We start from the raw sequence: 288358 nt of genomic DNA, 5'->3' as shown, positions 1-288358 counted from the left end.
TATACTTTTTTATGATTTTTAATGCATTCTAACGCTTGTTTGAAACGTTTTTTCAAATATTATCGATTCAAATATTATGGATTTAGCATTTTTGTGGCAAAATTTGAATAATTTGTACCATTTTATTTATTCTTACTCTTTTTTTAAACTATTTGAAAAAAAAATTACGCATTAAAATATAAAAAAAATTAAGTAAAAAAACTTCCTGTGTAGTTAAAATAGTTAACTTCTTTGTGAGGACATTTTTGGAAGTGCTTTTAAAGTTGTGCCTTTAGAACAAATCACAATTTTTTGCTGGGAAAAGTGTGGAACTACCCTACGGGAAATGGATCAACCACAGAACTGGTACAGGACTAGTCCCAGGTGTGTATGGATCAGTCCCAGTTCTGATCAAAACGTATGGAAGGGACCGTCCACTTTAACATGGGTTTGTCATTGACGGAGTAAATTTACATTTTAGGACGCGACTTGGACTCATCCCAAAGGACACGTCCTGGGACAATTTAGCAGGAGCAACCCATAAACAGGTCCTCAGGAACCAGTCTCGGACAAACTCTTAGAAATCTCTTTCAATTTGGGCTCCTAATCGAACCCGAAATGAAAAAAAAACTTTTGAAATATGTCGAACAAAAGGTTATTCTGATAATCTTATTTCACTAAATGTGAAAATTGCAACTAACTGGAGCACAGGTACCAGTTCTGTGATAGGTCCGTCAGTGGCAATTTGCACCAATTTCCCGTAGGGTACTTTTAGTTGCTTTATTATAAATTGATTGTCGAGTTATTTTGATGTCTATTTTTTTATTCAATTTTATGAAATAAAACATTAGTTGAACCTATAATTTCAGTCTATAAAGTTTTAGCTAGGGGGGCTATAGCCCCCCCTAGGAAAATTGTCTAGCTACGCTAATGCTCATATACGCTCCGCAAGCCAAATCTGGGGGTCCGTTTATATGGGGGCTATACGTAAAAGTGGGCCGATATGGCCCATTTGCAATACCATCCGACCTACATCAATAACAACTACTTGTGCCAAGTTTGAAGTCGATAGCTTGTTTCGTTCGGAAGTTAGCGTGATTTCAACAGACGGACGGACGGACATTCTTAGATCGACTCAGAATTTCACCACGACCCACAATATATATACCTTATGGGGTCTTAGAGCAATATTTCGATGTGTTACAAACGGAATGACAAAGTTAATAAACCCCCCTCATCATATGGTGGAGGGTATAAATATCACCAATTTAAAATCTGAATTAGATTTGAAATAATATTCATTAAATTTTTAATAAAAATAGAAATCAACAAGTAAGAAAAGTCGGGCGGTGCCGACTATATTATACCCTGCACCACTTTGTAGAGCCACATTTTCGCCATATCTAATCCGTCAAATGTATTGGGTGCTATATATAAAGATTTCTGTTCCCCTATACATGCATTTAAATCTGACTCGACCTGGACAAAATTTGTTAGCTTCCAAAAAACTGTAGACTTAAAACTTCAGTCTAATCCCTTGGGGTGGAACACAATGTTAGTAAAAACCAAGTAAGGAAAGTTTAAAGTCGGGCGGGGCCGACTATATTATACCCATACCACATCCGTCAAATGTGTTGGGTGCTATATATAAAGGTTTGTCCCAAATACATACATTTAAATATCACTCGATTTGGACAGAATTTGATAGACTTTTACAAAATCTATAGACTCAAAATTTAAGTTGGCTAATGCACTAGGGTGGAACACAATTTTAGTAACAAACAAGTAAGGAAAGTCTAAAGTCGGGCGGGGCCGACTATATTATACCCTGCACCACTTTGTAGATCTAAATTTTCGATACCATATCACATCCGTCAAATGTGTTTGGGGGCTATATATGAAGGTTTGTCCCAAATACATACATTTAAATATCACTCGATTTGGACAGAATTTGATAGACTTCTACAAAATCTATAGACTCAAAATGTAAGTTGGCTAATGCACTAGGGTGGAACACAATTTTAGTAAAAAAATATGGGAAACATTTAAATCTGAAGCAATTTTAAGGAAACTTCGCAAAAGTTTATTTATGATTTATCGGTCGATATATATGTATTACAAGTTTAGGAAAATTAGAGTCATTTTGACAACTTTTCGACTAAGCAGTGGCTATTTTACAAGAAAAATGTTGATATTTTTATCATTTTTGACGAAATCAGATAAACATATATATGGGAGCTATATCTAAATCTGAACCGATTTCAACCTAATTTGGCACGCATAGCTACAATGCTAATTCTACTCCCTGTGCAAAATTTCAACTAAATCGGAGCAAAAAATTGGCCTCTGTGGTCATATGAGTGTAAATCGGGCGAAAACTATATATGGGAGCTATATCTAAATCTGAACCGATTTCAACCAAATTTGGCACGCATAGCCACAATACTAATTCTACTCCCTGTGCAAAATTTAAATTAAATCGGAGTAAAAGATTGGCCACTGTGGTCATATGTGTGAAAATCGGGCGAACGATATATATGGGAGCTATATCTAAATCTGAACCGATTTCAATAAAATTTGGCACACTTGACTATACTACTAATTGTACTCCTAGTGCAAAATTTCAAGCAAATTGGGGTAAAACTCTGGCTTCTGGGACCGTATTACTCCATATCGGGCGAAAGATATATATGGGAGCTATATCTAAATCTGAACCGATTTCTTCCAAAATCAATAGGGTTCTATTCTGAACCAAAACACATGTGTTCACGGACAGACGGACATGGCTATATCGTCTCAGGAGCCCACCCTGAGCATTTTTGCCAAAGACACCATGTGTCTATCTCGTCTCCTTCTGGGTGTTGCAAACATATGCACTAAGTTATAATACCCTGTTCCACAGTGTGGCGCAGGGTATAATCACAAAAACTGTTCGAATCAATTACATTTTTTATAAGATTAATTAATTTTTTAATTAGTGCAGTTGATTGATATTATCATTTCCGTGATTGAAGAAAATTCAGTTAATATCGTGATTGAAAACCAAAACAAAATATATGTATTTTTTTGTGTAATGGGGAAGTGTTGCCCAGCTTAATTAAATTTCGAAGAATTGTTTTTATATCCACCACCAAGAATGGTGACGGGGGTATAATAAGTTTGTCATTCCGTTTGTAACACATCGAAATATCGATTTCCGACTATATAAAGTATATATATTCTTGATCAGGGAGAAAATCTAAGACGATATAACGATGTACGTCTGTCCGTCTGTCTGTCTGTCTGTCTGTTGTAATCACGCTACAGTCTTCAATAATGAAGCAATCGTGTTGAAATTTTGCACAAACTCGTCTTTTGTCTGCAGGCAGGTCAAGTTCGAAGATGGGCTATATCGGTCCAGGTTTTGATATAGTCCCCATATAAACCGACCTCCCGATTTGGGGTCTTGGGCTTATAGAAATCGTAGTTTTTATCCAATTTGCCTGAAATTTGAAATCTAGAGGTATTTTATGACCATAAAGAGGTGTGCCAAGAATGGTGAGTATCGGTCCATGTTTTGGCATAGCCCCCATATAGACCAATCTTCCGCTTTTACTTCTTGGGCTTATAGAAACCGCAGTTTTTATTCAATTTACCTGAAATTGGAAATCTAGAGGTATTGTAGGACCACAAATACGTGTGCCAAAAATTTTGAGTATAGGTCCATATTTTGGTATAGCCCCCATATAGACCGATCTCCCGATTTTACTTCTTGGGCTTATAGAAACCGCAGTTTTTATTCAATTTACCTGAAATTGGAAATCTTGAGGTATTGTAGGACCACAAATACGTGTGCCAAAAATTGTGAGTATCGGTCCATGTTTTGGTATGGTCCCCATATAAAACGACCTCCCGATTTGGGGTCTTGGGCTTATAGAAATCGTAGTTTTTATCCAATTTGTCTGAAATTGAAAATCTAGAGGTATTTTAGGACCATAAAGAGGTGTGCGAAAATGGTGAGTATCGGTCCATATTTTGGTATAGCCCCCATATAGACCGATTTCCCGATTTTACTTCTTGGGCTTCTAGAATCCGAAGTTTTTATCCTATTTGCCTGAAATTGGAAATCTAGAGGTATTTTCGGGCCATAAAGAGGTGTGCCGAAAACGGTGAGTATCGGTCCATATTTTAGTATAGCCCCCATAAGAACGATCTCCCGATTTAACTCTTTGGGTTTCTAGAAACCGTAGTTTTTATCTGATGTCCCTGAAATTGTAAATATTCTGGTATTTTAGGCTCACAAAAACGTGTATCGGATTAAGTTTTTATCGGTCCATTTGGTAATGCCTCCATATAGACCGACTTCACTTCTTGAGGGTGTAGAAGGCGCACTGATCATGAAAATTTCTTGAAACTCAATGTAAAATTTCTAGATTTTACTTCTACAGATTTAAGATTCCAAATCAAAACGTTATTTTATAATTTTCTTGCACACTTACAAGAGATGTTAATGATTCCTCTAAAACTCAAACAAAAATGGTTCTTGTAAATCCAGAATCTGATATAGTCCTCATAGGTGAAATCTTTAAATTTATCTTCGGGAAGTGTCCTCAAGTCCTCTAGCCCTCCTGAAATTTCAAAGGAAACCCTAATATTTGGTTCATGGTGGTGGGTATTTAAAATTCGGCCCGGCCGAACTATATACTTGTTTTTTTTAATAACGTTTGATTTTAAATTTATATTAATAAAATATTTCTTAATATTAGTAATAAGTATTTTGACAAAGAGCACGGTTATTTTCGTTGTTTGAAATAAAATCTTTGCCGACGTATCTAAATTTCTTTAACATGTTTAGACCTTTCGATTCACATATTTATTCATATTTCAAAAATTATAAAAACAAATTGTCGAATTCATTTTACAGATATTCTAGACGACAAGAAAAAAAATCTCAAGATTGTTTTTCTCAACCTTCAGTTTCTTATCCTTCCTGCAATATAAGATTGAAACTAATAAGTTTTCCAAGATTATTGTGATAAATGAGAAGAAACTGTTGGGTGGCATAAAACGATTTGTTTATTCAACCATAAATCAAGACAATGTTCCTTGTGTATAAGACCAGTCTCAATGGATATCCACCCATAGTTACGTGAACGTAAGTCATCCCGGATTTTGGGATGCAAATTGAAACTCTAACAATACACAAACTTATCTCTCTTGAAATCCTATAGAGTTGATGCTAAACATTGCCACTGTCACAAGGATATCTCTTCTCTATTGGGTACGCCTCTCTGTAAGGTGGATAAACATAGTCCTAACATATCGAGTGCGGTAGGTACGGTTTATTCTTACATTCACCCACTCATGAGTAGATTTGGAAATGTCATTTTTGGCATTTTCAATCTAAACAAAGGAACACCGAAAAGTATCACATTTCATGGCACATCATCCACACTCTAGTCGAAGCGACACAACTTGAACTCGTTCCATTCGAAATATACATTGAGGCTGAATGTTTAGTTTCCATTCATATATTGATCTTGCATTGGCGTTTAGATAACACATCCACTTGAGAATTGTTATGGCTATACGTTGTATATGAGGATGCGTCGCAATATCTTGGATGGTTAATTCATTACTACACCATCTACCCATGGAGTCTATGTGTTTTCGGGTGTGTGAAAGTGTAATCACTTTCACCATGTTTTCCATGGTGAGAGAGCGGGGGTTGGAGGGAATATGTATGTAACTGATCTATCCGTTTGTATTTACAATTAGCTACAACATTGTAGCAATATCTCATGGCAATCAGTGTTAAAGACATTTAACATAATATTCAGAGAAGAGGGTTCAAGAAAATCCTGTGGTTACGTTGAGTTTTAGGGAAGCATCCATGGCAAAAGGGCTATAAGAAATTTAATGTTGTCGTATTTCACTTAAATCTTTTGAATATAATGAAGTTCTAAGCATAAGTTTATAATTGCATTTTAGACAAAATGTTATCATTGGTCTGCACCTTTGCTTTAGATGTTCTTCCAAAGCCATGAATGTTGGCTTTCATACATTCAAAAAGAAGTTTACTTGGATTAAAAGTTTTTGACCTTTCCTTATGGATTGTGGTATTGATAACAAGTCATCGTTAAGCTTCATTTGTGTTTAAATTTTTTATCAATACACAAAAAAAAAAAAAAATATTAACAAGTATATATGCAGTAGCAAGTTCGGCCGGGCCGAATCTTAAATACCCACCACCATGAATCAAATATAATAGTTTCCTTTGAAAATTTCAGGGGGGTTTGATAACAGATATTTTCCCAAGCAGATCAGTTCAACCAGGATCAGATTCTGAATTTATAAGAACCATTTTTTGTTTGAGTTTTAGAGGAATCATAAACATCGCTTGTAAGTGTGCAAGAAAATTATGAAATAACGCCTTGTGGATTTTCATCCTAATTATTTAAATGACTACGAGGAGTAATCTCTGGAAATTTTGCATTCAGTTTCAAGCAATTTTCATGATCAGTGCGCCTTCGATACCCTCAATAAGTGAAATCGGTCTATATCGATGCTTTACATAATCGACCGATAAAACTAAATCATATACACTTTGTTATGGGTCTAAAATGCCAGTATATTTTCAATTTGTAGCAAATCGGATAAAAATTACAATTTCTAGAAACCCTAGAAGTTAAATCTGGAGTTCGGTGTAATGGGAGCTATACCAAAACATGGAAATATACACACAGTATTCAGCACATTTAATTGTAGTTCTAGAATCTAGACCCTATATATCAAAAACTGTACCTATACTCAATATATTGGGTACACCCCTTTATGGTCCTAGAATATCTCTAGATTTCCTATTTCAGGCAAATTGGATAAAAACTACGGATTCTAGAAGCCCAAGAAGTAAATCTGGAGATAGGTCTATATTGGGGGCTATATCGAAACATGGTCCGATAATCACCATTTTCGGCAAATCTCTTTATTTTCCTAGAATACCTCTAGATTTCCAATTTCAGGCAAATTGGGTAAAAATTACGGATTCTAGAAGCCAAAGAAGTAAAATCGTGAGATCGGTCTATATGGGGGCTATATCAAAACATGGACCGATAATCAATATTTTCTCTTTATTTTCCTATAATACCTCCACATTTCCAATTTCAGGTAAATTTGATAAAAACTATGAAGTAAAATCGGGAGATCGGTTTATATGGGGGCTATATCAAAACATGGACCGGTACTCACCATTTTCGACACACGTCTTTATGGTCCTAGAATACCTCTAGATTTAAAGTTTCAGCAAATTGGATAAAAACTACGATTTCTAGAAGCCCAAGAAGTAAAATCGGGAGATCGGTCTATATGGGGGCTATATCAAAGCATGAACCGATACTCACCATTTTCGCCACACTTCCTTAAGGTCCTAGAATACCTCTAGATTTCCAATTTCAGGCAAATTAGGTAAAAACTACGGATTCTAGAAGCCCAAGAAGTAAAATCGGGAGATCGGTCTATATGGGGGCTATATCAAAACATGGACCGATAATCAATATTTTCTCTTTATTTTCCTATAATACCTCCACATTTCCAATTTCAGGTAAATTTGATAAAAACTACGGTTTACAGAAACCCATGATGTAAAATCGGGAGATCGGTTTATATGGGGGCTATATCAAAACATGGTCCGACAATCACCATTTTCGGCACGTCTCTTTATTTTTCTAGAATACCTCTAGATTTCCAATTTCAGGCAAATTGGGTAAAAATTACGGATTCTAGAAGCCAAAGAAGTAAAATCGGGAGATCGGTCTATATGGGGGCTATATAAAAATTACGGATTCTAGAAGCCAAAGAAGTAAAATCGGGAGATCGGTCTATATGGGGGCTATATAAAAATTACGGATTCTAGAAGCCAAAGAAGTAAAATCGGGAGATCGGTCTATATGGGGGCTATATCAAACCATGGACCGGTACTCACCATTTTCGACACACGTCTTTATGGTCCTAGAATACCTCTAGATTTAAAATTTCAGGCAAATTGGATAAAAACTACGGTTTCTAGAAGCCCAAGAAGTAAAATCGGGAGATAGGTCTATATGGGGCCTATATGAAAACATGGACCGATACTCACCGTTTTCAGCTCACGTCTTTAGGGTTCTAAGTACCTCTAGATTTCAAATTTCAGGTCAATTGGATTAAAACTACGGATTCTAGAAGCCCAAGAAGTAAAATCGGGAGATCGGTCTATATGGGACCTATATCAAAACATGGACCGGTACTCACCATTTTCGACACACGTCTTTATGGTCCTAGAATACCTCTAGATTTAAAGTTTCAGCAAATTGGATAAAAACTACGATTTCTAGAAGCCCAAGAAGTAAAATCGGGAGATCGGTCTATATGGGGGCTATATCAAAGCATGAACCGATACTCACCATTTTCGCCACACTTCCTTAAGGTCCTAGAATACCTCTAGATTTCCAATTTCAGGCAAATTAGGTAAAAACTACGGATTCTAGAAGCCCAAGAAGTAAAATCGGGAGATCGGTCTATATGGGGGCTATATCAAAACATGGACCGATAATCAATATTTTCTCTTTATTTTCCTATAATATGGGGGCTATATCAAAACATGGTCCGACAATCACCATTTTCGGCACGTCTCTTTATTTTTCTAGAATACCTCTAGATTTCCAATTTCAGGCAAATTGGGTAAAAATTACGGATTCTAGAAGCCAAAGAAGTAAAATCGGGAGATCGGTCTATATGGGGGCTATATCAAACCATGGACCGGTACTCACCATTTTCGACACACGTCTTTATGGTCCTAGAATACCTCTAGATTTAAAATTTCAGGCAAATTGGATAAAAATTACGGATTCTAGAAGCCCAAGAAGTAAAATCGGGAGATAGGTCTATATGGGGCCTATATGAAAACATGGACCGATACTCACCATTTCGCCACACTTCCTTAAGGTCCTAGAATACCTCTAGATTTCCAATTTCAGGCAAATTAGGTAAAAACTACGGAGTCTAGAAGCCCAAGAAGTAAAATCGGGAGATCGGTCTATATGGGGGCTATATCAAACCATGGACCGGTACTCACCATTTTCGACACACGTCTTTATGGTCCTAGAATACCTCTAGATTTAAAATTTCAGGCAAATTGGATAAAAACTACGGTTTCTAGAAGCCCAAGAAGTAAAATCGGGAGATATGTCTATATGGGGGCTATATCAAAGCATGAACCGATACTCACCATTTTCGCCACACCTCCTTAAGGTCCTAGAATACCTCTAGATTTCCGATTTGAGGCAAATTGGGTAAAAACTACGGATTCTAGAAGCCCAAGAAGTAAAATCGGGAGATAGGTCTATATGGGGCATATATGAAAACATGGACCGATACTCACCGTTTTCAGCACACGTCTTTAGGGTTCTAAGTACCTCTAGATTTCAAATTTCAGGTCAATTGGATTAAAACTACGGATTCTAGAAGCCCAAGAAGTATTTAAAATCGGGAGATCGGTCTATATGGGGCCTATATCAAAACATTTACCGATACACCCCAATTTCGGCACACCTCTTTATAGTCCTGTAATACCTCTAGATTTCCAATTTCAGGCAAATCGGATAGAAAAAACGGTTTCTAGAAGCCCAAGACCCAAATTCGGTTTATATGGGGGCTATACCAAAACATGGACCGATTTATTCAATTTTCGGCACACCCATTTGTGGTCTTAAAATACCTCTAAATTTCCAATTTTAGGCAAATCGAATAAAAACTACGGTTTCTAGAAGCCAAAGACCCCAAATCGAGAAATCGGTTTATATGGGAGCTATATCAAAACCAGGACCGATATAGCCCATCTTCGAACTTGACCTGCGTGCAAAAGACGATTCTGTGCCAAATTTCAGGACGAAAGCTCCATTATTGAAGACTGTAGCGTGATTACAACAGACAGACGGACTTATATCGTCTTAGAATTTCTTCCTGATCAAGAATATATACTTTATATAGTCGGAAATCGATATTTCGACGTGTTACGGAATGACAAACTTATTATACCTCCGTCACCATTCTATGTTAAATTGACTTTGGTGCCCTGGGGTGCCACCGTTGTGCAATGGGTAGCATGCCCGCCTTGCATAAACAAAGTCGTGGGTACGATTCCTGCTTCGACCGAACACCAAAAATTTTTCGGCGGCGGTCTTAAGGCCAAATAAATTTATTAACAAGTATATACAGCAGTAAGTTCGGCCGGGCCGAATCTTAAATACCCACCACCATGAACCAAATATTAGGGTTTCCTTTGAAATTTCAGGAGGGCTTGAGGATTTGAGGACACTTCCCGAAGATAAATTTAAAGATTTCACCTATGAGGATTATATCAGATTCTGGATTTACAAGAACCCTTTTTGTTTGAGTTTTAGAGGAATCATTAACATCTCTTGTAAGTGTGCAAGAAAATTATAAAATAACGTCTTGATTTGAAATCTTAAATCTGTAGATTTTCACCCGAGAAGTAAAATCTGGAAATTTTACATTAAGTTTCAAGCAATTTTCATGATCAGTGCGCCTTCTATACACTCAAGAAGTGAAGTCGGTCTATATGGAGGCATTATCAAATGGACCGATAAAAACTTAATCCGATACACGTTTTTGTGAGCCTAAAATACCACAATATTTACAATTTCAGATAAAAACAGCGGTTTCTAGAAACCCAAGGAGTTAAATCGGGAGATCGTTCTTATGGGGTCTATACTAATATATGGACCGATACTCGCCGTTTTCGGCACACCTCTTTATGACCCGAAAATACCTCTAGATTTCCAATTTCAGGCAAATAGGATAAAAACTTCGGATTCTAGAAGCCCAAGAAGTAAAATCGGGAAATCGGTCTATATGGGGGCTACACCAAAATATGGACCGATACTCACCATTTTCGGCACACCTCTTTATGGTCCTAAATTACTTCTAGATTTCCAATTTCAGACAAATTGGATAAAAACTACGGTTTCTATAATCCCAAGACCCCAAATCGGGAGGTCGTTTTATATGGGGACCATACCAAAACATGGACCGATACTCACCATTTTCGGTACGCCTATTTATAGTCCTAAAATACCTCTAGATTTCCCAAGAAGTAAAATCGAGAGATCGGTCTATATGGGGGCTATACCAAAATATGGACCGATACTCACAATTTTTGACACACGTATTTGTGGTCCTACAATACCTCTAGATTTCCAATTTCAGGTAAATTGAATAAAAACTGCGGTTTCTATAAGCCCAAGAAGTAAAATCGGGAGATCGATCTATATGGGGGCTATAGCAAAACATGGACCGATACTCACCATTTTTGGCACACCTCTTTTTGGTCATAAAATACCTCTAGATTTCAAATTTCAGGCAAATTGGATAAAAACTACGATTTCTATAAGCCCAAGACCAAAAATCGGGAGGTCGGTTTATATGGGGACTATATCAAAACCTGGACCGATATAGCCCATCTTCGAACTTGACCTGCCTGCAGACAAAAGACGAGTTTGTGCAAAATGTCAGCACGATTGCTTCATTATTGAAGACTGTAGCGTGATTACAACAGACAGACAGACAGACAGACAGACAGACGGACATCGTTATATCGTCTTAGAATTTCTCCCTGATCAAGAATATATATATAGTTGGAAATCGATATTTCGATGTGTTACAAATGGAATGACAAACTTATTATACCCCCGTCACCATTCTATGGTGGTGGGTATAAAAATAATAACTTTTTTCTGCTTTTTAAGTAGTTTTCATATTTTGAAGGAAAAAAGTGTAAATAAAAATTGTTAAAATGTCGTTTGCGCTATACGAAGTTGGATGTATACGAAGTAAAATTTACTCATTTTCGAAAAATATGCTAGTTCTAATTTCGAATTAGCTACACAGAATTTTGTTTTCTGATTCAATCATGATCTTATACCTTTTCCGATTATTATTATAGTTTAATTTTTTTGGTGGTTTGAATCAATATTTAATGAATGAATATTATGTGTATAGAAAATAATTATTCCCCAACAAATTCGTTTAAATTCAAATTAAATTTTGATAACTGGAGATTTTATTTTATTTAATTAAAATATTAATTTTGTATCATTCAGTTTAATGTGATTAAAAATAAAATTTTGTCAATCATTTTTTAAATGATTTCTTTTTCAACTTCAATTAAATTGTAAATTAGAAATATTTTGGCAATATTTTTTTCAACTAATTTTCATGAAAATCAACTAATTTTCTTGAACAAAAATAAAGTTAAATGTACTATGGAAATTCTCGTTAACTACGAACTACGATCCCATTCATCGTATTTTCTCCTTTTCCAAACCAAAAATATCAGTCGACGAACATTGCCAAAAAGTTAGTTATTTTCTTCTAGACCTGTACCTTGTACATGGGAGATATTTATTACTAATAAAGGGTGATTCTTTTGAGGTTAGGATTTTCATGCATTAGTATTTGACAGATCACGTGGGATTTCAGACATGGTGTCAAAGAGAAAGATGCTCAGTATGCTTTGACATTTCATCATGAATAGACTTATTAACGAGCCACAACGTCGAATTTTCAGTGAATGGGCCCTAGAAAAGTTGGCAGAAAATCCGCTTTTTTATCGACAAATTTTGTTCAGCGATGAGGCTCATTTCTGGTTGAATGGCTACGTAAATAAGCAAAATTGCCGCATTTGGAGTGAAGAGCAACCAGAAGCCGTTCAAGAACTGCCCATGCATCCCGAAAAATGCACTGTTTGGTGTGGTTTGTACGCTGGTGGAATCATTGGACCGTATTTTTTCAAAGATGCTGTTGGACGCAACGTTACGGTGAATGGCGATCGCTATCGTTCGATGCTAACAAACTTTTTGTTGCCAAAAATGGAAGAACTGAACTTGGTTGACATGTGGTTTCAACAAGATGGCGCTACATGCCACACAGCTCGCGATTCTATGGCCATTTTGAGGGAAAACTTCGGAGAACAATTCATCTCAAGAAATGGACCGGTAAGTTGGCCACCAAGATCATGCGATTTGACGACTTTAGACTATTTTTTGTGGGGCTACGTCAAGTCTAAAGTCTACAGAAATAAGCCAGCAACTATTCCAGCTTTGGAAGACAACATTTCCGAAGAAATTCGGGCTATTCCGGCCGAAATGCTCGAAAAAGTTGCCCAAAATTGGACTTTCCGAATGGACCACCTAAGACGCAGCCGCGGTCAACATTTAAATGAAATTATCTTCAAGAAGTAAATGTCATGGACCAATCTAACGTTTCAAATAAAGAACCGATGAGATTTTGCAAATTTTATGCGTTTTTTTTTTAAAAAAAGTTATCAAGCTCTTAACAAATCACCCTTTATTACATAAATTTTGTGTTTTAAAATTTAGGTTCTATTTTTACAATGCATTGATCCAATAGTAAATTTATCGGATTTACGGTTTCGGTTTTTCCATCTCGATCATTACCGATTGCATTGCATGTGTCTGCTTTGTCTTTAGAAGATACATTTTTAACACCCTCACTTAATATGTTGCAACAGATTCCGGTGTCTGTAGTGGGAATAAGAGATTGTATCGTTCCACATGTGATGGAGTTTTTTTTTTTCAAGTGGTTGAGCGATCTTTGATGTTGGCAAGTGAAGCATACACCCCCTTTTTGTGGTGGGCTATTCGAGGGTATTTTATGTTTCTAGTGTGGTTTCCAATAAATTCCAAAAACGCTTAAGTACATTACCGTAACCCATTCCAGGTTTATCAATAGGGAGGTGTGTTTACTTACAAAGTAAAAGAAAAAACCAAGTGATTTGTAATTTTTTTTATAGATTTTTTACTCGTTCTTATGGTTACGGCATTGAAAAAGTACTTGAATTTTCAATGCTCCGCCCCTAGTGTGAAATGTTTTATGCTCTAGTGCTGGTGGGGTTTTGTCGAATGTGGCACGTGATGATATGAATAAAATATTGTACTTCTGCTCCACATCTGTCATTGCTGTCTTTATAGTTTAGTTTGGAGTTATTGGTATTCGAAGGAATTCAAAAAAGGATAGAGTATTAGTTTTAGAGAAGAGTATATAAAATATGTATCCAAAAAAAATCTAGAAATATTTTTTCAGGTAATGGTCTGAGTCAAGCAGATTTGTCATGACCCCTTCGTGCATTCCAACACTAAAAAAAAAGTTTACTTGGATCCAAAGATTTTGACCTTCCCTTAAGGATTTTGGTATTGATTCCGAGCCAAAGATGCGGCTTCTTTAAAATAACGAAATTTTTAGCGACCTATCTGGCTTTAAATCTAGGGCCAATAAAATTAAAATTAGGATACAGATCTCATTTTCAATCTCTTTTCGCGGTTTATTAATAAAGGTACTCACGTACAAACAAATGCCAGTTTAAAAGCCAAATTATAACGGATACTTCAAAGTTAAAAAATGTTTTCTTAATTCCAAAAAAACTTTGAACCAAAGACGCTAAATCCTCAAAATAAGTCTTAGCCTATATTTGAAGCGTTTTTATCGTAAATCTAAAGTTACAATATTTCTGTTAATTTAAAGACAATTCCTTTAAATCAAAAATGTATTTCTCTACTTTAAGGAACATTATTTTAAAGAAATTTGTCCTTAATATTTTGTAAATTTCGCATCCTAAAATTTAGGCTGCGTTATCTTTAATATCACGTAAATGTTTTTTCAGTGTGTTTGCGTTATTACTTCAATATTCATAATATACTATCAACTCTTATTCCAAACTTCCTTAATTGTAATTAAAAATACTTGGCTATGGTTTTCTTTTATTTTATTATTGTATATATCCATGCTTCATAAGCACTAATTAGTTGCCAAAACAAAATAAAAATCACATGTGTCTCTTAGTTGTGGTTCATGTAATTTTGATTTGACTTGGAATGCAATAGCTAATGATGATTTCACATTGCCCATCTGTAGCTAATGATGTTCTGCATTGATTTGCTTTTTTGACATTTTGTTACGTTTTCTGAGATTTGTGGCTGTCAGAAAACTGTCACATGAAGAAGAGCATCACTTGATCTGTGATTTGACAGCAAAATGACAAAGGAACTCAAACACCCACCCACATCATTTTTGTGTTTTTTCATGGAAATTTTCAAAAATGACACCACGAATCGATTAATGTAACCAAGGTCAAGGGTTAGTGTGTAATTCCCTTAATTATATTCGTTTTTGTTTTGTTTCAAATCGACCATATGCTTGGTATAACCCAGCAAAAAAAGAATTGGAAGTTGTTCCACATATATTTCTTTTTAAGAGCATCCCGAGATTTCCCATCAATTTTTTCCAGTTCCGATGTTCTTTTGGACAAGTTGTAGAAATTACGCTATTTGGCAGTTTAAAGTCAAGATTTAAAATTTGGACAATATAATATCGCAAAAAAAGAAAGGAAATTCAAAAAAGGAGTTAAAAAGCCATACAAATAAAATTTAAAATTTCACCCCCGTTGGGATTTGAACTTGTGCATGTTGACTTTTTGAGAAGCTTTTTCAAATTACGAGAGTAATATACGAGGAATAAAACAAAATAGAAGTGATGTACAACATGAAAAACAATACTTTTGAAAAATATATTTGATAAAAAAAGACGGTTGGCGAGATTTGAACCTGCACACAAAAAAATATCAAACAATTTTTTTCAATTAAAATTTTTTTTCAATTAAAAAATTAAGTGGTTAGTATGCCACTAATATTGAGTTCATTATTAAAAAAGAGGAAATCGGTCAATTAGTTGTGGGTAATAAATCCAAATTTCTGCAAATAGGGTAATAGATTTATGAAAGAGCTACATGTAAATCTAAATACGATCAGATAGTACATCAAAATTTGAAATTTGAATAACATAGGTTAATAAATAAGAGTATTATGGTCAAATATGACAAAATCGAGCAATGCATATATATGGGACCTATATCTAAATCTGAACCAATTTGCATAATATTTTGCAGGTATGATTGATACCACGATTGATATGATTGATACCACAGAAGTTCACTTTGTGTAAAATTTGAGTACGATCAGTTAATAAATGAGGGCCCTATGGTCAAAAATAAGGTTATTAGGGGCAAATTTCTTAAAATCGGGAGATATATATATATGGGAGCTATATCTAAATTTGAACCGAAATTTTGCACATACCGTTAGTGCTACAGAAGATTACATGTAGCCAAACTTGGTTACGATGGGTTGATAAATAAGGGTTTTACGGTCAAATTTGGCAAAATCGATACATATATATGGGAGCTATATCTAAATCTGAACCGATTTCGATGAAATTTCGCATATACAGTTAGAGCTATAGAAGATTACATTTAGCCAACTTTGAGTACGATCGGTTGATAACTAAGGGTTTTACGGCCTAATTTGACCAAATCGGGCGATACATATATATGGGAGCTATATCTAAATATGAACCGATTTCGATGAAATTGCGCACATACAGTTAGAGGTATAGAAGATTATATTTAGCCAACTTTGAGTACTATCGGCTGATAAATAAGGGTTTTACGGCCAAATTTGGCAAAATCGGGCGATACATATATATGGGAGCTATATCTAAATCTGAACCGATTTCGATTATTTTTGGCACATATTGTCAGTACCATAAAAGATTAGAGTAAGCCAAGTTTGAGCAAGATCGCTTAATAAATAAGGTTTTTATGGCCAAATTTGGGAAAATCAGGCGATACATATATATGGGAGCTATATATAAATCTGAACCGATTTCGATGAAATTTTGCTGACTTAAAGGGTGATGAAAAAGTTTACTATGTGCAAAATTTGATGACGATCGGGTTGTAAAAAGGCGCAACGTGACTCCATTTGTCGAAATCGGGCGATACATATATATGGGAGCTATATCTAAATTTGATCCGATCTCTTCCAAATTCAATAGCGTTCGTCCTTGTGCCCAAAAAACACCCTGTACCAAATTTCATCCAAATCGGTTAATAATTGCGACCGGAATCCTGTGAACAACAAATACATGGACAGACGGACGGATACCAAGCGCTAGATCGACTCAGGAGGTGATTCTGAGTCGATCGGTATATATTTTATGGGGTCTAAAATCAATATTTCTAGTAGGCACATTTTTTTGACGATCAAACTTATTATACCCTGACCACTATGTGGTTTAGGGTATAAAAAATTTAATAAAACATATTGAAATAAAAAGTGAAATTTGTGAAAAAATTCTTTTTAGTTTTTTTCTTTTTTAATTTCTTCATTCAAATGAATTTCCAAGGCACAACTTCTAAAGCAATGAAAAGAATCCGAAAACGAAGTACTTCCGTCCTATGACAAGCCCATGTAAAATTCATTGGAGATGATCCAAGTTTGCCCTACTTCCGGATTACAACCCAGCAAAAAAGGCGTCGCCAAAGAAGTAGTGAAAGTGTTTCTTTGGATCCGGAAGTGGTGCTAAATTGGTGCAGAAATGATGAATTTAACATGGGCTTGTCATAGGATGTCCATCATTTCAACAGGTGTTGCAGTGAATTTGCATCACTTCTGAAAATTCAGTGTTTTGGATGTGAATTAAAGAATTGTGTTATTTTGCCAAATAAATAATTAAATTTTTTTATGATTGTTAATGTATCCTAATGCTAGTCTGAAACGTTTGATCTCAAACATTTTCAAAAATTCTCAATTTTTCTAGAATGAATTTAGCATTTTTTCGACAAATTTTGAATAATTTTTACCATTTTATTAATTCTTACTCCGTTTTTATCCTATTTGAAAAAAAAGAGTCAAAATTAAACATTAATGCCCATATTCTTAATAATTTACTGGCAGTTTATCGAATGAATTTGTGTGGTAAAAGTAGGTTTAAAGATTACATTAACTATTATGAATATGGGAGTAAAAATATGAAAAAATCGAGTTATAAAAAATTTTATTAAAGGAACTTCCTAAGTAAATAGTTGAAATGACGAACATCTTTGGGAGGACATTTTTTGGAAGTGCTTTTAATGTCGTGCTTTAGAAGAACTTCCATTTTTTTTGCTGGGAAATTAAGAATCCGAACTACTTTTTTAGCAGCTTTTTTTTGCTGGGTTATCACAGAGGATTAATATGAACCAAATTGGATGAAAAATCAAAAAATAATTTTTTTGCCACAATAATTTGTATTATTGTTACACCCTTCACCACTGCTGTGGTACAGGGTATAATAAGTTTGTGCATTTGTATGTAACGCCAAGAAATATTGGTCATAGACCTATCTTTTAGTATACCTATCGGCTTAGAATTAAATTCTGAGTCGATTTAGCGATGTCCGTCTGTCTGTCTGTCCGTCCGTCTGTCTGTATATGTAATTTTGTGCACAAAGTACAGCTCGCAATTTTAGTCCGATCGTCCTCAAATTTGTCATAGGGCCGTTTCTTGGGATAGAGACAATCGCTATTGGTTTTGGAAAAAATCGGTTCAGATTTAGACATAGCTGCCATATATATTTATCCCCGATTTGGTCATAGTTAGCGTGTTTATCAACCGATTTTCTTGAAATACCGAACATCCAAATATTTTATGAGTCTCGAAAATCTTGCAAAATATCAGCCATATCGGTTCAGATTTAGATATAGCTCCCATATATATCTTTCGTCCGATTTAGACTCATATGACCACAGAGGCCAAAGTTTACTACCGATCTTCGTGAAATTTTGCACAGAGGGTAGAATTGACATTCTACCAATGCTTGGTAAATTTGATTGAAATCGGTTCAAATTTAGATATAGCTCCCATATATATCTTTCGTCCGATTTGAACTTATATGGCCACAAAAGCCAGAGTTTTGCCGTGATTTGCTTCAAATTTTGAACAAGGGGTACGTTTTCGTATCGTTAAGTGTGTCAAATTTTGTTAAAATCGGTTCAGATTTAGATATAGCTCACATATATATCTTTCGCCCGATTTGGAACAGAACAATATATTTTTTGTCTTCAATCACGAAATTAATTGATCCAATTAATTTTTAATGAAAATGTCTTCAATCACAGAAATGATAGTATTAATCACCAAAGTCATTTAAAACATTAACCCTCTAATGCCCCAATTTTTTTGCCAGCTGATTAAATTTTCAATGTTAACGACACAAAATCAAGAGAACTAAGCAAGAAAAATGTATACGGTAAAATTCTGCATATGCTGCAATGCCTCTTGAATAGTTTCAAATAAGTTTTCTTTTTATATTGCCCATTTTTGTTGTCTTAAGGTGTGTTTTACTAAAAGCTTCCTTATTAAGTGAAGCCCGCCTAAAGGCGGGCTTGGGCATTAGAGGTTTAATTGTTCCAATTAATTTTTGTGATTGATTTTTTTTCAATTAAAAATTTTGTAATCAATCAAATTAATTTTGTAATTGAAATGTATTTAATAACAGAAATGATAGTATCAATCACAAAAGTTATTTTAAAAAATGGTAGTTAGATGGGTCAAATTTCAACTGGGTCCCCATTAAGGCTTAGGAAGTCGAATCTTAGTAGGTCGGCTTAAATGGAGCCTATGTTGGTATTTTGACCATTTTTGTCGAAATCAGAAAAACATATATATGGAAGCTATATCTAAATCTGAACCGATGTCAACCAAATTTGGCACGCATAGCTACAATGCTAATTCTACTCCCTGTGCAAAATTTCAACTAAATCGGAGTTCAAAATTGGCCTCTGTGGTCATATGAGAGTAAATCGGGCGAAAGATATATATGGGAGATATATCCACATCTGAACCGATTTCAACCAAATTTGGCACGCATAGTTACAATGCTAATTCTACCCCCAATGCAAAATTTCAACTAAATCGGATCAAAAAATTGGCCTCTGTGGGAAAATGGGTGTAAATCGGGCGAAAGATATATCTAAATCTGAACCGATTACAACCAAATTTGGCACGCATAGCTATAATGCTAATTCTACTCCCTGTGCAAAATTTCAATTAAATCGGAGTAAAAGATTGGCCACTGTGGTCATATGAGTGTAAATCGGGCGAACGATATATATTGGAGCTATATCTAAATCTGAACCGATTTCAATAAAATTTGGCACACTTGGCTACACTACTAATTGTACTCCTAGTGCAAAATTTCAACCAAATTGGGGAAAAACTCTGGCTTCTGGGGCCATATAAGTCCATATCGGGCGAAATATATATATGGGAGCTATATCTAAATCTGAACCGATTTCTTCCAAAATCAATAGGGTTCTATTCTGAGCCAAAACACATACTTGTGCCAAATTTGAAGTCGATTGGACTAAAGCTGCGACCTAGACTTTGATAACAAAAATGTGTTTACGGATAGACGGACATGGCTATATCGACTCAGGAGCCCTCCCTGAGCATTTTTGCCAAAGACACCCTGTGTCTATCTCGTCTCCTTCTGGGTGTTGCAAACATATGCACTAATACCCTGTTCCACAGTGTGGCGCAGGATACAAAAAAAAAAATATATCCCAAACATAATATGTTCTAACATATTAACATATATGTCGCAAACATGTTGTGCTAGTTTATAACCATTGTATGCTTCCACTTAAAAATAATGTGCTAAAAATTTGTGTTCCAAATATATAATTTTTACACGTCCGTGTACTTACTAAAAAATTTCTAAATATATTCCAAAAAAATAAAAGCAACATTTTAATTATATTTAAGAAAATATTTACAATTTATTTATTAATACGATATATTATTACAATTGACTAAATTGACGGACAGAGGACAGGAGAGCAAAAGAGAAAGATTAAGGAAAAGTACATATAGGCATAGATTACAAATATTTTCTTTGGCATTTTATTTTTGGTATGAGTAAAAAGTTACTTTTTTATTTAAAGTAAAACTAATAAATTTTTAATACTTTTTTCTTAAACTAATAAACTAACTATAACTATAAAGGTGAAATAATAGTGCACACACACACATATGTACGTATATCCAATACTATTAAAATTATTATCATTGTAATACTATAACATTATTCTTTGGCAATTAGGGTAATGGGTGTTGATGTTCCGCACACTTATCTGGGGACTAGATCAATATATCCTCCAGGTCGCATCATCTGATGAGCCGCTGATCCATAGAATGTCTGATAACTACTCATGCCATAGGAATTTGCGGAAGCTGAAACACTGCTGCCACCACCTAAACCACTGCCATTATTGGGATTTCCTATTCCATGTCCATGGGCCTGACGCATATGGCCAGTAACTTTAATTTTCTCATAGGGGCTGCCATAACTGTGACCATGATAATGGGGATTGTGATATATGGGGCCATAATTGGAATTATCCGCTGCGTAAGCTTGACCCAGAGTTGAATAGAGATTGGCCGAACTCATTACCTGGCTGGTGGCAGAGTGATTGTGAAGATGATGCTGTTGGGGTGAAGTTTGTGATACAACCTGGGAATTGAGATTCAAATTGAGATGACCATGATGATGATGATGGGCAGTAGGGGACATAATGCCTGGTCCCGAACCAGAGAGTGTCGACGTTGCACCATTGCCCACTGTTACAACAGCAGCAGTGGTTGTAGCCGTGATATTATTCTGGCTATGACCATAGGGAGAACCGCCACTGTGATGTGAATGATCTGTTTTGGGAGAAATGCAATTGGAATTTAGCAAACCATTGTGGCCATTTGTGCCACTTAATGGTGTTTGGTAGTTTATGAGATCAGGTGAAGTTCCAGTGGTTGAGGGAGTCGATGGGGCATTGCTCATCGTGTGGTGAGAAGGTGATGTGATCATGGCATTATGATTGTTGCTATCAATATCCGTAGTAGAGACATCTTTGGAGTGACCATTTTTGAGTGGGTGTGATTGTTGCTGTGGATGATGATGGTTGTGATGATGTGGTTGCTGATGTTGGTGATGATGCTGCTGCTGTTGTTGTTGGTGTTGCTTCATTCTTGCATGACTCTCATGACTCATTTGATTCATTGCCATGCTGCTGCTGTTTGGTGGTCTGTAAAAAAAAAAATTGGGGGGAAAAAACAAACCAAAATTAATATTGAAATTTTTATTTCTTTTGCATATTGATTTTTGTTCTTTTTTTTTTTTTGGTATAACAAATAAAAAAATCTTATAAACAATTTCATTTCATTTATTCAAAACTTGGTCCTCTTTTCGACACACGTTTAGGAAATCCTCTTGCATAAATGTGTGAAAATATTGTGGGGCCTCTTTTTTGTTGTTGTTCTTATGTTTTTTTATTATGCCGAAAAAACAAATCTCTAAAAAATATTATATTTGTAAAGTGTGTTTGTTATTTTTGGCTTCCCCAGAAAATGCCCTTTTTATTTTAATCGTAAATTGTTTATAAAATGGCCCATTTAATATTATATGAAATACGCAGTAGACTCTATGGCCTTTGGTACACTAAGGCCTTGCCTAACGGATTTGCTTAAGTGACCATGTTATTACACGCAAAGAAAACCAAGGTTTCGAAAGCGGATATCTATGTATACGATTGTTCTTTCTTTTATTAAAGTATTTATTGTTTAATTTCTTCGAAAAACGTTAAAACGTTTATTTTAAAACTGCACGGTTGAAAAAGACTGTTTTTCATATGTTTGGCTATAAACATTATATGTTTGGAACACAAATTTTTAAACACAATATTTTTGAGTACAAGCATATAATGTTCATAAACTAGCATAACATGTTTGGGACATATGTGTTAATATGTTAGAACATATTATGTTTGGGACATAAAATGTTTGTAAATATAATATGCTTGAATGCAAACATATATTAATTTAGAAATAGCCTATAAACATATATGTGTTTAGTAGCTTGGAGCGCTACTTAGCAGGGAGCGATATTGAATTAAGTTGGTGGTTGTTGCTTGTTATTACAAAATTAACATTTTATTTTTCCTTGGGCAATTGATCAGCTACTTCTTTGATCCTTACAAACTGTGTGGTCCGCTGTTCGAATCCCCGTCCGGCAAAAGGTAAAATTAAAATAAAAAAATCGTAAAATTGAATAATTTCTTCTACAATGTTTGTACTCCAGAAAAAGGTGCTAAGAACTAAAAACTCTCGTGGAGGTGAGAAAGATGTGAGTGAATATACAATTAGGCAGAAACAAAATTTTGAGCATTCAGGTCGAAAACCTATGTTGTTAGCACCTACATTACCTGTTTATTTTCATAATTCATTATGATTGTAAATATATAAATAAATAAATAAAATTTTGAGCACAATATTGTTTGGGAGAATTTTTTTAAGCATATAATATTTTTGGGTGCAAAATGCTTCCAAACATATTATATGTTCACATAATAACATATTGTTTTTTGGAAGACAACATTATTGAATTTGGATGCAAAAATACAAAATGTTTGGAACTTAGACTACCCAAACATATATTGTTTAGACCAATATGCTTTCAAACATATTATATATTGGAAGAGATCAAACATATAAATGTTTGGGCAATACCCAAAAATATATATGCTTGAAGCAAAATATGTTTGGGAGTATATGTTACAGAAGCGATTTTTTTCAACGCACGGATTGACGCATGGTGTGTAATTCAACCTTTAGTATTTTGCCTTGCCAATGACTGGTACAAACTTGCATCCTGGTTAAGTACACTTGAAGCTCGGTGTAACGAATATACCATTTAGCGAAAATCGTTAATCCAAATTCTTAACATTGAGTACGAGTATTCTAAACAACGAACGGTTGAACAAAATTTACGTTCGATTAAACGAAAACGCTTTTAATTTTAACAAAATAAACAACAAAAAAACAGCAATATTTGACGATTGTGAGAAAGACTTAATTCCTTCGGAAATGTCCACAAAGTATGGCATTTCCAAGATGTTTAGATTCTATCGAATGTTTGGAAACACATATTCAATGGTCGGGTAACTAGGTAAAGTTGGGTTAGATAGAATGGCAGCTCCGCTACGGGAAATGGATCTACCCCACAACCGGTACATGAATACTCCCTGGTGTGAATGAACCAATCCCAATTCTGGTCGAAATTCTGGCCGGTCACTTTAATACACTGCAGAACACGGTTTGGACTCATTCTAAAGGACTTGACCTGGGAGAACTTAGAAGGACTAGACAGGTCCTAGTGACCCAGTCTGGAACAAACCCCTTATAGACCGGTATTATTTTGAGAATCCCAATTTGATCAGAAAAGAAAAACTTTTGGAATATGTTGATCTACAGTGAGCGTCATAATAAACTGTACATATGCATTTGTATTAAACTACCTTTTATTTTAGCATTTTTATTTACGATTGTTAAAAATATTTTTTGTTATTCTAAAATAGGATTTAAATCTTGACTTAAAACTATTAATAAGAAAATGAATAACTTAATACAAACAAGTATATACGGCCGTAAGTTCGGCCAGGCCGAATCTTATGTACCCTCCACCATGGATTGCGTAGAAACTTCTACGAAAGACTGTCATCCTCAATCGAATTAATTGGGTTGTGGTATCTTAGAACTTCTTAACATCGTTTTCTAAATTGTGAGTTAGTCCATATGTGGTATATATTAGACAAAAGAGGTATGTATAGGTAGGTCTACAAATAATTACGAATCGATATGGACTTTTGCACGGTACGTAGAGAGCCAGAATTGAAATATGGGGGTTGCTTATATGTGGGCTATATACAATTATGAACTTGATATGGACCAATTTTTGTGTGATTGGGGATCTATTTATCTGAAGGCTATATATAACTATAGACCGATATGGTCCTAGTTAGACATGGTTGTTAACGGCCATATACAGCACAATGTAACAAATTTCAACTGACTCGAATGAAATTTGTTCCTCCAAGTGACTCCAAAACCAAATCTCGAGATCGGTTTATATGGGGGCTATATATGATTATGGACTGATACGGATCACTTTTGGCATGGTTGTTAAATATCATATACTAACATCACGTACCAAATTTCAACCAAATCGGATGAATTTTGCTCTTCCAAGGGGCTCCGGAGGTAAAATCTGGGGACCGGTTTAAATGGGGGCTACATATATAATTATGGACCGATTTCGACCAATTTTTGCATGGGTTTTTGAGGCCATATATTAACACCACGTGCCAAATTTCAACCGAATCGGTTGAATTTTGCTCTCCCACGAGGTTCCGGAGGTCAAATCTGGGGATCGGTTTACATGGGGGCTATATATAATTATGGACCGATTTCAACCAATTTTTGCATGGGTGTTTGAGGCCATATATTAACACCACGTACCAAATTTCAACCGAATCGGTTGAATTTTGCTCTCCCACGAGGCTCCGGAGGTCAAATCTGGGGATCGGTTTATATGGGGGCTATATATAATTATGGACCGATGTGGACCAATTTTTGCATGGTTGTTAGATACCATATACTAACACCATGTACCAAATTTCAGCCGGATCGGATGAAATTTGCTGCTCTTAGAGGTTCGGCAAGCCAAATTTGGGGGTCCTTTATAAGGGGGCTATACGTAAAAGTGGACCGATATGGCCCGTTTGCAATACCATCCGACCTACATCAATAACAACTACTTGTGCCAAGTTTCAAGTCGATAGCTTGTTTCGTTCGGAAGTTTGCGTGATTTCAACAGACGGACGGACGAACATGCTCAGATCGACTCAGAATTTCACCACGACCCAAAATATATATACTTTATGGGGTCTTAGAGCAATATTTCGATGTGTTACAAACGGAATGACAAAGTTAATATAACCCCATTCTATGGTGGAGGGTATAAAAAGGGTACAGAACAAAATTAAGATATATTCCATTTTTTACGCGTCACCGTGGAGCAATGGTTAGCATGCCCGCTGCTTTGACCGAACACCAAAAAGTTTTTCAGCGGTGGATTATCCCACCTCAGTAATGCTGGTGACATTTATGAGGGTTTCAAAGCTTCTCTAAGTGGTTTAACTGCAATGTGGGACGCCGTTCGGACTCGGCTATAAAAAGGAGGTCCCTTGTCATTGAGCTTAACATGGAATCGGGCAGCAATCAGTGATAAGAGAGAAGTTCACAAATGTTGTACCACAATGGACTGAATAGTCTATGTGGGCCTAATACATCGGGCTGCCACCTAACCTACCTACGCGTCACAATAAAGTGTACATTTTACATTAACTACAAAATTTTGAATTGTTTAGTATTTGGTTGCTTTTCCTTTTGCTTTCATAAGTCTTCAGGGCATCGATTCAACCAAATTTTTGGTTACGTCTGGCGGAATTTTCTGCCACTCCTTCTTTAAAACAGATTTTAGCATATCCTTGTTTGTTATTATTCTTTTTCTTATTTGACAATCGAGGTGCTCCCATAAATGCTCTACTGGGTTTAGGTCTGGTGATTGGGGAGGATGATCTAATATGTTGGGAGTGTGATGGCGAAGCCATTCCTTAACTATCTGTGCAGTGTACTTGGGATCATTATCTTGTTGGAAGATCCATGATCCATGATGACAAATTATTTTTCAAAATATTAATATAGTCCGTTTTATTCATGGTATTTTCAATAAAAACCAACTTCCCAACTCCACTAGCTGCCATACACCCCCACATGAAATTTGGCAGGATAGGAACCCCGTCCATGCTTAACTGTAGGTATTAAATGTTGTTCCGCATACTCCCTACTCGTTGTTCTCAATACTTTCACAACTTTTTTCTTTCCAAAAACCTCAAATTTGCTTTCGTCCCTAAACAATGTTGTTCCAGAAAGAAACTTCTTTATTTTCGTATTTTTTGAGACCATATGCATGAAGTGCTCGTCTTACTGTGCTAGCACTTAGTTTTGTATTTTCCCTAGAAGAGACTTCTTCCGATATTCTTACTGCACTTTTAAATGGATTCTCCTTTACATCACGAACTATGGATCGTATTTCGACCTCATTTAAAACTCTTGGTCTGCCTGCACCGGGACGATTTTTCACTGTACCAAATTTTTCATGCTTATCAATTATATTCTTAACTGTATTATGACTTCTTTTTATAATAGACCCGATTTTACGAAGAGTCTTGCCTTCTCTCCGAAGATTTATAACTAGTTTTCTGACTTCTGTGGACGTTTGTCTGCCCATGTTTGGGAAAATAATAATTTACTATCGACAAAAGGTTATACTTGAACAATGGCGTCAAACTACTATAAACATCAATAGCGAGTTGAAATAATGTACTAATATAAACAACCAATGGAATATAACGGCATATTTGGAAGTCCAAAGCCGCTCAATACACTTATTTGTGGCGCGTAAAATATGTCATATATTTTGTTTTTGTTTTAAAACTCCTGTTGTTCTAATGTTTTGTTGTGTTTTGTTTTAGTGTTAAGTTAAATTCTGAATATACTTTAAAAAAAACATAAAGTTTGAAATAAAATAAAAAATTTAAAGGGTGAAACAAAAACATTTTTTCCAAAATAATTTTGTACAGTTTATTTTCTCGCCCACTGTATAGATACATGTCTAGATCCAATAAGATTTTAAAATCAAGAGAATAAAGAAATGAATATATTATATGAAAATGTAAAAACTGCGGCAAACTGGAGCACTGGTACTAGTCCTGTGATAGGTCCGTTAGTGGCACCAAATTTTCGTAGGATCGCCTATGGAAAGGTGGTGAATTTTTATGTTATTAATGAGTGCTACCCGATTCTATATTTAGCTCAATGACAAGCAAACTCCTTCTTCTAGCTGAAGAGAAACTATGAAATACACAGAAATGTCAGCATAATTACTAAGAGGGATAAACTACCGCTGAAAAACTTTTTTGGTGCTCGGTCGAAACGGTAATATAGCGTTGAAAGTACACTGAAAGAAGAGTTTTCTTTTGTGAGGAACGAAATTTCAGACAGGCGAAGTTTTCATTTGACGAAAACAAAAATTCTTTAAAAGCAAATTAAAAAGAAGAAATTAACTTACAAGAAAGGTGAATTTCGTTTGTCTAAAATTTCGTTCCGGAGGTGTTCATCTATGCCGACAAGTGCAGCAGCGTAATGGTGTATGTAACATAGGACGTTTTAGGATGATGTTACTACGAACACTACCTAGCCTGGGCTATCTTGAAACCGGGGACTGGAAATAAATTAGGGAATTCGTCTAAGAACTTAGAGCACACATCAAGGCGGATATTGACATGGGACAGCAAATCTTGGATGCTCTTTTCAATCTAACCTAATCTAGATATATCAAGTTTATCAGTTTTTAAGGATTATTTAAAGTAGTATAAGTGCCTCTGTAGTTTAATTTTGCCAAATGCTTATGAATTGGTACTCATCTGGTAAAAAACTACGATAAAAAAATAATAATAATATTCCCGGAGCCACCGTGGTGCAATGGTTAGCATGCCCGCCTTGCATACACAAGATTCCTGCTTCGACCGAACACCAAAAAATTTTTCAGCGGTGGATTATCTCACCCCAGTAATACTGCTGACATTTCTGAGGGTTTCAAAGCTTCTCTAAGTGGTTTCACTGTAATGTGCAACGCCTTTCGGACTCGGCTATAAAAAGGAGGTCCCTTGTCATTGAGCTTAACATAGAATCGGGCAGCACTCAGTGATAAGAGAGAAGTTCACCAATGTGGTAACATATCACAATGGACTGAATAATCTAAGTGAGCCTGATACATGGGACTGCCACCTAACCTAACCTAATATTCCCGTTTGATTTAAGGAATTTTTCTAAATAACGAAAGGGTCTGAATATATATCGTTCGTTAAACCGAGCTTCGACTGTATATTGAATAATAATGTTCGTCTTCCCAGTCATATGCACATCTAAGACTCGCCCTGCTTTTCTATAAACCACTCCTTTTAGAAGTATCAGATGGGATCAAACATCACTTCAGCAGGTGTCCTTAACACTCACGATATAGGGAGCACTATGTCTCCCAACATCTCTCTTATCAATTAGTGCAGCCCGATTCTATGTTTGGCTCAATGTCAAGGGAACTAAGGAGATAATCCGCCAATGAAAAATTTGTTGGTATTTGGCTGAAGATGACGCTTGGCTTGGAAACCTATGTACCACAGCGCTCCCACATTCCTCAGTGATGTATTAACCAATTTTAATTAACATTTTCTGAGATTACATACACACTTTCTATAAGTTCGGCATAAAGAAACTGATATGCATATAACTACACTGCGTTAACGGAGGCCTCAGTGTGTTTCAATAAATTTGAATTATGGCTTCGTCAAAGAGCAAAAGTGGGCGCATATCGTTAACACTTGGCCATAATTCACAAGAATTCCTTTATTCTTTGGCGTTTTGTATGATGCTAGCTAGGCTCTTTTGGGCACATCTAATGGAATTTGTTTAGTTAATGAATTGTTTTGTTTGGTTTGGTTTCATTTCATTCCAGCCACCGCACTCATCACACTTTGCTTTGTTTTTTGTAATAAACGATGATACTTTAGAAAACAAAAAATTAGAGGGAATTCGGGAATTCCTTCGAATATAGTCAAAATATAAAAATCAGATGTGCTTAGACGATACATATTCACCCATCTGCTAATAAGCAGATGTTCGTACGTATGCACAATTGCTGTTTAATGGATAAATCAAAATGGAATTGCTTCGAGATTTCAGTTGTAGACATTATAAATTCATCGAAATTCATATGAATGTGGTTTTGAAATTTAATAAAATATAAATTAATTACGAATATAATACTTACGCATCACTTGTTCCATCATCTCTGAAACCCTTGGCGAATGGATTACTGACGATTTTCAATTGGGTAACCTGAAATTGGGATTGCGAAATTGAAATAAGTGACTTGTAAATGAATGGATGACCTTAACGCTATAGTTGGAATGAGCACTTTCTAAACCTAGTCTCATGCCCACAAAGCAAAAATACTTTGCTGCGAAACTAACTTTTAGACAAACGAATTTCCTCCTTATTACAAAGTATTTTCTTCAGGAGCAAACAAACTCAAATTTATGACAAGCCATGCACAATGACTGTGCTCAATTTGTTTTATTTGCTTTTAAGGAAAACTTTTAAGCGTTAAGAGAAAACTTCGTTTGTGTTTAAATTTCGTTCCTCAGAAAAGAAAACTCTCAGTGTGGGTTCCCTCATAATTGTGTTATTTTAAACCCCTAAATAGATATGTTCACTATGATATGCAAAATCTGTTTCCGTGAGGTTTTCAAAACATGCCTTTTTTGGCGGTATTGGGCAACCCCAGTGCTGCAATCTACCAACTGAAAGCTCTATCGTAAAGCTTAACATTTTTGAGGTTATACGTACTCCGAAAGTTTTTATATAAGAGCGCAAAAAATTCATCTCGTGCAAAAAATGAAATTAAATCGTGAACATTTCCGGGCAATTTCTTACAACTTGGATTAACTCAATAGTACATCGATGAGTAAAATTGAGTGATTGTAAATTGTGCATCATGAGTTTGCATGAGTGAAATTCCACTCGCAACTCTACTCTGAAATGGTATAACTCATGCGTTTTAGTATTTTCCTGGCTCTTATCCCCAAATAAAGTTGCTTTCATTCCCAAAAAATCACAAATACGTTTTTAACTTCTTTCATAAAAAATTACATTATTTCAGTTTACAAAAGTTATATTTTGTTCAAGGTTTGTAAAAAATGGACCGATTAAAGGGTATGTTTCTTTGAAATAAAGTTTCTTTACATCGGCTTGTGAGCGTCTGCATGCGTTGCTTGTGCATTGATGGCTATAGCTATAATTGTCTGTTAATGACAATTACATTTACGTAAAGGTAAAAGGTAAAAGGTGAAATTGAAAAATTTTTTTAATCAAATAATTTCGTCTACATTGTTAAGAACTAAGTAAACCTCGTAGAATTAAGCAGTGTTTCCAGTATTTTTCTGACTTTTGCCCCAAAAATCTCTAATTAAAACTAAAATTCCTTACAAAGTTGTTTAAAAAATATGTAGAAATGTGCTCGCGCTGTAGCAAATAAGTGCTTCTGTTCTATACTTCTTTTTTAGTAAGGTAGAAGTAAAAATAATTTTGTATAAACCATTTTTGTAAACCTGATTTATTATACTGAAACGATTTCGAACAAATCTTCACAAAAATCTCTACCTAACCCAACTCCCCAACCCAAAATTGTCATCCCCATACACGACAAAATATCCCCAATACTGGCAACACTGGAAGTGAGGAAGATATGAGGGAAGATGCAATTAACCAGAAAATAAAAAATGAGTTAGTCTTTATGAAGGGAGCCACAGGGTCGTGAGTTCAAACCCAAAAGTTTTTCAGCGGTGGATTATCCCACCTCAGTAATGCTGGTGACATTTATGAGTGTTTCAAATCTTCTCTAATTGGTTTCACTGCAATGTGGAACGCCGTTCGGACTCGTCTATTAAAAGAAGGTCAATTGTTATTGAGCTTAACATGGAATCGGGCCGCACTCAGTGATAAGAGAGATGTTCACCAATGTGGTATCACAATGAACTGAATAGTCTAAGTGAGCCTGATACATCGGGCTGACACCTAACCTAACCTAGCACATTGCACCACAGAGTTCCCATAAGAACATCTAACGAATAATTTTTTAGGACTTTTCAAGGTCAATGAAAAACGAAAGCCGTTCATGAAATCATGAACTCCCGTGGACGAAATCGTGAACATTCCCTTTTGATTTTTCGTGAAGGTTTCCGATTCATTTTGTTACCATTCGTTCATGATTTTGGAAAGTCATCTTTTTATTAGTAGATTTCCATTGTACCACGGTGGTTCCCTATTTTAGTCTATATGCAATGTGGAACGCCGTTCGGACTCGGCTATAAAAAGGAGGTCCCTTGTCATTGAGCCTAACATGGAATCGGGCAGCACTCAGTGATAAGATAGAAGTTCACCACTGTGGTATCACAATGGACTGAATAGTCTAAGTGAGCCTGAAATGGCGGGCTGCCACAATACCTAACCTAACCTAGTCTTTATGAAATTTTTTTCACATCATGTAAAAGAAAGTAAAAGTATATTCTTTTCTTCTAAAAAAATTTACTTACAGCGAAAAAAAAAGTGCAAACCATGGTTGTTTGGAGGGAACAATTTTTTGCATGTGACTTATTTTGAAATATTTGAACATTCCCCATCAATTTCCCGATCTCACATCCAAAAAATTCCATACCCATTCCGGGAGAAAAAATCCCCAATTTTTTGTGTATGGGTGGGCAAATTTGTATTTTTTTTTTTTTTTGATCATTTCAGACACTTGGAGCGAGAAACAGCGATTGGCAGTTTTCTCTCGGCAAAAACTTTCTGTAGAATGTAGGTATACCAACACGCGATGTAGATTTTTGCCGCGAAAACCGAACACAATACCGTCCTTTATTTTCTCAGTGCACTAATGTCACTCCCATACAGTATTGCCAGTATTGGGGACGTTTTTCGCCAAATTGGGGACTTTCTCCCCAAATTGGGGATATTTTTTCGTGAATGGGGACGAAATTTCTGAGTTGGGGATTTGGGGGTTTAGTGGAGAATTTCCATGAATTTGGGAATTGTTGTGGGTTTTTTTTTTCGAGAAATCGGTTGAATCTTTTTATTTCTATAGAAAATTTTGTCAAAATTTTATTTCTATAGAAAATTTAGCTAACAATTTATTTCTACAGAAAATTTTGTCTATAGAAAATTTTGTCAACATTTTATTTCTATAGAAAATGTTGTCAACATTTTATTTCTATAGAAAATGTTGTCAAAATTTTATTTCTATAGAAAGTTTTGTCAAAATTTTATTTCTATAGAAAATTTTGTCAACATTTTATTTCTATAAAAAATTTTGTCAACATTTTATTTCTATAGAAAATTTTGTCAAAATTTTATTTCTATAGAAAATTTTGTCAAAATTTTATTTCTATAAAAAATTTTGTCAAAATTTTATTTCTATAGAAAATTTTGTCAAAATTTTATTTCTATAGAAAATTTTGTCAAAATTTTATTTCTATAGAAATTTTTGTCAAAATTTTATTGCTATAGAAAATTTTTTCAAAATTTTATTTGTGTAGAAAATTTTGTCAAAATTTTATTTCTATAGAAAATTTTGTCAAAATGTTATTTCTATAGAAAATTTTGTCAAAATTTTATTTCTATAGAAAATTTTGTCAAAATTTTATTTCTATAGAAAATTTTGTCAAAATATTATTTCTATAGAAAATTTTGTCAAAATTTCATCAAAATTTTATATTCGGTAGAAAAAATGTTATATCTATAGAAAATTTTGTCAAAATTTTATTTCTATAGAAAATTTTGTCAAAATTTTATTTCTATAGAAAATTTTGCCAAATTTTATTTCTATAGAAAATTTTGTCAAAATTTTATTTCTATAGAAAATTTTGTCAAAATTTTTATTTCTTTAGAAAATTTTGTCAGCATTTTATTTCTACAGAAAATTTTGTCAAAATTTTATATTCGTGTCTACCTCTCAATTTTACTACTTCTAATATTTATAAGTAAATGTTCGTTCATAAATACAAGGTGATCGAAGTCCCATTTTCATATCTCCAGCATTTGCAAGACGATCACCTGTTGTAGTTCGAAATCTTGATCTTATTCCAGCTTGCTGGATTTGACAAAATTTAAATTTTTAAATCAATACTGATTTTCTACAGCAGAGTCGTTTGTTTTATTAAAAAACAAGTATATACGGCCGTAAGTTCGGCCAGGCCGAATCTTATGTACTCTCCATGGATTGCGTAGAAACTTCTACTGAAGACTGTCATCCACATTTGAATTACTTACGTTGCGGTAACACTTGCCGATGGCAAGGTATCTTAAAACTTCCTAACACCGTCTTCTAAATTACAAGGTAGTCCATTGGTAGTATATTGTTACGTTTTTATATTTAGGCGTTTTTAATTACCCGACAATTAAAACACAGTTCTTTTAAATAACGACAATCTACAATTTATTTACTATGACTTCACACTTTACAATTCGTTCACACTGAAGTTATTCGTTTGACGCTTTAATTAAGACTGACTCGTTAGCAGCATGCGAGCGCTTTTATATATGACGGTGTGGCAATACGAGAACATTCTGGTAGCACTACAATATTCTGGCAACGCCAGAACATTCTTAGACAATGCTAGAGGGATCTACGACCATTAAGTTATTCGTCTGGTGGCTGCCAAACACATACACACTCACATAGATATATGCTCGCATTACTACAACAACAATGACAATAGACAATGAGATAAAATGAGAATGCAGAATAACAAAGCAAAGGGGTTGCTATTCTATGAGAGAGTAAGAACTAACATTTCGGTAAGCAAACAAAAGAACATAAAAGAAATTCAGGAAAATACTAGAAAATGAATAGATGATTCCAACAAGTGATAGCAAAATTTTATCGTTACAATTTGAAATTTTAAATTAACGGAAACTAATTTAAATAAACTTATATCTATAATTATCAAATTCGTAACACTGCCTCCCGCTTAAGCCTGTTCGTCCCGAACAGGCACAGAACCTGTTCCGTAAGGAGCCAATCGTTCCAGATGTACAACTTTCATCTTTGATCTAGGGCTGTCGTCCTTCTGAATCCGGTATACAACATCATTGATCTTCTTGATGACTTTGTATGGGCCTTCCCACTGTGTTTGCAGTTTAGGACACAATCCTTTCTTTCGTTGCGGGTTAAACAGCAGAACCAATTCTTCTTCTTGGAAGCCCTCAGTATTTACAGCACGATCGTATCTCGCCTTCATTCTGTTGCTGACCATTTTTATTTTGTTGCGCACTGATTCGTGAACTTCACCGAAAGTGTTCGGGATGTCGTTTCTGTTTTTTTCCATGGCGAGCTCATTAGGTTTAGCGCCGAATATCAGATCTCCAGGCAACTTCAACTCAGTTCCGAATAGAACATTGGCCGGTGTTCGAGAGGTGGAATCATGAATGGCAGATCTATACGACAGCAAAAACTTTGGTATATGCTCGTCCCAGTCCCTCTGGCCGTTGTCCACTACTTTTCGAAGATGTTCCTCCAGAGTGCGATTAAACCTTTCTACCATGCCATCGGATTGTGGATGTAATGGTGTAGTCCTCGTTTTCTTGATACCAAGGGATTCACACATCTCTTTGAATATGGCCGATTCAAAATTTCTTCCCTGGTCTGAGTGAATCTCGGACGGCACACCGTAGCGACATATCCAGTTTTTGTTGACAACATCCACAATCGTTTTTGCCTCTTGGTTTGGAATTGCATACACCTCCGGCCATTTGCTGAAGTAATCCATGACCACAAGGACATAACGGTTTCCAGAATCACTTACTGGGAAAGGGCCTGCCACGTCCATTGCTATTCTTTCAAACGGGGCTCCTGGTCTATATTCTTGCATAGGACCTCGACTTTTCCTTGTTGGACCTTTCGCCTTCATGCACTTCTCGCAATTGGCTACCCATTCAGCAATTGATTTCTGGCATCCAACCCAGTAGAATCGTTGCTTCACTTTCTCGGCTGTTTTGGTTATTCCCAGATGACCTCCACTGGGACCATTATGGAACTCCGCCAAAACTTCTCTTATTTTGGAATCCGGCACGATGATCAAATTTCGGCTGCTCTTGCCATCTTCGCTTTCCCATTTACGTTGCAGGGATCCATTGACTAGAACTAAACTATCCCATTGAGCCCAGTATGCTTTCATAAGTGGACTTTCGGCTGCGATGTCTTTCTTGCTGGGTTTCTTGTGCTCTTCCTTTGCCGAAATAATTTTGTTCAAAATGGGATCTTTACGCTGTTCTGTTGGCCAGTCCACCCCAGATTCGATGTGTAACAGCCGAATATCAACAATCTCCTCCTTATGTTCAGCTTTCGAGCAGTGCTTGCATTCTATACTGCAAGGTCGACGTGACAAAGCATCAGCGTTACCGTGTTTTCCACCTTTTCTATGCTCGATACTGAAATCATAGCTTTGGAGCCTCTCGATCCAACGTGCCAGTTGAGCTTCCGGATTCTTGAATTGGAGCAACCATCGTAGAGCTGAGTGATCAGTCCTGAGCAAGAAGTGTTGTCCATACAAATATTTATGATAATGTTTTACACCCTCTATGACGGCTAGCAGCTCTCGTCGCGTTACACAGTAGTTCTTTTCGGGCTTGGACAACGTTCGGCTGAAATATCCGATGACCTTCTCCTTGCCGTCTATCTGTTGGGATAGCACACCTCCAATACCATGCGCGCTAGCATCTGTATCCAAAACAAATTTTTCGCCCGGAATAGGATACGCTAGAACAGGAGCTGAACATAAAAGTTCTTTTAAATGTTGGAATGAATCCTCCTGTTCGTCGCTCCACTGGAACTTCTGACCTTTTTGCGTCAATTTATGGAGACTAGCGGCGATGCTGGCGAAGTTTGGGACGAATCGTCGGTAATATGTACATAACCCAAGGAAACTTCTTAATTCGTGGAGATTTCGGGGTCGTGGCCAATCTCTGACAGCTTGGATTTTGTCTTCATCGGTGGATATGCCCTCTGCAGTCACATGATGACCCAGGTATTTCACTTCCCGCTGGAAAAGGGAGCATTTCTTTGCGTTAAGGCGTAGACCAGCGGCTGACAATTGCTGGATAACGTCTTTCAAGTTCTTAAGGTGCTCGTCAAATGTTTTGCCCATCACTATGATGTCGTCCAAGTATATCAAGCACGACTTCCAGTGCAACCCCTTTAGTACCCGCTCCATCAATCTTTCGAAGGTAGCCGGAGCGTTGCAGAGCCCGAACGGCATTACATTGAATTGCCAGAGACCGCCATTAACGCCAAAAGCCGTCTTTTCCTTGTCTTTCTCGGCGATCTCTACTTGCCAATATCCACTCTGCAAATCAAGCGTAGAAAACCATGTTGTTCCGGCTAGTGTGTCCAACGTGTCATCAATGCGTGGAAGCGGATAACTGTCCTTTTTGGTGACATCATTCAGTTTTCTGTAGTCCACGCAGAATCGGGTACTTCCATCTTTCTTTTTGACCAGCACAACTGGGGAACACCAAGGACTTGATGATGGCTCGATCACTCCACTCTCCGCCATTTCCTTTATGAGCTTTTGAACTTCGTCTCTTTTTGCCAGGGGAACACTTCGTGGTGCCTGTTTTATGGGCCTTTCTTCTGCGGTTTTAATTTCATGTTTCACTACAGATGTTCTTCCTTGATTTCCCTTTTCAGAAGCAAAAGCAGAGGCGTTTTTCCGCAACAATTGCTTGGCTTTATTTCTCTCTGACGGCGATAGATGACGTGTCCAAGCCTCAAAATACCCTTCTAGATGTTTTCTCACTGCTCCATGTGTCTTTGATGAGTTGCCTTCCAAATTGACTATTGCCTCGGCTGGTGTACATTTTCCAATATCAGAAAATTTTGCAATTTGCTCATGATTGTCAGACATGTTCAAGACACGAACTGGTATTAGTCTCTCTTCGTTCGTTGTTACCAGGGCATTTGCTATCAAGATGTTGTTGCTTTTGTTTTCTGCTGGTTCAACAACCCACAATTGGCCGACTTCACAATCTCCATTCATAGAAACCCATATAATTGCTTCGGCATTCGGTGGTATAGACTCTGACTGGCTCGTTGTCAAACGTCTGACAGGTGTATTCTCGTCGTATCCCACGTTTACCGTTATTTCGGCATCGCACCATGTCATTACACGACGCTTCATATCCAGATTGAGGCCAAAAGCAATCATGAAATCCGCTCCAATTATAACTTCGTCTACTATATCGGCCACAATGAAATCATAAGTAACGGATTTGTTAGCAATAGTTTATTTTACGGTGACCTTTCCATATACGGTTGCGGGTTCCCCTGTAGCCGTGCGTAGCTTGACTCCAATCAGTGGTGTAACTTTTCCTTTTACTAAATCAGATCTAATGATAGACTTTGATGCACCAGTATCCAACGTCAAAGTACGCTTGTCGCCATTAATAACACCCGCAATAGTTAAATTGTTATTTTTCTGTTGAACTATTGCTATGGAGATGGTGGGGCCATCGTCTGTGGGAGCCAGCTCTTGCCCCGCTGAACTAGCTCGATTTAGTTTAAAGGTGACTCACTTGACTGTGGGGTCACCTTCTTATGGCTATTGTTAAATGGAGATGGTGATGTGGACCTTGACCGTTTGCGTCGTGCTTTGCATTCTCGAGCTAGATGTCCCGGCTTATCACAGTTATAGCATTTGATCCGGGATTTATTTGCCTCTTGCTTCATTTCTTGCATTGCCTGCTTCATGGCCTCTTTCATCGACTCAATAACGGACTTTGATTCATCACACTCTGTCTCTACTTTACGTACCTTGTGAATTTGAGGCCGCGCTAGTAATCTCGCAGTCTCCTGTGCAAGTGCGAATGTTACTGTTTCAGCGAATGTAGCCTTTTGTGACGCATATGTTGCACATTTTATATCTGGGTCTCGAATTCCATTGACGAAGGTTTCAATCTTGATGCGGTCCACAAGAGGATGACTCTCACCTGGGTATGTCAAAAGCACTAGCCGCTCAACTTCTGTTGCGAAATCTTGTAGGGTTTCATTCGATTTCTGGATTCTTCCTCTCAATTCCATTCTGAAGATGTCCTGCTTGTGCTCTCCACCATACTTGCGTTGAAGTGCCGCTATTACTTCATTATAGTTATTTCTAGAAGCAGCGGGAATGCTTTGTATCACATCAGCAGCATTGCCCTTTAATGCCAATAGAAGTTCAATTGCTTTATCATCGTCATTCCACAAATTTCTACAAGCAACCATTTCGAATTGGAATTTGAAGACATCAAATGACGTTGAGGCATCGAAAACAGGAGTTTTGATTTTTGAGCCCTCGATGACGCGCACTGGACCACCTTTAATTTCCAGCTCTGACATTTTTTTCTCGATGTGCAGAAACTTCTCATCATGAACCATAATTTTCTCATCCACGGAAAGAACTTTCTTATCCAATTCCACAATTTGATTTTCTATATGGTCCACACGTTTCTCCATGCCTTCAGAAATTTGTTGTAATTTTTCGTTGAGAATTCTAGAATTTTCGTCGAATTTTTCTTCCAATTTTCTAGAACTTGCTTCCATTTTTCTAGAATTTTCTTCCATTTTTCTAGAATTCTCATCCATGATTTTTCTAGAGTTTTCTTCCATCATTTTGCTCAAAACATTGAGCATTGATGTGTAATCCACAACACTCGAAGCCACAGATGGAGTTTCTACACTGCTTGTATTGACGAGTATTGATTCATCAATGTCTTCCTTATAATCAAACTCATGCGTCGCAATGTCCATATTACGCCGTTCAAACTCTTCCAGTAGACGCTTTTGAAGCTGGGCCTTATTGCCTGTTGTCGGCAGCTCCAGTTTGCTCAATTCCTTTTTTAAGTCTTCCACACGAAGCTCATTAAACTTCATTGTAGATTTTTTTTCGTTATTTCACTTCCGACACCAATTGTTACGTTTTTATATTTAGGCGTTTTTAATTACCCGACAATTAAAACACAGTTCTTTTAAATAACGACAATCTACAATTTATTTACTATGACTTCACACTTTACAATTCGTTCACACTGAAGTTATTCGTTTGACGCTTTAATTAAGACTGACTCGTTAGCAGCATGCGAGCGCTTTTATATATGACGGTGTGGCAATACGAGAACATTCTGGTAGCACTACAATATTCTGGCAACGCCAGAACATTCTTAGACAATGCTAGAGGGATCTACGACCATTAAGTTATTCGTCTGGTGGCTGCCAAACACATACACACTCACATAGATATATGCTCGCATTACTACAACAACAATGACAATAGACAATGAGATAAAATGAGAATGCAGAATAACAAAGCAAAGGGGTTGCTATTCTATGAGAGAGTAAGAACTAACATTTCGGTAAGCAAACAAAAGAACATAAAAGAAATTCAGGAAAATACTAGAAAATGAATAGATGATTCCAACAAGTGATAGCAAAATTTTATCGTTACAATTTGAAATTTTAAATTAACGGAAACTAATTTAAATAAACTTATATCTATAATTATCAAATTCGTAACAATATATTAAACTAAGAAAGGCCGATTAAATATACGCAAAAAATAATTCTTTCCTCCCAAACGAAATTTTAGACAAACAAAGTTCGTTTCTCATTTGCTTTTCGTTGAAAGGAAGTGTATTTGGAAGAAAAGTATATACTTTTTGTGATAAACGTTTATTCTTTTCCAGGATGTAAAAACAATTTCATAAAGACTAACTAAAAAAAAAAAAAAAATTCTGGCTAATTGCATTTTCCCTCACATATTTCTCCATTCCACGAAGTTTTTTAGTTCTTAGCACCTTTTTCTGTAATACAAACAATGTAGAAGAAATTATACGATTTTATAAATTTTAAATTTTTTTTACCTTTCGCCTGGATGGAGAATCGAACCGCGGACCATGAAATTTGTAAGCCAACACACTATCCACTGAGCTATGTAGCCGTTATTGACATCAATAGACAATTACCCATATAAGTTGTATTTATATAGCATAGCTTGCGGCGCCCACGAGCCGATTAAACAAAGTTTATTTAACAGAAAAATACATTTAGTTGGACACCGTGGAGCAGTGGTTGCTACGTCCGACTTGTATGCCAAGGGTCGTGGGTTCGATCCCTGCTAAGACCAACATTTTTTTTGTTTTTACATATATTCCAGATATGGTCGGAAGATTCCGAAAAAATGTTCAACATTACATTCTACTATATTAAATTTTTACTATGAACTGTAAAATGTGTCTTATTAAAGACCTAAAATCAGAAAAGAACAGTGTTTGATATAAACGAAATGGACTGTGTTGGTGGTTCAAAAATACCTTTTTTATTGAAAAAATAAAACTTTTGTACGAAACAAATTTTTTTGGTGAAAAAAGTGTATACTTTTCGAAGTAATTCAAAAAACTCTAACAAAAGAAAAACGTTTTCGGTACACGTTTTCCAAACGTTTTTTTTTCTTTGTGTGTACGTATATAATTAAGTTTAAAGTTTCTATAGAAATAAAATTTTGACAAAATAAAATTTTGACAACATTTTCTATAGAAGTAAAATTTGAAAAAAATTTTCTATAGAAATAAAATTTGGAAAAATTTTCTATAGAAATAAAATTTTGAAAAAATTTTCTATAGAAATAAAATTTTGACAAAATTTTCTATAGAAATAAAATTTTGACAAAATTTTCAATAGAAATAAAATTTTTACAAAATTGTCTATAGAAATGAAATTTTGACAATTTTCTATAGAAATACAATTTTGACAAAATTTTCTATAGAAATAACATTTTGACAATGTTTTCCATAAAAATAAAATTTTGGTAGATTATTTTTGGCTCAAGTGGCAACCATGAATATGAACCGATATGGGCCAATTTTTGTGTGAATGGGGATCGGCTATATATAACTATAGACCGATATTAGCGGCCTTATACTAACACCACGTTGCAAATTTCAACCGGATCGGATGAATTTTTCTCCTCCAAGAGGCTCCGGAGATCAAATCTGGGGAACGGTTTATATGGGGGCTATATATAATTATGGACCAATATGGACCAATTCTTGCGTGTTTGTTAGAGACCACATTCTAACACCATGTTCCAAATTTCAACCGGATCTGATGAAATTTGCTCCTCCAAGAGGCTCCGGAGAACAAATCTGGGAATCGATTTATATGGGGGCTATATATAATTATGGACCGATATGGACCAATTTTCGCATGGTCGTTAGAGAACATATACCAACACCATGTACCAAATTTCAGCCGGATCGGATGAAATTTTCGTTTCTTCGAGGCTCCGTAAGCCAAATCGGGGGATCGGTTTATATGGGGGCTATATATAATTATGGACCGATGTGGACCAATTTTTGCATGGTTGTTAGAGACCATATACTAACACCATGTACCAAATTTCAGCCGGATCGGATGAAATTTGCTTCTCTTAGAGGCTCCGCAAGCCAAATCGAGGGATCGGTTTATATGGGGGCTATATGTAATTATGGACCGATATGGACCAATTTTTGCATCGTTGTTAGAGACCATATAGTAACACCATGTACCACGAATATATATACTTTATGGGGTCTTAGAACAAAATTTCGATGTGTTACAAACGGAATGACAAAGTTAATATACCCCCATCCTATGGTGGAGGGTATAAAGAGACTTTTCAAAAATGTATTGGGGATTTTTGTGAGGTTTTTTTAGTTTAAATTGGGGATTTTTGGGGACTAAAACATCATAATTTGGGGACAAGAGCAAGAAAAATACAGATTTTTGTATACTTACACGTTGATTTTGATAAGCAGTAACCGCGGTAAACGATGTCTCCGTAAATACAAACGTTCGGTAATGGCTGGAGTGTTCACTTTCATCCATGGAAGCGTTTTTGGGTGGCAGATATACAATATGGAAACGAGGCTGGTAGCGATGCATGGAGTTCAAAATTATCTAATGGAATAAAGGAAAGATCAGATAAAATTAAATATAGTCGTTGTGAAATTTTACTAGAATATATACAAAATTTTAATTAATTGTAATTAAATAACGAAATTATTACCTATCGCACTAAACAAGATCATTTGTTTATTACTCTCAACTTTTGTTGGAATTAGTTGACAAAAAAAGATTAATAAAAAATTTCAAAACAATAAATATGATAATTTAATAGCTTCCCAAAAGATATTTACATAATATTGGACATCAAATATTTCACAAATGCTACCCGAAATATTCCCCTTTAAAATATGGCTTTTCATACTCACATGACCATTTTCATCCAATTGATTGTTGGTCAATTTCAATTTGTCAAATGATATGATTTGTTTCATCCAGTTTGCCCCCGGAGCTGGGGAGTCAGGGTGTACATGAATACGTGGCGGTGAGATGGGATCTGCTTTACCGGCCACTACCCAACTGGAACTGTTAGAGAGAAAACAAAAACAAAATAATCCACATTAAATTTAGCATGATGCAAATGTACCATTCTAAATTTTCTTAACACTCACTTATGAAAGGCATAACGATAACGCTTGTCATCTACTGGTACAAAATCCATCATCATTATATAGGTTGCCTGGGGATCTAGTCCTCCAATGCGAACTTGAAATGTGGGAAACATACGACGACCTGATTTGGTTACAATCATCTCAGTGCCCTGTTCGTGGAATTTATCCCAAAGTGTTTTCGTTTCCAATACCACAACCGCTTGGGCCAATGATGGATGTAGAGTTTCTTCATCTTTGCTTCCGTTACCGTTGGTTGTTGCATCTTTTTTGTTTTTATTTGATTTTTTATTGTTGTGGTTGTTGTTGGCATTATTATTATTATTATTGTTGTTGTTGTTATTATTATTATTGTTGTTGTTATTGGTGTCATTGAAATTGGTGTTTGTGTTGACAGATTCATCTTTTCCGCTGCTACACGAACTGTTTGTCTCGATGTCAGAAATTTTCGATTCGACACTCTCGAGTGGTTTATATGTTGTGCGATCTCTTCCAGCAGTTTGTATACAGGCTGAAAACAAATTAAAGATTTTTTATATATAGATTGGTAAGAAAATCTATGTTTAATTTGTCACGTGTTAAGGCTTCCCGAAATACACGTGCCATAGTTCATTGAAGGGACACGGACGAAAAAGACTGTTTTAGGTGTAAAAATTATTTGTTTGGAATTCAAATTTTTTTAACACAATATTTTTAAGTGCAAGCATATAATGTTCATAAACTAGTATAACATGTCTGAGACATATATGTTACTAACATATTAACATATATGTCTCAGTTTATGTTTGGGACATAACATTTTTGTAAATATAATATGCTTGAATGCAAACATATATTAATTTAGTAATAGCCTATAAACATGTATGTGTTTAGAAAGAGAGACCTATAGAGTACGCTGCAAGTAAAAGAATGCAAGTAACTAATTGGCGCCTTAAAAATATATATACACAAAGAAAACTTCATTAATTGTTTTTTTTTCTTTACCAGTGTATGCCTAAGTTGAAGGTTAGGTTAGGTTAGATGTCAGCCCGATGTATCAGGCTCACTTAGACTATTCAGTCCGTTGTGATACCACAGTGTTGAACTTCTCTCTTATCACTGCACCCTCAAAAAAAAAATCGCCTCTCTAACATATGTTCCAATCATATTTTGCAGGAAGCACATATATTATTGGATACTGCCGAAACATTAATATGTTTGTTTTTTGTGAACATATTCTATTTTTGGAAGCATTTTGAGCCAAAAATATTATATGCTTGGAAGAATTTTCCACAAAGAAGATTGTGCTCATTCCCTAACATAATTTTCACTTCCACGAAATTTTTTAGTTCTTGGCACCTTTTTCTGTAATACAAATAATGTTGAAGAAATTATTCAATTTTATAATTTTTTTTAAATTTTACCTTTCGCCTGGACGGAGAATCGAACCGAGGACCATACAGTTTGTAAGCCAACACACTACCACTGAGCTACGTAGCTGTTATAGTCACCAGAAGACAATTATCGTTATAAGTTACATTTATATAGCATAGTTTGCAGCGCCCACGAGCCCATGCAAACATAACATTATTTAACAGAAACATACATGTGTTGGCAACGTGGAGCAGTGGTTAGCATGTCTGCCGTACATGCAAAGGGTCGTGGGTTCAATCCCTGCTCCGACCAAACACCAATTGTTTTTTTTTTTTTAATTTACGCATTTATATTTATACTATATTAAATTTTTATAATGGAACTTCGAAATGTGGGTTATTAAAGATTTACAGTCAGAAACAGTGCTTGATATAAACGAAATGGACTGAGCTTTTGGATAAAATATTATTTTTTTATTGCAAAAATAACAATTTTGTAATAAAAAACTGGTTTTGGTATAAAAGTTTGATATTTTGGAAGGAATTCAAAAACTCTAACAAAGGAAGAACGTGGGGTCGAGTATAAACATACATAAATAATTTTATAATATACACAAATTAAATAATATTTAGACTTAAATTAAATAATATTTAGACTTAAGCGTATAAAATTTTTGGCCTTATCATAAAGCAGTTTCCGAAACAACATATAAGCGGTTTCACAGAAATTGCTCTCTTTCGATTCTCTCGCTGTGTTAATTTGATATCTTTCGTCAACCCTCCCGGTTTTTATCTCTATTTCTTTCTCTATACTCTCTCTCTCTCTTTCGCTCTCTGAATAAAATATCACAACATATATATGTTTAATCGAAATTTGTAAATTTATATATGTTTACATTCACACATATAATTTTTATGAAACATGCATGCCCCAAACATAATATATTCTAACATATTAACATATGTGTTCCAAACATTTAGTGTTAGTTTGAGAACATTACATGTTTGCACTTAAATATATTGTGTTTAAAAATTGTGCCCGAAACACATTTTGTTTATATCGAAACATATGAAAAACATATTTTTCTAACAGTGTGAGTGCTATCCGATTCCATGTTAAGCTCAATGACAAGGGACCTCCTTTTTATAGCCGAGTCCGAAAGGCGTTCCACATTGCAGTGAAACCACTTATAGAAGCTTTGAAAAACTCAGAAATGTCACCACCATTACTGAGGTGGGATAATCCACCGTTGAAAAACCCAGCCGATTCATGCTTCGACCGGGCATGCTAACATAACCATTGTTTGAACAATACAAACAATATTTTGTTTGGATCAATCCTGAAAATATATATGCTTGAAGCAGTGTTTGGGGTATATGTTACAGAAGATAAAAAGAGCTTCAAATAGAGACTAAGACTTATATTAAGGATTTTGAAGTTTTGGTTTAAAGTTTTTGAAATTAAGAAAGCATTTTTTACTTTGCAGTATTTGTTATAGTTTTCATTTTTGTTATAGTTTTTGTTATAGTTTTTTGTTATAGTTTTTGTTATAGTTATAGTATTTGTTATAGTATTTGTTATAGTTTTCATTTTTAAACTCTCAAACTTGGACACTGTGAAAACCGGGCACCTCCCGAATGTGAACTGTTGTCTGGGGACGTTTGCTATATTAACACTTTAAAATTAACCTCTCAAAATTTAGGCGACCGTAGGTGTCCACCTTGCAGAGGTTTCACTGCATTGAATTCTAGTATTTAAACAATATACTCAAAAAAATATGAATATGTAATTTATCAGAAATTAAAATAATCAAAAAAGAAGTAAATAGTTTTCGATAAATTCAAGAACATTTTTTAGACATATTCAATAATTATTTAATTAATTTGTTTTTCACTTGTTGAGGACATTTTCATGGAAAAAGTTGGAGTCTAAAATTTCAAGAATGTCTTTATGAAGTTCAAGATGGGTGAATGTGTGGTAAAATTTATGAATTTTCAAAAAAATTAAATTTTTTTGTATTGTGGGAAATACGAATTTAGGAAATCTTTATACATCATTTGTATATAATTTCAAATTTATTAACTCTTTAAGTTCATTTAACTATCGTACATAAACAATTTACTTCAAGGAAACTTTCTCACATTGGAGGGTTCACTTTTTTTTTGAGTGTATTATGATATAAAAAATTATCTGATCCTAGCAATCTGACAAAACGCCGATTGATGTATAGTTTTAATTATTTACTTTTAACTACTCGTTACTTTAATAGTTTAAAAACAGATTAGAAAGCGTATTCCAACCAGAGAATGAAGCCGTCCCATTTTTGTCGGCGGCGGCTGACACTAAATTTTCGCCTCCGGCGTCGGCTTGACTGCTAAGCCGATATAAATTTGTCTATTCGGCGACGGCCAATTATTCATTATAAAATCACTTTGAAGCTGAGAATGAAGCCGATCCATTTTTGTCGGCGACGGCTGACACAAAATTTTTGCCTTCGGCGGCGGCGGCTTGACAGCTAAGCCGATATAAATTTGTGCCTTCGGCGGCGGACAATTATTCATTATAAAACCAATTGAAAGTTATTCGAATGGTAATGAGATTAGTTGTACAGCCAATCTTACAATTAAATTTACATTTCATTCAAATTTTCTGAGCTAAATTTTTCCAAAATTATTATTGCAGCTTAAAAATAATTGATTGTGGGTGGAAGGTTAAACATTTTGGAAAAATTCGACAATTATAAATACATTTTTCTGATCTAAATCGATATTTTTGATTACTTGGCGGCTAAATTTGAGTCGAGATGAGTCGACATATTCGGCGGCGGCGTTGACTGGAAAAAAATGGTCGGCGGCGACTGAAATCGGGGGCGCGACTCGGCGGCTTCATTTTCTGAATTGAAGTTATATGAATGGTAATGAGATTAGATGTACAACCAATCGTAAAATCAAATTTACATTTTATTCAAATTTTCTGAGTTATTTTTTTGCGAAAATTTTATATCAACGTGATACTGAATGATTGTTGGTGGAAAATTATAGCGAAAATACAACAATTATTAATTAATTTTTCCGGTATATTTATGAATAATATGCGGCTAATTTGAGTCGAGATGAATCGACATATTCGGCGACGACGTTTTCTAAAAAAAATTGTTTTCAATAATATCAACGACATTATTGTCCATACTAGTTTGGAGTTTGGTACCGTGTTGCCAGGGGTTGGTTTTCCCCTAAATGTAGGGGTTTTCATGCATAAGGGTATTTTTTGGGGTAACATTTATTGAGGGGGATTTTTAACAAAATTCGGAGCAATTCTGTCATGAATTTGAAAAAAATGATGTGGGAGGTCAGCCCAAGTACCTAAATATAAGCAAGTATGCATTAGCATTTCTTTCGCCACGATTATCAAATACTTCTGTTGGCAGGGCATTTTCAAAGTTCGACATAGTCAAAAACAAATTAAGAAATCGTATGTTAACTTCAACATCTGGAAGCATTTTAAGAGTTAAGTATTCCTTAAATTATGAATGTTATAAGTGAAACGATTGAACAACTTACTTCCAACAAATTGTAAACTACAACCGCAGAAGATTTAGAAATTTGGACTCTTTTGGTTAATAATAAATGAATTTTAATTTTTTTGTGTTTCCACTTTATAAACCGAGTTATTTTTTATTTAAACCTTTTATACATTGATTTATTTTGTATTACCAGTGAATATCGCTGAGATAACTTTTTAGTGGACTGTATTTATTAAATCCAGGTTATTGAACGCTTGCTACATTTCCTTGGTGCATCTCCATGGTACTAGAGGTTTACACCTTATTTATATAGAACACGTAAATTTCTTTGCGACAAATTGTATATACACTCATAGAAAAAAGTCTGCTAAAAACAGCAGTCGATGTCTGCTGTTATATTTTTGTACTTCAGGACCTAATGAACAACAAATTAGAAAATTTTTAGGTTATAAATTTTTCCTCAAAGCATATTTAAGAACCAAAAGTAGTTTTTGGTATATTTTTGCACTGTAATATACTTACAAGCTCCTAAATACGATCAGCAAACATTTTGTTTGCTGTTATGCCTCAATTCAATAAATATTCAGATATTTGGTCAAATACTATAGTATTGTTTTAATTATGTTAAAACAATATATGTCAGTTGACATTTTTATTTGTTTCAGACAAAATAAAACATGTTTTACTGTAATCGAGCTTAAAAAATAGCAGAAATGTTTGCTATTTCAGCAAACCGTGACTGCTGTCCCTTACTCAGCAGACTTTCTGCTGTTTTAGTAGACTTTTCTGCTGTCCCTACTAACAAATTTCTTTGGGTGTATTTGTTGGTGTTATGGTTGATTCTACTGACAACTAAGATTCTACTGACATGAAGTCACCTGTTTGTTTTTCATGCACAGTAATACATGTGGTTAGTTCGACCAACTTCGGTTTTATTTTAAGATTTGGGTGTAAGGTTCAAAAATAATCTGGCAATACTGGTTTGGTTTCCGTGTGATTCTTTATATTTGAAACGCTCCCACATACGAGGGCAGTTCGGAAACTTCTTAGCCTAGCACAAAAAGCGCGGTATAAACAGAAATAAGTTAAGTGTGTTGGAAACATCCATCTCTGTTATTAACACATGTACAATTTTGTTTCGATCTGGCAACTCCTTAATATAGAAACAGGTGTTCAAAAACGACGCATCCGCAATTTTTTTACAATGGAAAAATTAGAAATGCGTGCTGTCATTAAATATTTACATAAAAAAGGTTTATCATAATGATATGGTGAATGTGTTAGGTGAAAGTGATCCTTCATATGCAACAGTAAAAAATTGGGTTACCACGTAGTATACGTCCAAAAACAGCAACAACAACAGAAATTGTAGACAAAGTGCATGATATGGTATTAAATGATCGACGAATAAAAGTGCCGGAAATTGCTAATATCATGGGCATCTCAAATGATCGAGTCCATTTAATTTTGCATGAAGAACTACAGATGAAAAAGCCTTCTGCAAGATGGGTGCCTCATTTGTTAACAATCGATCAAAAACGCATAAGAATGAACATTTCTCAAGCTTGTTTGGATCGTTTTAAACGAAATAAAATGGATTTTAAGCATCGTTTCATAACTGTTGATGAGACATGGATCCACCACTATACTCCAGAGACAAAAGAACAATCCAAACAATGGACTGAAGCTGGATGAAGTGCCCCAAAGAAGGCAAAAACAATTCAATCGGTGGTAAGGTTATGACAACGGTTTTTTGGTACTTCAAATGTATTTTATTGATTGAAAAAGGGTAAAACAATAAATTCAGAGTACTATTGCAACCTTTTGGATCAATTAAATGTACAAATTCGAGAAAAACGTCCTGGCTTACAAAACAAAAAAATAATTTTTCATCAAGACAACGCACCAGCGCACAAGAATGTTTGAACAATGGCTAAAATCAACGAATTAAAGTACGTGTTGCTTGACCATCCACCTTATTCTCCTGATTTAGCTCCCAGTGACTTTTACTTGTTCCCAAATCTAAAAAAAATCCTTGCTGGCAAGCGTTTTACCTCAAATGAAGATGCAATTACAGTTGTAAACCACTATTTTGAAGACCTTGAGGAAAACTATTTTAATCAAGGGATAGAATTGCTAGAAAAGCATTGGACTAAGTGTATTGAAGTTGCAGGAGAATGTATTGAAAAATAAAAATATTTTTGAAAAACTAAATATTCTCTTTCATTGATAGGCTAAGAAGTTTCCGAACCGCTCTTGTACACCAATGTAAATTTTTGCGCTGTTCCAATCGCTCTTATATGCAAATGCAATACGTAATAAGTTAAATTTTTCACATTCTGTAATACTTTCGTTGAGGTGAAGCTTATTTTCGTCATTTTAACCAATTTTTCAAAACAATAATTACTTTCCCAACACTACTGCTGTCTCTCAGTATTCATTTTCAGTAAACAACAATTGTTTTGGAGCGATACTGATATAATAAAATTGAAGATGTGTTGCTGTGATGGCAAAAAAAAACTTTTTAAATTTGCTGAAAACTGAATTTTTTTGGTATGAGAATAGGTTTGTTGACGACTATGTGGCCTTCAATTTTCATTATAATAGTAAATATTTTGAAAAGTGATAGAAATGTAATCCATGGACGCACTAGGATCACTAGAAATATTAAGATATCTTTATATATTCAAAAATTAGAGAATTATTTCCAAAAACAGAATTTATTTGCAACCACTGCGGATTGTTTAAAATAATTATATAAGTCAAATATATCATTGCAAATCCCAAATCCTTAGAAAATTCAAACAAATAAGAAAATCTTGTACGAATTCATTATGTTCCTCGGATGATTTCAAAGTCATTAATGTATATGACCCATAACCCTTTGATTGCAGTACCACCATAATCAAACCAATTTGTTGGCAACAATTGGCAATTGGGAATTTTATGACATAAATACTAACATGCTATTGTCTGCCTTGAGTAAAGTGATCTCATAAGAATTTCTAAGACATTCTTTCTGGCTTGCATGGACTATTTACTTTGGGTTCTGGGGGAATCCAAGAAAATGTTTTTGTTGGAAAAAAATCAAACTAAATGAGACAGTGAGATTTACAGCCAGACAGAAAAGGCGGACAAAGATATTCCAATAGCTGCCATTGTGGCTACCCTGGTGTTTGTTCCTCGACAAATATTTAATGAATTCGAAAATCAATTAGTATTTGGCACAAATAATTGTTTTCCTGTCAAGCTTGACGCTATTCCTCCCAAAGCAACAAGAAAAATTTTCTTATTTTCTTTGTGTGACTATTTTAAATAGTACAGAGAATTTTAATTTTGGGACATTGTACTCAAAATGCGAGCATTTATGGGATTATAATAGATAAGTGGTGGATTCAAGCGAGGTCCTGAAACCATCGATGTGATCCCAGAAACCATCGATGTTGTGCGCCAGCTGATATTGTAAGATCGTCATGTCACGTCAAAAAATTCACGAAAATTTTTCCAATTAAAATTTTTATTGAGTTTTAAAAAATATTCAATTAAAAATTTGATTCAACATTGTTTTTAATTGAAACAAAAATTAATAGTATCAATTAATATTTTAATTGATACTATCATTTCTGTGATTGAAGACATTTCAATTAAAAAATTAATTGGAGCAATTAATTTCGTGATTGAATCAGAAAACAATTTTTGTGTGTTAGGTTAGGTGGCAGCCCGATGTATCAGGCTCACTTAAACTATTCAGTCCATTGTGATACCACATTGGTGAACTTCTCTCTTATCACTGAGTGCTGCCCGATTCCATGTTAAGTTCAATGACAAGGGACCTCCTTTTTTTAGCTGAGTCCGAACGGCGTTCCACATTGCAGTGAAACCACTTAGAGAAGCTTTGAAACCCTCAGAAATGTCACCAGCATTACTGAAGTGGGATAATCCACCGCTGAAAAACTTTTTGGTGTTCGGTCGACGCAGGAATCGAACCCACGACCTTGTGTATGCAAGGCGGGCATGCTAATCAGGGTTGGCCTGTCACAAACTGTGACTTTTGCGACATACATTTGCGACGGTATAATACGTATGTCGCAAAAGTCGTAAACCTACTGTAGAAAACCTAATTTTGAATAGAAGAAATCCTGAACATTTTTTAATTTAGCTTAACAGCATTCGCTGTGAGTTTCTGCAGAAATTTGGGAAAGTTTTTCCACGGTCAAGCCTATTTTCTTAGGTGCTATCGAAATCCCGTTAGTGAGTGTGCAAAATACCTTTGGGTTATATTGGACAGGAGACTGAACGGTTACCCTGTACTCATGCAAAAGGCAATAGGGAAAATGTGGGGACTAAAACCTTCTCTTCGCACATACCATCGTCTTGGATATCATCGAATTTGCTGCCTAGCTGACGCGACTAAAGTATTTTGAGTTTGCGACTTTTGTTACTTTTTCTACATTTACGACACGTATGTGACGTTTACGACGTTTACAACTTTGCGACAGTCGCAATCCTAAAAAAGTTTGATACAGACCATCTCTGATGCTACTGACGGTTTGGATCCCAAAAAATTTTGTCAATCGCCCAATAAACCTCGTGTCGATTGGGCGAAAGAAATGTTCCAAAAATTCGATCGCAGAGCTTCAAAACCAGTCTGGAACGAGAAACGAAATTTTACGAATAACCCCTACGCCTTTATTCTCGCTGATGAACTTTTTTTTGCAACATTTCCAAATATAACTGACGATATTTTCCGTGAATCGTGTAAATTTTCGCAAGTCGTCAAAATCTTCGTGAGTCGCCACAATTCATTCGTATGTATTCAGGGCTAACTTCTTTTATTCTAGAGGGCGCGTGAGAAAAATTCTTTGAAATCAATTGGACTAGGAGCGTAAGAAACAATGTTATCAACTTTAAAATAACAGGTTGGCTGATAAGTCCCCGGTCTGACACATAGACACATTTTATATAGTACCAACCTTCAAATGATTCGTATCAAAATTTGACGTCTGTAAGTCAATTAGTTTGTGAGATAGAGCGTCTTTTTTGTTATTGTGAAAAAAAAATGGGAAAAAGAAATTTCGTGTTTTGATAAAATACTGTTTTCTAAAGGGGAAAAATACGGTGGAAGCAAAAACTTGGCTTGATAATGAGTTTCCGGACTCTGCCCCAGGGAAATCAACAATAATTGATTTGTATGCAAAATTCAAGCATGGTGAAATGAGCACGGAGAACGGTGAACGCAGTGGACGCCCGAAAGAGGTGGTTACCGACGAAATCATCAAAAAAATCCACAAAATGATTTTGTATGAGCGTAAAATGAAGTTGATCGATATAGCAGAGGTCTTAAAAATATCAAAGGAACGTGTTGATCATATCATTCATCAATATTTGGATATGCGGAAGCTCTGTGCAAAATGGGTGCCGCGCGAGCTCACATTTGACCAAAAACAACAACGTGTTCATGATTCTGAGCGGTTTTTGCAGCTGTCAACTCGTAATACACCCGAGTTTTTCCGTCGATATATGACAATGGATGAAACATGGCTCCATCACTACACTTCTGAGTCCAATCGACAGTCGGCTGAGTGGACAGCGACCGGTGAACCGTCTCCGAAGCGTGGAAAGACTCAAAAGTCCGCTGGCAAAGTAATGGCCTCTGTTTTTTGGGATGCGCATGGAATAATTTTTATCGATTATCTTGAGAAGGGAAAAACCATCAACAGTGACTATTATATGGCGTTATTGGAGCGTTTGAAGGTCAAAATCGCGGCAAAACGGCCCGATATGAAGAAGAAAAAAGTGTTGTTCCACCAAGACAACGCACCGTGCCACAAGTCATTGAGAACGATGGCAAAAATTCATGAATTGGGTTTCGAATTGCTTCCCCAACCACCGTATTCTCCAGATCTGGCCCCCAGCGACTTTTTCTTGTTCTCAGACCTCAAAAGGATGCTCGCAGGGAAAAAATTTGGCTGCAATGAAGAGGTGATCGCCGAAACTGATGCCTATTTTGAGGCAAAACCGAAGGAGTACTACCAAAATGGTATCAAAAAATTGGAAGGTCGTTATAATCGTTGTATCGCTCTTGAAGGGAACTATGTTGAATAATAAAAACGAATTTTGACAAAAAATGTGTTTTTCTTTGTTAGACCGGAGACTTATCAGCCAACCAAAAAACAAAACAAAAAACGCATACATAAAACCTACAATGTAATGCGATCAGTGAAAATGTCGAAAACATATCTCCGACATATTGCACATAAATATATCATATTCAAAAAAAGTCTGACATTCATATTTGAGTTCTTTCCTTTGTAAAGCTGATTAATTTGACTTTGTGTTCTGGTAAACACTGCCATCCTTTTTTATATATGGGGTGCATTATATTTGGTTGGTATATTGTTTCTTTCTTTTGTCTCTATGGATATCACAAATTGTAATTCGATGTCAAAGAGAAAAGAAGGGGAAATATTTTTATTGACCCCCTTTCACCGTCGACATAGCAGCATCCACCTCCATTGTCTTCAAAATGATCGAGGAAGATCATGTAAAAATGTCGACGCTCTATATTTAGATGAAATGCAACTTGTTACACGCGAGTAATATCAACCGAATGATCACTGATCATCCATCCCAATAATGAAATGCTTGCTTATGCAAATGCACAAGATGATAGTACTACGACGCATATTTATGAGGATCATCCATCCATCTATCCTTTCCTATGGTATTCGAATATGACGCGTGAACCTAAACATAGCAGACAAAACGTGTGGCGTCGTCGGTGAAACAGTGTCATTCAACACTTTCAGAATATGGCTATAAATTGCTAATTAAGTGCTTCAAAAATAAATTTCAATTATTTTTCTCGCTGAAACATTTATGTATGACGATTATTATAAAATCAAAAAAACCAGAAACTCCCAAACCAAAATCAAGGGCTTGGGTTAAATTGGAACATATATGTAAGGAAAAGATTTTACCATTTTGGAAAAATTTTAAGATCGAAATTGTAATCCTGCACAGAGATTATAGTCTCTGTATACAGATAAGTTGTGTCCAATGAATTTGTATCCAATATAAGCGGGGTTCCCAATAAGAGACGTTAGTTTGGTATTCAAACAAAATTGTCACTTTTTGTGATAAATGTTCGGACGAAAAAGAAGGTATGTCTTTGATAATGAAAAACAATTTTAGCCATATGACCAAGCTTAAAGGATTATAGACTTATCATGAAATTGTGCAAATCCTATCCGCAGGGTTACAGCTCGTATGTCCGATACGATAGCGACTCGATAGCCTCTCGAGTTATATTTTTGATGGAAATTATTCGAGATATATTCCAAGGATTATAAAATCACAACAGGCTATTTTAAGCTGATTTCATTCTGTCAGATGGCAATTCGTTTCTTAAGCAACACCGAACAATAGTAAAAACAGGTAATTTATTTCCAATATTTAAGGACAAATTTTAGTTCTATAGATTTTTATATCTTTGTATGTAACATCAAGAAAGACCAGTCTGAGACCCATCTTTTAGATGTATCCGTCCGTCTGTCTGTCTATTCATGTATCTTGGTGTTAAAAGTACAGCTCGCAGCTTAAGTGCAATCGTCCTCAAATTTGCCGTAAGGCCTTACTTTGGCTTAAAAATAATAACTATTGATTTTAGAAAAATCGATTCACATTTACGTATAGCTGCCATGTTGATGCCCTCGTTCCAGAGTAGGCTAAGTCCACTTAGCATGTTTTGACGGAATTCGTTGTTTTTTATTCGGATTGATGTGAATTACATCCTGTCAAAGGTAGTAATTTATTGGACACTTCTATCAAACGTTATGGTTAATATTGTACTTAGCCTGTGACTAAAGTTTTAAAAAATGTCCAATCCAAAAAGGGTAAAAAGCTTTGTTCGGTCTAAAGTGATCTAGTCATTTTTAGCCATGTTCTATTATCATTACTTTGAGTTTGTACATACTAAAACAATAAATATGATTTTAAGACCGAAAAAAGGGAATTCCTATTTTATATGGTTTTTGAGAAATTCAAAAAAAAAAACTTTGAACTTGTTTCCTGTAAAATTCACTTTTTAGGCTTAGCGTAGGGTACACACAAAAAAATAATTCTTTCCTCCCAAACGAAATTTTAGACAAACAAAGTTCGTTTCTCATTTGCTTTTCGCTGTAAGGAAGTGTATTTGGAAGAAAAGTATATACTTTTTGTGATAAACGTTTATTCTTTTCCAGGATGTAAAAACAATTTCATAAAGACTAACTCAAAAAAAAAATTTTTTCTGGCTAATTGCATTTTCCCTCACATCTTTCTCACTTCCACGAAGATTTTTAGTTCTTAGCACCTTTTTCTGTAATACAAACAATGTAGAAGAAATTATACGATTTTATAAATTTTTAAAATTTTTTTACCTTTCGCCTGGACGGAGAATCGAACCGCGGACCATGCACTTTGTAAGCCAACACACTAACCACTGAGCTATGTACCTGTTATGGTCATCAATAGATAAATATCCATATAAGTTATATTTATATAGCATAGCTTGCGGTGCCCACGAACCGAATAAACAAAGTTTATTTAACAGAAACAAACATTTAGTTTGGCACCGTGGAGCAGTGGTTGCTACGTCTGACTCTCATGCCAAGGGTCGTGGGTTCGATCCCTGCTTCGACCAAAGTTTTTGTTTTTTTTTTTTTACATACATTCAACATATGTTCGGAAGATTCCGAAAAAAATGTTCAACATTACATTGTACTATATTAAATTTTGAACTGTAAAATGTGTTTTATTAAAGACCAAAAGTCAGAAAAGAACAGTGTTTGATATAAACGAAATGGACTCTGTTGTTGTTTCAAAAATAACTTTTTTTATTGAAAAAATAAAAACTTTGTAACAAACGAATTTTTTTGGTGATAAAAGATTAAAATTTTCGAAGCAATTCAAAAAATTCTAACAAAAGAAAAACGTTTTCGGTACACGTTTTCCAAACGTTTTTTTTCTTTGCGTGTAAGTGCAGCAAATGTGGTATACCCATTATTTTTTCGAAAGCCAATTTTTTTGTTTTTCTTCGACAAGGCTGAGATTTTACCACATTCATTTTTCTAGTGTTAGCCATCGACGCAACTGTGAACGAAAAATAAGAAACCCATAATTTCGGATATATTTGCGAATTTATTAAAAAAACACATTAAGCACGAATTCATAAAATGTGCAGGTAATGTGGTACACCATAATGTAAATTTTTTTGTAAAAAAAATAAATGCAATATGTGTATCGCAATTGCATACATTTTATGCTTATTTAGTACTCGTCAGTTATTTACATCCGAAATTTAATAAATTTAAAATATATCTTCACAAAAACGGGTAAATGTGAATTCTTTCAACTGGCACAAAGAAAGAGTTGCAAAAATCAAATTGATCTTTGATTGTTTCATTTTCTGACAGCCACAATCTATTCAGCTTGGTTTAATTATTCGTATGTTGTTAGATAGAGAAAAAAGCTACTATACCACATTACCAGCCTATACCACATTTGCTGCACTTACCCTACTTTGGAATGGAAACATCGATATATACTTATCCCCGAAGTGGTTATAGTATCTATCAACCAATCTACTTCACATTTCGTACATATAAATATTTTATGAGTCTTGTAAAACTTGCAAAATATCAGCTAAATCGGTCCCAGAGCTTCATATTGATTTGCTTGAACAAGGACTACATTATACCCAAGGACTATATTATACCCTTCACCACTTTGTAGACCAAAATTTGTGTTACCATCTCAACTCCTTCATGAAGGTTTACATTCCCATATACAAATATTTATATCTTAACCGATTTGGAGACAATTTGTTGTACTTCTACAAAATCTCTAGAACTAAAATTTAAATCAGGACATCAGCCGGTTTAAATTTTAGTTCTAGAGAAGCACAATGTTACTAAAAAATATGGGAAACATTTAAATCTGAACCAATTTTGAGGCAACTTCGCAAAAGCGTATTTATGATTTGTCGGTCGATAGATGTGTATTAGAGTGATAGAAAAATTTGAGTCATTTTTACAAGTTTTCGACTTAGCAGTGGCGATTTCATAAGGAAAATGTGGGTATTTTGGCCATTTTTGCCTAAATCGGAAAAACATATATATCGAAATCTAAACCGATTTCAATCGCATGCATAGTTACTATGTTAATTCTACTCCCTGTGCAAAATTTCCTATGACGGAAAATTGGCGAAAAATATCTGTTGGTATATGAGTCTAAATCGGTCAAAAGATGTATTCGGGTGCTATATCTAAATCTGAACCGATTTAAACAAAATATAGCAAGCGTATGATTTGGCTGATATTTTGCACATTTTACGAGAACCGTAAACCATTTTGCTGTACGAATTTTTAAGAAAATACGTTGATAAATACGTCATTTATGATCAGATCGATGATAAATATCAATAGCGATTGTCTTTGAACCAAAGTAAAACTCTGTGGTGCCAAACTTGAGGATGATCGGACATAAACTGCGAGCTGTACTTTGCACACAAAATCGACACAAACTAAATCGACTCAGAATTTAATTCTAAGACGATCGGTATACTAAACGATGGGTCTGAGACTTTTCCTTCTTGGCGTTACATACAAATGCACAAACTTATTATACCCTGTACCACAGTAGTGGTGAAGGGTATAAATATAAGACATAATTATTTTGTTTTCACTTGTTCAAGAAATTTTCCTAGTTTGAAGAAAAAAGAAAATTCAAAATTGCAAAAATGTCTTTAGTACCATACGAAGTTCAAGATGGGCGCATTATTGGTAACATTTACAAATTTTAAGAAATTCTGAACTATTTAAATCTTTATGATTCATTTGTGCATAATATTCTTGCTTTTTTATACCCACCACCATAGAATGGTGACGGGGGTATAATAAGTTTGTCATTCCGTTTGTAACACATCGAAATATCGATTTCCGATTATATAAAGTATATATATTCTTGATCAGGGAGAAATTCTAAGACGATATAACGATGTCCGTCTGTCTGTCTGTTGTAATCACGCTACAGTCTTCAATAATGAAGCAATCGTGCTGAAATTTTGCACAAACTCGTCTTTTGTCTGCAGGCAGGTCAAGTTCGAAGATGGGCTATATCGGTCCAGGTTTTGATATAGTCCCCATATAAACCAACCTCCCGATTTGGGGTCTTGGGCTTATAGAAATCGAAGTTTTTATCCAATTTGTCTGAAATTGGAAATCTAGAGGTATTTTATGACCATAAAGAGGTGTGCCAAAAATGGTGAGTATCGGTCGATGTTTTGGTATAGCCCCCATAAAGACCGATCTCCCGATTTTACTTCATGGGCTTATAGAAACCGCAGTTTTTATTCAATTTTCCTGAAATTGGAAATCTAGAGGTATTGTAAGACCACAAATACGTGTGCCAAAAATTGTGAGTATCGGTCCATATTTTGGTATAGCCCCCATATAGACCGATCTCCCGATTTTACTTCTTGGACTTATAGAAACCGCAGTTTTTATTCAATTTACCTGAAATTGGAAATCTAGAGGTATTGTAGGACCACAAATACGTGTGCCAAAAATTGTGGGTATCGGTCAATGTTTTGGTATGGTCCCCATTTAAACGACCTCCCGATTTGGGGTCTTGGGCTTATAGAAACCGTAGTTTTTATCCAATTTGTCTGAAATTGGAAATCTAGAGGTATTTTAGGACCATAAAGAGGTGTGCCGAAAATGGTGAATATCGGTCCATATTTTGGTATAGCCCCCATAGAGACCGATTTCCCGATTTTACTTCTTGGGCTTCTAGAATCCGAAGTTTTTATCCTATTTGCCTGAAATTGGAAATCTAGAGGTATTTGCGGGTCATAAAGAGGTGTGGCGAAAACGGTGAGTATCGGTCCATATTTTAGTATACCCCCATAAGAACGATCTCCCGATTTAACTCCTTGGGTTTCTAGAAACCGTAGTTTTTATCTGAAATCTTTATGATTCATTTGTGCATAATATTCTTGCTTTTTTATACCCACCACCATAGAATGGTGACGGGGGTATAATAAGTTTGTCATTCCGTTTGTAACACATCGAAATATCGATTTCCGATTATATAAAGTATATATATTCTTGATCAGGGAGAAATTCTAAGACGATATAACGATGTCCGTCTGTCTGTCTGTTGTAATCACGCTACAGTCTTCAATAATGAAGCAATCGTGCTGAAATTTTGCACAAACTCGTCTTTTGTCTGCAGGCAGGTCAAGTTCGAAGATGGGCTATATCGGTCCAGGTTTTGATATAGTCCCCATATAAACCAACCTCCCGATTTGGGGTCTTGGGCTTATAGAAATCGAAGTTTTTATCCAATTTGTCTGAAATTGGAAATCTAGAGGTATTTTATGACCATAAAGAGGTGTGCCAAAAATGGTGAGTATCGGTCGATGTTTTGGTATAGCCCCCATATAGACCGATCTCCCGATTTTACTTCATGGGCTTATAGAAACCGCAGTTTTTATTCAATTTTACTGAAATTGGAAATCTAGAGGTATTGTAGGACCACAAATACGTGTGCCAAAAATTGTGAGTATCGGTCCATATTTTGGTATAGCCCCCATATAGACCGATCTCCCGATTTTACTTCTTGGACTTATAGACACCGCAGTTTTTATTCAATTTACCTGAAATTGGAAATCTAGAGGTATTGTAGGACCACAAATACGTGTGCCAAAAATTGTGGGTATCGGTCAATGTTTTGGTATGGTCCCCATTTAAACGACCTCCCGATTTTGGGTCTTGGGCTTATAGAAACCGTAGTTTTTATCCAATTTGTCTGAAATTGGAAATCTAGAGGTATTTTAGGACCATAAAGAGGTGTGCCGAAAATGGTGAATATCGGTCCATATTTTGGTATAGCCCCCATAGAGACCGATTTCCCGATTTTACTTCTTGGGCTTCTAGAATCCGAAGTTTTTATCCTATTTGCCTGAAATTGGAAATCTAGAGGTATTTTCGGGTCATAAAGAGGTGTGGCGAAAACGGTGAGTATCGGTCCATATTTTAGTATAGCCCCCATAAGAACGATCTCCCGATTTAATCCTTGGGTTTCTAGAAACCGTAGTTTTTATCTGAAATCTTTATGATTCATTTGTGCATAATATTCTTGCTTTTTTATACCCACCACCATAGAATGGTGACGGGGGTATAATAAGTTTGTCATTCCGTTTGTAACACATCGAAATATCGATTTCCGATTATATAAAGTATATATATTCTTGATCAGGGAGAAATTCTAAGACGATATAACGATGTCCGTCTGTCTGTCTGTTGTAATCACGCTACAGTCTTCAATAATGAAGCAATCGTGCTGAAATTTTGCACAAACTCGTCTTTTGTCTGCAGGCAGGTCAAGTTCGAAGATGGGCTATATCGGTCCAGGTTTTGATATAGTCCCCATATAAACCAACCTCCCGATTTGGGGTCTTGGGCTTATAGAAATCGAAGTTTTTATCCAATTTGTCTGAAATTGGAAATCTAGAGGTATTTTATGACCATAAAGAGGTGTGCCAAAAATGGTGAGTATCGGTCGATGTTTTGGTATAGCCCCCATAAAGACCGATCTCCCGATTTTACTTCATGGGCTTATAGAAACCGCAGTTTTTATTCAATTTTCCTGAAATTGGAAATCTAGAGGTATTGTAAGACCACAAATACGTGTGCCAAAAATTGTGAGTATCGGTCCATATTTTGGTATAGCCCCCATATAGACCGATCTCCCGATTTTACTTCTTGGACTTATAGAAACCGCAGTTTTTATTCAATTTACCTGAAATTGGAAATCTAGAGGTATTGTAGGACCACAAATACGTGTGCCAAAAATTGTGGGTATCGGTCAATGTTTTGGTATGGTCCCCATTTAAACGACCTCCCGATTTGGGGTCTTGGGCTTATAGAAACCGTAGTTTTTATCCAATTTGTCTGAAATTGGAAATCTAGAGGTATTTTAGGACCATAAAGAGGTGTGCCGAAAATGGTGAATATCGGTCCATATTTTGGTATAGCCCCCATAGAGACCGATTTCCCGATTTTACTTCTTGGGCTTCTAGAATCCGAAGTTTTTATCCTATTTGCCTGAAATTGGAAATCTAGAGGTATTTGCGGGTCATAAAGAGGTGTGGCGAAAACGGTGAGTATCGGTCCATATTTTAGTATACCCCCATAAGAACGATCTCCCGATTTAACTCCTTGGGTTTCTAGAAACCGTAGTTTTTATCTGAAATCTTTATGATTCATTTGTGCATAATATTCTTGCTTTTTTATACCCACCACCATAGAATGGTGACGGGGGTATAATAAGTTTGTCATTCCGTTTGTAACACATCGAAATATCGATTTCCGATTATATAAAGTATATATATTCTTGATCAGGGAGAAATTCTAAGACGATATAACGATGTCCGTCTGTCTGTCTGTTGTAATCACGCTACAGTCTTCAATAATGAAGCAATCGTGCTGAAATTTTGCACAAACTCGTCTTTTGTCTGCAGGCAGGTCAAGTTCGAAGATGGGCTATATCGGTCCAGGTTTTGATATAGTCCCCATATAAACCAACCTCCCGATTTGGGGTCTTGGGCTTATAGAAATCGAAGTTTTTATCCAATTTGTCTGAAATTGGAAATCTAGAGGTATTTTATGACCATAAAGAGGTGTGCCAAAAATGGTGAGTATCGGTCGATGTTTTGGTATAGCCCCCATATAGACCGATCTCCCGATTTTACTTCATGGGCTTATAGAAACCGCAGTTTTTATTCAATTTTACTGAAATTGGAAATCTAGAGGTATTGTAGGACCACAAATACGTGTGCCAAAAATTGTGAGTATCGGTCCATATTTTGGTATAGCCCCCATATAGACCGATCTCCCGATTTTACTTCTTGGACTTATAGAAACCGCAGTTTTTATTCAATTTACCTGAAATTGGAAATCTAGAGGTATTGTAGGACCACAAATACGTGTGCCTAAAATTGTGGGTATCGGTCAATGTTTTGGTATGGTCCCCATTTAAACGACCTCCCGATTTGGGGTCTTGGGCTTATAGAAACCGTAGTTTTTATCCAATTTGTCTGAAATTGGAAATCTAGAGGTATTTTAGGACCATAAAGAGGTGTGCCGAAAATGGTGAATATCGGTCCATATTTTGGTATAGCCCCCATAGAGACCGATTTCCCGATTTTACTTCTTGTGCTTCTAGAATCCGAAGTTTTTATCCTATTTGCCTGAAATTGGAAATCTAGAGGTATTTTCGGGTCATAAAGAGGTGTGGCGAAAACGGTGAGTATCGGTCCATATTTTAGTATAGCCCCCATAAGAACGATCTCCCGATTTAACTCCTTGGGTTTCTAGAAACCGTAGTTTTTATCTGATTTGCCTGAAATTGTAAATATTCTGGTATTTTAGGCTCACAAAAACGTGTATTGGATTAAGTTTTTATCGGTCCATTTGGTAATGCCTCCATATAGACCGACTTCACTTCTTGAGGGTGTAGAAAGCGCACTGATCATGAAAATTGCTTGAAACTCAATGTAAAATTTCCAGATTTTACTTCTACAGATTTAAGATTTCAAATCAAGACGTTATTTTATATTTTTCTTGCACATTTACAAGAGATGTTAATGATTTCTCTAAAACTCAAACAAAAATGGTTCTTATAAATCCAGAATCTGAGATAGTTCATGGTGATGGGTATTTAAGATTCGGCCCGGCCGAACTTAGTGCTGTATATACTTGTTATTTCATTTATCTAATGGCGTTTTCGAATCGCAAAAATATATTGCCTTGGTGTTACCCTACTTTTTTCCTTATTGCATTTTCTACCAAATGAAAGCGTCATTCCAAAGTTATTGTTAATTCCTCATATTGTGAGAGATACAGGATCCAAAATCTGTCACAGCGTCCTTCATATTTTGCTATCAATTTCGAGAATGTTGCACCTTTTTTCCGAATCGAAATCGCCATAACTTACACAAATTATCAATTCATATATACATACACAACAAAACAAATTAAAGAAAACTTTAAGCCTACTTTTGCCATATAAATTCATTTGATAAATTGTCAATAAATTGCTTTGCATAGAGGCATTAAGCTTTTATAGAAATTTTATATTCTTTGTTCCAAAAATATCGAAAAATAATTAAAATATAAAATCATACATTTGGACGTAAATCGTTTGTTACGATATCATACCAACATGCAAAGAAATTTGTTTGTTTTTTTTTTGGTTTTAAGAAATAAATTAAATGAGATTTAAAATTTTTGGTTTAAAGCAAACAAATTATTTTGTTGAGTGTATATGTATGACCACATAGAAGTGTTACCAGAAATACTGGTGGAAGTAATTGTCCAGTGATGGACAACTACTTCCATCGTGTTCCACCCCGAGTGTACTATATTTTTTTAATTAAGTATATTTTTCCAACAAATACAATCTCCCATAAACCTTAAAAATCACAAAAAAATACCTTCAATTTGTTTCATTGGACTCAGGGTGCTCATATAGGGCGATGACCAATGATCCGTTGTGGTGTAACCGTAATCCGTAATGTTAGCGGTAAGACCGCCATTATCCATAAATGGCATAGAAGACATAAGGGCACTGGAACATTCCGTGGAGCCCATGATATTTGAAGTAGGTGGCGGACGCATATAGACAGTTTGATGCATATCACTTTTATGAACTTTTGCAGAACTTTTTTACTAGGATAGTTTTTTTTACATATATTTTGTTTTCAATGTTTCACTTGATTGGAGATCACTTTTCTTTGTGTTTTATTTTACAATACCGTTAACAGATTTATAATCTTTTAATTTGTTTAAACATTTAAATGTGCCAATTGATTTGACAGCTAAACGCAAGTGTAAAATATTTGCACTCAGATGGAGATGGATGTGGTTCTTATTTGAACAATTTTAATTTGATTTATTCGCTAGGCCATCATCATCATCATCAGCAGCAGCAATATATCAATCACTTGAAAATTCACCAAGCCAACACCTGCCGTTGGTGAGGCTTTCTTGTTTCTATTGTGGAAGAATAAATATTTCGCACTGATGTTCACAAAATCATCACCGATGTTCGATTAGAGACAGAATTTGTTGAGGCCAATTTGTATATTTGTTTTTAATTGGTGTGGGCTTTGTTTGCTATTTTTTGACACTTTTCCTTTTATTTTGTGGTGGTGGGGTAGGGAAATCAGCGAATTAATTAAACTTTCAACAAGTCGTTGAGGATCAGTGATAGAAAGCGAAAGACTAGTTCACACGATTGTTATCATCAACACATCACTATTTGAATGCCGCACGAAATGACGTTTAACCAACGTTGTTGTTGCTGCTGTTGCTTGAATTGATCCGTTGTGAATTGACACTTCACTAAAATTTGCATTTTTTCATATCATTCAATTGGCGTTTGAGAGTTAAGTGCGAAGTGATCTATCCGAAAGCAAGCGTGGCACCAATCAACGAATATTATCTTTTTAATGACACCGAGTGTGAAGGTTCCATTCGTCTTTATACCACGGACGGACACACTGTATGAGTATAGTTGGTGTGAAATTTTTCTTCTTGTCTAAATCTTGTCTATGTCCCGGATGAAAGCGGAATGGTCTAAATTTGCTTGCTTGATTTGCTTGCTATCTTTGTAACGGGTTATACGAAAATAAACACAACGATTGTTGTTCCTTGAGATCAGATAGTCGCTGGCGTTCTTAGCACCATCATCGCCACCACCAGCCGCCCATCAGCGATAATACAATGAACATACACAACCGCACCATTAGTGCCAACGCAGCAGAGGAGACATGCTCAAAGTGATCTGTTTTTAGACCAATAGCACCTCACATACCACAGATGGCAACTGCCACCAGCATCATTAAAGATCATGAGTTGTTTTTTGTCTTCATGTAGAGATCACCAGAATTGGGTGTTGCTAGTGCCCTCGGGCAGACGGACACCAATCGCTTGGGTTGTTCCCACTCTCTTTCATCTGTAATATGTGTATTTGTGAGTAGCTATATTTGAAGATTTATTCTTGAGAACCATGCGTTGTCCACTCAATTCTATGACTCAGAATAGCATCAAAAGGCATGTGAAGATCTCTCACGCTTTACGATTGGCTACTGCTTGGCAACCAATAGCCAAAGCCATGCTCAGTTTTGAGTGATACCAGATTTAAGTTATACTGAGAATTAGGGATATTGTCATTGCGACGGCAAATAATTTCAATTATGGTATCTATAGACGACTTCTTGTAAACACATTAATATTACAATACAAGTAGTGGCCTATCGTGAACACTGACTTTCGACATTTTAAAATTCGATTTTATTCCCATCGCTAATAGAGAAAATTATCTTATCATCTTGTCTTGGCAATATAAAAATTATCTTATCATCTTGTCATAATTCGTCATATTTCAATGGCATCCAGCCTTTGATATTCTATATCCATCCATAGTTGACGTAGTCACAGTCTATGTTCCACTTCTTCTCTACCAGACTATCGACGCTTATGTCAATGTGGTTTTAATTCCGCTCCCGTTCACGGGCGAAAAAGACTGTTTTTCATATGTTTGTGTGTAAAAATTATATGTTTGGAACTCAAAAATTTTAACACAATATTTGTAAGTGCAAGCATATAATGTTCATAAACTAGCATAACAGGTTTGGAACATATATGTTAATATGTTAGAACATATTATTTTTGGGACATAAAATGTTTGTAAATATGACATGCTTAGATGCAAACATATATTTATTTGGAAATATGCTATAAACATATAAGTGTTTAGAAAGAGAGACCTAGAGAGAATGTTGCAAGTAAAATAATGGAAGTAACTAATTGGCGCCTTAAAAATACATCCACACAAAGAAAATTTCATTAAAATTTTTTACTTCCAGTGTATGCCCTAAGGGGAAACATAATATGTTTGAAGAATACAAACAATATTTTGTTTGGACCAATCCTGAAAATATATATGCTTGAAATAAAATATGTTTGAGGTATATGTTACAGAAGCGGTTTTGTTGAGGGTGTATATCACACGCCGAGAAGGAATATGATCACATTTTTGTCGCAAAAGTGTTCTTTTCTTGGCAAACATATACATGGTTACCGAAATCAGATACATAATTTTCGAGAAAATAACATGGTTGGAGGTTCACCGCCCAAAAATAACATTTTGCTCTTCAAACATGTTTGGGGTGATCATATTCCTTCTCTCGATGCAGATACATGTTTCCGACAAAATAACAAGATTAGGATAAACATGTTACCCGTGTTCCCCGTATAAAATAAGATTATGTTCTTGAAAAATGCTTGAGGTGATCATACTCCTGCTCTGGGGCATATAAGAAAGGTCAAAAGGAAGACAACTTTGTACACATTCTACTGCGTTGTGTTGTGTTTTTTAATCAGCCTCCTTTTGTATTAGTCCTAGAATAATCGATTAGGTACTGGCGACTGAAATAGTGAAAAGCATTATTTTCCGTTATTAAGACTCCGACTAGCCTTACTGCCTCAATCCAATTAGACAATTCAGTCCATTGTGAACCACAACTGATGAAGTTATCTCAGTAATGAGTGATGCCCGATTTTATTATAATCTCGCCGGTAAAATTATTATAAAAATCGTATGCATACCAAATGTTTTCTAATCCAGCTTTTGTCATAATACTTAGTATGACCTTGGATTTTCGTTACCCTACTCAGAATCGTCTCCAAAACATGCATTCTGAATGAATTAACCGCTTCTTCAAGTGTCGGTGCCAAATCAGGACTCATGTTTGAATGTTCAATAAGTAGATAAGGCCGTAAGTTCGGCCAGGACGAATCTTATGTACCCTTCACCATCGATTACGTAGAAAGTTCTACCAAGACGGCCATATATTGATATTACTTACCAAATTTCAACGGGATCGGATGATTTTTGAATTTCCAGCGAACTTCGGAAATCAAATCTGAGGCTCGGTTTATGGAGGTTGTATACATTTATGGACCAATTTGCATGGAATAACCTAGACTAACACAACGTACCAAATTTCAACTGTATCGAATTAAATTTGCACCTTCAAAAAGTTCCGGAATCTTGGGATCGGTTTATACGGGGCTTTATAATTATGGAGCGATATGAACCAATTTTTGATTGGTTCTTACAGGTCATATACTTCCACTACTTACAAAATATCATCCGCATCGGATTGAAATGTTATCCTGACCCCAAAGATTTCGTAACCTTAAAATACGAATGCGTTTTTATACCCTGCGCCACACTGTGAGTATTATAAGTTAGTGTATATGTATGCAACACCCAGAAGGAGATGAGATAGACATACTACGGTGTCTTTTGCAATATTGCTCAGTGCCGGCCCCTGAGTCGATCTAGCCATGTCCGTCTGTCTGTGAACACATTTTTGTAATCAAGGTCTAGGTCGCAATTGTAGTCCAATCGACTTCAAATTTGGCACAAGTATGTGCTTTGGGTCAGAATAGAACCCTATTGATTTTGGAAGAAATCGGTTTGGTTTTAGATATGACTCCTATATATATCTTTCGCCCGATATCTACTAATATGGCCGCAGAAGTCTGAGTTTTCCCTGATGTGTTCTAAATTTTGTACAAGGATTAGAATTAACGTTCTGGATATGCATGCAAATTTTGGTTGACATCGGTTCAGATTTAGGTCCCATATATATGTTTTTCTGATTTCGGCAAAAATGGCCAAAATACCAATATTTTTCTTATATTTAATATCGACACTGCTAAATCCAAAACTTGTAAAAATGACTTAAATTTTCCTATACTTCTAATAAATATCTATCGATCGATAAATCATAAATGCATTTTTGCGAAGTTGCCTAAAAATTGCTTCAGATTTAAATGTGCCCCATATTGTTTTACTAACATGGTGTTCCACCCCATAGCATTAGCTGACTTCAATTGTAAGTCTATAGAATTTGTAGAAGTCTAACAAATTTTGTCAAGATCGAGTCAGATTTAAAAGAAAAAAAACCAACAATTTAAATGTATATATAGCACCCAACACATTTGACGGAATTTATATGGTATCGGAAATGTGAATCTTCAAAGTGGTGCTGGGTATAATATAGTCGGCTTTCCTTTAGACCTTCCTTACTTTTTTAACTTAGAAGACGTTTGTTCCTTGTTCAAAAGTCATTAAAGTTTTAAATGAAGTAGTTTTGTCCTTATAATTAAGTATTTCGACTTAAAAATATATATCCTTACATGAAAGAAAATTTTGTTGGACTAACGTCAATTTGGCTTTAATAATTCTGAAAAAAACATTCTCAAAATTAATAAATTTGTTTTTCAAAGATAGGACATGTCTTTCAACACTTTAATTCAAAGACGATTTTTACTTGAAACATAGTCGAGTTTAAATTTGGAAATGTAAATTTTCGTTAATACGTTTTTAAAGGACTTTTATATCATATGAAGAAAAGAACATAAAAAACGAATAAATTCAAATTATTTTCCTAGTATCAAGGACGCGAAACTCAAATTTAAAAGGTAATTGTTTTTCAACCCTGGAAAGTCATCCCTAGTTTTTTTACATCCTTCGTCATTTAATCTACGTCCTATTTTAAGACGCTGTAATTTTCATCGTGAGCAAAAATGAGAACCAAAATTGAGTTTATTTTTCTTATTCAATTTGTTGTTAATTAGTATAGAAGAAATGCTTGAATTAGTATATTAGGAAAATGGTCGAATTAGTATAACTTAAATTTATTATTTCTCAATCGTCAAATACGCATTTTTGATCGAAAATGAAATTACGTGTCGTCATTTTGACGAAGGATGTCTGTCTAGGGGTAAATGTATCCTTACTTCAGTTCACCGCTTCTTTGGCTCGGAATCAATACAAAAATCATTAGAGTAAAAACAAAATCTTTACAACCGGGCAAGCTTTTTTCCATTGAATATTTATACAATACGAAAAATACTCAATTTGTATGTATAAACAAACAATTAAGAACGTTTGTTATCTTGTTAAATATCAAAAATGTCCAAATTTCATTATTCGTGTTTTAGCGACACAATGACTTCTGGTCACATAGTTTTTAAAAGAATTTTTTTTCCAATAACTCACATTTAAGTGATATTTTTTCCACACTAAATAAACTCAAATGAACACTCAAATATACAGAGCGTAATTTTTCACATGATGAGATCACAAACATATTTCACTCAATTGTGAAGAGAAAAGTCACGCCCACATGTTCACACATCTGTACACGTTTCAGACATTTTCTCAAATATTCCCATAAGACACATACACAGGGTCATTTGCACAAACGAATATACCGTAATTACTGCAATCACCAACAACAAAATGGTTATCGATTGTTTACAATAAAGACGATACCATTCATTCAATTGTTCGATAGTAATTACATTTTATGCCTTCTCTATTTCGTGTAGAGTGTAGGTGGGCATTTATGTGTGTGTATGAGTGTGTGTTGCGGATGGATGCCTTTGGATTTTGTTTATACCAATGCGCAATGTTGTGGCTTTGGGATAGAAACAAATGATCTTGTTCAAATATAAACAAAAAATAAAACCAATAGAATGGAATCATTTTAATTGCAGTATCTGGTTATTGATTGGTTTCTGGGCAGGTTTTCCAATCGTTAATATTAATGGGGCACAGTTATGATACCTGGGCAAAAGCTGAAAATATTATAGCCTCAACCATAGGGAGTATTGTATGTTAGTGTTTATCAAGTGAGTATGGAGGTGAGGTGGAAATATATCGATCGGTAAACAAAATGGAGTTTTGTTCTTTCATTTTCTAGTATTCATGAAATGTTTCCATTATTTGCGTGTTCTGATGCATTTTGTTTTTCTGCCCCAATAATGTTTTGAGGGCAATCGTTTGAGCGGCATAATGTCTGAATATTCTTCGTTAGCGGTAGGTCTGTTGTTCTGGTTTATTGATAATTTAAAGGCAATCGATTCTCATTTAGAATCGATTTGTTGTTTCTGTTTCATATCTTTGGCACTGTAATATTTATAATCACCTGGACCTGATCTACCCGTACTTGTTCATAAACTTACCTGTTGTTATTCTGTTTTTCTTTGTGTTGTTCAATTAATTTTGTTGTTCTAAAAAAAGTTCAATGTTTTTACGAGGGAAGTTGTAAGTAGGATTAATATATGTTCCTATATTTTAAACACATTAAAAATATATTAAGAAAAACGTATAAGCGATATAAAAACAAATATAAATCGACCTTTGTGTTAAATAGGCGAAATTGACATATTACACTAAAAAAAGTAAAGCCACTAGGAAGGAAAATTTTAGCAGTTTTGTAACAAACTGTATTACCATCAACGATATCATAAAAATAAGTAAATATTTTTTGACAAATTTTCATAGTTTAGTATTTGATAGTATAGTCAGGGCTGCTTAAAAATGATCTAACACGAAAATTAAAATTTTTAAAGTCGTTGACTTAATAGTTCGATAATTCACAAGCAAATTTCTCCTTCTGAACTTAGTTATTATTTCATATGCGTACTGCGAAAATAACAGAATAAATACAAATGAAATAGTATACTCTTGGTTGGAGATTGGAATGTTTTGTAAAATCTACCAAAACTCAAAGAATTCTACCAATCTACCAAAGAGTAAAAAATCTATTTTTTTTTTGTAGAATTCTAACAACTGTGGCAACCGTTACAATAAGAGAAAAAAATTATATTCCAAACTCGTGAACGGACGGACGAAATGTTCACGGTCTCGTTCACGATATTGAATAATAGCGCTAAGGCGACTGTACGGAGCAGATAACCCAGGTTTGAGTTGCGGTAGCGAAAATAACTTCAAAAAATAAAATATGAATTTGTACATAAATTTTTAAGAATCCATAATTTTTTAAAAATGTACATATTTATGTACAAAATGGATATGTACATTTAAAAAAAAAAATCATAATTAAACAATAAGTAGTTACGAAAAAATATATTACGTAAACGTACATCTATTCTATGTAAGAGTCCATAAATTTTAAAAATGCACAAATTTTTGTACAAATTCATAAAATTAATGAAACTTTACATAATATATTCAAAAATACTGGTTTTCTCTTAGCGTGAGAGAGCCACAACGCAGAGTTACTCTCATATGTATACAATACAAGCATATAAGACGAGACAGAAAAAAACATAACGTTTTTGAAGACAACACGCGTCTTTACTGTGTTTGGTTTTTTCTGGTTAATTTTGTTTGAATCAAACGACAATGGTCACGATGTAAAATGTTATGCTATTCGTCAAAAATGTTTTTCTTCCAGTTAAAAGAACATTGTCACAACCTAAAATATTTTGATCTTTATGAAAAAACTTTTTTCGTCGTCGAAAAAAGGACGCCACTTGAAAAAAGAAAAACAAAAATAACTTTATTTATTTGCTGTTATTTATTTATAAACTAATTCATCGTTTATTTGTATTTAGAAAGAATATGATGACCTCAAAAATGTTTCAAGAGTAAAATGTTATTTTTGAATGGTGACCATGTAATATGTTTGTCGTAAAAATATTGTTTTCCCAAAAAACAAAACATGCTTGCCGAAATCAGATTCATAATTTCCGAGAAAATAACATGGTTGCAACAAATATGATACATGGTCCCCATCCAAAAATAACATTTTGCTTTTGACACATGTTAGAGATCATCATATTCCTTCTCTGCGTGTAAATGATTCGGGTGGCTGGCAAATAATTATATCATTATATTTTTTATGTGTACATTAATTTTATATTTCTCAGATATTTTAAAATCATTTTTAATTTACCAACTCATCTTGCTGGATGAGTTGGAGACGCCAGATATCACTCCTGATATCTGCTATAACGGGTCGCTGCCTGATAGGCGATTTTGCAAAAACTATTGGTGCGAAGTATAATGACTATTGTATGAGTTGTCATGATGCGGACGAAAAGGAATCAATAAAACACCTCTTGTGTGAGTGTCCTGCATTTTGTGTAAGGCGTAAGCAAATTTTAGGGGCATATAGCTTCAGATTACTGGCGGACCTGGAAAACGCGTACTTAAGCAGTCTGCTAATGTTTTTGAAACAATCTGGTTGGTTCAACAGAAGAGAATAATCGAGAAGGTTCAACGTTAATGTGGTATCACAATGGACTGAATAGTCTAAGTCAGCCTGAATCTTAATCGGGCTGCCACTTTAACATAACATAACATCTTGCTGGAACTTTTGCATTGACCCATTATATTTGCATAGCTATTTCGGATAATATTATAATCATGTGTTTTTGTTTTTTGTTCAAAATCCCCACAAAGTAGAGATGTAATTAATGAAACAAATAATTAAAAATACATTTTTGTTTACTGTTTTTTTCTATTTTTTACCCCAAATACAGTACCGATAATAGCAATTCATTAGAATCGCAACATTTTGCTTCCTTTAAATAAATAGAATTATATTCATAATTCTATTTAAATTTTGGAGGTAATTATTATTTTTGAATGTTAATGAAAACCAAATACCATTCTTGCTATCTTAAAAGTTTATAATTTAGAATAATGTAGAGGCGTATGATTGCCACACATTCAGATGAAGAAATATGTATTTGGTTGCACTAATAAAAAATAGTGACCTAACATAAACGATTATGCAACCTAAATTTTAGGATATACACAGAAAAAAAATTCCGTAGTTAAACTAACACTAAATAAATAGCTAAATTTTATTATTTTTTTCGAAATTTTCCGCAGCATAATGAAATTTTACTTTTTTTTAAGCATGTCTCAAAAATTTTATGAACTAAACGTGGGTATAAAGTTCACATACATACGTGGGTATAAAGTTCCGTACACATAAGTTCAATATGAACTAAAGCAAAAGAAGATGCTCGTACGATTTTGCTCGACTCCGACTCCAGCATTTTTCAGCAGCTCGACTCCGGGTAATATAACTAAATCTCATTTTAATACCACCAATTTGTAGTTCTTTTGTGGGGGTACCGTAAGTGGATCGATATAAAGTATCCTATTTATTTATTTGTGAAAAAAAGGTCTTAATTTCACAATAGCTGCCAATTGAACTCCATCTTCCAAATTTACGGCAATGTTTAATAAATAAAATAATGATATAAATACCCATCATAATATGAGAAGATACCAACAGTATATGTATTTGTGGACCAAAATTATTGATACTAACGGGTGATACGGTCAAAATTTGGTCAAGGGAAAACGCGTGTAAATCGGTGAAATCGTTTATTTAAAAAATCAAATTAAATTTCTTTTTCAAGTTCAATTAGTATAAAATTCAGGAAAAATATTCAGTTAGGCTTTCGCTTTTCCAAATCCGAATTGCCGGGCCCCAGTTTGCCTTGAACTGCTACTCGTCCTTAGCAGTTTTTTGGTCTTCTTTAGGTTCCGCTTGACAATAGCCCAGTATTTCTCAATTGGGCGGAGCTCTGGCGTGTTGGGAGGGTTCTTGTCCTTGGGAACCACCTGCACGTTGTTGGCGGCGTACCACTCCATGGCCTTTTTACCGTAATGGCAAGATGCCAAATCCGGCCAAAACAGTACGGAACAACCGTGTTTCTTCAGGAAAGGCAGCAGACGTTTATTCAAACACTCTTTCACGTAAATTTCTTGGTTGACAGTCCCGGAAGCTATGAAAATGCTGCTTTCCAAGCCACAGGTACAGATGGCTTGCCAAACCAGGTATTTCTTTGCGAACTTTTACAGTTTTATGTGCTTGAAAATATCTGCTACCTTTCCCCTTCCTTTTGACGTATAAAACTCATGTCCCGGAAGCTGCTTGTAGTCGGCGCTTTGGCCCTCGTATTTTGTTTATCATCGCGATTTGGAGTCACTACCTTCTTGTAAGTCGATAGTCCGGCTCGTGTTTTGGCTCGATGCACGGTTGTTGACGATACATCCAGCTTATTTGCGGCATCTCGGAGAGAGAGGTTAGGGTTTCGCTTGAAACTACCGGCAACTCTCTTTGTTGTCTCAGCGGCTTCCGGTTTTCGATTTCCCCCGATCCAGTCTTCCTGGCTGTCGACAAACCTTCCCCAAACACTTTAATTACATTTGTAACGGTTGATTTGGCAACTTTTAGCGATTTTGCCAGCTTTGCGTGCGAGTAGCTCGGATTTTCGCGATGCGCGGTAAAAATTTTGATACGCTGCTCTTCTTGCTTGGACGGCATTTTAACAACTGAAGAGTGAATTCCAAAATCAAAATAGGAGCAACATTCTACACACACACACCTTCAAAATGAGGGGTGTTCAGGTTTTTTAAATGCAAAATTGAAAGAAATACGTCAAGTTTATATTGACCAAATTTTGACCGTATCACCCTTTATCTCAAATCCTTTAAATTTGTTGCGAGCTATATAAAGGTTTATATTTCCATATGCATGAATTTGAATCTGAATCGATTTAGACAAAATTGTATATACTTCTACGAAATCTATGTACTTAAAATTTAAATCTAACGTTATGGGACGTAACACAATTTTAACAAAAAATAAAAATGCAAGGAAAGTCTAAAGTCTGGCGGGCCGATTATAATATACAAAACTTTTTATAGAAATAAAATTTTGACAAAATTTTCTATAAAAAACAACTTTGAAAAAATTTTCTTTCAATATTTCACATATGTATATGGCCTTAAAATAAAATTAAAAAAAAAATAATTTCGATTGTTCGAAATATTTCAAATAAATTGATATGGGCATTAAAATGGATCGATCCAGCCCATCGGCTAGTCCAACATGCCACCGTGGTGCAATGGTTAGCATGCCCGCCTTGCATACACAAGGTCGTGGGTTCGATTCCTGCTACGACCGAACACCAAAAAGTTTTTCAGCGGTGGATTATCCCACCTCAGTAATGCAGGTGACATTTCTGAGGGTTTCAAAGCTTCTCTAAGTGGTTTCACTGGAATGTGGAACGCCGTTCGGACTCGGCTATAAAAAGGAGGTCCCTTGTCATTGAGCTTAACATGGAATCGGGCAGCACTCAGTGATAAGAGAGAAGTTCACCACTGTGGTATCACAATGGACTGAATAGTCTAAGTGAGCCTGATACATCGGGCTGCCACATAACCTAACCTAACCTAACCTAGTCCAACATTCTAGGAAACATAGAAAGATAGTCGTAATTGGAAGTTGATTTTAATTTACAATCATGCTGTACATTGATCGAATGAATAACGCAATGGAAACTAATTTGCGTAAAAACTTGCTTAGTTACAAAAATGTGAAGTGTTTTAAAAAATTTGGTTTAGCCGGAGTCGGAGTCGAGCAAAATTTTTACGACTCCGACCCCAGCAAAATCTTCAGACTCCGACTCCGGCTCCACAGCCCTGGTCTTAACAACGCTTTGTGGAAATCTCAAAATGTGGACTAAAATTTAGTTCATTTTTCGTGCGAGGTAGTTCATTCTTCCTATAAAACAGTTAACTTTTTTTCGGTGTACAATTTATAGAATGCTTAGTACACGCAATTTTTGTATTTGATGTTTTTTTTTTTGTTTTTGTGAAAAGAAAACAGTTTTGCACTTTAAAGTGTCTGTTATAATTTGGATTTTTAAACTGACATCGCAAAAGGATAATGGAAACTCATTTAATATAAGCACGGAATGTTAAATAGGACAGGTGAAATCGGTGCCAACATAGCTGTAAAAAGGTAAAACGATATTTTTTTCATAACCCTGATATGTGATTTATTCAGAACTAAATTGATCCAAAAATTATGAATCCAAAACCAACCAGTAAAAATTTTTTTCAAGAAAACAAAACTTCTTTTTTTTTAAATGAAACAAATATTTCTTCAACCAAGAAACGGCAAAGGGTAATAAAAAAAACAGAAAAAATATTTGTGCATCTCATTTGCCAGTTCATAGAAAATTCAGCAAAACCCTCCCTTAGCTGAAGGGCTATATGAGATCTAATGAAATGATATTCACAGGACATAGTAGTCTTCAGATGGATGCAATAAACATTTATTTTATTGTTACGACACATATAAACGGGTCTTTAGAAGAGGTGTTGACAAAATATACTACAACCAGCACCAGTAGCATCCTCTGTAGCACTCAGTATTTGGAATGGCATATGGTATGAAATATTAGGCCACATTTCCCTACTCCCACCAACACCCCTCCATTATGCTCTATTGTAGCGATCGATGGCTATTGGACTGGAAGATCATAGAGTTTTTGCTTTCCTCCTTAACTTCCAATAAGAATTCAATTAAAAACTCGGAAAAGTGTGGTGTTGAAACATTTACGCTTAACATTTGCTGCTCCAGAGCTCATTGCTTGTTTTGGCGTAGCATCATATTATTGGATATTGCAGCAAAACCATTGATGGTAAATTTATACAAATTTAGGATACACACACACTACCCACAGTAGTGATCAAATGAGACGTCACCTTGTAAAACAAAATAAGTATATATGGCTAGGCCGAAACCGATCGAAGAATCTCTGAAGACAATCGGTTCAAATATGGTTCGGTTTCCGAAATTAAATATGCAATTTATATCATACGATTTAAGATATGAAGGAACATTGTTTGTTTAATTTCTAGAGGGAGTCTTACATTTATGTCTAAGCGTTCAAGATGAAATATGAAAAAAATCACCTTTCTTATGATTTCCGATCTAAATTCTGTACATTTATGCAGTACATGGTTATTGATCGAAATATATAATTTTAATCAGTCCATATATTTAGTGTCCTATATGTGCCCAAAATTGGTCCAAGATGCAGAATTGGGAGATCAGTCTAAAAAGCAGTTATATGGAAATATTGGCCGATATATGCCATATTGGACATATCCCTTTTTGGATCTGAAATAAAGGGTGATACGGTCAAAATTTCGTCAATATAAACTTGAAGTATTTCTTTCAATTTTGCATTTAAAAAACCTGAACACCCCTCATTTTGAAGGTGTGTGTGTAGAATGTTGCTCCTATTTTGATTTTGGAATTCACTCTTCAGTTGTCAAAATGTCGCCCAAGCAAGAAGAGCAGCGTATCAAAATTTTGCTCGCGCATCGCGAAAATCCGAGCTACTCGCACACAAAGCTGGCAAAATCGCTAAAAGTTGCCAAATCAACCGTTACAAATGTAATTAAAGTGTTTGGGGAACGTTTGTCGACAGCCAGGAAGTCTGGATCGGGGGGAAATCGAAAACCGGAAGCCGCTGAGACGACAAAGAGAGTTGCCGGTAGTTTCAAGCGAAACCCTAACCTCTCTCTCCGAGATGCCGCAAATAAGCTGGGTGTATCGTCTACAACCGTGCATCGAGCCAAAAAACGAGCCGGACTATCGACTTACAAGAAGGTAGTGACTCCAAATCGCGATGATAAACAAAATACGACGGCCAAAGCGCGATCCCGGAAGCTGTACACGACGATGCTGACGAAGTTTGACTGCGCGGTAATGGACGACGAAACCTACGTCAAAGCCGACTACAAGCAGCTTCCGGGATAGGAGTTTTATACGGCAAAAGGAAGGGGAAAGGTAGCAGATATTTTCAAGCACATAAAACTTTCAAGCACATAAAGTCAAAGTTCGCAAAGAAATATCTGGTTTGGCAAGCCATCTGTACCTGTGACTTGAAAAGCAGCATTTTCATAGCTTCCGGGACTGTCAACCAAGAAATTTACGTGAAAGAAGACCAAAAAACTGCTAAGGACGAGCAGCAGTTCAAGGCAAACTGGCTTTCTGCGGCGAAGAAGGCGGACAAGGTGGCTGTACAAAATCTGATGGCAGGTGTCAAGCGTGAGGCCCGGCAATTCGGATTTGGAAAAGCGAAAGCCTAACTGAATACTTTCCCTGAATTTTGTACTAATTGAACATGAAAAAGAAATTTAATTTGATTTAAAAAAAAAAAACGATTTCACCGATATACACGCGTTTCCCCTTGACCAAATTTTGACCGTATCACCCTTTATATCCAGATATTGAAGTTTGAGGAAATCGAATAAAATCGAGGCTGTGCTCTCAAAGCTAGAGATAAACGAGGGGTGCCTTTTATATTTCGGGATTAGACAACAAAAGCAAATTTTATTAATCAAAAATAGCTATATTGTTTTTCAAAATATTCCCCCTTAAGATCAATACACTTTTACATGCGTTTGAACCAATTATCGAAGCAATTTTGGCACTCTAATCAACCGCTTCTTCAGGTGTCGAAAAACCTTGACCTACCATTTCATTTTTTACGTACGGGAATAAAAATAAGTTATTCGGTGCCATACGGTGGATGACCCATCAAATCGATGATTTGAGTGCTCAACAATGCAGTTGCTTAATCCGATGTGTGAGAACTCACATTCCCGTGGTGAAGTGTGATCCATCTTCGGCGGTTAGGTTAGTTATAGTGGCAGCCCGATATTTCAGGCTCACTTAGACTATTCAGTTCATTGTGATACCACGGTGGTGAACTTCTCTTTTATTACGCTCAATGACAAGAGACCTCCGGCGGTTGGTTTTTCCGATTTCTTGGAAGACAACTGCCAAACACATGGTTGCGTGCCACTCAGAACTGACTGTTCTGCGCTATTTTAGCGGTACGATTAACATAGGACCTGGTAGCGCTTCGTACGCGAGCAACTTCTGGAGCTTGTGTGCGTATACTCATCGCGAACCTAAAGTACCTCTAGAATCTCAGGAGGTACTTTAGGTTCCTCAAGAAGACAATCACATCGGGAGATCGGTCTATATGTGGGCTATATCAAACCTGAACAGATATATACCACATTTAGCTCAAGTTGTTACGAACTTGAAATATCTTTAGGTTTCAATTTTCAAGCAAATTAGATGAAAATTGATGAAAAATCAAATCGGGAAATAGGTTCCTATGGGGGCTATATCAAAACACAGCTCTTTACTATCCTAAAATATTCTTCATGAACCTAAAATATCTCTAGAATTACAATGTCCTCAAAAAATCAAATCGGGAAATCAGTCTATATGGAGGATGTATCAAATAATGGGCCGATATATACCAAATTTATCACAGCTATTTATGAACCAAAAATACTTCTAGATTTCCAATTCCAAAAAGAATTGGATCGGTCTATATTGAAGCTATATTAAACCATGGACCGATATATACCATACCTCATTTTTGAGGTTATACGTACTCAAAACGTTTTGATATACAAGCGCTATTGAATTCAACCGAGGTCGTAGTTCACACATTTCATGAAATTCGTCCAAAATCAGTTGTTGTTCCGGAACCCATTGATGGTGTGCCCCAATTGATATTGCATGTCACCTGTGGTGGAATTGAAGGGAGCCAACGTGGTGCAATAGTTAGCATGCCCGCCTTGCATACACAAGGTCGTGGGTTCGACTCCTGCTTCGACCGAACACCAAAAAGTTTTTCAGCGGTGGATTATCCCACCTCAGTAATGCTGGTGACATTTCTGAGGGTTTCAAAGCTTCTCTAAGTGCACGCTCACAAAAAATCGCTTCTGTAACATATACTCCCAAACATATTTTGCTTCAAGCATATACATTTTTGGGTATTGCCCAAACATTTATATGTTTGATCTCTTCCAATATATAATATGTTTGAAAGCATATTGGTCTAAACAATATATGTTTGGGTAGTCTAAGTTCCAAACATTTTGTATTTTTGCATCCAAATTCAATAATGTTGTCTTCCAAAAAACAATATGTTATTATGTGAACATATAATATGTTTGGAAGCATTTTGCACCCAAAAATATTATATGCTTAAAAAAAAATTCTCCCAAACAATATTGTGCTCAAAATTTTATTTATTTATTTATATATTTACAATCATAATGAATTATGAAAATGAACAGGTAATATAGGTGCGAACAACATAGGTTTTCGACCTGAATGCTCAAAATTTTGTTTCTGCCCAATTGTATATTCCCCCACATCTTTCTCACTTCCACGAGATTTTTTAGTTCTTAGCACCTTTTTCTGTAATACAAACATTGTAGAAGAAATTATTCAATTATATGATTTTTTTTTATTTTAATTTTACCTTTTGCCGGACGGGGATTCTAACAGCGGACCACACAGTTTGTAAGGATTAAAGAAGTAGCTGATCAATTGCCCAAGGAAAAATAAAATGTTAATTTTGTAATAACAAGCAACAACCACCAACTTAATTCAATATCGCTCCCTGTTAAATAGCGCTCCAAGCTACTAAACACATATATGTTTATAGGCTATTTCTAAATTAATATATGTTTGCATCCAAGCAAATTATATTTACAAACATTTTATGTCCCAAACATAATATGTTCTAACATATTAACATATATGTCCCAAACATGTTATGCTAGTTTATGAACATTATATGCTTGCACTCAAAAATATTGTGTTTAAAAATTTGTGTTCCAAACATATAATGTTTATAGCCAAACATATGAAAAACAGTCTTTTTCATCCGTGTGGTTTCAGTGCAATGCGGAACGCCGTTCGGACTCGGCTATAAAAAGGAGGTCCCTTGTCATTGAGCTTAATATGGAATCGGGCAGCACTCAGTGATAAGAGAGAAGTTCACCAATGTGGTATCACAATAGACTGAATAGTCTAAGTGAGCCTGATACATCGAGCTGCCACCTAAACCTAACCTAACCTAACATGGTGAAATTGAAACAACCTTAGACATTAGTGGGACCATAGGTTAGGTTAGGTATAGTGGCAGCCCTATATTTCATGCTCACTTAGATTATTTAGTCCATTGTGATACCGAAGTGGTAAACTTCTGTCTTATCACTGAGTGCTGCCCGATTCCATGTTTAGGTCAATGACCAGAGACCTAGACATGGAATAGGGCATTTATTACTGCATTAACACTTGACCAAATTTGTTTGCGATGGATCCCAAACAATTTGTGAATCGTTCAAAAAAGGATGGTGTCGATGGGGTGAAAAAAAATCTCCAAAAATATGCTCGCGATGCATAGAAACAAGTCGTGACAGGAGATGAATCGTGCGTTTACGCGTCGACACCAGTCGACTGTTCCACTCCTGAATGTTTTAGAGATACTTCAATCAGAGTGGAATCCGAAATCGATATTTCGGTTTGCTAAAAGCCGTCCAGACTATACGTTTATCTGGACGACAGTACTCGTGTCAAACGTATACCACTTATTAGACACACTACACACAAAAAAATAAAATATGAATTTGTACATAAATGTGTACATTTTTGACTCTCTCATGAAATAGATGTATTTTTTATATTCGTAAACACTTGTTATTAAATTAAGCAATTTTTAATAATGCGCATGGATTCTTCCATAAAATTAATGAAACTTTACATAATATATCCAGAAATACCGGTTTTCTCTTAGCATGAGAGAGCCACAACATAGAGTTACTCTCATATGTATACAATACAAGCATACAATACAAGACAAAAACCAAACATAACGCTTTTGAAGGCAACACGTGGCTTTGCTGTGTTTGATTTTTTTCAGTGCAGTTTGAGTCGCCGTCGCGATCCAAAGATTATTTATTGCTGAAAAAGGTTGACGAAATAAAACAACTTTATTAATTAACTGAAGCATTGGTGGTCATTTTTATAACTAATAAAAAATAGTATAAAATGTTTTTTACTCTCAGGACTTTAATGCGGTTTTTAATAAATGAGTTCATACATTTTGACCAATTAAGAATTAGGAGAAAATCGAAAAGAAAAGAAGAGATATATTTAATACATTAATATATATTATGTAAAAATACATATTTTCAATGTCGAAAATTATGTATACTTCATTTATAATATTACAAATTTCATTAATATTATGTATACATTCGTAGTCAATGAAAACCTGTATTTTTTAATTTATGAACTTTTTTCATACAATTTATGAATTCCGTGTTTGGAAAATTTTTGGGAACACTATTGATAAAATAAATGAATTATTTTTTTGTGTGTACAAGTTATATCCGAAGACATAATCGATACTGCTGCTTGTTAATGGGATGGCGACCGGACATATCCCCCAACGGACATTTCGCCCAAAATGATTTTTGGGCGTTATGACCTCCAATGGGGCGGTACATCGCCCAATTTTAGTTTGGGCTTTATGTCCTCCCTCTTCGCGGTCATAAGCCCCATAAAAAAATGTGGGTGTTATGACCGTTTGAATATAATTGAATATAAACAATAGTTTAAAATAAAAATAAAAAAATTTTAAATCATTCAAAAGCTATATATGATTACTTCATCTATCCATTAATTTTTTTTTTAAATATTTAATAGATAGATATGCCTCTTATTGACAAATATCGAATCCTGCTTTTATTGTATATGCTGGAAGAAGGTGTAAAACTAGCATATCTTGGCTTCACCGTTTGTTTTAATTGTTTTTGACTGGAACAGAATTTTTGACCATTTTTCTTCTCAGCGTACGATTGAAATGGAAAAGCGGCTAAAGTGGCACTACGAAGACCTCTTTCGCTCATGAAATAGGTCGGTTTAAGCTCCAAGACATTTGAATTTATATATTGAAACATGAAAATTCGGAAATTGATAATTTTTTTCTTTTGAACAAACCACACAAATGCTGAATTGAAAATTATGTATTTTAAACTGAAAATTGGAAAGAGATGAGATGATCGATGTGCTGCTGATGGGTACGTGAAAAAAATCGCGCGCGCGATTTATTTCAAGTACCCATCAGCAGCACATCGATCATCTCATGTCTTTCCAATTTTAATGTTTAGAACAAGATAATAAAACGAAAGTTGCAAGAATGTGAGGATGAACTGAATGTGGTGAATTTAAAAAAGGATTCGCGCGCGCGATTTGGAGGCAGATGAGATGATCGACGTGCTGCTGATGGGTACTTGAAATAAATCGCGCGCGCGATGTTTTTCAAGTACACGGATGAAAAAGACTGTTTTTCATATGTTTGGCTATAAACATTATATGTTTGGAAAACAAATTTTTAAACACAATATTTTTGAGTGCAAGCATATAATGTTCATAAACTAGCATAACATGTTTGGGACATATATGTTAATATGTTAGAACATATTATGTTTGGGACATAAAATGTTTTTAAATATAATATGCTTGGATGCAAACATATATTAATTTAGAAATAGCCTATAAACATATATGTGTTTAGTAGCTTGGAGCGCTATTTAACAGGGAGCGATATTGAATTAAGTTGGTGGTTGTTGCTTGTTATTACAAAATTAACATTTTATTTTTCCTTGGGCAATTGATCAGCTACTTCTTTGATCCTTACAAACTGTGTGGTCCGCTGTTCGAATCCCCGTCCGACAAAAGGTAAAATTAAAATAAAAAAATCATAAAATTGAATAATTTCTTCTACAATGTTTGTATTACAGAAAAAGGTTCTAAGAACTAAAAAATCTCGTGGAAGTGAGAAAGATGTGGGGGAATATACAATTGGGCAGAAACAAAATTTTGAGCATTCAGGTCGAAAACCTATGTTGTTAGCACCTATATTACCTGTTTATTTTCATAATTCATTATGATTGTAAATATATAAATAAATAAAATTTTGAGCACAATATTGTTTGGGAGAATTTTTTCAAGCATATAATATTTTTGGGTGCAAAATGCTTCCAAACATATTATATGTTCACATAATAACATATTGTTTTTTGGAAGACAACATTATTGAATTTGGATGCAAAAATACAAAATGTTTGGAAATTGACTACCCAAACATATATTGTTTAAACCAATATGCTTTCAAACATATTATATATTTGAAGAGATCAAACATATAAATGTTTGGGCAATAGCCAAAAATGTATATGCTTGAAGCAAAATATGTTTGGGAGTATATGTTACAGACGCGATTTTTTGTGAGCGTGTACCCATCAGCAGCACGTCGATCATCTCATCTCTTTCCAATTTTAATGTTTAGAAAAAGATAATAAACTGAAAGTCGCTAGGATTTGAGGACGAAGTGAATGTGATGAATTTAACAACGACCGAAAAAGGGACATCAATAAAACAATAGCATCTCCATCATCCATATTTCATTCATTCATTATTTCAGTTACTGGATTGGAACACAAAGAGACTGTATGCCAAATCGGCTTCCATAATAGTGGTTTGCTAAAATATCTTTTCCGGCACACTTTCGCACATTTAGTATTCACTCATATGTTCTGATTTGACAAGTTCTTGGGGACTTTGTGGAGCGTTTTGCACCATTTTCTCCTTAATTTTCTTATAGACCACGAGATCTGCACTGTCTTTCTAGTTACGGCATTTTGAATTAAATACCGTACGTATTTAGTTAACCAAAATTGGGGATCAAAACTACTTCATTTAGGACAGTTTTTGATTTGTATTCCGACATTATTTTCCCCATAAAATATTGGGCGTTTTGACCGCCTATTTTTTGGGACATATGACCGCGATGAGGGAGGACATAAAGCCCAAACTAAAATTGGGCGATGTGACCGCCCCATTGGAGGTCATAACGCCCAAAAATCATTTTGGGCGAAATGTCCGTTGGGCGATATGTCCGGTCGCCTAATGGGATCGATACCACATTTATCAATATTTTACTTACCTCCGACAATTCTTAGCGTTCCGCCACACTGTAAGATCCTTTACAAACACAGACATTCCGTCCGGATAAACTTATAGTGTGGACGGCGCATTACAAACGGAATGGCAAACTTATTATAATACCCCATCACCAAATATTTGAAAGTATGGTATTGTAAGTAAAATACCAATCTAATGCACACTTTTACTCCAAACTGTATGCAGATGAAGTATAGCACATTCACACACTTACATACACTGATACATGGCAGAGTAACCACATTTTAGTACACATAAATATAGTCGACAAATTTCTCTCATTGATGACTTATGAAAATATTTGTTTTTAAAGAAAATAAAGGGACTTCATAGATATAGACCGAGAATAAACGAACAGTGAACACAGCAAATAAAAAGAATCATTGATATTTTGGAGTCACCCCGAATGAAAGTAAAGAGGAACATCCATGTTCTTTGCACTTCATAAAATTTTATTATTGCTTTTAAAAAGACAGTCTGTAGAAAAAGAAAATATATAAAAACGATAAACATCGATCGAATTCACTTCCGGTGAACTTTTCTATATTCTGCAGGGAAACTTAGGAGTATCTTATTATTTTTTTTTTTTGCTTTGATCCATGCTAACTAGAAGTGCAATTTATAAAAATTTACAAAAAAAATAGAGAGTGCTAGCTTAAAATTCTTTTAAGATTGTCGTGTTAGAAGGAATGCCATCAATACTACAACCATAGATGAACCATAACCCAAAGCAGAATCACGGGCTACGGGAATGTAAGTGCTATTGGCCTCCAAGAAGTTGCAACCAGCTCCCTCACAAGTATAACAGTTCGATTCATCTTTGCAAATACCATTGCTACGGGCCGTTGAGAGACATCCACGTTGGAATGATGTAGTTGTGTTCTTCTCATCACGGCGTATATAACACTTGTCACCTAATTTATACGTGGGACAAACTACAGGTTTGGTTGTAATTACGGTGGCACAAGTACTGTTGTAATCTCCCGAACATTGAAGGCAACTAAGACGATGTTGAGGGAATACGGCACTATTACAGCCCTCCATGAAACCACAAATCAAACATTCCATATTGTTGTTACAATTGGTGGCAGTTGCATTATCCAAGTCACTGGCACATCCACGATAGGTGACACCATCTATGATTAAATGAAGGGAAAGTGAAATGGGTAACATGAAAAAAAAATCATTTAAGCACTTACCCAAAACACGAACGTAACATTGTGAAGTGGTATTAGCACACTGTTTGGAAAGGAATTGTTCGGGATTTGTTGCACATTTTGGATCGGAAGATGAGTTACATTGAACGCAGGAATCTGAAAAAAAAAAACAAAACATAAGTCAAAGGTTGTTATTTTAAAATTGCCGCTCGGACTCTATAAAAAGGATTTCCTTTGTCATTGGCCCCTACATATGGAATCGGGTACCACTCATTGATAAGAGAGAAGTTCACCACTTGTTGTATCGCAATAGACTAAATATTCTAAGTGAGTTTACTTGGAACCAAATATTTAAATCTCTCTTTAAGGACATTGGCTTTGATTCCGAGGCAAAGATGCTGCTTCTTAAAAATAAAGATTTTAGAATTTTTTTTATGGAACTATCTAGCTTCTAATCTAGGTTCTATAAAATTAAAATTAAATTTATCAAATTTGCATTATCTTTGCGATATATTCGCAAATTGTTTCACCACAAAAAATGTCAGTTTAACAATCCAAATTATAACAGACACATCAAAGCGAAAAATGCTCTCTTAATTTCGAAAAAGCTTTAAACCAAAGATTCGAAATCCTCAAAATAAATGTTAGCCTATATTTGAATCCTTTTTATCTTCAACCCACAAATTCAATAGCTCAGTTAATTTAAATATGATTCTTTTAAATTAAAAAATGTTTTTCTTTACTTTAAGAAAAAATTGCCTTACTTCAAGACGTACGTCTTTAACGAAAGGACCCAAATTTCAAAGATTCTTGACCTAATTTAAAGAAAATCATTTTAAGCAAATATTTATTTTAATTAACCTCTAAATGCACCCTGTATCTCTTAAGAGATACAGTCCTAAAATTTTTGACCAAATTCTATGAAATCACGTTTATTGCATGTAAAACATCTTAACGCTATTTTTTAAAATATGATTTTCCGGAAAATTTGTAGTACTTCTCAGTGATCTGCAGTCAAATTTGAAAATCAAATTTTGTCCAAAAATTAAAAAAATTACAATTTTAAAGTTAAATAATATTTACCAGATTTGAATGTAATGTTGGTAAAAACTGCGTAGTGTAAAAATATCTCTATCCTTCACTTAAATTAAATTGTTTATTTGTAAATAAAAACTTAATTTAATGCGCACTGTATTTTTTAAGATACAACCACTATTAAAAAAACACACATACAAGTTTTTTTTTTTTAATGTGGTATGCAGATGTTCTTTTTTACCATTTTCCATATTATATATTTTTTTCTTATTTTAAAGAAATTTGTCCATTTGCATAATATCCTTCACATAATTTTATTTCACCATTTGAATTCCCTCTGATGAAAATTATAATCAAAACGGTGCAAATGTGAAAATAAATTTTATGATTGCAAAGAATTCTTTTGATCATACGCACCGGTTATCTCCCGGATGTCTTAAACGATAAAAACAAAGTTCAGACATATGATTCAAGAAATTTAACTATGACTAACAACGATCCTTGTCTGCCATTATATAAACTACATAGAAATAAGGCCATAAAATAAAATAAATAGAATTCAAACCTCCCTATTCTAAAATTGCATAGATAAAATTGTGTACATATGAGTTTATATTGGACCCTCATGAATCCCCCAACTATGACAGGTAAACACAAAAATGAGTAAAATTGTTTACGTATTTATGTATGGAAGAACACAACTACAGATATCGAAAAGCAATGATGTCAACCCGTTAAAGAGTCTTATCAATATTTTCGATCAACTTCCATTTATGCCTGGGGCCCTGCTGATAAGATTAAATGCTAACCAAAAGACAGTTTAAATCGTCTATAAACGAAACTACATAAATTTTTTTTTGTATATGGATAGAGGAGAGGTATTGTCAGGTGTGTGTGTGTGTGTATGTGTGTATGTGTAGGAGTGAAGGAAATCGACTAAATGTGAATAGCCGTTGGTTTCCATCCAAGAGCTAGAAGCATGTATATACAATAATATTAAAGATTTATGAGTCATTTATCGCACTAGAATTTTCGATATACAATAACTAAGTACACTAGAAAAAATATATCCAACATCTATAGATTATTTATAGATGTTTGAGACAAAAATTCCCCTTTAAATCAATGGCTCAGGTAATGGGGCACAGGTGATCAGAGTTGTCAATTTGTCGTTTTTTTTTCGTTAGATCTGAATTGTTTAAATATGGATATTGTACAGAAAAAAATTTCAGGAAAATTTTTCCAATTAAAGTCTTAATTGAGTTTTAAAAAATATTCAATTAAAAATTTAATTGCTTCAACAATTTTTTAATTGAAACTAAAATCAATCATAAAAATTAATAGCATCAATTAACTGTTTTAATTTAACTTTTTAATTGATACTATAATTTCTATGATTGGAGGCATTTAAAAAAAAATGATTTCGTGATGGAATCAAAATTTTTTGGTGTGTGAAATATGGACAAAAAATCTTTTATCTAACCAGTTGTTATACCAAATATGTAGCCTTTTTTTAACTAATAGAGGTTCTTGGTGAAACAATTAATTTGCTTATGTCTAGTTACTCCTAACTTTGGCCTTCTAGAAGACATTCTCTGTAACATATAAAAGATCCGATACCCATTATACGTCCACTTCCAACAGAAGGGAACGCGGAATGTCCTCACGTGTAGCTTAAATTTACCTTTTGGCGCCCACATCACATAAATGTGTCGTAGGCCAGTGGATGAGTGTATGACTACCAATAACGAGGACCCCGGTTCAAATCCCGACGGAGCAGAAAAATAAAAATACACTTGAGGTACATATTAAAATAACAAAAATAATATAAAGTGTATAGGAAAAGTAAGTCAAATTAAATTCTAACGTAAAAGGTATGAGGGCAAATGTTCAGTTCATAGACAACCTTGCCTTCAAAATATTTATTTTTACACGCTTTCTTTTATGCCTTCCTGTCCAGGCCTTTTTGAGGGCCTTCTTTGAAAGGCATGATTTTTGTACTTAGTATGAAGACCTAATAACATGGCATCGACGACACCACCTCTAGAAGGCATAGAAGCGAGAGGCAAGGCCTTGGTCTCCAATCCAATCGAATGTTATTTTGAAATGATCACGTAATGCAGCGCCCAGGCCTTATAGTTATGTTACCCGGACAGCACTTCTATCATCGATTCCACGTCGCTTCCATTTCCCGCTGGGTAGGTTAACTTTTAACTGTACTATCACCGATATCATGTACTTTTAACTGTACTAACACCGATATCATCAAGACAAGTAAATATTTATCGACAAATTTATGTTAGACATAATTAATTTTTATACCCTTCACCATAGGATGGGGGTATATTAACTTTGTCATTCCGTTTGTAACACATCGAAATATTGATCTAAGACCCCATAAAGTATATATATTCTGGGTCGTGGAGAAATTCTGAGTCGATCTGAGCATGTCCGTCTGTTGAAATCACGCTAACTTCCGAACAAAACAAGCTATCGACTTGAAACTTGGCACAAGTAGTTGTTATTGATGTAGGTCGGATGTTATTACAAATGGGCCATATCGGTCCACTTTTACGTATAGCCTCCATATAAACGGACCCCCAAATTTGGCTTGCAGAGCCTCTAAGAGAAGCAAATTTCATCCGATCCGGCTGAAATTTGGTACATGGTGTTAGTATATGGTCTCTAACAACCATGCAAAAATTGGTCCTTATCGGTCCATAATTATATATAGCCCCCATATAAACCGATCACCAGATTTGACCTCCGTAGCCTCTCGGAAGACCAAAATTTATCTGATTCAGTTGAAATTTGGTACGTGATGTTAATATATGGGCTCAAACACCCATGCAAAAATTGGTCGATATCGGTCCATAATTATATATAGGTCCCATAAAACCCGCTCCCCAGATTTGACCTCCGGAGCACCATGGAAGAGCAAAATTCTTCCCATTCGGTTGAAATTTGGTACGTGATATTAGTATAGGGTATCCAACAACCATGCAGGAATTGGTTCCTATCAGTCCATAATAATATATAGCTCCCATATAAACCGATCCCCAGATTTGACCTCCGGTGCCTTTTGGAGAAGCAAAATTCGTCCGATCTGGTTGAAATTTGGTACGTGGTGGTAGTATATGATATTTAACAACCATGTGAGTTGAAATTTGTGGAACTCCCTGTTTAACTCTACGGGGTTTTGCCTTCTTGTCCCTGAATTCCACGTACAACTGGCGTCCACACATATAATTCAGAACCCAATGCTTCGTTCCTGCCGGTAGGGACGTATTCTCGATGTCCTCAAATAGTGTGGCATGGTTCACCGTATCGAGCGCCACGAGGATCGTCCGGCTTGTGCTGATTAAGTCCCCTATTGATGTGTGTCGAAATGGCATGTAAGGTTGTCGTCGTACTGTGTACCTTACGGAATCCATGTTGATCCTCCACAAGGGAGGAGTAGTGCCTCAAGTGTCTTGGCTACTGGCGAGAGAAGGGATATCGGTCTATACGATTCACTTTTATGAACAATTACTTTTATGAACAATTACCTTATAAAACCTAAGTTTATATTCTCTTAAAATATAAACTGTTTTATCAATCCCAATATTTTCTTTACTTAAATATGAATTGATATGTTATTTTGTTTTCTTTTAAGTTGTACAAGAAAAAGCTCCAACACATTTGTTTTTTTCAAACCCAAAAAGCCCTAAGTCATACAAATTAATTAAAAATGTAAATATTAAAAAAAATTATTATAATTTTGAATTTGTCTGATGTTAATAATAAAAACTGCATTTTAAATGTTTTTTGTATCTGGTGTGTTTCTTGTTTTATTAAGTTTTTTCCTTCGCCTGTAAACTTCGTTTTTCATGAGTTAGGGCCTTCCTATATTAAGGTAACGAATAGTTTTTCTGTGCAGGGTATTAAAGTCTCTTTAACTTTATTTGAGTTCATATAAATTATTATATTTTAGTTAAAATGTTACTTGTGTATTTCCCATGTTGAACTTCGTATTTGGTTAAAGACATTTTTGCAATTTCGAACTCCAATTTTTTTCACTCAAACTATAATCTAATACATTTTCTTCAATTTGTCGAAAAATATGACACAATTATCACTAGCACTTCAACTTCTTTAGTTCTATGGTGTACATCCAAGATGTCTACTACTAAATTGTAGATACTGTTCGTTATTCTATTAATTACTTTGACAGTCTTTCTGTTGTATCGGTAAAATTTTTGCTGTTATTTTTTTTAGCATATCTTTCAAACGTTTATAGTATATTTTATTGCTTCTATTGACTTATTAAAATATAAAATCTAACATTACGCCAACACTGCATATTTAAGTTAGTTATATAACACTTTGCTTTTATAATAATCCAAACAATTTGGAAACCCATTTATTTTTTCGTATATATATTTTATTTATATATTTTGCAAAATTATGTTTCAATATTTTTATTACCCGAATGCACATAGGCCAGGTACACGATAAACACCACACCAATAGAGAGTAAGAAACGCATTTTGAAGTTAGTTTTTTTTTCGGGATGCGTTGCGTTCTATAACTGAAACACTTCTGAACTCTAGAGAATTTCGAATGTTGACTATAGGCAAAGAAATAATAGTTGGACTCTTTCAAAAGACAATCGTTAAATACTATTTTACAAACATATTCGGTCGCCAGTTATAATTGTTAATCTTATCTTTGTTTAATAGCAAACAAGGTGTCGTATGCTGTTTTCCATTACTCGGTCAGTATAGAGAGCAACCAACTTGATAATAGATGTGTTTTCTTTCATGATGAATGGTCAGACTAAATAATAGCAGATTAAACCAATGCAAGTACAGTGTGTATATCTAACATAATCTATTCAAATTAAATCATAAATTTAAACAAATGAAATTTTCTATATTTAATTTATAAAATTCTTAAATTAAACAATACGCATTGTAAAATTTTCCTAAAAATATTTATCATATATTCATTGAAATTTTCAAAAAAGTTTTGCATTGATAGTTTGAATTTCTTTATGGATTTTGTATTTGATATTTTTATCGATATTTAACTTTCAAATCTACTAAGACATTATTGTTGAAAATTTGATTTCTTTATCGTTTTGATAAGTGGTAAAATGCCTACAACATTTTTGTTGAGTAGTGCATTTTTTTGTCAGTTAAATTTAGAAATATTTTTGATAAAAAAAAAAACATTTTTGTTGAGTAGTAAATTTTTTTGTCAGTTAAAATTAGAAATATTTTTGATAAAAATCTTTTAAAAAGTTTATAGCGGCAAAATTGATAAATATTTCATTTGGATCTTCGTAATTTCTTATGAAACATTTTTTCATTCTGTGTTTTTAAAATTTTATCAAAATTCAACCTGACAATATTGGTGTGATTTTCCTTGGTTTAATTCACCAACGTTCAATTGTTTTTAATATTCCGCATAAACTTTGTATCAGATACTAATAGAAAATTGGTCTATTGTATCGAGTACAGAAGAAAACACCACAAATGTAAAAATTAAAAACAAATGTTTATTATTACAAAATGTATATAGCAATAATAGAATTTATGAGCTCATGATTATCTAGTATTCACTGATATAACTGAATTCAAAATTCCTGTATTTAGAAACAAGCGTCATAATCGAAATTGAATGTGTAATTTATTCTTTGTAGAGTATGATAAAATTCCAAGGCAAATATTTTCACTACTTGGATTCAAGATCCTCAAGTGATTTGCCTTCGTTTTTGCAAAATTTAGGCGAACCGACAATTTTAACCCTCGGCTCATATAGACTAAAATAGGGAACCACCGTGGTACAATAGAAATCTACTACTAAAAAAATGACGTTCAAAAATGAATCGGAAACGTTCACGAAAAATCAAAAGGGAATGTTGACGATTTCGTCCACGGGAGTTCATGATTTCATTAACGGCTTTCGTTTTTCATTGACCTTGAAAAGTCCTAAAGAATTATTCGTTAGATTTTCTTATGGGAACTCTGTGGTGCAATGTGCTAGGTTAGGTTAGGTGGCAGCCCGATGTATCAGGCTCAATTAGACTATTCAGTCCATTGTGATACCACATTGGTGAACTTCTCTCTTATCACTGAATGCTGCCCGATTCCATGTTAAGCTCAATGACTCACTTAGACTATTCAGTCCATTGTGATACCACATTGGTGAACTTCTCTCTTATCACTGAGTGCTGCCCGATTCCATGTTAAGCTCAATGACAAGGGACCTCCTTTTTATAGCCGAGTCCGAACGGCGTTCCACATTGCATATAGACTAAAATAGAAAACCACCGTGGTACAATGGAAATCTACTAATAAAAAGATGACTTTCCAAAATCGTGAACGAATGGTAACAAAATGAATCGGAAACGTTCACGAAAAATCAAAAGGGAATGTTCACGATTTCGTCCACGGGAGTTCATGATTTCATGAACGGCATTCGTTTTTCATTGACCTTGAAATGTCCAAAAAAATTATTCGTTAGATGTTCTTATGGGAACTCTGTGGTGCAATGTGCTAGGTTAGGTTAGGTTAGGTGGCAGCCCGATGTATCAGGCTCACTTAGACTATTCAGTCCATTGTGATACCACATTGGTTAACTTCTCTCTTATCACCGTGTGCTGCCCGATTCCATGTTAAGCTCAATGACAAGGGACCTCCTTTTTATAGCCGAGTCCGAACGGCGTTCCACATAGCAGTGAAACCACTTAGAGAAGCTTTGAAACCCTCAGAAATGTCACCAGCATTACTGAGGTGGGATAATCCACCGCTGAAAAACTTTTTAGTGTTCGGTCGAAGCAGTAATCGAACCCACGACCTTGTGTATGCAAGGCGGGCATGCTAACCATTGCCCCACAGTGGCTCCCGTGCAATGTGTTAAGTCGATTGTTAACGCGTATGAAACAGACAATCCAGGTTCGAGTCACGGTAGCGGATTTTTTATACACCAAAAAAGTAAACTCTTTTATAGGAAGAATGAACTAACACGAGCGAAAATTGAAGTAGATTGGACTCCATATTTTGAGATTTCCACAAAGCGCTGTTAAAACCAGGAAACTTTAATATCCTGTTGTGCTTTTTAATTGCAGTTCACGAAATTGCACCCTCTCATAAAAGAAAAAATGAAATAAATTAAAGAAGAAAATCGTTGGCGCCACATCGTGACCATTTTAACCATACAATTTTTAGGAATCGTACGAAAATGTTCTTTTACTTTAGTTCATTTTGAATGTCAGAAACAGGGATGGAAAATGTAGTACTATAGTACTTTATTCAATACTTTTCCACATTGGTCAGTACAGTGGTACTCCCGCGAATGGTTTAGTACCTTTTGTGTATACAGTTTTGAGCCGATATCAGATTTATGGTACAATAGTTTTGACAAAATATTTTAATATTTTGAGAAGGTTAGGTATAGTGCCAGCCCCATATTTCAGGCTCACTTAGACTAATCAGTCCATTGTTATACCACAGCGGTGAACTTCTCTCTTATCTCTGAGTGCTGCCCGATTCTATGTTAAGCTCACTGATAAGTGACCTCCTTTTTATACCCTCCACCATAGGACTATTAACAATGTCATTCCGTTTGTAACACATCGAAATATTGTTCTAAGACCCCATAAAGTATATATATTCTGGGTTGTGGTGAAATTCTGAGTCGATCTAAGCATGTCCGACCGTCCGTCCGTCTGTTGAAATCACGCTAACTTCCGAACGAAAAAAGCTATCGACTTGAAACTTGGCACCAGGAGTTGTTATTGATGTAGGTCGGATGGTATTGCAAATGGGCCATATCGGTCCACTTGTACGTATAGCCCCCATATAAACCGACCCCCAGATTTGGCTTGCGGAGCATCTAAGAGAAGCAAATTTCATCCGATCCGGCTGAAATTCGGTACATGATGTAAGTATATGGTCTCTAACAACCATGCAGGAATTGGTCTATATCGGTCCATAATTATATATAGCCCTCATATAAACCGATCCCCAGATTTGACCTCCGGAGCCCCTTGGAAGAGCAAAATTCATCCGATTCGGTTGAAATTTGGTTAGTGATGTTAGTATATGGTCTCTAACAACCATGCAGGAATTGGTCCATATCGGTCCGATCCCCAGATTTGACCTCCGGTGCCTTTTGGAGAAGCAAAATTCATCCGATCTAATTTAAATGCAGTACGTGGTGTTAGTATATAGTCTCTAACAACCATGCAGGTTTTGGTCCATATCAGTCCATAATTATATATAGGCCCCATATAAACCGATCCCGAGATTTGGTTTTGGAGCCTCTTGGAGGAGCAAATTTCATCCGCGTCAGTTGAAATTTAGTACATTGTGCTAGTATATGACCATTAACAACCATGCCTAACTAGGTCCATATCGGTCTATAGTTATATATAGCCCTAAGATAAATCGATCCCCAATCACACAAAAATTGGTCCATATCAAGTTCATAATTGTATATAGCCCCCATATAAGCGACCCCCATATTTCAATTCTGGCTCTCTACGTACCGTGTAAAAGTCCATATCAATTCGTAATTATTTGTAGACCTACCTATACATACCATTTTTGTCTAATATATACCACGTATGGACTAACTTACAATTTAGAAGACGATGTTAAGAGGTTTTAAGATACCTTATCATCGGTAAGTATTACCACAACCCAAGTAATTCGATTGTGGTTGACAGTCTTTCGCAGAAGTTTCTACGCAATCTATGGTGGGGGGTACATAAGATTCGGCCTGGCCGAACTTACGGCCGTATATTCTTGTTATATTTTGGTAAAGTCTATACCAAACTTATTTACTAATGGTCTTTTACAAATTTGTCAAAATAGACAAGTTCATGCTGCAAGAAAATCTCGATTTTGTAAAAGCCAGAGTAAAAAAGAAACTATTTTCTAAAAAAAATTGTCAAAATTGTATTTTTATAGGGAATTTTGTCAAAATTTTATTTTTATAGAAAATTCTGTCAAATTTTATTTCTATAGGAAATGTTTGTCAAAATTTAATTTCTATAGAAATTTTTGTCAAAATTTTATTTCTATAGAAATTTTTGTCAAAATGTTATTTCTATAGAAATGTTTGCCAAAATTTTATTTCTATAGAAAATTCTGTCAAAATTTTATTTTTATAGAAAATGTTGTCAAAGTTTTGTTTCTATAGAAAATTGTGTCAACATTTTATTCTATAGAAAATTTTGTCAAAATTTTTCTTGACAATAATCTTCCAATTGAATTTTTGTTGTAATTCAGTGAAAAGTACTTTTTCGCTCAAAAAGATACCTTTTTTTATTTTCTTAAAAATTGTATTTTCCATCTGTGGTCAGTAATACTCGTGACATTTCTGAGAGTTGCAAAACTTCTCTATGTGATTTCACCATAATGTACGAGGGTTGCCTTTTATATTTCAAAATTGAAAAACTCTAGTGTTGCAATCTGTGAACTGACAGCTCCATCATAAAGGTGAGTACTATGTTCGGTTTTTTCACCAAAACACTAAATTAAAAGTACAAATATATTTATGAAGACGATTATATTTTGATCGAGTCTTGCCAAATAATGGATGGAAAAGATCTAAGGAATTGATTGAAAATAATTTTACATTTCTAAATTAATTAATTAAAAAAGTAACCGTGAAAACAAGCTAGTTTTCAGCTTGAAATCTGAACATAGTACTCAGCTTAAAGCTTGACATTTTTGAGGTTATACGCACTCAGAACTTTTTGATATAAGACCGCTATTTCCACCTTGATGGTGATGAACACATAAGAGTCTAAAAAACAAACATGTTTTGCATGAAAAAAAATGAATGAATGTAATGTAAAATTCTGCATGCTTTCAAATTTTTGTTTAATGACAATTTTCAGATATAATAATCATACTGTAATAAAATGTAATCATGCTATTATGCTTAAACTCCATCATAAATAAATGTTAAACTCATACGCAAATATTTGTAAACAAGATAATGAACTGACAATAAAATATTACAAATCACGTCACTGTCTTTCTGATTCAAGTTTGACAGATATACTTGTGTGATCTTGCTAACACTTCGTAACAACTAAATACTTTGTATACACCTATTTTATTTCATTAATGATTCTGTTTTTATTTCAGTGCCTGGGACGATATGTATTCCATTTTCAATAATAAAAAAAATCTTGTGGTAAGTACTAATATTACATATGAACTTTAGTTAACCTTCCTCACTCGGAATTGCAACATGAATTGGATGACAAATACTAAATGCTATTGTTTACCCACAAGTCTACAGGGTTGGTATTATTTGCAGATATCGTTATTTCTACACGGATGAAAAAGACTGTTTTTCATATGTTTGGCTTTAAACATTATATGTTTGGAACACAAATTTTTAAACACAATATTTTTGAGTGTAAGCATATAATGTTCATAAACTAGCATAACATGTTTGGGACATATATGTTAATATGTTAGAACATATTATGTTTGGGACATAAAATGTTTGTAAATATAATATGCTTGGATGCAAACATATATTAATTTAGAAATAGCCTATAAACATATATGTGTTTAGTAGCTTGGAGCGCTATTTAACAGGGAGCGATATTGAATTAAGTTGGTGGTTGTTGCTTGTTATTACAAAATTAACATTTTACTTTTCCTTGGGCAATTGATCAGCTACTTCTTTGATCCTTACAAACTGTGTGGTCCGCTGTTCGAATCCCCGTCCGGCAAAAGGTAAAATTAAAATAAAAAAAATCATACAATTGAATAATTTCTTCTACAATGTTTGTAATACAGAAAAAGGTGCTAAGAACTAAAAAATCTCGTGGAAGTGAGAAAGATGTGGGGGAATATACAATTGGGCAGAAACAAAATTTTGAGCATTCAGGTCGAAAACCTATGTTGTTAGCACCTATATTACCTGTTTATTTTCATAATTCATTATGATTGTAAATATATAAATAAATAAATAAAATTTTGAGATTTTTTTTAAGCATATAATAATTTTGGGTGCAAAATGCTTCCAAACATATTATATGTTCATATAATAACATATTGTTTTTTGGAAGACAACATTATTGAATTTGGATGCAAAAATACAAAATGTTTGGAACTTAGACTACCCAAACATATATCGTTTAGACCAATATGCTTTCAAGCATATTATATATTGGAAGAGATCAAACATATAAATGTTTGGGCAATACCCAAAAATGTATATGCTTGAAGCAAAATATGTTTGGGAGTATATGTTACAGAAGCGATTTTTTGTGAGCGTGTAGATATTATCAATGACTAAGTTTCATTCATTGAAAAGTTATTTTAGCGCAATGCAGAAATTATGAGTCATAACGGGAGTTTCATTATGATTATTCACTCAAAAAAATAAGTTTGAAAAAACAAACTGCAGACAAAAATGTTTAACTCTGCTTTCTCAATGTCATATTATTATTTATTGTGTTGGAATAATAGCTAATACAAAATGTTTACATACCAGTGATTTATCCTCCAATTAAGTACTAATCGGATCGGATGGGAGCCACCGTGGTGCAATGGTTAGCATGCCCGCCTTGTATACACAAGGTCGTAGGTTCGATTCCTGCTTCGACCGAACACCAAAAAGTTTTTCAGCGGTGGATTATCCCAACTCAGTAATGCTGGTGACATTTCTGAGGGTTTCAAAGCTTCTCTAAGTGGTTTCACTGCAATGTGGAACGCCGTTCGGACTCGGCTATAAAAAGGAGGTCCGTTGTCATTGAGCTTAACATGGAATTTGGCAGCACTCAGTGATAAGAGAGAAGTTCACCAATGATGTACACCCAAAGAAATTTGTTAGTAGTGACAGCAGAAAAGTCTGCTAAAACAGCAGAAAGTCTGCTGAAAAAGGGACAGCAGTCACTGTTTGCTGAAATAGCAAACATTTCCTGCTATTTTTGAAGCTCGATTACACTAAAACATGTTTTATTTTGACTAAAACAAATAAAAATGTCCTAACATAATTAACACAATATTTTATGAATATCTATAGCATTTGACCAAAAATCTGAATATTTATCGAACTGAGGCATAACAGCAAACAAAATGTTTGCTGATCGTATTTAGGAACTTGTAAGTATATAACAGTACAAAAATATACCAAAAACTACTTTTGGTTCTTAAATAGGCTTTGGGGAAAATTTTATAACCTAAAAATTTGATAAATTGTTGTTCATTAGGCCATAAGTACAAAAATATAACAGCAGGCATCGACTGCTGTTTTTAGCAGACTTTTTTCTATGAGTGTGCTATTTCAACAAACAGTGACTGCTGTTCTTTTAAAGCCTAATGACTAGTTTCTCATCATCCGATTAGTACTTAGGTTAGGTTAGGTGGCAGCCCGATGTATCAGGCTCACTTAGACTATTCAGTCCATTGTGATACACTCATAGAAAAAAGTCTGCTAAAAACAGCAGTCGATGTCTGCTGTAATGAACAACAATTTATCAAATTTTTAGGTTATAAAATTTTCCCCAAAGCATATTTAAGAACCAAAAGTAGTTTTTGGTTGTTGTTGTTGTTGTAACAGTTTAGTGTGATCTCATCCATTTCATGTTATACGCTTGGTACATCAGCTTGTTGGCAGATCAAGGAACTCTGCGACTAAGATGGGGTGTGTCCAGAGTGATCTGGTGGTAAGTCGGGTTGGTTTGGCTGGGCAAGAGAAAAGATGACGCGTGTCGTGTGGCCCTTGGTTGCAAATTGGACAAACGTCAGCTACGCTGCTATCAATCACCGATAAGTAGGAATTGAGGCGGCTGCACTTGCCTGATCTTAATTGGGCCAAAACTACCCTAGTCTGCCGTGGGAGGTCTCTTTCCTCCGGTGCTATGGGCGGTGGTCGGACTCCAAGAACAGGATTTTTGGTATATTTTTGTACTGTTATATACTTACAAGTTCCTAAATACGATCAGCAAACATTTTGTTTGCTGTTATGCCTCAATTCGATAAATATTCAGATTTTTGGTCAAATACTATAGATATTCATAAAAAAATTTGTTAATTATATTAGGATAGTTCCTAAGTTGACATTTTTATTTGTTTTAGCCAAAATAAAACATGTTTTAGTGTAATCGAGCTTAAAAAATAGCAGGAAATGTTTGCTATTTCAGCAAACAGTGACTGCTGTCCCTTTTTCAGCAGACTTTGTGCTGTTTTAGCTGACTTTTCTGCTGTCCCTACTAACAAATATCTTTGGGTGCAATGCCAATTAAAAATGTTTAAATTTATCTGATTATCACATTAAAATTGCTAAATAATAATTTCGTTTAATAAAGTATTCCCAGCCAGCATTTCAAAATTCGATTCTATCCCCATGGACTCTTAAGTGGCATAACAATCGCCAACTGTGATGGTGATATGCAGAGATGGTCCGAGTAGCATTTTTTTGAGTTTTCTACTGTCAAAAGGTTGTAGACGTCGTAAACCGTCATATACCTGTATAAAGGTGTGTACTATGTTCGTTTTTCGAGTTGAATCACTATATTTTCGGGTTAATTTTCCTGAAATAATCAAAATTATAAATGAAAACAAACATATTCCCGTAAAGTCATGCCGAAATCTATAGGAACAAGAAATTGCGCATCAATTGAGTAAATTTATCTGCTTTATATTGCATTGTTTTAGTAAAGTAACCGCGAAAATTTCAACTCGAAAAGCGAACATAGTACTTACCTTAAAACTTAAAAAAAACGTAGTAAATGTCAAAAACACCTTTAGGTGTTTCTAAAGCAAGTGTACAATATAAGTCGTAAATGTATGTTAAATACTACCTTACAGTTTACGACAGACCATCTCTGGTGATATGTACCAAATAAATTTTTATATATAAATTATTTTAATAAAACATAAAATCAGTGATGAAAACATTGTTATAGCGCTTTAAATTGTGAAAGATATATTGGCGAAAAAGAATTGCAACTTTTAACTAAACATCATTCCTTTTTAAATGTAAAACATCATGTTCAATATGATTTTATTCGTATAAACGTTATACAGGCAAGAATTTATATTCTCTTAAAATCGAACTTCCCTGCCAGCATTTCAAAGTTCCATTTCAACCTCATCGTTACCACAGACTCGTAAATGTCACTTCAACCATCATGAAAAGGTACATCAAAAAGTACATGCAAGTAATTTGCCATCCCTACTGTTAAAAAAGCCATTTTTTTTTGTGAAACGCCAAGCGCAACCAGCTTGTTATATTTTAATTAAATAAAAACGAAAATAAAGTTCTGGAAACATAGATTATACGCTTAAAATTGTGAAAGGTATATTGGTGAACAATTTGGTGATTTTCCAAATGGAATAAAGTGATTGTTTTTCAGATATTTTACAGACACGCTGCCTCCATGGAATAGAAACACTGGTTGATAGACGCAGCAACATGTAACTCTCTACTTGTAACTCAACATCATCATTAATGCCAAAAATTATGTTAAATGTAATGTGATAGTGGTATAAATGTTATATTTTTAAGAATTTGTAAATGTTTAATCAAATTAATAAATATCTAAACAAACGTGTTTTACTCGACCACAATGATTCTTTTACAACTATCTTAAAATGCACTTTTTCTGATTGTTTGGAGGGTCCCTTATTGGCGTCGTTCTAAATTGATCTATAAAGGCACCTAATAATTGCACTCATGCGAAACATTTTTGTAGTAATTTGGCGTGGTACAACTTCTCAATAGTGACGGCGCTTTTCCGACGAGTTTTTGATGTCGTATATGATTGTTTTCGACGTAGTGGGGATTCTCAAAAGAGTCCCCAAATTCAAAAAATGTTGGCAGGGTTAATACTAAGTATTAGAGAGAACAAAGTATAAATCTAAATCGGTATGCAACAAATTTGAACTTTAAAGTACTGCCAAGTTCACATTGGAAAACATCGTTTCGTTTCGATAACCGTTATCGAAACAAATATAGAAATATTGGCAACTCTATCCGCCGAACTGCCAAAATTTTGGCTCGTTTTCCATTGCCCTCATATTCATAATAAAACCTCTTACAAATCATGCAGAAGTACAAAGTTTGATCAATGTTTATTTAAAATCCATCAAACTAAAGTAGACGAAAGTCAATACCTCATCACAATGGAGTTACTCATTTGTATTAACAATTATTGGAATGAGAGGACGTACTATACTATCACCGTCTCGGAACAAGACCCATACCACAACAATTGCTCATTAGACATCATACCTAAATTTAAGTGTTCAACTATAGCCACTTGTAATCGTATATTGAAACGAAAACAGATATCCATAAATGGTATCCAATTCTTTTATTTGCTCAAAGAGTTATTACAGTTCAAGGAGTATAGACGTATTTTGTATACTCATTTAGTTTTGAATAAAATTCATTTGCTATGGCTCCAAATTGTTCCACCGAACAAGGATATTATTGACTGGAAGTGGTAAGTATTGGATAAACCGCTCTCCTTAATTACAAAAGAACTTCAGTGTGATTTGAACAACAGTTTTGTCTTTCGATCAGGAATCACATGTTAGCAAGGAAATTATGGGAAAAAATCGAAACAGATTACCTAATGTCCTGGCTATCGACTTTAGGAGGTGGTTACTCGGCTTTAGGTGAACAATTCTCAAAATGTGTAAGTGCTATATGTTGTTACATATAATAACTGCTTGAGTTAAATTTCGTATTTGTTTTAGGCTGAAGTTGCTGGAAAAATATCCAAGAAACAATTACTTATTGGAATTCAATTAGGAGATCCATTTCTACAATCACGTTGTTTACTTTATTATAGCATATCACTGATCCAGGTAGGACGATTAAGAACTGCCAAATATATAATACGTAAACAGTATGCATTTGCTCGTGCTAACGAGGAAGTGGACGGTCGTCTAGTAAAAATGTGTGAAGGCATTTGGATGAGACTGCAATACGAATATGGTCTCAGGCTTAAAAAGAAAAAACTAATTTAACAATTCATTGTCCAATAAATAAGACGATAAATTACAAAAAAAGTTTATCTATAAAGAATCATGGTCCTTTAAATTGGTTTTAAACTCAGGGCCTTAACATAAAATAGTTTGAGAAGTAATATTGTTATGTATACGCAAATTTCTTTAAATTATTTCATAAAATAAAAATGTAATATAAATGAGTCTATCCTAAGTGTATTGCATGGTGTGTTGTAGCATGTAGTATAGACATGGAGAAGAGCTCCAATGTGATCTATGCCACACAAAAGACGTCTTAAAAACGAAGAAATTTATTAGATAGAATAAAAAAAATACTGCAAAACAGGAAAGCAGTCACAGTTTGCTAAAATGGCAACAATTGACTGTCATTTTTTAATAACGATTACTTTAAAACAGGATTTAGTTTAGCTGAAACAACGAAAAAATGTGCTATTGTAACATAATTACATCAATACTTTGAGAATATGTTTTGTATTTGGTAAAGAATCTGAAGCTTTTCCAAATGCTGATGGCATTAAAAAAACTTTTAAGAATATTAATATTTAGGTTGTGATTAAGGTTGTGAACCTTACTTAGAATATACAATTTATTGTGGTAGCCCAGGTGGTGTACTTCTCCCTCATCAATGTGTGCTGTCCGATTTTATGTTTAGGGATCTCCTCTTTATAGCCATATCGGAAAGATGTTTCAGATGACGGCGAAACCACTTAGAAAAGCTTTAAAAAAACAGCAATGCCATCAGCATTACTGAGAGGGGGATAATCCACAGCTGAAAAACTATATGTTGCTCGGCCGAAATAACCATGAATCTTTGTGGGCAAGGCGGACATGGTAACCATTGCACAACAGAGGCTCGATCATGCCAACTTATATATCTTCTTAACAGAAAAGCATTGAAACATTCTGATATATCACCCTTACCATTGCACCTCATTGGCTTTCCTGATCTTAGTTAGGCCTGATTATTCTGGAAGATGGATGCTTATCCAACAAATTTGAATGGTGAAAAGGCTGTCAAATAATACCCATCCCAGCAAACACGGGTAAGTAAGTTGAGGTGAAAAATGCTAACCAAGAGCAATTGTACACCCTCAGCATGCTTGCGAATAATGACTTACCATCACCGGATAGTTTCTGTTACCATACCTCAATTTTCATGAGTACACTACCACCCAACCAAAAGATTTCGTATTTATTTCTCATACACTACATTTCTAGCTCATATTTCGTCCACGCTTGCAATTTATACTGAAGAGAAGTACTTTCTTTAGAGGACATGTTCTTGCGAAAGTAATGAAGGTTTCTGTTTATGGCTCTTTATCTCTAAGTTCTTCGAAAGACTGGGTCACTCAATGTTTCGTACACACCGTCAAGTTCCACGAAGACCATTTTTTTGAGGCGGCTTGGCCTGATTGTAACATCGGTTTATTTATGGTGCAATAGCCTGTAAATATGTTTTTCTTCCTAGACATCGGACTGGCTACGATAGCCGAATCGTAGTTCTCCACAAATCAACTACAGTGAATTCTCACAGAAGTGGTCGCCTAAATATTGGCCACATTTGGGAGATGTCCAGTTATGCGAGGTTGATTTTAATGGGCTAATATAGAAAGTGTTTCACTTGTTAGAGTGTCCCAGTTTGATAGGTTTCACTGTATATCTGTACCTACTTCGATAAAATATCACATTTTTTCAATTAAAATATTAATTGATTCAACTAATTTCTTAATGAAAAGAAAAATCAACTTCAAAAATTAATGTATCAATTAATTTCTTTAATTAGATTCATTAATTTTTTAATTGACGTTGGTGATTTAAATAAAACTTAATTGGCTCAATTAATTTCATGATTTCTGTACTAAACGCAGTTTTGTCGACTCTTTTCGATTCGAAACCTGTTTTGCAAAATTAAAAAAAAAAGCAATGGTGTCTTAAGTATTTTATTTATGTATTTATATAAAAATGTATGTATACGACGGTTAAATATATGTATCAAGATGTGTTGGTGTGCTGCATATACATAATATATTTCTTTCTTTTACAGTGATGTGTTTGATGATTGGCCAACGGGGAAAGGCCAACATGGGAGGAAAACCATTGTTAATAGAAAAGCATGATTATCTGATTTGGTTATTGAACTCTTCTTCTTCTTATCCTAAATATTTTCTTCATTTGATTTTTGTTTTAAATTGAAATATATGTATAAAAACGAATAGGCATCATTATCAAAATCTATTGGGCCAGTGTACCCATGGGATCCCAGGCGGGCAAAACTATGGGATCCTGATCGAATACATTTAGAATGGAGGCAGGTAAGAATTTCTTATCGACCACAACTTCGAAACCGAATTCCTTGAACCATTCAGCAGACATAACCAAATAGCCTTTTTCTCCTCGATCCTCGCCCCAAGAGTTCTCAACGCGTAACTTTTTGGCAACACCATTTTCCTAAAAGGGTAAAAAAAAATATTTTAATTTGAAAATTATTTGAAAATTCAAAGTAAAATGTTATGTAATTTTGAAATAAAAATAGGGTCCTTTTTTATTATTTCTAAAATTTCTAGGAATTCACGTTCAGGGTCATAGTAAACCCAGAATTCTATTTTATTTTGTGCAGCATTAGTATCGTATTGCTTTTATTGAGTTAGGGATACTTCCTACCCTCGGTTGCCACCCGATCCAAAAATAATTTACCAAATATTTGGAGACAATTTTAGCAAACAAACCTACCAAATAATAAATCTTATCATGCAAAATTTTATTTCTATTGAAAACGTAGTAAGAATTTTATTTCTATAGAAAATTTTGTCAAAATTTGATTTCTATAGAAAATATTGTCAAAATTTGATTTCTATAGAAAATTTTGTCAAAATTTGATTTCTATAGAAAATTTTGTCAAAATTTGATTTCTATAGAAAATTTTGTCAATATTTTATTTCTATAGAAAATTTTGTCAAAATTTGATTTCTATAGAAAATTTTGTCAAAATTTTATTTCTATAGAAAATTTTGTCAAAATTTTATTTCTACAGAATATTTGTTGGAGATGAATATTAAGCAAAATCTATCAAAACCTTAAAAATTCTAGCAATCTACAAAAACAGTAAAAAAAATCTATCATTTTTGGTAGATTATGTGGGTGCTCTTTACATTCGTCTTGTTTATTTATAGAATGGCCCGGCCATCACGGCCGGGAATCAAACTCGAAAACATTATCAGGCTCTCTACAACTTCTTCGCTTCATCAAATGAAGCCGAAGCCCTCCAGTCTCGCTCTTGTACTTTGAACTTATAAAACTCACAATTTGGTAAAATACGGCAATAAACCTCTGTTAAATGCCCTTTCAATCACTTAGTTTACTAAACAAAAAAGCGGACCTGCACATGGCCTGACATTGATACCCAAGGTGTCCATGCACCTTTATCTATCCTATCTTCAAAAATGTAGATTCCTAGTGGATTTTAGCCATTACTGCACAAAATGAGGATAAAACAAGTAAGCAATCACTTAGTTTACTAAACAAAAAAGCGGACCTGCACATGGCCTGACATTGATACCCAAGGTGTCCATGCACCTTTATCTATCCTATCTTCAAAAATGTAGATTCCTAGTGGATTTTAGCCATTACTGCACAAAATGAGGATAAAACAAGTAAGCAAAGTCTAAATCGGGCTGGGCCGACTACGGCATACCCTGCACCACTTTGTAGATCTAAATTTTCGATACCATATCACATCCGTCAAATGAGTTGGGTGCTATATTAAAGGTTTATCCCAAATACATACATTTAAATATCACTCGATCTGGACAGAATTTGATAGACTTCTACAAAATCTATAGACTCAAAATTTAAGTCGGCTAATGCACTAGGTTGGAACACAATGTTAGTAAAAAAAATATGGGAAACATTTAAATCTGAAGCAATTTTAAGGAAACTTCGCAAACGTTTATTTATGATTTATCGCTCGATATTTATGTATTAGTTTAGGGAAATTAGAGTCCATTTTACAACTTTTCGACTAAGCAGTGGCGATTTTACAAGAAAAATGTTGGTTATATCTAAATCTGAACCGATTTCAACCAAATTTGGCACGCATAGCTACAATGCAAATTCTACTCCTTGTGCTAAATTTCAATTAATCTGAGTACGAAATTGGGCCTCTGTTGTCATATGAGTGTAAATCTGGCGAAAGCTATATATGGGAGCTATATCTAAATATGAACCGATTTCAATAAAATTGGGCACACTTGACTACACTACTAATTGTACTCCTAGTGCAAAATTTCAACGAAATTGGTGTAAAACTCTGGCTTCTGGAACCATATTAGTCCATATCGGGAGAAAGATATATATGGGAGCTATATCTAAATGTGAACCAATTTCACTAAAATTTGGCACACTTGACTATAGTACTAATTGTTCTTCTTGTGCAAAACTTTAAGCAAATTAGGATAAAACTCTGGCTTCTGGGGCCATATTGGTCCATATCGCGCGAAAGATATATTCCAAAATCAATAGGGTTCTATTCTGAGCCAAAATACATACTTATGCCATATTTGAAGTCGATTGGACTAAAACTGCGACCTAGACTTTGATCACACAAATGTGTTCACAGACAGACGGGCAAGGCTATATCGACTCAGAAGCCCACCCTGAGCATTTTTGCCAGAGACACAACACCCAGAATGAGACGAGATAGACAGTCTCATTCTGGGTGTTGTAAACAGATGCACTAACTTATAGTACCCTGTTCCACAGTGTGGCGCAAGGTATAAAAATTAATGCAAATTATTTCAGATAGCAGGAAATCATACTTACATCCAAGGAAATGGCAGTGAAAACCATAGCATGAGTCATAGCCGACTCGCCATAAATAAGACGATCAGCTTTGGTCAGGGTATTCTGAATATCAACATCAAAAACTAATTTAAAGTCATGGCTGTAGAATTGAACAAAAATTAAAAAAAAATTGTTTCCGTTTAATCTTAAAGAAATCTTACATATTCAAGTCTTCAATGCCTTGTTTTCCAGCAAAGCGTTTGCTGACTTCACAACCAAACCAAACGGGTTCTCCTGCACTTAAACTGGCTGCCACCATTTCCAATAAGATTTCGACAGGCTGATTGTTATACAACACTGGTCGACCATCGACCACATTGCCCAAACAATCTACAGTGTATGCCTGATTGTATTTACTAGATGGACGAGGATCTGTAACTAAACACATCTGAAAACGAAACTGGGTATTGATTATTCTTCTTAATAGTATTTTTCAAAATATTTACCTTATCTTCCACATTGAATAGAGGTTTAACCTTTGTATTGTAAAATTCCAGTGGTGTAATAGGACCAACTGCATGATAATTTTTGGTTTTATCATAATACTCCCAGGTAAATTCTTTGGCTGGTATACCCAAACAAATGCCAACAACTTTATAGATTTCTCCCATCATTTCATCGATTTTTGCATTCACCTCTTCGTCGGATGGGTTTGTATCCATCAGGTCACGCAGCACTTTGGAATATTCGCGTAGCTATAAGGCGAAACACATAGAATTTTTTAAAGAAAAAGCTTATGAGTCCAATGGGGGGTGAAACTAACCTTGCTCTTTAAGACTGCATTCATGCGCATACTAGATTCACAACTGAAACTCTCAGGAAAACATTTCTTTGGCATGAGTCCATGTTTGGTAATCAAATTAACTAACATATCCCATTGACCTCCATCGGAAGTAGGGTCCTATTGGAATTAAACAAAGATCCTAATAAACTTTCCAAATTCCAGGCTTATTTCGTATGACTTACATTCAGTAAAAATGACACTAGACGACCATCGACCTTTTCGCCACGTTTTGAAGTTTTAACTATATTATTTAGAAAGTAATTGCAACGTTCAATCTTATCCCAATAGAATAAATAGGCTTGAGAGAATTCAAATTCATCTAAATTGTATTCTTTCATCAAAGGCAAACGTAAACAGTTGAGAGCAGCAAATAACCAGCATCTGCCGGAACTTCTTTGATTGGTCACAGGTTTACCTTCCATTTCCACCTTAAATTGAATCGAATTAGGGTTCTATAGCGAATAATTATCATTGGCATATACTTACTTTGTGGGTGAACACATGATTGGTGGTCTCCAAGCATTTGCGTGATAAACACACATCGAACGGATCAAAGCGTGAACAAACATTTTGGGCCAAAAGATTTTTGGGTTCGCTATAAAAATCCTGGCGCCATTTGTCCAATTTATCCTGTGTTATGGCCGAGGTAGAGGCTAAAAGAAAATTTGTTCCTTGCGGTGAGTGCATTGTCATTGTTGATGTAGGTGGTACCTTAACAAAAACATTTGTCAAAATACTACGGGTCATGAGCAGAGATCTTCTACAATTATTTGTCACTGAAAAATTTCATAGGGAGAAGATGTTGTGCTCATCGTTAATCCAATTGGTTCTTTTTTTTTGTAGAAAGCCAAATTAGTTAAAAATTTTGAAGTGGATGGAGCGAAAGTTTTTGATGATTTAATTGGAATGAATATTATAACCAATGGACACATAATGTTTTGACATACAATATATGGGCGATGAGTTTTATAGCAGTTACAGGGAAAAGAAAAAGTCTCCCACAGCCAAAACGATAAATTACACACATATCTTTGATTAACTTTATAGGAAAATAATTACACCATGTGGGCCAATTATTGGCGACATCTGGGATCGAATAAGATCGTAACAATTAATTCCCTTCAAGAAAGAGCTACCACCAAACTGCATCGGCAACTACAGAGATCGACCCTAACACCCATGGCACCATAATGGCGTTTTATGACGACATCCACTTGCAACGATTCGGAGGCATTGGTATGACAACAATTTAGAGAAACTTGAAAATTCTACTGCAACTCAGATCTTGTGTCTAGTATTTGTAGCCGTTCGAATTCGACTTGGTTAGGTTAGTCAGTCCTCCTTATAAATGAGTGCTGCTTTAGCCCAATTACGACGTCTTCACGCGATAAACCTCGTAGATAGACGAAAGACTAAGAAATGTCGTCAACATTAGGTAGAGGAGGTAAACCACACGAAACAAAATTTCAGTTTCCGGCCAAAGCCTTTTGTATGGAATTTGAACCACTATCACGCCTTGCATATAAAGAGTCATGGGATCAATCCCAGTTTCGACCAAATGCCAAAAAGTTTTTCAGCGGTGGATTTTCTCTCTAGGTAATGCTGATTACATTTCTTATTGTTTCAAAGCTTTTCTAAGTGATTTCAACGCAAAGTGAAACGCCGTTCGAAAGGAAGTCCCTTTTTGTTGAACTGAACATACAATAGGGCCACACTCATTGATAAGAGAGAAGTTTACAACTTGGCTAAGTCTAAGTGAGTTTACAATAACGGGCTGCCACTATACTTAGTATAAACTATCCGCATATAAATAGATTTCGAACCTTGAGAAACATTCCATTATTTTTTAAAAGACTGTTTAAATATTTCACAACTTAAAAATAAAACGAAAAAATGGAGACTATTTCAACCTTGTAAAATTTATTGTATAAATAGGACGTTGTTAGGAATCGACCATAAGTATTGTTAAAAAATCTGCATCGAAGTTTTCTATCGTCTCTGTTGACATGAGCAATATGCATTGTACGTTTGTTCCAATTTATCTATGATTTGGCAAACAACAACGCCTATTTCCATAAATAACACACAGAATTGTGTATATTGCCATAAATAATGGATAAAAGTGTATTTTGCAAATATCACCTAATTATTCATGAAAATGAACGATAGAAAAACATTAATATTGATGTTGTCGCCTCCCAATGCTAATTTGTTTTTCAGTTTTGCACACAAAGAATTGTAAAATGCATTTGATAAACAAACCACCAATCTCATACAGCAAAAAAAAAAAAAAAATACACTATAAACTATGATAACGTCGGCGACTGATAAGAATCCAATTAATTCAACAGCATACAAGACGAGATAAATAAGATAGGGCAATGGGCAATGCACTTTTTGTTTATTCGTGGTATTTTATTTGCAACGGGTCACATAATTCAGCCCTGAAAGTTAGTAACAAACTTAAATCTATTTCAATTTAAATATTTCAGAACAAAAAAATTAGAAGGGTTTTAGACGATGCAATAATTGCATGCAATAATTGCACGCAATTCTTGTTTGTAGGCAAACGGGGTAGAGAAGCAAAGGGGGTAGAAAAAATTTCATGTTTTCCGTTCCTCTTGCAATTTTTTGACATTTCTGAAACTTGAAATTTCAAGCGATTGCATGAAAAATTTCAACGTATAAATGCTGAAGTTTTTAAGAAGCAACTTTAAAAGAGAATACAAAAAATTGCACGCAATCAATTGCATCGTCTAAAACCCCTCTTAATTTCAATTCATTGTTATTCCCAATAAGGATCAAGAACTTTTGAATCATCATGAGGGGTGTTTTTTTTTTTTTTTTGAAATCCCAACTCATCAGCTTAATATGTATATTCCCATATTAGAGATCTGTTATGTAAATATATAGAAAACTAAAGCTCTACCAGATCTTCTGACCGATAATTAAAACAGAGTCTACCAGTCTCCCTTTGCGATAGTCATTTTCATGTTTGTGAATCTATGAATTAAGAGTAAATTTAGGTCATATTAATTGCGTATCCCATAAAGGAAAAAACAGAAACAAAAACTATTGGAAAGCATATCTTGTTCATTCAACCATTAATCTAGTTACTGTATTGGTCCAAGTTTCTCCAACAAACAAAGCAATGCCGAAAAGATGCCTTGAAATTCCCGATTCTTTTGTCTACAAGCAAATAGCCAGCCAAATATACTTTGGATAAATTTAAACAAAAGAGTTCATCCAAGATAGATACACATAGTGAATATGTACTGCAATATTTGCATAAGTATTTTGGACTATGGATGTATGGCAATAGATTCTTCAATGACGACATAGACTTGTTTTTGTTGCAAAACTTTTCTTCTGTTGTTTGCGAACAATGAGTGAGTTTGGGGGCTTCCAGCGTCGGCAGAACGAAGAACGGGGTAGAGTTGGTACATTTGTTGTTGTTGACACAATTGTGGGTAAGTGGTTAAAATAAAAAAAAAACACATCATAAACACCCTAGTCTCATTTATTATTGCAATGGAAATCGGTAATCTTTCATCGAATGATCAATGCAGGGTGCGGGGGGAATGTTACACAAACACAATAAAATCCAAATCAAATTGGATAAAAAAATCTTTGCTTTTGAAGAAATCGAATTTTACCTCAAGAAAACAACAACAATAGTAAATATGCAAAAAAAAAACTGCCAAATTTTTACCAAGAAAAGCTAAAAAGCTTTGCATTTCACTTTCATTTTTCCCTGATTGTTTTGCAAATACACGCACACACAGGCAAAAGGAAGTAAGAGACCATTTTGTGCTGGATGGAATTTCTTGATTCACAATAAAATATGAACCACAATTCCATCAAATAGACCAATTATTTTCTACTTACACATTTTATTTAAGATATTTGCGTAGAGTGGTATTTAAAATAATTTATTTTGTCTAAACAAAACGAATTCACGTATACTAAAACGATGTTGTTCCTGCGACGTTCTCGATATAACTAACTGTCATCAGTTCCGCACCAAGCACCTATCATTCATTACGATTCAGGTATATAGTTTGCAAAAACTATCAAAAAAAACTAATTGTATATATTCAAATTAATTAAATACTTTTGGGAGTACTATTTATAATTTACGATGAAAACACCAGAAATCTAGAAAATGATGATAGACCAATATTTTCCGGCATTAATTTTATTTTATTTAATGCACTTTATCGATATTTATCGAAATCTTTTTTACAACACTATCAATCGATTTTCTTTGTTTTAAGGGCACCTTATACGGTCTGATAAACCCTACGACACAACACGTTGCGGCGACAAATCCGCTAGTATAATGCCATGTTCGCGTGTTGCGGGGACGTGTTGGCATAAAATCAAAACAACTTTGATTTTTTCCGGTTGGGAGGCACAAATCATCACGTGTAAGGAGATGTTCGCCAAACATTAGCAAAAACAAATTTATTTTCATAATTAAAACTAGCATTTCTGCAATGAAATTAATGAGGGATCGCTAATTCAGCTAGGAATTTTTATTGTTTCTTCCATTTTTACTGAAAAAAATGGCTTTAAACATAACTTTTCGTCCATCTTCATTGTTTGTGTTTATGCTTCTTCTTATTTCTTCATGTTGTTATCATAATTGTTCGTGCAGTGTGAGGGTAAAGCTTGAACGAACACACAACAAATAGGCGAACCTCTGTTGTATTGTTTATCCGACCGTCTAAGGTCCGCTTTAGTCTAGTTCTCTGTTTTGCAACACTAAGATTGATTTTAACCGGATATCTTATTAATACCTGGTACGCTGCTTTTTTTTTGCATGCCAATAAAACAGTTTTGCCAATGCATTTCGTTTGGACAGAAATTTAAAATATTTCTTATTAATCAATGTCTTGGCTTTTTTCCATACATAATTTGAAAAGACTTGATACAAATATAATCGTCTTCATATATATTTTTGTATACGATTTTTCACGATTACTTTTCTTTAATAATTTATTTTAAGGAACTTGTGGAAATTTACTTAGGGCCATACCCCATCAAGTTATAATACATTTTGCAACAAAGATGTGTAATTTTATGCCTATTTTACTGATTTAGTTTTCATTTTAGCGAACTTAGTATTCTTTACTTTGTTAAAACAGTTTAATTTAAAGCAGATCATTTAATTCAATTCATGCGCACTTTCCTTTTCATGTAGATTCAAGATTTAAAGTAATCGCGAAAATAAAGTGATTTTCAACTCGAAACCCGAATATATACCGGCCTTAACATTGCATTTCTCATGGGAAACGGAAATTCCGGGTGGGGTCATATAATACTTGATTTTCTTATTAAAGTCGGTATGCATCCTAGCAGAAAATTTGTTTTTGATTGTAGAACACGCGACAATTGTTTTTTTTTTTAATAAACATAATTCTTGACTATGAATAGATATGGATTGGATCCACTCCTTTGCACAAACAAACTCAAGACTTGCTTTTTCGGGTCTACTTAATGAACTGAGTTGTTTTTGTTTTACAACAATGCCAACCAATTTTCTAAAGCCCGGTATGTTACTCTAACGAAATACAGATAATACAGTTTTGCAAGGGAGTTTATATTAAACAATCCATAACGCCTCACAACAACAAAATTTCCGTTACCCATATGAAACGCATTGCTATATTTTGTAACGAAAATTCGGAGGGGTTGTTTATCGATATCAAACGAAATTTGGTTTGCGTACCAATAACACAGTTTTCAACTCGAAGGAAATGGTTGACTAAGCTAACTCAAAATGTTCCTACAAATAGGCTTCGGAAAGCGCAACGAAGCAGGCCGGGTTATGCAAAATATAAGTAATCGTAAGCAAATATAACACACATTTCTAATGGGTAACAAAGATTTTTCGCCTTAAGTGCACAACCGGTATGTACCTCTAGCGGAAATTTCGTTTGACAGGTATTTCTTACGGGAATTTTCGTAATCAAATATAGAATATTTCTTATGGGTAACGGTAATTTTCGCATGAGGTGCATACCCGGCATTAAGGCCAGAATGAAGTTCGCAAGAAGCTATGTCATTCTTTTGGAACATTCGTATCGATCCATCCCCCTTAAAGGTGAGTATTAAGTTCGAGTTTAGCCGCTAAAATCGCTAAAGTGAAAACTAAATCAGTAAGAAAAATGCTTGAAATTATACATATTTGTTGCAAATTTCATTATAACTGGATGGGGAAAAGCCCAAAGCAAATTTTCACAAAGTTTGTATTCCTTAAAATGGATTATTAAAGAAAAGTAATCGTGAAAAAATGACGTTTTTAGCGGCTAAACTCGAACTTAATACCCACCTTAAAGGCCGGTATGCAACTGTAATGAAAATTCCTATTACGTGCCGATAACGCATTGGAGTAAAACGTAAGCCATCGATAACAACGTTTACGGAATTTTTGCTAGCAAATATAGCAATGCATTTCTTATGGTTAGCGAAAATTTCACTAGAGCTGCGTACCGAGCTTAAGTGCGGTATGCAGCTTTTGCGAAAATTCCTTTTGCGTACCGATCATGTATTTCTTATGGGAGTAAAATGTAAACCATCAATAATAACACTAACGCAATCTTCGTTACCAAATATAGCAATGCAATTGATGCGTTGATTTTATTACTATAAGATTAGCATGACAAATCTATATCATTTCCATTCGGGGTATAATTTTCCCTGAACCATATATTTTTACAGGTATATTTTTACCAATAACACAGTTTTCAACTCGAAGGAAATGGTTGACTAAGCTAACTCAAAATGTTCCTACAAATAGGCTTCGGAAAGCGCAACGAAGCAGGCCGGGTTATGCAAAATATAAGTAATCGTAAGCAAATATAACACACATTTCTAATGGGTAACAAAGATTTTTCGCCTTAAGTGCACAACCGGTATGTACCTCTAGCGGAAATTTCGTTTGACAGGTATTTCTTACGGGAATTTTCGTAATCAAATATAGAATATTTCTTATGGGTAACGGTAATTTTCGCATGAGGTGCATACCCGGCATTAAGGCCAGAATGAAGTTCGCAAGAAGCTATGTCATTCTTTTGGAACATTCGTATCGATCCATCCCCCTTAAAGGTGAGTATTAAGTTCGAGTTTAGCCGCTAAAATCGCTAAAGTGAAAACTAAATCAGTAAGAAAAATGCTTGAAATTATACATATTTGTTGCAAATTTCATTATAACTGGATGGGGAAAAGCCCAAAGCAAATTTTCACAAAGTTTGTATTCCTTAAAATGGATTATTAAAGAAAAGTAATCGTGAAAAAATGACGTTTTTAGCGGCTAAACTCGAACTTAATACCCACCTTAAAGGCCGGTATGCAACTGTAATGAAAATTCCTATTACGTGCCGATAACGCATTGGAGTAAAACGTAAGCCATCGATAACAACGTTTACGGAATTTTTGCTAGCAAATATAGCAATGCATTTCTTATGGTTAGCGAAAATTTCACTAGAGCTGCGTACCGAGCTTAAGTGCGGTATGCAGCTTTTGCGAAAATTCCTTTTGCGTACCGATCATGTATTTCTTATGGGAGTAAAATGTAAACCATCAATAATAACACTAACGCAATCTTCGTTACCAAATATAGCAATGCAATTGATGCGTTGATTTTATTACTATAAGATTAGCATGACAAATCTATATCATTTCCATTCGGGGTATAATTTTCCCTGAACCATATATTTTTACAGGTATATTTTTACACGTTTAGTTTAGAAGATGCAGTATGGCTGGCATATGGGTAGCCCGGTTGTAATTAATTTTACTGAACCTTAAGGTGGGTATTAAGTTCGAGTTTAGCCGCTAAAAACGTAATTTTTTCACGATTACTTTTCTTTAATAATCCATTTTAAGGAATATAAACTTTGTGAAAATTTGCTTTGGGATATTCCCCATCAAGTTATAATAAAATCTGCGACAAATATGTATAATTTTATGACGTTTTTTACTCATTTAGTTTTCACTTTAGTGAAAATTGGCGGCTAAACTCGAACCTTTACCAAAAAAATGGATAGACGATTTTGCGAAATTTTGATGTAAATCCTAAATTTTAATATAAATTACTTTTTCACCAATTAAATAGAAACGAGTTTGTAACTATTATAAGGCCTACTAGATCCCTAGTTTTAATGAACTAAACTTAATAAGAAAGTGAATCTTGATCAAAAGATTCTGATGCCACTTCGGAACTGAACCCGAGAACAAAGTTTCATTTCCCAAGACATTTTTTTTACTAAAAAACGGCAACTTATTGAAGTGGATACTTACCTAGTTGTTATAGATATTTTTATTCTTTTATGCTTTCAATTTTCACCGAAAGACTCAAATTTAGTACCGGATCTTGATTATAAATGAATAAATACCTATGAACAGATATCTAAACTTTTATACATTTATAATAATGGAAGTCGTACCTTTTTTTAATGGATCATAATGAGTTTTATTCGATTCGTTTATTATTGGTGGTGGTGGTGTTCTCTTTTTTTGGAACATTATAATTGATTAACCTACTAATATACATATGTATGTAGGAGTTGTCACAAGTGGTGGTGCTAGGTTCTTATCATTACAGGTCACATAAATACATGCAAAGGTAATCACAGTCTAAGGATAATTTTCTCAAACTTCAATTACCATACACGGATATAAAATTTTGTGTGTAATGTATCGACGAAATACATTACAACCGCAGTTTGAGAAAATGACCCTAGGTCTAGTTTTGGAGATATATCATATATTATTTAATTGAATCCGTTTACTCTTCATCATGGAACGTTGAAAACACCTCGAACAGCCAATCTCTAGTGGGCTTTGGTCGATGTTAGCGATGTTAGGAATGTTTTCATGAAAGCGTAACAGGAAAATGTTCTCGCCTATTTGCCTTTGAACTTGTAATCTAATGTCAAAGAAAATGGAAAGTGTGTGGTATTTTCTTTTACATTTATAAGCGTTGAATATGAAATTCAATTATAAATGGTGGTGGCAAAGGTGTGGTGCTGACGAAATTTACATTCATTAGGAAAGATAAAACTCAACATTCAATTCGTTGATGGCAGAATTTTGATTTTGTATGTCACATGATTTGATTTGCCTTTGACTTCATTCGCACGATATGTTTTATGATTTTTATTTGGCAAGGTGACGCATTTGTTTTGTTTGCTCGGCCATGGCGATTTCAGCTCTATCTGCTTTATTAATCATGTCATCCAATCTACTCAAATGGGAAGTCATTTTCTTGTTTATGTCCAATTTAGCTTGTTGAATTTTCTCCGTAGGTATTACGGGCTGACCTTCTTGATGCTTCATTTCGTCTAAAGCCTTAAGGGCATCATTGACATTCGAAGTATTTGCAGTGGTGTTTCGTCTGCTTGTACCTGCAGAAGAAACGTTTGATGATGAACCTGTGGTATCCTTAGCAATGTCAACAGAGCCTGAACGAGCAAATATATTTGAAAGGCTTCCAGCAGCACTCTGTTTGAAACGAAATATTTTCTGTTGTGTAGATGAGAGTATGGTACCCAACTCATCCAATTTGCTATTAACATTTTGCATGGTCTCATCCTGTTCCTCTAAGGCCTATAAACAGTGCAGAGTGTTTTGGTGTACTGAGGTTTGGAATTGTGGTAATCATTTAAATACCTGTGCTTCTGCAGCTAATTGTTCTTCTTGCTCCCTTAACAAACGCTCGGTTCTGGCCTTTTCAAATTCCTCTTGGTCAGGTTTTGCTATTCCCAAAAGTTCTGCTCTCATACATTCAAACTCATAAGTACCCTCAGCCATATTTCAAAGTAATTTGGGAATTTATTTTGGAAGATTTGGTGCGTATGGAATCGATAAACTCGAATTTGTAAATTAACTAGAGCAAATACCTTCGATATGGTTTTTAATATGTGATTGAAACTGGCGCATGCGCGGTGAAGGCCAACACCATTTCCAGTAAGAAAATTTTTAATATAAATATCTATGTGTGAGTATCCGAACCAGTAATGGCTCTACAACATCTACCTTTTTCTTATCAAAAATAATAACAATTTCTTAAAAACACCACAATTTTTATTACAAATATTTCAAAAGTATGGTGAAAATAATTTACAGGACAAAAATCGAAAGTAAGAATTTTCTCACTCGGCACTTCGTTCATAGATCTGTATATACGATTCCGTTAGCGTAATCATTTGGGGCAAAATTTCCGTAACATGTAAATCTTGCATTTCATACCATTGACCGTTAGCTTTATGTAGCATATGCACTCGATATGTTCCTTTATTGGGTTCGCCATCATGTACAATATTCGCTACTAGATTGTATTTGCAATTACCAAATTTTTCACGATGTTGTATCGATAGAATGTCACCAAAATCCACGTTTCTATTAAGGAAAGCAAATTATTAATATTAGGCGCAAATTTAAATGAATGTAAAGGTTTTGGAAAATATTTTTGATTTGCAAAAACTGATGATGTTTCAAGTTTAAGTAGTTGATCGTTATGTACATTGGCGACAATTTTGTGAGACGTTGTTATCGATCGTTTACATTTTATATACAAATGAAATGTTTGGCCTGAAAAAATACAATGGCTAGTGAAATTTTTGTAATCCGTAAGCAATATAATCCAAAGCTCGATATTACTTTTATATTTCCATAGTATAACTTATCTGTGATTATTAAGTTAGGCTGGTTTCTTGGATTTGCCAAAAGAAATGTTGTCTGTTAATTCAAACTATGATTATATCCTTGTTTTGAGTATTTTGGGGACCTCTCATCTACTCGAATATAGTTTTTTCTTTCTGAGTTTAGCAAACCCAAAATACCCCCTGATCTACGCAATGACATATATATTTGATGCACATAAGTATTGTGTAGAATTTTCTAGTAAAATGTTAGTCATCATGATGTTATCGACATTTCTATAAGGAAAAACTTTCTTGTTGGGCTCCATACTTGTCTTAATGCCCGATTTCAGTTACAATAATTTTTTGTCAGCCATAAGAGATGTATGGCTATTCTTCCGAAAGTAATTTATGCTAAAAGGATGTTATCGATTGTTTAATAATTTTCTCATAAGAAATTTTTAGCAACAGTTATATATGGGTCTTTTAAGGTCGATATGTAGCTTTCATGAAAATTCCGGTGAGTATGTGAGTATTGATTCACAGAAGTTTCGGTAGCAAAAATACCCAAGCATTTCATATATGGGTAGCGGAAATGCATAGACACCTTTGGTAGCAAAATTTTCGTTGACGATGTTATCGATTGTTTAATTTATTTATTCAACAACGTAATATAATTTTCTCCCATAAGAAACACAAGGCAGAATTGTCTTATTGACAAGCGACAGGATTTTTCGCAAGAGCGGCATATCTGGCTATAGCAAAAATTTTCTTACCCGATATACACCTCTAGCGACAATTTAATTAGCATGTCGGTAGCACAGTGTTTTATAAGTTTCTTAAGTAAGATATATACATAAGCGTAGTAAGGCCTCTGGGGGAGGGCTTAGCCCCCTCCAGAAAAAAATTAGCCCCCCTAGAATGTGAAAACCTATATAAGATTTTCCATTATATATTGTTACTGTAGTATAGATATGGGTGCATAGCCATCCTGGTTAAAAATGTCTAGATACGACAATGGATATATACCTCAAAGATCCTTCTAAAAAATTGCATACGTTGGTTAACACCACGCCTAAACTCGGTTCCGAAACAGAAAATTGGAAAATGCCGTTATATATGACATGCCGTTCGAAATCGGCTAGAAAAAGGAATATCCCTTTTGATTAGGGCAGAATACTGAATGAAAAGAGAGAAGTACATCACCTCTGGTACCACAATGGATTGAATTGTCTAAGGAAAACTACAATAATGCGCTTCTACTCTACCTAAGCTAAGATATTATCTTTTCGTTTGCGAATGAACAAAGTTCTTAAATTTATACTATAATTTATCTGGCAATGACGTCAATCAGAACCAGATACTTTTTTAAAGCGTAAAATCTGTACTTACTTGATGGGAAAATTTACAATTGTAGGATTCTTTTCAAGAAAGAATGTGTTCTTTGTAAAACGTTTTATATACAATATTATGAAATGCGGCAAACGGCTAACTTCGAAACGTTTGAGAAAATTATCCTTGTAGGTTTTATATTCCTTTTCTGTTTGTCCATTGAATTTTGCCAACAGTTGATAAAGATTCACCTGGGGTATGATGTTCTCTCGAAATTCATCAGTGAACAGAGGCGGTGGTGGTAAGTCACATGTTAAATATAGGAAATTTGTTGTTTCACATTTCTCTTGATATTCCTCTGTGGCCAATAATAGGGATTTTTGCGTATCATCCAAATCTACCGGTGGTATTTTTCTTGTAAAAATTTTCATTTCTCCCAGAAATGTTTTATATATCACTGATGAATCTGGTTTTTTGGTGCCTTTTAAAGCTCTGTGTAACGTATGAAGAAACCACGACAAAAAATCAATTGGGTCACCTTGTTCAGTTATTTGAAATCTTTTGTTTGACCATAATACAACAGCTTGTAACATTTCATGAGGTGAAACATGTGCTTTAAAATTACGTGGGTTCCATACTTTACGCATAAGTTCACCAAACCTTTGCACCAAATTAAATATTGAATCTCCCGGAGGCCTTTTAATCTTGGCATAATGTTGCTCCCGCAGAAAGTAATCTCTTAGTGGTCCCACATGCGAAAGAGCATGTAGAACCACATTACAGTAGTCGTTGGCTTTAATATTATTTAAACCAACCACTCCGGGAAGATATAAGGTACCGTCTACGGTACGTGAATATTTAGGATCTGTTTTATCTAAATTCTTTATATCCGTCTGGGAAAAAGTGGGATTCAATACAAATTTTATATCGTCCAACGAAGAGTCTATGATTTCATAATTATCTGGCAAACAATAGAAACGCAAAGTTTGTAAATTCAGGAAGACATGATGAGCCTCTGCAACGGAGTGTGTATATGCATGTGTGTTTGTACCCCTTCCCTGAAAATATTTTCCACACACTAAACAAGCGTAAACATTGATGCGTGTAAGTGATATAGAGCATAATTTCTCAAAATCGAAATCTAGCAGAGGGCGATTAATGGTATCCAGATAAGGACAAACTCGATATTTTGGATTGAATGCAGAAGGTGTGTCCAGCTCCTCTGTAAAGAGTTAGAAATTATTACATACTCTCGAAAGATGGAAGTGGTTACTAACCGTCATCATTATTTTGGGATTCGGAGGTTTCAACTTTTGCTTTTTTCTCAATGGGTTCGCCTGTTGAATATATTGAATATATGTGATGTTTTCCACTTCATAAATAATACTAAAACTTACCGTCGCCAGACATTATTTATAGTTAAACTAGGAAGAAGGAAATCTACAATTTTACCGGTCTACTTTTGTTTACAATGTGTTATTTCTTGACACAATGCTGCCACCCTTTTGTTTTATGTGATTTGACCAGATTCGAAAAAAACACGTCCACAAATTGCATGATACAATTAAGCACTACCCAATAAACACAGGATGAGCGTTTTTCAAATACGACACGTTTTCAGTTTGAGGGTAATGCGCTTTCCAGATTATCAGTTATTCCGCAGTGCTCGTGTCGAACATATTCCATATATTGTGCACGTTATAAGTAAAGTCCGAAGGCATAATCGATACTGCTGCATGTTTATTGGATCGATAACACATTTACCGATTATTTAGTCATCGCCGACAAGTCGCATCGATCCGACACACTGTAAGATTCCTTACAAACACCGACATTCCGTCCGGAATAACTGATAGTCTGTAAAGCGCATATCACATCACATTTAACATATTTTTATGCATTAATAAAAGATTGATGTTGAGTTACAAGTTGCCCTGCCAACATTTTTTGAATTTGGGGACTCTTTTGAGAATCCCCACTACGTCGAAAACAATCATATACGACATCAAAAACTCGTCGGAAAAGCGCCGTCACTATTGAGAAGTTGTACCACGCCAAGTTACTACAAAAATGTTTCGCATGAGTGCAATTATTAGGTGCCTTTATAGATCAATTTAGAACGACGCCAATAAGGGACCCTCCAAACAATCAGAAAAAGTGCATTTTAAGATAGTTGTAAAAGAATCATTGTGGTCGAGTAAAACACGTTTGTTTAGATATTTATTAATTTGATTAAACATTTACAAATTCTTAAAAATATAACATTTATACCACTATCACATTACATTTAACATAATTTTACATGTTGCTGCGTCTATCAACAAGTGTTTTTATTTCATGGAGGCAGCGTGTCTGTAAAATATCTGAAAAACAATCACTTTATTCCATTTGGAAAATCACCAAATTGTTCACCAATATACCTTTCACAATTTTAAGCGTATAATCTATGTTTTCAGAACTTTATTTTCGTTTTTATTTAATTAAAATATAACAAGCTGGTTGCGCTTGGCGTTTCACAAAAAAATGGCTTTTTTAACAGTAGGGATGGCAAATTACTTGCATGTACTTTTTGATGTACCTTTTCATGATGGTTGAAGTGACATTTACGAGTCTGTGGTAACGATGAGGTTGAAATGGAACTTTGAAATGCTGGCAGGGTGCAAGTTACATGTTGTATCGTCTATCAGCCAGTGCTTTTATTCCCAATGGAGGCAGCGTGTCTGGAAAAATATTTGAAAAACTATCACTTTATTCCATTTGGAAAGTCAAAAATTGTTCATCAATATACCTTTCACAATTTTAGTGTGTAAATATAACCATAGCGATAGGCGGTAGGCGAAACATTTTTGCCGCAACGGCAAATACAATAAGCTTGACGGCGAATAATTCCCTTTTTCACGTTTCCTAGCGTTTTTGTTGTCAATACAGCATGCTTTGACAATATTAAACAATGAAGTTGAATAAAAACATACAATGGCTTGTTATTTGTTGAGTTATTTCAAGAAAAAATAATCTACACGTGTCCAGGCAACAGCAATTCCTAGTGGTGAGTTAAAAAATTGATAAGCGATGGCAACACCATACCAGTTTTCGCCAAGGAGTTAGAATAAGTTTTAATTTAGCGACACGCCGCTAGCCGTCACGGTATTCCGTCGCGGATTTTGGGCTTCCCATAAGAAATACACGTAAATAAGTGTTCGCCTACCGCCTATCGCTATGGTTATATTTACACACTTAAGCGAAATAACTATGTTTGCAGCACTTCATTACCATTTTTATTTAAATAAATTATAAGAAGCTAGTTGTGCATGGTGTTTCACAAAATATAAAATGGCTTTTGTAACGATAGTGATGGCAAAATACTTTAATTTACATTTTGATACGCTTCCCCATTATAGTTGGCGATTGTTGTAGTGTCACTTCCGAGTCTGTGGTAGCGATGAGGATGAAATGGAACTTTGAAATGCTGGCAGGGACCTTTCACAATTTAAGCGTAATGCCTATGTTTTCAGCATTTCATTTTCGTTTTTACTTAAATAATCTATTGCACTTGGTGTTTCACAAAATATAAAATGGCTCTTGTGACAATATTAGGGCTGTTTTCTTTTAGCACTGGATACCCTAAGCCGTGAAGGACTAAAAGAAAACAGAGTACTCGTTTATCCAGGACATCTCAAAAAATATGCAACACTGTCATCAGCTGTTTAAAAACAATCACAGAAAAGAAGTGAAATCTTGCATTTTTAATGTATGAAATGCTCCAATTTGAATTTCATGTTTTTCGATAAATTAGTAACAATAAATTGCTATTGTGAATCGATGAAGCGTCACTTTACCAAAATACAATCTGGCAACATCGGCGCGACTTGCACTGATGAGATGTTCTGGATAGTGCAACGATGTTCTGGATAGCCCATACATGTTGCATCCAGTGCAAAAAGAAAACTGCCCTATTGATGCCAAAATAGTTCCATGTACATTTCGTACTTTTTGATACGTTTCCCCATAACAGTTGGCGATTGTTGTAGTGTCACTTACGAGTCTGTGGTAGCGATGAGGATGAAATGGAACTTTGAAATGCTGGCATGGTTGGTGAACAATTTTCAACTTTCCAAATAGAATAAAGTGATAGTTTACAGATATTTTTCCAGACACGCTGCGTCCATCAAGAATAAACAGAGATTGACGCTGGAGCATCAGCGAATATAGCAGAATTGCAGTTTATAAATCAACATAATTCCTTTGTTAAGACATTATCCATGCCAACATTTTTTTAATTTTGACGGCGCTTCTGAGAACCCCCACCACGTCGAAAACAGTCGTATACGATATCCAAAACTGGTCGGAAAAGAGCCGTCACTATTGAGAAGTTGTACCATGTCAAGTTACTACAAAAAAGTATCGCATGAGTGCAATTATTAGGTGCCTTTTTAAGCTGAGTACTATGTTCAGTTTTCAAGAACCTGAAAACCAGCTTATTTTCACGGTTACTTTTTTTAATCAATTACTTTCGAAATATTAAATGGTTCGCAATAAATACATTGGATCTTTTCAATCCATAATTTGAAGAGACTTGATAAAAATGTTATCGTCTTCATATATATTTTTGCACTTTTAATTTAGTGTTTTGATGAAAAACTCGAACATAGTACTCACCTTTAGATAAATTTAGAACGACGCCAATAAGAGCCCCTTCAAACTGTTGGATAAGGTGCATTTTAAGATAGTTCTAAAAGAATCATTGTGATCATGTATAAACTCGAACTTAATACCCACCTTTAGACGCTAAAATCAGTTTTTCACTATTACTTTTCTTTAAGAATCCATTCTAAGAATACAAACATTGTGAAAAGTTGCCATAACCTATTTCCCCATCAAGTTACAATCAAATTTGCAATAAGGTGGTATAATTTTATACCTTTTTTCTGATTTGTTTTTTCGATTATAGCGACTAAACTTGATCATTTTCAGATTGTAAACAAAAAACATCTGCTAAATTCGAAAATCAACGAAATCTCGATATTTTGCCAGTCTGAACACTGGAGGTTTGTAAAGAGATTTTTTCTAAATTAGAGGTGTGCGCGTTAGTGAAATTTCATTCACACTCACACACATTCACGAAGCAAACTGTTTATTCACGCACGAAACGTTTGGTAGCCACTCACATTGACGTTCGTTCACGAAATGAAAACCGGTACTCACGCACGAACTGCTTTTAAAGACTCACGCTCACGCACGATACACGACAATTAACGTGACTCACGACAAATTCACGAGACTCACGACATTTTCCAACCGGGAAAGAGGAAAGGTAACAAAATAAGGCTTTTTGTATTATATATGTTGGATAAATAAATAATAAGTAGATATAGTTCCACAGCTAAATAAAATTCAGTTATCATATCAATTTTTTTCGTGCGCGTGATTTTGCAGAAATTTTATTCACGCGCATTCACGAACCGATTTTATTCCTCACGCACGGCATAATATTTTTAGTCCCATTCACGCACATTCACGAAAGTTTATTCAGATTTTGTTCACGAGTCACGTGAGCGTGTCACGCGCACACCTCTATTATAAATATCGAGATTTTATGCCTAATGAGGCAATTTCAGCAAACAGTAACTGCTATTCAGCAGACATGTTACTGTTTTATCAGGCTTTTCTGTTGTGACTACTAACAAACTTCTTTGGGTGCAAGCAACATTTACTCATGTAGCATAAAATTCATAAGAATTTAAATTTGAAATCAATTGCTCTTCTTTAGTCATCAATTATTTTTTATTTTTGCATTGAAATCTTGTGGTATTTTGCTTCGTTTGCCCTACAGAAATCCGAAAACCACACTTTATACAACAGTATTCCGCCTGCAATCGATCGCAACGGGTAGAAACATTAACGCTGTACTCTTCAAGTGAAACTAAAAGAAAATTGTATAAATTTTGTTGTTGTTGAATATATGTATATATTTATTTGTTTATTTTGGGAAATAGAAATGTTTATTCTTAATACTACGATACGATAAGTACATATGAATACACTTGGAATCAATAACCAACCACAAAAAACAGAATGTGTTGAGAGAAAAAAATACATACATATATTTTTTACGATATAACTTTTTTACAATAAAAAAAACTGATACTATAAACGTCATCCAAAACAACGGAAGCGCCAATGCACTCATACAATGTGATGTTTTGTAAACTGTGCTAATTTCCCAAGTTAAACTTGTATGTCACATATTTCCGTTTCCGTTGCTGTAATGGATACGAACATGGTTGCCATATATTCGGGTGTAAGTCCGTCTGTCAGTGAGTTCATAGTTTTTGTGTAAAAATTAATAACGTGGTCACTATGTTGATTAGTGTTGAAGCATTCGATTAGAAGAACCATTTGAGTGGATGCTTTGAAATAACATCAGGCAGCTAAAAGAGACATATATAATAAAAAAAAATGCAAAAGAACAAGAAAAGTATATTAAAAAATAAAAACATTTACAACGCCTAAGTTTGTATATGTGCTCAATCAATAACTAAATGTGTGTTTCACACTCTTATTTCATTCGCAAATATATCCCTCTTAGTAGGGATTCACTGCTGCTAGGCCTACACGACCAGCTGATCGTGAAAATACGGGTTCAGCATAGCTATGACGATAACCCCCTTTGGACATATTCGACGGTATGCCTTTGCCATGTGATTGTGTTGGAGCCACACCGATGCCACTGCCCGGAGGTGATGCCTTTCCATTTGCAGGTGGATAATGTGGTTCCATTGAGCGTTCCGATCTGTGATGTGTTCGCTCTGGTGTATAATCACGCCGACTGTTATATTCACGGGAATGTTCATGTATACGCTCATCGGTCACGGAGCGATGGTGGTGTTCCTTTTCGCGATATCGTGGAGCTTGGTCTCTATACTCTCCACTATCCAAACGATTTCTGGAATCGGCACGTTTGCTTGATGGATCGCGTGGTCGAAAATCTCGACCATGTACATCAATGGGAAGCACCTGCGTTGGCCTACCATCTCCATGATTCACCCACTGCTCACGTGCTCTGGTACGTGAGCGGACTTCTGGTGGTGGGCTATCGTACAGATGTTCTTCATCACTCCAATCCTCATAGACTCGTGTAGTCTGTTCGGGAGTATGGGAAGGACCTCGCTGACGAGATTTGTATTCTTGGGGGTCTTTTTCATCACCCACATCGTAACGACTGCCTGAACGTTCCATTGAACGAAATTTGTCCTTAGTATCCTTGAAACGATCCTTAGTTGAAGAGCTCACATACTCTCCACGTCCGCCATGACTTGGATAATTATTGTAGTTATACTCATCGTCATCGTGATGTGAATGTGTCTTACTGCGTTGGCTTAGTTTATTCTGCAATGGTTCCTTAGATCTGGGAGAGCTTTGTTCGACACTATTGTCATAGGACTTGTAGCGCATGGCAGTAGACTTCATCATCTTCTCCATGCTTTCAATGTAGGGAATACTTTCAGGTTCACGGTAAGGATTACGTTCCTTGCTGTGTGACAAATGCTCTCGTTCCCGAGAATGATGGTCACGTTCTGGTTCCCGTTCGTGCGAACGGTGTCTTATTCTACCCCCATCTCTTACATCTCGGGATTTGGCACCTGGTCTTTCTGCAGTGCGGTGACTTAGCTCCGAACGATCGGGTGAATGTGAATCGCGATGATAACTGTCATATTTGCCAGAACTAGAATTTTGCTCAAATGGCAGATCTGCAGGGTCAACATAACGATGTTTGCCACCATATCTCTGGACCTCCTCGTGAGCATAACTCTTCGTTGGTATTGCTTTTGATTTGTTTGAGTATTCCATGTATTTCTGTTTGTCGGTTAGATTTTCTTTGCGGTGATAACTTTGATGGCCCACATTACTTGGGGGATTGGAGTTATCATCGTAATCATCTAAATGTTTTGTTGACTTGCTCTTGTATCGCTGCTCTGGTCCATCCACATGGTTTAAATATGCACCCTTACGTTCTTCATGAAGTTTGGAGCGTTCGCGTATGTTCTTTTCCTCCATGGCAAATTGTTGTTCGCTCTGCAAGACACGATTGATTTTCGAATCGTAGTTCGTGGGACGAACAATAATGGGTTTAATTTCATCCTCTCTGCACCATGAATTGGAAGCTGGAGTCTTTGCTCTTGTATCTCGTTCAATAATGGGAATCTTCTCGCTACTCTTTGCAGCAGTGGTGTTGCGTGGTGTGTATGGCTTAGCTGGAAGATCTCTCAAGTAACCATCGTCCCGGGGATGTACGGCATTTTTTCGTGACAGATTAACGTGATGTTGTGTGATTCCGGCCGTGGTACGTTCAACAGATATCTGTGAAGGCTTCAAAGCGATGACTGAGTTGTCTGCCTCATTACTCCAGTGTTCATCCTCTGCAAGTTTGACGGAAGCAGAATTAGAGATGGAAGTAGATATTAATGGGTACACAAGCTTACCGCTAGAACTGTTTAAATCCTGTCTCTCTGGGCTAGGAGCCAAATCGGAACCTATACCTGAAGAACCTCGAGACGATACTTGTTTTCCGCCTCCTGCACTTCCTGTTCCCCCAATTATATTGCTCGATGTATTTTGCATCCCATTCGGTGCTGGTCTATCACTGCCAACAATGAGTGAATTACGGCACCTACGTAACTCTATGGCTGCCAGATTTCCCTTAGACCTATGCACCGTATCGTAGTCTCTTGGTGGTAGCAGTAACGGGGGTCCATTACCATTGAGTTTGGCCCTTAACTCAGCAGCCAGCGAATCAAACAATTCATTATTCTGTTGTAGTGGCAAAGGTTTCAGGCCTGAAGGAGAACGCGACATGGGAGAATTGCCATTGATATCTTCACTGCCCTCTGATTCTCGAGTACTGTTTCCTGTGTCGCTTCCCATTGAAGATAGCATGCGTTTTGGAGGAGCATCATGTCGTGTTCTCGCATGTTGTGGTTGATGATGCACGTCTTTCTTGGGAATCATATCGTCGTGATTTGAACTTTTACTAGAAGGCATACCAGGTATGATACCCAATCTGCAATATACCCTCGATTAGATAATACTCGTATAAGAGAATGTTTGTGCTTACCTTGATTCTAACTCTTCGAAACGTTTCTGATTCTCGGGACGATTTATAAGTATTTGCAATTGTTGATTTAGAGCCTCAGCCGTAGTCTCAGAATCACATCGATAGGCATGAACGTGCAATGGACACTTAGTAATTGGATTATAAAGCAGCAGGACGCATGCGACTATGTCATCTGTTTGAACCGAACTGGTTATGGCACTATGTGGTATGAAATGTTTGGATGAGCCCTGAAACGATATGTGTTAGAAATGTGTATTCACAGTGTTGCGATGTCCAACAAACCTGTATAATTTTGATTCCTTTGTGTGAAACTTGTAGGGTCACTTTTATGGGTTCCTGTGATCGTGATCTATCAATCAGATACGGTAACACGGAATTTATGACTCGATTTCCACGTAAACCTTTAGCTTCTTCTGCTCCTAGAAACCATACATAATAGGAAGCCTTTTGAACATCACGACGCAATCGCAGCGCCATTTTCTTGAATTAATATTGCTGGCGATATAATGACGTCGTCGAAATGATGCTAGCCTGTAAAAGAAGATAATGAAATATTAGTAGAGCCGAAAAATTGATTTTTAGATATGGATTTATTGGTAATGAATATAAGTTATTGTTTTTATGAAAAATTCTATATAAATTGGGTCCACTCATAGAAGTCTATTAAAACTAGTTGATTTTTCTGATATGTCCGCTATTTTCTCTGGGACGATCTAGTCAACTGTTATATATATTTAAATCCCTGAACCAAGGAGTCTAAGATATTTGCAGGTTATTGTGAGTTAGAAGAGCTAATAGTGTCATCAACATAACTATTATGGGATTAGTTTTTAGTCCATAAATAGTCTATTAATTCAATCCGGGGACGTTCTATCAATTATGTAAAATAATATTTATCTTATTTAGGATTCTAACCGGAGAGTACCTTGAGCATGTATGATGTGACCTGAAAGATGGTCAACTATACTTAATCAGGTTGAAGTTTGGGAAACCCTGATGGAAAACCGAAACCGTTCTGACGTACAAATCGATTGTCAGAATTGAGTATATGGACGAAAGACCAATCGAACTACCATCTAGTAGCTGGTTCCCTCCGAAGTTTCCCTCAAGATATCTGATGCAAAATTATGTAAAATTAACTTATCTGGTAAAACGAATCATTATTGGCCCTAGGGTCGAGACGACCTCAACATATTTTCAAACTTTTAATGGGTAAGAACCTCGATTTTCTTTGTATGTGGACCACTTTTGGCAAGTGGTACTGTGGGATGAACCATACGTAGTGTAAAAAGTAAAAACTCATGCAAATACCATTAAAGGTGTTATCATTTTTCTATGGATTGTGGTATCATCCTCCATAACCTAACCTAACCATTAAAATTAAATTTATGTTTACAGGTTGGCAACGCAAAACAGGGATGGTTCTTATTTTGCTCAAAGTGCAGTATTCGGGGTTGCCAAACGTTTCATTATTTTCCTGGGCAGAATCAATCCTAATATCCAGAGTGTTTGCAAATTAATTGTGACAATTCGCAAAATTTTTGCGAATCCTTATACCAGAACAGACTTGTTACTTATAGGTACGAACCACCCTAATGTTTATATATCAAATGACTTTATTAATGCTAATCATGCTCGTATACAATGTAAGAATACTTATATCGCTAAGCGTGAACCAATTCTTGGATCTCCCATTAGTGTTGGCGTCTATAAAGGTGGTTCTGTTCAAGCTTCTTCTACTCGTCATCTTCTTTGGATTATTTTGTGGGTGATGACGATGGAGGTGGTGGTGGTTTTATTGTGTGTGTGGTGGTATTTCCACGACAACAGCGACTCTTGAAATCAATTTGGTTAAATCTTTGCGGTTAAATGTTTTTAGCCTCAATTACCATTTTACACTTGCGCACACTGACACAGTTTCAAATTTCAAATGCTATGCAACAAAATGTACGTGTCTACTTAAGCTTATGGTTAAACATATGCAAAAGTACATTGACACATGGTTTTTGTTTTTCAAAAAAAAAAAAAAAAAAAAACGTAGTTTGCTATTAAGAAACTCTTAGAGTTCATATCTTCACGAAATCTTTATGTGTAACCATTCACATGGATAGAAGTGACCCCACCGCCAACGCAATTACCATTTGGTAACTGTAATACCGAAATCTTAACATTTCGTTCATTCCACCAAAAGCTCTCCCCCATTTTTATGTAAAAAAAAAAACGGAATTAAAACATAAAACGTTTGCATTAATTGCCAGCCAGTACGAGTACATTAAAAAATTTTTAAATTGAATATAACGTTTTAGGTGGAAAAAAATTAAATGCGTGACTATGTTTCATGGGATTGATACTGAACGGTAAATGTCATATGTGTCAGATTTACCTCATTGAGGTAAGAGTTAACTGAATCGGCCTTAGTTTCTAATTCGTAGAAAGGTTAGCGGTATGTGAAAGACTTGCCTCTATGACGATCCCCCTATAAAAGTAGCAGTTTCATATTTTAATCAAGTTTCAGAAACTATTGCAAGAATAATTGCGATGAATATGTTAGAGTCATCAGCTGACCATAGTTGATTATTTAAAACACATATGATTGGCCAGATAGTATGTGCTGTTATACACCCAAACAAATTTGTTAGTATGCCCAACAGAAACATCTGATTAAAAAGCAAAAAGAGAGCTGAAAAGGAGTAACCAGCCACTGTTTGCTAAAATCACAAACTTTGTCTGATATTTTAAACTACACACATAGAAAAAATACTGCTGCTAATATCAAACACTGACTACTGTTTTTTAGCAGACAAACGTTCTATTTTAGCAGTTGTTTTTGCTAAAACAGCAAATAACAATCTGCTATATTGGAAAATCAGACATATTGCTAAAAAGTCAGTAGTTTGCTGAAATTTTATGCTGATTCGTAGTAATAAATTCTCTCCGGACTATCTGTACACAGTACACATTGGACCTTTAAAAAGCTCAAACATTAAAAAACAATTGATAGTTTTTGATAATGCAATAACAAGTAATCAAGTCGCCCATTTTAATATATGACCCAAACGTAGATAGTAATTTATATTTCTGTTAAAATATCGTTTTAAATGAGATTTTTATACACTAAATTTCTGTGAAAATGTTGCCAGCAGAAATATTTGCCTCGGACCGCAAAACCTCACGTGTGACAGTCTTCAGTAGTCTCACATATTGCTGGTCTACAAAAGCCTGATTTTATTTTATATAAAAATGTAATTGAAATTGTTACCAGGTCAAATAATGTTAGCTAATGCAGTGTGATATTTCAAAAGTTTTTTGCAAAAAGTTCAGCAGTATTTGCCTGCTATATCAGCAGAGAAAAATGTTTGATGTTTCAACTAACGGTTGTTTGTTAAAACATCTGCAGTGACTGCTTTCCCTTTTTCAGCTGTTTTATCAAAGATGTTTACTGCTATGAATTTTAATTATTTTTTGCCTACACTGAGAAACGTAAATCGTGATATTAAAGATTAAGCAACTTAAAATTTAGTATGCGCAATTTACAAAATATTTATTTATAAATTTTCATTAAAAAATAAATAATGAAACTAATGAAAATTTAATTAAAATGATCTTTGCTTCAAATATTTTTTTGTATTAAATTTAGGATACAGATTTCGGTAATTTGCGTCCCTTCGTTAATTACGCATGTCTTTGAACTTAGGCAAATTTTCCATAAAGTAAAGAAACACATTTTTAATTTAAGGAAATCGTCCTTAAAATAACTGAAATATTGAATCTTTAGATTTAAGATAAAAAACTCTTCAAATAAAGGCCAAGTCTTATTTTGAGGATTGGCATTTAAATTAAAAATTTAATTGATGTTGATTGCAAAACTCTATTAATTTTAATTCAAATAATTAAAAACGTAACTACACTGAAAAAAAGCATGCCGGTTCCAAAGATTGACCCCCATATACACAAAAGTTAACGTAAACTTTATACCTACAAATTCATTCGATAAACTGACAGTAAATTATTATGAATATGGGCATTTGTCTTTACTCTAATGATTTTGGTATTGATTCCGAGCCAATAAAGAAGAATTCAAGTAAGGATATTTTTAAGACACAATTATTTTTTAAAGTTTTTTTCTTCATATGCTATCAAAATCCCGTACAAACATTTTAGTGACAACATAATTTTTCAAAATCATACTCGACTTCTAAAAGAAAATATCCCATGTTTCAAGTAAAAAACGTCTTTAAAATAAATTGTTGAAAAACTTGTCCTATTTTCGACCACTTTTTTGCTTTGTAGTGAAGATGCAAAAGGACAACAAGTTTAAAGACAATTTCATTAATTTTAAAGATTTTTTCTGAATTATTGAAGTACAAAGTGACCTTAGTCAAACAATTTTTATACCCTGCGCCACACTGTTGAACAGGGTATTATAAGTTTGTGCATATGTTTGCAACACCCAGAAGGAGACCAGATAGACACATGGTGTCTTTGGCAAAAATGCTCAGGGTGGGCTCCTGAGTCGATATAGATATGTCCGTCTGTCCGTGAACACATTTTTGTAATCAAAGTCTAGGTCGCAGTTTTAGTCCAATCAACTTCAAATTTGGCACAAGTATGTGTTTTGCCTCAGAATAGAACCCTATTGATTTTGGAAGAAATCGGTTCAGATTTAGATATAGCTTCCATATATATATTTCGCCCGATATGGACTTATATGGCCCCAGAAGACTTCTACCCTAATTTACTTAAAATTTTGCACAAGTACTATAGTCAAGTGTGCCGAATTTTATTGAAATCGGTTCAGATTTAGATATAGCTCCCATATATAGCTTTCGCCCGGTTTACACTCATATGACCACAGAGGCCAATTTTTGTCTCCGATTTAATTGAAATTTTGCACAGGGAGTAGAATTAGCATTGTAGCTATGCGTGCTAAAATTGGTTGAAATCGGTTCAGATTTAGATATATCTCCCATATATAGCTTTCGCCCGATTTACACTCATATGACCACAGAGGCCAATTTTTAACTCCGATTTAGTTGAAATTTTGCACAGGGAGTTGAATTTGCATTGTAGCTATGCATGTCAAATTTGATTGTAATCGGTTCAGATTTAGATATAGCTCCCATATATATGTTTTTCTAATTTCGACAAAAATGGTCAAAATACCAACATTTTTCTTGTAAAATCGCCACTTCTTAGTCGAAAAGTTGTAAAAATGACTCTAATTTTCCTAAACTTCTAATACATATATATCGAGCGATAAATCATAAATAAACTTTTGCGAAGTTTCCTTAAAATTGCTTCAGATTTAAATGTTTCCCATATTTTTCTATTAACATTGTGTTCCACCCTAGTGCATTAGCCGACTTAAATTTTGAGTTTATAGATTTTGTAGAAGTCTATCAAATTCTGTCCAGATTGAGTGATATTTAAATGTATGTATGTGGGACAAACCTTTATATATAGCCCCCAACACGTTTAACGAATGTGATATGGTATCGAAAATTTAGATCTACTAAGTGGTGCAGGGTATAATATAGTCGGCCCGCCCGACTTTAGACTTTCCTTACTTGTTTTTCTATGTATACTTGGTGGTTGTATTTATTTGTAATTGTGTTAGCACCTTGACTAATTTTCTCATGGATTGTACAATTCCCCATTTAAATGATTACGTTTCGATTCCCCGTTGTCCACTGTGGAACTGATCATAAAATTATATTTGATTTTTCTTCAAACTCTTTACGATAAATTTTGCTCATAACAAAGATTTATATTCTTCGAAAGACCCTTGAAGGGGAATGGAGAATTTTCTACGAATTGTTTCTATTTTCAAACAGAGAAATGTTTTAGTATATCTGCAATTCTTTCAGTGTATTCATTTACATTCTTATCATTTCGGTTCTCTTGTTCTCTTTCAAAAAATTCATAGGAGAAAATCATAATACAAAATATTGTGATCAAATATTCATACAATTTTGAGTTTTACAAAAGAACGCTGAGATAAGATAACATTTTCAAGTATCGGTGGTTCATATCGAGAGCATTTTTTTCGACAAAGAAATTAGTACCTTTTCAATTCTCCAACGAAGAAGACGACGACGACGAAACGAAAACAATAGAATCAATGGATGAGTCAGATTTTTCGGTTTTTGGCAAAAAATCCAGCAAATCCAAACATGACAAAGCCGATGCTACCTGTACCACAGCTAATAGCCCATATGGAAATGAGTCCTTAAACGCGAATGTTAAAGAACCTATTAAAAAAGTTATAATATCTAGACCCACCGAAGATGATGAATACAATTGTGATAATCCTTATGCTGGTATTGCCCTGATATTCAATCACAAAGAAGTGAAAGGACAAAAACAAAGAGCTGGAACTGAAAAAGACAGAGATGCCATGGCAGCAACACTCCTCAAATATGGCTTTGATGTTCGAGTCTATGATGAGTTAACTTTTGCTGAGGTCAGCGAAAAATTAAAAGCAAGTAAGTTATAGTGATGATGATGATGATGATGATGGTGACTCCATCAAGAATTAAAATTTTGTTTTTTCTTCTTTTTTTATAATTTGTTGCATACCAATAGACCTTATACGTATGTATCGATATAGGTATCTTACTGGTTTCCATCCATATCAATTGATAGGAATCCCCCCTACTCTCCCCCCCATCACAACACCTGTAATTGTTGTTTGAAAACAAATCCCCCTCTTATCAAACTTGAATTCTTCTTGCACTACAACTCAAAGTGGTTGTCTCTCTCCCCTCGATATGGGTTGTGGTGGGGGCGAGAACCAGTTATCATTAAATATTCGCCGATAATTCAGCAGACAATGTTTGTCAGTTACTTACTATTCACTCACTGATTTGGGGGACTTGGCAATTTTGTGTTTGTTTGTTTTTCTCGAAAATTTCCCCTCAAATATTTCACAATTTCTAAAAATAGGTTGTCCAGGTTAAGGAAACCTGCCTTGAATGACTTCTTAACTGTTGGTGGTTGTAAAAGATTTTCTTTGTCAGAAAAATGTCCAATGTGAAAAAAATCATACGGAGTGTCAACAGGATGTTAAATACTTATAATAAAGACTTCAAAAACTGCAGAAATGGTTTCTGATCACTGTTGCCAAAGTTGGTAGAATTCTACCAAAACTGGTAGAATTGTTACTGTTTGGTACATTGGTAGAATTCATAATGTTTTGGTAAATTTTGCAAAACATTTCCTTCTAACTAAGTACCTTTCTATAGAAATAAAATGTTGGTAACATTTTTTTTATAAAATTAAAATTATATGAAAATTTTGTATAGAAATAAAGTTTTGACAAAAGTTTCTTTAAAAATAAAATGTTGACAACATTTTCTATAGAAATAAAATTTTGCCAAAATTTTCTATAGAAATAAAATTTTGACAAAATTGTCTATAGAAATAAAATTTTGACAAAATTTTCTATACAAATAAAATTTTGACAAAATTTTTTATAGAAATAAAATTTTGACAAAATTTTCTATAGAAATAAAACTTTGACAAAATTTTCTATAGAAATAAAATTTTGACAAAATTTTCTATAGAAATAAAATTTAAACAAAATTTCCTATACAAATACAATTTTGACAAAATTTTCTATACAAATAAAATTTTGACAAAATATTCTATACAAATAAAATTTTGACAAAATTTTCTATACAAATAAAATTTTGACAAAATTTTCTATACAAATAAAATGTTGACAAAATTTTCTATAGAAATACAATTTTGACAAAATTTTCTATACAAATAAAATTTTGACAAAATTTTCTATACAAATAAAATTTTGACAAAATTTTCTATGGAAATAAAATTTAAACAAAATTTTCTAAGAAATAAATTTTTGACAAATAAAATTTTTACAAAATTTTCCATTCAAATAAAATTTTGACAAAATTTTCTATGGAAATAAAATTTAAACAAAATTTTCTATAGACATAAATTTTTGAAAAATTTTGCTATAGAAATAAAATTTTGACAAAAATTTCTATAGAAATAAAATTTTGACAAAATTTCCTATTTTTGACAAAATTTTCTATACAAATAAAATTTTGACAACATTTTTATAGAAATTAAATTTTGACAAAATTTTCTATGGAAATAAAATTTAAACAAAATTTTCTATAGACATAAATTTTTGAAAAATTTTGCTATAGAAATAAAATTTTGACTAAAATTGCTATAGAAATAAAATTTTGACAAAATTTTCTGTAGGAATAAAATATTCACATAATTTTTTTTCATACTAACCACAAAAATTTTATCAAAAACATCGAAATAAGATTTTTTAAATTTGGTAGATATTTGTACCATTTTGTCTTCATATTTTGGTAGATTAGTTTTGGCACGCGTGGAAACCGTCTGATTGGACAAAAAAATATCGAATAAATGCAATAGACCCTAAATGCATGTATGTTTCATTACCCAACGCTTTTTGATATTTGATATTTGTACGCGAACTGACCTAATATCGCAAAACTTAGGTTAGGTCCACACGTGTTATAAGGTTAAGGTTAATATAACAAAAACAATTTCCTTTTGCCTGTGTGTGTGCTTGGCCGTCAAATTCGGTTCACCTTAGTGCTGTTGACAGGAAGACCTCTGTTACGAGTACAATAAAAAAAATTTAAATCAACTGGAGTTACGAGGATTGTCTTTTATATATCAAGATTAGAGAACAAAAACAAATATTAATCATTGAAAATCGCTTTATAGTTCCCCATTAAGATCTATACACGTTTGCATGCGTTTGAACCAATTTTCCAAGCACTTTTGCCACTCTGATTGTAGTATCTCCAAAACATGCATTCTGAACGCATCAACCGCTTCTTCAGGTTTCAAAAAAAGTTAACCTCTCATTTTATATTTTACGTTCGGTACTAAAAAGAAATCACTCGGTGCTAAGTAAGGAATATACGGCGGATGACCCATCCCAAATCAATGTTCAGAACTCGCAGTATCGTGAAGAAGAGTGATCCGTCTTCGGCGGTTGGTTTTCCTGATTTCTTGGAAGACAAGTGACAAACAAATGGTTGTGTATCACTCAGAATTGTATAATTGTGGTACGAGTTTGTCAGAAAAACAGGTGATAACTTGCTTTCCCGAAATTTGGCTAATCTTGAAACACACATACAGTCAACTGCTGTTTAATTTTGGGCTCATACGCGTAAATACACGATTAATCATCTGTACCTATGTCATTGTCGTGTTTCGAAGCACAGCGATCTATTTTTGGAGCATTGCTTGGGACCAATCGAAACGAACTTTTTTGACCGCTAAATGTTCATGAAATATTAAATGTATGTTGGTCCCACTAACGCCAAAGGTTGTCTCAATCTCAGGATATGTCACATGACAATGTTGCAGTATCAGTTGGCGCGTAGCATCAAAATTTTCCGGAAGAACAAGTGATTTTAGACGATTTTCACGAAATTCGTCTTGGAGTGAACTACGATCTCGGTTGAATTCACCATACCATTGATAAACACTAGTCCTTGACGGAGCTCTATAGTCAAAAATTGAAAGTTCATCGATGCACTGTTGTTGAATTAATCCATGTTGAAAGTTATAAAAATTAATCACACGAAATCACAATTTAATTCCATTTTGTGGGCTAAATGAGCTGATTTTTTTTATCGAAATAAATTCAATGGGCTGTTTTTTTTAACACTGGATGAATGTATGGATGTATGGGCTATCCAGAAAATCGTTGCACTGGTGTTCTATCCAGAACATCTCATGTAAGATTTCACTCTTTTTCTGTGATTTTTTTTTTAAACAGCTGATAACAGCGTTGAATTTTTTGGGGACGTCCTGGATAAACGAGTACGCTGTTTTCTTTTAGTCCGTGACTGCTTAGGGTATCCAGGGCTAAAAGAAAACAGCCCTTATATTACGTTTCTATTAGAATTCAACAAAAATCACAAACAGCAGAGATGAATAAAATTAAATTTTGATTACCAGAATGATTGTACAATTAATCTCAAAGAGTTTCGAACGGACCCAAATATACAAAATTGTGTCGGATCAACAATCAAGATGCTGCTGTCAGGAGCCGCCAACAAAAATGTATCGGTTTATAAGACCAACTTGGAAGTTCGTATTAATTGTACAACTAATCTTCAGACGTCAAGCGGCAACCTTTTTTTTGTTTTTTAATCTTTGTGAAGTGATGAATTTCTTTCTTATGAGTGCTGTCGGATTCTATTTTTAGCTCAATGACAAGCGATCCACCGCTGAAAAATTTTTGGTGTTTGATCTATCCATTTACCGTTTATTTAGAGCAAATTTAGATGCCTCCTTATACTACGTTCGCACTATACACGAAATCTCGCTATATAGAACCAAAATCTCTTTAGAAATCTCAAGTGTTCGGACTTGCAAAATAACGAGATTTCGTATATTCCAGGATTTAACAGCTGTTTGTTCACACACACACACACGCACACACACATTCATCTAAAAAAATTGGGGCAGGGTTGCAAAAAGTGAATTTTTAGTACTAAAACCACAGTTGTACAAGGCAGTATAGGGGATTTTGAATGTGATTTTGTTGAAATCCTGTACGAGCCAGCTGATATTTGCCTATTGCAAATCTACTGAGATCTAGGAGGATTTCGTTTCTAGTGCGAACGTAGTATTAGTGACGCGAAGTCTTATCATGGTTTATTATTTTATTAATTTATTTCTTAATTATTGTAACATTGTTTTATTTTAATATACCAAATATTTTCTCAATTGCATAGCTGCCCAAGAAGACCACAGCCAAAATGACTGTCTCGTAGTAGTTGTCATGTCACACGGTCTGGAAGGAAAAGTTTATGCCCGTGATATGTCATATCCTGTAGAACGTTTATGGAATCCCTTCCTGGGAGAGAACTGCAAAAGCCTCATTAATAAGCCTAAGTTATTTTTCATTCAAGTAAGTCTCACCAAATGACCAAGTCACTTAGCCGACACTCACTCACTTTCTATTTAATGCTAGGCTTGTCGTGGAGAAAATCTTGAAAAAGCTGTCACCTATACAGAGTTTGCTCCCATGTCCAGAGCATTAAATACAGAGGCTTTACCACCAAAGCCACCTACCATAACGTATGCGATACCCAACACTGCCGATATGCTAGTTATGTATTCCACATTTGAAAGTAAGTATGTAATCGCTATCACCGGGGTGAGAGTGGTTGGGATGGCTTATGGAACTAGTTCTTAGTTTTAATCATATATCCTTTTGTTTTTGGATTTGCAGAATACTATTCATTCCGTAATGTGGAAAATGGCTCTTGGTTTATTCAAAGCCTATGTGCAGTTTTCGAGGAGGCTGCTACCAAAGAAGCTCTCTACTCCCCCAAAGGAGCTGAATTTCTAAGACTTTTGACAGCTGTCAACCGTAAAGTAGCCTATGAGTATCAATCGAATGCCAAATACGAGGCTCTCAATCAAATGAAGGAAATGCCAAATTTCTTGTCGACCTTAACAAAAACTTTTTATTTACGAGTAAAACGCCCTAAGGATCAGGCGAATTAGTCATTTAGGCAAATAGGCGTTTCAAATTATGAATTATGAAGTCGAACAATGGGGATTATGGAAAAATGAACAAAAATATATATGCGATAATAAAAACAAATCGAAACATTAAGCTCAGATGATGTCAGTGTGGAATTTTTTTTTGAACGTGTTACAGTGAAACGAGTTCTGGGGTTTGTTTTAGTCCATCACGGCGCGGAAATAAAGTTAGAATATTTTAAACATTCGAGCGAATATTTTATAGGGAGAATAGCATTCGATAGTGTTGCCAATAGGGGTCACCCCTATGAAATTCCATATAAAATACATGTGCCGGCATCGGCTGACACTCAATTTTTGTCAGCGGCGAGTCGATGAAAATTAAATTTATATATTTTGAAAAAATGGAGGCTAAATTTTAGTATACATGAGACATCACCTATGGGACGCGACACAACAGAGGCTGACACAAAATTTTTGTCACCGGCCGCCTGACGGCTGAGTCGATAACATGGGGGCTAAATTTTTGTCGAGATGAGACGACATTATCGGCAGCGTGACTCGGTGGCTTCATTCTCACTTCCACTCTATAAATAAAACGTGACTAACGCTTTAGCAACAACTAATATGTAAATGTAACTAACCAGCAACGCCTCTAGTGGGGAATAGTGGCGAAACTCAACCAAAATCAATTTCTTTCATCAATTAGAAGACTTCAGTAATGGTTCTAACATTGGTTTTGTTTATAGCTTTCACACGGAAAGCCATCTTTGCCAAGGAGAAATAAAACAGGGGTAGCTCAAGACAGTAATCCAATATGGCCATCTGCTAAACTATGCGGTCGATTGTTCGATAGATACCTCAGCTAGAGAGGTCAAGGAACTTGAGGTGAAGATTATTGACATGTAGTTTGTGGTCTTTAAAATTTTAACCTGAAGGCATTGGCTGTTAACTCTATATAAAGAGAAAATTCAACAGTCTTACGAGTCGTTAGCATTTCCAATATAAGCGAGACTCAATGGAGGATCCTTCAGAAGGAGCAGAATACTGCGCTGCGGATTGTCACTGGATCCCACTCTAAGACAACGGAACAGCATTTCCAGCATGAATCTAAAATACTTTCGGATAGGCAACACCCGCATCATGCCACACCCAGGAAAGCAGTAGGGGGACAGACAAGGAGACGATTCAAAAATCTTAGGAGTCGTATAAGACAGATCCTATGGAAGAACTACCAGATGTCCAAAATGCTCTCTGTGAGACAACACTGAGATCGCAGATCACCCATTAGCAACTGATTAAGTAAATGAGGTACACCTCTCGAAACATGGCAACTGTAGGAGGGTAGTTGGAAAAGCCTGAAGTCATTGGCTGATAGAAGACAGATAAAAAGTCTTATGAATCATTTGCACTACCAGAGCAGAATACTGCGTTGCGGATTGCTACTGGATGTCACTCTAAGATACCGGAATAGCATTTTTATCATGAGTGCAAAATGCTCTCGGTGAGGTAAGACTGCCACTTTCTTATCCAACAGCAACTAATAAAATGAAGGAAGTAAACCACCCTGACCATGCAAGGAGATCAGTAGGAGTAGGAACCAGATCCTAAAGAAATTAGCTTATGGCAATTGGGGGAAAGACAAGGAAACGATTCAAAAGTCTTACAAGTCTTTTGCACTCCTAGTATAAGCAAGACCCAATGGAGGAACCTCTAGAGGGAACACAATACTGCGCTGCGGATTGCTTCTGGTTGCCACTCTATGACACCGAAATAGCATCATGAGCCCAAAATGCTCTTGGTGGGGCAACACTGCGACTTCCTCACACACTAGCAACTGATAAAGTACAGGAGGTAAACCACTCTGACCGCGCCACCTCTAGGTGGGCAGTTGGAGTAGAAACCAGATCCGGAAGGCATTGGCTTGTAGCACTTGGGAGAAAGGTAAGGAAACGATTCAAAAGTAGGGGCAGAATATTTCGGTTTGCCATTGGATGTTACTCTAAGGTACCGGAATAGCATTTTTATCATGAATCCATCCATCGCGAGGCAACACTGCGATCAATTGACTACCACCTTATGAAGCGGAAGGTAGTAGAAGTAGAAATCAGATTCTGAAAACATTGGCTTGCAGTACTTGTGGGAAGATATAGAAATGTTTCAAAACCTTTTGATGCATTTGTACTTCTAGTATAAGCAAGACCCAATGTAGAAACCTCCAGAGGGAACAGAATACTGCGGATTACCACTAGATGTCACTCTAAGACACCGAAATAGCATTTCGATCATAAGTCCAAACGGCTCTTGGTGAGGCAAGACTGCCACCTTCTCATCCACCACCAACAGATAAAGTGCGAGAAGTAAACCACCCGAACCATGCCATCATCCAGGAGGGCATCCTCTGAAAGAGCCAAGGCCATCGGTGAACCGTCTCCGAAGCGTGGAAAAACTCAAAAGTCCGCTGGCAAAGTAACGGCTTCTGTTTCTTGGGATGGGCATTGAATAATTTTTATCGATTATCTTGAGAAGGGAAAAACCATCAACAGTGACTATTATATGGCGTTATTGGAGCGTTTGAAGGTCGAAATCGCGGCAAAACGGCCCCATATGAACAAGAAACATGTGTTGTTCCACCAAGACAACGCACCGTGCCATAAGTCATTGGGAACGATGGCAAAAATTCATGAATTGGACTTCGAATTGCTTCCCCACCCACCGTATTCTCCAGATCTGGCCCCAGCGACTTTTTCTTGTTGTCAGAACTCAAAAGGATGCTCGCAGGGAAAGATTTGGCAGCAATGAAGAGGTGATCGCCGAAACTGATGCCTATTTTGAGGCAAAACCGAAGGAGTGCTACCAAAATGCTATCAAAAATTGGAAGGTCGTAATAATCGTTGTGTCGCTCTTGAAGGGAACTATGTTGAATAATAAAAACGAATTTTGACAAAAAATGTGTTTTTCTTTGTTAGACCGGGGACTTATCAGCCAACCTGTTATTAAAGCGACTTGAAGTGGTTTCACCGTAATATGAAACGCGGTCCGAACTCGGTTATAAAAGGACTTCCTTTATTATTGAGCTAAATGCGGAAACGGCAGCACTCCGTGAGTGGGGAGAAGTTCACCTCTGTGGTATTACAATGGACTGAATTGTCTAAGTGAGTCTGAAATATCGTGCGGTCACATATCATAAATGGACACCTCCCAAAAGTGACCAAAATTTATGAGACCGTAGGTGTCCACTTCCAAGAGGCTTCATTGTATATGGTTTGGTGCAATTGATAAATTAATTAGTCCAAGTTATTTGTTCTCTTTAAGACTTTGTATAATTGACATTCTAAATTCATGTGTGTTTTAATATAGATGTTGCTTATTTACCGCGATCATGGATACAATTTAACAACATTTAGTTTTATAGCTTTATGCTGCTTTTTATTATTATTCAAATGGGACAGGAGAAGTCATTCCTAGCACCTGTTGATCTAATGTTCTATGGTTATTTCCAAAAACCGATTCACATCAGCGATCCATAAAATCTGTTTGCCCTCCCATATGAAGCTAAATCAGCGAAATATATACTAGCTGTACACATTCGTTATGCATGAGAGGTTCTGTATTAGATTTCCATCATCCAGTTAGACTACACTGAACATCCATCTAAGCCAGTAACCAGTCATCTATCTAAGCATTCATTCATACATTTATTCACTGTCAGCAACAGATCATTATTAGCTGCTCTATGCTATATTATATTCGCTACTTGGAGTGAGTTTGGCTGGCTTAAGAATATGCTTGGAATCCATTAAAAGAAAAGGAAAAGAACTTTCACATTTGTTGCTCTTTAGTGGTCGAACATCATTCCATCACGAGAATGAGAAGACGTCTTAAAAATTATTTTGTGCAAAATTTATTTGAAATGTTTTAAAGTCTTGGGGGTTTTACTTATCAAAAAAAAAGAAGATTTGCTTTGGTTTTAACCATCACCATGTTTTGAGAAAAAAAAAACTATCTTCTAACTGCCAACATGTTTTCATTTTGCAGTATGGCTTATTAGAGATCAATTTATATGCTTTCCAAACTATTTTGCACACCTCTTAATGGTTCTCTATAAAGAGCAAGAGTTATGGTCTCCTAAATACATAAATAAATAGCAGATCGTTACCTTTTTGGATGGGTGCTTGTTTGTGCAGCAATTTTATAGTCATTTACAACATCATTTCAACTAAAAAACTATCGAGTTTAACATTTCCATCAATTTTGGAACGCACAAAACAAAAATCTAGAAAAGCTCATGCATACAAAAGAAGTACAACGATCTTTTGATGGTCTGCTGCTGCAGTGTCGATGAACGAAATTTCAATTAGCTGACGAGATTTCTGTTCAAAAATATTGAGTCTCAGAGTAATAACTTTGTTACCCCAGCTGTGGCGCAAAACATAATTGGCCGAAATCCATGGACTCATCAATATCAATCAGGTAATTTTTGTCATAGCTTAAGGCTCCGCCGTAATTATGGCTGAAGTTGAAAGCGAATAATTTTGAAATATTGTTTTGGAGCAAAGAAACAGGTGCGCGCAGATTTTTGGAATATATCAAATGGGGTGCAATGACTTTGCTTTGGAAATTAAATGATAAAATCGATTAGAGAGATATTTAGGAAAGTTTATGCGTTTGTGCTTTAATTCCATTGGAGTTGATAGATGTGAGAATATGATAGATGAAGAATTAAAGTAATACACCAAGTCGAAAATAGAGAAATTTGCTGAAGAAAACGAAAAAGTTAATTATTGGAGTTACTTTACAATACAATTGGTTTGGTAAATTGTATTTAGTCCCTTCGGATAATTGATGCAAATTGCCAGTTTATCACAATTTTTAAATTTCCATATAATTTATTAATTTTTATATGTTCTTTATATTAAAATCTTATTGTATGTACAGATTTACTAAAATACATTTATTGTTCAATATATTTTAAAGTGTTTGTGCGATTCGAATGCTCGAAAAGAGAGAGGTTCTTAAAAGGTTGCCCCTGACTTGGTTGGTCCTGATTTGGTTCTACACTCAAAGATATTGATGCGAAGCCAAATATTCGCTTCTTTATAATAAAGACATTTTTAGAGACCTTTAATCTAGGATTAAATTTTGATACAAATCTTAAATATTGAATGTTCATTGTATTTTTGTGGTATATTAATAAAGCTATTCATGTACAAACACATTCCAGTTTAAAAATCCACATTTACTCATAAAAATATTTTTTGTCTTCAATCGCGAAATTAATTGAGCCAATTAATTTTTAATTGAAATGTCTTCAATCACAGAAATGATAGCATCAATTTAAAAACATTAATTGAAAGTCAATTAAAAATTAATTGAAAGTCAATTAAAAAATTAATTGATACTATTATTTTTTGTGATAGATTTTTGATTCAATTAACAATTTTGTTGAATCATTTAATTGGTAAAATTTTAGTGAAAATTTTTTCCTGTATTATAACAGATACTTCAAAGTAAAAAGGGTTTTCTTCATTCTAAAACTTTAAACCATAGATACAAATCCTTAAAATAAGTCTTAGATTATATTTTCAGCTCATAAATACTAGGGACTAGCCCTAGAATTCTACTAAAAATGGTAGTTTTTTACAGTTTGGTAGATTGGTAGAAATTTTGATATATTGGTAAAGGGTGGTTAAATTGTAAGGGCCGATGTTGAATGTGAACCACACCTAAAGTCAATAAACAGAATTGCCGCATTTGGGCGAATGAGAATCCAAGAGTGATTGTCGAAAAACCAATGCACCCACAAAGAGTGACTGTTTGGTGCGGTTTATGGGCTGGCGGCATCATCGGGCCGTATTTTTCCAAAATGAGGCCGGTTAGGCAGTTACTGTGAATGGTGTTCACTATCGTGAGATGATAACGAACTTTTTATGGCCCGAATTGGAAGATATGGATGTGGACGATATGTGGTTTCAGCAGGACGGTGCCACTTGCCACACACCTAACGAAACAATGGCTCTTTTGCGCAAAAAATTCAATGGCGTGTTATCTCACGTTATGGCGATATCAAATGGCCGCCAAGATCATGTGATTTGACACCGTTGGACTTTTTTCTTTGGGGTTATTCGAAAGAAAAGGTGTACGTCGATAAGCCAGCAACAATTCAAGAGCTAAAGGATGAGATAATTCGGCACATTAACGGCATAGAACCTCCATTATGCCTCAGCGTCATCGAAAATTTGGACCATCGGATGGAGGTGTGCCACCGAGGTCGCGGCGCCCATTTGGCCGATATTTTGTTCCATACATAATTGAGTAATACCAATATATCGTAATAAAATACAATTGCAATAATTTCCTAACTAGTTTGTGTTTTATTCAAAATCAACATTGGCCCTTGAAATTTTAACCACCCTTTTGCAAAATATTCCTTTCCAACTACGATGTACTTCAATTTTTATAGAAAAACAATTTTGACAAAATAATTGTGAAAACATTTTCTAAAGAAATAAAATTTTGACAAATGTTTTTTTATGCAGATGGGGAATATGATTATCTCAAAAAGTCTTTAAAACTATCATATTACTTTTTCACATGTTACATGGAATATTTTGGTCGCAAAAATAGTTTTTTTTCTCGCAAACCGATACATACACAGATAACATGGTTGCGACAAACATTTTTGACAAAATTTTCTAAAGAAATAATTTTTTTCGATAGAAATAAGATTTTGGCAAACTTTTCTATACAAAAAACATTTTTTGACAAAATTTTCTAGAGTAATAAAATTTTGACAAAAATTTTCTAGAGTAATAAAATTTTGAAACCGATACATACACAGATAAGATGGTTGCGACAAACATTTTTGACAAAATTTTCTAAAGAAATAAATTTTTTCGATAGAAATAAGATTTTGGCAAACTTTTCTATACAAAAAACATTTTTTTGACGAAATTTTCTATACAAATAAAATTTTTACAAAAATTTTCTAAAGTAATAATTTTGAGAACATTTTCTAAAGAAATAAAATTTTAACAAATATTTTTTTTATGCAGATGGGGAATATGATTATGTCAAATATTTTTTAAAAGTATCATATTACTTTTTCACAGGTTACATGGAATATTTTGGTTGCAAAAATAGTTTTTTTCTGGCAAACCGATACACACACAGATAATATGGTTGCGACAAACATCTAACATGTTGCATGTGAAAAAGTATCATTGTGCTCTTGAAATATTTTTGATGTCATCATAACCCTTCTTCGTTTGAGGTAAGGACTAACAAGTATATACAGCACTAAGTTCGGCCGGGCCGAATCTTAAATACCCACCACCATGAACCAAATATTAGGGTTTCCTTTGAAATTTCAGGAGGGCTTGAGGACACTTCCCGAAGATAAATTTCAAGATTTCACATATGAGGACTATATAAGATTCTGGATTTATAAGAACCATTTTTGTTTGAGTTTTAGAGGAATCATTAACATCTCTTGTAAGTGTGCAAGAAAATTATAAAATAACGTCTTGATTTGAAATCTTAAATCTGTAGAAGTAAAATCTGGAAATTTTACATTGAGTTTCAATCAATTTTCATGATCAGTGCGCCTTCTACACCCTCAAGAAGTGAAGTCGGTCTATATGGAGGCATTACCAAATGGACCGATAAAAACTTAATCCTAAAATACCAGAATATTTACAATTTCAGGCAAATCAGATAAAAACTACGGTTTCTAGAAACCCAAGGAGTTAAATCGGGAGATCGTTCTTATGGGGGCTATACTAAAATATGGACCGATACTCACCGTTTTCGGCACACCTCTTTATGACCCGAAAATACCTTTAGATTGCAAATTTCAGGCAAATTGGATAAAAACTACGATTTCTATAAGCCCAAGACCCCAAATCGGGAGGTCGGTTTATATGGGGACTATATCAAAACCTGGACCGATATAGCCCATCTTCGAACTTGACCTGCCTGCAGACAAAAGACGAGTTTGTGAAAAACTTCAGCACGATTGCTTCATTATTGAAGACTGTAACGTGATTACAACAGACAGACAGACAGGCGGACATCATTATATCGTCTTAGAATTTCTCCCTGATCAAGAATATATATACTTTATATAGTCGGAAATCGATATTTCGATGTGTTACAAACGGAATGACAAACTTATTATACCCCCGTCACCATTCTATGGTGGTGGGTATAAAAATTGTACAGAATATTCTTTTGCAAAGAAATTAGAAATTTCCATAAATCTACCGATCTGATCCTAGATTTAAGTTTGCTTTGATCCTAGATTTCTGATAATTCAAAAATAAATTAGATAAATGAGAACTGTTTCCTAAATTTAATTACATATAAAGAAATATTTTTTGCCTTCAATCACGAAATTAATCGATCCAATTAATTTTTAATTGAAATGTCTTCAATCACAGACATGATAGCATCATTCACCAAAGTCAATTAATTTATACAATTGATTTTTGTTTCAGTTAAAAAAATTTTTGAACCAATTAAATTTTGAATGGAATGTCGTTTGAAATTCAATTAAATTTTTAATTGGAAAAATGTGGGTGATATTTTTTTCTGTGTAGAAGTTAGATTGTTTGCATACTGATAGTTCCAAATCAGTTCTGAAAACCTTAAATAAGGCAATAATTTGTGGATCCTAATCAACTTTCTCTGGAGTGCACTTTTGTTTGCATAATCGCTAATCGCTTTTATTTTTTTATTTCCCTTAAAAAGGGGGAAAAACTTTCTATCATAGGCATTACGAGTATGTCGGAGAAAAATTTACCTCAGATATTTTAAAATTTTTATTTTAATTATCTCATTATATTTTAATTTTAAATTTGTTTATTCGCTTATTTCCTATACATACTCTGGGTATGTGAATTGGCTATCTTCATAACATCACGGAAGTACGTACACATACATAATGAGCCTTTTTTTTAAGGCAGAAAAAGGAGAGTGATGAATTTGGTGATGTACCATCTAAGTTGCTTTGGTCATTTTGTTAAGAAAAGTGGTTATATTGCAGATTGACCAAAATAGAATTGTCGACAGTGTTGAGCTGTCTACCAATTTCCTTGACAATGTTGTCTATGCCATAGATGGTGCAAGTGCAGTCAAAGATTTTTTATCTATTCACCTTAGACGGAATGATGCGATATGGGTGCGCGAATGGATGGCATCATCACATTGGTAGACATTCTTTGATCATTATTAGATATTTGAAATGTATGTCCATAAATGATGGGGAAATATTTGTTGACTAATTGAATTGAACTAAATCGAAGGATGTATGAGTTAAGGGAGGAAGAAAGAGACAGTGAGAAGCACAATAATCTGAAAGAAAAATACCTAATATGAAGTATTGTTTCTTTCAGTGTAAAATCGAGGAACGTAGCTTGTGTTCCTTTATTACTATCATAATGCAAGAATGAGTATTTATGCAAAGTTTCAAGCCGATAGATATCCCATGATCGACTATGATATCACAGTATTACTCCCACCTTTTGATATAGTTCCCATATAGAGCGATCTACCGATTGTACATCTAGAGCATCTTCACTGATAAATATATTGACCTTATATGAAAGATTATGTAACCTAAATTTTAGGATACGTAATTTACTCAAAATTAAGAAAAACTTTTCCAAAATAAAGAAATTTTAATTAAAAAAAGTGCATAGTATTTCCGTTAAGAATTGTTTTCATTAAAATAGGGCTCGAACCTTTCAAATTTGCGTCCCTCCGTTAAGGTCGTATGTCTTTGAAGTAAGACAAATTTCTTCTAAAATAAAGAAAAACATTTTTGATCTAAAGAAAGTTAAAGTTTTTTTTTATATTAAGAAAAAATACTTTGAGGTGGCTGTTATAAGGGAAAGATCTTTTAATTTTTTGCGTGTAGAAGTTTAAATTGTAAACCAAATTGTCTGAAATTACTAGCTCAATGATGAGGGTCGAAACTGGGACTGAATGCAAGACTGTTATACTAACCATTGCACCATGGGGACTCCATACACTGAAAAAAATATTTACTTGATATTAAAGATTACGCAACCTACATTTTAGGAAGCGAAATTTACAAAATATTAAGGACAAATTCCTTTCAAATAATGAAATTTTAATTAAAATAAAGTTTATTATCTTTGCTTTAAAAATTTTTTTCACTAAATTTGGAACACAAATTTTATAAATTTGCGTCCCTTCGTTAAAGTCGCATGTCTTTTAACTAAGGCTAATTTTCCTTAAAGTAAAGAAACACATCGGATTAAACTAATCGGATTAAAAAACCATGCTTTCTCTGTCATCAAAAAGGTCTATATGGTCAAAAATCTATATAAACAAAATTCATAACTATGACTTTCAAACGAATTGATGTTAGAAAACGGTGCTCTCCTCTAATTTTGCCGTAGGGTTTCCATTTAGAAAATGTAAATTGTTATTTTGTGTGCGTCAATCTTAGGTTATTAGATTTATATTAATGCAAGACAGTTTAAAATGGTAACTTTAACCTAATTAAATAATAAAATCGTATATCAAGCCCGAGATCTACGATTGATAACACTAGTTTACAAAAAAATGTTTTTCATGTACACTTGATGGAAGGCAACTTTTCTTATGTATTTTGATCTGCTGAATTCCAAAAAAAAAATTAAAAATTTTTTATGGAACAGTTTTCTGGAGGAAAATGTACTTTGCAAATTTTTTTTTTGAAAATTTGGCTTTTTCGCTTCGATATTTTTTGAACCACTTAACTTATCACGGATACAATTATACACAATTATTTGTCATCTTAATACCTTTCATTTATATAATACATTTCATTTCTTACTGGAAATATAATTTGTTTATTGGAAAAAGAGCGAAAAACTAAAAATAACGGGATATCTCAAAAACTGTTCCATAAAAAATGTTTACACCTTTTTTTCGAATTCAGCAGATCTCATCAAGTATACATTTTCAGTGTAAACTAGTGTAATTGTTTATTTTTTTATTTATAGATATTTCGCCTTACTACGTAAGACTTTATTACATAGCATATACAATATTAGCAATACATTTAGGCATATTAGTGAGTTATTAAAATCAAGCGAATTGATATTATCAAATCATGCTCACTCCAGTTTATTCTAGAGCATTGGCATTTATGAATTGCAGTCTGTTGTCATGTGTGCTGTAATTTTCGGCTGTTAGCCTTATTTTTATACTTAATGTCGTGTTTTATTAAAATGTAAGCCTTAACCTATCTTTGAATGGAGATATTAATATCAAAAGAATTGATATTGCAAAACTTTGATCATCCAAAGATTTGTTGGAGTATTGCCATTTATAGAATGTGGCTTATTATTATGTGTGCAATTTAGGTTGGGAGATATATATATATATATATATATATATATATATATATATATATATATATATATATATATTTTTTTTATAATTTAGTAAACTCTAGGATAAATTGAAGTACATATTGTCATACGAAATGCATCACCTCTTTATCATACAGGTGATATGTTCTGTGCTAAATTTTTACACAATTATCATAGCAGCTTGACATTGATTGATTGTAAGTTGAAGGTTCAAAATGTTGGCAAAAATACAACAGATATTAGTGAATTTTTAAATCAATATTTTTGATTAATTGGCGGCTAAATTTGAATCGGGATGAGTTAATATATTCGGGGGGGCGGCGTCGACTGGAACAAAATAGTCAGCGGCGGCTAAAATTGGCGGCGCGACTCGTCGGCTTCATTCTCTGCATTGTGCTAAAGCATACAATCATTAATAAGAGAAGAGTTCATTCAATATGTGTGTTATCACAATGGTTTGAATAATTGAAATTTTCCTAAAATAACGAATATCCACCAATCTAACCTAAGCTAGCAAGATATCGAAATGTGTACAAATCGAGGTAAAAATATACCTTCTCTGCCAATAAGGTATGTTAAAATATTGAATTATGGCCATCAAAGTAAAATATAATCGAAGTAAAAATATGCCTTCTCTGACAAAAAAATTATTCAGCGTCTATGTTAAAATATTGAATTGAAATTGAAATTTTTATGGCAATCCAACGAATTGATGTTAAAAAATAGTGTACACTACTAATTTTTCTGCAGTCTTCGCATTTAGAAAATGTATCTTTGTACCATGTGTGCGTCAATATGAGGTTTAATGGCTAATACAGTGGGTTATTGTTAAAAAGCGAATTGATAATGCCAAACCATGCCCACTTAAATTCATTGTAGAGCATTTGCATTTAAGAATTGCCGTCTGTTATCATGTGTGCTGTAATATTCGCTTGTAAGACTTATTTTAATGCTTAAAGCCGTGTTTTATTCAAATGTAAATTTTAACCCATTTTTTAATGGGGATATTAAAATCAAAAGAATTGACATAGCAAAATAATAAGCATCCAACATTTAGAGGGAGTATTGACATTTATAAAATATAGCCAATAATGATGTGTGCATTAGCTTTAGGTTGGAAGATATGTTTTAATAGATCAGTAAACACTGTAGGAAAAATACATATTGTCACACGAAATGCATCACCTCTTTATCATACAAGTGATATGTTCTGTGCTAAATTTGTACACAATTATCATAGCAGCTTGACATTGATTGATTGTGGGTTGAAGGTTCAAAATTTTGGCAAAAATACAACAGATATTGGTGAATTTTTAAATCAATATTTTTGATTAATGGGCGGCTAAATTTGAATCGAGATGAGTCAATATATTCGGGGGGCGGCGTCGACTGGAAAAACATGGTCGGCGGCGCGACTCGTCGGCTTCATTCTCTGCATTGAGCTAAAGCATACAATCGTTAATAAGAGAAGAGTTCATTCAATACGTGTGTTATCACGATGGACTGAATAATTGATATTTGCCTAAGCTAGCCAGATATCGAAATTTGTACAAATCGAGGTAAAAATATGCCTTCTGTGTCAAAAGATCTATTCAGCGGCTATGTTAAAATATTGAATTATGACCAACAAACAAATTGATGTTACAAAATAGTGTACACCACTAATTTTGCTGCATTCTTTGCATTTAGAAAATTTATCTTTTTATTATGTGTGCATCAATAATACAGTGGGTTATTGTTAACAAGCGAATTGATAATGCCAAACCATGTCCACTTAAATTCATTGTAGAGCATTTGCATTTAAGAATTGCCGTCTGTTATCATGAGTGCTGTAATATTCGCTTGTAAGACTTATTTTAATGCTTAAAGCCGTGTTTTATTCAAATGTAAATTTTAACTTATCTTTTAATGGGGATATTAAAACCAAACGAATTGACATAGCAAAATAATAAGCATCCAACATTTAGAGGGAGTATTGAAATTTATAAAATATAGCTAATAATGATGTGTGCATTAGCTTTAGGTTGGATGATATGTTTTAATAGATCAGTAAACACTGTAGGAAAAATACATATTGTCACACGAAATGCATCACCTCTTTATCATACAAGTGATATGTTCTGTGCTAAATTTGTACACAATTATCATAGCAGCTTGACATTGATTGATTGTGTTCTGTGCTAAATTTGTACACAATTATCATAGCAGCTTGACATTGATTGATTGTGGGTTGAAGGTTCAAAATTTTGGCAAAAATACAACAGATATTAGTGAATTTTTAAATCAATATTTTTGATTAATTGGCGGCTAAATTTGAATCGAGATGAGTCAATATATTCGGGGGGCGGCGTCGACTGGAAACTCGTCGGCTTCATTCTCTGCATTGAGCTAAAGCATACAATCGTTAATAAGAGAAGAGTTCATTCAATACGTGTGTTATCACGATGGACTGAATAATTGATATTTGCCTAAGCTAGCCAGATATCGAAATTTGTACAAATCGAGGTAAAAATATGCCGTCTGTGTCAAAAGATCTATTCAGCGGCTATGTTAAAATATTGAATTATGGCAATCAAACGAATTGATGTTAAAAAATAGTGTACGCTACCAATTTTGCTGCAGACTTCGCATTTAGAAAATGTAACTTTTTATCATGTGTGCTTCAATAATGCAGTGGTTTATTGTTAACAAGCGAATTGATAATGGCAAACCATACCCACTTAAATTCATTGTAGAGCATTTGCATTTAAGAATTGCCGTCTGTTATCATGTGTGCTGTAATATTCGCTTGTACGACTTTTTTAATGCTTAAAGCCGTGTTTTATTAAAATGTAAATTTTAACCCATTTTTTAATGGGGATATTAAAATCAAAAGAATTGACATAACAAAATAATAAGTATCCAACATTTAGAGGGAGTATTGACATTTATAAAATATAGCTAATAATGATGTGTGCATTAGCTTTAGGTTGGAAGATATGTTTTAATAGATCAGTAAACACTGTAGGAAAAATACATATTGTCACACGAAATGCATCACCTCTTAATCATACAAGTGAAATCATCTCTTTTGTGACAGGCCCAGCCTATATATGAGCATACATTACCATAATTGTCGGAATAATTGTATACTCTAGCGGTAACATTTAGGAAGTATGTCACAAAAAACATCTCGAGAATTGTTTGTAATTATTTTTACAGTCTGATTATAAAAACAGTAAATTACAGTGCATCCGTGGGTGATTATATGATGGCAATAGTATTTTGAGTTTCGCACACTCATAACGGTGTGAAGGAATTTCAATTTCGATTTCTAAAAATGCGGTCGATTGTGATTAATGTAAGAAGCCAAGCCTACGCTCGATTCACCAAATAGAAATAAGAAACCAGAAACGTTTTTGCTTCTCATTCCATAACAGTTTGAAATCAATTTTCAACAAAAACAAAGAAAAAAATTATTTCTGCTGGATTATTGTTGACTTTTTGAGGCTTTTAGCCAAATATGTAAGAAAGAAATCATTAAGACCGTACACATACAGACGGACAGACGGATTTTTTTGTTTTTTTTTTTTTTAATTTGGTCCCATGCTGATGATCACCTATAACCAAGAAATAAATGTTTAAAAAATCAGGTAAAATTTAATTTCATTTCTATGTAGACACTTTTTTATTCGGTTATTTCTTTCTTTTTTTGTGTAAATTTAAGCCTTGCTGCCATATAGTCCAACATATATTCGACGATGATGATGATGACTTTCGCTAATTTCGCTATGAGCGTTAACACTAGCAATCACCAAAACATAGCCTCGCTGAGCTAGTCCCAGCACACCTGTAACAATGTTTTTTTTGTTTAATCTTTTTATTATTAAAAAACTTTTATGTTTTGTTGTAAATTGAACAACAAACCAATCAACTTGTTGTTGGTGTTTGTTTCTGTTGTGGACAGGTTGATCGGCTATTTGGTTGTTGGTCTGTAGTATGTGCAACGCCACCTTTTGCCTGGTTTTTGATTTAATAGCTTGTATGTAGCAACAAGTTGTTGTTGCTACTACCGATGCTTGAAATGTGTATTAAGATGGGTCGAGAATTTATGTTGTATGAAAATTTCAAGCAAATATGAATAAGCAAGAAAGGAGGGTAGTATGACTGTCAAGGGTGACTAAAGAGCAGGCTGGGACGGAATAATGTTTCTCAAGGATTTTATGAAGGATTGTTTAGCATAATATTATCGAGAAATATCATTTAAATATAATAATTCAAGGACCACACTCTTAATTTTTTGGGGGTTTTGAACCCATGACCTTTTGTATGGAATATATGCATTTAAAAAATACCAAAAACAAAGTCTTTCTTTGACAAAAAAAAAATAAATTCTGGTTATTTTTTGTCTTGGTTGGTTATCTGCCAGAAGGAAAAAAAGTGATTTTTTGTACACAAAAAAAATCTGTTTCAATCACGAAATTAATTGTTCCAATTAATTATACCCACCACCATAGAATGGTGACGGGGGTATAATAAGTTTGTCATTCCGTTTGTAACGCATCGAAATATCGATTTCCGACTATATAAAGTATATATATTCTTGATCAGGGAGAAATTCTAAGACGATATAACGATGTCCGTCTGTCCGTCTGTCTGTCTGTCTGTCTGTCTGTCTGTCTGTTGTAATCACGCTACAGACTTCAATAATGAAGCAATCGTGCTGAAATTTTGCACAAGCTCGTCTTTTGTCTGCAGGCAGGTCAAGTTCGAAGATGGGCTATATCGGTCCAGGTTTTGATATAGTCCCCATATAAACCGACCTCCCGATTTGGGGTCTTGGGCTTATAGAAATCGTAATTTTTATCCAATTTGCCTGAAATTTGAAATCTAGAGGTATTTTATGACCATAAAGAGATGTGCCAAAAATGGTGAGTATCGGTCCACGTTTTGGTATAGCCCCCATATAGACCGATCTCCCGATTTTACTTCTTGGGCTTATAGAAACCGCAGTTTTCATTCAATTTACCTGAAATTTGATATCTAGAGGTATTGTAGGACCACAAATACGTGTGCCAAAAATTGTGAGTATCGGTCCATATTTTGGTATAGCCTCCATATAGACCGATCTCCCGATTTTACTTCTTGGGCTTATAGAAAACGCAGTTTTTATTCAATTTACCTGAAATTGGAAATCTAGAGGTATTGTAGGACCACAAATACGTGTGCCAAAAATTGTGAGTATCGGTCCATATTTTGTTATAGCCCCCATATAGACCGATCTCCCGATTTTACTTCTTGGGCTTATAGAAACCGCAGTTTTTATTCAATTTATCTGAAATTGGAAATCTAGAGGTATTGTAGGACCACAAATATGTGTGCCAAAAATTGTGAGTATCGGTCCATATTTTGGTATAGCCCCCATATAGACCGATCTCCCGATTTTACTTCTTGGGCTTATAGAAACCGCAGTTTTTATTCAATTTACCTGAAATTGGAAATCTAGAGGTATTGTAGGACCACAAATACGTGTGCCAAAAATTGTGAGTATCGGTCCATATTTTGGGATAGCCCCCATATAGATCGATCTCCCGATTTGGGGTCTTGGGAAACCGTAGTTTTTATCCAATTTGTCTGAAATTGGAAATCTAGAGGTATTTTAGGACCATAAAGAGGTGTGCCGAAAATGGTGAGTATCGATCCATATTTTGGTATAGCCCCCATATAGACCGATTACCCAATTTTACTTCTTGGGCTTCTAGAATCCGAAGTTTTTATCCTATTTGCCTGAAATTGGAAATCTAGAGGTATTTTCGGGTCACAAAGAGGTGTGCCGAAAATGGTGCGTATCGGTCCATATTTTAGTATAGCCCCCATAAGAACGATCTCCCGATTTAACTCCTTGGGTTTCTAGAAACCGTAGTTTTTATCTGATATGCCTGAAATTGTAAATATTCTGGTATTTTAGGCTCACAAAAACGTGTATCGGATTAAGTTTTTATCGGTCCATTTGGTAATGCCTCCATATAGACCGACTTCACTTCTTGAGGGTGTAGAAGGCGCACTGATCATGAAAATTGTTTGAAACTCAATGTAAAATTTCCAGATTTTACTTCTACAGATTTAAGATTTCAAATCAAGACGTTATTTTATAATTTTCTTGCACACTTACAAGAGATGTTAATGATTCCTCTAAACCTCAAACAAAAATGGTTCTTATAAATCCAGAATCTGATATAGTCCTCATAGGTGAAATCTTTAAATTTATCTTCGGGTTGTGTCCTCAAGTCCTCAAGCCCTCCTGAAATTTCAAAGGAAACCCACAGTTTTAATTGGGCATAGAAGAAATTATTGATTAAAAAATTAATTGATTTCATTAGCAAATTTCAATTAATTTTTTAATTGATTCAATTAAACATTTAATTGATGTTGATTGCAAAACTCAACTATTTTCAATTACTTTCTGAATTGGCTTAGAGTTTTTAGTTTGATTAACAATTAATTGTTAGAAATAAATTTTTAATTAAAAATTTAAAAAAATGTTCATCACTTTTTATACCCTGCGCCACACTGTGGAACAGGGTATTATAAGTTAGTGCATACGTTTGTAACACATAGAAGGAGACGAGATAGACACATGGTGTCGTTGGCAATAATGCTCAGGTGGGTCCCTGAGTCGATATAACCATGTCCGTCTGTCCGTCCGTCCCTCTGTCTGTGAACACATTTTTGTGATCAAAGTCTAGGTCGCAATTTAAGTCCAATCGCCTTAAAATTTGGCACATGTTCCTAATTTGGGTCAGAATAGAACCCTATTGATTTTGGAAGAAATCGGTTCAGATTTAGATATAGATATAGATATAGATATATATATATTAAGTTCCTAACTGGCATATGGAATATGTAGACAAGATGACAGGCATGACCATAGTACGGTTTAAAAGTTCGTTAGCTAACGTAGCACTAACGGAGCTTCCTGAAAATGGGGGTTAATGTTGCTAGTTCGATTAAAGGTTATTAGTATCAATTAATTTTTTAAAAAGTTTTCAACTTCAATCAACTTTTTAAATTGGGAATATTTTGGTGATATTTTTTTCTGTGTAGAACAATTAAATGTAATTGCTAATTTGAGGGAGATTTTATTTAAATTCCTTTAATTTAATTCTATTTTGCTTTAATTTTTCGAACTATGTTAAATTGGAATACTTAATTATTTTAAAGGATTTGACTTCAGTGGCTGTGTTAGCGATATATTGAATTGCTCAGGAGACATTGCTCATGTTGTTCAGCCAATTTTCCACCACATTTCTACAACGATTAGATGTTAACTTTGTTCCCATGAGCCCGTATAACATACATCACGCTTTACTATTGGGAATAAATATTGTACAAATTTTGTCGATATGTGATGTTATCTTGCTGGCAAATCTAGCATGCCTAAATTGGACCTACGTAGCCTTTGGTTCACATTGGACCATAATTATATATAAGCCCCATATAAATCGATTGACTTTTGAAGCCTTAAATTTCGTCTGCTTCAGATGGAATTTGGTCCTCTAATTACCATGCGGAAATTGGTTCATATCGGTTGCTGAGTATCAGTTTCTTCGTCTTCAGTGATGATCGTTGTCATCACTGATTTCTTCATTGATGTCTATATGTGTTTCTGTTTCCGTTTCAGATATGTTTTCAAACAAAACAAGGGAAAAGATAGTGCATTTATAAACGATTTCTTGGAACTTCAGTACAAGGTCCCAGAGGACCTTTTCGCACGATCAGATCAATAGAACTAAGTATTTGGGTCGGGTATACTTCCCTTGGACTATCAAGGTGTAATTTTGGTTTGAGTTGATTTACCGAGGGGTGGTAATTCATCGCTGAAAAACTTTTTTGGTGTTTTTGGATGTAAATTAAAAAATTCTTTGAAATTTTGTCAAATAAATATTATTTATAATTTTTTTATAATTTTTAATGAATTCTAACGCTTGTCGGAAACGCTTGACCTCAAATATTTTCAAAAATTCACAATTTTTACAGATTGGATTTATCATTTTTGTCGACAAAATTTAAATGATTTGTACCATTTTATGAATTCTTACTCTGGTATTACCCTATTTGAAACAAAAAAAGTTAAAATTATCCATTTGCTAACGTTAGCTAACGAACTTTTCATCCGTACTACGGACATATCTGACATCTTGCTTATATATTCCATATGTCAGTTAGGATCTTAACTGCTGAAAAATTCTCAGTTAAAGTTAACCGGAGAGAAGATATTTCGAGTTTACTTTCTGTTAACTGGGAGTTAAAACCTAACAGAGCTACATGAAAATGGCCGTAAAAGTATGAAAAAACCAAGTTATAAAAAATTGAATTAAAAGAACTTCCTGGGTAGTTAAAATAAAGAACATCATTGGGAGTGCTTTTAAAGTTGTGCCTTTGGAAGAACCTAACCTAACCTATACAATGCTCATTTCGTTTCTAAAAAAAATTTAAATATAATAAATAAATAACCCCAATTTTCATGAAGCTCCGTTAGTGCTACGTTAGCTAACGAACTTTTAAAGCGCACTAGAGACATATCTGTTATCATGTCTATATATTCCATATACCAGTTAGGAGTTTAACTACTGGAAATTTTTCAGTTAAAGTTAGCTGAAGAGAAGATATTAAAGCCTAACGGAGCTACATGGAAATGGCAGTAAATGGAACAGATTGCCGACAAAAATATAAATTTTACTTTTTAAAATTTTTGAATTTTCTACTAAAAATAGTTTCGTTTGCTTATAATCGATAGTAATTTTTTTAAGACGTGTCCTTAACAACTTCAGAGACAGTAAAAAACTTGGAAAGAGCTTCTCTGGACGTACTAAAAATGGTAATGTTCGAAGTTATTCTCTGGAAAAACATAAATACTAATTTTCGGAAGTTCCAGAACTTTTTGTTTGGAAGAAAATTTTCAGTATTAACAAGGGAAGTAAAGGGCAACCGGTAATAGGAAAACCAAAAAACCAGACATACGGATGGACGGACATGCTCCATTCGACTCATGAAAAGAATTTCTTTTTTAATTTTTCTAGCTTTCTCCTTTGGAATGTTAGGTTAGGTTAGATGGCAGCCCGATGTATCAGGCTCACTTAGGCTATTCAGTCCATTGTGATACCACATTGGTGAACTTCTCTCTTAACTGAGTGCTGCCCGATTCCATGTTAAGCTCAATGACAAGGGACCTCCTTTTTATAGCCGAGTCTGAACGGCGTTCCACATTGCAGTGAAACCACTTAGAGAAGCTTTGAACCCCTCAGAAATGTCACCAGCATTACTAAGGTGGGATAATCCACCGCTGGTGTTTTGGTGTTCGGTCGAAGCAGGAATCGAACCCACTACCTTGGCGGGCATGCTAACCATTGCACCACGGTGGCTCCCTTTGGAATGTTACATCCTTCGCTTGAGTACTCCATACCTTTCATGAGAGTATAGCGAAAATTTCCTCTAATCTAGACGACCCACCGTAAGGTGCTTGCTCCCCTTATATACACGTTCAGTCAGGTTGTACTTGTTGGATGACTATTTTCGATGCTGGTGTGGACTTACCCATCCATCCACCAATCCATCCATGGAACAACCATCCATCTATAAGTAGAAAGTCCAAAGTATCCGACTTGTTGCAAAACAAACGTCCGTATAAGCATTCTCCTCTCGCTCTCTCTTCCTCTCGTCCATCCTATGGAAGCAAGGATTGGCGATGGTCGATTTGGATAAAATCTTGGGAACATCTAAGGCGGGTATTACCGCTCAAAGTAACCCATACATGTCTGCTACAACATTTCGATGCAAAAGTGCGCGCTTGGTTCAACATTATCAGCATCTTTGACTTCATTGTCTTTTTGCGCTGTTGCTGACTTTCTGGGCTTTTTTTTCTGGCTGTCTTTGTTGTAGTCATACTCATACTTTTTCGAATAGTGAAAGTTAAAGAAGAAGAAGAAGAAAATCATTCATTCACTCACTCACATATGAGCCTAGTCTGTCCACCAGCCAAGTGTGCAAGTGTAAGCTACTAAAAGGGGGTACCGCGAACAAAGACAATGTACAAAGGTCTATGGATGGGTATGAATGGGCAGGGTGGGGGACACCTCAAACTAAAGACCGCCAGAGACCTCAATGGCATTTCACACTTTTATCGAAGGCTGCACAAAAAAACACCCAAAATGCCAGGCCACAACAACAACTGCGAGACAATATCGTCAGCAGTACCATCATCATCATCAGGCTTGTCAAAATCAAATTAATTAACACCACTACCAAGCAAGTAACCAGACCCATAATAGGCCAAAATGCTAAGAAAGACAAGATGAGACCAATATCATCATAGTCACTATTGCCACGCCATTCATTTCAAGTCCACAATATTCAGCATCATGACTTTTTCCAATTGGCCTCAAACAACACCACTTCATCATTGGGAATCACCATCGACCTCAACATCCCAATCCGACAAAAAAAAAAACAAAAATGTTTTACAATTCCAACTAAATCCCAGTAAAGGTAAAGACTTTCCCGCTTGTTACATTCGATCATTGGATCCCAAGACATTGCTGGCTTATAGACGGGTCACTTTAAAAGGGGAGTACACACTTGGCAAGGAGGGGGGGGGGGGGGCATCACCTACTCCTCTATACCATCATTGTGCCACACAAATCTATTTTGTTTGGTTTTGTTCACCTTTCTATAGGCGCGCAATTTGTTACGAATATATGTCGATATTTATTAGCGCACCATGATATTTCTTCAATGGAGCTAAGCTAGTCTGGTCTGCGCAGTTTTAGCTGTCCGTGTTAAAAATGCTGTTGGCGTTATTACCATTCTACAATAACGAATGAATGGAGGTAACTCCACTCTTGTTTGGCTTTGTTCAATGGCTGAAGGGGTGTTGTAATGTCAAGAAAACCCATCAGTAGTTAGCTCGCTACCCAGCCTTTACCTTTTTCCCTTGAATTTCAAGAGTGACGCCGACGATGTTGATGATAATGGTGATGGTGATGAGACCAGACCGGGTGTCATGAGAGATGTGAAACAGAAGTTCACTTGAATACCCTTAAAAAAAAATGATTCCAGTTCAAGGAGAACGTGTTCGATTATTTTTTTGTTTGTTCGTTTTTTTTGTTGTCGAACATGGATGCATGCAAGGCAGACGGGCCAATATATGTACGCGATTAATTATTATATCATAAAGAGTAGCAAATAAATATAACTTGGTCTATAATTCCATAAGTAATGGAACAGTATTCTGCCGAAATATTAAATTCACTTACACTTGTGGTAATTTTCATGCAGCTTCGTAAGACTTTAACTGTCAGTTAACAAACCGTAGGCGGGTTAATTTTAATGGATCAATTTTTGCCAATTAAATTTCTAACTGGAGTTTGCGGATATAGGAAGGATTATTAAAAAAAAATCTACCAATTCAATCTAGATTTTAGGACATTAATTTACACCATATTAAGGAAAAAATTCTATAAAATAAAGAAATTTGGATTAAATCAAATTTCATTTGGTAGCAAATTCAATCTACACTGAAAAAAATATTGACCTAATATGGAAGATTATGCTACTAAAATTTTAGGACTCGAAATTTACGCAATGCTAAGTAAGGACAAAATTCTTTAAAATAATGACATTTTAATTAAAAGAAAGTTTATAATCCTTGCTTCAAAATTTTTTTTCATTAAATTTGGGACACAAATCTTGAAATTTTGCGTCCCTCTGTTGAAGTTGTAGATCTTTGAAGTAAGGCAAATGTTCTTTAAAATAAAGAAAAACATTTTTAATTTAAAGAAATCGTCTTTAACTCAACTGACATATTGAATTTTTAAATTTAAGATAAAAATGCTTCAAATATAGGCTAAGACGTATTTTAAGGATTTGCATCTTTGGTTTAAAGTTTTTTTAGCATTAAGAAAACAGTTTTTACTTTGAAGTACTTGGCATAATTTGGATTTTGAAACTGGAATTTGTTTGTACATGAATACCTTTAATATATCGCAAACAGAGAATAAAAATTCGATGAATGAGATCTGTATCCAATTTTAATTTTATCGATCATAGATTTAAAGCCAGGGAGGTCCCTAAAAATGTCTTTATTTTAAAGAAGCCGCATCTTTGCCTCGGAATCAATACCAAAATCCTTAAAGGAAGGTCAAAATCTTTGGATCCAAGTAAATTTTTTTTTGAGTGTAGATTTTAGAATATTAGTTTACACCATATTAAGGAAAAAATTCTATAAAATAAAGAAATTTGGATTAAATCAAATTTCATAATATTTGGTAGCAGATTAGAGCTCGACCGAAGCATCACGTACCAAATTTCAACTGGATCGGATGAAATTTGCTCCTCAAAGTCCATAATTATGGACCGATATAAAACAATTTGTGCATGGTTGTTAGAAACCATATACTAGCACACGTATCAAACTTCAACCGGATCGGATGAATTCTGGTCCTCCTAGACGATTCGAAAGCAAAATCTGGAGATCTGTTTATATAGGGGCTATATATAAATATGGATCGATAAGGACAAATTTTTGCATGGGTCTTAGAGTCCTTATATAAACACAACGTACCAAATTTCAACCGGATCAGATGAAATTTGCTTCTCTAAGAGGCTCTGCAAGCCAAGTCTGGTTGTCGGTTTATATGGGGGCTATACGTAAAAGTGGTCCGATATGGCCCATTTGCAATACCATCCGACCTACATCAATGCCAAGTTTCAAGTCGATATCGATTTTTGGCCGTATGCCGAAGTCGACTCTTCGCTCTGCTCTACAACAGATAGGTTAGGTTAGGTTATGTGGCAGCCCGATGTATCAAGCTCACTTAGACTATTCAGTCCATTGTGATACCACAGTGGTGAACTTCTCTCTTATCACTGAGTGCTGCCCGATTCTATGTTAAGCTCAATGACAAGGGACCTCCTTTTTATAGCCGAGTCCGAACGGCGTTCCACATTCCAGTGAAACCACTTTGAGAAGCTTTGAAACCCTCAGAAATGTCACCAGCATTACTGAGGTGGGATAATCCACCGCTGAAAAACTTTTTGGTGTTCGGTAGTAGCAGGAATCGAACCCACGACCTTGTGTATGCAAGGCGGGCATGCTAACCATTGCACCACGGTGGCTCCCCTCTACAACAGATACTCCGAAGTACACTGAAAAAAAGCATGCCCGGTTCCAAAGATTTTGTCGTTACTCTAAAAATTTTTGTATTGATTCCGAGCCAAAGAAGCGGAGAATACAAGTAATGACACTTTTAAGACACAATTATCTTTTAAATTTGGGTTTTGCGTACTTGCTTCTAGGAAGCAAATTTAAATTTTTCGTTTTTTCAGCTTTTTTTCTTCATGTGCTATCAAAGTTCTTTAAAACGAGTTAACGACGAAGTTTACCAATGTGGTATCACAATGGACTGAATAGTCTAAGTGAGCCTGATACATCGGGCTGCCACCTAACCTAACCTAACCTAACTTTATTTTTCAAATTCAGACTCGACTTTCAGTAGAAATTATGCTATGTTTCAAGTAAAAAACGTCTTTAAAATAAAGTGTTAGAAAACATGTCCTATTTTTGAATGATATTTTGCTTTGTAGTCAAGATGCAAAAAGACAATAAATTTAAAGACAATTTCATTAATTTTAAAGAATTTTTCTGAATTATTAAAGTCAAGTTAACCTTAGGCCAACATTTTTTTCTTTCATATTATGATACCCATTTTCAAGCCAAATCACTTATTTTAAGGACAATACGACTTCATTGAAACGTTTATCGACTTTTGGATAAGGAAAAAATCTTTATATTAGTGAAATGTGTCTTCTATGCTAAGCAAAATTTGCATTCGTATTTTCAAGACATGAAATCTTTGACCTCACGACAATATTTTTTTCAGTGTAAATATACCCATCACCAAGAATTAAATGTAATAGTTCCTTTGAAAACTCTTCGTCGTAGCGGCTTTTTTAAAATATGTAGAATTCTAGGTGGACTGGCTATACACGGCAGTGTTTATGGTGTTGTACACACAAAAAAAAATTTCTGATTCAATCACGAAATTAATTGATCCAATTAATTGATCCAATTGAAATGTCTTCAATCACAGAAATGATTGAATTAAAAAATTAATTGGAGGTCAATTAAAAAATTAGTTGATCCAATTAAAAAATTAATTGATACTATTAATTGTTGTGATTGATTTTTGTATTAATTAAAAAATTTGTTGAATCAATAAAATTTTTAATTGAATATTTTTTAAAACTCAATTAAAAATTTAATTGGAAAATTTTTGGTGAAATTTTTTTCTGTGTAGTCTGGTGGCCGGCACTTCAACAACCGACAGGTTTAGATAAATTTCAGCGTATGGCGTGCTTGTGTATCTCAGGCGGATTCAGTAAGACAGGAACGGATTCCCTTTATGTCATGCTGCATCTATTGCCTTTATGGTCGCAAAAAATGTACGGTCACAGTTCGGTCCTCAAAATAATGCCAGATGTGCCAAACGTAGTGGATTACACTCTGGCGAAATCACTTTTCGACAAAAAGTTTGAAACTCTAATTCCCAACAGTGAGGCGTGGTGTACACAGACCCCGGGAAATAAAAGATATATAGATTTCTACACTGATGGCTCCAAATTGGATGGACAAGTGGGTTTCGGAGTATATTCTAAAGATCTGGAACTTTGAATAGCGAAAAGATTATCTAATCACTGTAGTGTTTTTCAGGCTAAAATATTAGCAATAAGAGAGGCGGTGAATTGGCTGAGAAGTAATGTTCCAAAAAATGTTGGTATTAATATATATGTTACTCAGACAGTCAACCTGCAATACAATCCTTGGACTCTGTGTTCCTTAACTCGAAAACTGCCATCGACTGCCGCAAATCTCTCAACGAGATGGCTGAGCAGTACAATATTCACCTAATTTGGTTGCCTGGCCATAGGAGCATAGCGGGGAACTGCGAAGCCTCACGACAATAGTTTTTTTCAGTGTAGATATGGTTATATCGTATATAGTCTGAAGTTGGAACCCTTTCACATCACGATTCTATGGTGGTGGGTAAGAATATGAGCTTGGAACGAAGCCACTGAAGTTCCAAAATGGAGAAACGAACTTATAAACCAACAAGGTTTTGTTGCAAAAGTTGGTTCCTTCTGCCTAAAAAAAGTTCGTTGGTGACAAACGTGGCAATAAGAAAAAAACGATTTATTTGCCTTCAATAAGACAACTTTACCAATAAAAAAAATTCATTATGTTTCGGAATAATTAACAAATACAAAAATAATTTTTTGTGTAATTTTCTTTGCTATTGCTATTCTTTGCCCTAATATTTGATTTAAATGTGATGACTTACCCTATTTGTTAAGATGAAGTGTTAGAAATGTTCGTTGGATGTTGTTAATTTAGTTCATGGAAGGGTTTTTCGTATTGCGTTCATGTCTGCAGTTGGTTACTTACAATTCCAAGTAATCTGAAAATAAAAATAAAAAAAAAACAATGATTACATATTAATGATTAATGACGATAATAAAGAGTGTACACTAAAAGAAGGCTTTTGTCTATATACCATAGCAAATACTTCAAATTTCTTGGGTTCTATATATAAAGGTTTATATTCCCAAAATTTGTTAAACTTATACAAAATCTCCTAGCTTAAAATTTAAATCACCTAATGCCTTGGGGAGAAACACTATGTTATTAGAAAAAATATGGAAAATTTTAAATCTAAAGCCATTTTTATGCAACTTCGTAAAAGTACATTTATGATTTGTCGGTCAATAAATATGTATTAGAGGTATAGGAAAATTTGATTTTGATTCATTTCTATAAGTTTTCGAATTAGCAGTGGCGTTTTTACAAGACAAATTTGGGTATTTTGGACGTATTAACCCAATTCGGAAGAACATAAAAATAGGAGCTATACCTAAATAAGAACCGATTTCAAGCAAACTCAGCACACTTGAAGATGCTACTAATTGTACTGCTGGTACAACATTTAGAGCAAATAAGGCTAAAACTATGGCTTCTGGGGCCATATAAGTTCATATCGGGCGAAAGATATATATGGGAGCTATATCTACATCTGAGCTGATTTCTTCCAAAATCAATGGGGTTCTATTCTGACCCAAAAACAGAAATTTGTGCCAACTTTGAAGTCGATCGGACTAAAATTGCGGCCTGGACATTGATTACAAAAATTTGTTCACGTACAGACGGACCGATATGCCTATACCGATTCAGGAACACTGTTGTCACTAGGGCTAAAAATAATCTACCAAAAATTGTAGACAATTTTACCAAAAATCAACCAAATAAAAAAATCTTATTTTGCAAAATTTTATATCGATAGAAACTTTTGTCAACATTTTATTTCCATACCAAATTTTGTCAAAATTTTATTGATATAGCAAATATTGACAAAATTTTATTCCTATAGAAAATTTTGTCAAAATTTTGTTTCTATAGAAAATTTTTTGACAAAATTTTCTATAGAAATAAAATTTTGACAAAATTTTCTAAAGATATAAAATTTTGACAAAATTTTCTAAGGAAATAAAATTTTGAAAAAAAAGTTCTAAAGAAATAAAATTTTGAAAAAAAAATTTCTAAAGAAATAAAATTTTGAAAAAAAAAAATCTATAGAAACAAAATTTTGACAAAATTTTCTCTAAAACTAAAATTTTGACAAAATTTTTCAAATTTTTATTTCTTTAGAAAATTTTGTCAAAATTTTATATATACATATGTTAAATATGGGAGCTATACCTAAATAAGAACCGATTTCAAGCAAATTTAGCACACTTGAAGATGCTACTAGTTGTACTGCTGGTACAACATTTAGAGCAAATAAGGCTAAAAGTAAGGCTTCTGGGGCCATATAAGTTCATATCGGGCGAAATATATATATATATGTTATGGGAGCTATATCTACATCTGAGCTGATTTCTTCCAAAATCAATGGGGTTCTATTGTGACTCAAAACAGAAATTTGTGCCAACTTTGAAGTCGATCGGACTAAAATTGCGGCCTGGACTTTGATTACAAAAATTTGGTCATATACAGACGGACGGACATGGCTATATCGACTCAGGAACACTATTGTCACTAGGGCTAAAAATAATCTACCAAAATTTGGAGAAAATTTTACCAAAAAACAACCAAATAAAAAATCTTATTTTGCAAAATTTTATATCGATAGAAAATTTTATTAAAAATTTTATTTCTATAGAAAATTTTGTCAAAATTTTATTGTTATAGAAAATATTGTCAAAATTTTATTGTTATGGAAAATATTGTCAAAATTTTGTTTCGATAGAAAATTTTGTCAAAATTTTATTTCTATAGAAAATTTTGTTAAAAATTTATTTCTATAGAAAATTTTGTCATCATTTTATTTCTACAGAAAATTTTGTCAAAATTTTATTTCTACAGAAAATTTTGTCAAAATTTTATTTCTATAGAAAATTTTGTCATAATTTTATTTCTATAGAAAATTTTGTCAAAATGTTATTTCTATAGAAAATTTTGTCAAAATGTTATTTCTATAGAATATTTTGTCAAAATTTTACTTCTATAGAAAATTTTGTCAAAATTTTATTTTTATAGAAAATTTTGTCAAAATTTTATTTCTATAGAAATTTTTGTCAAAATTTTATTTCTGTAGAAATTTTTGTCAAAATTTTATTTCTATAGAAAATTTTGTAAATTTTTTGTTTCTATAGAAAATTTTGCCAAAATTTTATTGCTATAGAAAATTTTGTCAAAATTTTATTTCATTAGAAAATTATGTCAAAATTTTATTTCATTAGAAAATTATGTCAAAATTTTATTTCATTAGAAAATTATGTCAAAATTTTATTTCTTTAGAAAATTTTTTCAAAATGTTATGTCTTTAGAAAATTTTTTCAAAATTTTATTTCTTTGGAAAATTTTGTCAAAATTTTATTTCTGTATAAATGTTGTCAAAATGTTATTGCTATAGAAAATTTTCACAAAATTTCAATGCTTAGAAAATTTTGTCAACATTTTTTTCTATAGAAAATTTTGTCAAAATTGTATTTCTATAGAAAATTTTGTCAAAATTTTATTTTTATACGAAATTTTGTCAAAATTTTATTTCTACACAAGACTTTATTTCTATAGCAAATTTTGTCAAAATTTTATTTCTGTATAAATATTGTCAAATATTTATTGCTATAGAAAATTTTGACAAAATTTTATTTCTATAGAAAATTTTGTCAAAATTTTATTTCTATGGGAAATTTTATTTCTATACAAAATTTGGTCAAAATTTTTTATTTCTATAGAAATTTTTTTTTGTATTCAACCGGCGAACTGAACGGACGTGTTTTTTAATAGTGGATTTTTTCATTGTAATATGTACTTATTACGAATGGAATGGTGGAAAATGAAACCACCATGCAGCGAAATTCAAAGTCATCCACTGGTTTGCTAGGTTAGGTTAGGTTAGGTGGCAGCCCGATGTATCAGGCTCACGTAGACTATTCAGTCCATTGTAATACCACATTGGTGAACTTCTCTCTTATCACTGAGTGCTGCCCGATTCCATGTTAAGCTCAATGACAAGGGACCTCCTTTTTATAGCCGAGTCCGAACGGCGTTCCACATTGCAGTGGTTTGCTAACTTCAGGGCCTAGTGGACGGGTATCGACTGAAGTTATAAATTTGGGCAGTGACCAAGAGTCAGGCCCAATTAGTCGACCTGTAGACGGGTCGACAGGTGGCGACACTTTGGCAAGTTGAACCTTTTCTAAGGTAACGACATCAAAAGGAGGTAATCCTCATGAAAGAGATTCAAGGAACGCAGAAATGCTTTGTTTATCCTAAAGAAATTAGGATCTGTCGACCCAATCACGTTGTCGGCTAAGCAAATCGATTCCTTAAAATGGACTCAAGGAATTCTGGAAGCTGGAAAAAGGGAAGGATCACCGGATGAACTGCCATCATCCAAACGGGATCAAAGATCGTTTGCCTCAGTTGCAAAAGACAGCCTTATGATGGCTATCATTAATAAAGGAGTATTGGACGGGGGAAAAATGGGGGGAAATTGAGAACGAGATATCTGGTGTCTACTCAGAGGTGCGAAAAAAATTTTGACAAAATTTTATTTCTATAGCAAATTTCGTCAATATATTTTGTCAAAATTTCAATTCTACTTATGAATTGCAATATCTACCAAAGCATTAAAAATTCTACCAATCTACCAAGCAGTACCATTTTTGGTAGAATTCTACCAACTGTGGTAACCGTGCTTAGGAACCCGCCCTGAGCAATATTGCCAATGACACCATGTGTCTATCTCGTCTCTTTCTAGGTGTTGCAAACAAATGCACTTACTAATAATAATATGTTACCCTCTTCCACAGTGTGGCGCAGAGTATAAAAACTTTATACACAAAAAAAAAATATCACCAACATTTTCCCATTTAAAAATTTAATTGATTTTATTTTAAATATTCAATTAAACATTTAATTGGTCCAACAAAGTTTTTTATTGAAACAAAAATTAATTGTATTAATATTTTTTAATCGAAAGAATTAATTTTTTAATTGACTTTGGTAATTGATACTATCATTTCGATTAAAAATTGATTGGATCAATAAATTTCGTGATTGAATTCCAAATTGCAAACAACTGTAATAATTTTTGGCAAGTTACTGTATGTATTTATATAAAATTTATTATTAATGATATTGCGTTGTATGAATAGTCTTTTTTTTATTTGAGTTAATATATAGATGTGTATATGTTCAGTACTATTATTAAATATTTTCGCTTTTGTTAAGTTCGATCATACATTGCAGTAGACACGAAAATATTTTTAAATATTTATGGTAGAAATCATGTATGTATTTAATAATTATTATAAATATACAATTGGTCTATGTAAGTTTGTTTGTCTTATTATATTCAATATATTGTTATTATTTGTTTGTTTAAAAAATGACCCCCCCGCACTAAAACACCATAACAAATAATTAGCCAACAGTGTGTTAAACATTAATTGGTCATTAGGTGAGCGATTTCGATTTGAAATCATTTTGATTTTCTCAAAAAAAGAACAGGAAATGTTTTCATTTCAGTTTCTTTTTTTTTTTTTGGTGTTAAAATTAAGCAATGGGGGTGATTTCCAATAACAAGAATTGTATTGATCTACAAAATGACGTAGTATATGGTGGTACGAGTACATAATAAACAATTCCCCCAAAAAAAACGAAACTTTTTATTCAATTTTGTGAATGGGGAGGTGAATGGTCGATCAAATGGTTGTTAAGTCAAGTCTCGTAATAATGTGTCCAGCTTATATGACCAAATCAGTGAAACTTTCATAATTCAGGGCTATTGGGTTGATGGTGGTCATGTATTCATTCAATTATACTTTTTTTTTTTTAATAATATATTTTTTTTAGCAATAATAGTATTGTATTCAATTAGTCTATGGTATTTATTTTTTTTACCCAAAGGTTAATGACTATACTGACTGATATTTAAAAGTTTTGTGTTTCTTTTTTTATAAATTTCCTGATTCCTGTAAAGAAGTCAACGAATGTCAATTTTTTTACCAAATCACCTTAAATCGATTAAAGTGATAAAATCACAGTGACTCACTTTGTATGTGAGTTTCTGGGTAAGCAAGTCTATTCCAACTCGCCTTGATCACCAATGAAGACACTCCCATTCTTTGTTCACAATTCAAAATGTTTCTTTTATTGTTAATCCAGACAATTACTTTAGCAAATATGCATATTTCTTGAAAAAAGGTGGTTGTTGGGTGTTTTCTTTTAAACAAATTGAGTGACTTTTGTCATTAAAATGTTAAGATCAAATAATTCTAATGCAAATTGGTTTATCGATTAGCAAATGTTACATAATAATAATAAAATTGGGCCAAGTTAATGAAATTATGTTAGATAAAAAAATATTTTATACAATGAAAAATATCTTGGCTTGTTTTAAAAACGTTATTTTATTAATTTGTTTTTTTTTTTTTAATTTCTTCGAAAAGAAACCATAAAAGTTCGATATCACCAAAAAAAAAATTGTTACAAACATTTTCCAATAAGAAAATACTTTTTATACCAAAGAAGTATATACTGCCGTAAGTTCGGCCAGGCCGAATCTTATGTACCCTCCACCATGGATTGCGTAGAAACTTCTACTAAAGACGGTCAACCACAATTAAATTACTTGGGTTGCGGCCGATGACAAGGCATCTTAAAACTTCTTAACATCATCTTCTAAATTGTAAGTTAGTCCATGCGGTATATATAGTAGGCAAAAAAAGGTCGATTAAATACGTATATATTCAGTTCTTGACCGGTATATATAGGGAAGTATTAATTACGAACCGATACGAACTTTTGTGCGGTAATTATAGAGCCAGAATTGAAATATGGGAGTCGCTTTATATGGGGGCTATATACAATTATGAACACGAGTCTACCAAAAATGGCAGATTTTTTTACTGTTTGGTAGATTGATAGATTGATTCTTGAAATAAATTTTTCACAAAATTTTGTATAGAAATTATATTTTGACAAAATTTCCTAAAGACATAAAATGTTGACAAAATTTTCTATAGAAATAACATTTTGACAAAATTTTCTATAGATATATAAAATTTTGACAAAATTTTCTATGGCAATCAAATTTTGGTAGATTATTTTTGGCTCGAGTGACAATCGTGATTTTTATGTGATTGGGGATCGGTTTATTTGGGGGCTATATATAATATAGATCGATATGGACCAATTTAGGCATGGTTGTTACCGGCCATACACTAGCGAAATGTAGCAAATTTCAACCGCATCGGATGAATTTTTCTCCTTCAAGGGGCTCCGGAGGTCAAATCTGGGGAACGGTTTATATGGTGCCTATATATAATTATGGACCGATGTGGACCAATTTTTGCATGGTCATTAGAGACCATACACTGAAAAAACAGTGAACCCTTTTCCATTGCAAAATGAACTAAACTGTAGTAATATTGACCATGATTTAGCCCTTAAGATTTTTTTCAACTTGTCTAGTTTATAATTTTCTTAAACTTTAGTTCATCTATAACATTGTAGTTTAGTTCATTTTTACAACACCATAAGATATATATACCCCTACCAAGTTAAAAAGTCAGTTTTATTTTGGTTTACTTGCTTATTTTGTGGGAAACCCGATAATAAAAATTGGTTAACAGGCTCTTTAAAATGTCGATGACTAAACTATTTTTAAATCAATCATTCCACAGTACACAGAAATTAAATAATTAAAGGAACAACAAACCGTTTTACTATTATGAAAATTTTCATACATTAAAATTAAACTTTCTTTAAGCAAAAGTACTTTATTATAAAAACTTATGATGAAAGTTCTTAATACAAAGTTTTTTGTGAATAAAAATTATGACCACGTGGAACAGAGAGTAGTTCATTTGAACTCGCTGTTTGGACATTTTGACTTATCCTTTTTTTATTCATCGTAGGTAATTTTTTCACATATCTTGCTGAAAAAAATGGAAAAAATAATGAAAATTGTTAAAAATTAACACCATGTAATGAATAATTTTTAATTCTTCATTTTAGCTTGTAACTTACCATATTTGGGGCATTTTATCAAATGGTGTAAGGAATTCAACTTTTCTTAGGAAAACGTATTTCATAAAATTTGTACCTGAAACAATTAGAGAAATAATGAAGTATTCTAAATAAACTCATAAAACTGTGTTGTTATCGACGTGAAAGATATAATAAAATAAATATTCTAGTTGAAAGAAAGCCAAAGTTTTAATATAAAACTTACCAATTCTCTATTAAATTGTACGCTGAGGGGAAATATAAAAAGTTGTCCAAATTTATTTGGGTTACTCTGAAATTAAATATTTATTTTTTACATTAAATAAAATTATTAAATAGGTTTTCAAAAAATCTAATGAAAAAAATAATAATATGCATAAAAAACCAAATATTCTTGTTAAAAGAAAGTTAAAGAATCCTTACCAATTCACTATTAAATTACAGGCAAAGGAGTACTAAAAATTCGTCCAAATTTTTAAAGGGTTAATCTAAAATTAAATATTTGTTTCTACATTAAAAATATTACATTGGTTTCCAAAAAATTTGATTAAAGAAATACTAACATAAGGTATTAAAACCTGTAATTTTGATGATAAAAAGGTCATAAAAACATAAATATTCTAGTTGAAAGAAAGCCAATTTTTAAAAGAAAACTTACCAATTCTCTATTTTTTAAATTTGTTCGAATCCATCTGGAGTTGCTCTGAAATAAAATATTGTTTTTACAACAAAGAAAAACATTAAACTGGTTTCCAAAAAAATTAATAAACAAATTATAATATACATAAAAAATATTCTTTTTAAAAGAAAGTCATATAAAAAAAATACTTACCAATTTATGAATAAACTATACGCTGAGATATAACAAAAATTTTCCAAATTCATCTGGAATTGAATATTAATTTTTTACATAGAATAATAAAAATTTCAATACACTTTCAATTTCAACATATTTTCCTAAATATTCTTAATAACTTTTTTCTAAACTACCGATAAAATATTAATAACTTTCATTTAAAAGGTTTAATAAACAAACACCAATATATGTCTCAAAAATCCAATATATTCCATGTCTTTATATTCCCTTGTTGCATACCTACTTAAAAGATGCAACAGCCCACGCCAACGCCAACTATACAACTGAAGCATGCCAAACAAAACCAAGCAAAGCCAAAACATTCCTACAACAACAAAAACACATGTGCCTTTATTGAAAACAACACCTCATCCAGCCAAATAAACCATCCGCGAATAAGAAACACACACACACAAACCACTAAATGAACAAAAATAAAAACAACCCCACGCTCATGTATACACAACAAAACTCAAGTAACATCATCTTTACATTAATCACATTCCACTATGCCGATAAAGATCTCTGTATTATGCATTAGTTCATCGCATCTGCGGACAATTTACTCTAAGAATAATATTCGTAAAGGCACACCAGTTTATGAACGATGAAACGTTTAACTTAAAATTTGCAAAATTTTCAAGAAATGTTATCTACCATTTTTGACGAAAATGTCTATAAATTTAATTACATGTGAGCTAAAAATATTTCATTGGGTAATTTTTTACCAACAATTATTAACTATAAGAATTGTCAGTCTGAAATTGCTATCCACTTTCAAGTTCATTTTTCGTAAAAAAATATTTTCTCATATAAAAAAATCTTATAGTAAATTGCACTTATTATTTAGAAAGTACTTTACATTTCACAAGTAGTTTTATAGCATGACAAACGAATTTTTAACTACCAGTTAAGAAATTTTTTAAGGAAATTTCCATCGTATTTTGTAGGCCATGAACTAAACGATTGCTACTTAGAATTTGTAAAATTTCCTTCCGAGTAGTTGATTTTCGTTGAAGATACGAAAAATGAACTAAAATTCTGGAAAATTCTTGTAATAAATTATTGTAAAAATCTTCTTAAATTTACGAGACACTTTTTTTCTGTGTATAGTTTATTAAACCCCTGAACAAGTATCTATTGCCTTTTATAACTTTTTAACATTTATTTAGCTAAGCTTTTAATATTAGTTTCCATTTAAATTCCTTATTTTGTTTAAATTGTTTTTCTGCTCTTATTTTAAATTAGCTACCCCTCAAAAAAAAAAGAAACAGAAACTAAATCATAAAAAAATATTGAAAGGTCAGATTTAATGATATATAATTAAACAGTGGTAGTTGTTATCTCTAAGGCCAAATATCTTACTGAAAAACCAAATGGTGGATTATTATTTGGTGTTGAATCGATGATATTTCAGTCACTTGTACCGCCCACGAAGTTTGGTATTCAGCATCGAATTATTGGTGTGATTTCATAATTTAGGTTAATTTTATTCAAAATAATAACACTGAGGTTCGTCTTGGTTTCAAAGAATACAAACAAATTGTTAGAAATATATGGGAGTGGGTGGATAAATGTCGATTTGGAAAATTGGAATTCTAAATAAATATCTTACCGTATTAGAGCTCTGGGAAATAATTTAGTATTTGTAATGATATCAAACCTTTCTACCTTTAGGTATCGCTCTACATTTATTTAGTTTGCTTGATTGTAAATTCAGAAAGAATATTTTTGGACAAAGAAAAAAAAAAAACAACAATTAAAAAGTGGACCGTATTGAACATTTCTCAAAAGCATTAATTTAAGAAGAAGACGATTGTTTGTATTTACTTATATGTTTCTTTAGTATGGAAATATAGCAATGTGGAGGGGGAGGACACTGTCTTTGTTTTTTTGGGCTCAACTGGCAGAAGTGATGAATCTTATTTGTACAGAAAACAGTTGTATACGGCATTAAGTTCGGCCGGGCCGAATCTTAAATACCCAATCAAATGTAATAGTTTCCTTTGGTAGACAACTCTTCGGGCTACTTGAAAATATATAGAATTTCAGATCAAGCAAACGTATATACTAAAACATGGACCATATTGGGCACATCTATTTACGGACTTAAAATACCTCTAAATTTTGAATTTCAAGAAAATCGCGTAAAAATTGGAATGTGTCTACACTGAAAAAAATATTGTCGTGAGGTCAAAGATTTCATGTCTTTAAAATAGGAATGCAAATTTTGCTTTGCTTAGAAGACGCATTTCTCTAATATAAAAATTTTTTTCTTGTCCAAAAGTCGATAAACTTTTCAATGAAGTCGTATTGTCCTTATAATTAAGTGATTTGACTTAAAACTGCGTATCATAACATGAAAGAAAAAATGTTTGGGCTAAGGTCAACTTGACTTTAATAATTCAGAAAAATTCTTTAAATTAAATGAAATTGTCTTTAAATTTGTTGTCTTTTCGCATCTTGACTACAAAGCAAAAAACCATTCAAATATAGGACATGTTTTTCAACACTTTATATTAAAGACGTTTTTTACTTGAAACATGGCATAATTGCTACTGGAAGTCGAGTCTTAATTTGGAAAATAAGATGGTCGTTAACTCGTTTTTAAAGGACTTTGATAGCATATGAAGAAAAAAAGCTGAAATAGCGAAAAATTAAAATTTGCTTCCTAGAAGCAGGAACACAAAACCCAAATTCAAAAGAGAATTATGTCTTCAAAGTATCCCTACTTGTATTCTCCGCTTTTTTGACTCGGTATCAATACCAAAATTGTTAAAGTAAAGACAAAATCTTTGAAACCGGGCATGCTTGTTTTCAGTGTAGACAAAAGTCAAATAAGTGAAATCACAAAGGCAGATCAGTCAATATGGGGGCGATACCAAAACATGGACTAATGCATCTTCCATCTTCGCAATAAAAAAATTCTAAGAAATACAATTTTCACAAAATTTTTCATTTCCATAAAAAATTTTTTACAAAATTTTCTATAGAAATGAAGTTTTGACAAATTTTTGTGTAGAAAAAAATTTACAAACTAATCTATACAAATAAAATTTTGACAAGATGTTCAAAATTTTATTTCTTTAGAAAATAAAAATTTTCTAAAGAAATAAAATTTTGACAAATTTTTCTATAGAAATAAAATTTTCTATAAAAGTATAATTTTGACATTTTCTATAGAAATAAAATTTTGAAAAAATTGTCTATAGAAATAAAATTTTGAGAAAATTTTCTGTAGAAATAAAATTTTAAGAAAATTTTCTATAGAAATAAAATTTTGAGAAAAGTTTCTGTAGAAATAAAATTTTGAAAAAATTTTCTATAGAAATAAAATTTTTACAAAATTTTCTATAGAAATAAAATTTTTACAAAATTTTCTATAGAAATAAAATTTTGACAAAATTTTCTATAGACATAAAATTTTGATAAAATTTTCTAAAGAAATAAAATTTTGACAATTTTTTTTATAGATATAAAATTTTAACAATTTTTTCTATATAAAATTTTGATAAAATTTTGTAAAGAAATAAAATTTTGACAATTGTTTCTATAGAAATAATATTTTGGCAAAATTTTCCATGGAAATAAAATTTTGAGAAAATTTTTTATAGAAATAAAATTTGAGAGAATTTTCTCTAGAAATAAATGGCGTTTCTCATTATGGTAGAACCTTATTTTTCCTTATAACAAATCCCCTAAAAGGAAGCCGAATCGAGGACTTAAATTTGGAGATGAAACGATTGCGGTTGTTGATAGTGTCAAGTATCTGGGGGTAACGTTAGATAAAAAATTAACCTATGGGAAACACATTGAAGAGATAGGTAACAAATCGATAAAATCGCTAAGGACGTTGTGGCCGCTTTTGTGTAGAAAATCTCTTCTGAATCATAGAAACAAGAATCTTCTTTTCAAAGCTATCATAAGACCTATTTTAACATATGAATGTCCAGTTTGGTACAAAGCTGCAAAAACCCATTTGGAGAAGCTACTGATTGTACAAAATAAATGTTTAAAAATTATAAATTGAAAGAATTGGAGATACTCTACTTCATTACTACATAATGAAACTGGATACGAGAAAATTTGTGATTTCATCAAAAGACTTAATTTAAATTATTTTTCCAAATTGACACTTCTCCTTATTGTTTGATAAGGTCTTGTGTAGTGCAAGTATATTAAACATTTTTTCTATTAAATTATCAAATTGAAAATATATGTTTGTTTTATGTTATTGAATTAGATAATCTTCCGCATGCATGTTAATTTTCAACAATATTTGACTTTTGTTTAATTCATATAAAGGTCTTTAACCTGTTTTTGCCTTTAACAATATGTATCTTAAATGACTTAGCTTATATTGTCAATCAGAGTCTCATTTGTTGTAATATCTACTGTGATAAAATCTCATTAAATGAATTTTATTTAAAAATTAAACTAATAAAGAAGAATTTGAAAATGAAAATGAATGAATGAGAAAATTTTCTATAGAAATAAAATGTTGAGAAAATTTTCTATAGAAATAAAATTTTGAGAACATTTTCTATAGAATTAAAATTTTGACAAAATAGAAATAAAATATTGACAAACTTTTCTATAGAAATAAAATTTTGAGAAAATTTTCTATAGGATTAACATTTGGAGAAAATTTTCTATAGAAATAAAATTGTGAGAAAATTTTTGATAGAAACAAAATTTTGAGAACATTTTGACAAAATAGAAATAAAATATTGACAAACTTTTCTATAGATATAAAATTTTAACAATTTTTTCTATAGAAATAAAATTTTAACAATTTTTTCTATAGAAATAAAATTTTGACAAAATTTTCTATAGAAATACAATTTTGACAAAATTTTCTATAGAAACAAAATTTTGACAACATTTTCTATAGAAATAAAATTTTGATAAAATTTTCTATAGAAATAAAATTTTGACAAAATTTTCTATAGAAATACAATTTTGACAAAATTTTCTATAGAAATACAATTTTGACAAAATTTTCTATAGAAATAAAATTTTGACAAAATTTTCTATAGAAATAAAATTTTGACAAAATTTTCTATAGAAATAAAATTTTGACAAAATTTTCTATAGAAATAAAATTTTGACAAAATTTTCTATAGAAATAAAATGTTGACAAAATTTTCTATATAAATAAAATTTTGACAAAATTTTCTACACAAATAAAATTTTGACAAAATTTTCTATAGAAATAAAATGTTGACAAAATTTTCTATAGAAATAAAATGTTGACAAAATTTTCTATAGAAATAAAATGTTTGACAAAATTTTCTACAGAAATAAAATTTTGACAACTTTTTTTAAAAACTTTGACAAAATTTTCTATAGAAATAGAATTTTGAAAAAATGTTTCTATAGAAACAAAATTTTGACAACATTTTCTGTAGGAAAAAAATTACAAAATAATCTATAGAAATAAAATGTTGACAACATTTTTTATATAAATAAAATTTTGACAAAATTTTCTACATTAATAAAATTTTGACAAAATAAAAAATAAAATTTTGACAAAAAATTCTATATAGAAATAAAATTTTGATAAAAGTTTCTAAAGAAATAAAATTTTGAGAATTTTTTCTATAGAAATAAAATTTTGCCAAAATTTCCTATAGAAATAAACTTTTGATAAAATTTTCTATAGAAATAAAATGTTGCCAATTTTTTCTATAGAAATAAAATTTTGCCAAAATTTTCTATAGAAATAAAATTTTGATAAAATTTTTTAAAGAAATAACATTTTGACAATTTTTTCTATAGAAATAAAATTTTGGCAAAATTTTTGTATAGAAATAAAATTTTGAGAAAATTTTCTATAGAAATAAAATTTGAGAGAATTTTCTCTAGAAATAAATAGCGTTTCTCATTATGGTAGAACCATTATGGTAGAACCACTTGGGGAGATTTTGAAATTCTCAGAAATGTCACCAGCATCAGCCAGGGGTCACCGTTGAGAATTTCGTTTGTCATAAAAGTATTTGATATATCTCCTTACTTAAATCTAATTTGAGTTATGACTTTCATTCTCAGCTTTTTCACAGAAAATGCATACATAAAAATTGGGTTTCTTAAGTGTTTCTATAATCTCCATAACCAGAAATGTTTTAATAACATGAAATGATAGCTTTTTGAGAAAATGAAAGTGAACCACACGAATTTCCCACATTTCATCAATTTAACAATTCTGGATTTCATTTTGACAGAGCGCTAGAGAGATAGAGAAAAGCGTCCATTGATTACCCATATAATAGCCACTTAAATTTAGACCACATAATTTGCGGAAAAACAGTTGGTTTAATTTCGCCACACGCAGTCGGAAGAGTGGTTGGAGTGCAGTGGGTCTTACGATGATAGCTAATCAAGAGGGAGGGGCTATAAAATAGAAGCATTTTGCTATTTCCAACAAGTTTTTTTTTTGGTTTGGTTTGGCTTTTTATGCCAGCCGATCTCGATAGTAATTTTTGTGTTTGTTTGCTGTTTTCTCGTCGAAAAGTAGATCAGCATTTCTCCTTTCGCATCTAATAACTGATGGATGTAGTCAGCAGCACCCCACAGAAATCTCCACTCCACTGAACTCTCGGCTCAACTCAATTCGACTTGAAAGCAAAAAGAAATTCAATGCAAATTGAATAATTACGTGTGAAATTGTGCGGCAGTTGTCGTGTTCAGTTTTCTACAGGCATTGTCCGTCCGAACTCGCGGTATAGCACCCCACATGAAAGTAATCCACTTTTGTTAGAGACTGTCAAAATCAAAAAACAATCGCACGAAAACAAGTCACACTCAGAAGTAGGAGAAGAAAAAGTCACCCAGTCAACCAAACAGCTAGCACGCATGCGCATTAACAAATCCAGCAATTAAACACAAAAGTCAGCACTCTCTCACACATGCCAAAATAAATAAAGAAATAATTTTTTGTATTTATTTAGTTTTTTGTTGCGTTTTATGTTTGAACATCACCGTCACTTTCATTTGGCTTAATTCGCAAAACAAGTATTCTGACAATTTAAATAATTTTCATTTTACTATTTTCGCTTGTTGTTTGTGCGTTGAAATGTAAGCTTCTTTTGAAATTGCAAACAGTTTTAATGTTTTATACATTTTTATGTGGTCGTTAGTTGATATACTGGCAGTTGTAATTATTTTTAAAATATTTCTAGTTTGAAGAGTATGGATATGGAGAGCCTTGGGTTGCGCCGAAGACTTCGGCCCGAAACTTTTGTTCAATAATCCAATATCTCCAATGGATTTTTGTCACTTTATTCTCTTTGGTAGTCGTGTTCGAGCGTTACCATTTAGAATTTCTGAAAAGTGGCACAGAAAGTATTACTGGCAATAAAAACGATTGGCGTGCTAATTTTAAGAAAGGGGCACACTTTTTTGTAGCGAAAAAAAATTATGAAGTCCCGAATTATAAACCCATTAATCGAAAATCAATTCATGAAATTAACAATTCATGGGAGAACCCGGCAAAAAATTTTCTTTGCATAGTGAATTCTATACAAGCTGCTCAAAATTGTAGTAGCGGACTCTTTATTCGATTTTAATATTAAGATACCGATCAAAATTTTATTTTTAATGGGATCCGGAATTAAAATTTATGAAATTTCACTAAAAAAAGTGGCATAACATGGTAAATAGGTGGCATAAATATGTGCATAAACGCTGGAACTTACTCGAATTGAACTTAAACATTATCGAATACTGATCTGATTTCAAATCTCATGTTTGCGCTTGTTTTGAGTAAATCCTTGTGTGAGTAAATTTGACAACCATCGTGCAGACAGCTTTCTTATTTCCGAAAATTCTGAGTCGATCTAGCGATGTCCGTCCGTCTGTTGAAATCACGCTAACTTCCGAACCAAACAAGTTAAAGTAACATATCTTCCATCAACTCGAACTGTATCTTCCACAAATTTAAACACCTTTTTCTTAAAATTTTCATTAAAAAAAATGTTTGACAAATTCCAAATTATAATTAAAAGGAGGCGTTTTATTTGACCTCCACACAAAAAAGATCAAAAAAAAATTGTGTGACAAATAAAATTAGCTACTTGTTATAGCAATATTAACATAATTTCACAAACATGAGCTTAAAACAACATGAACAGACCACAAATTATATCATCTTGAGAGTGTTACGCAGTATAATAGCCTATTGAAATTTCTCATCCTCATCATTGTGAATGTCTTAAAAAAAAATTAATTATCTTTGCCTGGAATGGTATGACCAGTGTGGATGAACTCTGTAATTAGGCATATCGGAAAGTGCGTTTTCTTGTCATACAACTTTGCAACAAGTACTCTGTACGGTATACACCTGCCTAATGGGATGTAAATCTTAGGATCCATACTTGAAGTTGGAAGACCGAAAAGGTACGCGTCAATTTTGGCATGGTGAAGGTAATCCCCAGCTTGAAATGTCAGTATGTGAACCGAAATATTTTATTTTTAGAAATTGGATTGTTTACATGATCATGGCTTATTTGTGTGTGTTTGTTTTCTCCCCTCCATGGTATGTGGCATTTGCACATTTTTTTTTTGAAATTCATTAATTGCAAATTGAGTTCATTAGTAAATTGTTTTATGATTTTTTTTTGAATGATTCAAGTTTCATAGCTTGCCAAAATACAGGAGGTACTTCGTTACTAATTTACGAGCCCATGCCTTGTATTGTATTATGATCCATCATGGGATTTATTGCCAACAAGGAAGGTGTTTTTGTCTTTTCCTTGGAGAAAGAAATCATTTGTATGGCTGCCATCCCACGACGCAGCAAAGTAAACTGAACCTTGGAATTTTTAAGTAGCTCTTTTTTTCAAGGCATATACATATGAGACTTAAATACAAATGGGACTTTTGCAATGGTCTGCATTAAATATTCGAATATCATAGAAGAGATATTTGTCAATTGAATCAATGAATGGTCATACCTTGACATGATAATTGTTTTGGAATTGATTCAAATTGGAAGTAATTTCTTTGTGATCGATACACAAAGGGGAAATGGTGAAATTTAGAGAAATATTGAAAAAAATATTGGATGAATACTGAAGATAAAAGCAACTGCTAATAATCGGGTATTCATGTCCATAGAAAAGTAACAATAAAGCTTTTTAGGTATCATTCACATTTAAAACTACATTTGTTGACATTGGGCTCTGGCTTCCGCTGATTAAATACAATCACAGAAAACTACAGAAATCATATTTTTTTATTGCTATAGAAAATTTTGTCAAAATTTTATTTCCAAAGAAACTTTTGTCAAAATTTTATTTCTATAGAAAATTTTGTCAAAATTTTATTTCTATAGAAAATTTTGTCAAAATTTTATTTCTATAGAAAATTTTGTCAAAATTTTATTCTTAAGGAAAATTTTAGTTTTTAGAGAAAAGTTTTATTTCTATAGAAAATGTTGTTTATTTATTTATTTATTTATTCATTATTAAGTTACAATTGAAATTGATAACTTAGAAAATGTTAAAATTTTATTTCCAAAGAAAATTGTGTAAATAATTTATTTCTATAAAAAGATTTGTCAACATTTTATTTCTATAGAAGGTTAGGTTAGGTTAGGTTATATGGCAGCCCGATGTATCAGGCTCACTTAGACTATTCAGTCCATTGTGATACCACAGTGGTGAACTTCTCTCTTATCACTGAGTGCTGCCCGATTCCATGTTAAGCTCAATGACAAGGGACCTCCTTTTTATAGCCGAGTCCGAACGGCGTTCCACATTCCAGTGAAACCACTTAGAGAAGCTTTGAAACCCTCAGAAATGTCACCAGCATTACTGAGGTGGGATAATCCACCGCTGAAAAACTTTTTGGTGTTCGGTCGTAGCAGGAATCGAACCCACGACCTTGTGTATGCAAGGCGGGCATGCTAACCATTGCACCACGGTGGCTCCCATAGAAAATTTTGTAATAATTTTATATCTATAGAAAATTTGGTCATAATTTTATTCCTATAGAAAATTTTGTCAAAATTTTATTTCGCTAGAAAATTTTGTCAATATTTTATTTTTTATACAAAATTGTATTTTTTTGTCAAAGTTTTATTTTTACAGGAAAATTTTGTCAAAATTTTATTTGTATAGAAAATTTTGTCAAAACTTAATTTCTATAGGAAAATTTTGTAAAAATTCTATTTCTATAGGAAAATTTTGTCAAAATTTTATTTCTTAAGAAAAATTTTGTCAAAATTTTATTTCTATTGAAAATTTTGTCAAAATTTTACTTCTATAGGAAAATTTTGTCAGAGTTTTAGTTCTTTAAAGAAAAGTTTTATTTCTATTGAAAATGTTGTTAAAATTGTATTTCCTTAGAAAATGTTAAAATTTTATTTCCAAAGAAAATTTTGTAAATAATTTATTTCTATAAAAAATTTTGTCGAAATTTTATTTCTATAAAAATTGTAAACATTTTATTTCCAGAGAAAATTTTGTAAAAATTTTATTTCCAAAGAAAATTTGATTAAAACTTTATTTTTATAGAAAATTTTATTTCTATAAGAAAACTTTGTCAAAATTTTATTTCTATAGAAAATTTTGTCGAAATGTTATTTCTATAGAACATTTTGTCGAAATGTTATTTCTATAGAACATTTTGTCAAAATTTTATTTGTATAGAAAATTTTTTATTTTTATAGACAATTTTATTTCTATAAAAAAAATTGTAAAAATTTTATATATAGAAAATTTGGTCATAATTTTATTTCTATAGAAAATTTTGTCGAAATGTTATTTCTATAGAACATTTTGTCAAAATTTTATGTGTATAGAAAATTTTGTCAAAATTTAATTTCTATAGAAATTTTTGTCAAAATTTTACTGCTATAGGAAAATTTTGTCAGAGTTTTAGTTATTTTGAGAAAAGTTCTATTTCTATAGAAAATGCTGTTAAAATTTTATTTTCATAGAAAATGTTAAAGTTTTATTTCCAAAGAAAATTGTGTAAATAATTTATTTCTATAAAAAATTTTGTCAAAATTTTATTTCTATAAAAAAATTGTCAAAATTTTATTTCCAAAGAAAATTTTGTTAAACATTTATTTTTATAGAAAATTTTATTTCTATAAAAAAACTTTGTCAACATTTTATTTCTATAAAAACAACTTTGTCAAAATTTTATTTCTATAGAAAATTTGGTCAACATTTTATTTCTATAAAATTTTTGTCAAAATTCTATTTCTATAGAAAATTTTGTAAAAATTGTATATCTATGGATAATTTGGTCAAAATTTTATTTCTATAAAATTTTTGTCATAATTCTATTTCTATAGAAAATTTTGTCAACATTTTATTTCTATAGAAAATTTTGTGAACATTTTATTTCTATAAAAATTTTTGTCACAATTGTGTTTCTATAGAAAATTTTTTCAACATTTTATTTTTATAAAAAATTTTGTCAAAATTTTATTTCTATAGAAATTTTTGTCAAAATGTTATTTCTATAATAAATTTGTCAAAATGTTGTCAAAAGTTTATTTCTATAGAAAATGTTGTTGAAATTTTATTTCTATATAGAAATTTTTGTCAAAATTTTATTTCTATAGAATTTTTTTTTTCAACATTTTATCTTTATAAAAAATTTTATTATTTATATTTTTTTATTTCTATAGAAATTTTTGTCAAAATATTATTTCTATAAAAAAATTGTCAAAATTTTATTTCCAGAGAAAATTTTGTCAAAATATTATTTCCAAAGAAAATTTTGTTAAAAATTTATTTTTATAGAAAATTTTATTTCTATGAAAAAGCTTTGTCAACATTTTATTTCTATAAAAACAACTTTGTCAAAATTTTATTTCTATAGAAAATTTGGTCAAAATTTTATTTCTATAAAATTTTTGTCAAAATTCTATTTCTATAGAAAATTTTGTAAAAATTTTATATCTATGGAAACTTTGGTCAAAATTTTATTTCTACAAAATTTTTGTCAAAATTCTATTTCTATAGAAAATTTTGTCAAAATTTTATTTATGTAGAAAATTTTGTCAAAGTTTTATTTCTATAGAAAATTATGTCAAAATTTTATTTCTAGAGAAAATTTTGTCAACATTTTATTTCTGTAGAAAATTTTGTCAAAATTTTATTTCTATAGAAAATTTTGTCAATATTTTATTTCTATAGAATATTTTGTCAAAATTTTATTTCTATAGAAAATTTTGTCAAAATTTTATTTATATAGAAAATTTTGTCAAAATTTTATTTATGTAGAAAACTTTGTCACAATTTTATTTATATAGAAAATTTTGTCAAAATTTTATTTCTATAGAAAATTTTCTCAAAATTTTGTTTCTATAGAAAATTTTCTCAAAATTGTATTTCTATAGAAAATTTTCTCAAAATTGTATTTCTATAGAAAATTTTGTCGAAATGTTTATTTTTATAGAAATAAACTTTTGACAACATTTTATTTCTATAGAAAATTTTGTCAAAATTTTATTTCTATAGAAAATTTTGTCAAAACTTTATTTCTATGTAAAATTTTGTCAAAATTTTATTTCTATATAGAAATTTTTGTCAAAATTTTATTTCTATAGAAATTTTTTTCAACATTTTATTTTTATAAAAAATTTTGTCAAAATTTTATTTCTATAGAAATTTTTGTCAAAATTTTGTCAAAAGTTTATTTCTATAGACAATTTTGTCAAAATTTTATTTCTATAGAAAATTTTTTGAACATTTTATTTTTATAAAAAATTTTGTCAAAATTTTATTTCTATAGAAATTTTTGTCAAAATGTTATTTCTATAAAAAATTTTGTCATAATGTTGTCAAAATTTTATTTCTATAGAAAATTTTGTCAAAATTTAATTTGTATAGAAATTTTTTCAACATTTTATTTCTATAGAAAATTTTGTCAAAGCTTTATTTCTATAGAAAATTTTGTCAAAACTTTATTTATATAGAAAATTTTGTCAACATTTTATTTCTATAAAAAATATATATACATTTTATTTCTAAAGAAAATTTTCTGAAAATTTTATTTCTGTAGAATATTTCGTCAAAATTATATTTCTATAGAAAATTTGCGAAGTACCTCTTATCTGGAAAGGAATATTTTGCAAAATCTAGTTAGTTTTTAATCTCAAAATAAACAACATTTCTATGAGATTTTTCTTAAGCACTTTTATACTTGATCTTTGGTTGTTTTAATCAAGCAACGCTTTCAATTCCTATAAAATCCATTGCCTTATGTAATTCTCTCACGAATTCTTTATTCCTGTTTATGAAAGAATAAAAAAACAAAAATATTTTATTAAGAAAATAAATTCTTTAGCTTAAAACTCGTTCGACAAAATGTCTTTAGAATGCTCAAATGCTATGTAACGATTACGTGATGAACAGGTTGGTAAAATAAATTCTTGATTCAGGTCCCAACTAGAACCTTGTTATACCACAGGTAAAGTGTTAAACAACTCTTGGTGCAATTGGTTTTTCGTTATGATATAATTTCAAGTAATTCCACACAGAAATAAAAAAAAAACATAAGACAGGAGGTGGGCTTGATGCAGATCACAAAACACACTTGCCTTGATAAAAAAAAAAACTGCGAAAAGCCTCACTTAAATCTTCATTTTAATTTTTTTGTTAACAGCTTGTTTATTTTTTAGAGTTTGTGGGGGTTGCCACAACAACCAAATAATGAATGACCAGATGTTCGTCTGTTTGTTTTGAGTGAAGTTAGGTCAAACGGAACAATCGATTAGCAAAACGTACAAGTGACCGAGTGAAGCTAGACTTTTATGGTGCATTTTGTCCCTAATGTTGTGGGTTATGGTGATGACCCCATTTGTTTGACTTATCAGACTAACATTTTGCTTACCATAGCCGATGTTCTTTGGTTTCCGTTTCTACAAAAAAGGGAGGAGTAGAAGACAAAAAAAAGAACCACTGTGGCTCACACGAACAAATTGAGGAAGGCCCTATGGTTGAATTTCGTTGAACCCAGAGTAAGAGAGAGACAGGGGGAAAAGATGGGAGTGAATAGTATAGAATTCCTTTGTAGTTATTTTTCGGTTACAGTTAAAATCCATACAACGAAGCTTATAAGCAAGAAATGACATATTTTATTGTTAAAAGTTTTCAATTTTTCTTTAGCTTCTTGTGTTCAGGTGTATTGGTTATTGTTTCTAAAAGTTATGGCTGTTACGATGTCTGCCTATCTATCTGTCTGTCTGTCCGTTCATCCATTTGACTCTATGATTACATTTTGTGTCATTTTAAAGTTCATGGTATTTGCCGTTAACATTTAAACATAAAACGAAAGACTTAAGAAACGAACCTATTTTTTTAATCATCGATTTTTGATAGCTGTTGTTTGTTACTTCTCACCACGATTTTCTGGAGAAACAAAGTTTTGAAATTAATTTTATGGGTAGGGGGCGATGGAAAGGGGAAGCATGTATGTTTTATAACTAATGTTTGTAAATCTTAAATTTTTTATGTTTTTCGGATATCGTGAGATTGTCGCTTGGCACCACTAAATTTTGTTAAAGAAAAAAACAAAAAATTAAATATCAGCGTGCAGCAAAAAATATTTTTTTTTAAATATTTAGTTTAGTTATATTTTAGTTCAATTTCATGTAGTATTTCCCTATATAATAATTATGTGTAAATAATTGTAGTTTTGAAAATCAGGTTCTAAATATATGTATTTGTACTGAAATAACAAAAACAAGTAAGGAAAGCCTATGTCGGGCGGGGCCGATATTATACCCTTTACCACTTTGTAGATCTAAATTTTCGATACCAAATCACATCCGTCAGATGTGTTGGGTGCTACATATAAGAGTTTGCCCCAAATACATACATTTAAATATCACTCGATCTGGACAGAATTTGATAGGCTTCTACAAAATCTATACACTCAAACTTTAAGTCGGCTAATGCACTAGGGTGGAACACAGTGTTAGTAAAAAACAAGTAAGGAAAGTCTATAGTCGGGCAGGGCCGTCAAATGTGTTGGGTGCTATATATAAAGGTTTTTGACCCAAATACATACATTTAAATCTGACTCCATCTGAACAAAATTTATAATCTATAGACTTAAAATTTCAGTCGGCTAATGCCCTGGGGCGGTATGTTAGTAAAAAAATATGGAATCATTTTAATCTAAACCAATTTTGAGGTAACTTCGCAAAAGTGTATTTATGATTTATCGGTCGATAGATATGTATTACAAATAAAGGGAAATTTGATTCACTTTTACAAGTTTTCGACTTAGCAGTGGCGATTTTATAAGGAAAATGGGGGTATTTTGGCCATATTTGCCCAAATAGGAAAAACATATATATGGAAGCTATATAGAAATCTGAACCGATTTCAACCAAATTTGACACGCATACTTAGTATTTTAATTCTACTCCCTGTGCAAAATTTCACGTAAATCGGACTACAAATTTGACCTCTGTGGTCATATGGCGGAAAATCGGGCAAAAGATATATATATATATATGGGAGCTACATCTAAATCTGAACCGATTTCAATAAAATTTGGCACACTTGACTACACTACTAATTGTACTCCTGGTGCAAATTTCAACCAAATTGGGCTAAAACTCTGGCTTCTGGGGCCATATAAGTCTATATCGGGCGAAAAATATATATGAGAGCTATATCTCAATCTGAACTGATTCCAATCAAATTTGGCACACCTGACTATAGTACTTATTGTTCTCCTGGTGCAAAATTTCAAGCAAATTAGGGTAAAACTCTGGCATCTGGGGCTATATAAGTCCATATCGGTCGAAAGATATATATGGGAGCTATATCTAAATCTGAACCGATTTCTTCCAAAATCAATAGGGTTCTATTCTGAGCCAAAACACATACATGTACTAAATTTGAAGTTGATTGGACTAAAACTGCGACCTAAAGGGTGATACGGTCAAAATTTGGTCAAGGGAAAACGCGTGTAAATCGGTGAAATCGTTTATTTAAAAAATCAAATTAAATTTCTTTTTCAAGTTCAATTAGTATAAAATTCAGGAAAAATATTCAGTTAGGCTTTCGCTTTTCCAAATCCGAATTGCCGGGCCTCACGCTTGACACCTGCCATCAGATTTTGTACAGCCACCTTGTCCACCTTCTTCGCCGCAGAAAGCCAGTTTGCCTTGAACTGCTGCTCGTCCTTAGCAGTTTTTTTTTTTGGTTTAGGTTCCGCTTGACAATAGCCCAGTATTTCTCAATTGAGCGGAGCTCTGGCGTGTTGGGAGGGTTCTTGTCCTTGGGAATCACCTGCACGCTGTTGGCGGCGTATCACTCCATGACCTTTTTACCGTAATGGCAAGATGCCAAATCCGGCCAAAACAGTACGGAACAACCGTGTTTCTTCAGGAAAGGCAGCAGACGTTTATTCAAACACTCTTTCACGTAAATTTCTTGGTAGACAGTCCCGGAAGCTATGAAAATGCTGCTTTTCAAGCCACAGGTACAGATGGCTTGCCAAACCAGATATTTCTTTGCGAACTTTGACAGTTTTATGTGCTTGAAAATATCTGCTACCTTTCCCCTTCCTTTTGCCGTATAAAACTCCTGTCCCGGAAGCTGCATGTAGTCGGCTTTGACGTAGGTTTCGTCGTCCATTACCACGCAGTCAAACTTCGTCAGCATCGTCGTGTACAGCCTCCGGGATCGCGCTTTGGCCGTCGTATTTTGTTTATCATCGCGATTTGGAGTCACTACCTTCTTGTAAGTCGATAGTCCGGCTCGTTTTTTGGCTCGATGCACGGTTGCAGACGATACACCCAGCTTATTTGCGGCATCTCGGAGAGAGAGGTTAGGGTTTCGCTTGAAACTACCGGCAACTCTCTTTGTCGTCTCAGCGCTTCCGGTTTTCGATTTCCCCCCGATCCAGACTTCCTGGCTGTCGACAAACGTTCCCCAAACACTTTAATTACATTTGTAACGGTTGATTTGGCAACTTTTAGCGATTTTGCCAGCTTTGCGTGCGAGTAGCTCGGATTTTCGCGATGCGCGAGCAAAATTTTTATACGCTGCTCTTCTTGCTTGGACGGCATTTTGACAACTGAAGAGTCAATTCCAAAATCAAAATAGGAGCAACATTCTACCCACACACACACCTTCAAAATGAGGGGTGTTCAGGTTTTGTAAATACAAAATTGAAAGAAATAAGTAAAGTTTATATTGACCTTTAGACTTTGATCACAAAAATGTGTTCACAGACAGACGGACATGGCTATATCGACTCTGGAGCCCACCCTGAGCATTTTTGCTCAGGTGGGTTTTGCTAACATTCTGGGTGTTTCAAACATATGCACTAACTTATAATACCCTGTTCCACAGTGTGGCGCAGGGTATAATTAGGCCTAATAAGAAATATTAGCAAACTTAAATTTTATTAAATTATGTCAAAAATTTTTTTAGAATATATCGGAAAAATATTTACTTATTTTTGTGGTATCAGCGTGATGTCAGCGTTTGTAATACTAATTTGTTAAAAATTTCTAAAAGTAATCTTAATTTTCTAAAATTAACCAAACATTTTCTTATAATAATACCCTGTTCCACAGTGTGGCGCAGGGTATAATTAGGCCTAATAAGAAATATTAGCAAACTTAAATTTTATTAAAATTATGTCAAAAAATTTTTTTAGAATATATCGGAAAAATATTTACTTATTTTTGTGGTATCAGCGTGATGTCAGCGTTTGTAATACTAATTTGTTAAAAGTTTCTACAAGTAATCTTAATTTTCTAAAATTAACCAAAAATTTTCTTCCCGGTGGGTTAACTGTTTTTTGATGAATATTCTGCACAAGATATTTGTTTTTGCTGACTAGTGTTTCTCAATGAAGAAGAGTAATATCCATGAAACACGATATTCCATTCCAAAAGGGGGCTTGTTCTTTAGAGAAATGTCAATAATTGTTATTTTAAAACATTTAACAATTTGTTTCGTTGAGCTTTGAAGGTTTCGAAATATTGTAGATTTTTTTTGTTTGTTTTTGAGGTGTACCTCAACAACATTTAAACGTGTTTATCGCGTTTCAATCTAAAAGCGATCGCAATTTATGATGGAATGAACGACTCAAGAGTGCATTTTATAAGCATTAACTATGCGTTCAAACACTCATCCATTCATTCACAAGCCATTGGGTTTGTCACACTCTTTATACAAACATACATTGTCTTTCGTAATTAGTCTTTAAGCTAAAAACGAAAAAAAAATCTTAGGCCAATGAGTATCGTATATAGACGCCTCATGAGGCCTATTCGCTATATGTTTTTTTGGCGTCTTTGCTAGCATTTTTTTTGGTTGAAATTGTCTTTTTTTATTCATTCGACTTTTAGTACCGGCTCATATGAAACGCATGTATTTGCATATTAAAAAGGTGCTTCTCGTATCGGCTAAGCGATACAAGATTTCTCTTTAGGCTCAACCAAACCAGAAGCAGAAGTATACAACTCCGGTAAATAAATACCCGTTTGTTTTTGCCTAGCCAATGATCCATACTGGCACTGGCACATCTAGCCAGCTAGCTACCATGATGATTTACCACCATCTATCAGCAATGTGGCCATTGTTGTTAATATCGTTGCGCCGTTGTCACTTGCCGCCTGGAAAGCTCACAAGCAAACAAGCCTATCATACGCGAATATCTGTCAGCCTATCGTTTCAGTTAATTGACAAAAATCTCAAGAGTCTCCCGTTTGTGGACAATACCCTGCCAAGATGTGAAATTCCAATTAACTGTTCAATCGCAATTTGATGAGAGGGCTGTTAAACAGTTAAATTTGTTTGCTATGCATAAATTATGCATTACACTGAGAAATAAATATTAAGATATGGCAATCAACATAAATACAAGCACACAACGATACTTTTGTGAATATGCTGGCTAAGGTGTGGTTCGAGTGGTATGTTATGCACGGTTGCCACACTTGTTAGAATTCTACCAAAAATGGTAGATGGCTAAAAGGTACTTCACAGATTTTCTATTGAAATGAAATTTCGACAAAATTTTCTATAGAAAAAAAATTAAAAAAATTTTCTATAGAAATAAAATTATGACAATATTTTCGATAGAAATAAAATTTTGACAAAATTTCCTATAGAAATAAAATTTTGACAAAATTTTCTATAGAAATAAAATTTTGACAAAATTTTCTATAGAAATAAAATTTTGACAAAATTTTCTACAGAAATAAAATTTTAACAAAATTTTCTATAGAAAAAAAATTTTAACAAAATTTTCTATAAAAATAAAATTTTGTAAATTTTCTATAGAAATAAAATTTTGTTAATTTTTCCTTAGAAATAAAATTTTGACCAAATTTTCTATAAGAATAAAATTTTGCAAAAGTTGCTATAGAAATAAAATTTTGACAGAATTTTCTACAGAAATAAAATTTTGACAAAATTTTCTACAGAAATAAAATTTTAACAAAATTTTCTATAGAAATAAAATTTTGTAAATTTTTTGTAAAAATTTTAACAAAATTTTCTATAAAAATAAAATTTTGTAATTTTTTCCTTAGAAAATTTGACAAAATTTTCTATAGAAGTAAAATGTTGACAAAATTCTCTACAGAAATAAAATTTTTACAAAATTTCAATAGAAATAAAATTTTGACAAAATTTTCTATAGAAATAAAATTTTGACAAAATTTTCTACAGAAATAAAATTTAAAAAAAAAATTTCTATAGAAAAAAATTTTAACAAAATTTTCTATAAAAATAAAATTTTGTAAATTTTTCTATAAAAATAAAATTTTGTAAATTTTTCCTTAGAAATAAAATTTTGTTAAATTTTCTATAGAAATAAAATTTTGACAAAATTTTCTATAGAAATAAAATTTTGACAAATTTTTCTATAGAAATAAAATTTTGACAAAATTTTCTATAGAAATTAAATTTTGACAAAATTTTCTACAAAAAGAAAATTTTAACAAAATTTTTTATAGAAATAAAATTTTGTAAATTTTTCCTTAGAAATAAAATTTTGCAAAATTTTCGATAAAATACAATTTTGACAAAATCTTCTATAGAAATAAAATTTTGACAAAATTTTCCTTAGAAATAAAAATGTTACAAAATGTTTTATAGAAATAATATTTTGACCAAATTTTCTATAGAAATAAAATTTTGAACAAATTTTCTATAGAAATAAAAGTTTGAAAAAATTTTGTAAATTTGTCCTTAGAAAATTTGACAAAATTTTCTATAGAAATAAAATTTTGACAAAAGTTTCTATAGGAATAAAATTTTGACAAAATTTTCTACAGAAATAAAATTTTAACAAAATTTTCTATAGAAATACAATTTTGACAAGATTTTCGATAAAAATAAAATTTTGTAAAATTTTCCTTAGAAATAAAATTTTGCAAAATTTTCGATAGAATACAATTTTGATAAACTCTTCTATAGAAATACAATTTTGACAAAATTTTCCTTAGAAATAAAAATGTTACAAAATGTTTTATAGAAATAATATAGAAATAAAATTTTGACCAGATTTTCTATAGTAATAAAAGTTAGAAAAATTTTTTTTATTAAAATAAAATTTTGGTAGGTAGTTTTCGGTTGGTAGTATTTTGTAAAATTTTCTCCAAGTTTTGGTAGATAATTTTAGGCTCGAGTGGTAACCGTGGTGGTATGGCGCGGTAACGTGGACTAATTCAGCGAATTTCAGAACAAAACATAGCCATATTCGGGAGTTTTACACGTTCTAGCGTGTTAGTTTTTTATTTTTGTTATTATTATTATTAAAAACTTAATTTAATTTCATGAAAAAATAAAAAAAGATATGGGGAAAATATCAATGGGTATGGAATTATAAAAAATTTTAAATTAATAAATAAAATTTACAAAAATAGCCAAACTAAATGACTAAAAAATTCCGTAAGTGTATTTGGAATTGTATTTGGCATTGTGAATTTGCCTTTAACATCAAATTTCATGTTTTTAAGCGTTACAGAGTAGTTAGTGTAAGAAAAAGCGTGTTGACGTTATGAGGAGTTCACGTTAGGCAGTGTTCACGTTACCGCGAGTTTACTGTACTGTTTTTTAAATTTGTCTATCATTTTAATATGCACCGAAATATTAAATCCCACTATGTAGTAATTCTCCGCCGATCTAGTACTTGAAAATATACTAAATAATTTTGAAATATTTCTCAGAAAAAAAAATCATCAATATTTTTCGGATTAAAATTGTATTTGAATTTTAAAAAATATTCAATTAAAACATTAATTTAATAGAATTATTTATTTAAGTCAATGGAAACACAAAGTTCCAAAATTTCATTTCGTTCCGTATCTGAGTACGAGATTGTTCTGAAATACGAGCGCTAATTGTGTTGTGTTACAGAAACTTCAAAGATTCATCTCGTCCAAAAATGGAATTAAATCTTGAACATTTTCGTGCGGTTATGTATGTAACAACAGTGCATCGACGAACTTTATTCAATTTTTGGCGATGAAGTTCCGTCCAGGGTTTTTCGATGGTATGGTGAATTCAACTCAAGTCGTAGTTCACTCCAAGACGAATTTCGTTAAGGTCGTCCAACATCAGTTGTTCTTCCGGAAACCATTGATGCTGTACGCCAACTGATCAAGTGCAAGATCTTCATGTGACCTAACGTAAGATTGAGAAAATCTTAGGAAACCGTAAAAAATAAAATAAGAAATCAATGGTCTACGACACCTGAAGAAGCGGCGGATGCATTCGGAATGTGTATTTTGGAGATACCTCATTCAGAGTGGCAAAAGTGCTTCGACAGATCTTAATGCTAGTTTTTCTTCTCTAATCCCGAACCCAACCCAACCCAACATCCTAATAAGCACAAGCTCTGGAGAAATGCTTATATTCAACATGTTTTCAAACATTTTTAAAAAGTGTTAAGCTAAAATTCAACTTAAGAAATTTTTGTTTGTTCTACTTTTCGTCTATTGTAAAAGTCGATTTCTTTAAAGATTTGAAAAAGTCGACTTGAAAAAAAATTTTTGGCAAAAAGTTGAGAAGACGACTACACATATATAGGTCCAATGAGGAGGTCATAGTCTCCATGGCGACCTATTTTGTAAATAAAAAAATCCTCTTTTCAATAATCATTCTGTTCTTTTTTTAATGCACTCAAAAAAAAGTGAACCCTCTAGGGCACTGAAGCAGATTTAACTCTATTTTATCATAGTTAATTAAATTATTATGCTTTGATAAAGTTTCCTTGAATTTAAAATTTTTTTGGGTACTTCTTAAAATTTGTTAATTTTTTCACTAATGCGCCCATCCTGTACTTCGTATGGCATTAAAGAAGTTCTTGAAGTTCTTGAAGTTCTTTTAAAGAAGTTCTTTTTTTACAAAATGAAAAAAAATGTCTAATAGATTTTTCTTAAATTTGTCGCAAAATATTTACTTAGTTTTGTGATATCGAGGCGATATCTGCGTTTTAGTAAATATTTACTAAAATTAACCAATGTTTGTGGTGTGTTCACTGTTTTTTTTCTTTTAGTGCAGACTTAATACTTACCGAACCTTCGCATTATAAAATAATTAGCATCATGATGTCTGTCGTACACTTACTTATCTAATTCATTGCGGAGAATATAGTATGATAAACACTGAAAATTCATACAGTATCGTTTTTGTCAATTACTGATTAGTTTATAAGGGTTTCCTTACCTGAAAAAAAGAAATATATTTTATATGAATAAAATTTGTCATTAATTTTTATCAATTAGTATTAATCCTAAACGAAAAATTACTTTAATATCATAAAACCGTCAATGTAGACGGCTGAATGGTATATGGTTGAATATGTTCCATAAAAGTCGGTACTATGTTAGGGTTTCGCATTGAAATTTTTTAGGGATACTCCTATATATCCTGCCTTAATGGGTGGTTTTGAACTGCATTAGCAGCATTTTTTTAACCATCTGTATTTAAAAATTCGTTTGGGCAAAGCTCTCTCTGTAACAATAGGGTTTTTATTTATTTATTGGATGTTAATAAAAACTCAACTATTTATAAAGAAAAAGTTTGTGAACTTTCAACAATCCTGCGTAGAGATAGTTTGTCTTCGAAAATCTTTCTTCGAGAGTATTTTGTTTTTTCATCTCTTCCATCAAATAAAATGACAAACTAAGCGATTGTTATATTAGAGAGGTGAGAGACTATTGAATATCTCTTTCCAACAGGTAGCTAGGGTCATCTGCAAACACATACACATACAACATTTACATGGAAGGCTGACTATATAAATGAATGAAAGATTGTATCTCGATGACTCTCAAACATATATAAAAATATAAACAATTATATTCCCATGACACATGTCTATAACTTTGCCATGGATTAACACTTTCTCTCCAAATGACTTGTTGGGGATACCAATACCTGTGTCCAAATGGCTATTCTCTTTGTAGGTATTATGATGTATAGGTGTGATTGATAAATGTATTTATTTGGCTTTTTTATACCCTGCGCCACACTGTGGAACAGGGTATTATAAGTTAGTGCATATGTTTGCAACACCCACAAGGAGACGAGATAGACATATGGAGTCTTTGGCAATGTTGTTCAGTGTTGGCCCCTGAGTCGATCTAGCCATGTCCATCTGTCCGTCCATCCGTCTGACTGTGAACACATTTTTGTAATCAAAGTTTAGGTGGCAATTTAAGTCAAATCGACTTCAAATTTGGCATAAGTATGTGTTTTGAGTCAGAATAGAACTCTATTGATTGTGGAAGAAATCGGTTAAGTTCTAGATATAGCTCCCATATATATCTTTCGCCCGATATCTACTAATGGGGCCCCAGAAGCCAGAATTTCAGCCAAATTTACTTTAAATTTTGCACAAGAAGTGCAATTGATAGTGTCGTAAAGTGTGCCGAATTTGGTTGAAATCGGTTCAGATTTAGTTATAGCTCCCATATATATCTTTCGCCCGATATGCACTTATATGGCCCCCGAATCTAGAGTTTTGCCCTAATTTACTTAAAATTTTGCACAGGAAGTAGAATTAACATTGTAGCTTTGCACACCAAATTTGGTTGAAATCGGTTCAAATTTATATATAGCTCCCATATATATCTCTCCCCCGATTTTCACTCATATGACAACAGAGGTCAAAGTTATAAACCGATTTAGGTGAAATTGTGCACAGGGAGTATGTTAGAAATGACATTGTAACTATACATGCTAAATTTGGTTGAAATCGGTTCAGATTTAGATATAGCTTATTTCGGAGAAAATGTGTATCTAAAAAGTGATGCAGGGTATAATATAGTCGGCACCGCCCGACTTTAGACTTTCCTTACTTGTTTATTGTTAGTTTTTATGTTATTAGTATAACGTAGTTTTGTGTAGATATCTGATTTTTGTTTCGTGAAATTAAGTGTGAGAAATGTTTGACGATTGCTAAAGTAATGTAAAAAACATAAGTAAATTAAATAAACGATGCTTATATGAGATTGAGTATATTTGCAAATTGATTAACATCTATTGTGTAAATAGAAAACAAACGAAGTAGTTTGGCAAAAATTCAAATTTCATCAATTAACGCAATTCCAAAAATTTGCAACTACTATTTTTTAGTATTTTCCTAAAAAGCCTTGTGTCCAAACTACTGTTTACATTTCACCAAGATGAGTGTCGAACTTTTCCCCAGGAGCATTTTCGAAATATTTGGTTATAGTTTTTGCAAATAGTGATTTTATATAATTCAAGTAAGGTTACATTTAAGACATAATTCTGTTTTAACTTTGAGTTTCGCGCACTTAATACTAGAAAACAAATTTTAATTTATTCGTTTTTTCTTCTATTTTCTTCATGTCCTTTAAAATCATGTTAGCGAAAACTCAAATTCAGAAAGGGTTTTGGCAAAGAGGTTTCCCAGTATTCCATACCTATGCTAAAGGTTCAGTTTGAATTGTTTAAGCTTGACAAGGGTCTTAGCCTGAATGGCTCTTAACCTTTAGTTTGGATCCAATACCCAAAGCTTTATACGAGGATTGTCTTTCATATTTCGGGATTGGGCGACCCTAGTGTTGCAATTTGCCAACTGACAGCCCTATCGTAAAGCTTGATATTATTGAGGTTTTGTGTACTCAGAACGTTTGCCATACGAGCGTTATTTGTGTTGTTTACAGCAAAGATGCATTTCGCACAAAAAATGGACTTAAATTTTGAACATTTTCGTGCCATTATTTTTTACACCTTTCGACGTGGATTAACTCAAAAACATCAATGTACATCAATGAACTTAATGCAATTTTTGGCGATGAAGCTCCGCCAAGGAACAGTGTTCATCAATGGTATAGTGAATTCAAACGAGGTGATTTCTTAAATTAACAGGTTGGCTGATAAGTCCCCGGTCTGACACATAGATGGCGTCGCTAGTATTAAATGCATATTATTTTTACATAGTACCAACCTTCAAATGATTCGTGTCAAAAGTTGACGTCTGTAAGGCAATTAGTTTGTGAGATAGAGCGTCTTTTGTGAAGCAACTTTTGTTATTGTGAAAAAAATGGAAAAAAAGGAATTTCGTGTTTTGATAAAATACTGTTTTCTGAAGGGAAAAATTACGGTGGAAACAAAAACTTGGCTTGATAATGAGTTTCCGGACTCTGCCCCAGGGAAATCAACAATAATTGATTGGTATGCAAAATTCAAGCGTGGTGAAATGAGCACGGAGGACGGTGAACGCAGTGGACGCCCGAAAGAGGTGGTTTACGACGAAGACATCAAAAAAATCCACAAAATGATTTTGAATGACCGTAAAATGAAGTTGATCGAGATAGCAGAGACCTTAAAGATATCAAAGGAACGTATTGGTCATATCATTCATCAATATTTGGATATGCGGAAGCTCTGTGCAAAATGGGTGCCGCGCGAGCTCACATTTGACCAAAAACAACAACGTGTTGATGATTCTGAGCGGAGTTTGCAGATGTTAACTTGTAATACACCCGAGTTTTTCCGTCGATATGTGACAATGGATGAAACATGGCTCCATCACTACACTCCTGAGTCCAATCGACAGTCGGCTGAGTGGACAGCGACCGGTGAACCGTCTCCGAAGCGTGTAAAGACTCAAAAGTCCGCTGGCAAAGTAATGGCCTTTGTTTTTTGGGATGAGCATGGAATAATTTTTATCGATTATCTTGAGAAGGGAAAAACCATCAACAGTGACTATTATATGGCGTTATTGGAGCGTTTGAAGGTAGAAAGAAAAAAGTATTGTTCAACCAAGACAACGCACCGTGCCACAAGTCATTGAGAACGATGGCAAAAGTGCATGAATTGGGCTTCGAATTGCTTCCCCACCCACCGTATTCTCCAGATCTGGCCCCCAGCGACTTTTTCTTGTTCTCAGACCTCAAAAGGATGCTCGCAGGGAAAAAATTTGGCTGCAATGACGAGGTGATCGCCGAAAATGAGGCCTATTTTGAGGCAAAGCCGAAGGAGTACTACCAAAATGGTATCAAAAAATTGGAAGGTCGTTATAATCGTTGTATCGCTCTTGAAGGGAACTATGTTGAATAATAAAAACGAATTTTGACAAAAAAATGTGTTTTTCTTTGTTAGACCGGGGACTTATCAGCCAACCTGTTAAGGGTGAGAAAGGTTCACTCCAAACGATGTTCGAGAAGGTCGTCCAAAATCAGTTGTTGTTCCGGCACGTTGTTAAAATGGAAAGATCGCCATGTTACCTATCGTGAGATTGAGACAACGTTAGACATTAGTGGGACCAGAATGTATTCAATATTGCATGAACATTTGAAATTATTCGCGTGTGATACCACACAAATCAACAATCCCTCAAAAAAAAAAACGGGTCGAAATAAATGCTCCAAAAATATTATCGCGATGCTTCGAAACACACCTAAGACATCGTGGGTGAATCGTGGATATACGCGAATGAGTCTAAATTTGAAAAACAATTGTCTGTATCAGTGAATGAAGCCGCCGAGTCGCATCGCCGATTTCAGTCGCCGCCGACCATTTTTTGCCAGTCAACGTTGCCGCCGAATATGTCGACTCATCGCGACTCAAATTTAGCCGCCTATTAATCAAAAATATCGGTTTAAATCAGAAAAATCGTATTCGTATTTTTTGCCAAAAATTTGAACCTTTCAACCACAATCAATCAATTTCAAGCTGCTATAATAATTTTGCAAACATTTAGATCTGAAAATGGGAATGAAATGTAAATTTGGTTGTAAGATCTCATTACCATTCCGAAAACTTCTCTGGTCGTTGGTTCAAACCCAGTTTCGATCAAACACCAAAAAGTTTTTCACCGTTGGACTATCCCACCTCAGTATTGCTGGTGATATTTCTGAGTGTTTCAAAACTTCTCTAAGTGGTTTCACTGCAATGTGGAACGCCGTTCGGACTCGGCTATAAAAAGGAGGTCCCTTGTCATAGAGCTTAACATAGAATCGGACAGCACTCGGTGATAAGAGATAAGTTCACCACTGTGGTATCACAATGGACTGAATACTCTGAGTCTAAAATATCCCAATCCCTCAAAAAACGGGTCGAAAGAAATGCTCGCGATGCTTCGAAACACATTTATGACATCGTGACAGAGGATGAATCGTGGATATACGCGAAGGAGTCCAAAATTGAACAGCAGTCGTCTGTATGGGTGAATATTTCGTAATTGTAACTCTAGAACAACGCAGAACAGTCAATTATGTGTGGTACACAACCATTTGTTTGCCAGTTGTCATCCAAAAACTCTGAATAAACCAACAGCCGAAGATCACTCTTCAACACGACAATGGGAGCTATCAAACTGCATGTTTGGGCACTCAAAATATTTGATGGGCCATCCGCCGTATATTTCTAACATGGACTTTTTTCCAAATTTGGAAAATTCGATTTTTTGACTTTTTACAATAATGAAAAAGTCAATTTTCGACTTTGCAATTATTTAAACTCTTTGGACGTCGCGAATTTCGATCTGTTTATGCAAACATTGCAAATTCAACTTTTCAATCCTTTAATATACTGACATCACGTACAGTGTTGCCAGGGAAAATTTTCGATTTACCCCACAAAGACAAAAAATGTTCCCTACATTCCCAAAAATGTTCCCTACTATTTCCTTTACAATATTTTTCGTTAAATTTAAAATAATTTACATAACAAAAATGGTTCTATGTGCTTTATTAACTTAAAACATATAAAAATGCAATGTATACTACGCAAAAATAAATTTGTATTACCACCACGGTTGCCACAGATTGTAGAATTCTACCACAAACATTGTTTTTTTGTTTGGTAGATTGGTAGAATTCGTGATGTTTTGGTAGATCAAATCTACATAGAAATACAATTTTGGAAAAAAGTTTTATAATTTTTTTTTTGAGAAATTTTTCTACAGAAATAAAATTTTGATAACGAAATAAAATTTTTATAAAATTTTCTATAGAAATAAAATTTTTACAAAATTTTCTATAGAAATAAAATTTTGACAAAATTGTCTACTGGTGATTTCAACAGACGGACGGACATTGCTAGATGGACTCAGAATTTCACCACGACAGAATACACACAAAAAAATAAAACATTTATTTTATGAATAGTGTTCACAAAAATTTTCCAAACACAGGATTCATAAATTATATGAAAACAATTCATAAAATCAAAAATACAGGTTTTCATTGACTATGAATGTGTACATAATATGAATAGAAATTTTAATATTACAAATGAAGTATACATGTTTTTGTCATTGAAAAATCTGTACCTTTACATAATATGTACTAAAAACGACATGCATTATATGCAACTTTTCTTTTAATTTTTTCCCCTGATTCTTAATGCCTGCATAATTGGTATGTATGAACACATTTACTAAAACCCGCATTAAAGTCCAGCCAGCAAAGAACATAATTATATATTATTTTATTGATAAACATGAGCACAAACGCCTCCAGTTAATATTGTTTTTTCGTAAATTTTATGTACAGCAATAAAAAATCTTCAAATCGCGACGGGACTCAAACTGTACTGAAAAACTCAAATACATCAAACTCGCGTGTTATCTTCAAAACGTTATGTTTCGTTTTTTGTTGTATCGTATTATATGGTTGTATTGTATACATATGAGTGGCTCTCTTACGCTAGGAGAAAACCAGTATTTTTGATATATTAAGTAAAATTTCATTAATTTTATGAAACAGTCTCTATATGTTATTAAAAGATTCATACTTTCATAACAAGTATTTATGAAAACAATATATATTATGTAGGTGTACACATTTTTTATGAAAAAGTCCATAAATTTATAAAAATGTACAAATTTATGTACAAATTCATATTTTATTTTTTTGTGTGTATAAAATTTAATACTTATATGTACTTTATGGGGTCTGCAACGAATATTTCCATGTGTTAAAACGGAATAACACTCCTATGTGGAGGGTATAAAAATTCTCCACTGTGTGAATTTGAACCTGTGGCATTTGCCTTTTTCACTTTCATCAACCTTTTTAGAGATGATTTTGCAAAATGAGAGAATTATTAATTATTTTCTTGAATGTAAATGGAAAAAATATATTTCTACAAAAATATGCCGAAAATAGAAATCTATATATAAGCAATGTAAAACATCTACACCCATAGAAAAAATCATGAACGGCGTGGTCATTTTGAAACGATCCGTTCATGAAACTGAATCAACACACATGTGTTGTCAAACTGAGAACAGATGGGGACAATCTGACAACGTAAAAATGACACCATACGTTTTCAAAACAACAACCAGCGTTCATGACCTGAAAACATAATGGTTACGAATTTATAAACAAAATTAAAAAAGATTTCCCATACCGTGACTCGAACCTGTGTTGCCTGCACGATACACGTTAACAGTCGGCTTAGCACATTGCACCAACGGCGGAGTTACCATAACAACGTCTAACGATTATTTTAAGACTTTTCATGACCAAAGAAAAACGAATGCCGTTCATGAAATCGTGAACGCCCGTGGACGAAATCGTGAACATTCCGTTTTGATTTTGTGTGAACGTTTCCGTTTCATTTTGACAACGTCCGTTCACGATTGTGAAACGCAATTTTTTCTATTAGTGTATAATTAAAAAAAAGTTTTATATTGTTTATATAAATCCTTTTTAAAAATTATTTAATAAAAATCAGCAGCTCGGAATGCAATTCTTATATTATCATGGTAAAATTGTAGACAACGTATATTTCATATATTCATGATCGAATGTTAAATTCTTAACCAACTTATTTTCTGGGAAAACCCCCCCTCCATATCCATTACTTTCTCAGAAAATTAAACGCCCCTCTTATATATATTTAATTAAATTTATTTCTATACCCTTTCGTAGTTATACCAAGCCTGTATTTTAGTTTTTTTTTTCTTCTCTTGTATGACTTAATCAGACTTCAAAATCACAAATAATTTGAAAACATAAGACATGACAGAGCTGAGCTGAGCTGAGCTTAGCTTAAAACAAAGAATTGGCTATAAACATTTCGTCATGATAAACTCGTTGCAAAATCTTATTTCAAAATTGTATTTCAAGTGAATTTCTAAGAGACCAGAAAATGCCACAGAAATATATATATAGCAGTGAAGTAAAGTGGACTTGAAATGAGTACTCAAAATAAATGGCAAAACTGCAGTTGTCCCAAAAGGTGTAATTGTCTACTTGAATGCTGAATACTTAAATAGTTCACTCTCCCTCCCCATTGTCAGCTATGGGAGGTAAGACCAACAATTTTGGTAGATGTTTGATAGATGGCGAAAAAAAGCGCAAAAAAAAATCAAAACGTCTAACTAAACTAAGTACTACTTGAGGCCTTTGTTTTTTTATTGGCAATATGCTAATATTTTGGAATGTAAACAATGCAAGCCAAAGCAACGGACCTGTCAACTCAATGTCACCTCCATATTAAAACAATCGGCTCGATTTCAATAGCCCGCTGCTTCAAGAGAGCAAGGACAATTATAATTGGGTAGCATTGTAATTAAAACCCAAATTCTGTTTTTTGATAAATTTGTTGTGCTAAGTAATCATTGTCTAATGAAAACTCTTATTTGTTATGGAAACTTAACCCTGGACAGTCATCCTTCGTCAAAATGACGACGCATAATTTCATTTTCGATCTAAAATGCATTTTAGTCGATTGGGAAATGATAAATTTAAGTTATACAAATGCAAATATTTTATGAATTTTTGTTGTATACTAATTAAGAACAAAATGAATAAGAAAATAAATTAAATTTTGGTTCACATTTTTGCTCACAGTGCAAATTATAGCATCTTGAAATAAGCAGTAGTCAAAATGACGAAGGATGACGTTAGTGTACAAAAAATAAGGATGACTGTGCAGGGTTAAGATAATTGTCTGGGAAGAAACTTCTACAGCCGAATTAATAAACTATTTTACAAATTATAAGCCATATAATCCCAGCAAAAAATACTTCAGCAGTAAGAGTTTGGTTGCCCTTTTTGGTATACAAAAAAGTAGGCAGTGCATCCACACTGCATGAATCGGTGGCAATAACGTAAACGAGTAATCAAACTAGTTTATGATCATTCCTTTACGTTATTGCAACCAATTCATGCAGTATAGATGCATGAAAGGTAGTGCTGTTTTCTTTCACGCCAACAAAGCTATACTCAAGATTATATATCACTTCTGAGCTATATTTCTATTAAAATGAGCAATTATGTCAGCGCTATGTAGAAGCTGCTCTAAATCGGAACATGGCTTACAAAAATCAGCGCTGATTCGGTTGTTTTGTAAACATCGACTTAATTGGGTTGTGGTATCTTAAAAACTTCTTAACATCGTTTTCTAAATTATTAGTTAGTCCATACGTGGTATATATTAGACAAAAAAGGTATGTATAGGTAAGTCTACAAATAATTACGAATCGATATGGACTTTTGCATGGTACGTAGAGAGCCAGAATTGAAATATGGGGGTCGCTTATATGTGGGCTATATACAATTATGAATTTGATATGGACCAATTATTGTGTGATTGGGGATCGATTTATCTGAGGGGTATATATAACTATAGACCGATATGGACCTACACACAAAAAAAATTTTTTTGATTTCAATCACGAAAATCGCGGATTCAATCATTTTTTTAATTGAAATGTCTTCAATCACGAAAATGATAGTATCAATCACCCATTTTGATTGAAAACCAACACGATTTTCAATCAAAAATTTAATTGACTTTTGTCACGGAATCAATTAATTGTGTGATTGAATCAATTAAAAACGTGATTGATTTTTAACATAAAATTCAATCACAGTTTTAATTGAATCAATTAAAATTTTAATTAATTTCGCGACAAAAATCAATCAACTATTTGATTCATTCAATTAAATAATTAATTGAAATTGGCTATAAATTTCGATCAAAAAATTTATATATTGCGACCCCAAAATCGTATTTAGTTTTATTTGAAATAAAAGAAAATATGTGTTTCTTATAAAACATATTCAATATTTTATTATTTTTTGAATTATGCAATAGACAAATAAATTTGGTTCTTGTTATTTGTGTTTTGTTCTAACATAACTTACTAATACAATTACTATCAATAACAACTATAGGGTGAAAAAATAAATTATATAAATCATTATCTTCCTTATAATAATAACCATGTTAGCATGTTCCTTCTAATATGTAGATGCGCCTAGATTTCCAATAATTCAGCAGCCTGTAAGCTAAATTAGAATAATTTGAATTTAATTTTGTTCAAATAAAAATTAATTTTGTTAAACATTACCTGCATAGAATATCAAGTTCAATTCTTAGTTCCACACACAAAAAAATTTTTTTCTGGTTCAATCACGAAATTAATTGATCCAATTAATTTTTTAATTGAAATGTCTTCAATCACAGAATCACAGGCCAATTAAACAATTAATTGATCCAATTAAAAAATTAATTGAAACTATTAATTTTTGTGATTGATTTTTGTTTCAATTAAAAAATTTGTTGAATCAATTAAATTTTTAATTGAATATTTTTTAAAACTCAATTAAAATTTTAATTGGAAAAATTTTCGTGAAATTTTTTTCTGTGCAGGTTACAGATTTATAATCTTCTTTTGTAGTTGTAGTCTTTTAGCATAAAAAGGTGTATCAAGGAGCTCGGTAATTTAATTTTAGTAACAATTCCTTTCCAAAATCCACTATTAAAATTTGAACCAATGAAAGACAAAAATAATGGGAAAACAGTGTAGTATTTGGTATTATATTGATGATACTTTGTAAATTCTGGAAATAGAAAAAAATATAAATGGAAAATACATATTTTTATTATTTTCGGATATTTTTCATGTTTTTAAATCCAAAAGAAAGAACTTTTTTTACCATTACATAATTCAGCTCATTAGTTTATATATCAGATATACTGCTCTCTACTTGGGTTCAAACTGAAAAAGGCAGGTAAAGCAAAAATGCAATTTAATGCCAACGCCACTTCCCAACTTCAAGGTGAATCTTCCAACAAACCCATACCGCTCTTGGTTTTAAGAAAACTAAGAGTGAAAAAAATTTATAATTTTAAAAGATCAAGACGGTACCCACTTTTTTATTGCAAACATATTCTTATATATTTGATAAAATGATGGAGTTGATGGTCAAGTGATTGGTCAATTCCACAAAATAAAATTGGTCGCTAAAAGAAATGAATAAAAAAAAATATATTATTTTAGTCCGTTTAATGTAAACAGGCTTCAATGGAAACCCGTATTCACATTTCACAATTTCTTACCTTCAATAAACGTAGATTGTTTTCCATTTTTACAATACCACAAAACACAAACACAGGTAATTTCAAATGCGTTCTCTCATATATTTTTTTCAAACCTTTACCACGTGGTCGTTTGTTGTTGCACACTTTATTTATTTCAACCCTTTGCTATGATTTGTTGTTGCGTTCAAAATATTTATGCACACATATTGAATGCAGCAGACAGAATGTCGCCAATCATGTTTTTCAATTTACGCGAAAAACAAAAAACCAACCGTTCGTTACGAGTTACTTCCACAGACTGATCTCTCCATCATACATTGTTGAATAAATACCCATTCTCTTGTTCTCTTTTCGCTCTTTCCATTGCTCAAAATTATTCAATTTCAATCACAAAGGTGATTGGATCAATCACATGTGTAATTGGAAACGGAAAAAATTTCAATCACGTTTGTAATTGAAAATTATTTCCGAATTGATTAACAAATTGATTGAATCAATTAATATTTTAATTGGAAACGTAACAAATATCAATCATTTTTTAAATTGGTTTTTATTCGGATTTGATTAAATAATTAATTGAATCAATTAACATATTAATTGAATCCGTTTCCAAATTCAATTAAGTACTTAATTGAAAAAATGTTGGTGATAATTTTTTGTGTGTAGTTAGGCATGGTTGTTAACGGCCATATGCTACACAGAAAATAATATTATAATTTTTGAGCTAACAATAAATTGTTGTTACAGAAAATTTTTAAGTTCAACAAAATTTTTATTGATATAACAAAATGTTTGTTGATATAATAAAATTGGTTGCTAAAGTGACTAAAATCGTAATTGTATTTACAAATTACGTTGTTAGCTCAAATTTAAACATAATTTTAATTGTATTGACAATCAAATTAATTGATATTTTTTTGTGTGTAGCACAATGTACCAAATTTCAACTGACTCGGATGAAATTTGCTCCTCCAAGTGCTTCCAAAACCAAATCTCGGGATCGGTTTATATGGGGGCTATATATGATTATGGACTGATATGGACCACTTTTGGCATGGTTGTTAAAGACCATATACTAACACCACGTACCAAATTTCAACCAGATCGGATGAATCTTGCTTCTCCGAAAGGCACCGGGGGTCAAATCTGGGAATCGGTTTATATGGAGGCTATATATAATTATTGACCGAATTCGACCAATTTTTGCATTGGTGTTTGGGCCATACGCACAAAAAAATTTTTTCTGATTCAATCACGAAATTAATTGATCCAATTAATTTTTTAATTGAAATGTCTTCAATCACGAAAATGATAGTATCAATCACAGTTTTAATTGGGCACAGAAAAAATTCTTGATTAAAAAATTAATTGATTTCATTACCAAAATTTCAATTAAGTTTTTAATTGATTCAATTAAAAACTTAATTGATGTTGATTGCAAAACTCAATTAATTTAGTAATTAGACAAAGGTAACTATTTTTAATTACATTCTGAATTGGTTTTAGTTGGATTAACAATTGATTGTTTGAAAAAAAAAAATTAATCAAAAATTTAATCACTTTTATAACTGACTTAGTCTTCCGAATTTGATTAAAAGTTAATTGTATCAATTAACTTTTTAATTAAAAATTTTAAAATTTTCAATCATTGACTAAATTAACTTAATGTTTCTATCTTGATTAAAAAGTTAATTGTACCAATTAATTCATTAATTGAAAAAAATTTCAACTTCAATTAACTTTTTAATTGGAAATATTTTGGTGATATTTTTTTCTGTGTATATTAACATCACGTACCAAATTTCAACTGAATCAGATGAATTTTGGTCTTCCAAGAGGCTCCGGATGCCCGGGGGCTATATATAATTATGGACCGATGTGGACCAATTTTTGCATGGTTGTTAGAGATCATATGCTGACACCATGTACCTAATTTCAACCGAATCGTATGAAATTTGCTTCTTTTATAGGCTCCTCAAGCCAAATCGGGAGAACGGTTTATATGGGGGCTATATATAATTATGTACCGATGTGGAACAATTTTTGCATGATTGTTGGAGACCATATACCAACACCATGTACAAAATTTTAGCCATGTACAAAATTTAATAAAAATTAAATAAAATAATAATAAAACAAGTAAGTAAAGTCTAAAGTCGGGAGGGGCCGACTATATTATACCCTTCACCCCTATGTAGACAAAAATTTGTGTTACCATCTCAACTACTTCACATTTGCTGGAAGCTATATAAAGGAGACAATTTTTTTACTTCTACAAAATCTCTAGAATTAAAATTTAAATCGGCTAACGCTATCTAGTTAATTGTAGGAAACTTCCATTGAAAATGGGTCTAAAATGTGTAACAGTCTACCATATTTCCCCAACTCTGGTGCACGTATATATGGGAGCTATATATAATCTGAACCGATTTTGACTAAATTTGACATGTATAGTTAGAATAATAATTCTGCTATCTATGCGGAATTTCACGTAAATGGGAGTATAACTTTGGCCCCCCTGGTCATATGAGTGCAAATCGGACGGAAGATATATATGGGAGCCATATCTGGATTTTGAGGCCATATAAGTTCAAATCGGACGAAAGATATATATGGGAGCTATATCTAAATCTGAATCGATTTTGACCATATTTGGCACATACAATAGTATCGTTAAAAGTACCGCTTGTGCAAAATTTGAAGTTAGTCAAATTTTGCACCATATAAGTCCAAATCGGGCGAAAGATATATATGTGAGCTATATCTAAATCTGAACCGATTTTAACAAAATTTGACTTAACTTAACGATACTATTAAACGTACCCCTTGTACAAAATTTGAAACAAATCACGGCAAAACTCTGGCTTTTGTGGCCATATAAGTTCAAATCGGACGAAAGATATATATGGGAGCTATATCTCAATTTGAACCGATTTCAATCAAATTTACCAAGCTGTGGTAGAATGTCAATTCTACCCTCTGTGCAAAATTTCATGAATATCGGTAGTAAACTTTGGCCTCTGTGGTCATATGAGTCTAAGAACGGACGAAAGATATATATGGGAGCTATATCTAAATCTGAACCGATTTGGCTGATATTTTGCAAGATTTTTGAGATTCATAGAATATTTGAATGTACGGTATTTCAAGAAAATCGGTTGTGAAACACGCTAACTATGACCAAATCGGGGATAAATATATATGGCAGCTATATCTAAATCTGAACCGATTTTTTCCAAAACCAATAGCGATTGTCTCTGTCCCCAGAAACGGCCCTATGCCAAATTTGAGGACGATCGGACTTAAATTACGAGCTGTACTTTGTGCACAAAATTACATATACAGACAGACGGACAGACAGACAGACAGACGAACATCGCTAAATCGACTCAGAATTTAATTCTAAGCCGATTGGTATACTAAAAGATGGGTCTATGACCACTATTTCTTGGCGTTACATACAAATTCACAAACTTATTATACCCTGTACCACAGTAGTGGTGAAGGGTATAATGATATCAATATCCGTGGTGGAAATATATGCGAAATATTTAATTTGTTGTCAGTTTTATCAGCAGCCAATTAATTTTTGATAAGCTTTTTGTAAATCCAACATTTTTTGTTTCTTTTCACACTTTAAATTGTATAAAATATTGTGTCATAATTTTATCAAAAACCATTGGGTTGCCAAAAATACCAAAATCTCCTGGAATTTTCAAATATATATTCGCATGTCTTGTATAATTTTTTTTTTTAATTTTTTAAAACAATATATACGACTCTTTTATCACTAACCAATGAATTGTTGATGAGGATGTTAATCAAACGATATTTTATTTTGCACATAAACTTAAATTAAGATTTTGTAATTTTTTTGTTGGACATTAAAACAAATTATCATCTCTTTGAGGCTTTCTTCGGTTTTTTTTTTGGGCCAAGAAAACAAACAAAAAAAAAATGAAACAAAAATTTTCGCAATTCTTTACCTTTATCATCATCATTATTATCAACCTATTATTATTCTCTCAACTCTTTAAATGGATCCTCTTGTAATATGAATGAAAGATCATCCCATTGGAGTGGATCATTGTTTGGATGGAATTCATGAAAATACTTTGGATCTTCAGACTGAATTTAATTAATCGACCATTGACGGTGAGGAATGAAATGACCCTGAAATTGGGTGGTTGGTGGTGGGGATGGCATATTTGTTTTAAAAAAACACTTTTTTTGTTTACACATTTTTTTAAAGGGGGAATTTTGCAGGTTTTGTTATAATGTTGTAATAAATTAAATTTGTATGCAATTTTTTTACAATATTGAAATTTTGAAAAATTAAAAAAAGTGCTTTGGTTGACAGGTTATTAACACCCTTCTGTGTTCATTACAATTTCCTTGAGAAGTTGGGGTTAGTCGAAAATTAATCACAAAATAATGACCACCTTCATCAACCATCAGTTTTAGCTACAACTTCGCTTTACGCTAATGTCATTAAATGTTGAACATTTTTGTAATAGCGAATTTGATTTGTTTCTGTTGCTGCTGCTACTGCTGATGTTGTCATTGTCTTTTAGTATTTTTCTTCAGTTCCCCCCGTGCCCTGAACTTTTGTCTTCGTTATAGGGAAGCCAAAGCGATTAGTATGGGGTTTTTAGTAAAGAAACAAAAAAAGGAAGTAAGTCAGCATAAACATTAACGCATTAGCGGTTCACATATCTATATGTATGTCCGTCCGTCCGTCCGTCTGTCCCTTTTTGCCGTCACACGGTCCATACTATTTATTACGAATGGGGGTATAATGCAATGAATATCGGGGTAAAAGATACCATAATAGTGTAGTTTTCCAACATTTTGAAAAAAAAACACTCACACAATACAAAACAACATCAAAAAATGTCACTACAACAAGGAGAAGTAATAAAGTTAAAAGTTAAAGGCAACAAAGACAAAGTAGATATTGATTACACTTTATTACAGAAAAATACACTCATGTTCTTGTATACCGTACACGAAATACGGTTGCCACTCGAGTCAATAATAATCTACCAAAACTTGAAGAACATTTGACCAAAAACATCAAACAAAAAAACTTATTTTGCAAAATTTTATTGCTACCATATAGAAAATTTTGTCAAAATTTTATTTCTTTATCAAAATTTAGGAAATTTTGTTAAAATTTAGTTCTATAGGAAATTCTTTCAAAATTTAAATCAATATTTCAAAATTTTATTTCTATAGAAGATTTTGTCAAAACTTTATTTCTATAGAAAATTTTAACAAAATTTTATTTCTATAGAAAATTTTGTCAAAATTTTATTTCTATAGAAAATTTTGTCAAAATTTTATTTCTACAGAAAATTTTGTCAAAATTTAATTTCTATAGAAAATTTTTTAAAAATTTTATTTCTATAGAAAATTTTGTGAAAATTTTATTTCTATAGAAAATTTTGTAAAAATTGTATTTCTATAGAAAATTTTGTAAAAATTTTATTTCTACAGAAAATTTTGTCAAATTTAATTCTATAGGAAATTTTGTCAAATTTAATTCTATAGGAAATTTTGTCAAAGTGTTACTTCTATAGATCTTATTTCTATACAAAATTCTATAGAAAATTTTATTTCTATAGAAATTTTTTTTAAAAATTTTATTTGTCAAAATTTTATTTCTATAGAAAATTTTATCAACATTTAATTCTATAAAAACATTTATCAAAATTTTATTTCTATAAAAAATTTTATCAAAATTTTATTTCTATAGAAAAGTTTGTCAAAATTTTATTTCTATAGAAAACTTTGTAACAATTTTAATTCTATAGAAAATTTTGTAAAAATTTTAATTCTACAGAAAATTTTGTTAAAATTTTATTTCTGTAGAAAATGTTGTACAAATTTTATTTCAATAGAAAATTTTGTCAAAATTTAATTCTATAGAATATTTTGTCAAAATTTAATTCTATAGGAAATTTTGTTAAAATTTAATTCTATATAAAATTTTGTTAAAATTTTGTTTCTAAAGAAACTTTTGTCAAAACATTATTTCTATAGGAACTTTTGTTAAAATTTTATCTCTATTGAAAATGTTGTCAAAATTTTATTTTGATTATGTTATTTCTGATTTCTCTTTGTCAAAATTTTATTTGTATAGAAAATGTTGTTAAAATTTTATTTCTATAGAAAATTTTGTCAAAAAATTATTTCTACAGAAAATTTTTTTCAAAATTTTATTTCTATAGAAAATGTTGGCAAAATTTTATTTTTATAGAAAATTTTGTCAAAGTTTTATTTCTATAGAAAATTTTAACAAAATTTTATTTTTATATAGAAAATTTTAACAAAATTTAATTTATATAAAAAAATTTTGTCAAAATTTAAATCTATAGGAAATTTTGTTAATATTTAATTCTATATAAAATTTTGTTGAAATTTTAGTTCTACAGAAATATTTGTCAACATTTTATTTCTATAGAAAAATTTGTCAACATTTTATTTCTATAGAAAAGTTTGTCAAATTTTAATTCTATAGGAAATTTGGCAAAATATTATTTCTATAAAAAATTTTGTCAAAATTTAATTCTATAGAAAATCTTGTCAACATTTTATTTTTTAGAAAATGTTGTCAACATTTTATTTCTTTAGAATTTTTTTTTAACATTTTATTTCTATAAAAAATTTTGTCAAAATTTTATTTTTTAGAAAATGTTGTCAACATTTTATTTCTTTAGAATTTTTTTTAACATTTTATTTCTATAAAAAATTTTATCAAAATTTTATTTCTATAAAAAATGCTGTCAAAATTTTATTCCTATAAAAAATTTTGTCCAAACATTATTTTTATAGAAAATTTTGTAAAAATTTTAAATCAATAGAAAATTTTGTCAAAATTTAATCTTTAGGAAATTTTGTCAAGATTTAATTTTCTAGGCAATTTTGTCAAAATTTAAATCTATAGGAAATTTTGTCAACATTTTATTTCTTAGAAAATGGTAACAAAATTTTATTTCTATAGAAAATTTAACAAAAAATTTTGTCAAGATTTAATTTTCTAGGCAATTCTTTCAAAATTTAAATCTATAGGAAATTTTGTCAAAATTTTATTTCTATAGAAATTTTATTTCTATAGGAAATTTTGTCAAAATTTTATTTCTGTAGAAAATTTGGTCAAAATTTTATTTCTTTTTAAATCAGTAGGAAATTTTGTCAAAATTTTATTTCTTAGAAAATTGTAACAAAATTTTATTTCTATAGAAAATTTTAACAAAATTTTATTTATATAAAAAAATTTTGTCAACATTTAAATCTATAGGAAATTTTGTCAAAATTTTATTTCTATAGAAATTTTTTTCAAAATTTTATTTCTATAGGAAATTTTGTCAAAATTTTATTTCTATAGAAAATTTGGTCAAAATTTTATTTCTTTTTAAATCAGTAGGAAATTTTGTCAAAATTTTATTTCTTAGAAAATTTTAACAAAATTTTATTTTTATATAGAAAATTTTAACAAAATTTTATTTATATAAAAAATGTTGTCAAAATTTAAATCTATAGGAAATTTTGTCAAAATTTTATTTCTATAGATTTTTTTTTCAAAATTTTTTTTCTATAGGAAATTTTGTCAAAATTGTATTTCTTTAGAATTTTTTTAACATTTTGTTTCTATAGAAGATTTTGTCAAAATAAACCCAGCCAACTGAAATCAAATCGATGATTTGACAGTAGCATAGTGTTTAAGTTAGAATAAAGATTAATTGGGATTAATAGAGTTCGTTAGAATTTGTATACTACTATTTTGGTACATCCCTGCCAGAGTAGAAATGTCATAATTTGAATACTAATTTATCTTGTCAAAAGCCCCGCCTTCCGCCATCTTGGTTGAGAGCATCTCTCACTTTTACTTGTTATCGATAAGCCAATTGGTGCGGTTGCAAATTTATCCATATCGTTGGAAATTATAGGTAATATTGTTTACCATTTTGTATTTATTTAAATCATCAATAAATATATAAATAAATAATATTTCTGTAGATAATTTTGTCAAAATTGTATTTCTATAGAAAATTTTGTCAAAATTTTAGTTTTATAGAAAATTTTGTCAACATTTTATTTCTATAGAAATTTTTGTCAAAATTTTGTCAAGATTTTATTTCTAAAGAAAATTTTGTCAACATTTTATTTCTAAAGAAAATTTTGTCAAAATTTTATTTCTATAAAATATGCATGAACGGGTCTTTCAGAACTCCCACATTCCTCATCATCTTCCTCTACTTGCATCGAAACTATCAACCAATTATCAGAATAAAATCGGATAATCATTAAACTCAAATTGAATTATAGTTGACATTTTTTTTGTGAAGCACCTCTTAGTTGGAGAAAAATATTTTACAAAATCTATCAGAACATCAAGAAAGCTACCAATTTGGTAGAATTCTACCGACTTTGGCAACCGTGATACGAAACGAAAATGAGTTATTGGCTAGAAATTTTATCAGTCCAATGAAATCGTCCATTTCAAGTAATAGAAATTGTCTGTAAGCTGTAGTCCAGTGTTATGTCCCAGCGAACAGAGTCATTGGCAGTTGGGACTTCATAAAATAGCAGCAGTGTCAGTGGCGTTGTCATTTTGATATATTGCCAATAGGTGACTCAGAGACAGATAGAGAGAGAGAGGGTTTGTGTTTGTACATATACGATTTTGTTCGCATATATGCCAATATACCGTTAATGAAAGTGTGAAATTGGAAATTTCCTTCATAGTCAAACTTGCACACGATCACACACATGTGTGGTGACAATATTTCTTCTTTTTCTTGAAGTTTATCACTTATCCCATTGACAGCCTATTATTATGTAAACTTTAATAAACCGAAGTGAATAATTATGCAGCAAATGTAATTTATGCTTTTAATGCTTTATGACATAATTTTATTGCCAATTTTATTTATTATTATTATTTTTCACAATGATGGAGTTTTTCCATTTTGGAATTTTCATAGACTTCCTCTTGGAATGGGCGAAAATTGCAAGCAAAGGGAAATAATGATACAAATATGGAAAAAGAAATATTTATAAAAATTCATTCATACTCTTCGCCTTGTTCAGTTCATTTAACTAATGCCATGGTTAGAATTCCCGGCTTTCATACCAAAAAACAACAAGTTTTTCAGCGGTGGATTATCCCCTCTGGTGACATTTCTGAATGTTTCAAAGTTTCTATAAGTGGGTTCCCCGCAATGTGGAACGCCGTTCGGACTCAGCTATAACAAGTATACACGGCCGTAAGTTCGACCAGGCCGAATCTTATGTACCCTCCACCATGGATATCGTAGAAACTTCTACGAAAGACTGTTATCCACAATCGAATTACTTGGGTTGTGGTATCTTAAAACTTCTTAACATAGTTTTCTAAATTGTGAGTTAGTGCATACGTGGTATATATCAGACAAAAAAGTTATGTATAGGTAAGTCTACAAATAATTACGAATCGATATGAACTTTTTGCACGATACGTAGAGAGCCAGAATTGTAATATGGGGGTCGCTTATATGGGGGCTATATATAATTATGAACTTGGTATGGGCCAATTTTTGTGTGATTGGGGATCGATTTTTCTGAGGGCTATATATAACTATAGACCGATATGGACCTAGTTAGGCATGGTTGTTAACGGCCATATACTAGCACAATGTACCAAATTTCAACTGACTCGGATGAAATTTGCTCCTCAAAGAGGCTTCAAAACCAAATCTCGGGATCGGTTTATATGGGGGCTATATATGATTATGGACTGATATGGACCACTTTTGGTCCATATCAGTCCAAATTTCAACCAGATCGGATGAATTTTGTTTCTCCAAAAGGCACCGGAGGTCAAATCTGGGGATCGGTTTATAAGGGAGCTATAAATAATTATGGACTGATATGAACCAATTCCTGCATGGTTGTTGGATACCATATATTAACATCACGTACCAAATTTCAACCGAATCGGATGAATTTTGCTCTTCCAAGGGCTCAAATCTGGTGATCGGTTTCTATGGGGCCTATATATAATTATGGACCGATTTCGACCAATTTTTGCATGGGTGTTTGAGGCCATATATTAACACCACGTACCAAATTTCAACTGAATCGGATGAATTTTGGTTTTCCAAGAGGCTCCGGAGGTCAAATCTGGTGATCGGTTTATATGGGGGCTATATGTAATTATGGACCGATGTGGACCAATTTTTGCATGGTCATTAGAGACCATATACTAACATCATGTACCAAATTTCAGCCGGATCGGATGAAATTTGCTTCTCGTAGAGGCTCCGCAAGCCAAATCTGAGGGTCCGTTTATGTGGGGGCTATATATAATTATGGACCGATGTGGACCAATTTTTGCATGGTTGTTAGAGACCACATACTAACACCATGTACCAAATTTCAGCCGGATCGGATGAAATTTGCTTCTCTTAGAGGATCCTCAAGCCAAATTTGGGGGTCCGTTTATATGGGGGCTATACGTAAAAGTGGACCGATATGGCCCATCCGACCTACATCAATAACAACTACTTGTGCCAAGTTTCAAGTCGATAGCTTGTTTCGTTCGGAAGTTAGCGTGATTTCAACAGACGCACGGACGGACGGACGCACATGCTCAGATCGACTCAGAATTTCGCCACGACCCAGAATATATATACTTTATGGGGTCTTAAAGCAATATTTCGATGTGTTACAAACGGAATGACAAAGTTAATATACCCCTCTCTGGACGCTATCGTCAGGAAATTTGGCACAGGTTCGTCGGCAAACTGATATAGTCTAAGATGGAATATATCGGTTTTGATATAGCTCCGATATAAACCGATCCCCCGATTTGAGTCTTGGGCTTCTAAAAACCGTAGTTTTTATTCGATTTGCTTAAAATTGAAAATTTAGAGGTATTCTAAGACCAAAAATAGATGTGTCAAAAATAGTGAGTATCGGTCCAAATTTTGGTATAGCTCCCCGATTTGGGGTCTTGGGCTTCTAGAAACCGTAGTTTTTATTCGATTTGCCTAAAATTGGAAATCTAGAGGTATTTTATGACCACAAGTAGGTGTGTCGAAAATGGTGAGTATCGGTTCAAATTTAGGTATAGCTCCCATATAAACCGATCCCCCGATTTGGGGTCTTGGGCTTCTAGAAACCGTAGTTTTTATCGTATTTGTCTGAAATTGGAAATCTAGAGGTATTTTAGGACCACGAAGAGGTGTGTCGCAAATGGTGTATCTGTGCATGTTTTCGTATAGCCCCCAAATAGCCCGATCTCCCGATTTTACTTCTTGGGCTTCTAGACACCGCAATTTTTATTCGATTTGCCTAAAATTGGAAATTTAGCGGTATTTTAAGACCACAAGTAGGTGTGTCGAAAATTGTGAGTATCGGTTCAAATTGTGGTATTGCTCCCATATAAACCGATCCCCCGATTTGGGGTATTGGGCTTCTACAAACCGTAGTTTTTATTCAAGTTGCCTAAAATTAGAAATCTAGAGGTATTCTAAGACCACAAATAGGTGTGTCGAAAATGGTGAGTATCGGTGCATGTTGTGCTATAGCCCCCTTACAGACCGATCTTCCGATTTTACTTCTTGGGCTTCTAGAAACCGTAGTTTTTATTCAATTTGCCTAAAATTGGAAATCTAGAGGTATTTTAGGACCACAAATAGGTGTGTCGAAAATGGTGTGTATCGGTGTATGTTGTGCTATAGCCCCCTTACAGACCGATCTCCCGATTTTACTTCTTGGGCTTCTAGAAACCGTAGTTTTTATCCTATTTGTCTGAAATTGGAAATCTAGAGGTATTTTAGGACCACGAAGAGGTGTGTCGAAAATGGTTTGTATCGGTCCATGTTTTGCTATAGCCCCCTTATAAAGGGTGATACGGTCAAAATTTGGTCAAGGGAAAACGCGTGTAAATCGGTGAAATCGTTTATTTAAAAAATTAAATAAAATTTCTTTTTCAAGTTCAATTAGTATAAAATTCAGGAAAAATATTCAGTTAGGCTTTCGCTTTTCCAAATCCGAATTGCCGGGCCTCACGCTTGACACCTGCCATTAGATTTTGTACAGCCACCTTGTCCACCTTCTTCGCCGCAGAAAACCAGTTTGCCTTGAACTGCTGCTCGTCCTTAGCAGTTTTTTTGGTCTTCTTTAGGTTCCGCTTGACAATAGCCCAGTATTTCCCACCCTCCCAACACGCGGAGCTCTGGCGTGTTGGGAGGGTTCTTGTCCTTGGGAACCACCGGCGTACCACTCCATGGCCTTTTTACCGTAATGGCAAGATGCCAAATCCGGCCAAAACAGTACGGAACAACCGTGTTTCTTCAGGAAAGGCAGCAGACGTTTATTCAAACACTCTTTCACGTAAATTTCTTGGTTGACAGTGCTGCTTTTCAAGCCACAGGTACAGATGGCTTGCCAAACCAGATATTTCTTTGCGAACTTTGACAGTTTTATGTGCTTGAAAATATCTGCTACCTTTCCCCTTCCTTTTGCCGTATAAAACTCCTATCCCGGAAGCTGCTTGTAGTCGGCTTTGACGTAGGTTTCGTCGTCCATTACCGCGCAGTCAAACTTCGTCAGCATCGTCGTGTACAGCTTCCGGGATCGCGCTTTGGCCGTCGTATTTTGTTTATCATCGCGATTTGGAGTCACCACCTTCTTGTAAGTCGATAGTCCGGCTCGTTTTTTGGCTCGATGCACGGTTGTAGACGATACACCCAGCTTATTTGCGGCATCTCGGAGAGAGAGGTTAGGGTTTCGCTTGAAACTACCGGCATCTCTCTTTGTCGTCTCAGCGGCTTCCGGTTTTCGATTTCCCCCCGATCCAGACTTCCTGGCTGTCGACAAACGCTCCCCAAACACTTCAAGTTTATATTGACCAAATTTTGACCGTATCACCCTTTAGACCGATCTCCCGATTTTACTTCTTGAGCTTCTAGACACCGCAATTTTTATTCGATTTACCTAAAATTCAAAATCTGCAGTTATTTTTTTGGAACGAAGTAGTTAGCATTTTGTTCCGAACGGGTTCCGGGATTTTCCGGTTTTACTTCAAGACTTTTAAAATTGGCTAATATTTTTAGGCCTTGATATCAGCTCACATATGACTACAAATCATTTAAGGCCTCAAATCATAGTTATCAAGACGTCGGTAAAATTTTCAATTGACTTTTAGCAGATTTTTAAAGTAAAACCAAATAAATTTCCAAGATTTATAACTTGAACTTTCAGCTTTCTGAATCTTTTGTGATTCCAATATACACCTAAAAGATCTTTTTTTGAGATGTTTGTTGTTTTTATTTTGCCAACAAAGACATGATGTAATTGAGATTTCCGCACTAACATTGCTTTTAAGAAGCATCATTGCCATATTTCATTCTAATTAATTGTATGTGCAAAAATACCATCTATTAATTAATCTTTGAAAGCAATAAATCTCAGATTCTGCTATATAACTTGGCCACAACTGTTGTTTGGTCTGGCGGGTATTATTTTCAGTCAGATATTTGTAGACGAGTCGTAAGTCCAATACCAATACCACTAACACCAAGTGCAGTGATGTGAAACTGGTATTGATCATATTTCTGCAATGCAACCAATAACAACATCATCATCAAAAGCACCAGCAGCAACAACAACAACAACATCATCAACAGAAGCATTAAGAATAACAACCAATGCTAAAGGCAACAACAAAAACAAATGAATTTATGTACCTCATACTCCATTGCAAGTATGAAATTCTGAACAAACAAAAAAAAAATCCGACATCAAAACGAAACGACAACAAAACCAAAAGCTACAGCTTCGGCTACAAAAAAACTTCTCTAACGAAATATATCAATAATGGGGAAATAAAACTTAGAGAAAAAAATGATTTAACTTGCAAAAATGCATAAATAAATCAGACCAACTTAGCCAGAGTGTAATGACTGGCCAAGTTACCACTTCTGCTGCTAATGCTAATGATGGCGATGATAATTACTTTCGGTTGCCTAGGAAAAGTCAAAGGAAAAATGCCACAAAAAAAAGGTGAATGGACAGACGGACAAAAGCGATTTTGTGAAACAGGTAATCGGGTAATAAAAATATGGTAACGGTGTTCTAAGACATAAGCCATCGTTCACCATCAACCAACATCACTGGCGGCTAAAAGAAGCAATATCACTGGAGCTCCAAACTGAAAGCGAGGTAATAGTTTCATTATTCTTACACCATTCTACTATGGTATCTTGGAATGAAACAGAAAACTAAGCGCTCCCCCTCTCTCTCTCTCATGACTATCGATTTTTGGCTTGGTCCAAATAGAAGGTATTTGAGCCAATTCTTGTTGTTGTTCTAGTTCTTCGTGAACGGCAACATTTCGTCATCGCCCAGAACAGTAACCCAGCACTGACAACAGAAGCAGTGACCAGCAAACAAAAGTTCACATTTAGTCCGTCGGTCATAAGCGTGTGTTCCATTCGTGGGGATTATTGCACAGTGGAGGTAATTGGAGGAAAATGAGTGGTCAACAATTTCATTTAAGAAAATTCCCAGTATGGTATTTATTAAAATCCTGTACAGTTTGTAGTCCTAAGGAAAAAGTGGTCAAATTGTCTATTGGATTTTTGCACAGTGGGGGTAATTGGAGGAAAAGCTTTGGTAGACCAGAGAAAAGCAATTGTCAACTATTGATTTAAATCTAGACCCGTTCAATTTAGTAATGTCTGTAGTTCCAAGAAAAAAAACTTGCCAAATTATTGAGCTAAAACCAACTAACAATCAAGGGTTGCGTTTCCACACACAAAAAATAAATCTCTCCTCCGAAACGAAAGTTTAGACCAACGAAGTTTTCTTTTATCTTCAAGAGCGATACAACGATTATAACGACCTTCCAATTTTTTGATACCATTTTGGTAGTACTCCTTCGGTTTTGCCTCAAAATAGGCCTCATTTCGGCGATCACCTCTTCATTGCAGCCAAATTTTTTCCCTGCGAGCATCCTTTTGAGGTCTGAGAACAAGAAAAAGTCGCTGGGGGTCAGATCTGGAGAATACGGTGGGTGGGGAAGCAATTCGAAGCCCAATTCATGAGTTTTTGCCATCGTTCTCAATGACTTGTGGCACGGTGCGTTGTCTTGGTCACTGTCAGTGTTGCCAGTATTGGGGATTTTTCCCCAAATCGGGGATATTTTTTCGTAAATGGGGACGAAATTTCTGAGTTGGGGACTTGGGGATTTGGTGGGTAATTTCCATAAATTTCGGAATTTTTGTGAGGATTTTTGATTTCTATGAAAAATTTTGTCAATTTGTTTTCATATAGACAATTTTGTCAAAATTTTATTTCTATAGAAAATGTTATATCTATAGAAAATTTTGTCAACATTTTATTCCTATAAAAAATTTTGTAAATTTTTTTCTATTGGCAATTTTGTCAAAATTTTTTTCTATAGAAAATTTTGTCGAAATTTTATTTCTATAGAAAATTTTGTCAAAATTCTATTTCCATAGAAAATTTTGACAAAATTTTATTTCTGTATAGAAAATGATTTCAAAATTGTTTTTTCCAATTTTTTTCTATATAGTAAATTTTTACAAAATTTTATTTCTATAGAAAATTTTCTCAAAATTTTATTTCTATACGAAAATTTTTTTAGAACATTTTGTCAAAATTTTATTTCTATAGAAAATTTTGTCAAATTTTTATTTCAATAGAAAATTTTGTCAAAATTATATTTTTATAGAAAATTTTGTTAAAATTTTAGTTCTATATAGAAAATTTTGTCAAAATTTTATTTCTATAGAAAATTATCTCAAAATCATCAACAATTTTATCAATCTATTAAACAATAAAAAATCTACCATTTCTGGTAAAATTCTACCAACTTTGGCAACGTGTCTATCACCTAACCTTACTAATTGAAGATTTAGAATTAAATTTAATTAATTTAGAATTAAATTCGTTCATAAATAAATGTGACAATTTTCATACCTCCAGCATTTGGAAGACGATCACCACTCTCTTGGCATTGTGATTCGAAATCTTTATCTTATTCCAGCTTGCTGGATTTGCATAAATTGTAATTTTTAAATTATTACTGATTACAACAGAGCCTTTTGCTTTATTTTTTTTTTCAAAAAAAAAAAAAAAAAAAAACTTGTCAAAAATTTATTGGGGATTTTTATGAGGAATTTAAGTTTAAATTGGGGATTTTTGGGGACGAAAACATCACAATTTGGGGACAAGACCCAGAAAAATACTGGCAACACTGGTCACTGTTGATGGCTTTTCCCTTCTCAAGATAATCGATAAAAATTATTCTATGCGCATCCCAAAAAACAAAGGTCATTGCTTTGCCAGCGGACGTTTGAGTCTTTCCACGCTTCGGAGATGGTTCACCGGTCGCTGTCCACTCAGCCGACTGTCGATTGGACTCAGGAGTGTAGTGATGGAGCCATGTTTCATCCATTGTCACATATCGACGGAAAAACTCGGGTGTATTACGAGTTAACAGCTGCAAACACTCAGAATCATCAACACGTTGTTTTGGTCAAATGTGAGCTCGCGCGGCACCCATTTTGCACAGAGCTTCCGCATATCCAAATATTGATTAATGATATGACCAACACGTTCCTTTGATATCTTTAAGGCCTCTGCTATCTCGATCAATTTCATTTTACGGTCATTCAAAATCATTTTGTGAATTTTTTTTTTATGTTTTCGTCGGTAACCACCTCTTTCGTCCACTGCGTTCACCGTCCTCCGTGCTCATTTCACCACGCTTGAATTTTGCATACCCATCAATTATTGTTGATTTCCCTGGGGCAGAGTCCGGAAACTCATTATCAAGCCAAGTTTTTGCTTCCACCGTATTTTTTCCCTTCAGAAAACAGTATTTTATCAAAACACGAAATTCCTATTTTTCCATTTTTTTCACAATAACAAAAGTTGCTTCACAAAAGACGCTCTATCTCACAAACTAATTGACTTACAGACGTCAAATTTTGACACGAGCGACGCCATCTATGAGTCAGACCGGGGACTTATCAGCCAACCTGTTACATCTTCGGTTGGCCACAGACCTCAAGTGCCGCCGATGGTAACGGTGCGGATCTACAACAAAGAATGGCTTAAAAAGGAGGTTCCTCGCTTGTTTTCTACCGTACAATGACCACCAAAATCTCTGGATCCGTTGGACTTTTGTGTCAGGGGCCTTTTGGATTAAAAGTACCAAAATGTCCATCATCTCAAGACGTCGCTTCGCCGGTAATGCGCCGCACTTGGGGGATCTTGGTCTCCACCAGAGAATGACGCCGCTACATTTTGGTCGGCGGCGGCTAACCCTAAATTTGTGCCTTCACGGGTAAGCCGATATATGTGTGTCTATTTGGCGGCTGACAATTACTCATTATAAAATCAATTTGAATTTACCCAAATGGCAATGACATTAGTGGTACAAACAATCTTACAATTAAATTCCATTAACATTTGTTGAAGTAAATTTTTGCAATTTATTATAGACTTGATACTGATTGATTGTGGGTGGAGGGTTCAAAATTTTAACAATAAATACAATTATTATTAATAAATTTTTCTGATTTAAATCAATATTTATTATTCAACGGCGGCGCGACTCAGCGGCTTCATTCTCTGGTCTCCACATAAAGATGATCCAGGGTTGTTCTGCAGAGACATCCTGTCGCAATTCAGAGGACAGCGTACTGACTGGTCTTTATGTTATTCCAAGGCGTATCACTTGTCTGAAATGTCCACACTGGTGCTGTATAGTTCACCAATGACCGGCCTTATAGGCCGTCAAGAAGGTTTCTTTATTCGCACCCTAAGTGCAAGCCACTTAAGGACTTTGTTTCTACCTCAAATTACAGCGGTTTGAGCAGACGATTTGAGAATGCTATAAAATTTGACCCCAAGAATCTTGGGGTAATTTATAGTCCCCGTCGACTCAGACATTTAACTGCCTGTGTAGTGAATGGTGTGATTGGGGATTTGGTGGCAGATATCCTCAAATTTCTAGCAGTGAAGTAACTGGTTAGATCAGCAGATAACGTCAACAACGGGTCCGGATACCATGATTGTACACTCGTCCGATTATTATACAATCTCGACGCCGACTGGAGGAGGCTAAAAAGGATAAAAAAGGATAGAGATTGAACAGTGCCGAAAATATCACCCCAACTAGGGAAATTCCCTGTTTCACTACACCGGGTCTTGCCTTCTTATCCCTAAATACGACTGGCGCTCTCACTGATAATGTAGAACCCAACTCTTGGTTCCTGCCGTTATTTTCAATGTCCGCGAACAGTCTGACATGGTTCACCGTATCGAATGACTTCGATAGGTCAAGACCCATGTCGACCATCCTAGGGCCCGGCTTGGACTGAGAATAGATGTGTGCGCGTGAGTGAATTTCACTCACATTCACGCAAATTCACGAAGCAAAATGTTCATTCAGTCAGTCAATCAGTAGTCAATCACACTCACGCACATTCACGAAATGCAAACAAGTACTCACGCACGAATCATTTTTATCAAGTCACGCTCACGCACGATTCACGACAATTCACGTGGCCCACGACAAATTCACGAGATTTTCCAACCGGGAATGAGCACAGGTAACAAAATGCAAAAAAAGAATATAGTTCGACGGCTAAATAAATTTCAGTTAAAGTACGAGAAAGAAATTAATCTTGGTTTTTGTCGTGAGCGTGAGTTTGCACAAATTTTATTCACGCACATTCACGAAACGATTTTATTTTTCACGCACGACATAATTGTTTTAGTCCCATTCACGCACATTCACGAGAATTGCTTTGAATTTTGTTCACGACTCACGTGATTCACGCGTCTCACGACAATTTCGTGTCACGCGCACACCTCTAATAGAGAACTCAATAATCGAAGCTGTCGTGGTGCTATGTACTTTACGTAATTCATGCTAATGGTTGGCAACTGGAAAATTCTCCACAAGGCTGGGTACCTCAGTGTTTTGGCTACTGATGAGAGAAGGGAAATAGGTCTGTAAGATTAACCCTTTTTCGACCACTGAAACCAGGCATAGACGGTTTCAGTGATCGAATCATTCTATCCTTTTCGCAGACATCACGTATAAAAAATTATTTCAAGAACAAATTGAGAAGTCAGGTCAAGCACTCAACTTCGAGTAGAGCTCGACCGAAGAATCAGCTTCGGCATTCGGCCAAATATCGATAATCGACCACGAATCGGCCTTTGGCGTCAAGAGAAGAGAATGAAGCCGCCGAGTCGCGCCGCCGATTTTAGTCGCCGCCAACCAGTTTTTGGCAGTCGAAGCCGCCGCCGAATATGTCGACTAATCTCGATTCAAAATTAGCCGCCAATTAATCAAAAATATTGATTTAAATCACAAAAATTTATTAATAATTGTTGCCATGTGGAAAACAGCGTTGATGCGTTGATTTGGTCTTTTCGGTCTTTTACCAAAAAAAATTATAAGTATAAACTATTTGTTGTCAGATTTTGTTAAGTAAGGGCTTATTTTCTTTGTAAAAATTTCAGCTATACGTAAAAAAACCAAAATTGCTGTTAGCATCGTGTTTTATATTTTATATGAATTTTTATATGGTTTTTTTTTGCCACATTTTTACTAAAAAACGCCGTTTTTTAACTTTTTAAGCCGCCAACATCCAAACTACTTACCCGATTTGAAAATTTTCTGAGAATAAGTTGTAGACGGCTCAATTTTCTTTAATTTGAGTAGTTGTCAGATTTTGTTAAGTAAGGGCTTATTTTCTTTGTAAAAATTTCAGCTATACGTAAAAAACCAAAATTGCTGTTAGCATCGTGTTTTATATTTTATATGAATTTTTATATGGTTTTTTCTGCCACATTTTTACTAAAAAACGCCGTTTTTTAACTTTTTAAGCCGCCAACATCCAAACTGAGAATGAGTTGTAGACGGCTCAATTTTCTTTAATTTGAGTAGTAGTAGGATCAACTAGGTCAAAGAAGACGAAAGATATGCTCAAAATTGTAAGTGTACCTCCAAAAATTAAGTTCAAAAATTTGTATCTCGAAAACCAATCGACAGAAAATTTTTTAAAACTCATTTTCGTGCTAGAACCAATTCACAAAACAACTGTTGGCTAGTGTAATTTTGGAAAAATTTAGCTCCGAAAATTTTAATGAAATGTAAATGTGATTGTAAGTTTGGTTGTACAACTAATCTCATAACCATTGGGATAACTTCAAATTGATTTTATAATAATTGTCCGCCGCCGAATAGACAAATTTATATCGGCTTAGCCGTCAAGTCACCGCCGCCGGAGGCAAAAAATTAGTGACAGCCGCCGCCGACAAAAATGAGTCGACTTCATTCTCTGGTCAAGAGGCCGATTAACCGTTTGGGTTTGTTAGCCGTTTGAAGTCCATAATTCTTGCCAAAGGTAACCAATTCGAACAAATCTAAACTAATTCTAAAATTTGATATGATATCCAACGTTTTTTTTTTTTTTTAATAATAATATTAAAAATAATAATAATAATAATAAAATAATAAAAAAGCCACCCTGCACTTTATAGATAACATCTGATTTTCGATAACACCTAATATTCCCACTGTTATCGACATGCCTGTCCAAGAAAATCGTTAGTTTCGCATATCAGTTTGTTTTTTACTTCAGCATATTTTTTTGTTATTTCAAATTCTTCTACTGTGTTATGGGTCACAAAGAAGATCGAAGGTTTTGTTTTATTATCGTCATCATTAAAGTAAAAAAAAAAAAAAACAAACAAACATTCTATAGCCCTCAAGCATAGGACAGATATTTGTGAATGTGAATGATATGCTGCTGATGATGATGTTATTCTTGGGGACTATTTGATCAACGAAGATGTTCTAAAAATGTTTTTCTCTCGGGGGGTTTTGATGTATTAATTAGGACCCATGAATAACAAGTTTTCTAAATTCTTTTTCTTGCTATCGATGAGTTTTTTCACATAGTTTTTTCTCTCGTTCTCTGTCTAATTTCGTTAAAACAAACAAAACTGATGGCAAAAGGGAAGAAGAAGAAAATATAATATTAATAATAGATGATAATATGTTGGGTGAATATTGTGTTTTTTTTTTTGTTAAACAAATTAAATATGATTTCAACCAAATGGCATTTGAATCTGATTGGAGATTTAAACGAGTTCCACGAGCTTAACTAAGAAAAGAAGAAGAAAAAACACTGCTTAATTTAAAACAAATCGCTAAAGACAAAATATTCACCGAAAATAAAAACCAGAAATGTACTTATGTGATCGCCTGGCCACTGCCTGTCCGTCCGTCTGTCTTTAAATTTATATATGATGAATTTGACCTTGGTGAAATTCTAGAGAGCGCGAGAGAGAGAGGGAGAGATACACAGACTGGATTGAAATCCGTTTTTTAATGACAACAACAAATATTAAAGAAAAAAACTCACACTAACAAAATGTCAAGATTGGCCAGTGCCACAAATGAAATATGGCTAGAAGTTGTACTTTTTGAATGCCTTTTTGATGTTATCAAGAAGTTTAATTGAAATACCTGTCTTGTCTGGTTGAATGTGTCATAAAAGTTTTTTGTTTGTATCATTATCGTAACTCCCCAACCCAAGTTGTAGAAGGTCATGTCCCGTTGTGCAGGTTTTGTGTGTGAGTAATTGAAAGTCTCGGTACCGTAATCCACTTCAGTCGGGGAGAAAGTTCAATTAACCAAGAACAAAGAATCAAAGTTAGCTGTCATACGTTGTCGTGGCTTGAAGATATTAAAAATAATTGGTCCATATTGTATGTAAAAAGCAAAGTCTATTAGTTATTACATTTTATTATAGGCAAAGGCCAATGATATTTTTGTCCGTTAGTTGTTGGATTTATCTCAATGGTCACATTGATAATGTTTTCCGCCCAACATGTCACCTATCCCATAGTTACTGTATGCAGAGTGTTATTTTTGGACGATGAACATGGAATTTTTTTGTCGCAAAAATGTTGTTTTCTCGGCAAACCTATACATGGTTGCCGAAATCAGATACATAATTTTCGGGAAAATAACATGATTGCGACAAACATGTTCCATGTTCATCGTCCAAAAATAACATCGTCCCCCATATTCCGAAATTCGGAATCGCAAAATTTTCTTTTGGCCATAATTTCTTTACACTGAAACTTTAAAACTTAAATCTTGGTAATATAAAGGGTGATACGGTCAAAATTTGGTCAAGGGAAAACGCGTGTAAATCGGTGAAATCGTTTATTTACTTATTTACTTTGACAGTTTTATGTGCTTGAAAATATCTGCTACCTTTCCCCTTCCTTTTGCCGTATAAAACTCCTGTCCCTGAAGCTGCTTGTAGTCGGCTTTGACGTAGGTTTCGTCGTCCATTACCACGCAGTCAAACTTCGTCAGCATCGTCGTGTACAGCCTCCGGGATCGCGCTTTGGCCGTCGTATTTTGTTTATCATCGCGATTTGGAGTCACTACCTTCTTGTAAGTCGATAGTCCGGCTCGTTTTTGGCTCGATGCACGGTTGTAGACGATACACCCAGCTTATTTGCGGCATCTCGGAGAGAGAGGTTAGGGTTTCGCTTGACACTACCGGCAACTCTCTTTGTCGTCTCAGCGGCTTCCGGTTTTTGATTTCCCCCCGATCCAGACTTCCTGGCTGTCGACAAACGTTCCCCAAACACTTTAATTACATTTGTAACGGTTGATTTGACAACTTTTAGCGATTTTGGCAGCTTTTCGTGCGAGTAGCTCGGATTTTCGCGATGCGCGAGCAAAATTTTGATACGCTGCTCTTCTTGCTTGGACGGCATTTTGACAATTGAAGAATGAATTCCAAAATCAACATTCTACACACACACACCTTCCAAATGAGGGTGTTCAGGTTTTTTAAATGCAAAATTGAAAGAAATACGTCAAGTTTATATTGACCAAATTTTGACCGTATCACCCTTTAGTTCTCTTTATTGAAAAGTTCAAATTAAAATTGTGTTGGAGTCCGACAGTATGTCTATTTTATCGTTGGAAGAAAAATAAGTTCTTGCGATTCCGAATTTCGGAACATGGGGGAGTATATTTATTATTATAAATTACTATATTTTTTTCAGGTCGCCAAAAGCAATTGAATTTGTGTTTATATTCCCTCAAGAAGATCGTTTCAAATGGTACAATTCTCGAACTTAAATTTAAAATTTAATTTCTATATTCATAAGCACCGATTTCGTTGAAATTTTTGAGGAATCTTAAATTTCTCGTCTAAGCGTGCAAGAAAATCCGATGAAATAATGACTTTCTAATAATTTGAAAACCGGATTCTGTAGATTTTTACCACCATTACTCGGCTCAGTATATGATACTTCTAGTTTCGGGAATTTAGATGATCAGTGTGCTTCCTATCCCCTCAAGAATTTAAATCACGAGACCGGTGTATATGAGGGCTATATTAAACACTATTTAATATATTTCATTACTGAACTAAAATACTTCTAAATTTCAAATTTTAGCAAATCGGCTAAACATTGGTTGGTCTAGAAGCCCAAGAATTGAAATTGGGAGATCGCACCATATTCGCTACACCTATTTATGAAAATTAAAAAAAAAACTTTTAGATTTCCATTTTCAGAAAAATCGAAAAAATATAGCAGCCTATAGGAGGCCAAGAAGTCAACTAGAGAGATCGGTCTAATTGAAGGTCATAACCAAACCCTGGAGTAATAAACACCATATTCGGTACACCTACTTGTGGACGTGAAATACCTCGTGATTACAATTTTCAGATGCCTATATGCCCAAACAACCAAATTAGTAGATCGGTTTCTCTGGTGGCTATATATATTTACTTCGGCATAAGCCGGCTATTGTGTAAACCCTTTTTTCGGAAGGTTCAAGTGTGGTTCACTTTTGGGTTTAGTGAACTGCCTGAATTTATTCTGATAATTGGTTGATAGTTTTGCTGCAAGTATAGGATGCTGATGATGAATGTGGTAATTCCGAAACAGCTGTACATCCAACCATCTTGCAGTCTACACCCAGAGAGGGAATATGATCACCTCAAACATATTTTAAAAGCAAAATGTTATTTTTGGGTGGTGACCATGTAACATGGTTTTCGCAGCCATGTTACTTAATCGGAAATCATGTATCTGATTTCGGCAAGCAGGTTATATTTGAGGAGAAAATAACATTTTAGTGACAAACATGTTACATGGTCATCATACAAAAATAACATTTTGCTCATAAAACATGTTTGAGGTGATCATATTCCTTCTCTGCGTGTATAGGGCTTTGTCCAAATAAATTTGACAAACATTCTTTTCCTCTGTTGGTTAAGCTCGACTTGTAGTTTAGTCAATGCATGGTTTTAAGCTGAAATCAAAACAAAGCAACAATGATGAAAGAAAGAAACCAACAATAACAATAACAAAACAAAACGAAATTTGTCAAAATTTTATTTCCATAGAAAATTTTGTCAAAATTGTATCTGTATAGAAAAGTTTGTCAAAATTTTATCTCTATAGAAAATTTTGTCAAAATTTTATCTCTATAGAAAATTTTGTCCAAATTTTATTTCTGTAGAAAATTTTGTCAAAATTTTATTTCTATAGAAAATTTTGTTAAAATTTTAATTCTAATGAAATTTTGTTAAAATTTTATTTCTATAGAAAATTTTGTCAAAATTTTATTTCTATAGACAATTTTGTCAAAATTTCATTTCTATAGACAATTTTGTCAAACTTTCATTTCTATAGAAAATGTTGTCAAAATTTTATCTCTATAGAAAATTGTGTCAAAATTTTATCTCTATAGAAAATTGTGTGAAAATTTTATCTCTATAGAAAAACTTATCAAAATTGTATCTCTATAAAAAATGTTGTCAAAATTTTATCTCTATAGAAAATTTTGTCCAAATTTTATTTCTGTAGAAAATTTTGTCCAAATTTTATTTCTATAGAAAATTTTGTCACAATTTTATTTCTATAGAAAATTTTGTCAAAATTGTATCTCTATAGAAAATTTTGTCAAAATTTTATCTCTATAGAAAATTTTGTCAAAATTTTACCTCTATAGAAAGTTGTGTTAAAATGTTATCTCTATAGAAAATTTTGTCAAAATTTTCTCTATAGATTATATCTATAATTTATCAAAATTTTATCTCTATAGAAAAATTTATCAAAATTGTATCTCTATAGAAAATTTTGTCAAAATTTTATCTCTATAGAAAATTTTGTCCAAATTTTATTTCTGTAGAAAATTTTGTCAAAATTTTATTTCTATAGAAAATTTTGTTAAAATTTTAATTCTAATGAAATTTTGTTAAAATTTTATTTCTATAGAAAATTTTGTCAAAATTTTATTTCTATAAACAATTTTGTCAAAATTTCATTTCTATAGACAATTTTGTCAAACTTTCATTTCTATAGAACATTTTGTCAAAATTTTATCTCTATAGAAAATTGTGTCAAAATTTTATCTCTATAGAAAATTGTGTCAAAATTTTATCTCTATAGAAAAACTTATCAAAATTGTATCTCTATAAAAAATTTTGTCAACATTTTATCTCTATAGAAAATTTTGTCCAAATTTTATTTCTGTAGAAAATTTTGTCCAAATTTTATTTCTATAGAAAATTTTGTCACAATTTTATTTCTATAGAAAATTTTGTTAAAATTTTATTTCTATAGAAAATTTTGTTAAACTTTTATTTCTATAGAAAATTTTGTTAAAATTGTATCTCAATAGAAAATTTTGTCAAAATTTTCTCTATAGATTATCTCTATAATTTATCAACATTTTATCTCTATAGAAAAATTTATCAAAATTGTATCTCTATAGAAAATGTTGTCAAAATTTTATCTCTATACAAAAATTTTGTCCAAATTTTATCTCTATAGAAAATTTTGTCCAAATTTTATCTCTATAGAAAATTTTGTCAAAATTTTATTTCTATAGAAAATTTTGTTAAAATTTTAATTCTAATGAAATTTTGTTAAAATTTTATTTCTATAGAAAATTTTGTCAAAATTTTATTTCTATAAACAATTTTGTCAAAATTTCATTTCTATAGACAATTTTGTCAAACTTTCATTTCTATAGAACATTTTGTCAAAATTTTATCTCTATAGAAAATTGTGTCAAAATTTTATCTCTATAGAAAATTGTGTCAAAATTTTATCTCTATAGAAAAACTTATCAAAATTGTATCTCTATAAAAAATTTTGTCAACATTTTATCTCTATAGAAAATTTTGTCCAAATTTTATTTCTGTAGAAAATTTTGTCCAAATTTTATTTCTATAGAAAATTTTGTCACAATTTTATTTCTATAGAAAATTTTGTTAAAATTTTATTTCTATAGAAAATTTTGTTAAACTTTTATTTCTATAGAAAATTTTGTTAAAATTGTATCTCAATAGAAAATTTTGTCAAAATTTTCTCTATAGATTATCTCTATAATTTATCAACATTTTATCTCTATAGAAAAATTTATCAAAATTGTATCTCTATAGAAAATGTTGTCAAAATTTTATCTCTATACAAAAATTTTGTCCAAATTTTATCTCTATAGAAAATTTTGTCCAAATTTTATCTCTATAGAAAATTTTGTCCAAATTTTATCTCTATAGAAAATTCTGTCAAAATTTTATTTCTATAGAAAATTTTGTCAAAATTTTATTTCTATAGAAAATTTTGTCAAAATTTTATTTCTATAGAAAATTTTGTCAAAATTTTATTTCTATAGAAAATTTTGTCAACATTTTATTTCTATAGAAAATTTTGTTAAAAATGTTATTTCTATAGAAAAAATTGTCAAAATTTTATCTCTATAGAAAATTTTGTCAAAATTTTATCTATATAGAAAATTTTGTCAAAATTTTATCTCTATAGAAAATTTTTTCCAAATTTTATCTCTATAGAAAATTTTGCCAAAATTTTATCTCAATAGAAAATTTTGCCATAATTTTATCTCTATAGAAAATTTTGCCAAAATTTTATCTATATAGAAAATGTTGCCAAAATTTTATCACTACAAAAAATTTTGCCAAAATTGTATTTCTATATCCTTATTAAAGAATTCTAGTTTTGTATGTAGTATCATTAACTATTATATGCTAATTGACATATACCTCTTTTGGGCACTTGACAAAACTTAACGCCAATAATTATGCAAAACCATGCCATACGATTTTGTAACAAGGACACCATACATCACGTGACCAAACACTTGAGGTTTCCGGCCCAGACAATTGACTCTAATTTATTGAATTTCCCTCCATTCAAGTGAAACCACAAAAAAGGTGGCATTTAAGCTGTTCAGCCTTTAAACATTGGCATGCAATGACAATATTGGAAAACCGAAGGAAACCAATAGAAAATGCAATGATATAGGTGAAAATTACAAAAACAAAAAAAAAGAAAACTACTCAACCTCATAGACTAGGAATGCATTAGACCATCATAACAAACCCCCATTGAGAATTGCCAATATGGTTGGCATTTGAACCAACATGTAGTGATCTAGTAGAGAAACTCTTAGAGTATTTATTGTGAATGAATGAACCACTCGTGATATTTGTTAAGATCTTTTGAACAAAAAACAAACAAATGCAATTCTATGGTGGAAAAGTAACAAACCTCGTTTATTTCTAGTTAGTATAGTGAGGTTTCATATCGCAAAAAAATAATGGTTATTGCCAAAACCTAAATGAAATGGACAAATAAAACCATAATTGCAACTTACCTGACTAAGAGTATCCACAATTTAACTCTGAACTCCACAATCCTAATGGGGATGAGAGGAAGTTGGTAGACACTCTGCTCTCAGACTCCAATTTTTGTTGTTGTTTGTGTTACACGAAGACGTCAACGACGATGTTGGCGTTTTTTACAAAGATGACTACGGCAAAAAGTTCCAATTCAAGTTTTGGATATTTCACAATTTCAAACTTTAAACAGAGTCTGAGAAAAACTAACGTTTTTCTTTTCTATTGTTTATTTTTTTACTACTATTGTTGATGACGGTGTTGTTGTTGTTGGTAAATTGTATGGAGATATTTGTGTTGTACAGACATATGTGCTCTGCTAACGATGCTGCTGGTGCTGCTTCTGCGTCTAAAATTATGTTGGTTAATTTGGTTAGAGGCCGTTTGAGATACTCATATATGTGTGGTGGAGATTCTACATGGCAAAAAGTAATTCACCATCACCACATACAGCAACAATAACAACGGAGATGGCAACACTCATTTATAGGCAGTGATGTTAGTGAGAAATGCTGCTAACAAGAGGATGCTGTTAACAACATCATGATGTTGATGAGATGAGAGTGTGGAAATGTATGGGTGTAACAGTTGTGATATTTATTTGATAGGCTATGACAATGAGAACAATTACAAAGAGTAAGAGAGAGGATAATTGTGTAGTAATAGATATGTTCCCTTGTCTCTTGTCTCTAAAACAGAACAAGTTGCATAAAACAAATAAAAATATTTAGACCTACTGAAAAACACCGTTTCCAATAAAAATTATAATTGCATTGAATAACAATATTCAAATAAACATATAATTGATTTAATTAATTCTTTAATTAATACGAAACACATTAAAAAAATTGTATCAATTATTTTTTAATTAGATCAAGTTGTGGCGACACTATGTCAAATCCTACTTTAGTTTTTTGTTTTAAGTTATCTAGTAGTCATAGATTATTTTTCATTTCAAGTGACATACGTTTGTACCTCATATACACTGATGGAAAAAGTTTCGTTGTATTAACGAAACGTGTCATTAAAAGTGAGTCAGTGAAACAAATCCGTTAATATAACGAAATTTTTCGTTATTATAACGAATTTTCTGTTAATCAACGTAACGTGCCGTACTATTAACGAACGTTTTCATTGTATTAATGAAAATGTTTTGTTATATCAGTGAAAAGTTTTCGTTGGCTCAATTTTAATGAAATGTTCTTTGTGTGTAAATTTAGGACTTATGTACGATTTTCTCAAGACTCAGAATTGATAATTTGTCAAAATAAAATTAATTGACTTCTTAAAAATATTGAAATAAAAATATGATTGATTGAACTAATTTTTTAATTACTACAAAATAAATTACACAAATTTTTTCAATTGTTTAATTAAGATTTCTGATCAACTCTATTATCATACTGTGAATAACTTTCAGTTTCAAATTAATTAGAATTAATTTAATCATATTTTTGTGTGTAAATCTTAATAGTAAACTTATGACTTCCAGCAATAATCTGTGATGAACTGTTCTTCATAAAATAAACAAAAAATAAATTAAATCATCTAATGCTCTATTCTCCATATAGTATTCAAAAATAAAAACTAAAAACCTATTTCAGTTCTATTATCTATGATAATTTTAATTGGTGGTGCAAAATTAATTTTACATGCGTTGTTGATTATCTCTTCAGAATCTACCACTAACATCATCATCATCATCATCAGAATATGGATAGAGCAAACTCCAAAGAAAAAAAAAACCGAATCATGAGACTGAAAAAGAAACAAATCCAACTGAAGCATCATCACCGTTGGCAAGATCAGTAGCAACAGTAATGATGTTTGTGTGGCGTAATTACGTTTCGTTAACATTGTTTTCATGCCAAAGAGGAAAAGAAAGAAGAATCGAATCAAATATAACCAACCAACTAAGAAAGAAACTCAAACAAGACATAGACCCAAGATTTTACACATTAACTTAGCGGAACTACCACTAGTCAGCCACATTTAATAGACGTATTGAGGTATAGACGAGTAGTCAGTTCAATGTTGGTTCAGTTTAATTTTAGTCAGAGCTTAGTTTCAACTATGCGTGGGGATTTGCAGAAGATTTAAATAGGAAACAGAAATTTACAGAAACAATAGGATGCAGTCATTGTGTGAAATTATACCGAATAAGGATTTAATGAATAATTAAAAAATATGCTTTATTATATGAAATACATAGAGCTAAAATTGTATTCTACGATCAATTGGATTTACTGGATGAAGACTAGGTTTGTTTAAAGTATCAGTATAGTCCTTGTGGTCACTTTTGGACCACAATAAAACCTGCTAAGCTGAAAATGCCCTTGGTATAAAGATTAGCTTTCTGTCCAGTTATTTTGAAGGTAATTTGCGCCTTCCCTAAGGGAATTTCAGTGCCAACTAAGGAGTAACGTTTAACTGTGGGAATTTTTGGTACCTTTCAGTACAAGTTAGCTATGCATTTTACAGGGTTTACCCATAGAAATGTATTCCTTGCCCATTTCTTAGTTATCTGGATGTCTCTCTGTAATTTTTTTCTCGGAAATTGCGCTGATAGGCCACTTCTTTTTCTATGGAGAAGATGATAGAAGATCTCCTTCTAGGTGATTGTCCTCTTCACATACCTGATTCCGTTCATTACGAGAACTTCGTCATTGTACAACATTTAAAGTTTGCAATGAATTTGCTATTTAAATTATTGAATGGTCGTTCACTTGTGGTCAATCCAGATAGGTTATGTGGCAGCCCGATGTATCAGGCTCACTTAGACTATTCAGTCCATTGTGATACCACATTGGTGAACATCTCTCTTATCACTGAGTGCTGCCCGATTCCATGTTAAGCTCTTTGACAAGGGACCTCCTTCTTATAGCCAAGTCCGAACGGCGTTCCACATTGCAGTGAAACCACTTAGAGAAGCTTTGAAACCCTCAGAAATGTCACCAGCATTACTGAGGTGAGATAATCCACCGCAGAAAAACTTTTTGGTGTTCGGTCGAAGCAGGAATCGAACTCACGACCTTGTGTATGCAAGGCGGGCATGCTAACCATTGCACCACGGTGGCTCCCATCCACAAAGAGTCGGTCTATATGGAGGCATTACCATATGGATCCATAAAAACTTAATCCGATACACGTTTTAGTGAGCCTAAAATACCAGAATATTTACAATTTCAGGCAAATCAGATAAAAACTAGAAACCCAAGGAGTTAAATCGGGAGATCGTTCTTATGGGGGCTATACTAAAATATGGACCGATACTCACCGTTTTCGGCACACCTCTTTATGACCCGAAAATACCTCTAGATTTCCAATTTCAGGCAAATAGGATAAAAACTTCGGATTCTAGAAGCCCAAGAAGTAAAATCTTGAAATCGGTCTATATGGGGGCTATACCAAAATATCGACCGATACTCACCATTTTCGGCACACCTCTTTATGGTCCTAAAATACCTCTAGATTTCCAATTTCAGACAAATTGGATAAAAACTACGGTTTCTATAAGCCCAAGACTACAAATCGGGAGATCGTTTTATATGGGGACCATACCAAAAAATGGACCGATACTCACAATTTTTGGCACACGTATTTGTGGTCCTACAATACCTCTAGATTTCCAATTTCAGGTAAATTGAATAAAAACTGCGGTTTCTATAATCCCAAGAAGTAAAATCGGGAGATCGGTCCATATGGGGGCTATACCAAAATATGGATCGATACTCACAATTTTTGGCACACGTATTTGTGGTCCTACAATACCTCTAGATTTCCAATTTCAGGTAAATTGAATAAAAACTTCGGTTTCTATAAGCCCAAGAAGTAAAATCGGGAGATCGGTCTATATGGGGGCTATACCAAAACATGGACCGATAATCACCATTTTTGGCACACCTCTTTATGGTCATAAAATACCTCTAGGATTCAAATTTCAGGCAAATTGGATAAAAACTACGATTTCTATAAGCCCAAGACCCCAAATCGGGAGGCCGGTTTATATGGGGACTATATCAAAACCTGGACCGATATAGCTCATCTTCGAACTTGACCTGCCTGCAGACAAAAGACGAGTTCGTGCAAAATTTCAGTACGATTGCTTCATTATTGAAGACTGTAGCATGATTACAACAGACAGACAGACAGACAGACAGACGGACAGACGGACATCGTTAGGTTAGGTTAGGTTAGGTTAGGTGGCAGCCCGATGTATCAGGCTCACTTAGACTATTCAGTCCATTGTGATACCACATTGGTGAACTTCTCTCTTATCACTGAGTGCTGCCCGATTCTATGTTAAGCTCAATGACAAGGGACCTCCATTTTATAGCCGAGTCCGAACGGCGTTCCACATTGCAGTGAAACCACTTAGAGAAGCTTTGAAACCCTCAGAAATGTCACCAGCATTACTGAGGTGGGATAATCCACCGCTGAAAAACTTTTTGGTGTTCGGTCGAAGCAGGAATCGAACCCACGACCTTGTGTATGCAAGCCGGGCATGCTAACCATTGCACCACGGTGGCTCGGACATCGTTATATCGTCTTAGAATTTCTCCCTGATCAAGAATATATATATACATTATATAGTCGGAAATCGATATTTCGATGTGTTACAAACGGAATGACAAACTTATTATACCCCCGGCACCATTCTATGGTGGTGGGTTATAAAAATATGGGAAACATTAAAATCTGAAGCAATTTTAAGGAAACTTCGCAAAAGTTTATTTATGATTTATCGCTCGATATATATGTATTAGAAGTTTAGGAAAATTAGAGTCATTTTTACAACTTTTCGACTAAGCAGTGGCGATTTAACAAGGAAAATGTTGGTATTTTGACCATTTTTGTCGAAATCAGAAAAACATATATATGGGAGCTATATCTAAATCTGAACCGATTTCAATCAAATTTGGCACACATGACTATACTACTAATTGTACTCCTAGTGCACAATTTCAACCAAATTGGGCCAAAACTCTGGCTTCTGGGGCCATATAAGCCCATATCGGGCGAAAAATATATATGGAAGCTATATCTGAACCGATTTCAATCAAATTTGGCACACATGACTATACTACCAATTGTACTTCTTGTGCAAAATTTCAACCAAATTCGGCCAAAAATCTGGCTTCTGGGACCTTATAAGTCCATATCGGGCGAAAGATATATATGGGAGCTATATCTAAATCTGAACCGATTTCAATCAAATTTGGCACATTTGACCATACGACTAAGTGTTATGGTTGTACAAAATTTCAAGCAAATCGGTATAAAACTCTGGCTGCTGGGTCCATATTAGCGCATATCGGGCGAAAGATATATATGGGAGTTATATCTAAATCTGAACCGATTTCTTCCAAAATCAATAGGGTGCTATTCTGACCCAAATTAGGAACATGTGCCAAATGTGAAGGCGATTGGACTTAAATTGCGGCCTAGACTTTGATCACAAAAATGTGCTCACAGACAGACGGACGGACAGACGGACATGGTTATATTGACTCAGGGACCCACCCTGAGCATTATTGCCAAAGACACCGATGTGTCTATCTCGTCTCCTTCTTGGACAAACATATGCACTAACTTATAATACCCTGTGGCGCAGGGTACAAAAAGCGGTTCCATCATTCACTGACATTGGGCAACTACCAAATGGAAGAGCACGTGGTATTCATGTTATATCCGCGGTATTCGTGGTATATAACGCTAATAGAAGGATAATATACTACTTAAAATGGTTAAGAAGGGAGACCTTGAGCAACGGGGATATTGGCGAGGCATCTGTGTACTTCCGACAATTACTTCTCTCAACCTCATCAAAGACTCTATAAACTCCGCCCAAGCCGAAGGTTTCGAAGTGGGAGCTGAAATCCTCCTCTAATTGATAACTGGGAGCAAGAGTCCTTTCCAAACGAATGGGATGGAGATCTAAAGGAATTTTGAAATTGGATTGGTCATGTCCTTTGCTGTAATGGCAGTAATATAGCAAAAAAGCGCTGCGTTCCAAAAAGAAAGAAGAGTTGGAAGACTTGGAAAAACTTGGAGAAGATCAACCGAAGCCGAAATGGGATCTATCAACTTAGATACATAAGTGCAACCCGAGTGAGATGGAAGACGGCTATTTTTAGCGTCCAATGCCCCAGTGGTAGTGGAGGTTTTTATATTGCTACAAGAATTTTATTAAGCCCTATCCAGTTTTTGCCTCAGGAAAAGAGAATAAAAACTTTGACTTTCCGATGGACGGCCGTTTCGGAACTCCCACATTCCTCATCAGCATCTTCTATTGCAACGAAACCCATTCTCAGAATAAATACGGATAATTCACTAAATCCAATGTGTCGACTTTGCCTTAATAAATATGTAAATTTTTAACGCTTCAATCGATAAGAGTCAGCATCAACAAGATGCCATTCCCTATTTAATTCAAAGTTGAATTTATCGATTTTTTCGTTAAATGGCGATTAGTCCATTTGGGACACTATCAATAGTCGATTTAATTCGATTAAAAACAAAAGTCGATTCCAATTTAAAGGATACAACTTGTCGATTATTTTGAATAAATATTTGATTATACGAAAAGTAGATTTTTTTATCCACGTATTTTTGGATTTTTTCTTCGTAAATTGTTCTAGTAGATCGCCCAGACAGATGTGGTAATCATTTCCCTACGTTGGCTCCTCAATTCCCGCTTATAGCAAATTATTCTCATTGGCATTCCAGTCTTTTAAAACGTGTAGCCAGAACTTAACCAATTAACATCTGCTATTCTTAGCTCAAAAGTATGTCAACAAAATACCGCTTTCAGCGTTTAACGCTGTTATAAATTACAAACTTACACATGTTTTCAATTCCAATGAGCCCATTAGCAAATATTTTTCGAGCTTTTAAAATTTAAATATTTATAAGTTAATATATTTGAAGATTTCAAATAATTTCGAATTGAAATTTTAGAAAGTATCCTCGTACTGAAAAAGGTTCTTACTGTTGTTGTTCAGGTGAACAAATCAAGGTATTATGGTTTAATTTGTCGATATAATGAAGACCAATTCGCTCACACTTGGTGAACAAGGTAACAACGCCAGAACCATATTATGAACACAACAAAGAAGCAAAAGTAAACCATTGAGTAAATAAAACCATAAAAAAACTTCGCAAACAATCAGATTTTGAAGAATGTGACAGAATTTTAGGTTACGCACAGACATCCATGCAACCCACCTTAAAATATAAAGTGGATGTGTTACATACGAATCTTTGGCCGACTGATAGATGCTTGAATGTTTGGAGTTTGGATGGTTGGCTAGAATCGATGGTTGAATGATTGAAGTTTGCTGTTTTGGATGATGCTGCTGTTTTTTTTTTATTTTGATAGAAACTCAGCAATCCCCGCCATAAACTTCATTTAGTTGAGGGTCGTTAGCATTGCGTTTTTTTTTTTGTCTTTTATTGAGTTCTTTTTTGTCATCATCATTAAATAATTGTTATGGTGCCATCATTTGTTACTTGTTCTGTTTTTTTTTTTGTTGAGTTATTAGATATATTTTTCATAATTTAGAACGTCACTAATATGCTTGGCAATAATTTTGTGGTATTTAATTGTATGAATTCAAACATGTACTGTAAGAAATTGATTAAATCTAATATTTCACAGATTGTTATACCCTACATCATAGGATCATTTATTTGATATCATACATCGAAAAAGATAATTTGGAAAAAGATTTGAAAAAATGTTTAATAAAATATAAATTAATATAAATGGGTAAATTAGCCCCTTGAACAATTTTTAAAATTCAGTGTTCCACATGAGTGTAATTAAGACAGAATGTGGCATGGTTCACATCCTGCTGAAATTTTGGAAATGACAAAGCTGTAAAGTTGGCAATCGCAGAGTTTAGAAAATCGAATTTTCCAACTTTTTGATAAAGTCGATCATTGGACACTTATTACAATCCCTAGTTAACTATATGGGGTCTTGAACCATCGCAAAGTGGAGATGAATATCAAAACAATAGCATATACGCTCTATAGAACGGATTGTAATGAGAATTAAAATGTCAAATTGTTCAAAATTTGGAGAATTCGACTTCTAAAATTTCGTTTTATTCAAAATTTTCAAATGTCGACTTGCAACTATTCGACTATTTAATGTTTCGAATTTTACATCATTTCTGAAATGGTTCAATTAATTTTTGCCATTGATTTTAGTTTTGAATAAACAGTTTATAACATTTAATTAAAAAAAAATAATTAAATTGAGGACACAAATTTTGGAAATTTGATTTAAAGAAATCTTTAGATTTAAGATAAAAATAAAATTTTGACAAAATTTTGTATAGAAATAAAATTTTAACAAAATTATCTATAGAAATAAAATTTTGACAACATTTTCTATAGAAATAAAATTTTGACACAATTTTACATAGAAATAAAATTTTGACAAAATTTTACATAGAAATAAAATTTTGACAAAATTTTCTATAGAAATAAAATTTTGACAAAATTTTCTATAGAAATAAAATTTTGACAAAATTTTCTATAGAAACAAAATTTTGACAAAATTTTCTATAGAAATAAAAGTTTGACAAAATTTTCTATAGAAATAAAATTTTGACAAAATTTTCTATGGAAATAAAATTTTGACAAATTTTTCTATAGAAACAAAATTTTGACAAAATTTTCTATAGAAATAAAATTTTGACAAAATTTTCTATAGAAAAAAATAAATTGACAAAATTTTCTATAAAAAGAAAATTTTGACAAATTTTCTACCGAAATAAAATTTTGACAAAATTTTGTATAGAAATAAAATTTTGACAAAAATTTTCTATAGAAATAAAATTTTGACAAAATTTTCGTTAGAAATAAAATTTTGACAAAATTTTCGTTAGAAATAAAATGTTGGCAAAATTTTGTATAGAAATAAAATTTTGACAACATTTTGTAAAGAAATAAAATTTTGACAACATTTTGTAAAGAAATAAAATGTTGACAAAATTTTGTATAGAAATAAAATTTTGACAAAATTATCTATAGAAATAAAATTTTGACAACATTTTCTATAGAAATAAAATTTTGACAAAATTTTACATAGAAATAAAATTTTGACAAAATTTTACATAGAAATAAAATTTTGACAAATTTTTCTATAGAAATAAAATTTTGACAAAATTTTCTATAGAAACAAAATTTTGACAAAATTTTCTATTGAAATAAAAGTTTTACAAAATTTTCTATAGAAATAAAAGTTTGACAAAATTTTGTATAGAAATAACATTTTCTATAGAAAAAAAATTTTGACAAAATTTTCTATAGAAAAAAATGTTGACAAAATTTTCTATAGAAATAAAATTTTTACAAAATTTTCTAGAGAAATAAAATTTGGCCAAATTTCCTATAGAATTAAAATTTTGACAAAATTTTCTATAGAAATCAAATTTTGACAAAATTATCTATAGAAATAAAATTTTGACAAAATTATCTATAGAAATAAAATTTTGACAAAATTTTGTATAGAAATAATATTTTGACTAAATTTTCTATAGAAATAAAATGTTTACAAAATTTTCTATAGAATTAATATGTTGACAAAATTGTCTATAGAAATAAAATTTGGACAAAATTTTCTATAGAAATAAAATTTTGACAAAATTTTCTATAGAAATAATACTTAGAAAAATAAGATTTTTTTGTTTGGTAATTTTTTGGTAAAATTTTCTTCAAATTTTGGTAGATTTTGGTTGGTTGCCCGAATCTGCACTTAAAAAATGTGAATCCACCATGAAGGAAAATTTACTTTAATTATAGAAACTTTTAACAAACGCCGATATCACAAAAATAAGTAAATATTTTGGCCAAATTCATGAAAAGTTATTATAAGTTATTTTTTTTTTACTTATTATAAGAAATTTTACTTAATATAAGAAAATTTAGAAGGAAAAAATGTATTTAGTGCCTTACTAACTTTTAACTATTTTGTGGGAAATACGAATTCAGTAAAACTTGTGTATTACTTTCATTTGTGTATAACTTTTTTCCCTTTTTTAGTTTATTTAACTAACGTGCATAAAAAAGAAAACTTTCTCATATTGCAGAAATTTTTACTAAAACGCATTAAATTCCATGAACTAAAATGAAGTTAACTTGGCTTTAGAGCTCTAGAGGGTTGACTGTTTTGTGAGTTTTTTTACATTTAATATTTTCGTGTATGATATTTTATGTGTCAAAAATATTTTATATATTTGCTTATGAACATTGGTTTTTATAGAAATATTTCCTGAGGTTTTCTAATGCTAACAATTACGTTTTTAATTCTCATCATCATTAATTAATTGCTAATTGTAAATGTTGTTGCCATCTTCGTTGTTATTATAGTTTTTTTTTTTAATTTTTTGTATGTGAATATTATTTATTTAGAACATCTCTGATTGGTGTCAAAAGACATGGGTATTGTAATTAAAGTATTATATTTCTCTATTTCAAGTAATCAACGTTTTTTCTATCTTGTGTTTTCACAGCTAAATTGTTTTCTTAGCAATTACTATGTGTATGTGACAAATTTGAATTACTAAATTGGGCTTTTTATTAGAAGCTTTTGTTGTTGTAGTCATTCTTAATTTTCCACACAATTTAATTTTATTTTCATTAAAAAATTTTCTTTCATCTTTATTAGTTGAGGTATTTTATTTTTTGTGAAGGAAACTATGAAAGGAATTCTAATAACTTGATCGTTTGTTGTTATTCTGGTTCGTAAAGTTGAAAAGGTGGGATGTTTGCATAGTTTTGCATTATGCCTCAAAACAGGCTCAATTGAATTCCATTAAAATTTTTCTATTTTATTCTGTTTTGCTATTTTATTCGTTGGTTTTTCTTGGAGTTTTTCTTTTACTATTGCTTTGGGGCACTTCGTTTATGTTTTAAACTAGTTGTTGTTGTTGTAGAATTAATTTTTCCATAACAATTTTCTTACATTTTCTTTTTCTGCTTAAGAGCGATTCTTGCTTCTATGGGTTCAGTTTGGGTTGACTTAGGCTTTGACATATACACTCGAATAAACTAAAAGCATATACACATACACGCACGCACACACTGAACCACATTCACATTGGACTTTCATTTAATTTTTCTTGCATACGCAAACGAACAACTATCACTGACTCTCTGGTAGATGGTGAAAACAACTCTGATGAGTGAGAGAGAGAAAGGGTGTAGAGGGGAGAAAACAATCGTAGTGTAGTAATGAAGAGTGTATGATTTTTTTCTGTTGGTTTGCCAGTGTTATTATTTTGACTTTCGGACTGAGTTGGTTTTTTCTTCTTTTGTTTGTGTTATTGTTGTTTTTCAGATGTATTCACTTGGTCTTATATTTCACTTCACGATGATTTATTCGCAAAATTTATTCGTTGTAGTACGCTGTGCCGTTGTGCACAACCTCTCTCGATTACAAACCCGCAGCAACTGAATTTGAAAATTCAAATAACGAAAGACTTCGGACACAAACTTCCAGTTGGACTGCTGCTAGCAATAACAACAACAACAACAACACAAACGTAAGCCTAGGCTACTCGCATACTCTCTCACCCATTGTTCATGTTTGGTGTTTTTTCTCCGTTGATTCGTTTGTGTAAGGAAAAATCACTTGTTGAAACGAGTTGTGTTATTATTGTTGTTGTTGTTGTTGATTTATACAATATACCATTTTACTTTGGTATTTTCTTGTTCGTTTTGTTTGTTTGCTTCTTTTTCTTTTTGCCAATTTGTATTTTTGTATTAGACAAATATTTACACTGATGTTCGTTATTGTAGCAAAGGGGCATTTGTAGAAGGATATGTAGTCAAAAAATAATTTTTATATTTACTTTGAATATTAGATGCGACAATTTCGTCTCGATTTTCATAATTTTAGTACTGAATCGGAGCTAAAGGTGAGAGGCAAGCCAAAAAGTCCAATATAAAATACAATAATTCCCGCTTAATTACCTCGCTGAAAATCTTCAAACTTTAGGGAAATTATCAGAGCGGGTTATTTATTCTAGCTCGCTTAATTACCTCACTTTCTTCTATGTCAAAAATGTTGTTTTTTTTTTGGAAATATTTCTGGATGGATAAAGAATTAAACATTTTTGTGTATATGCTGAAGAGTTTCCTAATAAGTTTGCGAGTTGCACGGCCGATTAGTTTTTGGCAGTCGACCCCACGCCGAACATGTCGACTCAAATTTAGCCGCCAATTAATCAAAAATAATGATTTAAATCAGAAAAATGTATTAATAATTGTCGTATATTTTGCCAAAATTTTGAATCTTTCGCCCACAATCAATCAATTTGAAGCTGCTATAATAATTTTGCACAAATTTAGCTCAGAAAATTTGAATGAAATGTAAATTTGATGGTAAGATTGGTTGTACAACTAATCTCATTACCATTCGAATAACTACAAATGGATTTTATAATGAATATTTGTCCGTCGCCGAAGAGACATATTTATATTGGCTTAGCCGTCAATCTGTCGGAGACAAAAATTTAGCGTCAGTCGCCGCCGACAAAAATGGGTCGGCTTCATTTTCTGCTCCCTACAGGTAACCGGTAGTGTATAAAATTTAGTTTTAGCTGTTTAATACGCAATTATGAACAGATTGTAAAACGAAAAAGGACATTTTTGTCATAAATTAATAACCTTTAAACTGAAATATTAAGTTTTTGTGTTAAAAATAAAAAGGTTTCAAATCTTTTATTTAAAGAAATAATATAAAGATTGAATGAAATATTTTTGATTTTAAAAAATTTATTTAATTTATTTAAAAAGGCTGCAGTCATAATATCTAAACACGTTTGTCTCTACGTATTTTTATACCCTCCACCATAGGATGGGGGGTATATTAACTTTGGCATTCCGTTTGTAACACATCGAAATATTGCTCTAAGACCCCATAAAGTATATATATTCTGGGTCATGATGAAATTCTGAGTCGATCTGAGCATGTCCGTTCGTCTGTTGAAATCACGCTAACTTCCGAACGAAACAAGCTATTGACTTGAAACTTGGCACAAGTAGTTGTTATTGATGTAGGTAGGATGGTATTGCAAATGGGCCATATCGGTCCGCTTTTACGTATAGCCCCCATATAAACGGACCCCCAAATTTGGCTTGCGAGGCCTCTAAGAGAAGCAAATTTCATCCGATCCGGCTGAAATTTGGTACATAGTGTTAGTATATGGTTTCTAACAACCATGCAAAAATTGGTCCATATCGGTCCATAATTATATATAACCCCCATATAAACCGATCCCCCGATTTGGCTTGCGAGGCCTCTAAGAGTAGCAAATTTCATCCGATCCGGCTGAAATTTGGTACATGGTGTAAGTATATGGTCTCTAACAACCATGCAAAAAATGGTCCACATCGGTCCATAATTATATAGCCCCCATATAAACCGATCACCAGATTTGATCTCCGGAGCCTCTTGGAAGATCAAAATTCATCTGATTCAGTTGAAATTTGGTACGTGGTGTTAATATATGGCCTCAAACTCCCATGCAAAAATTGGTCCATAATTATATATAGGCCCCATATAAACCGATCCCCAGATTTGACCTCCAGAGCCCCTTGGAAGAGCAAAATTCTTCCCATTCGGTTGAAATTTGGTACGTGATGTTTGTATATGGTATCCAACAACCATGCAGGAATTGGTTCCTATCAGTCCATAATTATATATAGCTCCCATATAAACCGATCCCCAGATTTGACCTCCGGTGCCTTTTGGAGAAGCAAAATTCATCCGATCTGCTTGAAATTTGGTACGTGGTGATCGTATATGATATTTAATAACCATGCCAAAAGTGGTCCATATCAGTCCATAATAATATAAATTGGTCAATATAAACTTGACGTATTTCTTTCAATTTTGCATTTAAAAAACCTGAACACCCCTCATTTTGAAGGTGTGTGTGTGTAGAATGTTGCTCCTATTTTGATTTTGGAATTCACTCTTCAGTTGTCAAAATGCCGTCCAAGCAAGAAGAGCAGCGTATCAAAATTTTGCTCGCGCATCGCGAAAATCCGTGCTACTCGCACGCAAAGCTGGCAAAATCGCTAAAAGTTGCCAAATCAACCGTTACAAATGTAATTAAAGTGTTTGGGGAATGTTTGTCGACAGTCAGGAAGTCTGGATCGGGGGGAAATCGAAAACCGAAAGCCGCTGAGACGACAAAGAGAGTTGCCGGTAGTTTCAAGCGAAACCCTAACCTCTCTCTCCGAGATGCCGCAAATAAGCTGGGTGTATCGTCTACAACCGTGCTTCGAGCCAGAAGACGAGCCGGACTATCGATTTACAAGAAGGTAGTGACTCCAAATCGCGATGATAAACAAAATTTATTTATTTATTTATTTATTTATTTATTTATTTAAGTCTATGGATATACAAAAATCCTTACAGACTAGCTCGTAAACTAAAAGTAGTAAGATTCTAGTACTTCATTAAATTTTTTCAAAGACATTGATAAGTCTAAATTAAGTTTAGCATTTACAGCATTATATTCAAAAAGCGAACGCGTAATGGGCTCATTTCTGGAATAGTTTGTAGTATGAGTAGAGATATAAAAAGTTTCCTCATATCTAAGAATATGAATAGGTACCTTAAATTTTATAAGACTTAAAAGAAAAGAAGAATCTATTAAAATACGACGGCCAAATCGCGATCCCGGAGGCTGTACACGACGATGCTGACGAAGTTTGACTGCGTGGTAATGGACGACGAAACCTACGCCAAAGCCGACTACAAGCAGCTTCCGGGACAGGAGTTTTATACGGAAAAAGGAAGGGGAAAGGTAGCAGATATTTTCAAGCACATAAACTGTCAAAGTTCGCAAAGAAATATCTGGTTTGGTAAGCCATCTGTACCTGTGGCTTGAAAAGCAGCATTTTCATAGCTTCCGGGACTGTCAACCAAGATATTTACGTGAAAGAGTGTTTGAATAAACGTCTGCTGCCTTTCCTGGAGAAACACGGTTGTTCCGTACTGTTTTGGCCGGATTTGGCATCTTGCCATTACGGTAAAAAGGCCATGGAGTGGTACGCCGCCAACAACGTGCAGGTGGTTCCCAAGGACAAGAACCCTCCCAACACGCCAGAGCTCCGCCCAATTGAGAAATACTGGGCTATTGTCAAGCCGAACCTAAAGAAGACCAAAAAAACTGCTAAGGTCGAGCAGCAGTTCAAGGCAAACTGGCTTTCTGCGACGAAGAAGGTGGACAAGGTGGCTGTACAAAATCTGATGGCAGGTGTCAAGCGTGAGTCCCGGCAATTCGGATTTGGAAAAGCGAAAGCCTAACTGAATATTTTTCCTGAACTTTATACTAATTGAACTTGAAAAAGAAATTTAATTTGATTTTTTAAATAAACGATTTCACCGATTTACACGCGTTTTCCCTTGACCAAATTTTGACCGTATCACCCTTTATAGCCCCATATAAACCGATCCCGAGATTTGGTTTTGGAGCCTCTTGGAGGAGCAAATTTCATCCGAGTGAGTTGAAATTTGGTACATTGTGCTAGTATATGGTCGTTAACAACCATGCCTAACTAGGTCCATATCGGTCTATAGTTATATATATCCCTCAGATAAATCGATTTCCAATCACATAAAAAAGTGTGATTGGAAATCGAAATGTCACCAGCATTGCTGAGGTGGATAATCCACCGCTGAAAAACTTTTTGGTGTTCGGTCGAAGCAGGAATCGAACCCACGACCCTGTGTATGCAAGGCGGGCATGCTAACCATTGCACCACGGTGGCTCCCCCTTGGGCTTATAAAAACCGTAGTTTTTATCCAATTTGCCTGAAATTGAAAATCTAGAGGTACTTGAGGACCATAAAAAGGTGTGCCGAAAATGGTGGCCATCGGTCCATGTTTTTGTATAGCCCCCATATAGACCGATCTCCCGATTTTTATTCTTGGACTTCTATAAACTGTATTTATTACCCGATTTGCCTGAAATTGGAAATCTAGATGCATTTTGGGACCCCAAATATGTGTGTCGCAAATGGTGCCTATCGGTCCATGTTTTGATATAACTCCCATATAGACCGATCTCTCGATTTTACTTCTTGGGCGTCTAGAGACTATATTTTCTAAGCGATTTGCTTGAAATTGAAAATCTAGAGGTATTTTCAGATCACAAATAGGTGTGTCGCAAATGGTGCCTATTGATCCATATTGTGGTATAGCCCCCATATAGACCGATCTACCGACTTTATTTCTTGGGCTTCTAGAATCCGTAGTTGTTATCCAATTTGCCGGTAATTAGAAATATAGACGTATCTTAGGACCATAAAGAGGTGTGTCGAAAATGGTCCGTATCGGTCCATGTTTCGGTATAGCCCCTATATAGACTGATCTCCCGATTTTACTTCTTGGGCTTCTAGAATTCGTAGTTTTCACCCAATTCGTCAGAAAGTGGAATTCTAGAGGTATTTGAGAAAATAGGTCAGCCGAATATGGTGTGTGTCGACCCATGGTTTAGTATAGTCTCCACAAAGACCGATCTCCAGATTTAACTCCTTGGGCTTCTAGGAACCGTAGTTTTTATTCGATTTTCACAAAAATTTAAATATACTGGAATTTTAGACCCTCAAAAATCTGTATCGCATTTATTTTTACCGGTCCATTTGGCAACGCATCGATATCGACCGATTTAACTTCTTGAGGATACACCCAAAGAAAAAATATTTTCCTCCGGAATGAAATTTTAGACAAACGAAATTCCCCTTTCGTATAAAGTATTTTCGTTTAGAGCAAACTAATCCGATTTTTTGATAAGCGATTTAACGATTGTCTCTAAAATGTGTGTCAAAAGAAAACTTTGCTTGTCTAAAATTTCGTTCCTCAGAAAACACTTCTTTCAGGGTATAACAGGCGCACTGATCATGAAAATTGCTTCAAATTGAAAGTAAAATTTCCAGATTTTACTCATCGTATTTATTTAAATAATGGCGGAAAAAATCTACAGATTTAAGATTTCAAATCAAGGCGTTATTTCATCATAAAGGGTGATACGGTCAAAATTTGGTCAAGGGAAAACGCGTGTAAATCGGTGAAATCGTTTATTTAAAAATCAAATTAAATTTCTTTTTCAAGTTCAATTAGTATAAAATTCAGGAAAAATATTCAGTTAGGCTTTCGCTTTTCCAAATCTGAATTGCCGGGCCTCACGCTTGACACCTGCCATCAGATTTTGTACAGGTACCTTTTCCACCTTCTTCGCCGCAGAAAGCCAGTTTGCCTTGAACTGCTGCTCGTCCTTAGCAGTTTTTTTGGTCTTCTTTAGGTTCCGCTTGAGCTCTGGCGTGTTGGGAGGGTTCTTGTCCTTGGGAACAACCTGCACGTTGTTGGCGGCGTACCACTACATGGCCTTTTTACCGTAATGGCAAGATGCCAAATCCGGCCAAAACAGTACGGAACAACCGTGTTTCTTCAGGAAAGGCAGCAGACGTTTTTTCAAACACTCTTTCACGTAAATTTCTTGGTTGACAGTCCCGGAAGCTATGAAAATGCTGCTTTTCAAGCCACAGGTACAGATGGCTTGCCAAACCAGATATTTCTTTGCGAACTTTGACAGTTTTATGTGCTTGAAAATATCTGCTACCTTTCCCCTTCCTTTTGCCGTATAAAACTCCTGTCCCGGAAGCTGCTTGTAGTCGGGTTTGACGTAGGTTTCGTCGTCCATTACCACGCAGTCAAACTTCGTCAGCATCGTCGTGTACAGCCTCCGGGATCGCGCTTTGACCGTCGTATTTTGTTTATCATCGCGATTTGGAGTCACTACCTTCTTGTAAGTCGATAGTCCGGCTCGTTTCTTGGCTCGATGCACGGTTGTAGACGATACACCCAGCTTATTTGCGGCATCTCGGAGAGAGAGGTTAGGGTTTTGCTTGAAACTACCGGCAACTCTCTTTGTCGTCTCAGCGGCTTCCGGTTTTCGATTTCCCCCCGATCCAGACTTCCTGGCTGTCGACAAACGTTCCCCAAACACTTTAATTACATTTGTAACGGTTGATTTGGCAACTTTTAGCGATTTTGCCAGCTTTGCGCGCGAGTAGCTCGGATTTTCACGATGCGCGAGCAAAATTTTGATACGCTGCTCTTCTTGCTTGGACGGCATTTTGACAACTGAAGAGTGAATTCCAAAATCAAAATAGGAGCAACATTCTACACACACACACCTTCAAAATGAGGGGTGTTCAGGTTTTTTAAATGCAAAATTGAAAGAAATACGTCAAGTTTATATTGACCAAATGTTGACCGTATCACCCTTTATACACGATATGTTTATGATTTCTCTAAAACTCAAACAAAATTGGTTCTCATAAATCCAGAATCTGATCTGATCTTCATAGGTAGAATCTTAAAATTTTTTCTTCGGGAAGCGTACGGGTCGAACTGATTTGCTTGGGAGAAGGTTTGTCATCAAACCCCCCGAAAATGCTATACATTATCAAGTAACCCGCTACGACGAAGAGTTTTCAGAGTAAACTATTATATTTAATTCATGGTGGTGGGTATTTAAGATTCGACCCGGCCGAACTTACTGCTGTATATACTTGTTTTGTTTAAATTGTGTTACGTCGAAATTTAAATAAAGTTTCACCTCACCTCAATTGCACTTGTATTATAATTGTTTTTGTAATAAATTTATAAATCATAATAAGGTCAACGTACCACTCCTAAAAATCAGAAGCTGCTTGATAATTGGCATGTCATAAAGAATCATAAAAACATTAAGCACTTATGTGATTAAATTTTCGCAAAACAAAAAAATAATATAACAAAAACAGAAAGCCGGTTCCGACAAAATTAACGAGACACAGATTTTTCACAAACTGCATTAATGAACTGTCAATCTTCCCCCATAGAATTGAGTAAGTCAACCTTGCAAAAACCTATTACCGCATAACGCTATAGGTTCGTGACAAAATAAAAAAATATAAAATTCTGCTTATGAAAAAATTGCTTTAAATTTAGGCATTTTCCCCTCCCCACTTGCATTCGAATGATAGCACGTTTCGAGAATTTGCATTTGTTAGTTTTGAGAAACGTTGTTTTCTCTCGCATTTTTATATATTCCCTGAAACCAATACATTGCGGGTCACAACTATTTTATTGCACTCAACTGTATGTATTAATGGTGGTGGGGTATGCTCGAATGGTATGTCTGCTGGTATGTTTAGTTGTAATGTATTGTTTTGTGCCGTTGTTGGTTTTTTTCCTATTTCTTTTTTGTATTTTGACTCATTTTTATGTTGGCTCTTTCATTTTATGGTTTTCTTCTCCACCTTAAGCCAGCCAGTTAGCCATCAGCCACCAACAAGAGCTTGAAATCAACAACAACAACTGACTGACTGGCAAACAACGGCTAACCGATCAACTGACGAACAGACGGAAAAACAAATCGCGCAACGCTCATCATGCAGCCAAACTCATATAACACAAAATGCGAGTACGAGTATTGAGCGTTGAAGTTGGCATGTGCGCTGACGTAAACTAGAAACGAGAAATATTGCCTCAGGGAGGGAGAGCAGAGGAAGTCACACTTAAAGGCAGAAATGGAAATGAATGAATTCATCCAAATACTGTATTAAACAAGTGATGGTATTAAAATTGCAGCAAATAAGATAACCCAGCAAAAACTCGGTAAGTACACTGAAAAAACAGTGAACCCACCAGAAAGAAAACTTTCGGTTAATTTTAGAAAATTTTGAATATTTGTAGAAAATTTTAACTAAACAGTATTACAAACGTTGGCATCACGCGTTGGAGCCACCGTGGTGCAATGTTTAGCATGCTCGCCTTGCATACACAAGGTCGTGAGTTCGATTCCTGCTTCGACCGAACACCAAAAAGTTTTTCAGCGGTGGATTATCCCACCTCAGTAATGCTAGTGACATTTCTGAGGGGTTTAAAAGCTTCTCTAAGTGGTTTCACTGCAATGTGGAACGCCGTTCGGACTCGGCTATAAAAAGGACGTCCCTTGTCATTGAGCATAACATGGAATCGGGCAGCACTCAGTGATAGAGAAGTTCACCAATGTGGTACCGCAATGGACTGAATAGTCAAATTGAGCCTGATACATCGGGCTGCCACCTAACCTAACCTAACCTATCACGCCGAGGTCATAAAAATAAGTAAATATATTTTTTGACAAATTCAAGAAAATTTATTAGACATAACTAAGTTTTTTTTCACTTGTTAAAGAAAATTTTGTAGTTTGAAGGAAAAACTTGGAGTTCAAAATTGCAAGAATGTCTTCAGTGACATACGAAGTTCATGGTGGATGCATTTTTGGTAAAATTTAGAAATTTAAAGAAATTCTGAACTATTTTGCAGAAGGCACGAATTTAGTTAATCTTTATGCTTCATTTGAGTATATTGTTTTCCTCGGTTTTAGTTTATTTAACTAACGTACACAAAAAATTATTAGAGTAAAGGAAACTTTCTCCAAACATAATAATTCCATGAACTAAAATAAAGTTAAATTGGCTTTAGTGAAATAGAGAGTTCACTTTTTTTTGAGTGTAGTTGAATTGTATAACTCATTACCAGAAGCTCTTATGCCATTACTGGCGGGCAATATTTTCTGCTTGGAAATCATGACGTACTGTCGTCGAATGCTTTTGGATACCAAACACCATTTCTTCATGAGTAACAGGTTGGCTGATAAATCCCCTGTCTAACAAAGAAAAACACATTTTTTTGTCAAAATTTGTTTTTATCATTCAACATAGTTCTCTTCATACAACGATTATAACGACCTTCCAATTTTTTGATACCATTTTGATAGTACTCCTTCGGTGTTGCCTCAAACTAGGCCTCAGTTTCGGCGATCACCTCTTCATTGCAGCCAAATTTTTTCCCTGCGAGCATCCTTTTGAGGTCTGAGAACAAGAAAAGGTCACTGGGGGCCAGATCTGGAGAATACGGTGGGTGGTGAAGCAAATTCGAAGCCCAATTCATGAATTTTTGCCATCGTTCTCAATGACTTGTGGCACAGTGCGTTGTCTTGGTGGAACAACACTTTTTTCTTCTTCATATGGGGCCCTTTTGCCGCGATTTCGACCTTCAAACGCTCCAATAACGCCATATAATAGTCACTGTTGATGGTTTTTCCCTTCTCAACATAATCGATAAAAATTATTCCATGCGCATCCCAAAAAACAGAGGCCATTACTTTGCCAGCGCACTTTTGAGTCTTTCCACGCTTTGGAGACGGTTCACCGGTCGCTGTCCACTCAGCCGACTGTCGATTGGACTCAGGAGTATAATGATGGAGCCATGTTTCATCCATTGTCACATATCGACGGAAAAACTCGGGTGTATTAACAGCTGCAAACACCGCTCAGAATCATCAACACGTTGTTGATGCACCCATTTTGCACAGAGCTTCCGCATATCAAAATATTGATGAATGATATGACCAACACGTTCCTTTGATATCTTTAAGGCCTCTGCTATCTCGATCAACTTCATTTTACTGTCATTCAAAATCATTTTGTGGATTTTTTTTATGTTTTCGTCGGTAACCACCTCTTTCGGGCGTCCACTGCTTTCACCGTCCTCCGTGCTCATTTCACCACGCTTGAATTTTGCATACCAATCAATTATTGTTGAATTCCCTGGGGCAGAGTCCGGAAACTCATTATCAAGCCATGTTTTTGCTTCCACCGTATTTTTCCCCTTAAGGAAACAGTATTTTATCATGCGAAAGGTAAAATTTTTGAATTTTAATATTTGAATTTTAAGCTTTTTTTTTTGGTCGAAAATGGTCGTGGGTGGTATAAACGAACGAATTGTCCGATTTTAGCCAATTTCAACATTTTGTGTATGTATTGGTGCTAGTTCGGTCGGGCCGAATCTTAAACAACCACCACCATGAATCAAATATTAGGGTTTCCTTTGAAATTTCAGAGGGTTTGAGGACAGATCAAGCAGAGCAGTTCAACCAGTACACTTCCCGAAGATAAATTTAAAGATTTAACTATGAAGACTATATCAGATTCTGGATTTATAAGAACCATTTTTGTTTGAGTTTTAGAGGAATCATTAACATCTCTTGTAAGTGTGCAAGAAAATTATAAAATTACGTCTTGATTTGAAATCTTAAATCTGTAGATTTTCACCCGAGAAATAAAATCTGGAAATTTTACATTGAATTTCAAGCAATTTTCATGATCAGCGCGCCTTCTATACTCTCAAGAAGTGAAATCGGTCTATATGGAGGCATTACCAAATGGACCGATTCACGTTTTTGTGAGCCTTAAATACCAGAATATTTACAATTTCAGGCAAATCGGATAAAAACTACGGTTTCTAGAAATTGGATAAAAACTACGGTTTCTATAAGCCCAAGAAGTAAAATCGGGAGATCGGTCTATATGGGGGCTATACCAAAACATGGACCGATGCTCACCATTTTTGGCACACCTCTTTATGGTCATAAAATACCTCTAGATTTAAAATTTCAGGCAAATTGGATAAAAACTACGATTTCTATAATCCCAAGACCCCAAATCGGGAGGTCGGTTTATATGGGGACTATATCAAAACCTTGACTGATTGCTTCATTATTGAAGACTGTAGCGTGATTACAACAGACAGACAGCCAGACAGGCAGACAGACAGACAGACGGACAGGGTCATATCGTCTTAGAATTTCTCCCTGACCAAGAATATATATACTTTATATAGTCGGAAATCGATATTTCGATGTGTTACAAACGGAATGACAAACTTATTATACCCCCGTCACCATTCTATGGTGGTGGGTATAAAAAATTAATTTGAGCAAATTAAAATTTTGGCAATTATTTCAAGTTTTTTTAGTTTTTTAATTGAAATCATCACATAAATGATAGTATCAATAAAAAAAAATAATTGATCCAATTAAAAAACTAATTTGTACTATTAATTTTTGTGATTGATTTTTGTTTCAATTAAAAAATTTTTTGAATCAATTAAATTTTTAATTGAATATTTTTTAAAACTTAATTAAATTTTTAATTTGAAAAATGTTCGTCAATTTTTTTTTTTTCATGTATAATGTTATATTATTAGTAAAACCCTTCATTTTTAACAACGAAGGGATTTTGGATGAACGATTTTTTGTCATGTATTGCGTTTTATGTTAATTTTATGTGGTTTGAGTTTTCAATTTTAGTTTATGTTTCACAAAAAAACAAAAAATCTGTAAACTTTAGAAATATTAAAGAAAAAATATATTTCTGAATTACATTTTGTTATTTTGTTTTAGTTCCATTCAAAAAAATAAAGTTTTGCTAGTTTCGACAAAATAACGCTATTTTTCAGAAGATTGTAAAACACATAGAATTTGAAAAATTTTCCGTTTTTGCCCATCTTGGTGGTACTTTGAGAACTAGTAACAAAAAAAATCATATCTTTGAATTTCATTTATTTTATTGATATTGTTTGACAGTTTTTGTTAGTTTCCAAATTAAAAAAAATAATAAAATTTTGCTAATAGTGAAGAAGTAGCATTATGTTTGCAAAAGTCTAGTCTATTGCTTTCCTACCATGTGACAGAAATACATCTAATATTTTATGCCATGCGATAACGGATGTTGTCTTTGCTATTGACGATAGTGGCACCACCTATCCGCGGAATTAAATTTCAAAGTTATTTATATGTGAAATAGAGATGTAGCTGTTTCTATTAAAGACACAAACAAAAAAATTAAACAAGCCGATACTACACACATATATTTTTAAATCAATATATTGCCTACCTTTAGGGATATATGATTTATGTCAACTGAAGGCATTTAAAAGATTTTCGTGCGTGTGTGTGAGTACAAATTTTCTTTTCGGTAGCGTCCTACCAAAAAATATCGTGCGTGAATAAGATTTCTCCGTCGTGAGTGTGCGTGAGCAAAATATTACTCACACCTCTAATATGCACTAACTCATAATACACTCAAAAAAGTGAACCCTACATTTCACTCAAGCCGATTTAGTAAAATTTTAGTTTGTGGAATTAACAGGTTGGCTGATAAGTCCCCGGTCTAACAAAGAAAAACACATTTTTTTTTTTTGTCAAAATTCGTTTTTATTATTCAACATAGTTCTCTTCAAGAGCGATACAACGATTATAACGATCTTCCAATTTGTTGATACCATTTTGGTAGTACTCACTCGGTTTTGCCTCAAAATAGGCCTCAGTTTCGTCGATCACCTCTTCATTGCAGCCAAATTTTTTCCCTGCGAGCATCCTTTTGAGATCTGAGAACAAGAAAAAGTCGCTGGGGGCCAGATCTAGAGAATACGGTGGGTGGGGAAGCAATTCGAAGCCCAATTCATGAATTTTTGCCATCGTTCTCAATGACTTGTGGCACGGTGCGTTGTCTTGGTGGAACAACACTTTTTTCTTCTTCACATGCGGCCGTTTTGACGCGATTTCGACCTTTAAACGCTCCAACAAAGCCATATAATAGTCAATGTTCATGGTTTTCCCTTCTCAAGATAATCGATAAAAAATTATTCCATGCGCATCCCAAAAAACAGAGGCCATTATGTTACTTTGCCAGCGGATTTTTCAGTCGGAGACGGTTTGCCGGTCGCTGTCCACTCAGCCGACTGTCGATTGGACTCAGAAGTGTAGTGATGGAGCCATGTTTCTTCCATTGTCACATATCGACGGAAAAACTCGGGTGTATTACGAGTTAACAGCTGCAAACACCGCTCAGAATCATCAACACGTTGTTGTTTTTGGTCAAATGTGAGCTCGCGTGGCACCCATTTTGCACAGAGCTTCCGCATATCCAAATATTGATGAATGATATGACCAACACGTTCCTTTGATATCTTTAAGGCCTCTGCTATCTCGATCAACTTAATTTTACGGTCATTCAAAATCATTTTGTGGATTTTTTGATGTTTTCGTCGGTAACCACCTCTTTCAGGCGTCCACTGCGTTCACCGTCCTCCGTGCTCATTTCACCACGCTTGAATTTTGCATACCAATCAATTATGGTTGATTTCCCTGGGGCAGAGTCCGGAAATTCATTATCAAGTCAAGTTTCTGCTTCCACCGTATTGTTTCCCTTCAGAAAACAGTATTTTATCAAAACACGAAATTCCTTTTCTTCCATTTTTTCACAATAACAAAAGTTGATTCACAAAAGATGCTCTATCTCACAAACTAATTGACTTACAGACGTCAAATTTTGAAACGAATAATTTGAAGGTTTGTACTATATAAAAATAATATGCATTTAATACTAGCAACGCCATCTATGTGTCAAACAGGGGACTTATCAGCCAACCTGTTAGTTCATTCCTACTATTTGTGGGAATCGTACGAGAAATTTCCTCTGCCTTAGTTCATATTGAACTTATGGTGTTTTTTTTTTCTTGTAAAAAATGCGCACCTTGTTTGCATTTTGCCCGGAAAATTTATTTTGTAGATTCTTTTCTAAAAAAAAAAAAATAGGCAAAAGTGCGAAAAGGCTTTGAATTCTGTTGTGAAAATAGTGCCACACTCAGAAAATTTAACGTCGTAACTAAAGGGTGATTTGTTAAGAGCTTGATAACTTTTTTTTAAAAAAAACGCATAAAATTTGCAAAATCTCATCGGTTCTTTATTTGAAACGTTAGATTGGTCCATGACATTTACTTTTTGAAGATAATTTCATTTAAATGTTGACCGCGGCTGCGTCTTAGGTGGTCCATTCGGAAAGTCCAATTTTGGGCAACTTTTTCGAGCATTTCGGCCGGAATAGCCCGAATTTCTTCGGAAATGTTGTCTTCCAAAGCTGGAATAGTTGCTGGCTTATTTCTGTAGACTTTAGACTTGACGTAGCCCCACAAAAAATAGTCTAAAGGCGTCAAATCGCATGATCTTGGTGGCCAACTTACCGGTCCATTTCTTGAGATGAATTGTTCTCCGAAGTTTTCCCTCAAAATGGCCATAGAATCGCGAGCTGTGTGGCATGTAGCGCCATCTTGTTGAAACCACATGTCAACCAAGTTCAGTTCTTCCATTTTTGGCAACAAAAAGTTTGTTAGCATCGAACGATAGCGATCGCCATTCACCGTAACGTTGCGTCCAACAGCATCTTTGAAAAAATACGGTCCAATGATTCCACCAGCGTACAAACCACACCAAACAGTGCATTTTTCGGGATGCATGGGCAGTTCTTGAACGGCTTCTGGTTGCTCTTCACTCCAAATGCGGCAATTTTGCTTATTTACGTAGCCATTCAACCAGAAATGAGCCTCATCGCTGAACAAAATTTGTCGATAAAAAAGCGGATTTTCTGCCAACTTTTCTAGGGCCCATTCACTGAAAATTCGACGTTGTGGCTCGTTAGTAAGTCTATTCATGATGAAATGTCAAAGCATACTGAGCATCTTTCTCTTTGACACCATGTCTGAAATCCCACGTGATCTGTCAAATACTAATGAAAATCCTAACCTCAAAAGAATCACCCTTTACAAGTAAATTCCATAATATTGAGTAGTTCAAAATTTTACTCACAGTTAGTTAAATTTAACTATTGATGAACAAAATTAACTCAGTGGAAGTAAATTGAACTTACGGCCATTACCAGCAAAATGGTTAAGAACTCCCAATGAGTTCGTAAATGGACTGAAGCAAATATGATAATAGGGAATACGTATTTTTTCGAACGTACGAAGAAATTTCTCAGCGTTACTGAGACGTCTAGTTGGACACGAAATTTCCATTTTTAGTATAAATAAACTAACGATGAATGTCAATTCTAACTACCGTTGAGTGAATCTAATTGTAAACAATTGTTCGTCTCCGTAACATGTGCTCGTGTCAGTGTTGCCAGGCGATTTTTGATTCTTCCCCCCAAATCTTAAGAAAAAACCCCTAAATTGGTCTAGGCTTTTTTCAAAAACCCCCAAAAAAATTTAAGAATGTAAAAAGTACAAAAAGGATCCCAAATTTCGTGAAAAAGTCCTGTAGTGATACACTTTAAAAATTAAATTTAACACAAATATATATACTGAAAGAAGAGTTTTCTTTTCTGAGAAACGAAATTGTAGGCAAACTAAGTTTTCGTTTGATGCAAAAAAATATTCTTTTGAAGTAAATAAAAAATAAAATTTGCTCTTTAAGAAAATACTTTATAACAAAAGACAATTTTGTTTGTTTAAAATTTCGTCCCTGAAGAAATTATTTTTTCTTCGGATGTAATAATACAATATGTATATCAATTTAAAAAGCAGGCTTACTCTAAAAATGCTTTCAGCTCCTAAGTTAAAATATTATTGTTTTTAATTGTGGCAAATTTTGAAAATGCCCTTTCAACAGAAGCGTTTAAAAAAGATAACGAAAATAATGCTATTGCATACTTGCTTGTATTTAGGATCTTCTTGTTTACTTCCCTTGTCTTGTTGTCTCATAATTAATGCCAGAATTGTTCCGAATATGCTTGAGAATTGCTCCACTTCATAAGGTCTAAGATATTTTTTTACCCCCAAAAACCCCCCTAAATAAATGTTACCCCTAAAAATCCCCCTAAACGTGAAAAAACCCCCTATATTTGGGGGGGAAACCCCTATCCTGGCAACACTGGCTCGTGTGGTGTTTCTAAAAATAGACACCTTTGACTGTATGTGTTAATGAATACATGCAGCCAAGCAAGAAAATAATAAACAAAGTCACATTTGGTTGTTGATGAGTGTAAGAGCTAAGTGGCCCAGTGGATAGTGTGTTTAGTTAGAAAACTGATGATACCCGGTTCGATCCTCCGTTCGGACAAAAGGTACAATTTTATAAACAAAGGATTTGTACTACAGAAGAGTAATTGATTTGTACTAAATATAATATGACATGTAGAAATTGGGATTCTACTCCTTGAGGTCTCCTTGCTCCAAGTCACCAGGAGGTCTAGGAAATCCGGAATATTTTGTTTTTCGTTTTCAAAAAATGTATTATTTAGTTAATTTTTTACTTCTGAACAGTTAAATTTGAACTTGACAAAAGTTAAAACAAATTACTAACCTATAGAAAAATGTTGAACTTACTATGGGTACATGCTTCTTTAGCGACATACGAAGTTCAATATTAACACTGGTTAGTTAAAACTAACTCGCTAATGGGTTCACTCTTCTCTGAGTGCATGCATAGATACAAATTGCGGGCATTTTCAGCATTGCCGACAAACGAAAGTGCTGCGATTGTCCTGTTTGCTCCTTTGATTTCTTTTCTGCCCGCTGAAATGATAGAATTTTTTTAGGTTGATGGCAACATTTTAAAAATGGGCACTCTGTACAGGCAAAATGAAGGCAAATCAGTCTCTCTCTTTCAGAAAAGAAAACACCATTAGTGTGCGGTTATTGAACATTATACCCACGTTTAGTTCATAAAATGTTTGAGACATAGTTAAAAAGAGGACAATTTCATTGAGCTGTGGAAAATTTCATAAAAAAAATAATAAAATTTAACAACAAACAAATAATTTTTTGCAATAAAAATAAGTTAAATTTAGCTTTAGTTTTACTACGGACTTTTTTCAGTGTATTAAAAAATTTAATATAGACAATCATTCATTTGAAAACATTACATTTTTCTTTGAGTACAAAAAAAAACAATAAATTTTATTGGATAACACTTTATTGTATTACCTAATAAATTTTGTATCTTAAATAGAATATATAAAAATTATTAATATAATAATAAATGAGGCGGCTGATATTGGAAAAAGAAAATATATCATAGATTGTATGAAAAAGAATATATTTATAGATGTAAAAACTGTTTGCGTAGGCAGCTCATACTCAAGATATATGTCTGGCCAAAATATCCAATTTCCTTTCTAGAATCAGCTTTTACGTATTTTGGGAATATCGTGAATAACCATAACATGAGATACCTACGATACGACAAGACTGTGTAAAGGGACATTAGTGATTAGCTAATTGACATTGTTTGAGCTTTAATTCTATTCCATTTTTTTCTGTTTGTTTGTTAAAGAAAATTCGACAATCTAGATTATGTTAATAATAGCACATCCTCTACTCAAGGTTTGCCTCCACTTTCGCAACGCCAACGAATGAGTTTCTACAAATCAGTGATAATGATAAGATATGCAGTTTGCCCCCTCCCCCAACCCTCATCAACGTTTAAGTCGAAACTATAAGTCACCAAACCATTCTGACACTCTTATCCATATGAAAGGAAAGACAATCCACAAAACTTAAGTAGGAAAACTGAATGGGAAAATAAACTTCCATGGGAATGACTTCTCATCCAGGCCAACAACAACGACGATGAAATACACAAAGAAAAACTGCAAGCCATTTATTACGATTGAGAGATGAGTCCCGATAATGATGATTCCCAAGCGTCAACAATGATGCTCTTAGGTTGGGTAGCAGAAGTCAAGTGGGTGGATACCACCAAGCACACCTACACTTCTTCTTCTTCTTCTTCTACATCGTTGCCTTGCCTCATACCCAAGTGTATTATTGTATGATGGTGCACTTGAGAAGTTGCAGGAATATCTTTTTTTCGTGTGATCCTTCTTTCTTCCTTTTGGTATTCTCGTACGATGTGAAGGTAAACTCCTACCATTTGCGAAAGAATAACAGCGGATGTGAATTTTATGTGAGATAAAACAAATGTTTCACATACGTTGTGTATTCCATGTTTTTTTTTTGGTTTCTTTACAAATTTTTTATCGTTGTTACTAAAAATAAAGCTCATTCACACACCACTTTTGGTAGAAGTTTAATAATGTGTGTTGTTTTTTTTTTTTTTTGTATCCTTTTGTTTGGGGGGAGAACCAAAAATAAGCTTAATGAATGCCAGCATATCAGGGCGAACTGAGGCCTAGTCTAATGTCGGCCTACATGTATAAACAAGGACAAGCAATTACGAGGGCGGTTCGGAAACTTCTTAGCCTATCAATGAAAGAGATTAGTTAGTTTTTCAAAAATATTTTTAACAGATTGGCTGATAAGTCCCCGGTCTGACACGTAGATGGCGTCGCTAGTATTAAATGCATATTATTATACCCACCACCATAAAATGGTAACGGGGGTATAATAAGTTTGTCATTCCGTTTGTAACACATTGAATCGTGTCAATTTCCGACTATATGAAGTATATATATTCTTGATCAGGGAGAAATTCTCAGATGATATAAGCATGTCCGTCTGCCTCTTTGTCTGTTGTAATCACGCTACAGCCTTCAATAATGGTGCTATCGTCCCGAAATTTGGACAGATTCCTTTTTTGTTTGCAGGTAGGTCAAGTTCGAAGACGGGCTATATCGGTCAAAGTTTTGATATAGTCCCCATATAAACCAACCTCCCTATTTGGGGTCTTGGGCCTATAAAAACCGTAGTTTTTATCAGATTTGCCTGAAATTAGAAATCTAGAGTTATTTTGGAACCATAAAGAGGTGTGTCGAAAATGGTCCGTATCGGTCCATGTTTTGGTATAGCCCCCATATAGACCGATCTCCCGATTTTGCTTCTTGGGCGTCTAGAAACTATACTTACCATCCGATTTGCCTGAAATTGGAAATCTAGAGGTATTGTGGGACTATAAAGAGGTGTGTCGAAAATGGTCCGTATCGGTCCATGTTTTGATATAGCCCCCATATAGACCGATCTCCCGATTTTGCTTCATGGGCGTCTAGAAACTATATTTACCATCCGATTTGCCTGAAATTGGAAATCTAGAGGTATTGCGGGACTATAAAGAGGTGTGTCGAAAATGGTCCCTATCGGTCTATGTTTTGGTATAGCCCTCATATAGACCGGTCTCCCGATTTTGCTTCTTACGCGTCTAGAAACGGCATTTTCTATCCGATTTGTATGAAATTGAAAATCTACAGGTATTTTCCGACCATAAAGAGGTGTGTCGAAAATGGTCCGTATCGGTCCATGTTTTCATATAGCCCCCATATAAACCAACCTCCCGATTTGGAGTCTTGGGCCTATAAAAACAATAGTTTTTATCCGATTTGCCTGAAATTGGAAATATAGAGGTATTTGAGGACCATAAAAAGTGTGCCGAAAATGGTGCCCATCGGTCCATGGTTTGGTATAGCCCCCTTATAGACCGATCTCCCGATTTTGCTTCTAGGTCTCCTAGAAACTAGATTTACCATCCGATTTGCCTGAAATTGGAAATCTAGAGGTATTTGAGGACCATAAAAAGGTGTGCCGAAAATGGTGCTCATCGGTCCATGTTTTGGTATAACCCCCATATAGACTGATCTCCCGATTTTGCATAAAAAGATGTGCCGAAAATGGTGCCCATCGGTCCATGGTTTGGTATAGCCCCCATATAGACCGATCTCCCGATTTTGCTTCTTGGGCTTCTAGAAACTATATTTACCATCCGATTTGCCTGAAATTCTTGAGCTTCTATAAACTGTATTTATTACCCGATTTGCCTGAAATTAGAAATCAAGAGGTATTTTTAGACCACAAATATGTGTGCCGAAATTGAGTTATATCGAGGTCCATTTTTTGGTATAACCCCCATATAGACTGATCTCTCGATTTTTACTTCTTGGGCATCTAGAGACTATATTTTTTAGCCGATTTGTTTGGTTCTCATAAATCCAGAATCTGATCTGGTCTTCATAGGTAGAATCTTTAAAGTTGTCTTCGGGAAGATTTGTCATCAAACCCCCTACAATTCTATATATTATCAAGTAACCCACTACGACGAAGAGTTTTCAAATTAAACTATTATATTTGATTCATGGTGGTGGGTATTTAAGATTCGGCCCGGCCGAATTTACTGCTGTATATACTTGTTTTATATAGTAGCAACCTTCAAATGAATCGTGTCAAAATTTGACGTCTGTCAGTCAATTAGTTTGTGAGATAGAGCGTCTTTTGTTATTTATTATGAAAAAAATGGAAAAAAAGGAATTTCTTGTTTTGATAAAATACTGTTTTCTGAAGGGAAAAAATACGGTGGAAAAGCAAAAACTTGGCTTGATAATGAGTTTCCGGACTCTGCCCCAGGGAAATCAACAATAATTGATTGGTATGCAAAATTCAAGCGTGGTGAAATGAGCGCGGAGGACGGTGAACGCAATGGATGCCCGAAAGAGGTGGCTACCGACGAAAACATCAAAAAAATCTTAAAATGATTTTGAATGACCGTAAAATGAAGTTGATCGAGATAGCAGAGGCCTTAAAGATATCAAAGGAACATGTTGGTCATACCATTCATCAATATTTGGATATGCGGAAGCTCTGTGCAAAATGGGTGCCGCGCGAGCCCACATTTGACCAAAAACAATAAAGTGTTGATGATTCTGAGCGGAGTTTGCAGCTGTTAACTCGTAATACACCCTAGTTTTTCCGTCGATATGTGACAATAGATGAAACATGGCTCCATCACTACACTCCTGAGTCCAATCGACAGTCGGCTGAGTGGACAGCGACCGGTGAACCGTCTCCGAAGCGTGGAAAGACTCAAAAGTGCGCTGGCAAAGTAATGGCCTCTGTTTTTTGGGATGCGCATGGAATAATTTTTATCGATTATGTTGAGAAGGGAAAAACCATCAACAGTGACTATTATATGGCGTTATTGGAGCGTTTGAAGGTCGAAATCGTTTGAAGGTCGAAAACGGCCCCATATGAAGAAGAAAAAAATGTTGTTCCACCAAGACAACGCACAATGCCACAAGTCATTGAAAACGATGGCAAAAATTCATGAATTGGGCTTCGAATTACTTTCCCACCCACCGTATGCTCCAGATCTGGCCCCAGCGACTTTTTCTTGTTCTCAGACCTCAAAAGGATGCTCGCAGGGAAAAAAAATTGGCTGCAATGAAGAGGTGATCGCCGAAACTGAGGCCTATTTTGAGGCAAAACCGAAGGAGTACTACCAAAATGGTATCTTTGTTAGACCGGGGACTTATCAGCCAACCTGTTATGTATTAGAAGTTTAGGAAAATTAGAGTCATTTTTACAACTTTTCGACTAAGCAGTGGCGATTTAACAAGGAAAATGTTGGTATTTTGACCATTTTTGTCGAAATCAGAAAAACTTATATATGGGAGCTATTCTAAATCTGAACCGATTTCAATAAAATTTGGCACAGATGACTATATTACTAATTGTACTCCTAGTGCAAAATTTCAACCAAATTGGTCCAAAACTCTGGCTTCTGGGGCCATATAAGTCCATATCGGGCGAAAAATATATATGGAAGCTATATCTAAATCTGAACCGATTTCAATCAAATTTTGCACACTTGACTATACTACTAATTGTACTCCTAGTGAAAAATTTCAACCAAATTTGGCCAAAAATCTGGCTTCTGGGACCATATCGGCGAAAGATATATATGGGAGCTATATCTAAATCTGAACCGATTTCAATCAAATTTTGCACACTTGACTATACGACTAAGTGTTATGTTTGTACAAAATTTCAAGCAAATCCGTATAAAACTCTGGCTGCTGGGTCCATATTAGTGCATATCGGGCGAACGATATATATCGGAACTATATCTAAATCTGAACCGATTTCTTCCAAAATCAATAGGTTTCTATTCTGACCGAAATTAGGAACATGTGCCAAATTTGAAGGCGATTGGACTTAAATTGCGACCTAGACTTTGATCACAAAAATGTGTTCACAGACAGACGGACGGACGGACGGACAGACGGACATGGTTATATCGACTCAGGGACCCACCCTGAGCATTATTGCCAAAGACTCCAAGTGTCTATCTCGTCTCCTTCTGGGTGTTACAAACATATGCACTAACTTATAATACCCTGTTCCACAGTGTGGCGCAGGGTATAAAAAGAACAGTGCTTGATATAAACTAAATAGACTGTGTTTTTAATCAAAAATATTTTTTTTAATGTTGTAACAAAAAAATTTTTTTTTTTTGATAAAAAGTGTGAAAATTGCGAAGAAATTCAAAAAACTTTTCTTCACTGAATTTAAAGCACGTTGGAGAATTTTCCAACGAGGTGTCCTATTTTTACCACCAGATTTAATTTTGATTTTAGCGCCAACTTTTAGCAATGGGGGCGCTTCCTTTTAATACGAGTAAAAATTTTGTTCTATTTTTTATAAATTCTCAACGGTAACAACGCTACTGTGGCAGACAATATAACCCTCTTTAGTATCCGAATGGTAAGATCATTCACGTAGCCAAACCTATGACAAAGCCCAGCAAAAGCACTTCCAAAAATGTCTTCCCAAAGATGTCCTTTATTTTAACTACATAGGGAGTTCTTTTAAATTAGTTTTTTTATAACGCCCTTTTTTCATATATTTAATGGGTAATTTTAACCTTTTCTGTTTCAAATAGGATAAAAACAGAGTAAGAATTAATAATATGGTGCAAATTATTAAAATTTGATTGAACAAAATGTTAAATCCATTCTAGAAAAAATTCGAATTTTTGAAAATATTTGAAGTCAAACGTTTCAAACAAGCGCACAGAGGGTTGAAATCCATCAAAAGTGGCGATTAATTCAAAAGATGAACTTTAACTTTAATAACCGTATTTGGTACCGGGTGAAAGAAGATAAAATTCTACATCACTACATGCCAAAATAAAAGTTCTTAGTTGTTTACTTTATTTGCAGTGTGTCTTCAAAGTTCAATAATTATTATTATTTTTGCGCGCATTGGTTAAAAGTGAAAATTTGCATATTTCCAGTGATAATTTTTTTTAATTAAGACTTCTAAAAGTGAAAATTTTATAATGGAGCCGTCTACTTCAGGTATTTGAGCATATGATAAATATTTGTTTGTTTAGATAAATGTTTTGGAAATATTGAAAAAAAAATATAAGGAAATTGCTCCAAAAATTGGGTATTTTTGATGTTTGTATTGGATTTCAACTGAATTATCGGTGAAACTTGGTAAAACTGCTTATATTTTCTTAAAATATGAAGTTTCAGCTTATAAATTCCAAAACATCTTTTTGCCTTTTTGTTGCATTTTTTTACTTATTAAAGAATTTGTAAAATAACTCCAGTCGCTAAAAATATATATGAAAAAATAAAACAAACAAAAAATCACTTTGACCTTATTAGCTTTTGTCTTTATATTCCGTTTAGTATTTGTTATTGTAGCTACTGAGTGTACAGTTTATTATTGGCAAAGCTAAAAAATAAATCACATGCACTCACGAAAAAAAAATTAATTAATTAATTCCAAATTACTTACAAAGCTTCGTAAGCTAACTGAAGAATCTCAGGAAGCCAGAAATAAGGACTTCAAAAGGTATAGGGAGCACTTTTCCCGTAAATTCAGTCGGGAAAATACAATAGAAGACGTCTTTAATAGATTTCTTCAGTTCAGATCCATTTATTTCGAGCAAGAGGAAGAGTTGCAAAATGAAAATGCAGCAAATGCCTCAGACCGCATTGGAGTTACTTATTCTTACCCAAAATGAAAATGATAATGGTGACGAAGATGATGAAGATAATGAAGATGAAGATTATGTTAACGAATTGTATGATGATTAAGAAGAAAATTATTATTATTAAGTAAATTAATTTTATAATGGTTGTGAAGTAAATGATGATTATGAATACTTTTAAAATTAATGAAATGAAGTAAATAAAAAACCGTACAATTATATTTTTTAAATTATTTTTTTCCTTTAATGGTTGTTTGTTTTATTTTTATACTATGTTTTTTTATGAATATTGATCAATAAGATATAATAATATTTTCTAATGTAATTTTTTTTTTAAATATGTGGAATTACGGAATTTGAAGAAAAAAAAAATCGGATTTTAATTTAAAATTTTGGGTATATAAATACAGATTAAATATTTATTAACTATTATTTTTAAAGAACATTTTTTTTCTAAAAGCACATTAAGTATGCTCTAATTTTCAATTGCATTTCCTAATTTATCGTTTTTCTTTGAAAAATTACAGCGAAAATTGTGATATAAGACCACTTTTTCCAAAATACAAAAAAGGCCATAAAAGATTAAAACAACAATTTTTTAAATTTTTTTGTTGTTTCTAGTTATGCCTTTTTATGTATTTATGACTATCCATCAATAAAAAATAACAATATTTTAAAATTACGGCTTTCCTGAATTAATCGCCACTTTGCCTACCGCTCAACCCACTGTGAAGCGTTAGAATGCATTAAAAATCATTAAAAAAATTTAAATTTAAATTTATTTATATTTATTCGGTAAATATGACAAATATTTTTAATTCAAATCCAAAATACTGAATTGGGATCACACCTTAAGAAGTGTTGCAGATTCAATGCAACGGCTGTTTAAATGATGGACATCCGCCCTATGACAAGTCCATGGTAAATTCTGCGCCAATTTTGCACCATTTCCGGATCCAAACAGAACATTTTCACTAATTTTTGGTGACGCATTTTTCTTTTTTTTTTTTTGCTGAGAGACAATGGAATATTCTACTTTATAACATGTATGAGGCCCTTGCTCTAAAGGCCTTATTCATTGCTACGCAATTAATTTTGAAATATTTCCAAACAAAAAAAAATTCTTCTCAATGAATTTTTTTTTTGGTGAAAAAGTAAATTTTTAATAACATTCGAAAACGAAACAAATAACGAGACGAAATCTTAACAACGTATCCTAATGAAGTGAATGAAATGAAATTGGAATGGAGTGGAGTGCAGTCCAATGGAATGAGGAGAAGCATTTTGGTTGTTTTTGGTTTTTGAACGAATGAATTTGCTTGCTTGGCACAAAACATATCCATAATATTATGACAGACGATTTTTCAACATACTCCTCGGATGGGGACGCGTGGAAGGTGCAAGATGCGAAGTTATTGCAATCGCATTGCCATAACCGACGATGTCTTCTATTCAAATTGAATGAATTTTTGAAAACAACTCCCAAATGCAAGATGAGGAAGAAGACACCATCAGCGAAATATCATTGGGCCCATTCTCATACAAAGAAATATAACGCCGGAAGTCTTTGTTTTTTTTTTTTGCAGGGAAAATAAGAGCAACAACAAGGATCATCATATAAGGCACCAATGGCATCAGTTTATGTAAGAACAACAACGGCAGCATCCCCATCAGCATACAAAACACATGACTTATTAAAAATGTACCAAAAGTAAAAAAAAAAACAGCGAAAGAAAACCCTGCCAGCCAACTAGTCAACCAAACAGCCAGCCAGCCAGCCAACAAAAGCTTGATGCTCCAGTCAACAAGCGAGCAACAACTTTCAAATATAACACGCAGCAGGGAATACTTTACTCCAAGTCAAATCTCACAATGAGATTGTGTGCCTCACTCAATCCGGCAACAAAAAGGCTAACAATTTTACCAAGACAACAATGACGACGAATATGAAGGCGCGCGGGGGGCGATCCATGGTGTAAGTACATCTGTTAGTATGCGCCAAACTTTATTTTTTGGTACGTGATTGCGTCCGAATCGGTACGCGCTTGTAAGCAAACGAACGAGCATATTCCCGTTTCTATATGAGCGCCAAACGAACTTTTGACAGTTTAGCGAATAAATCTTGAAATGTTTTAATTTGTTCTCGAATCGATTTGCAACAGTCGTTGAGGGAGACAAGTCTCTCTATACGGCACACAACTAAGTGTTGCCACTTGACCATATATATATATTCCCATGCAGTCTTATACTGAGAGAAAACATTCAGAAGACAAATGAGAGGTTGAATGGATTATTCCAAAGCATTAAAATCGTGCCTCTAAAGGATTACATGAATGCGATGCATTCCCAAAATGTATTGGTATTACGATTGCCACAGTTGGTAGAATTCTACAAAAAATAGGAGATGTCTTGATGTTTTGGTAGATTTTGCAAAATATTCCCAACTAAGAAGTTCTTCACAATTTTTCTACACAAATAAAATTATGAAACAATTTTCCATAGAAAATGAAAATAGAAATGAAATTTTGACAAAATTTTCTATAGAAATAAATTTTTGACAAAATTTTCTTTAGAAATAAAATGTTGTCACAATTTTCTATAGAAAAAAATTGACAACATTTTCTAAAGAAATAAAATGTTTGCAATATTTTGTATAGAAATAAAATTTATAAATTTTGTCAAAATTTTCTTTATAAATAAAATTGGGACAAAATTTTCTTTATAAATAAAATTTGGACAAAATTTTCTATGTAAATAAAATTTTGACAAAGAAATAAAATTTTGTCACAATTTTCTATAGAAAAAACTTGACAAAATTTTTTAAAGAAATAAAATTTTGACAAAATTTTCTATAGAAAAAAATTGACAAATTTTTCTATAGAAATTAAATTTTGTCAAAAATTTATATAGAAATAAAATTTTGACAAAATTTTCTATAGAAATAAAATTTTTAGAAAATTTTCTATAGAAATACCATTTTGAGAGAATTTTCTATAGAAGTAAATTTTTAAGAAAATATTTTCCAATTTTCAAATACTCCCGATTCCAAATTTCATAAGAAATTTCATAAGGGTCCGATCTGGCTGAAATATCCCTCAATGTACCTACATGAAGTAAATTTTACTCTGGATATTCTTGCATAAAATCGGTGAGGCAAAATACTAATGGGCCTAGATTTAGCATTTAAAACAATTTCTTTAATTCTTCTTTGTGACACGAATCAATTTAATTTGCAACTATCTGACCCACTTCTTAAGCATTATAGAAACCGTTCTTCAATTCGATGATTTTTTTTTAACTTTTCTATAAAAATAAAAATCATTCAAAAATAGGAGATGTCTTTCAATATTTTATCCCAAATGTGCTATTTAATTAAAATTAATTTACTGCTTGTAATCAATACCAAATTAATTAAAGTATATACAAAGTCTTTCAAACTGGGTAAGGTTGTTTTTCAGTGTATATACCATTTGTCGAAAATAAAATTTAGCACTATTGCAACACTCTGAAACCCGAAAAATCCATAGAATGGTAAACATGTATTTGTTATGATACCGCTGCGATAGTTACTTCTCAATGTAGACAAACATTCTCTCATATGTGTAAGCAAATATCCATATATCCAACTAAAAGACAAACGAACGAACGGATGGACGGACTAAAACTATTCATTCTCCTTTCGGAAACATTTAACATTCAGACATATTTTCCAAGTTAGATTTGAAGGTGAATTATAGACGATGAAGATGAGTTGAAACAACCAAAGAACCTATGTACACTTTAAGCTTTAACAACATCACCAATGCGCAATGGCCAAGAACCAGAAATTGGAAATGCATTTTTGCATATTTATTTATTTTACCTTCCATTGATATCCACCAAGTCCAAGCTGGCTGGAGCATCTTCAATCCAATAGCAAAAGACATTTATAAAGCAATACGAATTTTTCATTTGTTTGACTTGGCCAATATGTTGTTGCTGCAGTACCCTTAAGTGTTGTTCATGGTCTTGACAAAAGCAATTCATGGATATATGCGTTTTTTGTTTTAGCAAGTTTTGATAACTAAACAGTCATACTTGTATACGAATACTCGCAGTAAAAATGGCTCCCAGGACTTTGAAAGAAGAAATATGTTCAAATAAAATAAATATTGTCTTCCTCAGATTGCCATACAGGGCCTGAGGCTTTGCTATGAACATTCGAAAGAACATGGTTCTTTGATAATATTGTAAATAATCGAAAATATTAAATATTTCACGCAAAGTCAGTTTTCTTTTTTTGCTCACAGAAACAAACAAAACCAAAAAATTGTATATTGTTCGTTGAGAAAATAGCTTCTCTTATTGACAAATTATAGCAAATATTTTTCATAAGAATAATCTTCATAGTGATAATCTTGAGAAATGTAAAGGAATGACAGACATACATATTGCTCAAAATAATTTTTTTTAATGTATACACAAACGGACAGAAAAGTGTCTTTTTTTATATATTATATTGTAAGAATTGTTGGATTAGGTTTAAATGTTTCACTACAAAATTTTCAAGCATAAATCAGTTCGTACATAAAAAACGAATTCACGGAATAAAATTACAGTTGAAAATGTAGTCAATCAAAAAAATTAACTCATACAATTATTTTTTAATCAAATTAAAAAAAAATACTTAAGAAAATGATTGAATTAAAATTTTAATTATCCCAAGTAAAAACACTTCCAATTAAAAAATTAATTGAAAATTTCATTAAATTCATTAAATTGTGTCTCAAGGATAAATTTATAAGAAATTGTTAAATTTTTGGAAATTATAAGGAGATCATTTAATATAAAGATAAAACAATTAAAAATAAACTAATCAAACTACAACCAATAAGAAACCAATAAATTTACTTAATTAGGGCGAAGAATTCAAATATTCTTTTATTTCCAATTAAGTACCCAGCAAAAACTTCTATTAAATGGTGATACGGTCAAAATTTGGTCAAGGGAAAACGCGTGTAAATCGGTGAAATAGTTTATTTAAAAAATCAAATTAAATTTATTTTTCAAGTTCAATTAGTATAAAATTCAGGAAAAAAATTCAGTTAGGCTTTCGCTTTTCCAAATCCGAATTGCCGGGTCTCACGCTTGACACCTGCCATCAGATTTTGTACAGCCACCTTTTCCACCTTCTTCGCCGCAGAAAGCCAGTTTGCCTTGAACTGCTGCTCGTCCTTAGCAGTTTTTTGGTCTTCTTTAGGTTCCGCTTGACAATAGCCCAGTATTTCTCAATTGGGCGGAGCTCTGGCGTGTTGGGAGGGTTCTTGTCCTGGGGAACCACCTGCACGTTGTTGGCGGCGTACCACTCCATGGCCTTTTTACCGTAATGGCAAGATGCAGACGTTTATTCAAACACTCTTTCACGTAAATTTCTTGGTTGACAGTCCCGGAAGCTATGAAAATGCTGCTTTTCAAGCCACAGGTACAGATGGCTTGCCAAACCAGATATTTCTTTGCGAACTTTGACAGTTTTATGTGCTTGAAAATATCTGCTACCTTTCCCCTTCCTTTTGCCGTATAAAACTCCTGTCCCGGAAGCGACTTGTAGTCGGCTTTGACGTAGGTTTCGTCGTCCATTACCACGCAGTCAAACTTCGTCAGCATCGTCGTGTACAGCCTCCGGGATCGCGCTTTGGCCGTCGTATTTTGTTTATCATCGCGATTTGGAGTCACTACCTTCTTGTAAATCGATAGTCCGGCTCGTTTTTTGGCTCGATGCACGGTTGTAGACGATACACCCAGCTTATTTGCGGCATCTCGGAGAGAGAGGTTAGGGTTTCGCTTGAAACTACCGGCAACTCTCTTTGTCGTCTCAGCGGCTTCCGGTTTTCGATTTCCCCCCGATCCAGACTTCCTGGCTGTCGACAAACGTTCCCCAAACACTTTAATTACATTTGTAACGGTTGATTTGGCAACTTTTAGCGATTTTGCCAGCTTTGCGTGCGAGTAGCTCGGATTTTCGCGGTGCGCGAGCAAAATTTTGATACGCTGCTCTTCTTGCTTGGACGGCATTTTGACAACTGAAGAGTGAATTCCAAAATCAAAATAGGAGCAACATTCTACACACACACATCTTCAAAATGAGGGGTGTTCAGGTTTTTTTAAATACAAAATTGAAAGAAATACGTCAAGTTTATATTGACCAAATTTTGACCGTATCACCCTTTACCAGGTATGAGTACAAGTACACAGAAAAAAATTTCACGGAAAATTTTCCAATTAAAATTTTAATTGAGTTTTAAAAAATATTCAATTAAAAATTTAATTGAATCAAAAAATTTTTTAATTGAAACAAAAATCAATCACAAAAATTAATAGTATCAATTAATTTTTTAATTGGATCAATTAATTTTTTAATTGACCTTCAATTAATTTTTTAATTGATACTATCATTTCTGTGATTGAAGACATTTCAATTAAAAAATTAATTGGATCAATTAATTTCGTGATTGAATCAGAAATTTTTTTTGTGTGTATGCCTGCGCCAAATTGGTAACAACTCCCTCGTACATATATCAGTAGTAATACTTTTACACGGGCATGACATTGGAGGAAAGTACTTCCGTGCAAGCATACCAGCAGTCGAAAAATAAGTACTTCTTCGCAAGCATACCAGCTCTCCAAAAATAATATCTTTACCATAAAGATACCCAAAAAGTGCGAACTCACCCCTGTTGTTTTGTAATCCATCACACTATGCCATGCTCCACGACATGGATCTATTCAATGATGTTATTTTGTAATATAAATTATGTACTATACAACTTTAGAAAACAAAGGTATATTTTATTGGCAATTATTTTCTGAATTGTAATTTGGCATTACTTATCGTTACTATTAACGGTGCCCACTGTAGAGACGAACCCGGACCTCAAGATATGATTTTGATTACCGGTATTAATAGAAAGAATCACTTTTTGCCTACACAGGTAAGTTATTATTTTTAAATCACAGGTAATACTGCATGTAGTAACTTTTTGATTACCGGTATTACTGAAAGAATCACTAGTGCTTACCCAGTTTTTTTCTGGGTAGTAATCCAAAGACAAAGTTAGAGGAAAATTTATAAGAAAATCTTAATTTGTACAATAGTATAAGAAAATCATTTAATCTGACGGTAAAATAATTATAAATAAATAAATACATCCAATAAAAAATTAATTGAAGGTAGTGACCAAAATCAATTAACATAATAGCAGGTGTTGAGATTTTCTCACCATTACCAAATTTTAGCACCATTACAACTAAATTTACAATTCATGAAAATCGCTTAAAAACTACGGTTTATAGTAGGAGCTTTAGGGGTAAAATCGGGAGATCGGTCTATATGGGGGTATGTCAAAACATGGACCGATACACATTGTATTCAGCACATCTACTTGTGGTCCGAAACACTAAATGGAGGGACCGGTTTATATGGGACCTATACCAAAACATAGAGCGATGCACATCATTTTCGGAACACCTATTTGTGGTCCTAAAATATTTCTACACACAAAAATTTTTTTTCTGATTCAATCTTGAAATTAATTGATCCAATTATTTTTTAATTGAAACGTCTTCAATCAGGAAAATAATAGTATGATTCACAGTTTTAATTGGGCCTAGAAAAAATTCTTGATTAAAAACCAAGTATATACAGCACTAAGTTCGGCCGGGCCGACTCTTAAATACCCACCACCATGAACCAAATATTAGGGTTTCCTTTGAAATTTCAGGAGGGCTGAGGACACTTTCCGAAGATACATTTAAAGATTTCACCTATGAGGACTATATCAGATTCTGGATTTATAAGAACCATTTTTGTTTGAGTTTTAGAGGAATCATTAACATCTCTTGTAAGTGTGCAAGAAAATTATAAAATAACGTCTTGATTTGAAATCTTAAATTTGTAGAAGTAAAATCTGGAAATTTTACATTGAATTTCAAGCAATTTTCATAATCAGTGCGCCTTCTACACCCTCAAGAAGTGAAGTCTATATGGAGGCATTACCAAATGGACCGATAAAAACTTAATCCGATACACGTTTTTGTGAGCCTAAAATACCAGAATATTTACAATTTCAAGCAAATCAGATAAAAACTACGGTTTCTAGAAACCCAAGGAGTTAAATCGGGAGATCGTTCTTATGGGGGCTATACTAAAATATGGGCCGATACTCACCGCTTTCGGCACACCTCTTTATGACCCGAAAATACCTCTAGATTTCCAATTTCACACAAATTGGATAAAAACTACGGTTTCTATAAGTCCAAGACTCCAAATGGTATGGTCCCCATATAATCGGTCGTTTTATATGGGGACCATACCAAAACATGGACCGGTACTCACAATTTTTGGCACACGTAGTTGTAGTCCTACAATACCTCTAGATTTCCAATTTCAGGTAAATTGAATAAAAACTGCGGTTTCTATAAGCCCAAGAAGTAAAATCGGGAGATCGGTCTATATGGGGGCTATACCAAAATATGGACCGATACTCACAACTTTTGGCACACGTATTTTTGGTCCTACAATACCTCTAGATTTCCAATTTCAGACAAATTGGATAACAACTACGGTTTCTATAAACCCAAGACCCCAAATCGGGAGGTCGTTTTATATGGGGACCATACCAAAACATGGACCGATACTCACAATTTTTGGCACACGTAGTTGTGGTCCTACAATACCTCTAGATTTCCAATTTCAGGTAAATTGAATAAAAACTGCGGTTTCTATAAGCCCAAGAAGTAAATTCGGGAGATCGGTCTATATGGGGGTTGTCCCAAAATATGGACCGATACTCACAATTTTTGGCACACGTATTTTTGGTCCTACAATACCTCTAGATTTCCAATTTCAGGTAAATTGAATAAAAACTGCGGTTTTTATAAGCCCAAGAAGTAAAATCGGGAGATCGGTCTACATGGGGGCTATACCAAAACATGGACCGACACTTACCATTTTTGACACACCTCTTTATGGTCATTTCTATAAGCTCAAGACCCCAAATCGGGAGGTCGGTTTATATGGGGACTATATCAAAACCTGGACCGATATAGCCCATCTTCGAACTTGACCTGCCTGAAGACAAAAGACGAGTTTGTGCAAAATTTCAGCACGATTGCTTCATTATTGAAGACTGTAGCGTGATTACAACAGACAGACGGACATCGTTATATCGTCTTAGAATTTCTCCCTGATCAAAAATATATATACTTTATATAGTCGGAAATCGATATTTCGATGTGTTACAAACGGAATGACAAACTTATTATACCCCCGTCACCATTCTATGGTGGTGGGTATAAAAATTGGAAGGTCGTTATAATCGTTGTATCGCTCTTGAAGGGAACTATGTTGATTAAATAAAAACGACTTTTGACAAAAAATGTGTTTTTCTTTGTTAGACCGGGGACTTATCAGCCAACCTGTTAGCTTTATTGAACAATATTTTGGTGTTGGACCGAATCTTTGATTGAACCCATAACATTTTTTATGCATGTTAACCATTGCAGCAAGTTTGATATTTTTGTAGGAAATTAATGTCTTTGGTAATTCTATAAAGATCTTATTTTGTATTTAACCTAATTCCCATATCTGTGTAAGAACCATATAAAATTTCCACATATAGTTTCCTTTACTTAATCAATTTCATATAGCAATCTGTAATTGAATACTTTACGCAAAGATGTTTTGAGAGGTCAGTATTCCTCCAAAGCCATTAAGTTAATCTTACAGAAGTGTTGAAAACACTTTTGTGCATAATTGAAAAATTTTTCAAATCTCCGTATTTTCGATACACATTTCCATTATTTGCAGCAAATCCAGATATTTGTAATCGTTTCCACTTTATCAAGACATTTGAGAAAACAGCTTTTCATTAAAATAAATCTCACCTCAATGAATGGAAGATTCGTCATAACTTTTAACCGGATATTGTAGAGCGGTTAGGGGTCTGGAGGAGAGAAAAAAACTGATCGTTCATCCATCAATCCATTCACTAAACTGATGAGGCCATCCATCCATTCAGATTGGATTTTTAAGCCATTCTCCATATTTGGTTTTTGCTGCAGAAATTATCACTTGGCTAATCGCTAATCTTTAAGGAGAGTAGACGAAAGGCCTAAAAATGTTTCAATGACGAATTGCCTTCATAAATGAATCAACAACGTCATAAGTCCTTGTTCATCGGTAGAGTGGACGGACGGACGTACAGACGGAAAGAAAATAACAAAGCCTTATGGTTTATGGCAAACTGAGAATAGCCACTGCACTAAGCTGACCTACCTGAGTGAGACCCGCTGATGGTGTTGTCAGTCAATCTCCGCTGACCGGGTTTGTGTGGGAAACAATAAAACCGCATGTGCGGTTACGCGCTGTGTAAATCACCGGACACACCTCCCTGTTGCATTGCCATCTTCAGCTATGACGATGATGATGAGGACAACGACGGTTGGTCGGTCAGTCGCTACAAGGAACAAAAGGCCACTTAAATGCTCTATTAAATCCTTTTTCCAACCATCTGTTTGTTGGTATCTAAAGCCGCAGCTATTGTGGTGCTGATGACTTTACCTGAAGATATGAGAGAGTATGGTCAATATGGTTCAGTCAAATGTCGATACGCTGAACTGATGACCTGTAAAATGGGATTAGCTCACCTAGATCTATGCTGAGAACTTTTGGTATTTCCCTATGTGGTTCGTCTTAACGCGTGTCTCAAATCACTACATTGCCTTAGCTAAGTTCATAGATGATCCAGTTTTTTTGGACAGTGGGCATATATATTGCGACCACAAACAATTTTCCCTCCTGTCGCCCGTTCTTTAAATGCTTCAACACGATTTGTAGGTGTTAAAAACCAAATCATTATTTTATGGTTGTAGGTGGTCATAAATACGGTCGTAAATACCATTTTAAGTAACTTCTGTAGTTCAACCATGGAGTTATTGTAATAAATTATCCTCCTGGTTGGTGTTAGAGAGCATTTTTTGATTTACCTGTTGATCTATGACCTACAAATTCAATGAATCAAAAACTGACATCTATCGAAGGTGTGATAAGTAGCAATAATTATTGAAATAAGATCAGCGGTAGCGGTTTTCAATAAAACGTAGGGAAGAATATCACTTCATATTGGATTGTAATGACTTCAAAAAAGATGAAGAAAGAAAGAAATAAAATTTGCTATATAAATAAAATTTTGACAAAATTTTCTATAGAAATAAAATTTTTAGAAAATTTTCTATAAAAAACAAGTAAGGAAAGTCTAAAGTCGGGCGGGGCCGACTATATTATACCCTGCACCACTTTGTAGATCTAAATTTTCGATACCATATCACATCCGTCAAATGTGTTGGGGGCTATATATAAAGGTTTGTCCCAAATACATACATTTAAATATCACTCGATCTGGAAGAATTTGATAGACTTTTACAAAATCTATAGACACAAAATTTAAGTCGGCTAATGCACTAGGGTGGAACACAATGTTAGTAAAAAAAATATGGGAAACGTTTAAATCTGAAGCAATTTTAAGGAAACTTCGCAAAAGATTATTTATGATTTATCGCTCGATATATATGTATTAGAAGTTTAGGAAAATTAGAGTCATTTTTACAACTTTTCGACTAAGCAGTGGCGATTTTACAAGGAAAATGTTGGTATTTTGACCATTTTTGTCGAAATCAGAAAAACATATATATGGGAGCTATATCTAAATCTGAACCGATTTCAACCAAATTTGGCACGCATAGCTACAATGCTAATTCTACTCCCTGTGCAAAATTTCAACTAAATCGGAGTTAAAAATTGGCCTCTGTGGTCATATGAGTGTAAATCGGGCGAAAGCTTTATATGGGAGATATATCCAAATCTGAACCAATTTCAAGAAAATTTGGCACGCATAGTAACAACGCTAATTCTACTCCCTATGCAAAATTTCAACTAAATCGGAGCAAAAAATTGGCCTATGTGGGCAAATGAGTGTAAATCGGGCGAAAGCTATATATGGGAGCTATATCTAAATCTGAACCGATTTTGCTGATATTTTGCAAGTTTTTCGAGACTCATAAAATATTCGGATGTACGGAATTTGAAGAAGATCGGTTGATATACACGCCAATTATGACCAGATCGGTGAAAAATATATATGGCAGCTATATCAAAATCTGAACCGATTTTTTCCAAAATCAATAGGGATCGTCTTTGAGCCGAAACAGGACCCTATACCACATTTTAGGACAATCGGACTAAAACTGCGAGCTGTACTTTGCACACAAAAATACATCAACAGACAGACGGACAGACAGACGGACAGACAGACAGACGGACATCGGTAAATCGACTCAGAATTTAATTCTAAGCCGATCCGTATACTAAAAGGTTGGTCTATGATTACTCCTTCTTGGCGTTACATACAAATGCACAAACTTATTATACCCTGTACCACAGTAGTGGTGAAGGGTATAAAAATTTTGGCAAAATTTTCTACAAAAATAACATTTGTACATATTTTCTATAAAAAAAAATTTTTTAACAACATTTTCTACAGAAATAAAATGTTCACAAAATTTTCTATAGAAATAAAAATGTTGATAAAATTTTCTAGAGAAATAAAATTTTCTATAAAAATAAAATGTTGACAAAATTGTCTATAAAAATTTTGACAAAATTGTCTATAAAAATAAAATTTTGAAAGAATTTTCTATAAAAATAAAATTTTGACAAAATTTTGTATAGAAATAAAATTTTGACAAAATTTTCTATAGAAATAAAATTTTGACAAAATTTTCTATAAAAATAAAATTTTGACAAAATTTTTTATAGAAATAATATTTTGACAAAATTTTCTATAGAAATAAAATGTTGGCAAAATTGTCTATAAAAATAAAATTTTGAAAAAATTTTCTATAAAAATAAAATGTTGACAAAAATTTTTACAGAAATAAAATTTTGACAAAATTTTTTATAGAAATAAAATTTTGACAAAATTTTCTATAGAAATACAATTTTGAGAAAATTTTCTATAGAAATAAAATTTTGACAAAAATTTCTATAGAAATAAAAGGAAGGTTCAAGTGCGGTTTACTTTGGGTTTAGTGAACTGCCTGAATTTATTCTGATAATTGGTTGAAAGTTTTGCTGCAAGTAGAAGATACTGATGAGGAATGTAGTAATTTTGAAACGTGCGTTCATCCAACAATCTAGGGCTTTGCCCAAATAAATTTGACAAACAGTATTTTCCTTTGTTTGTTAAGCTACACTTGTAGTTTAGTCAAATGCATGGTTTTAAGCTGAAATCAAAAACAAAAAATGATTGAAGAATAAACCAACAATAATAATAACAAAACAAAACGAATGAAATAAAATGTTGACAAAATTGCCTATAGAAATAAAAGTTTGACAATATTTTCTATAGAAATAAAAGTTTAAGAAAATTTTTTCATGGAAATAAAATTTTGACAAAATTTTCTACAGAAATAACATTTTGGAAAATGTTCGATAAAAATAAAATTTTAACAAAGTTTTCGACAGAAATAACATTTTGACAAAATTTTCTATGGAACTAACATTTTGACAAAATTTTCTATGGAAATAAAATTCTGGCAAAATTTTCTAGAGAAATAAAATTTTTAGAAAAGTTTCTATAAAAATTAAATGTTGACAAAATTTTCTACAGAAATAAAATTTTGACAAAATTTTCTATAGAACTAAAATTTTGACAAAATTTTCTATAGAACTAAAATTTTGACAAAATTTTCTATAGAAATAAAATTTTGACAAAATTTTCTATGGAAATAAAATTTTGACATAATTTTCTATAGAAATAAAATTTTGATAAAATTGTCTATAGAAATAAAATTTTGGCAAAATTTTCAATAGAAATAAAAATTTTCTATAGAAATAAAATTGTGACAAAATTTTCTATAGAAATAAAATTTTGACAAAATCTTCTATAGAAATAAAATTTAGACAAAACTTTCTGTAGAAATAAAATTTGGACAAAATTTTCTATGGAAAACGGCCATTGACTGCCGCAAATCTCTCAATGAGATGGCTGAGCAGCACAATATTCACCTAATATGGGTGCCTGGCCATAGGAACATACCGGGGAACTGAGAAGCAGATGAGCTAGCAAGGCTAGGAAATACCTTACATATTCCAGGGGAACTAGAATCTGTTGGTATGCCTCTGGCTACCTGCAAGCTCTTACTGCGTGAGAAGGCTGTCATGTTGGCAAATGTTCGATGGGAGAATTGTAAGGGTTGTAACACCACCAAGCAAATATGACCCCATTTAAACTTAAACCGCACACTAGATATGCTAGTGTTCTCGAGACGCCACATATCACTCCTGATATCTGCTGCCTGATAGGCGATTTTGCAAAAACTATTGGTGCGAAGTATAATGACTATTGTATGAGCTGTCATGATGCGGAGGAAAAGGAATCAATTAAACACCTCTTGTGTGAGTGTCCTGCATTTTGTGTAAGGCGTAAGCAAATTTTATGGGCATATAGCTTCAGATTACTGGCGGACCTG

At 33.6% G+C, this 288358-nt stretch overlaps 8 protein-coding genes and 2 long non-coding RNA genes across 14 annotated transcripts; 3 read left to right on the top strand and 7 right to left on the bottom strand.

The window, feature by feature from the left end:
- Positions 1-20655: 20655 nt before the first annotated feature.
- org-1 (T-box transcription factor 1) lies at positions 20656-65658 on the bottom strand. The gene is made up of 6 exons (XM_075302977.1): positions 64409-65658; positions 42996-43503; positions 42753-42909; positions 42277-42438; positions 29686-29753; positions 20656-21985 (listed from the first exon to the last, which is right to left on the bottom strand). The coding sequence occupies exons 1-6, from the start codon at positions 64608-64610 to the stop codon at positions 21037-21039; spliced, it is 2046 nt and encodes a 681-aa protein (XP_075159092.1). The 5' UTR covers positions 64611-65658; the 3' UTR covers positions 20656-21036.
- A 20310-nt stretch (positions 65659-85968) lies between these two features.
- Positions 85969-92362, bottom strand: LOC142232240 (uncharacterized). Its single transcript, XM_075302976.1, has 3 exons — positions 92197-92362; positions 86737-86850; positions 85969-86673 (listed from the first exon to the last, which is right to left on the bottom strand). The coding sequence occupies exons 1-3, from the start codon at positions 92255-92257 to the stop codon at positions 86204-86206; spliced, it is 645 nt and encodes a 214-aa protein (XP_075159091.1). The 5' UTR covers positions 92258-92362; the 3' UTR covers positions 85969-86203.
- A 9453-nt stretch (positions 92363-101815) lies between these two features.
- On the top strand, positions 101816-102323 carry LOC142230552 (uncharacterized). Its single transcript, XR_012720731.1, has 2 exons — positions 101816-102052; positions 102110-102323. It is a non-coding gene; the product is annotated as an uncharacterized LOC142230552 (long non-coding RNA).
- A 434-nt stretch (positions 102324-102757) lies between these two features.
- LOC142232237 (uncharacterized protein F58A4.6) lies at positions 102758-103917 on the top strand. The gene is made up of 3 exons (XM_075302973.1): positions 102758-103201; positions 103282-103396; positions 103458-103917. Exons 1-3 carry the CDS (start codon positions 102879-102881, stop codon positions 103728-103730), a joined length of 711 nt encoding a protein of 236 aa, XP_075159088.1. The 5' UTR covers positions 102758-102878; the 3' UTR covers positions 103731-103917.
- A 1737-nt stretch (positions 103918-105654) lies between these two features.
- Positions 105655-113538, bottom strand: LOC142232236 (bleomycin hydrolase). Of its 2 annotated transcripts, none has more exons than XM_075302971.1 (8): positions 113242-113538; positions 109840-110129; positions 109536-109781; positions 109333-109470; positions 109016-109264; positions 108731-108957; positions 108549-108669; positions 105655-106178 (listed from the first exon to the last, which is right to left on the bottom strand). In XM_075302971.1, exons 1-8 carry the CDS (start codon positions 113243-113245, stop codon positions 105963-105965), a joined length of 1491 nt encoding a protein of 496 aa, XP_075159086.1. In that variant the 5' UTR covers positions 113246-113538; the 3' UTR covers positions 105655-105962. The 2 variants fall into 2 exon arrangements, with proteins under 2 accessions (XP_075159086.1, XP_075159087.1); XM_075302972.1 differs by having other exon boundaries at positions 109840-110006.
- Positions 113539-117807: 4269 nt separating this feature from the next.
- Positions 117808-119295, bottom strand: LOC142232234 (uncharacterized). The gene is made up of 2 exons (XM_075302970.1): positions 119032-119295; positions 117808-118968 (listed from the first exon to the last, which is right to left on the bottom strand). The coding sequence occupies exons 1-2, from the start codon at positions 119170-119172 to the stop codon at positions 118519-118521; spliced, it is 591 nt and encodes a 196-aa protein (XP_075159085.1). The 5' UTR covers positions 119173-119295; the 3' UTR covers positions 117808-118518.
- Positions 119296-119423: 128 nt separating this feature from the next.
- Usp39 (ubiquitin specific protease 39) lies at positions 119424-122848 on the bottom strand. Its single transcript, XM_075302969.1, has 4 exons — positions 122732-122848; positions 122612-122671; positions 121395-122556; positions 119424-119760 (listed from the first exon to the last, which is right to left on the bottom strand). Exons 1-4 carry the CDS (start codon positions 122742-122744, stop codon positions 119514-119516), a joined length of 1482 nt encoding a protein of 493 aa, XP_075159084.1. The 5' UTR covers positions 122745-122848; the 3' UTR covers positions 119424-119513.
- Positions 122849-123665: 817 nt separating this feature from the next.
- LOC142232232 (uncharacterized) lies at positions 123666-126538 on the bottom strand. The gene is made up of 3 exons (XR_012721065.1): positions 126111-126538; positions 123755-124054; positions 123666-123697 (listed from the first exon to the last, which is right to left on the bottom strand). It is a non-coding gene; the product is annotated as an uncharacterized LOC142232232 (long non-coding RNA).
- A 736-nt stretch (positions 126539-127274) lies between these two features.
- LOC142232230 (uncharacterized) lies at positions 127275-257231 on the bottom strand. 4 transcript variants are annotated; one of them, XM_075302967.1, is made up of 7 exons: positions 257104-257231; positions 238358-238728; positions 168731-168847; positions 130729-130977; positions 130447-130673; positions 129815-130392; positions 127275-129751 (listed from the first exon to the last, which is right to left on the bottom strand). In XM_075302967.1, exons 4-7 carry the CDS (start codon positions 130921-130923, stop codon positions 127917-127919), a joined length of 2835 nt encoding a protein of 944 aa, XP_075159082.1. In that variant the 5' UTR covers positions 130924-130977; positions 168731-168847; positions 238358-238728; positions 257104-257231; the 3' UTR covers positions 127275-127916. The 4 variants fall into 4 exon arrangements, with proteins under 4 accessions (XP_075159082.1, XP_075159079.1, XP_075159080.1 ...); XM_075302964.1 differs by lacking the exon at positions 257104-257231 and adding an exon at positions 249358-249845; XM_075302965.1 differs by lacking the exon at positions 257104-257231 and adding an exon at positions 249358-249845 and having other exon boundaries at positions 168835-168847.
- On the top strand, positions 136387-142107 carry Decay (Death executioner caspase related to Apopain/Yama). The gene is made up of 4 exons (XM_075302968.1): positions 136387-136931; positions 141213-141388; positions 141452-141611; positions 141713-142107. Exons 1-4 carry the CDS (start codon positions 136568-136570, stop codon positions 141988-141990), a joined length of 978 nt encoding a protein of 325 aa, XP_075159083.1. The 5' UTR covers positions 136387-136567; the 3' UTR covers positions 141991-142107.
- Positions 257232-288358: the final 31127 nt, after the last annotated feature.

The sequence above is a fragment of the Haematobia irritans genome, chromosome 3 (genome assembly GCF_050003625.1).
Source record: "Haematobia irritans isolate KBUSLIRL chromosome 3, ASM5000362v1, whole genome shotgun sequence".
Taxonomy (NCBI): Eukaryota; Metazoa; Arthropoda; class Insecta; order Diptera; family Muscidae; genus Haematobia; species Haematobia irritans.
This window is presented reverse-complemented; position numbering and strand designations above follow the sequence as displayed.

Coding starts and splice junctions, on each gene's coding strand:
- org-1 (XM_075302977.1), bottom strand. CDS start 64,610: ATGCATCAAACTGTCTATATGCGTCCGCCACCTACTTCAAATATCATG. Junction 42,439..42,752: donor AATTGGATGAAAATGGTCAT/GTGAGTATGAAA, acceptor TTATTCCATTAG/ATAATTTTGAACTCCATGCA. Junction 21,986..29,685: donor GATGATGGAACAAGTGATGC/GTAAGTATTATA, acceptor TTTTTTTTACAG/ACCACCAAACAGCAGCAGCA.
- LOC142232240 (XM_075302976.1), bottom strand. CDS start 92,257: ATGCGTTTCTTACTCTCTATTGGTGTGGTGTTTATCGTGTACCTGGCC. Junction 86,851..92,196: donor CCTGGCCTATGTGCATTCGG/GTAATAAAAATA, acceptor TTTTTTTTTCAG/ATTCCTGCGTTCAATGTAAC. Junction 86,674..86,736: donor ATGTTACGTTCGTGTTTTGG/GTAAGTGCTTAA, acceptor ATTTAATCATAG/ATGGTGTCACCTATCGTGGA.
- LOC142232237 (XM_075302973.1), top strand. CDS start 102,879: ATGGAGTTACTCATTTGTATTAACAATTATTGGAATGAGAGGACGTAC. Junction 103,202..103,281: donor GATATTATTGACTGGAAGTG/GTAAGTATTGGA, acceptor TCTTTCGATCAG/GAATCACATGTTAGCAAGGA. Junction 103,397..103,457: donor GTGAACAATTCTCAAAATGT/GTAAGTGCTATA, acceptor TATTTGTTTTAG/GCTGAAGTTGCTGGAAAAAT.
- LOC142232236 (XM_075302971.1), bottom strand. Junction 109,471..109,535: donor TAGTGTCATTTTTACTGAAT/GTAAGTCATACG, acceptor TAATTCCAATAG/GACCCTACTTCCGATGGAGG. Junction 108,958..109,015: donor TATTCAATGTGGAAGATAAG/GTAAATATTTTG, acceptor TTTCGTTTTCAG/ATGTGTTTAGTTACAGATCC.
- LOC142232234 (XM_075302970.1), bottom strand. CDS start 119,172: ATGGCTGAGGGTACTTATGAGTTTGAATGTATGAGAGCAGAACTTTTG. Junction 118,969..119,031: donor AATTAGCTGCAGAAGCACAG/GTATTTAAATGA, acceptor CACTGTTTATAG/GCCTTAGAGGAACAGGATGA.
- Usp39 (XM_075302969.1), bottom strand. Junction 122,557..122,611: donor ATCCCAAAATAATGATGACG/GTTAGTAACCAC, acceptor AACTCTTTACAG/AGGAGCTGGACACACCTTCT. Junction 119,761..121,394: donor ATTGTAAATTTTCCCATCAA/GTAAGTACAGAT, acceptor TTTCCTTAATAG/AAACGTGGATTTTGGTGACA.
- LOC142232230 (XM_075302967.1), bottom strand. CDS start 130,923: ATGGCGCTGCGATTGCGTCGTGATGTTCAAAAGGCTTCCTATTATGTA. Junction 130,674..130,728: donor AAGGAATCAAAATTATACAG/GTTTGTTGGACA, acceptor ATATCGTTTCAG/GGCTCATCCAAACATTTCAT. Junction 129,752..129,814: donor GGATTTAAACAGTTCTAGCG/GTAAGCTTGTGT, acceptor TCAAACTTGCAG/AGGATGAACACTGGAGTAAT.
- Decay (XM_075302968.1), top strand. CDS start 136,568: ATGGATGAGTCAGATTTTTCGGTTTTTGGCAAAAAATCCAGCAAATCC. Junction 136,932..141,212: donor CAGCGAAAAATTAAAAGCAA/GTAAGTTATAGT, acceptor TCAATTGCATAG/CTGCCCAAGAAGACCACAGC. Junction 141,389..141,451: donor CTAAGTTATTTTTCATTCAA/GTAAGTCTCACC, acceptor ATTTAATGCTAG/GCTTGTCGTGGAGAAAATCT.